The sequence below is a fragment of the Crassostrea angulata genome, chromosome 1 (assembly GCF_025612915.1).
Source record: "Crassostrea angulata isolate pt1a10 chromosome 1, ASM2561291v2, whole genome shotgun sequence".
NCBI classification, from domain to species: domain Eukaryota; kingdom Metazoa; phylum Mollusca; class Bivalvia; order Ostreida; family Ostreidae; genus Magallana; species Magallana angulata.
The window spans coordinates 36,927,676-37,150,558 of record NC_069111.1 but is presented as its reverse complement, the minus strand read 5'-3'; the positions used below and the strand labels follow the sequence as shown (position 1 = coordinate 37,150,558).

Genomic DNA, 222,883 nt, shown 5'->3' with positions numbered 1-222,883 from the left:
CATTGTTCGAGTTTTCGTGGTCTTGATGACAACACACTAGAAACGCCGTGGGAGCGCGGTACAAACGCAGAAGGAATGTCACGAGAGCGCGATGAACGCAGCAGCTCATTGTGGTCACTGTGTGAACGCAGCCAAGTGAAAAACAACTTGTTCAAACGCTGTGGATGCGCAGTGAGAACGCGATAGAGACGCAGTGAGATCCCAAAGGACTCCGTGAGGTCTCCGTTCAAGCGCAATTGACTTACCACTGCGTCTACACTGCGATTAGCTGCGTTCCTTGAGCGCGCCGACGGAGCTCTCGTGGCGCTGTTGGAGATCATACAGCGCTGTCACGGCGACCTCACTACGCTTCTACGGCATGTTTATCAGAACGCAGAGCCACTGTGCGTATTTTGTGCATGTTCAAAGTGCGCGCCGTCGCATGGGGTTCTAAAATGTTCAAGGCGATCCCACCGCGACGGACGAAGATGCCGTTGCGTTGTTACGGCGCTGTGGGAGACTCTACTGCGTTTACCATGGCGTTTTACATTATTTAAGGACGCAGCGGGATCGCCGTAAGGACGCAGCCCCGTGTGACAGGGGTTTGAAAGAAAAGGCATTGAAGTTCTAAAAATGACACTATTTGGAGGTTTTGACACGCATACGCAGGTTTAAATCAACCTATTCTAAATATTTAACATATTTAAAGGTTATATATCGATGTTATGGTAAATGTACATTGTTTTCAATGATTTAGAAAGAAATTATGAGATTTGTTCATACCAGAGACATAAATAACAATAATGTTATTTATGTCTCTGTTCATACTTAATTTTATGGTATCTTATCTATCCCCATATAGGCAGTTTACACGCCTTATTCACCCATCTTCTTAATCTTTTAACAAACTATTAACAGTGTTTCGAACGAGCTTTCTGCGGGTGGTTCGATTTTTAGTGTTTTACGCATATTAAAAGTGTTTGATTTATTTTTCGTTCAAACAGGCTAGATATAGTTTTTGTGTAGTAATTTTATGAACCCTTAAAAATACTTTTCTATGTTATGGTTAGCTAAAACAAATTTACTAAAGGCAAATCTTAAATATTTTGTTGCTATTATTTGCGATCGTGAGTAGAATTAAAAAGATTATAGTTTGCATAGGTCGATTATGTATTGGTTATTGAATTTTTATATCAAATTTTGATTTAGAAAAGTATCTGTTGAGTTTACCTAGAGATGGTTGATTTAATTTTTTTAAACACAAATACTCATAAAAACAATTTAAAAGGTCGGGTCACTGCAGTGTTATAATTGGGTCAGTAGGTCATCCTTGATTTACTAGTATTAATGTTTAAAATTATTTTAACTAAAAAAAATTTTACCCCCCCCCCCTCTTTTTTATACTTTAGAACCATTTTAACATAAACTTGGACTTTGGGTAGTCCTTTCAAACAGGCCTGTCTATTTCATTGCTGGCCATTCAGCCTTGGCTCTCTGAAATCAACACGATCTGTCTGGCTTTTGAGTTACGACAACGCAATCGGTGTATATTTCCCTTGAAACCAGCATCATTTTTAACTTAGAACCATTTTAACTAGAGCTTGGACTTTGGGTAGTTGTGTCAAACAGCATTGTGACGTAGGCCTGTTTATTTTATTGCTGGCCATTTCAAATTAAGACTACGCAGTCGGTGTACATTTCGCTTGAAACCAGCGTCATTTTAAGACGCAAGAAATATATAGTCACAAGCCCAAGGTCTTGTTAAAATGGTTCTATTTTGACGCGGTTACATCCTACTGAAAGCCGAAGGCCTCGTTAAAATAGTTCTATTATAAAGAAGGGGTGGGGTTATTTAACTTTTTGTAATATCAATAAAATATATATAACCAATTAACCATATACATGTACATACAGTATTACCAGAGCCTCCATAAAGTGATTTCAAAATTTATAAAAAAAAAAATAAAAAAAATCAAGACATCAAAATACAAATGCTAAACTACAGAAATGGATAAGTACATTTTTTTCTATCTTAAAAGAAGGTCCAGGAAATAAATGTGTTATAAAAATTTTGCAAATCCCTGTGGATAACCACATGGTGTTCTTGAACTGTTCCCCCTGTACGAAAGGAGTGTCGATATCCTGTGTTAAAGTGTTAGGACACATCCTGGTTTTCACATGCTTTAAAATAACATCATTCTACTATCAAATACAATAGGGAAGTAGTTTTTTTTAGCAGCGCAACACAGTTGCTTGTCTGATTAATGGGAAATTATGAAAGCGCACCCTATTCAAATTCTTTGCTTTTTTCAAATTCTTCCATTTTTAGCCATTAGATGCATTTCAAAATGGATAACAAAGGTGATATTGTGATGAAAAACCTCAACAATAACAACCCCAATTCAGAGTTAGGCCCATGAAATGTAGATTATAAGTTGATGTTCAACCAAACTAAGATACCCTGTTGGACAATGAACATATAGATATAATAGATATGTAGATAGGTTCAATACAGCATAAAATGGAGGATCGGTGTCGAAGTCCCTAGGTAAAACTGTTAACCAACTTTTTTCTTGTGCTTGAAATTTACGCGCGGTTCCCAATAGCCTCATCATTGTTAATATTTATTGCGGAAACCAGTCCTTAAATGTTTCTAGTTTTTCAGACAGTCTACTTCTTAATCACGAAAATAAGTCGTTGTGGACCAGTTTATATATGTCTGATAAACGCGAAATGAAGTAATTGCAAATAAAAGCTATAGCATTAAAACTGGCAAAATCTTTCATAATCTTAAGGATTTTTCTTTGAAAAAGTGAAACAACAAAAACAGTTTTAACAAAAATTTAAGAGTTCATGGGCCAGAAATAAATATTTATTATGTGTATTCCACTTGAGACGTTTCCATTACATAAGTGTTTATTCCTCTCCAGTATTCCTGTTTTGTGTTAGAAGAAGGAAATTGATTTAAAGATTATCTATTTTGAAATAACCCTAAAAATTGCTCTTATTATGACTGTAGTGTTCACAGTTAATCTTTACTCTATACCATAGGTGCAAAATAAAATCTAGCCCCACAAATCAACTTTCCACCCCCACCCCCAGGAATATTAATGATCCAAGCACTAATTGTTTCCCCTCATCCACGAAGATTTTTGCTCACTAAAATGAATGATTTTAACATACAATGTATTCATTGAATAACCAAGTGAAAATATACTATGTACATTCAGTGTAAAGCTGCCTTCTGTACATGCTTAAAAAAGATGACAAAAGCTTTTTTATGTAAATGCATTTACTCACTATCTACTATGAAATGAAGCTTTATACACATTCCTAAAATTGGAACAAACAAAAAAGAATTACAGTGAACTTGATTCTGAGAGTTTTTTCAGTGTTGGTGGCCAAGTGCACATTCCAAGAAAGAACACAGCTTCTGTCTTCATTTTCTCTATGAACAATTAACACTGAAGTCATCTGCTACAAATAAGTGGAGTATGAAAGCCTCTCTATCTCTCTACATGGAAACCAATCTGGTTTAGTGTCTTCCTGTTACACTCCAAAATGGTCATTAATGGCATCAATCAGGTCTGCTTTCTTGGTACCTGAGGCAGTGATCTTCTCTTTCTTCACAATCTCCTTCAAAACTGCCACAGTCAACTTCCCCAGCTGAAAGAAAATATTTCCAAAATTAGTGACAGTACATGAACAATATCGTTTATACAATGCCATTGATGTTGATGGTTAGCTGACATACAAATTGGTCAAAATTTCCCAAAGAATTGCTTACTACGTTTCTACATGCATGAACATGCATACTGGCATTAAAACACTTACATGTACAATGATATATTCCAACCATAATGCCTTCAATCCTCAAATTTACAAAAAATTTTAAAGGAATCAACATCTCTGTGATAACTAAAAAAACAAAAAAACAAAGAAATCGACAGTTACCCTCCCTTCTTCTGCTTCCTTCTTGACATCAATGGACGCAGAAGCATCCGCGGTTTTGGCTTTTTTAGCTGCTGCATTCCCTGTGGCCCCTCCTGCTTTCTACAATTCAAAGTAAAGATTTACAGTAATGTCAATTCCTAAAGAAATGCAAGTAAATATTATCCCTGTAAAATAGCAAGAAGCATTCCAAGCAGATTTAATTCTCAATTTTATTCATAAATATCAGTTATTATTTATACAGTTTAAGAAGTGTATTTCATAAGATTATCCACAGAACTGCAATCTAGAAACTCGGAAAGTACCCTCTTTTTGGCCCCTGGTTCATATCCACTTGGAAACACCATGTCTTTAAAGTTATCAATAGCTTCTCCTGCCCTCTTTAACATTCTTTCATCATCAGGTACTAAAAATAAAATGATTTTCATTTAGCAGACTGAAAAGTCTGAAACTTGCTCAATATTCATGGTTTGTAACTACAGTGAAATTCTACCAGTACATGTACATGCAATATGGTCTAACAAAGTGTTCTGCAAGGTGTTGTGAGAACATCCAAATAGATAAAAGTTGCCAGATTTTTCCATATAAAATTCCCTTAAAAAATTTGTAAACCATTTTACAACATTATCATTTGGACGCTTTTCATTTTTAGCTGTATATTGAATCCTGAGGAGGAATTTCAAAACAAACATTTTGGGCCTTTTTATTTTAACAAATTGATGCATTTTCGATACAAAGGTACATGTATATATAAATATTAGATTATCAAGCAAAAATGGATAGACATGCAACTTGGGACAATCTGTAGGTATGCTGTATGCTTATTTCCAAGTTGTGCTCAGTACGTTGTATATCTATCAATGAGTTGTGTTCAGATTTAACTCTATACACCAATAGGATACTTACAAGTGAAGTCCTCCACCTCCTCTGGCGCTGTTCGGTCCAGGGCCAGGGCCTCAATGTTCCTCCAGTACTTCTGCAGGGACGGGTTCTCAAAGTTCTCGCTGTTAAATGTAAACTTCATCTTCTTGATCATCTCCTTGGCCTTCTCAACCTGCTCAGACCCCGCTGAAATGTAAAGAATAATGTCCATGCTCATTTTGTATTGGTATACACTTCTTTCCATGATAAATATTTAGCATTTGAAAACTGACAAAATTTCTGAAATGTCTGATATCTTAGGAGGCACAAATTTTCAATAAAAATCAATAGTACTAAGTCTTACAATTCATCTTTGCATTAATTTTGCATATGAAACAATAAGTATAATATTAACCAGTATTTTCTTTAACATTTTCAGCTAAAAAATGGGATTAATGTACCAAAGTTCAATGGCATGTTGATTATAAGGTAATGCCATTACATGTAGAATATTTTTTTTCAACTTAAAATTTGCATTTGTAACAACATAATTTGAATAAAATATTTCAATTTTACAAAGAATCTTTTAAATATTTTTTATGTTTCACCTTTTGGCTGCTCCTCAAATTTGACTTTTCTGAAATCGTCAGCAAAAGGGAGATAAATCACATGAAATCCAGGAGGTGAAATCTGTACATTCTGTTTATCAAATTCCTCTTCCTTAAATCATCAAAATGAATTGAAATTAGTCATCTATAATTTTCAAAAAGCAAATAGTCAAGAGATGCAGCAAAATATGGTTACAGCGAACACATAACAAATGCATACTTATGGTAAAGTCAATTCTCTTTAACTTTAAATTTATCATAAACTGTTTGCATATACATGTAACATTTTTTGTTTATAATGACTCAAGAAGTTTCGTTTCTGGTGGTTCACCTTAACTGTATTTTACTGTATTGCTACAAGTTTACCTGGGGTACAAGAGCCACAAAGCGTGGAGGGAAGTTCTTGCCGCTGATGTATTTGCAGATGGCAGTTACGTCCCTTTCTAGCGACTTTTTGAGTAAAGCAGTGAACAATGTTGTACTGCCTGTAATAGTCTGAAGAGAAAAGAATAGGAACTTGGATTTACATGTAGGTCCCATGACAGTAATATTCCCAGTATCATTGATGCAAAGGAGAGATGAACCAAAAATGAAGAACAACAAAACATATGAGAACCCTACAATTACAACCAATAAATATACATCTATGATGATTTCAAATCTTGTATTAAAGTATCTTTGCAGGCATTTACCGTTTCATCTGGATAAATAAACTGTGCTGGTTTTACGTGATAGTATTTCTTTAGAAGACTGGAAGGCTTGAAACCCATTAGTTTGAAGCCTGAAACGACCAAAGTATACCTCCATTTAATGTCTAAATTTTTATTGAAATAAATGTGCAGAAATTACAATATTTTGAACCTATTTTTCCAGCTTAAATATGAGCTATGGAATGGAAGTATTTGTGAATTCTATAATTAAGATTAATGACCTAAATGGCTATCATATAAATTAATTATTTTTTCGTTAATTACTCATCTTACTAGTCTCTCCAAAGTTTTTGATCTGATTAATTTCATCGTTTTCAAAGCTGATCCTTTTTCCTCCGTAAGTCTGTGCTTTCTTCAGGTCCTGTGGCATCAACACCTCACCAGTTTCCTACAAACAATGATAAAAAAAAAATATGAACCAGGCAACTAACATTTTTTACAGGTTTTTCATTACTTAATTTTGTAGATTCCAATGCGCTTCATAATTTGCTACAGTATCTTTTACATGAGGGATACCCATAAAATCCATGTAAATTAAGGTCCCTTCAAATTCTGATGATTCCACAATAAATTCCACTCATTTCAAAGTCACACTCACCCTAAGATAGGTCTTGGAGTGAGTTTTGAGTTCTTCATTGGTGTTCCTGGATAACTTGACAGCTGTGGGTTTATAACAAGGACGGACAAGTGTGTACCTGCAATAAACAAACAAATAAACTTGTCTCATTTGATATTTATATTTCACATCTATTTACTTCAAACTCAAGTAGCAGTCACTGCCAGTACATGTATAACTGTATCTAGTGGTAATAAATCAATATATGCATACAAATCATTTAAGAAGCAACCCCATAACAGGTGAACAGTTCTAAATCCTATTTTAATTATGAACTCCCATATCTAATTAAAGCTCGGCCTATTTTCGTCCATCATATTACTGTAATGCTTTTTTAAGCCCTGTCTCTTACTTATGTTTATGCATGTACTTACACTCCCACTCCTAATTCAAGTCCAGGTCCGAGGGTCAAAGGAATTCTTCTTAAGGCTCTTTTCTTGTGATCTTTTGATCGAACTCTGCAATTTCACAAACGATATATGTTTCAATTACTTTCTGAAATTCAAGTATTATGTAATAATGTATACTGTACTTAAATCTGAACATTTTGGATGATAAATTTTCACTACTTGTGCTTTTCAACCTTTTCAAATTTAATCAAACATACATGGACTACCAAAAAATGATACATGGATTCATTATAGACATAAAGACATAAACATATCAAATACTAGAAAGAATATTTGTTTCAAAGCTTCAAAATGCCATTCTCTGCCTTATTTCTACATCAAAACATATTAATCTAAACAAAATTTATCTCATAATTTAAAATTTAAAAAAATCTTACAAAACTCTAAAACTTACTTGGCTAAAAATAAGTTCTTTGTAGTGTGTTCTTATTGCTTTTCTTTGATTACACAAAGTATGTTAGGTTTAACAAATAAAAATTCTTTTCCTCCTTGGTGCAGTTTCATCTATAAACCTGTATAATTTTTTTTAGCTACAGTATTCATTTTCTTCCTTTTAATGAAGGCAACAAAGTACCTTGTAAGAAGTTCCTCTAGTCTTTCTGCTGGGTTAGCTAGTTCTGTGAAATCATCATCAGCACTATACAACAGGTCCTAATCAAATAAACACATCAAATCATAGCTTATTCTCAGAAGTAAAAGCCTAACATTAATGTTTTATATCCCCCTCCAATTAATAATATACAATAATACACTAAGAAATACTGGTATTTCTTTTTTAAAAGTATAAATCTCTTACAACCAAATATAAGTATGACTCACTTTGTAAAATTTATCAACTTCAAAACTTTCATTGGGTTTCTGGAGATGCATCAATTCCAGTTCTATTCCTGTCTCCTTTAGATCCCCGGCCTTTGTTTTGGCTTGGCGCTTAAAAGTTCATGGAAAAGCGTACATATAGTATTAATCTGTATGGACAATAAATATCACTTATTGTTCAATCGTAAATGAATACCGAGTAACTAAACCTCTTAACTGATGGTACATTTTCAAGATGGAAATTGGTTAAAATGAAAAATATTTGAAAAATATTTTTCATTCTTTCGTACACAATTCCATTGAAAATGTTTTTATCTTTTTAGCTTCTTTCCAAAACCCCCCTGCTTTTAAAACCTTTTCCTATTTTGACAGAATCCCTTCTTCAAGCTGCACCTTCACTTTTAAGAGCCCCTTTCTTTGAGCACTTTTCATTGTTCACAAGCTTCTGAGGTCCTCATTACTTACCTGAAGCTGTGGGGCACCGGCATGAGGATTGTCATTATTTGTAAACAGCATGATGCGCTTAAACCCCACCTTCTGGGAACTACAAGATTAAATGTGTATGTAAATAAATCTAATCACTTTAAAAAGCTACTAAATTAACTTCAAATGATAAAAAGCTTAGAAAATGAAGATATTTCGTATGTGCCAACTTTGTGTTGACCGAAGTTTGTGTTGTGAGTGGGCCGAAACCCATTCAAGCACCTAGTCCTGATTCAAATAAACCACTGAAGCAGTTACTCTACTAATATGCAAAACTGTGAGTTTTCCATACAGAAAGCAATTAATGAGGACAAGTAAAAGATACTGACCTGTTTGCAAACATATTTTGACATGTCCATAGTGCATCATTCAGAGAGTAAGCTGTGTTGTGGCCATAGTCTTTCTCAAAACTTTTCATACCATCTAGAAATAAACAACATTCAATTAGTAACACTGTAATACAACCACTGTAAATAACTTATTTTATGCAAGTACTGACTCCTGCAATTCTTCCACTTTGTAAATCACAAGAAAATAATAATTCTAAATTAAAATACAAAAGGTACTGTCACATGTTCAACAGAAATGTTGCTATATGTCAGGAAACTCAGTATACTGTATTTTATATATGTCAAGTAACAGACCGTAACATGTTTTTAGTTATATCAACAAGTCAAAGTTGTCAAGATATACATGTATATGTATTACAAACATGTCATGATATATTTCATAGATCATTATATAGGTCCTACCAACATATCATGATAAACGTTTTACCAACATATCAAGAAATAAGTCCTACCAACATATCATGATATAGGTCCTACCAACATATCATAATATAGGTCATACCAACATACGATGATATAGGTCATACCAACATATCATGATAAAGGTCCTACCAACATATCATGATTAAATTCCTACCAACATATCATGATAAAGGTCATACCAACATATCATGATATAGGTCATACCAACATATCATAATATAGGTCATACCAACATAAGATGATATATAGGTCATACCAACATATCATGATAAAAGGCAATCATATCAACTTGTGAAGACACAGTTCATAACAAGATGTCAAGATACTAACATAACATAATTCTTCATGAATTCTTCATTGCATACTTACCATCAATCAAGCTCTCCAACTCTAGGATTCTTTCAGCACCTGGTTGCTCTAATCCCTGAAAGATCATAAAGGTAAGATTGATTGATTTTTTGGTTGGTTGTACGTCAGCTCAGGAATCTGAATAATGCTACTTGACATGATAAACATTATGTTTAAAGGGATATCTTCTAAATATACAGAACTTATAACAATTTTTTTTTTCAAAGTGTTTTATGTTAAACTTTTTACATTTAAAACATAGTTTAGACCATACATCTCTATAACTTACAGGGGAGGAAACAAAAACTTGTGTCTAACATGTGCATTAACACAAGGCTTACTTACTTGATACACATAGACATGCTTGAAGTCACTAGGATTCTGGGACTTTTCCTACAAAAAAATCATTTTCAGAAGTTGAAAGTACACTGCAGACATTATACATGTACACTGTAAAAGAAAAACTCATTTGTTACACTAAGTAATCAGACCATTTCTTACAGTTCCATAGAAGACAATCCCTACAAGATCTTTATCACTGCTGATAATCTTGTTCTGCAAAGTGGTTTGGGCACACTAAGAAAATACCAAAATAATAGTAAATTACACAGTCAATCATTGGTACATTCATTCAGGGACTTTTGTATTGAATCACTCATACTGTTTGACAGTTTTTTCTCTTAATATGAAAACCAGTATAATTTATTTTCACAACTATTTTCATAATAAAATATCTGTTAAAGATATTTTGAGGTGTTTTTATGGCGATTTGAAATTTTGCTTTATAATTTACCAGTGTACATTACCTTAATTTTGAAAAAGTTTGGTATTAAGTATCAAAATAAGCCAAATGTTCACCCTGCAGAAATGACCTGCTATTCATTAAACAGAAAAATATTAAAAGCTAAATTAAATAGCATTTAAATAAGAAGTTTAATCTATTTTTACCCTCAAACAAAGTTGGAAATGTGACTCTTCTTCTTCATTGTCTTCATCATCCTTGTCAAACATGGACTTGGAGCAGTCAATCAAGAAAATTAAGCCATCCCTCTGTGTCACTCCCTAAATGACAATCAAATGGATGCATCAAGAAATTAAAATTAATAAGTTTGAAAATTAGATATTCAAGTTTTTGGCCTTTTTTTTTTTAAATCCGTAAAAATAAATTAAATAAATGAAAAATATCTAATATATATATATATATATAATATACAGGTACATGTATTTAAATTACATTCAGTGACAAACACAAACATACTTCATTTTTCCACTGTGGTAAAATATCCTCCATTATACACAAATTATATGTTAACATAAATTTATGAAATAAAAAATTGAATTGAGTCATTACAGTGTTTCATACAATTCATGATAAGTGAGCAATTAAATTTAAAATTGATACAAATTCCATTTACTTGAAAAGTGAATTCTTCCTCTTCATTGTCATCATCATCTCCAAAATTTGCAAAACCAAAGTCTGCCATTTCTTTCTTTACTCTGTAATATATGAACTAAATAAGTCATGTAACAAATGAGTATTGGCTGATACATGTATTTGTTTATTATGTAATTATTGTATTCATGGTGACACTCCTTAAATAAGATTAAGGGTGAAAGGAACATTTGTTCTAGATTTACATGTACATATAAACTACATGTACTGGTAAGACATATAAAAGTGTTCTGAAATGGCCTCAGCAATGGTCACACACAAATTGGCTATTGTCAAAAATTTATAATCTCTATGATAAATACAAATCTTATTAAATAAATTTCTTAATAAAATTATTTCCAAGAAAAATAATAGGTATCAGTACACTTTATGATAAAATTTATCTTACATTATCACTATCATAATAATACTAACTCATATTAAATGTAAAAAATGTTCAAACCATTTTTCTATAGTGATTGCATGATGTAATAAATAACAAAATATTTCACAAGTCTCCATGGCATACTGTATAATGTCCACGGCGCCAGTGGTCAGGTTCAATTCCCAGTCGATCCTTACTTTTACGCGGGTAGGTTAAGGCAACTCATAGTTTAATGACCGTCAAAATTATGATCAATTTAAAAAATGTTTATTTTTATGAAAACAGCGCTGGATATTAATACCAAGTGAAAGAGTTCACCAAGATATTATTTTCTACTTCGGAATCGACTCAATCTTTGAAGCTGCCGTGCCATGGTATCACGTGACAGTTAAAAATAGATCACTTTTTTACCTTAACAAAAAATCAAAAAGTGTAACACTACCCCGAAGTTCATTTGTATGTTTTCTACAATAATTCGATTGGAAATTAGTTCATGTTTATTAGTATTACTGCTAGAATCCTATTGTACATCGCATAAAATAAATATTGTAAATATTTATCGGAAACCCTCTCAACTTCTAAAATTTCATTGAAAATACTACGTATTTTCTTTAAAACAACAAAGCACAGGATTCTAGCAGCACTTTTCATGTAGTTTAGGTCATATACCGTTGATATTTACCAAAATCATTTTTCCTAATATCCAGGGTAGTGTTACACTTTTGCCATTTTTTGTACACACTGACAGAGGAAAGACTGGTCAAGCCATATAAATGTCGATCCGCTTACATTATAACACTCGCTGATTAAACAAAATATCCATGCCTGTATTATCCTGATTACATTCGAACTGACACTCATCTAAATCTTAGGTATCTGTATTAAATAAGTCTTATTTCGGCATTGTTTACACTGCATTCCGATAATTTGTCTCCCGACATGATCTTCTCTTTTAAACATGCTTGTGACGTCATCAATGATAATTATACGTAATAGAGAGAAATCGAAGATATATTCAGTTAGAAGAGTTTCTAGTGATATTTTATGTCTGTAATTTTTATAATATAAACCAGAGATAAAGTTAAAATCGACATGTTCCTGAGTAAAATATGACATCATGCTGCTTATTGTGACGTCATATCGATCAGAGGAATTTGATCGCTGTGAGTTACCTTATCATACCCGCGTATATTTGAAATTTTATTAATAAAATGATGTTTGTTTAACATCAATAAAAACATAGTATATGGTATTTACAATTCGTCATCTCGCAGTCATATGGCATTGCATTTGCTAGGGTATGACCCTTTGGCTTAAAAAAATAATAATAAATCACTCCATAATTCAATCTAAAAGAAAACCCTCGATGCACAAAAATGTAAGAATGCCATAAATTATGTCTCTACCACATTTATACATCTTTTTCTCCATGTGACAATGAAGCAAACAAGGTTTAGGGTAAACGATAATTGTGGTAAAGAGACCCTGGGTGAAAGGACCCTGGCAAAAATGTAGCAAGGGAGAACGAACCTGATACCGTTCATATCCCTGTGAACTTAATTGCTGTTAATTATTTCTCAATAACAAATATCATGATGAATAAATAAAGAATTGAATACATGATTATTGGAATAATGTATATCTAATAATTTATGTGTAATGAGATATAACAAGTAATAAGTTATACCCCACTTGAGGAATCATATCCCAAACAGGCTATTATATCCCATTAAGGAGATTGCTCCAAACCTATTTAACACAATCCAAATTATGCTGTAAAGTATAACATTGTTTAATCTACTTCTTAGAAGAAAACAAGACATTGACAGTTCGATCGTTACAAAGTTCCTAACAAAATAATATCGCAGTAGTTAAAATGGGGTAGCTGATGCATTAATTATCCTTCTATAATCTTTTATACTTACAATAAATGTAAAACTGCACAACAATCAACTCAAAGAGAACAAATTCGAGATAAAGGTACACAGATAGAGAAACGAAATTACCAAAATGATAGTTCTATTGTAATGATTTTCCTAAGATTGTTTAAAAATAAATTATATATTTACTCTATAGCTTTACAATGAATTTGTGCTTCTTTTTTAATTATTTTAAACAAACCTATATTTTCGATTTGTAGTTTTCTGTTCTTCAAAATTTTTTTCTCTAAAATTGGCGCCAGGCATGCGCACGGAAAAAAATCTTCATCGGTTTGATGCTTGATTAGATAGAAAGTTCGTAAATAAGGAGAAAGATCATAAATTGAATGTCTCTGCAATAATTTGTCCCAAAATGGCACACAATTATGTTGTCACGGCACATAAGCCGACTGCTGTTAATGCGTGTGTTACAGGTACATGATTATAGACAATTTGACTTGCATATCAAATGATTAATTCTTGCAAGAACCGGGCCTCTCAAAAGGAAAACGTGCTTTGTAATAACAATGCACATTATTGTTTATTTATTTTTCATAAGTAAGAAAGAGGCTGTTTATCTAATAACGAGGTTAAAAATATGCCGGTTTAGCCTTATTTGAAAGACACTGTATACATTTCTGCATGACAATGATTACGCCAAATTAAAGGCCTGAAATAGTAGTGGGCAGTTTGCCTGTACTTACGAGTGTCAAATAGTTTGCATGTTGATGTGTTTTAGAAGGGAATATATAGTCCTTATTTTAGCGTGTTAGCTTTTTGTAGAATTTAGCTAATGAAGAAGTCCACAGAAAGTCATTCTCTAGGACTGTGTGAATAATTTTTGTTTTTATATTTCAGGTAATTTCACATCACCAGATGACTTAAATTTGATAATTGCAAGAAATACTCGAATGGAAATATATGTTGTGACACCAGAAGGTCTACGTCCTGTGAAGGAAGTCGGTGTATATGGTAGAATTGCAGTGATGGAGTTATTTAGACCGCCAGTAAGTGTATCTGCGCTGACGTTATGCTTGCTTGTCACACATTTTTTTCTTTGAAAATTTAGAAGACTCACATCAATGCAATGCGGGGTCAGTTGATGTAGGTTTATATTTTTCTTTCTAACATTAACTATCGCATATAAAACTTATATTCATGCAAATTTAAATTTTATTGAATGTTTTCTGTAGGAAATGCATGTTAAAGGTTTTGAATATTCATTGTTTGATTTAAGTTTCAAGACTTCGGGAGAATTAAAAAAAGTAAAGAATTGTGAACTAAGGGGACATAACTGATTATTGTAAAAATCATCAAAATGAATGAATATAAGATAAATGAGTTAGATATACCTTTGTTTGAAATTGTTTGTATTTACCTTGTTTATCTTGTTTACTGAAAATCCTTAGTTTTGAAAAGAAAACTGGGAAGTTTCTAGTATGCCGGTCTTCATTTGACGAGAAGTGATTAGTCTCCCCAGTCATTGCTATGTACATGTAATTGGTTAAAAGTCATCATTTTAGTGCTTACTGTAGAGCCGGAGATGGGTTTTATTTTCCCTTTTGATTTGTAGGGTAAGGTTTAAGAGTATCAGGATAGAATAAAATTATTTAGCATATTTATGAGACTTATTGACTTTGGCTAATTCTTTTAAATTTTGCTCTCAAAAGGCACAACATGCGCCTTCTGAAACCAAAAATTACAGGAATCGAGCTAATGTGGATGCTTACCTTGAATTAAATGTCAAGCAAAATAACAAAGTGAAATAAAATAGATCATAAAGCCTACATTATATATTAGAGACCGCCTTCAGCAGCATATATATTTATATATTAGAGACCGCCTTCAGCAGCATATATATTGGCGCCATAATAATGGGGACCGGCATACTAGAAGTGTTCCAGAAAATTAAATGAAGATGATATCCCCCAAGTCAATCCAAAAGTAGAAACCAAATATAACAGAAACATGATTTATATTTAACAGGGAGAGTCCAAAGATCTGATGTTTTTACTGACGCAGAGATATAATGCCATGATTTTAGAATGTAATCAAAATGGAGAAAACATTGATATCATCACAAGAGCACATGGCAATGTGCAGGTAAGCTTTATAAAGTTTAGCTTCCTGTTTTATCTCTGTCCTTTTTATGTATCAAGTTAAATCTGTTCATATCAATGTTTCTGACACGTGAACTTATTTCAAAGTTGATATTTCTATGTGTTGATTGTATCGTTTTTCAAGGATAAGATTGGTCGAGCGTCCGAGACTGGAATTATTGGTATCATTGATCCACTGTGTCGTGTAATTGGACTCCGATTGTATGATGGACTCTTCAAAGTTATTCCCCTTGAAAGAGACAATAAAGAACTAAAGGCTTTTAATATAAGGTTTGTTATGTGTTTTTTCCTCTCTCTAAAACTTCTATAAACAATAATAACTTAAAATGGTTACCAAGTTCAATTATCCTATTGATATATTTATATGCATGTATATACCCTTCACTTAAAAGAGTTGGAAATGATAACAAGTGGTGAATATAAAAAAAAAATTGTTTTTTCCTCTGAGAAATTTAATACATATTTGAAATGATAACAAGTGGTGAATATAAAAAAAAAAATTTGTTTTTTCCTCTAAGAAATTTAATACATGTTCAAAATGATAACAAATGGTGAATATAAAAAAAAGTATTTTATTGGTTTTTCCTCTGAAAATTTGATACATTTATATATAGAAATTTAAATTGTTAATCATGTGGTTTAAAATGATTTGTAGACTAGAAGAGCTGACTGTTATTGATATCCAGTTTCTTCATGGCTGTACCACACCAACCCTCATCCTAATTCACCAGGCAAGTCAATTCATTAAAGGAGATGCAAGCCTCCCTTTTCTTGAAATTTTTTGCTTAATATCAATTTAGTAGTTTTAGATTGTTATCATTTGATGACTTTGTGTATAACCAATCTTTTGTCCTTCAAACAGGATCAACATGGTCGCCACGTCAAAACATACGAGATTTCTCTTCGAGACAAAGAATTTCAGAAAGGTCCATGGAAACAGGATAACGTGGAAACAGAAGCCTGCATGCTTATTGCTGGTAAAGCGAAGAGTCAAAATGAAATGTTGTGAAGTTATATCTGATTTTTGGTACTGAAAATTTTTTTTTAAAAATATTTTTGTTTCAGTACCTGAGCCATTTGGTGGAGCTCTGATCATTGGACAGGAATCTATTACATACCACAAGGGAGATAACTTTATTCCAATTGCCCCTCCTGCCATTAAGGTAAAGTGATATATTCTGTTGGTTTTCTTAAGTTTTAATTTATTAATGATTTTGAAAATGTCTGTGTTGATGTTCAGAAACTCTAAATGATTTTAAGCAATAGCAAAACCAACTAACTATGGAATAAAAAATAAAAGAATTGCAATTTTAATGAGAAATGCATATTTGCCTGAATTTATGCTTTTATTTGTGTATAGTCCATTATATTATATATGCACCAACTTGGTTATGTAAATTGAATATGTATTCAAAGCTTAATGTGACAAATTCTGATTTTGGGTATTTCAATCATCTTGGATTTCAGCAAAGTACATTAACATGCTACGGCAAGGTGGATGCAAATGGTTCCCGTTATTTACTGGGAGACATGATGGGCCGACTCTTCATGCTGATGTTAGAGAAGGAGGAGAAGATGGACTCCACCGTCACTGTCAAAGATCTCAAAGTTGAACTCCTCGGGGAGGTCAGAGTCTTTAAAATAATTTAACATGCATCAATACTGGAATGTGTTGAATAAGTCACATAAATTATGCTACAAGCATGCATATGTAATTTAATTGGTTTGGTTACAGACAACAATAGCAGAGTGCATTACCTACTTGGACAATGCTGTGGTGTACATTGGATCAAGGCTAGGAGATTCACAGCTTGTCAAGGTTTGGGATTTTATTCTTTATCAAAATGATCAGTCTGTTTGTTTCTGATCTTGTGTATGATAAAAGTAATCAATGTCAATACATCTTTTAGCTCAATGTGGAGCCAGATGAAAATGGATCATATGTGCAGGAAATGGAGAGATTCACAAATCTAGGTCCTATTCTGGACATGTGTGTTGTTGACCTTGAGAGACAAGGTCAAGGACAGGTAAGATTTAAAACAAAGACTTTCTTATCTTGAATTTATATGAATTGACATTTTTGATAAGAGAAAGAGGTTGAGTAATGTTTGGTCATGGAACTATTGTAGCTTGTTACTTGTTCTGGTGCATACAAAGAAGGCTCTTTGAGGATAATACGCAATGGTATCGGAATTCATGAACATGCCAGTATTGATTTACCAGGAATCAAAGGTACAGTGTTTGATATCAAACTGCAAAATTGTCAGCATGAAAAAATTAAATGTGTTATCATTTTATACATTTCATTAATTGTTTGATTAAGACCACATGTTAGTGTTTTGTATGCAAAATGTAGTAGTGGGTCAACTAGACATCACACATACTGCATGGCAAACCATTTGCATGTGTGATGTAGATATTATTTTTGTCAATTATGCATGAAAGTCTTGTTTTTAATTTTATAGGAATCTGGTCCCTTAGAGTGAACTCCCCCGAGTATGACAACATGATAGTTCTATCTTTTGTGGGACAAACAAGGTGAGTGAATTACATGTATAACACATTTAATGATAGCTTAGGACTGACATTGTACTGTTTTTTTCTCAGTTTACATGTATGTTTTAAGGTGTAATAAAATGACTTGTGAATTGATTTATGTATTGCTGTTTTAGAGTGTTAATGCTGAATGGGGAAGAGGTTGAGGAAACGGAGCTGTCTGGGTTTGAATCAGATCAACAGACCTTCCTCTGTGCCAATGTTGTCCACAACCAGCTCCTTCAGGTGAGGCACTGCACAGGGTTGTAGTGTACATCCTTTAGAAAAAAAATTAGTGGTACATGTAAAGTACATATATATATATGTTTCGTGCAACTAAGTACAAATAAATTATTGAAACTTGCATGCTTTTTGGTTTAAATATATGAAGTATTTGATAAGAAAGAAATCCTAGCAAGGTTTGTGGTTGTTCTACAGATAACTCCTCAGTCAGTCCGACTGATTAGCTGTGATAACCAGAAACTCCTGAAGGAATGGAAGCACCCTGGGGGTAAGAACATCAGTCTGGCCAGCAGTAACACCTGCCAGGTGGTCGCCTGTGTGGGCAGCGAGCTGTACTACCTGGAGCTGCTGCAAGGGGACATCAAGCAAGTCAGGTAAAAATATGAATGCCAAATCTTTTCGATTTCAAATCATTCCTAATGTTTGTCAGCATTTTATGACTACGATGCAACTATGTAGCATATTAAATTGATGTGGTGGAATGAAGTTTGATGTTTTTCTTCACTTTATTAATTATCAAGTTGATGAAAGAAATAAAAATATAGCAGAATTTGAATAATTACATAATAAGCTTCTCTTGGCAGCTTAGTTACATTACATGTATTTGTTTTTACAGCACAAGCACAATGGAGCATGAGGTGGCCTGTGTGGACCTGACCCCCCTCCGTGAGGGAGAGGAAAAGTCCCACCTGTGTGCTATTGGTCTGTGGACGGACATCTCGGCCAGAGTTCTCAGTCTCCCAGACTTCAACAGTCTTCACGTGGAAATGCTGGGTGGAGGTACTGCACATCATATTTTGATGAGAAATTAAATGCAATTAGAGTTGAAACAGTTTTAAATTGATAAATCTTTTTTGTTACATAAAAATTCCAAGTTTATTTTTAAAAAATTATTTGAATAGTTAATGTAAATATCAACGAAAATCAAATCAGTAGTTTAAATTTATCATATTTTATTGTTACAGAAATTATACCAAGATCTATTCTGATGACAACTTTTGAAGGCATCCATTACTTACTGTGTGCACTAGGAGATGGTTCCTTGTTCTACTTTAATTTTAACATTGACACAGGTACATATACTTATTGCAGCTTTATAAAGGTTTGACCATTGGCTTACAACTCAAGTATGAAACTCCCTTCATTCAATTATGGTATGTTGGTCCTTTTTGTAGGTTATTTCACAGAGAAGAGGAAAGTAACCCTGGGTACACAGCCAACAGTGTTACGGACATTTAGATCTCTCTCCACAACTAATGTGTTTGCGTGCTCAGATCGACCGACTGTTATATATTCCAGCAATCACAAACTTGTTTTCTCCAATGTCAACTTGAAAGAGGTCAATCACATGTGTCCGTTGAATTCAGAGGGATATCCCGACAGGTCTGTGTTATTGTTGGTTTGTTATTTGGATGGATAAATTTTAATTTGTGAAATACATATGCTAAACTGGATATTTATTGGTAAATGATAAGAACTTGTATTTCTGTTGTTGCAGCTTGGCGTTAGCTAATGATGGCACTCTTACCATTGGAACAATAGATGAAATTCAGAAATTACACATCAGAACAATTCCCTTAGGAGAATCACCAAGGTCAGAAAAATGGATATTAAATTTGATTTTCTATTTCATTGTGATTGTGGCATAATATGAAATGATGTCTATGAATTTTACAAGAATTCCTCAATTTTGAATAAGATCTTATTCACAGAACCTGTCTCATCAATGTCCTTGTTCTATTTAGATAGATAAGCACACACGTTTAGTAAAATACATTACCGGTATTAACAACAGAAAAGAATTTCTTTGTACAATGTATGATTTTGTAAATGAGAACCACTTTTGTATTACATGTATTTTGTGATGTTTTCAGGCGCATAGCTTATCAGGAGTCGTCCCAGACGTTTGGTGTTATTTCCATGCGGATGGACTTACAGGATAGTAACGGGCTGAACCCAACCCGCCCTAGTGCCAGCACCCACGCCGCCATGATGAGCTCCAGCTCCAGTGGGAAGGTCACCATGGGAACCAGCACCATGGGAGAGCACTCTGCCGGTGATGAAGTGGAGGTCCATTCTCTGCTGATCATTGATCAACATACATTCGAAGGTAAGGCCAAAAAAAACAAATTTAGTTTCTCAAGCAAAGAAAATTAAAATATTATGCCACATTTTATTGATAACTTTATTTTTGCACAGGGATTTTATTGTTAAAATATTGTTATTATATTGTTGCAAAATTTGCACAGGGGTGTAACTCAATCCATCAGAAAAATTAAGTTATTCCCCTTTTAAAATTTTGCCAAAAAACCCTAATAATCAATGTAGAAGCATTTAACATGTTACAACAGTGCATGAGAAACAAAACAAATATTTTGGGGCGTAAAACAATGAGATTTACATCAGGTAGGCAGAAAGAGCATTGCCTGGAAAATCAAGAAGTTTGTATAGGTATAGTGCTTGTTATGGAGCTTATCAACATTTTGCTAGATGTTTGTGGAGATTTGTTCAAATTCTGTGTATATGCATTATGTACAACATTAACATAGTTATAAATTTATGTTTCAGTGCTACACTCTCATCAGCTAATGCCAAATGAGTTCGCCACTAGTCTTATCTCAGCCAGACTCGGGGAGGACCCCTGTAACTACTACATTGTGGGGACAGCCCTAGTCCACCCAGAGGAGGCAGAACCCAAGCAAGGGAGGATCGTCATCTTCCACTTCCATGAGGGTAAATCTGCCTGGAAATAACAATTACCGATACTCTAAAAAAAAATTCTAAATTTCTAAAATAGTTGAGGACCACCATTCAAAATGCACTGCTCACGTATGTAAATGTTCATTCATAGGTAAATTAAATCAAATAGCTGAAAAAGAAATCAAAGGTGCTGCATACACACTGGTGGAGTTCAATGGAAAATTATTAGCCAGCATCAACAGCACTGTAAGTAGAAAATACAGACGCTATGTTGAAAGTCTCAAACAAGTGAATCTCTCGGTGATGGAGTTATCAGTTGGCGTTGTTTTATTTTTCAGGTGCGGTTGTTTGAATGGACAACAGATAAGGAGTTAAGACTAGAGTGCAATTATTTCAATAGTATTGTGGCATTATATCTGAAAACCAAAGGAGACTTCATTTTAGTGGGGGACCTAATGAGGTCGATCACGCTGTTGCTGTACAAGCCAATGGAGGGAACTTTTGAAGAGGTAGATGGACAGACTTATTCTTAAAGAATTCTAAAGTGATTGCACACCAGTATATTTTGTTTTACATGTAATTTGGTCCAGAAAATGTTAATGTGCAGCTGGTGTTGATTTACCTGTATTTATTTGTCAATGATAAGCACAATTATGTTTAAATTAAGACCACAAGTTGTTTAATGGGCAGCTGGTGTCAATTTATTTGCTAATAACATATACAGCATTCATTTGTTGTACATACCAGTAAAAATTAATTACGTGAAATGTTCGCTTACAGATTGCAAGGGACTGCAATCCTAATTGGACCACAGCAGTCGAGATTTTGGATGATGATAATTTCCTTGGAGCAGAAAATTCTTTTAATTTATTCACATGCCAGAAAGACAGGTAAGAATTAAATGGAATCATGTCAAACCTGTAAATTTATACTTTTAATTCCCAAGGAAGACTCATATCTTGCTGCAACTTGATCTGAGCCATAATTTGTGTTGAAAATCCCATATGACAATAGATAATAAATGAGCATATTTGATTTGGATCTTTGAATTTGATTTGGTGTTTAATAATTAAGCAAGATTTTATACATGTAAGTATCTCAAATTACAAGGGCCAGAATAACCTTTGTCAACTTTTCTCTTTACTTTTTTTTGACATTGTTCAATATAGCTCTTTATCTACCGGGTATATGACGGTGTATTTAATGAATTGCTTTCAGTGCTTCTACAACGGATGAGGACAGACAAAATCTTCAGGAGGTTGGAATGTTTCATCTTGGTGAATTTGTCAATGTATTTAGACATGGTATGTGGAATTTCAAATAAGAATACATTATAATATTGTGATTAAAGGTTTCAAGTTAAATTTTTCTACAATTATATTCAACGTGACATTTCAGGTTCTTTAGTGATGCAACATTCTGGAGAGACTAGCACTCCCACCCAAGGGTCTGTACTGTATGGTACGGTCAATGGGGCTGTAGGTAAGTACTAGACATCAAGTCACATAGCCCCTTCCTAACGTCCCTGGACAAGTGATCAAAATAACTGTCTGTCTTTTTGCTGCAAAATAAAGTGAACAGTAATACTGATTGGTGCCTAGCAGAGATAATTGGAAAATTTCATTGTTTTGATTGTCATAAAGCGCTACAGTTACACATTGATTTTGGTTTATTGTAAAATGTACATGTACATGTATTAAAAGTACAACCGATTGTGATTTTGTTGTGTATTTTGCAGGTTTGGTGACCCAGGTCCCCCAAGAGTTTTACTCCTTCCTACAGGACATTCAGTCACGTCTAGCCAAGGTGATCAAGAGTGTCGGCAAGATTGAGCATTCATTGTATCCTTTACAAATGAAACAAAAACGCCTCTTTGATACATTCTCATGTCTCATCCAAGATGTTGGGGTTTTGACAGTCACAGGTCTGTCCGTCCATCATGTCAGTGCCTATAACGTGTATAAGTTGGTTCTTCTACAACTGTTTTAGTGTCTTAGAAATTTAGAAACATCTTAACTGTAGTCTTTTCTTGTGAATATTGATTAAAGAGATAATGCATCAATGCAGAGAATGATTATGTACATGTATAGTTCCTTAACTTCTGCAAAGCTGGCGATCCTTCCACACAGAAAGAAAAACAGAGGCCTGTGAAGGGTTTATTGATGGAGATTTGATTGAGAGCTTCCTAGATCTGAACAGAGATAAAATGCAGGAAACTGTGAAAGGTCTACAGGTACGTATCATGTGAAGGAAGTCATTTAAAACTTGCTAATTGATATATATTCGAATTAAGTCTGTTAAAGAAAAGAATTTAATTTAAATTTTTAAAAATCTTCATGGTAAACCATTTGCTTTGTTCTTGTTTTGTAAGAACGTTTTTTTCTTCTCCCCACAGATCGACGATGGAAGTGGCATGAAAAGGGAAGCTACTGTTGATGATTTGGTGAAAACCATAGAAGAATTAACACGCATTCATTAAAGAAATCCCACCATCAAATGAACAGTAATCTAAGACAATAAGGTGTGGATGTTTTCCCACATCTGCATTTGTACATATAAGACTTATGAAAGTGGGAAGTTTTAGTGCTACTGATGTGTATATTGTTTTATTATCAGAAGTACATGTCTTGTACTTTGGAAATTGTTGCTCGGTATGTCCATTAAATTATGTATTTCAGATTTTTTCTTTGTTGTATTTTTTCAGATAATGAGGATCAGACCATTTCTTTTTAGTTTTTGTACACTTGATTCCTACAGAGAGTCAACCAGTACAAAACATGCATTGTTTGTGCAATAATCAGAATGCCTGGCTAATTGTTGTTCTAAATACCTTGCATTACATGGACATGTATTCTGATGTTTAAGGACATTAAATGTCGTTATCTTTTTGCTATTTGATTTGCAAATCTTTTTCTAAAAGGATTGACTTTTTCCTACATCTTGACAGGAGTATCAATCTGCATTGTGTTTTAATACCGAGAAAAATAAAAATAATTGTACTTTTTGAATAACTGTTCTTGTTGAAATAGAATTCAATATGAGTATGTTGAGTAATTTCATGGTTCACATGAATCTCCAAAGAAAGCTCTCCGGCCATTCTTTAAATACATTGGTGAATTTCACATTCTTTAAATTTTCTTTTTTTACTAGAAAGAAGGTAGGGTGGGTATAGGTACATTGTACCAATTTTCATGCTACAAATTAAGACAATAAATTGAAATTAACTTTTTAATATACACTTAATACAAAGTACAAAAATCAAAGATTAATACAACGAATATTATCGCATGCTGCCATTAAATTCATGAAATCTAAACACAATCATAGACATATCACACGGTGATGAAATATAAGTGGTCTAAATAAGACAGACTGAAAGACTAACCTTGCACTAGTATTACAAATGTAAATGTACAATAATGCTTGATATGATGTAGTAAAGACATAAAAAATGGAACATACTTCTCTTGGAAATGACTAGAAGTAAACTCTCATTCTCAATGTGGATATGGAAATAGGAATGATGTCAGAAGTTGGTCACCAAGCTTTAAGGAATGTTAGTGATTGAATATAAAATCTTGGTTATTAAATGTTGCAATCAAAACTTCCAATATGCATTATTTAGTGTACACATATTTGTACAAATAGATACAATATATATATTTGTGTACATACCTGGTATAAGCATTGCATATCAGAAATAAAAATGTCATGAGATGAATGAAAGTATACCATTAGTTACTGTAATAACCGGGTAAACAATTAGAAATTGCTTCATAATACTGTAGAATTATTTGTCAATGAATTTATTAGGACTAAATTTCCATAGATTTGAAAGGTACAAATCCGTACAATCTCAATAAACTGTGAAAAATAACATTAAGTATTAATTCATGGAAAAGCATTTTTAAAACCTTTAAAAAACCTAAAATAAACATAGGCCTCCATTACCTTAGTTGTACAAGCTCCTGGGAATTTGTCTATATTTAATTCCAATTTTTAACAATTGAGACAGAAAAGTCCTAATTTTGTTTAGACTTTTAATACATACTGTAGATAGGAAAATTTGCATCGTGGTTATAATATCTTTAAAGGGGCATGGTCACGATTTCGGTCAAATTTTTTTTTCCTGTTTTTATTATTTACAATGTTTTGGAAATGCATTCCTAATGATCAAATGAAATTTGGGTGCCAGTCGATGAGTTATCAGCAAGATACAGGGCTCACAATTCTTCGTCATGTAAACAAGGCTTGTGCCCTGTTTTTGTTTACAAAGGTTCAATATACCAGTAAAAATTCTTTTTCAAGGTGATTTGTTCATTTTCTTATTCATTTTAAGCATAAATAAACAGTTCCTAACGATTAACACATTCACTGTAGGTCTAAAACGGGAATTTTCACTTCAACTTTCAAAATGTAAACAAAAGCTTTGTTTACATAGCGAAAAATTGTAAGCTCTGTAACTCGCTTATAACTCAAGAAATGACACTCAAATTTTGGTTGCCTACTGAAAATGCATTACTGAAGCACTGTACACATTAAAATCGGAAAAATATTTTTTGACCAAAATCGTGACCATGCCCCTTTAAGTACTATTTATTATTTTCCCACAAAATAAAACACATTGTAAATGCTGTCATTTTTACCCCACTGTAGAAAACCTACACCCTTTCCAATTTTAACATGAAAACCATCACAGTTGTAACTTTAAATGTCCTGGAATTGAAATTACTTGCAGTTTATCATGCATGAGTCATAACTTATAAAAGGCTGGTACTTTTAAAATTGGTTTGATACACTAGCCGGAAAAGTTTTTGACTATGTTTAAATGTATAAAAATTAAAACCACTACATTTATAATGTTTTCTTCTTTTTACTACATGTATGTGCTGAGAAAAAAAACACTAAAACTTTATCCCCCAATATGGTAGATGGGACATTTTTACATCCAATAAGATTAATTAATAAATTTGATTTTAAAAATACATATAAGGATAAATTTTTATACTCAACTGCACAATGATTACAATTAAACTGCGATTGTGAGAAATTAAAATTATGTATAGGAAGTACGTACGATATGTATACAGTCAAACCTCGTTATCCCGAAATACATGTAGAAAGGACTGGTTAAAAATTTCGGGATATCCGAGTATTCAAGATATCAAGGGTAAAATACTTAAAGTTTATGTGTTTGGGACTTAAAAATCCCTTCAACATATCCATTGTATTCGAGATATCGGTGTTCGAGATACCGAAGTTCAACTGTACTTGGTAATGCTGGAAACATTTAATTTTGACATGTATTTTTGGCTCATTTAGTAAAATTACATATATTTCAACAATACACATATATACAAGGTCAAAACTTATTTCTTGATGTTTTATATTTGTCAGATTTATTATACAGCACCCTTATGACTATATGGTATGTTTTGGTACTTATTTCATAAGTCTGTTTAAAACCTCCTCCACTCCTTTGAAGGTGACAGGAGAAGGTCAATGGGGGTTTTAATCGGAAATTATTTTTTAAGGAAAGTTTTTAGAATATGCCAATGAATTCATTTTTTGATTATCAAAGGACAAAACAAGTAAATTCAAAGAATCACCAACACTTGTTAAAGCAACTTCATAACTGGGTAGTCATTTTGGAAAAAGTTGGCTTCCTCTCCCTTTCTGCATTATCTGAAGCATCAATATAATACACCTGTGTAGATATTGGCCTCTCTGTGTTGATGTCATTCCCGGGGTATTTTTGTGGTCCTCCATTTCTCTGCCTGGATCCTCCTGTGTAGTATCCGTCATCATAATCATCCTCAGTAAAGTGAGAGTTGCAATATCCTTTGCTCTGGGAGTGGTAGTGAGGGTGGGAATCAGATCGCCCTGGGGGTGGGGCAGGGGTTTCTGTGAAGTGCTGCAGACCCATTATGGCATGTTCAGGGTTTTGTACCGACATGTTCTGAATGACAGGGGCAGCAGGTTTTGCTTTTTTGGGCTTAGTCTCAAAAAGATCAGAGACTTTAAACACCTGTAAAAGAGTTCATTCACATACACTCATTTCATACATGCAAGTTATGCTCACATTGTTTCAATACATGTATTTAAAAACTTTAAAACTTTTCTGAAGAACCAAGTATCTTTTATTTTATTTTAGCAGTATTTCAGCTTTTAAGATTTTCATGGTAACTTACCACTAGCACTGCCGTCAGAAACCCTATGATAGCCCCAGCTAATACATCGCTCCAGTGATGCTTGTAGTCAGACACCCGAGACAAACACGTATAGAAGGCCATGTAAAACAAAACCAGCTGCACTAATGGCCGCAGAAGACGGACTGATCTCCACTGCAAGCGAGCCTGGACATATAACTGAAATTTATAAAAGAATTCATACTGAAAACATTTTTGAATGAAAAAGTAAATACAGCTTTTATATAATAGAACTATTTGTTTTTGTGATAGAGTCAGATATATGGCATTCCTACTAGCTCTGGCTAGTGGGTTAACCATTTAGCTCGATCAATACAGTGCTGGACTGGCATGCCAGAGGACAAGGGTTCAAAACCCAGAAGAGGCAAAAAGTGTCTCTGTTACATTTTGAATTGGTGCAAAACACTGACAAATGTGTTGCATTTTGTTGATGCAACTACTCAAACTCTGTTGAAAACTGTTAGTCAATTGCAAAAACTGAAATCTAAGTGAACTGGATTACTATTGACTCAATATATACTCACAATGGCAAATATCATTGAATATGAAGAAAATGATGCATGGCCTGATGGAAAGGATAGCCTACAACACAAAAATGAACCTCACATTTGCACATACCAGTACATACTAGTAATAAAATTCTGTAAATTTTTCTAGAAATTTTAAAATCAAAGACAAATCTATAGCAGGAATTAACAGTTCTTGAATCTTAAATTCAACAATAATAAAGTAAAATTATAAACAGTTTTTAAGAAATTCTAACCTAGCTTCCCGAATGAGGGACTGGTCCCCTGTGCAGACATCTGCAGTAATGTATCCAGAGGTACAGTCATACTGAGCAGTATCTGGCTTACACACAGACAGGAAGTGGGGGCGCAGTCTGCCAATGCTGTATTTCCCGATGTCGGTCGTTAAATGTTCGACAACCGCACCAAACACAAACGGGAGAAACACTCGGTAGACATTATAGAAGTACTGGTAGATTTTACGCCTTGTGGAATCAGGATAACTGACTTGGGAGCTCTCTGTGTAACTTGTGGTACTCTCTGATGAGGGGTTGGCATTACTAGACCCAAAACTGCTACCATAAAGGTAATGAATAAATTCAAAAAGGCAAATCTGTAAAGAAAATAGGAGCATGTTTTACTAGTTGGTATAACAAAAATGACTGATAAAACTACCAAAATCTTTTTTTTTTTCCCATCTGAAGTGCAAATGTTTGTAAAATTTATACTTGTAAAAAACTTCGGCAAGTATACTGTGGTTTCATTAATATTCAAGGGTATCAATTTTCATGGATAAAGTGAAAATCATGGTTTCAAGGATACTTAAATTCGTGGCCAATGATTTTTTCAATACAAATTATTAGTAGAAATTGCACTTCAATGAACAATTAATTTCATGGATAAACTTAAGAACAAAATCCACGAAAATTGGTATTCAACGAATATTGATGAAACCACAGTTACTGTATCAATTTGGCTTGCAAGAGAGCAGCACAACAGTTATCACGAAGGGGTCTGTACATCCTAACCTAGCTAGCTTGTTGTAAACACAACTCAGATTAATATCAGAAAAAAATTACAGGCACCTAATGTTATCAATATTTATTACATATATAGTAATAAATACATGTTTTTTTGCATATGTGATACAGATGACATCACAAAACTTGTATCGTCCTCCGGGGCTGATACAGGTCATCAGCTCTGTAGGGCTGATATGGATCTGTATCACACCCCTTGCGGAACTCCTCTGCCTTTTTTCGTTCGGCATTTGCGCATGTTTACAGACAAAAATAATTCAGACCATTTGTTACAGTGGACTTTTTTAAGTGCAGTTGAAAACTTCAAATGCTAGCAAATGTCTTAAAATATTAGATCTCGTATCTTTATTTAATACATGTACAGACTACTTTCAAACAATATTTAAAATCAATTTGTTTCAATTGATGTTTTTTTTAAATTTTATTTTATTACTAAGTATATAAAAGATATAATAATAGATACCCTTTTCCATATCACAGCTAGTATCAGCCCTCCACCAATATCATCCCTCAGGCCTTGGCCCCCGTGTTGATATTGGAGTCTCGGGCTGATACTGTCTGTGATATCAAAAAGGGTATGTATTATTCTCTATATATCTTTATATAATGAGACTATTCCCTGTAGTATTATTAAATATAACAGGGAATACTCTTATTATATAAAACATATTTTTAACATCAAGTGCCTGTGGAAAAAATCTATACACAGGTTTGTGTTAAATATGTTCTATACCAATTCAATTGTTTTAAATATCTTCTAGTTTTACCAGTATAAGGTTGACAACAAATCCAATGGTGTAGAGGGCTGTTGATGTTATAGTGGAGTTTTTGAATGGGTATTTGATGCTGTCATCTTCGCAATAAAATCCTCTCATGTATGGGGTAACTGACACTTTGAATATTAGCAAAGGCAATGCAGCTGAAATATGAAAACACTATGTTAACTTCTTAAAGTAAAATAATCCCTGATTTGTTTGGTTGAATTGCATCACATAAGACACATTCGATAATTCAGTATATAAGTTAGGCTACTTTCAATTTCAAATTTTTGCCAACTTCAAGTAAAATTTTATTATAAATAATGGATTTTTTTCTACTAAAGGGCAACAACTATAATACTTATATCTTAGAATTCCCTTTTTATGAGTAGCAAAGTTCTAAGGTAAGTAAACAACGATAAAGTCGTTCACGGAAATGAATCAATAACAGATTTTCGAATTTTCTCTGTGTACTTACCCAGTCCTACAATGCATATATCGACGAAAGTAAAGGCAAGTTTTCTTTTGGTGCATGCTCCAACATTGTTTGATTCAGTAGCTGGAAACATTGTTTGTCTTTATGTTAGAAAACAATTTGTTGATTGGTCATAACCCCATGATCATTAAACGGTTAAAAGTCCAACCCCAATCCAATCATGACCAATGTTTTCATTCACGACAGGATGTATTCGGTAGATAACACGTTCTCGAGATCATTCGTTACGTAAACAAAGTACACGCCGATATACTGTAACGTTAGATAAGCTAAAATAGAATTATCATATTAACTTAGCGTTGATAATTTTTTCAATGTTTGTATTTGATTTGATTTACACAATTTCGGGAAATATCCATACGATATGCGTTATAGAGACATCTAATAGCGAGCGCAGCTCGCCGGCGCGCAGCGCCGGCGCGAAGCGAGCTCTACCGGCAAGGCATGTGTGAATAGAAAATTCGGACTAGTTGCACATTCATTCAACGGATTTTTTTGGCGTCAGTAAATCGGACCAGTAATGCATCGTTTTAATCGTCCCAGTAGTTCCTTGTAATCATGGCAATTTTTATCACTTCACACTCTCACGAGAATCAGCAAGACAAATTTAGACAGTAAAAACAATAACGATGTAAGCGACATACAGTCAATGTTACCTCTAAAGTTCACCTCAGTACACTTTCAATCAAAAATAATCGTGTGACGTCACAAACGTTTACACATTGATCCGATATATTTTTTCGGAGTCAGTAAATTTTGACCCACAATTCATAGTACCAATGGTTTCCAACCTCACGTTCCAACATCACGTTCTCCCGAGAATCAAAGTAAAACCTTTGAAAAGCTTATAAGATGTGTAATTTTAAGAACATCATGCTTTTTAAGTTAATAAAACAGTATACTTCGCATACTTTTATTTCTCAGGGGAGTTTTAAAGAGTAAGACGACACTCAACCAACGTCAGCTTTGACGTCACAATAAGCACTGATAAGGGGAAATTACTCTAATTGAAGTTATTGTAAATCTGCTGAAAAGACCAAAATCCTCTTAAAATCTTGCAAAGGCTAAGATAAAGAACAGCTGACGAATAAGGACATTTCTGCCTTTTTTTTTAAAGGGGGTGGGTGGGTGGATGGCAGCCTCATCCAAAAAATCTTTGCAAGCAAAAAGAAAAATAAATCATGAAAATTCTAATCCTTCAGCTCTTTAGCAGTTCAATGGTTTCTTTATTTTCACTTCCATTTATTACATGCGGAGGGGGGGGGGGGGGACAACACCATGTTCTTTTAACATTATAAGCAAATATTTTTAAGCGTAAATTAAAAATAAAATTAAACTTTAAAAGAGGAGATGCAGTGCAATGAATATTTAAATATTAAAATCTTTATTATTTAACAACATTGTATCTGAGATTAAACTATTGTTCTATATATTAATAAATAAATTATAACAAATCTTATAAACTATGAATAATGAAAATTTACTGAAAAATAGGTATGTTTTATTTTTTGGCATTCAAATTTCACGTTGTTAATTTTATTTTATTAATTTATTATAATTCATTGTTTGATCACATGCTGTGCTCGCCCCAACGGTCGCACCGTAAAACATATTAAATAAAAACATTCTGCCACATTCGATTTTCTTTTTTAATATTAAAAATTTGAAATTCATGAAATTGATTAATTTTGTTTTCAGATGATATTTTAAAATCAATAATTCTGTGTTAAAATTCTGACTTTTCTGGTAAAAAAAATACTGGGCGTAAATACAAAAATAATAAACATGTACGTATAACGTTACGTGCCAACATTTTCAAAAACTAAAGGGCCATTTTTTAGAATTCTTAAATAATACCTTTTATATTTAGGAGTGGGCCTGTGCTCCATTTTTTTTGTCATTGTCTAATATCAGCTGCTGAAATGGCTCTGTGATTAGAGAACCAGGCTTTAGGTAATTTTATAAAATAAACATTTTGTGTTGAAGGTTCGATACACAAAAAAATACTTTATTTTTGTTTTAAATATTCAAACTGATAATAGTTAGAAATCTTGCTTTCTCAAAATTGTATTATCTTATTTTTAAAAAATATAATAGAAAAAAATTCATTTGAAATTGCATTTTATGATTAAATCAATGTGCACTGTGGCAACGAACTTTGAATTTTTATTCCAAGTGCTTTAAATTGGGGTCAAAATCAAAACAACTTGAAAATGATTTTCAAAGTGCATTAAATTTTAGGCCTTTCAACACACAAATTTTAAAGTGCGTTGAGGTCGAATGTGTTTCAATATCAACACACTTAACGCACAAAATTGCTATTCAGGATAGCTAAAAATATCGCGTTCTCTTGTCAATGTACCATCGAGCTAAACTACTATAGTATATCAGATTTGCGGATCTTCCCAATTTCGACTGGACTCTGCACAAAATTTGTTTCAAAGTTTCTTAATATTGACCATATCATTGCACTTTGAAAAAAAAAAAAATCAGTTGAAAGTGCGATGACTTTGTCCCAAATTTATGAATGATTGAATGAATGTTGTAAACTTTAAATCTACAAGGTGACAGTAAATACAAAATTTACATTTGTAAATTTTGTATTTACTGCCACCCAGCAAATTCAAAATTTACAATATGACACATCTTATTACTCGTCCGCATATATACATATACCTTCAAAGACAAAATCCGTTTACGACTAAATACTAGTACATACATGTACATATATCCTCCATCCTCCTTATTTGTTAGAAAATTATTGGATAGAGTAAAACCTTCGATACTCCATACACATTAAGTACAAAATGTAAAACATAACTCTCCTTCTTTGAATATCACGACATCAGGACCTAGTTTTATTTTGGTTTTGTACGCACTATGAAACTTGCATGTAACGTTGTTATTTAAGAAATGAACTCAATATCTACCCAAGTTATACGAGTATAACCTGGGTTGGGGCAGTTTACGCTTTATAATCTGCGATTTTGAAAAAGCGTAAATTGCTCCAACCCAAATTATATAAAAAGTTTTTATTTCATTAACGATATGCCATTTAAATATAAAGGCTGTCGGTATCAAGGTATTCATTACACGTGTCTTTTCGTGAATTTTAATTCATCAAATGCAATTAAGTACACGACTATAACTAAATTTAATTTGATAAAATAACATAAGTAAATTACACATGGTTTGTAGATTACCTAATATATGGTTTATACATGGTCAGCAAATTCCATATGGGATTAAGCTTTTTATTAAGGTTAGGATCGGACGTATGGATTTTATTGACCAGCATAAAAATTTAACTCATTACACCAGCTACTAACCATATGGCTAATAATACATGTATCTGCAACATACAGTATTTCAGTGATGTCCCTTCTATTGCTTAGCAATGGGCCATTATTAGTGTACATGTTCAATCTTGTAATCTCTTCACTCAAGGATTTGTGAAAATTTTAACAAGAAAAAAATGTATCAAACCCTGGTCATCTACAGAATATAAAGCCATTTCTCAATAATTTATGAAAAAAAGGCTGGGATATTTCTTTATTACCATATTTATAAAATAGTACATATACATATTCTCTGAAAAAAAAGCAAAAAAAAAAAAAATTAATTGAGCACAAGTTATCATATATAACATGATTGATAAATCAATTAAAAAAATAGAATTATATTCTAACAACTTTATATCCCGAGACTGTGACAGGAGCACGTTGTCGGACTGTCTACAGTTATCAAAATCAACATTCCTATGTATTGTAAAATTATATGCATCATAAAGTCAAAAAAGAGAAAAAAAGGTTGTCAGAATAAGATGGCCCGATCAATACACCTTGAAAAAATTTCATCATTTTGATATATAACATGATGTATAATAGGTATATAAGTCAAATAGGCCAAAAAAATATGAAATTTATGATAGAAATTATGTTTTTAGATCAATTTATATCAGAAAATATGAACAAAAGTATTAGGTGGTTCAAACTTATGATTTGCTTGTTTTAAGGGGGGGGGGGGGGGTGTTAAATGGCACAATAAATGGACAATCAATATCACATGTATATAGACACCCCCTGACAAAGAACATGTCCTTGGATTTATGAACAAAAAGCATAATAACCAAAACATGCAGTTTATACATCAAATCATTAAAACTCATTTTTAATGAATTTATTCAAAGGAGAAAAAAAACCCACAAAAAATCAGCTGTCATTCCTCACTAGCTGTGCAAGATCCTTAATTCATTGTGAAAAAATTAAAAATATTTAGAAAAAAAAACAACCTGAATTAAACCTTCTGGATTTATAAACCTCCATAAGAAAGTGGATTGTAACGTGTGTTACGACCATCCAACAAACAACAAATAACATAAAAATAAATTCTTTATATATATATATGCAGGTTTCAAGCAATCCGAAAAGCATTACTGCTTTAGATTCTTGAGTACGCAATAAAATAATTGCATTTTTTCAGTTAGTCTTTAATTTCTCACTTAAAAATTAAAACATACATTTGTATATATGTACAGAAATTACCGATAAAACTTCTTAGAAAAGAAATGCAAAAAAACCTTTGTGAAGGAGAAATATGTCATATCTTCTACAGCCAAAATTTTTCAGGCTTTAAGAAAACAGATAAATGGGTTACAAATGTCTTGACCTCTTAGTTGCACAGTCTAAAGGAAGTTTGCCAAAGTTCAATTAATAATTGTAGAAACCATTACTGTATGACATATAGGCTACCTGAACATTTTAACATTCAACACACAATATTGTGAACATTCACCATGGAAGACAACATGAAATGAATATCACTTAGTTTGATTGAACATAATATCACAGCACCTTCAATCAATAAAACATATGGATTCTCTCAGGCAAAGAGAGGTTAATTAAAAAAGGGGGATTGTTTTAGCTATTAGAAATAACAGATCCATAAGCATATACATATAGCTACCTTTCTAAATTCAACATCAATACAAAATTACCATCTTATACCATAATGGCAGCAATGTGCCCAACCAGGAGCAAACTCTTGGTTACCAGAAACTATCAACTGTAAATATACTAGCAATATGTCTAAAGGTATCAAATTAATTTGTCAATATAATTAAGTGCTTTGCATTGACTCTTGCATCCAAAACAGAGAAAAGCTACCTAGCTTATGGAATGGGACATCTCCACTCTGACACATGGAATAAGATTTTGTCACAAATATTGCATAGCTAAGTTGTCCCAAGAGTATGCTTGTGATGTGAATAGCTTGAGTTCAAGTCAAGCCAAGTTACTCAGCAATTTTTTTTACCCTTTTTCAGGAATTTTATAAACTAAATACTACAAGCAATGATTACGAACATTTTTAGAAATCGTAAATATTTTGTAATTTTATCCATGTCAATGTTTGAAAGCATACATCATGCTTTGTCCTCTTTCTGAATCCACATCAATGTATTAATTAAAAGCTTATTTAGAATAGTCAGAGGTAAGTTTAGTATTGATAAACCTATGTTGTGGAAAGTCAAGGCCCACAATTTAAACTGTACCATGGATACACATATTTCCACCATTTAAGGATACATTTGGAATGCTTATGTACAATGCTGTTTAGTCTTATTGCAGAACAAGTACTGAGCTAAGTATTTGGAATGCTACAATGTCGACAGGAGTCCATAATAGAAGACTGGTGAGTCTCCACTTGTATCGTTGTAAAGATGAATTTGTATTTTGTTCGCAGCATCTTTGATGTTCTTTCTAGAATTGCTTGATGATCATTTGAGCCATCTGAAATTAAAATGGATAAGTTTCTATATTGCCAATCCAGAATTTTTTCTCATTTCCTTGAACATCTCTAATACCGACACACATTTGTATTTTCAAAATACAAGTATTTGTGTATCTAAATGAACAAGTTTCTAAAATGTCAATCCATATTGGTTCCCAAAAAATTAATTTCCTTTGACTACTTCTTTAAAACTATAAACACACACATGTGGACATCCAAATACCTTGAATGCATGTACTGTTGCATTCATATCAAATATATCTAACCTTAATTTTTTGAATACCAGACACAATGTTTACTCACCCACTGAAATGTGTACAGTTACAGCATTTTTGTCCACTGTGAGAGCCCACAGAGCCAAGCTATGGGCCGATTTTACCCCAGGAATGGATTTAATGTCATTCAAAATCTGATGGTAGTCCATGTCTTTTGGCACCGCTGAAATTCATAGTCAAATGTAAAAAAAACCCACTGTGAATGGATTTACTAATTCCCATTCAAAATATTCCAAATATATTCAGCAACTTTGGTTTATTTGTTTGATTGAATAAATGACTTTTAAGATGATACTTAAAATTCAAAACTAGCTGAAAAATATTTTGTTAACTGACACTTGTGACAGTGGTTTGTTATGTTAAAGATAGACCAGCAAGGAACCATCACTATATACACTACTCTGTTTTATTGTCCATACATAGGCATAGTGTTGCAAACACATAGAGCTACTGAAGGTAACACAGAGTAGTGACAACTCATTAACAGCTGACAGCTTCAGTGTACATGTAAAGCCTATGCACTTACCCTCCATGACAACATGAAGTGTGTCCCTCAGGACCCTGACTGTGGTGATGATGACTAATATAGAGAAGACAAATGTACAGATGGGGTCCGCTAACTTGTACTCATCTCCATCCTGCAACAACAAGACAGCAAATGAAATATCAAGGTTAAATATAACAACTTGAAACTTCCTTGTATATTAATATCAAAGACCTGCTTGTAGATCTCAAACTTTTGCCAATATCTGCCATAATAGATATTATGGATATCTTTACTGGGGGTGAGGGAGTGCGGTGAGAGTTTGACGGATTCATTAGGTTGGATTGGATTGGTCAATGTACCAAACATGTACAGAGTACAAATGGTTTGTTAATGTAAAATTACAGTGAATACATATACAAGTATTATATTTCTGAGAGATTTCCCTTCAAGATATACAGCATCTCAATTGTACTACACAGAAGTCACTTCAATGTCAGCTTATAGATACAGATACGGTAGTCTGCAGTGATGGATTAAATTCCTTGTGTACTACAAAATCACCCTGCCTGACTGACCTAGCTAAGAATTAGATGGATACAAATAGTGATACATCTTGTTTAATAATTAACAAAGATGCTACATGCTAAATAATTTAAGCCAGGCCCATCAAAGGTACATAGATTGATTAACACAAACAAACATTGCCCAAAATGAGAAAAACCTGTAAAGCTGTTACACTTTTGCAATATGAATGCGTACATTTCATTTTTAAAAAAGCTTTTTTGAACACATCAATTTGTCTGAGATTTAGGGCACATTACAGTTATAAACCCGTACAAATCTTTTTTATACACTTTTTTCCATGAAAAAATAAAGATTAAGATTTTATGTGATAAAATAGTTAAAAATGTTTTCATTATTTTAATACCGGTAGTTATTCAACTGGTAATATCAAGTACTGGTAGATACCAGAAAAAGCATGAGGCAGTACAATCTGTTCCAACTTTTCCTCCAGGATGCACATTTTTTTCTGATTAAATTGCTATTTTTAACCAGAAATATGTAACATATTGTGTTACTAATTAGAACAATTTTTAAAAAATCATGCAATAAATCAAGACATATTGTACAAAAATCTCAAAGATGAAAAGTCACCATATTTGAAAATGCTTTGAAAACAAATAAGTAATTAAACTATATAGATGACTAAAAGTTAATGTTTAACTCTTTTATATAATCTACATCATTTTAAATTAAATTTCTCAATGAATGCTGAATCACAAGGACAGCCTATTTTGCTGCTTTCAGAACATAATTTTTAAGTTCATATTTAAAGCATTATGCTTTGCAAAAACCAAGAAGCAAATGGTTTAGGACACTGCATGAAGCTAAATTCACAAAAATATTCCCAAGCTCTGCTAAAATCAGCATGCTCAAAAGTTAACAGCTGTAAGTTGTAAGATATTGAGAAGACAAAAATATTTTGACGGAGATTTTTGTCTCCACATAGGAGATACATGTGCATCTAATGGAGACTTGCGTGTAAATGATACATATTCTTCAGCCGATGTGTTTAAAAAAAAAAAAACAAATACAAAATGTATTACACCCACAAGCATTCACTTTTGTAAGTGAAACTCATTTCTAAACAGTTTTAATTGGCCTTTTACCTAATGAGAATTACATGTATTCAAATCAATTTTCTTTCAAATCTTTTCAACATAGCAAGATAAATTTTTTCACTCCAGTTCATTTTTCACCATTGATTTTCCCTAAAACTAAATTAAAGTAACTAAAAGCGGTTTTTATTTCATCTTTACCTGTAATTAAAATGAGTCATACCATGCAGTTTGTAACATTTCCTCTAAATACGGACTAAAAGCATAGTTGTATGGCTAAGCATAGCCTCAAACCAAGGAAAACAAAACATTAAAGCACTAATCAATAATGAAAACAGTGTAAAATCATTGCAAAAGCAGATGTTAATGCAGAACACCTGAAGCCCTGCAGCTCTGTATCTAGCATCAAATCTGTAATAATTGTTTCATAATATATTATTTATGATTCAAATAAGATTGAAGTTTGTTCAAGTACAGTAATTACATGTAGCATTATATAAATAGTGCCTGTTTGGGAGGATAACTGTTGAAATTGACACCCCGAGAAACCCATTGTCAACCGACCCGAAGCGGAGGTTGACAATGGTTTTCGAGGGGTGTCAATTTCAACAGTTACCCTCCTAAACAGGCACTATTTATTTTATTATACTGAATGTCTTAATTTTAGAGACAATTTTACAGCTTTTATATAGAAATGAAGTTAATTTTACGGCGAACCGTACACGAATAATTTACGCGCATGTAACAATAATGAATTCGTTGTGTTACCCGTTGCCAAGTGTGTTGCTAAGGCTGAGGGTAAATAGAACGGAATATCAACTGCGTCTAAACTAATCAGATTTCAGTATTTAACATGATAGTATAATAATACTGCATGTAACAGGAATTGAGGCTAAATGACTTAAATGCAAAGCTAGAAGAAAGCATCCTTGAAAACCAATGAACAGTTTCAACAATGCATGTTTACTGATATCATTATGTGAGACTAGCCATGCGTTTGTTATTTTTGAAATTTAAGAAACAGCAAAACAAAAGTTAATAGTACACATTTACAGTACATGCGGCGGGATGCATATACAGTAAAACACGGTTATAGCGAACACGCTTATAATGAATTGACGCTTACAGCGAAGTGAATTTTATTCCCTAAGTCTCTATTTCATGTTGTAAACTTGACGGATATAACGAATTACGCTTATAACGAAGTTAAATTGGCCGTCCCTGGGACTTCGTTATAAGCGTGTTTTACTGTATACCCACAGACAGTCTGATCTCTGCATCACATGATCAAGTCTGCTTCACCCCTGATCATTGCTTCTTTTTTTTTATTGCAACTCAAGTTTATTATCTATTCCATTTTTATACCGTGTAGCTAGCATAAATACAGTGTAATGTAACAGGGGTAATCTCTATGGGGTCTGCTAGTGGGTATGATGCACTCTGTAAATCCAAACTAAAGAGTCAATTATCATTTATTTTCCTGTTGTCCCTTTATTAGTGTGAATAAATTTGAATAGAAAATGCTGTACTTGAAGCAATTTAAAGCACACCAAAACCCTCTGGCACCTAACTGGGGCGTTAATCATTGAACAAGTTTTGTGGTTTTTCAGTCAGATTTTTTTATGAAAACACTTTTTTAAGATGGATACAGAATGATCTGTAAAATGAAACTAAATAATCCAAATCAGTTATCATAATTATAGTTTCCACGTATAAACAGGAAATTCAACATTTATCAATAGTAAAAAAAAAACCTAACCAAAGTGGTCATCAAAATTTCTGTCGTGTATTATTTCCTTATTGTACTCATCTAACAGGCAACTTTATGGAGGTTAACAATACCTAACAGTAATTGTTAATGTATTACCAAGGGTATTAGACATAAATTAAATCCCCCATATAAGACTTAATCCTGCAGAACCTATAAACTGAAGACACACTAAATTTAAAAGCATGTAAATTGTTTTTTTTAGAACAATCAGGCTCAACATTCAAGCTCAATTTTTTTTTTAATCTATAAGAGGGCTTGATCAAACCTATAGGTTTCAAGACGCACCACTTTAACATAAATGTCATGAAAGCAGAGAAATGAGTTTTGTGAAGAAGTAAATTAAATTGATCACAGCAACACCTGTTGTATGTTTTCTGGTGAACTACCGTATATATTTGACACAATGTACATACATGTAATATGTACATCACCATATGTTTTTAACCGGGTTTTCCAACGGAAAAATCCGGTTATTAAAATGGTGAAAATGGCGGGCGGGTGGGCGGGCGGGCGGGCGGCTGCCAAAAGGGTACCTTCATTGTACGGATAACTCCTCCTACAGTTTTCAAGATAGGAAGTTGTTCTTTTGCAGATCAATTGTACATATATCAGAGGTGTGCATATTGCTAGGATTTTGATTTCTAATAATTAATCAAATAAATACCAGCTTTTGAACTTAGTCATTTTTTGGCAAAATATTGCATATAGGATACCCTCATTGTACGGATAACTCCTCCTACAGTTTTCAAGATAGGAAGTTGTTCTTTTGCAGAACAATTGTACATATATCAGAGGTGTGCATATTGCTAGGATTTTGATTTCTGATATTTTATCGAAAAAATACCAGCTTTTGAACTTAGTCATTTTTTGGCAAAATATTGCATATAGGGTACCCTCATTGTACGGATAACTCCTCCTACAGTTTTCAAGTTAGGAAGTTGTTCTTTTGCAGATCAATTGTACATATATCAGAGGTGTGCATATTGCTAGGATTTTGATTTCTGATAATTTATCGAAAAAATACCAGTTTTTTAACTTAGTCATTTTTTGGCAAAATATTGCCTATAGGGTACCCTCATTGTACGGATAACTCCTCCTACAGTTTTCAAGATAGGAAGTTGTTCTTTTGCAGATCAATTGTACATATATCAGAGGTGTGCATATTGCTAGGATTTTGATTTCTGATAATTTATCAAAAAAATACCAGCTTCTGAACTTAGTCATTTTTTGGCAAAATATTGCATATAGGGTACCCTCATTGTACGGATAACTCCTCCTACAGTTTTCAAGATAGGAAGTTGTTCTTTTGCAGATCAATTGTACATATATCAGAGGTGTGCATATTGCTAGGATTTTGATTTCTGATAATTTATCAAAAAAATACCAGCTTCTGAACTTAGTCATTTTTTGGCAAAATATTGCATATAGGGTACCCTCATTGTACGGATAACTCCTCCTACAGTTTTCAAGATAAGAAGTTGTTCTTTTGCAAATCAACTGTACATATATCAGAGGTGTGCATATTGCTAGGATTTTGATTTCTGATAGTTTATCGAAAAAATACCAGCTTTTGAACTTAGTCATTTTTTGGCAAAATACTGCATATAGGGTACCCTTATTGTACGGATAACTCCTCCTACAGTTTTCAAGATAGGAAGTTGTTCTTTTGCAGATCAATTGTACATATATTAGAGGTGTGCATATTGCTAGGATTTTGATTTCTAATTATTTATGAAAAAAATACTAGCTTTTGAACTTAGTCATTTTTTGGCAAAATGTTGCATATAGGGTACTCCATTTCACTGGATACGGGTTGACATGGATTATGGATACAGTTCACATTAAAGAAAACCCGGTTTGCTGTCACATTGACAGCTTTTCACTTGTTGTACTTAGTCTAATTTGCAGCAAGACCAGAATTTAGATGAAGCATTAGTAATAATTGTACATATCAATTTTAGCCTTAATAAGTAGATTTCATGAGACATTTCTGGTAAAGAGTTGTCAACACTCAGTCTTAAATTCAGACATCAGCTAAACATATTGGTTGAATCTCAAAAAAATATGATATTCATAAGACAAATGCTCAAAACAGATCCTTAATAGGAATGTCATATACATGAATAATTCAGGATATATAAAATGTCAAAACAGTTTAGTTACTATAATAATAAAGTAAAAGACAACTTTGGTTTGCTAAAATGGTGGTTTCACTCACTGTAAACTTGATGATTAGAGAAGCAATGAGAACCCCTAGGCTCTGAATGATGTCGCCTATCACGTGTATGAAAGCTGCCCGGATGTTAATGTTATCGTGTTTGTGGACGGGACTCTCTGTCTCCCCCTCCCCAGAGTCCAGCAGATCCTCCTGGCTGGCGGGACTCAGGAGAGGCTGGTAAGCAATGTCTGGCCGGTCGCTACTGACCGACAGGGAATTGTGGGAATGTCCGTGAGAATGGGAGTGTCCATGGCCATGGGAGTGACCAAATTTCAGATTGGAAGTGGCCGACCCACATTTCTGGGAGATTAGAACAACACCCATACTGAAAGAGTAATAGAATACTTGAAAGATTTTAAAAATTGGACACATTTAAAGTAATATATGTAATACCCTCATGTCAATTCAAAGGAGTGCTGCATGGAACATACCAGGGTATATGTACAATTTAATGTTAAGGTCTCATATGACTAACCAGGGCCCAGCTCTTCATGTGTATCTGCAACATCTATGATAACCTATAGTGATATAACCTTTAGGTTCATTAGCATAATGGATGAGAATAAAACAGCATACTGCATCTTATAAATATCACAGCTGTTTATTTTATCTTTTCAACTTGTTTGAAAAAGACTTTCAAAACACTTGCTGTATGAATTCAGTTCAACGTGCCATAAAAATTTCAGTAGTCTATCTAAAACTAATAAGCCCAACGTCAGGCACTTATTCAGAAAAAATGAAAACTGAATCAACTGGTATTGATTTAATTTGATACACAAATGTATGTAAATGTATGTTAATAATTATTTGATCAAACAGATACAAAATTAGAGAAAGGATCTAAAAATTGATAAATAGAAACAGCTGTTCATGAACCTCTATAGCTAGCATCAATAATCTGTATTTACAAATTTGAGTCCATTAGGATCATACATTAAATAAACAAATCAGAACTTTCCTTATGGGATAATTGCTCCATGAAGGGTAGTTCCTCTTTCAAAAGGTACATGATAAGGTCACATTTCAAAGACACCTGGAAATTTAAGCATTTAGTACATGCAGGTATAGTTTGTACATTTGCACTCTGAAAAATGGAATAAAAACATCCAACAAGCAGGAGAGATTTGTTTCACTGTTTGTGAGCATTGCTTATTTGCTTCATTTTTTTTTTCGCAATGTCAAAATTAGACTTATTCATCAGAGTTTTACAATTTAAAATGATCAACAAAATGCTCAGTAGTAATAATTGTAAGTGAAGACAATTCGATTGGAATAAGTTTTGAATGCATAAAATTTAAATTCAATTTTTCTTCTACATGTATGTCAAACTTCTGTGCCTCAGACCCCCACCCCCATCCACCCAAAGCAAACCAAATCAGCCTTGTCAATGAACCCCCTCCCTGGAAAAATTTCATGGACTCAGGCATGTATTATGTTAATCATCAACAGGCCTTCACACTTTCTCATTTTCATGATAAGGTAAGCAAGTGTGGATATATTGAGCGATAAAAACTCCAGAACACATTATGTACCAGTATCTGATGTACCGTATTTTGCTGAATGCAGTACGCACTAGTGTACATGTATAATACACTCCCCCATTTAAAATTCTTATTTTAAACAATCACAAAACTCTTTCAAGATATGCTTTAAAAGTAGTCAAAGTTAAGAGTTAATGGGTGACAACAGCACTCTCATCATGGTTAGAGGCTAACTAAAGCATGAACTCCTTTTCACCTGTTTACAGGAGGAATTTGATAGCTTGTAATGACTTCCTTAATTTGAAATATAATGGTTTTTAGCAGATTTAATAGGAAGTCTACATAAAAATAAATTAAACCAATCAAAATTATTCATTGATATAAATACAGGATAAATGACACACAATTCACAGGAACTTTCTGTGAACCAACCCAAATTCAACAGTCCATGATTGACCCAAAGAAAGCAGTATAGCCTTGTTTATTTTTACCTATACTTACATAACATTAAATATGACACCGGATACAGCTGTGGCCAGCATATAGGTGGGTTCTACTGAAGTGTAGTCTCCCGTGATGATTCTCTTGGCGGCCGTGTAACACAACACTCCGGTCACCAGCCATATCATCAAGATACTGACCAACGCTCCTAGAACCTCTACAGACAGAAAACAATACATATACTAATGTATGTTCATATCACGATAATGACCTGGGCTGCATTTTACATAAGAACTTACAAGTTAATTGATGAATGCTGCCTTATTACATGTAATCACAAACTAATAATGTTGCAATTTAATCAATAATGGCTTTTAAAAATGGTTATATATTAATTTTGTTTATCAAAGAGTATGTTTAAGACTCTGAAGTACATGTAAGTTCTTTTGTAAAATGCAGCCCAGTGCTTCTATTGGCTGCAGATACCCTACCTGTAGCTCCAATTCTGGAAAACTTTAGATGGACAATCTGGGTGCAACAGTTCAGAATCTTGCAATTTGGGCACACACAAAAAAAGGTTTCAGATGCAGATTATCTTACATTCAAACACATTCTGTGTTAATATTCGATTCCTAAAATTTCCTCTGAGATTTAAGTACAGATATTGTCACTTTATTTGCCTCTCATATTATTCAATACACCATGAGTAGGCCCATAAAGTGTAGTGATGTGGTTTGTTTACATCAGAAAATGACGACTCTTGTCTGCACTTGAATTTAACATAATTCATTTTCCGTATTTTAAAGAAATTCGTAAGCAAGTAAAGCGACATCAGGAGTAAATTGTCTCAAGAATTTAATGGTACTGATCATTTTCATTGAATTTGCTGGAATTAAAATGAGATTAATCAGTCCAAAGCAAGTTTTTGTGTGCCTTTAATTGCAACTTTTTAACACATATGGAACTGTACATCCCTGGTCATCCATCCGATTTTTTCAGCCTGAGAGCTACTGATCTGCAGCTGTCCTCCTAGAACTTTTTCAGACAGAAAACTAAACCACACATAATATAATTAAATATATAATATGTATCATCAGCCATATCATCACATTTATTAGGATATTAGGATATTGACTAAAACCCCTATTTAATGGATCATAAGCAATATCATCATGATACATGATGATACAAATGTATCATCCACCATATCATTAGAACATTGAAAAATGCTTCTAGCACCTGTACAGAGAGGAATCAACTATTTTCTTAAAATAATGATAAAACAAATGTACACTTCCAAAAATGATGACCTTAGGCCAGATAAAGAAAGTGGGTCAATCACCAATGCCAATAATTCTTACGAGGTCAATGACGTTTGCAAATGGCTACTTGCAAGCCATCATGATCCATTTATTTTCCATGTGCATATTAATAAGGACATTTAACGTAAAATATGTTGTGTAGATGACTTAAATGAATTTCTATTGAGAAGAAAGTCAACAACTCAAGGTGTATAAAGAGGATGGTGGTCCTCAAGTCACCATCCTCACACCATCTTAACAATTTCTATCTAAGGTCCCACATTTTCTAAAATAAACATCCGTAAATGAATCACCTGGTCTTTCACTGGCATACAAATGGGATTCAGTAATTTAACATGTTTAATGTTTTCTGAAATATCCATTACAGGATGCAGATGGTAATTCAAGCGGTCTTCCATCAGAGTTCTCTACTTTCCAGCAACACAAACATCGATCATAAGTACTCTCATTATTACAGGACATAGATGAAACAAAACATATTTAAAACATTCAAAGAGCAGTAGTTTTAAGAAGATGATTTTTTCCACTAAAAATTGCTTTTCGGGGTCATTTTCAAGTCGAACACATACTTAAATCCATATCTCTAAGTATTGAGAAGAATGGGCTTGTATGCAGAACTTTTCTTAGGTGTGTGGAGGACACTTATTATTCATCTTTCAATGACAATTTAAGAGTACCTTTAATTTATTCCAAGGTACACCCACATTTGACCTACCTATTCTGTAGTACCCCATGGACATTCGTTTTGAAGCTGGTTTTGTGGACAGGTACAGAGCTAGTAGACTAATCAGGAAACTAATTAGGTCACTGGCCAGGTGAGCTACATCAGTAAACAGGGCAACACTATGAGAGAACACACCGCCTGAAATGTGCAATACAACTTGATACAATACATGTCTGTATTTGATTTGGTCGAAGATGTAATTACATTTAATTTTTTTGTTAATGAAATAAAACAGCTTGGTAGCGTAATGCATATAGACTACTCTACATTGTAGTATAATTAGGGAACAAGGATATTGCCCCATGAAAGTTTTATACAAAACATTAACAGGATTTCTATAATTATCAACTGTTAACAACTTGATGAATAAAGGATTGTGCCTAATGAATCCTGTTTACAGGTAAAACTGAAATCTGTTAATAAAAACAAATATTATTTACATGCACCTACATAAATAATCAAGTGTCATAATCTAAATTGATCGGGTGACTAACTTGTAAACATTATAATGAATATAATAATTGATCAATCAAGGCATCCAACAACTGTACTTAAAACAAAAAAATCAACATTTATACATTAAATCATAACTCACCTATAATTTCTCCAATCATGAAAATAACACAAATGACACTAATGGCAATAAGCTGATTCCTAGCTACCCTGTCAACTTTAGCTGGGGAATCCAAGTGACAGTGCCACATTGGGTCTTCACTTTCATCATTGTCCATTTGAACCACTGTTCCATTACCACTACCATGTTCTTGTGCATTATATTCACTATACAGACCATCAGAGGACGAGGAAAGTAGCCTGTCGCTTTCTCTAGAGGATTTCTTCTTAACTCCGTCATTCTCATGTGGAACCGAGTTATTTGCATTTCCATCGTGCATATCTTCTAGTAAATTCAGTTTTGGCATAGTCCCACCACGCAAACTGTCCCACACAAACTCTTGGTCGTTGTCACTATCATGAAATAATAAATCGTCACGCTCCGCCTCTTTCGGCCATAAACCCTCATTAATATTATTTGCAGTGGTTACACTTGAGTTATCCATCGGCTTATCAACATCAGCACTGACAAATGGTCCAATCTCCATCGCTGATGCTGACATGTCTGTGCTTGAGCTATTTTCAATATCTCCTTTTATCTCTAGCCCTATGTTCACACCGAAGCCACTGTTTTCTTTAGGTAAACTGACATAATTCTCACGATTTGACCCTTCTGCCATTTTGAACTGATAAAAATCCACGTGGTAAATCACATGATTTTGTCAAAATGATAGATTGGCGGGAAATTTAAAAGAACCATTCAAAAGAGAATTATCTTTCTTTCCCATCGTATAAAAACAATGATAAACAGATCGAAATAAAATTGATATTTTGAAAGTTAAATGCAGTGACGTGTGCAAACTGCAAACATCGATAGCACAGCAGTCTGCATCTTCGCTAGCTCTGAAGAAGAAGGACAGTCAGCTAGATTCCACTGAGTTGTATTGTGGCCGCACAGGCACCTGAATTTGTATCAATCAGTCGCTTAATAAGTCATATATCGAAATATTCTACCCCTACTATATATAAATACACATATATAGTAGGGGTAGAATTTTTCGATATATGACTAATTGAAAGTCTAAACAGACCGAGGCATTCAGGCACGTAACACGGGTGTGTGTGGGTTTTTTTTTTAAATTAAAATTCATAGGCGTCGGAACCGCGGGGGCTAGGGGGTCTTAGCCCCCCCCCCCCACACACACACACACACACTTCTTTTGCAAAGTAAGACCTAACCATTAGGCACATAGCATCGTAGAGGTTAAGCCGCCCCCCAGCACTTTTTATCGCAGCAAAGAAAATAGTTCCTGAATTTACCTTGAAAAGATTGAAATATTGAGAAGTTGGAGTAATTGGTACAACAGCCACCCCACCCCCCCCCCCCCCCACCACCACCACGGATTAGGAAATTTAATGATTTCGGGAAAAAAAATTTTGGTAGGTAAGAATTTTTTTTTGGAACTATAGGTATACTCCCCTCCCCCCCCCCCCCCCCCCCCCGGATTAGGATATTCATGATTTTGGGGGTCTTTTTTGCTTGTAAAGATTTCTGAGGATTAGTCTAGCCCCCCACTTTCCAATTTGCTTCCGACGCCACTGATTAATTTACATATAAAAAGGTGAATTATCATGGAGTCCCCCTCCACTTTTGTGGGACCAATATAAAAAATTGAAGTGAAAATAAGGAAATGCAGAACAATGAAATTGAAGTTACAGGTCAGTATAGTACACTACCCCATCGAACACTTAATTCTAGGTGGGTTTTTTTTTTTTTTTTTTTTTTTTTTTTTTTTTTTTTTTTTTTTTTTTTACGGAGCTGGTCCCCTTGTGCCTGGGCTTTAACAGGAGAACACGAATACTGTCTAGGTCGTATGTTCAAACTTGGGTTTAATTCCCTTTTGTCGCCTTCTGCGAGCAAAAAAAAAATCCACAGACAAGTCGACAAAGCGAAAACTTTCAAATTGGTTCTATTGTATTTTCGCTCCAGTAAATTAAAAGAGTAGACACGACAATAAAAGAATGTTCATAAAGGCCGCTCTCAAATATTTCCCATATTTGGGTCTGAAATATTGAGTTTAATAATAATGAAATTTTCATTCTATCACTAAGACGCCAGTATACAAAAAAAAAATTTTAAAATTAATAATAAAGTAAGAAACACACACACGCACCTTCTCTCTCTCTCTCTCTCTCTCTCTCTCTCTCTCTCTCTCTCTCTCTCTCTCTCTCTCTCTCTGTGTGTTTGCGCGCAGTATCATCAAGTACTTTACCCCTTTTTCTGGTCACGGGTAAACAAATCTCACTGTCCGGTGACATTAGCCTCATTCCAGGTCAGGTCTATGTCTATTCTCAAACAAAACACTTCTATATTATAACCGGGCAAATCACCGATTCATTAACGCCATTATACTCATTTTTTTTTCAAGTTTGTTCTTAAACTCTGTGTACTCATAAAAACAGTGATTAGAATACAGTAAAGAGGCCAAAGGGTCATGGCGATTTTATTGTATTTACATCCACTAAGTGTTATCTTCCTGCTTCTTAGAAAAATAGATTGTGCTCATACTGTCATGTTGTAAATTTTGAATTTACCGAGTGACAATTAAAAAGAAATTTACTATTTTGTTTTTAAATTTAGAATTTTGCTGCCACCCTGTACATAAAAATTTCACAACATGGCAATACAGCTCTTGACACAACGAACGACGATAAGATCTTATCCATGTATTAATTGATATAAACATTTGAAGATGATACAAACCTTGCAGTTGTTTACAAATGCATGCATAAGCTTTCAGAAACGTGTGACGGACCCAGTTGGAAATCATTGGACTACTTTACAGGTATTTGGCCCAGGATAGCAATGGTACTGCACCACACCTGAACGCTCATATGTTAATTCTAACAAAAACATGGTTCGCTCGTGCAGTATGTAGTTTATTAGATGCCTTGTCCTCATCCTGTAGGAGAGAACCGTTTTTAGAATTATATGGACGTTCAAGTGTGACACAATGCCATTGCTATCCTGGCCAAATACCTGTAATCACTAACAGTGTGATCCATAAATAAAAATAAAAATAAAAGCTGTATATATATATCTTGCAGTTTATTGATAAACATCATGAATATATCATTTATTAAATATCTCTATATGTACCGGTACACGTAAATATGTACAAAAGGGGAGAAAAACATTCATATAAATGAACAAAATAATAAGCATTTTTTAAAATTTGCATATCATTTTTGAAATGATATTCAGACATGCATGCAGTTGTAAAACTTATGTACTCCACAAGCTTGTATTTACAATCAAATCACTCTTGCATTGTTCGTCAGATGAATTTTCTGCGATATAAACTTTAAACAATCAAACAAACAGTTTGATAAACAAATTGACAACTAGCTGCAACTTTAAGGACATGACAATAAAATAATAAATACGACAAATCAATCTATTCAGATATACAATAATGACAAGGCGCTTTAAAATCTATACATTAGAAAATGATTTTCGCCTATAATCTGTTATGATAAGACTTGCAAAAAATGTTCAACCATACGGTCCTAAAAGCTGCTACGTACTGAAAAGAACCAATGTTGTTATCATTTTCCTTGTTTACTTCTTTCGACAAAAAAAACCAAGTTACTAGTATACGTAACGCCTCACAAAAATTGTTCAACACACTGAAATGTCCAACAAGTTGCACATTAATTATAGCCATGCGCAGATCAAGCAATTTTTTTCCGGGAGAGGGGGTATTTGAGTTTGCCGGGGCGGGGCGGACGGAGCAAGGCATATTCTCGGTATAACTGTACAATGTATATATTTAAGAAATTTGAAATTTCCGGGGGGGGGGGGGGTTGGACCCATGCAGGACTGTTATGCATTTTAATCTATATCATTGTAACGGGAGCACAGCTAAGAAAGCAAAGAGGATTTCATTGCATCAAAGACACAGTATCACACATAGATTCATTATGCAAAAATGATAAGAACAAACTTAACAATAATAGCGTGAAAGGTTTTTTGAGTATTGTCAGTCATCCATCGTGGCAGTAATCGGTGGCGCAGACCTTTAGTTGGTTTGTACATTGCTGGGTTTTTTTCTGGGTTTGTAGATTTCTGTTTTAAAGTTCCATCATGGTTTTCATCTTGTCCTCGTACATGGCGATGATAAGCATGATTCCTATCCCAAGAAACATGCCACAAGCCTGGAACACCAAGTGGAAGAATGGATTCTCGCCGTCTCTGGAGTCAACCGACATCATCTCAGGCAGCTGGAACAACAATTTTAAAGTTACCAAAGACATATTTTCATGAAATAACATGTATAAAAAATATTTAAGGTGCATGTAGTAAAATATAAATGAATCATTTTTTAACAGAATAAACAATTATATTGGATCAAATTTTTCCCTCCACCTTCTCTTGCATAGAAATAAACTAAAACTATAGGATATACTATTCAATCGAGACGTAACAGAAGAAACACCATTGGTCATTTCAAGCAGTTACAAAACTAAATATTTACAAAATTTAAAATCGTCAATAAACAAAAAGAAAACTATGCGAGGACAAGACGGTTGTAGCCATTTTTTATAGACTTTATTGATCTCCTATAGAGAAGAGCTCTGTATAGAAATATAGAAAATGTTATATTTTAACGCTAAAATATACGGAGTTTTTCTTGACTATATAATTGTTTTTAGCATAAAAATTCATATTTGAAATAAAAGTTAGAGCTGATGGCAACTTTGTTAACCACCCAGCCTCCTTAACAAATGTTCATGTATCTCTACACAGTTAGCAAGGAGTAGTTTAATATTTTTCCCCCCGGAATTACCATGTCGACCAGCGACACATAGAGGAACATGCCGCCGACCACTGTGAAGATCCAGAGACTAGCAGACTCAATGTTTCCAAGCATGACCCCAATAAGCATTCCACAGAACGCCAACACAGACGACACCACGTTATACACGATCGCCTGCTTCGGCCTCATTCCCGCCTTCAGCAAAACGGCAAAATCCCCTTAAAAAGAAAAGAAAACATCTTTAATATATTGTTCGTGCTCGAACTGCATTTAGAAAAATTATCGCCTTGGTTGAATTTTATCATTGAATTAATGATCATAATGCTAGTGAGCTACATGTACATAACGTTTCGCTCTGTTTATGGAAGAGAACACATTTTAAACTAAATTGTCTGTTAACACCATATACGTTTGATTGAACCACTATAAACAAAAACAAAAATAACGTAATTGAGCAATAAATAGTATGCATTTTTTGACAAAATATTTTGCATTCCATATACATGTACTTGTTAAACATTGAAATTCATTCCAATGATGCCAAAATGGAAATAAAAGTAACATGTACCAATTTCATGAGGCAGTTCATGACAGAACACAGCTATGGTGGTACTAATGCCCCCTGTGATGGAAGCGGCGAAGGCCGAGCCAATGGCCAGGCCGTCACAGAAGTTATGGATCCCATCCCCAAGGATCACCATCCATGCAACTGCTGCCACGTCCTTTGGAATTCCGGCATTGTGGGAATGCGAGTGACTGTGGGAGCGGCTCAGTTTCCGGGATTTAGTTGATTTGGAGTCCTTCCGGTCCAGTCTCTTTTTGTCTTCAATCTTCTTCATAAGAACCTCGTCCTCATGCTTTTCCTTGTTTGCTTCCTCGGCGAAGAGTTCCAATGCTTTAAAATGGCGAAAAAGTGTTTATCAAATGCATTCAAATAAAAGCTATGCTATAGTTTCATTATATTTCGTGAACTTTGTAAAACCTGCAGTTAATAATTTTATTCATTGGTTTTTATTTATTTCACCGTTAAAGAATCCGGTGGTCAACAAAATGCCCATCAGATCTACGTTAATTTTTTAATGATTTGTTATTTGAAAATAACTACATGTATTCAGTGTCGAAAAATTAAAATATTTCGGCTTTAAACTTTTTAGTGCTGAAAAAATTAATATACTCATATTTAGCTTTTAAATTTGAATATTTCCCTTTATAGATCAACTCAACACCGAAATCCACAAAAATGTGTACGAAAAAAAATGAAACTACAGGGTTTTTTTTTATGATGAATCAATTGTAAAACGGCGGGGTCAGCTGACCTCGGTTTCCAGGGTGGATCCCCCAGTTGAGCGATTCACAGTCGTGTTCGTGGTTGTAGACATGCGCCAGTTCGTGGGCCTTTTTGATCTGTTCGATTTCATCCTCACCAAGTTTAGCCGCCAGTTCCAATTGATGTTTATAATGCTCTTCCTGCAATTTTGTTTAAATTTAAATTTATAGGTTGAAGAATTTGAACACGGCTTATCTTTCATTTTATAATTTTAAAGATGTTCTTAAATAAACTTGACAATAAAGTTTACGCACGTTGTTGTAAATAACTTAATATACGCGAAAAAGGTATTCGCGTATACATATATATATGGATTTTCGCTTACTATGTTAGATGCCAATAATTTTTTCCGTCTAAAATTCGAATAGCAAAAATAAAATTCACAGGTTTTGTTACTTAATAAGTATTATAACATTGATTCGACTGATTATATGAAACCAATACATACTTCTCTTCGCTTTCTTTTAATATCTGTGATGATGGTCATCACTCTTTCGATGAAAAAGAAGATGAAGATGCCGACGAGAGCCGTCAGTCCTTTGAACACGTTCATTTGTTCATCAGTTAGTGCTTCTCCTGGGGCTGCCTCCTCCTCGCCATGTTCCTCATGACCCCCAGCTAGTGCCTTTAAAGGGAAAAAAAATAAATTAACGAAGGGTTGGTACATATGAATAAAAAACCACACCAATGGCGTCATTCTAATATTGTTGTCGTCGTCGTAAATAATGGCTAAAACGTACTAGATCCTTCTCTATTTTGAGTGAGCTTTGAGGGCTGCATACTGTGGCTTCATACGACTGTAGTAATATTCAATTATGTTGTTAGTCTAAAATGTTGTTAATTTTTGATAATTTCTAGTTTACTGAGCAGATAGTTGTATATTCAAAATAATACACATTCTAATTTTATGTATATGAAAAACGCGTTACATCGATATTATTTATAATCAAACAATTGTCTTCGTAAACGAGACTGACAACGAAAAACACGTCTAATAAAGCCATAACATTTTTAAAGAATTTGATTTTTCACTTGTAATTTTTTTATTTTATTTAAGCATTGAATCATTATTTTTTTGAAAGATGTGGTCTCATAACTGCAACGGTGTGTGCATACAAATTGAATAACGCGCATTGACACCCCTCGAAAACCATTGTCAACCTCTGCTTCGCGTCGGTTGACAATGGTTTCCTCGGGGTGTCAATGCTAGCGTGTTATGATAATTTGTTTGCACACACCGTTGCAGTTATGTTCAGTTCAGTTCAGTTCAGTTCAGTTTATTTCACCCAACACCATATAATAGTACAAGAGATACATAAGAAGAACAAACATATTTACATATATACAGTATAGTTGTAAAGTTCAAGAAAGTAAGTGGGGTGAACGAACAATATGATTAATTTTTGAAATAAAGAAACACAGTTTTCTTAATGTGATATAATCGACTGAAGACATGATTTCATAAAAACTTTTTAGTGTTAGGAGAAGAACAGTAATATGTATCTAAAAACTGACTTCGTAATTTACTTAATGCCTTGCATTCTAATATAACATGAAATTCATCACCAATTTTGTTACAATTACACAAATTACAATAACGTTTACTTCTTTCAACAATACCCCACCTTCCTATTTCAACCGGAAGATGATGATTTGTAGTTCTAAACTTAACTAATATTTTTCTAAATTTACTGGGTAACAAGAGTAAGTAGCGTTCACATTCAAAATTTGTTTTATAAATTCTATATATAACACCCTTAGTCGATTCTGAATATCGTTATGCCATTTTTGTAAAAATTGATCTCTTAACCTTTGGTTAATAGTTGTCTTAATCCAACTGGAGTTATAATGGTACGATTCATGATCACACCATAAATTTGAAAGCCCGCATTTATCTAAAACATTTTTTAAAGAGCATATCCATGGATTTAATATTTGTCCCTTATCAAAAAGAATACGTACATACATATATATGATTTTGCTTAACTTGTTTTCACTGCTATTGATTATGTTGGCCCAGAATGAAATCATTCTAGTAAAAATGGTTATATACAGAGGAAATCGTCTAGTTTCACCATATACCATGTAACTAGGTGTACAACTTTTCAGATTAAGTATATGTTTCAAATATTTTAAATGGACACGTTCAATAATCTCAATATTTTCATAACCCCAAACTTCGCATGCATACAATAAAACTGGTACAACAATTTTATCAAATAAAGCCAATTGACAATCAATAGGTAAATTAAAAGTTTTTATCTTCCTTATAACTCCCTGCATTGATTTCTGTGCTTGCTCACATAGCCGTTTTTTTGCTTTGAAAAATGAACCTGTTCTTGAGAAAATTACACCGAGATAATTAAATTCCTTAACTATTTCAATAGGTAAACCATTATATGAAAAGACATATTTGGGTTGACGACCTTTAGAAAATACAACAATTTTTGTTTTACAAATATTAACAGTAAGTTTCCACGTATCACAGTATCTATAGAATTCATTAAGGGCAAACTGTAAATCGTTTGCAGACTCAGCTAAAATAACAGTATCGTCTGCATAAAACAGGATAAACATTTTTAAATATAAAAAAAGTTCCTTTTCAATTCCCTCAGTAATTGTAGACAGTCCAGTTATGTTTTTATCTAACAAATAATCTTCTAGATCATTTATATACAAGGAAAACAAGAATGGAGATAAACTTTCTCCTTGTCGTACACCGACATTACAAGTAAAAAGATCAGATGAAAAACCATTAATACGTATTTTTGATTTTATACCTTTGTACATGTTTTTTATGTATGTAAAACATTTACCATTTATTCCACTTTTAAGAAGTTTGTACCAGATTATGAGACCACATCTTGCAAAAAATAATGATTCAATGCTTATATTTACGTTTTTAAACATTTATTACCTTCCCGCAAATATGAATTATTTTTAAAAAGCTCTGTCTTATTCAACGAATAAAGCGAAATTAACGGAAGAGCCATTGGAATAGCCGAATTACGTTTCTAATAACACAATTTTAGTTTTCTTTCTGTAATTTAACGAAATTACTTTTGGAATACTAAGAAATTAATAAATTGAATTCATTTAACCGTCAAAATATATTTACATCAATGAAATAATAATCAGCGTAAGTATAATATCAGGTCGAGATCCGGTTTGAAGTTGCGAGAAGAGTCAGTTCATGTTCTTCGAGAAATACTGAAGGAATACTGAATGTATTCATACGCACTATATTTGGTGATTGGGTCTTCTGTGTTATGCGTAAATATCACTTATATCAACTAGTGCAATTTAATAGAGGGAAAGAAAGTGAATGTAAATATTTTATTTTAACTTAATTAATTATTAAAGAATATGTCTAACAATTTAAAGGATACCTGTAAAGTGCGAGACGAAATCGAAACGAAACCGAACGAAACCAAACCAAACCAAATAAAACGAATTAAGCAAAACTAAAAATGAATTATGACTTCATAAATGTGAAAATAAATTCTTTGAAATAAAATTTTAAACCATAAATGAATCAGCATGTTTGTTTCAGATTGCCGTTGTAAATTCTTCTGATTTTTCTATTTTGCTTATTTGTTTTGATCATAAAAAAACAGTTGCTAGCGTTTGTCACATTCATTTTAGGTCTAAAAATGAAATTTTAAAAATGTAAACCAAAAAATTATCTGAGCTTTGTTTACATAACAAAGAACAGTGAGCTCCGTATCTTGCTTATAACTTGACGACCGACAATAAAACTTTGATTGACTATTAGAAATGACTTACTGAAGCATTGTAAACAGTAAAAACGGAAAAAATACATTTTTGAAAAAAAACTCGTGACCATGCCCCTTTAAGCCGCTTACCCGGTTATTACAAAAATTATATAATAATCTCTCTCTCTCTCTCTCTCTCCCTCTCTCTCAAAACGGCAGACTATATCTTAAATGAAACCGGTTAGAAGCATAAAATAAATTGGGATGTACATCAGTTGAATATATTATAATATAATTTTTGCAATTATTGTTATGGTTCAAAATTTTATTTTCACTTTTATATAGTCATAATTGATTTTTAGTAATGTTTAATTCCGTTTCGTTGGTTTCGTTTCGTTTCGTTCGGTTTCGTTTCGAGTCGATTTCGTATTGCAGTTTACAGGTACCCCGGCCCATTTTAAAAGATTTCTTGAACAACGTTCCGATTCTTTGATAATAGCATGTTTCAGTGATTTTTTTATCGGTGTCTTTAACAATTTTCAAAGAATTTACCTTACTGCCTACTTTCCTCATATATTTTTAAATTATTTACATGTTCTTGTGATACTTTTCTGTATTTGTATCTAATTGTATACATGGACCTCATATTCCATTGACCTGGTTTTGAGTGAATGAAGAATTGAAATCGAACACCCGGGAAAGCTATAGAGACTAAGGATGATTATGAATAAGATGAATTGGTATTGATACGGGGGAAGTGATGTCGAGAAAATCATAAACATACGAGGCAGTACATTATAAATTAACAAAAAAAGTTAACGACAGGGGCTAGGATTGTTCTGTTGTGTGTAATTAAACGGAATTAACACTCCTTGGTTTGCATAAAAAACGGAAGCTGTACCCTAAAGAAAAGGAAAGTGCAAATCGCCTCAAAGAGACAGGGATTTTGATCATAACAAATTACAACCTGTTTACATTAAGCTTTCAATTATTAGGAAATGTAAAAGTATTGTATACAATATGCATATCATTCGCCCCCGGACCTGCATGTGTCCTTAAAACTCACCGCACCATCAATAAGACAGTGTATATGTGCTGGAAAAGAGCACTTCAAAAACCGACATTTGGCCTAAATTTCGGAAAACAGTATAATGTCCTAATTGTTTACATTTTAGGTTCATAGTACCCAGTCTTGTATTTGTTTTTAAGCATAACATGAGGTATCTGAAAACATGCATATTGTTTATAGATGGATGCGAAAGTATCAACGACATCACGCAATTAACAATGTTTCTTTAACGAAAGAATAAAATTAAAGAGCCAGTCGGAATATAATAGGGCGTTAATTATTCACGAGAACGAGATAAAATTCCAGGAGTTGGTCAGCAATTTTATTTGTAAGCGCGAAGTTGAAGTGTGTCGTGGGTTTCCTATAAGTATTTAAAGCAATATGAGCTGTATTTTTTTAGAATTTCATTTTGCTGTATAAACCTGCTAGTATGCTAAGTCTGCATGTAACTTAAACTTTTGATACATAAGGATGGAAAAAATCATGATTTTTTGTCAGAGGAAAGATATCTCTTCTGAGGAACATATAGCAAATCAATTTTTGTACAGGACGACAATAATTCAATTTTGCTCCAATTAAGGCTCCTTAACGGCCCTTTTCACAAAAATTTGGCGAAAAGAAATTTAAAAACAATGATATTTTTGTCATTTTATTAGAAAATAACATTTTCGTTAAAAAAAATTTAATCATGAAAATTGCAGCTCATATTGCTTTAAACAATAAAATACTTCCTTTGGTGATTCATGCGGGGTATGAAGGTGGCGACATTGAAGAAAAAATACCATCGTACATAACTCGCGCAAGCGGGTTATGTAAATTTTTTCTGCAATGAATGCTACCTTTATAACCCGCATGAATCATCAAAGAAACCATTTTATTGTTTATATTTACATCTTTCTTTAACTGAATAATATTGATTGTAAAAAGTAAGTAAAATTCACTTAATTACTGTAAATGTACATCAGTACGTTAGCTAAAATAAACAGCCAAATCGTCTCCTGTGAGACTTTGAGTCTGGCATCATCATGATTGTTTGGTGCAGTCCGTGATTTTCATAGGCCGCTGTAGGTTTCGACCAATCGATAAAGGGGCGTGTAGATTTCAGTCTGGCTGTTTCTATTGAGCTTTGAATTAACTTTCAATTTCCTTAAGAAAAAAATGATTTACACTCTGTAAATGTAAATATTTAAACAATAAAATGCTTTCTTTAATGATTCATTCAGGATATGACGGTAGCAACATTGCAGAAAAAATACATAACCAGCGTTATTTTAGCGGGTTATGTAAATTTTTTCTGCAATGATCATTACCTTCATAACCAACATGAATCATCAAAGAAAGCATTTTATTGTTTATATTAACATCTTTCTTTTAACTAATTAATAAATTGAGCGTATAAAGAAAGTAAAATTCACTAAATTACTGTTAATGTACATTAGTACGTTAGCTAAAAGAAACAGCCAAATCGTCTCCTGTGAGACTTTGAGTCTGACATCATCATTATTATTTCGTGCCGTTTGTGATTTTTCTTAGGTAGTGTAGATCTCGACCAATCGATAAACAGGGAGTGTCAATTTCAGTCCTGTCACTTTCTTGTCAGTTTCAGCCGCTGTAGATTTCGACCAATCGATAAACGGGGCGTGTAGATTTCAGTCTGGCTGTTTCTATAGAGCTATGAATTAACTATAAGTTTCCGTAAGAAATAGAGGGAATAATACTTGGTAGATGTAAATATATCCTTTTATTACCTAATCAAAGAGATTTTGTTGTTTTATTACAGATTAAATATTTTCGTCTATATTGTATGTGTATTCAGATTTGAAAGTGATCTATTGAACTGCCGGTCAATAGACTGCGATTTATGGGACCAGCAACGTATTTTAGAAAAAGTTTAATTGCTACAAGATTAAAAGATAACTTTACTATGTTTATTTTACTATTGTTCATAAAATTTATCTTTTGAAATACTAAAAACGGAATAAGGTAATAAAACAATAGTCTAATGCCCGAACAGTCAATAGTATACAATTATTTAATGCTTGAGCAGTCAATAGACCAGAATATTTTTCCCGAGGTGCAGGGAACAGATCAGTATGATCTATTGCCCGAGGCCAACGGCCGAGGGCAATAGATTATACTGAGCTGTTCCCTGCACCAAGGGAAAAAATTCTGGTCTATTGACTGTTCAAGCATTAAATAATTGTTTTATTACCTAATTCCTTTTTTAGTTTTCGGGGTTTACAATTTGCATATTGTAGGTGGTTTTCGTGCCATTATGCAATATACTAAGATTTTTTTTCCTCTTTTACATGCACAAAACCAGTTGCATGCATTACAGCATCTCAATTTAATATTAGTTTAGACAAAGAAGGTGGTTTTCAACCCATTAGATTTTAAATAGTCGTTTACCTTATATGAGGCTTTAAAACTGTTGATTATTTGATACTCCATTTTGATAACATTGTATTTGGTTTCACCAAGCACTAAAAACAGCGTCAATGTAAAGGAATATACATTCCTTGAGAACTATCGAAAGGATGTAACATTAACATACCCGCGTCTGATATACGTTGCCGGTCCAATAGATCGCAGTCTATTGACCGGCGGTCCAATAGATCGAAGTCTATTGACCGGCGGTCTAATAGATCGCAGTCTATTGACCGGCAGTTCAAAATAGACGCAAATATTCAATTTGTAATATAACAACAAAATCCCTTTGATTAGGTAATAAAACCGAATATTTTTCCCTTGGTGCAGGGAACAGCTCAGTATGATCTATTGCCCTCGGCCGTTGGCCTTGGGCAATAGATCCTACTGAGCTGTTCCCTGCACCAAGGGAAAAATATTGGCCTCGCATTGCATCCATTGCAATGAAAAAATATTCGGGTCTATTGACCGCTCAAGCATTAAATAATTGTATAATAATATACAAAATATATATAATAAAAAATTTATCCATGCATGAGTTTCATCACACTCTTAATCATCCCTTTATACAATGAAGCATGAAAACCGTTGTAAAATTATCCAGAGTATAATATGTCAAAAATTTAGATTGCATAAAAATGGTATCAATGGGATTGGGGGAGGAATAAAATAAGGGGTAATTTGATGATAATATTTGAAATATGTAACTAGTAAATGAAATCATGATGGCATGTGTATAAAGTCCTTTGCGCGTGCATGACCATGAAGCAGCTAGAAGAATTCTATATTTTTGCCTGGCAGTGCAATCGTTCCTTTTTACACAAATTCATTTTTTTAAAAAGTGCTCTTTTAAAAGCAATGCTCCATTAAAAGTAACAGTAATTCGAGTCTTTTTTTTCTTCAAATTTTGCAATCGACATCTACATTCAAAATAGATTTTTATTTTTAAAACGACACAGCTTTCTTTTTATGTCATATATACTCCGAAAAGATATTTTTATATATTAAAGAGGTGTATCTTTCAAAAGGCATCTCTCTAAGGTGAGAATCTTTGGATGTACCTTTACCGTTCAAATAAGTTTTTCTTCAAATTGATTAAACTTATCGGCTATTAAACGTGAATCTGTCTGTGTAATAGGATTCATTGAACCCTCCTCACCACGTGACTTCTAATATCACCAAATATAGCTGCTTGACTCTGTGGTACAATAAGTATAGCTTTGGCCTACTGATCCACAGCTCGGACTTTGTGTTTATCAATTACAATTTTTTTTTTTATAAAAAGTTCACCCCCCCCCCCCCCAATTTTTCAAGTTGAATGCATGCATTTATGGAATGCAGAAGATTGGGCTTGTGAGCGAATCTTTTGTCATGTTGTAAATTTTGAATTTACCGGGTGCCAGTAAATACAAAATTTACAACATGACACTTTTCTCAAACGTAAAATATCAAAATCGGTAAAGAATCCAGGAAAATGTTATTATAAAATTGTTTGGACTATTTCCAAAAGTGTGGAGGACTCTTAAGCTAAATTGTTTGTTATACAATTAGGAAGACGTTTGCATTTTTAAAAAATCCGGGTTCTTTCAGTAATTGAACTGATCAGACCAGCCTATCCTTATATCTCTTGATAATTATCCATTTGTTGGGAAAATGAGTAAGCTCGTATGTCGATATCCGAAAGTCTGAGTCAGTGATGTTTGACAATTATGGTCTTTATGCTTGTTACAATGTACTTGCACTACGCACTCGCTGTATGTTGTTTGGATTGACGCATCCTTTCATAATCTAGCCTCTCAATCTTCACATGTTTAGTTTACACTTCTGAAACCAAAATGTGAGACATTATTTTTGTTATTATTTACTTCAGTCGAAAATATAAACTTGTAAAAAGCCAAAGGTTTCAGTCGTTACAGCTTTTATTTCAATTGTAAAAATTTAAAAAGCCAAAGGTTTCAGTCGTTACAGCTTTTATTTCAATTGTAAAAATTTAAAAAGCCAAAGGTTTCAGTCGTTACAGCTTTTATTTCAGTTGTAAAAATTTAAAGTTAAAAAATTATACAATATTGCAAACAATGGGAAATGATGACTCATATTTTCAAGATTATAATGATATTTTCATTGATTCATTCGCATAATAAAGATGAGTTAGTTTGGAGATGAAAATTGAGATGAAAATATGATTATTTAACTGACATAATGGTGTTTAGTGACCACAAACTATAATATAAGTATGGGTTTGATTACTCTGAGAAAGAGATGATTCTTCTATAACAAGACACCCAGAGGTGATGCAACAAAAATTAAGACATGAAAATTTATACATTATACTGTATATTTCTGTATATTTTGATTGAAATCCACGAGAAAAGAATGGCTTTGATATGGTGTTCCGATGGGGCCACTTCGACCTTTGCACTTTCGCCTTTAGGTCGAGGTGCGAGAGTGCGAAGTTGCGACGGCGAAAGTGCGAAGGTACGACGGCGAAGGAGCGAAAGTGCGAAGATGCGACGGCGAAAGTGCGAAGTTGCGAAGGCGAAGAAGCGATACTACTATCGCACCTTCGCCATCGCAACTTCGCACTCTCGCCTTCGCATCTTCGCACTTTCGCCTTCGCCTTTAATAATTGTGGAACTCTCTATCGTTTAAAGACAATTTTAGCTGTATAAAAGGACATCTGAGGCAGACGATGAACTTTTTAGAATTTATTTTCAACAGCCTACGCAGATCTATAACTTTTTCTAGGGGGGGGGGGGTGGATAATTATGTTCCGAGACATAATTTGAAGATTTTATTATATATAATTAATAAAATTAAATTTTCCGGGGGAATGAGATCCGGACCCTCTCTCCCCTTTACTGCATGTGTGAAGTTATTTATATTGAATTCTCCGGGGGGCGGACCCCCTCCCCCTCTAGATCCATACATCAGCAAGCAGTGTCGCATAATGAAATTAGAATGTTACTGTGTTTGATCCACGGTAAACAGACAGCTGGTAAGTGACAGGAGTCTGGAAGTGCATATGTAAGCATTATGGCGGACATTACATTTTATATGGAGTATATAATGATTAGGCATAGCCAGCACTGGTAAACATATATATATGTCATACATACACAATAAAATATTTATAAACATTCATAGTAAGCACAATGGCCTAGCGCATGCGTGCCGTCGCATCTTCGCTCCTTCGCCGTCGCACTCTCGCACTTTCGCCTTCGCAACTTCGCACTCTCGCATCTTCGACCTAAAGGCGAAAGTGCGAAGGTCGAAGTGGCCCAATTGGAACACCATACTTTGATATGGATTGGAGAAGATAACCTAACTATGCATATCCCAATAGTTCACATACAGTCTAAACGATTTTGATTCAAGACTTTGTTTTAATCAAGTAGATTGATAACAATATGTGTACTATCACAGTGCGACAATGAAACCAATTCTTCGGTAAAAGATGACACTGAATTACAACTTACTGTTGTCCTTTATTTGATTTTAACAGCATTTTATCAGATGAAGTTAAAAAATAAAAATACATCTACACAAAAATCTTGTACTTAATTCAAGCGATTTTTTTTTCAAAAGTGCGTTGATTTGGTTACAAATTTAACGCACTTTGAGCAAAAATCAAAATGCGTAATTTTTTTCAAAGTGCGTTGCCACAGTGCCCTTTCTTTTTATTCCTTTTTTTTTTGGTCAATTGATTTCTGCCATTTCATAGGAGACAATGCCAGGCATCAGGTCAAATGGATCGAAAATTTGTTGCTTTGTTATACTATACTACATGCTACACTGTCTTACATTACCATTTAAGAAAGACTGAAAAACAAGGAAATGAAGACGGGAGAAAGCAATTAAGTGAACATCGAATAAGGTGAAGATCGTGTGACATTTGTGATTGGACAACAAGTGATAATTTTGGACCAATTATATAAATTTACCGTGTCACTCTTACTCATAATTAAGTTCTGTTACATAAGGTCCATAACTAATAAATCATAAAGTATTATACCTAAAAGTTCATCTGTATAAAACAGGCACGTAGCATCGTTTTTGAAAGGGGGGGGGGTGGACTCATCCAAAAAAATCTTGACAGGCAAAACAAAAAATCCTAATTCGGGGGGGGGGGGGGGGCGGCAAGTATACATACCGCAGAAAATACCCGTTATACGGCTACACCTCTCTTCCTCAAACCAGCATGTGCAGTGTTTGCGTACGCTAGACGAGGAACAATTCATGAAACAAAACCCCATAACACACCTTTAGTTGTCTGGTGTGCTCTGATAAACATTAGGCAAACTGTTAAATGGTCCATTGCAAAAAGAAATACGATATAAGTTAGGAACTAAGTTTAACACCAAGAGTAAACGCCGACCTCAGGTACGCAACAATATACATGTATGTAGCGACATCTCATGTTGAAAAAAGAGATGGTGTCTTAGTGTAGTGTGAAGAAATTCAGAATTCGGTGCATAAGGCTTTTACACACTGTAGAGGGTGGATGGGAGATATATAACTTACATGTGGAATTAAATGAAGCATTGCGTCACCGGAAAGAGCGCCGACGGCAAGCGCCACCAGGAACTGAAGTAAATGGTTGTAGAACGGGCCTTGCATGATGGGAATTACCGCCACACCGAGAAGCCCGACCAGGCTTATGATGAGGATGGATAGGGCGCTGTACCCCCACACTGCAATAACATAGGGAGTATATCCGTAAATACTAGTATAAGACCTGGGTAAACACACAGTTGGGACAAAACTACAAATACTGCTTAATGCAATCTTTAATGATTAAACTTTAATTTTAACCTTTCATCTACGTGGATAGGTACAGTAAAATGAGTATTTTGAAATTTAATTTTATCACCAACAAGTCACATTTGTACAGAGAAAAACTTAAGCTTAATTACTAGTAGTAGCAAAGTCAAATCTGGAATTTAGCAAGGGATGTTGATAATTTTTCCTCTGCCCAAAATTGCATCTCCATTATATTACATGCATGGCAATTGATAGCCTCCTTACCATTTAGTGGAATCGAACCCAAGGACCTCCCTTCAACTTCCTCTTTATGAATGTGCGGTTCTATGTCGCTCTTGCATTCCTCTTTGTCCAGATGTACAATCAGACTGGGACATAGGTTCATGAAGTCTTCTTTGCCAATGGACGATTTGGTTTGGAAATGGTAGGTTCTCAACAATTCAACTGTGCTCAAGCACTGCTTATGAGATAAAATAAAACACATATATGTACATCGAGGATTCTGATGTCATTCAATTAAATTTTTCACACACTTAAATTGAAATTAAAAAAAATTGTAAGCGGTTGTTAGCGGTTAAAGGGGAAAAAATTAAAAATGTAAACAAATAACAAAAGAGGACACCTTTTCGTGATTGTAGTGAGCATCACTCGTGGCCACCGACCTCTTGTGGATGTGTCTATCAGATGGATCGAGAGGGGTGGAAGTGGTCGGACACCCCGCCTCCAGGTCGTGGCAGTGAGAGTCATTCTCTGCAATTCCACCCTCAGAGTTCAACAGAAAACCCTCTCCCGCGGGGACGGGGAGCCCAAGGTTGGCCAGCAACTTCTGTACGTTATCCAGTGGTATTTCGTTATCATCGGTGGAGTACTTTTGGAAAATGGTCGACAAATAAAACAACCGTTCTTTATCGGATCGTGTGGGTGCTTCGTTTGTCGTGTTCGCGGCCCAAAGGACCCCCACACAACCCCAAAGGAAAAGGACCAGCATCTCCCAGCGTAACATGGTAGGTATATAGGTAAGGTTAACGTAGTCCCGGATGATTCAAAAACTGATAAGGCGTCTAAATGTAATCGCTCCTTTATATACAAGTATATAGAAAACAGCGAGTTGTCAGCTTCCTTTAACCGGTGTCCTCTACAATAAAGATAAAACAACAATGTGGCCCATTCTTTTACACACAAGCAATTCACTTATCAAATACAAACGCGTAATTATCGGTTTGATATTGTTTATATATATTAAGTGGATTTTACAAACAAGATACTTTTATATCGCGAATTTAACTCATTGGAAGATTTTAAAGTTTATTCAAAATAAAAAATCGATGTATTTTCGTATCTTATTTTAATATTTGATTTATTTTAGTTTTAATAAAAAATTATAACTTAGTACAAAAAGGCTTTAAAAAACAACGACGAAAAAACAAACAAACGAACAAACAAAAGCTCGAATTTCCAAAACGAAAAGGTCGATTATTTATATTGTTCCTTTTTATAACAAAAGATTTTTTTAAAAAGTGACAAGAATATCTCAATTAAAAGCCATTACCAAGAATATTGTTTAAATCTATATCGAGGTGGGTTTTTTTTTAATTTTACAGCAAGAAGCAAAAAAAAACCCACCTAAAATACAAAAAACAAAAACATATAAGCCTTTAAAAAAAAAAATAAAAAAAAAAAAACAAAACAACTTATACATACTCGACATGTACCTGGCACCTATCTCCTGACGAATTTGAGGACCGTTTGCTAGTACTGCCAGGAGCCCATTGATTTTGAGAGAATAATTATGATTTTAGATTCTATAGTTTAGAGAATTATCCCACTCACAAATAATTATACATTGAATTAAAGAATCGTTGACAGTAAATGAGCCAATGAGGGTTTCATAGTTCTACATAAATCAGAAATATCGCGGGGTTCAATTGTAAAAAAAAATTCACAATTCATTACTGCACTTCACATATTCGCTGAAAATGACCGTTTATTCACAAGCAGATGGCGCGGAGGCGACCTAAATGCCAAATCTGTCCAATGGAACTTTAGTGTTCACATAAAATTTGCGCAGTTATAGACTAAATCGTCCTCTTTGATGAGCATTGCTACACAGGGTTTTACTCTAAGTATAGGGCTATTTTACTCACGAACTTAATTTGCCTTTTTGTCAAGGATAAAACAAAATAGCGATTAGAATAAATTGACGCTGTGAAATGCGACGATTGAAAACGTCCTCCTCAGTTATCTCTCGGATTTTGCAAGAAGATCAAACATTTCGTTAATTTTGTCAAAATTTGAAATTTCGAAATTTTAGAATGTGAGAATTAAATATCAGTATTATGTAATAGAGCGCATAGAAAAGCTTTGTGATGCAGTTTTCAATCTCTTAAGTACCCCCGAATGACATCATCCCCGTACATATAGTTCCGTTTGCAACCGTCCCATATTATCTAAAACCAAATGCATTCAATTATAGATCATTTCTTATAATTAGGGACTCTGGTGGGCTTTTATTGGACATACAACCCAGTGATGACAGGCAAATGTGCAGTGGGAGCATTACACATGTAATATCTTTGGTCTTTCAATTTGATAATTTGCTTTGCCATGAAGGTCTTTTTATGTCATTCTAGAAAACTTTAATGCGTAAATTAATGTTACATGTAACTTGTCACATTTGAAGAGCTTTCTCATTCATGTAGGCCCACTTAAAGTCTTTGTATTATATTATTCTTGTCTAAAATTCTGTAACTTATGCATGAAACATTTGCAAAGTACCATTCCTGTTAACCCCTAGAAACTAGTTCAATCTGTTGGGTATTCCTGCCAATGCTGATATATGTATATATTTGTTTCAATACTTTTTGAAGAGAGTAAAAAAAATTTCTGTAGTGTTTTAGTTGTTTTTTTTGGGTGGGTGGATGTGTTTCCTATCCAATTTAGCCTGTAGGGTTTTAACTATTATCATCTGACCTACAGACATGTTTAACTTATATAATTATGTCTAATGTAGAAAAGGGATTATTTCTGAAATTTTTATATTAAAAACGGTTTTTTATTTCCAAATCTTGATATCAAACAATATATAAACTTACCGACATGATTTGTAGTGATGGGAGGCTTAAAATTAAAGGGATTTTGACACGATTTGAGCTCAAAATTTAAAATTTTATTTTTCCAATTTTAATGTTTAGAATGGTTAATATTGGTAATATTGGTACCTTTAATGCTTTATCAAAATTTGAAATCAAATATTGAGTTTTAAGCAAGATACACAGTTTGAAAATCTTTGTTTTGTAAACAAAGATTGAGCTTTGTTATGGTTTACTGAGTTGGTGTTTTATTGGTATAAATCTCTATCAAATGTTGCTTTTTCTGTTTATCATATTATCTAACTTTACTTCCAACATTCAAATTTTGGTCAGTTATTCAAAATGATAAATTATTTTATCCATAAAATTAGAAAAAGAAAATTTTAATTAATAAAGCCAACGGGATTCTGTATCTTCAATTTTTCTTTTGATAAAGATGAATAATCAATAAAAATTCTAGTCATATTATGCGTGTATCTATGCCTGTATTATTGCTTATAATGAAAGACTTTTTCCTGCAAGTTTTCATTCAAAATATACCAAAACTGACTGCTATAGCCTGCTACTCATCAACAGAAGACAAAATTAAAGAAGACAAGAATTATTTTTATGAAAAACTGCAGAAAGTTCTGGAGGAAACACCAGTCCATTATGGACTCCTCATATTGGGTGATTCGAATGCAAATTTTGGCAAAAAATAACGAGGGGAAAGAATCCATGATGGGAAAACATGGTTGTAGTGTGATGAACAACAAAGGTAGCAAAATAGTAGACGTTTGTCAAGAAAAGAAGTTTATTATAGGAGGCACCGGACCATTCACAGATCAATATAAAATTCAACGGATGGTCACACGCAGAGTCAAATTGACTGAGCACTAATAAATAAGAGGTGACCTAGAGGAACCTTGCAGGAGCATTGAGAGGGACTAATAAAGGAAGTGGCCTCACACTTGTCTTAGTGAAGCTGAATCTGAAATTGAGAAAATAGAGGGGAACGTTGATCACCCCAAGCGAGCAATATTCCACATTCATGAATTCATTTCAGCTTCAATTAGAGGTTAAAGAATACACAACAACCCGACTTCGAACAATTCACCCAATTCAACACAACAGTGTTAGAAACAGTAAAGAAAATATTTGGGTTGAAAAGAAAGAATGGACAACACCAGAGACATGGGAATTCATCGAAAAAAGATGCAAAGTATAAAAAAAAATAAGCACGTACAAACAACCAAGTCAGTCAGACTAAAGCATCAGCAAGGATGTCTATAGCTGGTCTCGTCGCTACGTAGATACATGTATAATGTAGGCTTATAAAAATCACCACCAGGCAGGCTGTATAGGAATATCCTATTCATTCCAAAAGTCGATCATTCGACGATGTTGACTTTGCATATGACATCGCTTTACAAGCACAATGACATCAGGATAAAACGGATGACCTAGTCAAATATAGCAGACAGATTGGACTTAATATGAAGTTAACAAAGCAAAAACATTGAAGATAAATCTAAAGACAGAAAGCAAAGTCACAGTCAACAACAACAGAATTGAAAAAGACAACGATTTTGCATTTCTATCTCAGCAGTAAGATACAGCCGACGGAGGCTCTACTATTGATGTCCAATACAGAATAACCAACGTCCGTGCTAAGAAACATATGAAAGTCATCATTCAAGTATCCCAAAATCAGAATATTCAAAACAAACATAAATGGAGTCCTCCTATATGGTTTTGAGTCCTAGAATGTGACAAATACCATCGCTCAAAAAAAGACATCTACAAGCAAGATGTCTCCGTAGGATTATGAAGATATTCTTGCCAAGCAGGATCTGCAACGAAAAGCTGTGCAAGAGAACTCAAACACCTGCAATAGCTGACAGGATTAAAGAAAAGGAAATGTGTTAAAGGAAACATTAGAGATAGCAAGCTAGGGTAGCCTTAATATGGACTCCACTTGAAACAAGAAATAGAGGGCGGCCAAAGGAGACATGGTGGAAGTCAGTTGAGAAAAAGATGAAAGATCACGAATCCATGGACGCGGGACATGGTCCAGCATAGCCATGGTTCGTGCACGTGCGTGTGTTTCATATATAGTTGAATTTTCAATTATCACATACTAATATATAAATAGGCTACGTACTATGTACTAACGCTACATCTCTCTGTACAATCAAATAGATCTCTTACAAATAAACCAAAGTACCCTAAATGTACAATTTGCTGGTGCTTCTATTTAGAACCATTTTAACAAGACCTTGGACTTTCGGTTGGACGAGCTATCTATTTCTTTCGTCAAAACAAGTTAAAAATGACGCGGTATCAAGTGAAATATGCACCGATCGCGTAGTTTTAGCTCAAAAGCCAGACAAATCTTGTCAATTTCAAACAGCCACGGCTGAGTGGTCAGCAATGAAATAGACAGGCCTACGTCATATTGCAGTTTGACACAACTACCCAAAGTCCAAGGTCTTGTTAAAATGGTTCTATCCTCGACGTCACCCAACACTGCAGCTTTACCTCTGTTAACACAACAATATTATATATAAAATATAGAAAATTTCTTATGGTTGACACTCACGAATTAACAAGAAAAGGTTAAATTGGAAAACAATCAGGATTTACACAAGGGATGAATACTGAGAGGATTAAAAAATATATATTTATTCTTGCCTAAGAAGAATAGAAACATTGAGTCATATCGCATTTGGTTTAAGTATTTAAAAAAAAAATCCGGGGTTGTTTGAGGGAGGAAATGTTTTTCTTTCATTTTCTTTTTTGTTGTTTGGGGGGGGGGGGTAATCGTTACGTTTATCACAAAGTGAATTTGATTTTTTAAGGGGGGGGGGGGGGTCCCGGACCCTCCTTCTAGATCCATGTACCTACTGATAAACCTAAGTAGAATACTGAAATTGGTGATTTCATCATGCGCATATATATCCAAATTTTTTGGAATCAGAATTGAAAATATCACTTAGAGTTGAATAGTGACATCCTAATTAATTCGTGATTCAACATTGTTAATTTTGTAGTAGTTGGGACTATATGGACCGTGGATATCGGCCTGGATAGCTCCTTGGTAGAGCTCCTGACTAGGGCATCTTCGCTAGCCAACCGAAAACCCTTGGCTAGCGAAGATGGACTAGAGTTGCAGGTGTCCCTGGTGCGATTCCCGGTCCAGCAAATATGTTTTCAATGTAAATAAAAATTAGAATATTCATACTGCAAACAATATTCAATGAATTCTGTTTTACTCGTGATGTTTGCATGTTGATTTTCAATATTTCGTCTTTCACACACACTCACTATAATTATGATCGGGATCGAAAAACACCTGAAAGGTCATAACGTCTTCTGCTTACGCAACTTTCAGGGAAGGGAATGGTTGAGGATTGTCACGTACACGCCGATATCTCTTGAACTTGAATGGGTTAAAGGTTACGGATGTGAAATGACTGATCGAATAGAGCTTTGAATGATCTCATCACATTCTAAACTAAGGAAATTGCGTTATTACGTTACCCAGTTGAGGATTGTGTCGATGCGAATTTTCTCGTCAGTTTAAAACTAAAAGCCGGTTTCACAATTTAAAAGGTAATGTTGAAGTCACTCTGTCTCAGTACTGTTATGCATATATCTGTAACGTAATAATTAACATGATGAACAATTTCAAAAATACGTTTAAGTTCTAAACAAATGCAATTCAGCTGATGCATGGAATTTGGTGTCCCAAGGAAATGTCTTGATCACATTAGGGACGTCATACTTATATTCTAACAATATACTAAATGTTTTTTTTCAACCGAGCTCTCGGTATTAAAAAGAAGCATCCATAACTCATCATTAATGTTTAACTCTAATTTGTCTAAGAAGTATTACTAGATTACAATGAGAAATGAAACTTGACAAAACAGAGAAGTACTTTTATATCACAGATATGCCAGATGGGAAGTTGACAGAATCTGAGATGGATTCCTCAGGCATCAGGAATTGGGAAAACAAGCTTAGTGAGGAGGAGAGAGCCAGAATAGCTATCATGGAGTGGAAAAATGACCAGAAAATTGACTATAAGAAACCTCTAAAAGACTACCCACAGATTGGTTTTGGTATGAAATCATCACAGGCATATGTCAATAACTTATACATATAAAATCTATCATATCAGATTGGTGCTGACTCTTTCAGAGCATGGGTTGAAACATATAGTTGCCCTAGTCAACAACTTCGATGTGGATTAACCAATTAAGTTATGCTGATAGTCTGTGAACCAGAAAACACATCTCGTCTTCATTTCTGCTTTTATGAACAGAAAAATTTATAAGAATGAAATTTAAAAAATTTGATTGTTACAAAATTCATATAAATTGGGTTAAAATTAATTGATTTTTTAATACATTGTTATTTGATTTTGTAAAGTGAAAACTGTCCCAACTCAGTTTTTATGAGTTTAAAAGCTGTAGCTATTGAATTGGTAACTTTTTTCAGTGTGACATAGTATTAGTCCTAATTTCAATTGACCACTAAGCTTTACTGACTTATTTTCGAGCATGTTTATACATGATGAAAAAACCCCTGAAAGTTGCAATCAACAGATATTCAGAGGTGGGCGGCAATTCTAAACAAACATTAATTTTATTTTGGTCTAATGGGTCATGTAAAAAATATACAGACTACTGTAAAGTTAAAACTTATTGTACATGTATCTATTGTATCTATTGTACAGCATGTTTAATGGATAAAATGTACTTGTACAACATAGCAGCAGCTCAGTTTTTTTTAGAACTTTATTCTTTGAAAACAACAAGTTTTAGTTCAATATACACTTCAATATAGTTCATATAATTACCTTTATGAACATTTATAATATAAAAGTATAATTACCTTTATGAACATTTATAATATGAAAATAAAAAACAGTACAGGTTCACTTTGGAATTCAAATATTATGTAGTACCACCAAGGAAGGCCCTGCATGACTACTTACTTTTAAGGGAGGATGTACTTCAAAGTAGATAACGGTAGTAATTTGTACCTTTAAGGACAAAACATTAATAAAGGCATTCACCACTATTCACTTAAAAACAAATCAAAATATATTTGTACATTACCAAAAGCTAACAGTTTCTGCGATAAATTCCAAACAATCCATTCTGGAAATTGTGAATGTGTGAAATTCTGAAAACCCTGAATTCATCTGAACTGTTCCAGTTTACGTTTCTGATATAAAGCTTATATTCTAAAAACAAGTTTGCATCCAATATTTTAGGTAGATAAATGAATTGTTAATTCATTGCCCAGTGCAACAGCAGGAGAAAGGACTGGCAACAGGTTAAGTGAATTGTTGTCTTGAAATGACCATGAGCTTCGAATGCACATGTTTCCGTCACCTGCCACTTGTCCCCCGGGTCATTGTTATGTTGTTGTGACCTTTTGTGACCTTTATCATTTGTCAAATTACCATGATTTGTCAAATTTGTGTTTGATTGATTTGACCTTCAGTTACATGGTACTTTTAAAAATTTGTCAGTTTTTTGTTTTTGTTAATCTTGAAAACTGAAATTTTTACTAATTTACTTTCTTACATATTTTCAGGTTTAGCAGGAATTGCAGCAATTGCAATAGGCAGAGCTCTTTATTACAGAAGGTACAAAAGGTTAGCGAGTAAATATCAGCATGTGGAGTTTTCACAGTATCTTATACACACACGTGTGTATGCTCAAGGATTTTTCGTGGTTTGTGCCACTAGTATCGTAGCAAAACCTGTTTTCGAATATCTGTGGAAGAAATATGTAAAGCCGGAAGACCCTAGTCCTTCAGATCAAACAAAATCATCTACTAATGAATAGTCAAACATTATTTGTTTTTAGTTTTATGTGAATGGGCTTTGTACCCTTTTATCTGTTTATGGAAAGTGTTTTTATATTATATTGAATTTTTGCATGTTGTTCAGTAATTTATGTCATTAAAAGATGTTGTTACGCAGTATCTGATGTTGAAGTGGATCTTCATTTGTGTACATCGTATTTGATAATAAAAGAATTCATGTATAACAATTGTATGTGTACAAGTTATGTGGTTTCAGTGAAACAAACTGTACAATCGCATTTATTTTAAAGTCTGGTGCTAAGCTGAAAAAAATACCAGGTGTATTTGTTTCCTTAATAGGTAGATAGACTCTTGTAATTCAATAAAAACTTTATGCAGTAGTATGAGAAAACAAAGTTAAAATAAGATTAATATTAGACAAATAATCACTCACAAATTATTCAATTCATGGGTAAAATGTTTTGGTTCCATGCATCACAAATTTTGGGTTTGAACATCAATACATATCATTGCATTGGAGGCCCTTTTGTTTTCCTCGCAAATCTCGTGAGATTTAGTCCAAGGTTGATAAATTAAAAAAAGATATTGCATGTAATGTAAAGTCATGCAAAGAAATAGAAGTCATTAATATGTATGTTATTACATCTATTAATTTAGGGTAACAAATTTAACTATGCATATAAGTGCCTATTGTGGCACAAATTCATAGGGTAACAACTCGTGGGCCACAAGGATATATATATATGGTCTGCACCCAGGTCAAGGCTCAGGAAGGCAACAGCGAGTAAACATATTCAATTCGACTTGATTGACCATCTGATTTTTGCCTTTGATTTTAAAATTAAACTCAAAAGTTCATGACCTATCAGGTATTTGAATGTTGCATTGTATGGCTCTCTGTGCCAACATAAAAAAATGCAAAGCCAAGTTAATTTTTTTATACCAGTCATGGTACATTTATTCCTAAGATAGAGAAATAATGGTATTTTGCTGTCAACAATTGCACTGCACCAAACTTAACATGGTTTTAAAATATTCTTGCCATTTTTTAATTCATTTTTATAATATTTATCATCAGCTCTGGCAAATTGATGTACCTTTTAAAACTTTTAAAATGTATATTTGTTGCTGCTTTCATTTAAGATATAAAATAATATCTGTTGTGGTAAATGTATTTTGAAGGGTTAATTTTTAATTTCCACTTTGATTGATAAATTTTTGTTTTTGCAATGCATGTCCTTTTTGACTTTGACATAGTGACTACTTCTGTTTGAAAAAATATTCTTTTCCTTTACCGTTTTGCCTTTGAATAATGAAAACCTCATATGTTGACAATCCTCCAAAAACCTGAACAAACCAAATACATGGACGGTACATGTTTAATAAAGAAGGGCAATTTTTTTTTCTTTTCAGAATACCGGACAACGGTACTGAAAAGAATAAAATACTTTATTATTTATTGCAATCTAATTATGATTGAATCTATATTGATTGTTTCATATTTCCATGGAAAATAAAAGTTTTATTTTTTAGAATGAGAAAGTGTTCGTTTTTCTTTGAACAGGGTATCATTAAGTTCCTTTCAGTAAACGGAAATTCCCTGTATTGATAAGTTTTGATAACAACAGGATGTATCCGTTAGAGCATTCATCTGTGAATTGTAAATGAAATTTATTGTTGTCAAAAGACCTTTCCTCTAACAGAGAAGTGATTGTAGAGAGGGGCTAGTACAAAGTAGAACCTATTGAAAAGACACGCAGTTCAGGATATGGCTCAGGTCAACATGACGGTAATTATTTATTGAAGAACTTGTTATAATACCTCAGTATTTTTCTACTTCAAATGTCTTTTTAAGCCCCCCTCCCCCCTCAACACGGATAACAGATACCGGTACCTACATGTAAACTCTTTAATGATAAGACGGATAAGTTCAAGAAGAAATTAACAAAATTAATAGTATTAGGACTTTCATTGTACTTTGTTTGATCCGTTTTCATGAAATGAACTGAGCAAGCTAGGAGTAATTATGAGAAAAGTTCAATTTTAAATAGATGAGAGGGATTGAAGTAATTGCATGCAAGTTTGAATTCCAAGTGTTATTACTTTCAATATTTACTTGAAATTCACAGAAAAAATAGTACATGTACAATTAATTAAATTATTGTTAATTTAGCAATATAAATAAGAGGCAATAAGCATCTCATCAAATGTCAGTGGGTGCATGCACTTAAATTCACACTAGTGTGCATATATGTTGGGTGTATAATACCAATTGTTATACCCCTGTAAAACAGTTACTATATAACTCTATACGAAAAAAAAGCCCAGCATTTTGACTGTTGGACTAGAACTGTTAAAATCGACTGTTAAAAAGACTGTTGACCGGTGACGTCACATTCCGCGAAAACATGTTAGTGATTAGAAGGGGTATAACAAAACAGTTGTTGGCTGTGTCTCGGGCAACAGTTGATCTGTCGGACCAGCTTGCAAACTGTTGACCGCAGCCTTCGGCCTTGGGCAACAGTTTACGAGCCAGTCCGACATCAACTGTTGCCCGAGACCCCAGTCAACAACTGTATACCAGTAACAGTCACCGTGATATGCAAGTCAACTATCCTTTGACATGAATTTTGTTGGTTATATTACATGAATACAGGGATACTCCATACACTGAATTTTATTTTAAATTTATTGGGGGGGGGGTTTAATGTTTCTAGACCCATCTGTCAGCGAGTCCTGTTTTAGTTATTTTTTTTTTAAATCAATCAGCACAATTTGTTAACTGCTAAATCTTTAGAACCGCAAAGAAAATAATATGAAGATTTGCATACTAGTATTACCGGTAATATAAAATTCTTGAGTTAATTATTATTGTGGGAGTTGTATAATCTTGATAGCTCTTCCTTAAAGGAGGTTTTGTGCCGAGTTTGGTTGAAATTGATCCTGTGGTTACAGAGAAGGACATGAAAATGTGAAAATTTTACAACAATTCAAACAGAAAATTTTGATCAGAAAAGTTCACTTGAGCTTTGGCTCAGGTGAGCCAAAAAGAGACAATTGTTTCAATCTATAAAGTAAAAATATTCTATTCTCTACAACTTTGGTGATAACGTACATATTCGGAGTAAACCCACTGTGCTACGCTGTTATGTGACAATATTGGGAAAGAAACTACTTACCTGGTATATAATTACACTTGGTTTTATTTTTTATTTCGATAAACAATATGTCACAACATGGAAGTGTCCCATACCATCTTAAGGACCATACTAGTATCTTGCCTTTTAGCATTCAGAAAGCCTTTGGTCCGAGGATACTCTGACAATTTTACAGGAATTGGCCAAGTGGTTCTTCAGATATGGCCCACATTCTAATAATCCAAAACATTTACGCACACAGCACACATGGCCATCGTACACAGGTCAACTCTTTGAGCCTGCAGTTCAGAAGAACTTAAAAGTGAGAAATTACTCAGTAGATGTATAAATACACTTATCAATGGCTCAGTTTGGCGTTTTCCAAATGTAAATTACCCTAAAAATGTTTCAGTGGTCAATGTTGATTTTGTATTTGTCACATATAATATAATTATAGTTTTGGTGAAGCTGCATGGAGTCTGATCACTTGATTAAAGACAAAAAAACTGGTTATATTTTTATACATTTGAAATGTACATGGATTTTATTCAAACCAAACCCTGTATTGTATCTCTATAACAAATACATTGTACGTGTACAACTACTATTAATACTAAGGACAAGCTAAAACATACTACAATCTGTTAAAAACATTAACTAGGATATAATACATCTAATTTACTTTAGATTATTGTGAAAGGAATGATACGTACAAACAGCAGCCAACCAATACATACTTTTTCAAAATCATTTTTTGATTAAAAAAAAAGAAAAAAGCTCTAGACATATGGTAACCCGTAAATAATTCTGTAAATACATGTATGGATACTAGTATCTGTGCGTGGGATATTAACATGATTTTTTTTTGCAGGAAGGAAATTCATGTAAACATTCAATACTAAGGGTATATTCATACTAGCTGATTCACATACATGTATGTTACATTTCGAAATGAATCAATGTAATATTGCAGATAAACCTTCATATGTGTTTTTTCTACTGTGATGGATTCCTATAATTTACAACTATTCTTTTTGTATGTATATTATATTGAAAAGACAGGATAAACTTATAAATCTATAAAATCTATTAAGAAATTCCTCTTTGGAGAGTGGGGTTGGTTGAGTTACCCTTTCAGGGCTCTGGTATAATTCAATCTATACACTTAAGCACATACCGGTACATTTATAACCTAAAGTTTCTCGTGTTCATTATTTTTCTACTCATCTAATACTTTAACAAATGAAGCACTATCCATTAAAAAAAATACTCAAACATTTTATGACACAGTTACCTTAACAATAAAAAATACAACACCTTTTATTATGACACGTACATTATGGAGACAGTTGCTTACAATAAGCGGAGATCAATAGATCAGCAACCAATGGAGACGAAAAAATAAGCCTCAGTGTGTAGCACCATAGAAAAAATATCATGCAAATTCACAGTTCATACAACCAATCATGCTAATCCCAAGCTACTATCGGTTTTCTTCATAGTATTCTACTTTCTGCATGTGTTATCCAATGTATCATGCATGCGAAACACAAGTACTAGTTTACTAGCTTACTTAAAGTTTGGGTGTTCAATATGACATTTATTTAATATAAACCAACCTTTTTCCATTGCTAGAAATTTTCGCAAGGTTTGCGAGAGCCTAGTCGCAAATATTTTTCGCCAGGAACCAGTCATAAAATATCCCGGGTATGTTATTTTATAAATCTACATCTTGATAACGAAAAATAGGCCCCACAAACCAGTTTACCTCCAGTATGTCACAAAAGGTAGTTGTTGCGAAAAATAGTTGGTTTACAGCATTCAACTCCATGACCTACATTCAAATGAAAAACTTAAGACAACAGACTAGTATCTGGGAGAAAAAATAACAAAATCAAAACTAAATCGAAACAAAATTTAGTCCTAGAAATAAATAACCCCTACCCTTTTTTTCAAGTTGCATTTATAACTAATCAAAATTAATGAAAATTTATAACATAAATGGCAAGACAATCTGTATTAAACTGATAAGATATACATGTAAAAAGTAATAAAGTATAAATAATATGGCATGTCAATAAACAAAAGATAAATTGATGAGCAAAAGCAACATTTAAAAATGCACAGTTGTGAAATAATAAAAAAAAAAAACATTGAACACATTAATGATCAATTACACATGAACATTTTAAAAGTTCAAAAAGTTTGCAAGAAACACTCTTCAAAAAGATGGCAAAAATTAACAGCAAAACACTCAAATCTACCTATTGTAAAACACCTGTAAAAGGCCTGTTTTCCTCGGAGGTGGGCTAGAACAGTAAAATCTGCTACTTTTATTATATCAAGTTGTATCAAGAAATATTTTCAATAGATCTCCTAAGAAAGGAGATAAAAAGATTTTTCTTTCAAGGAAAAATAATAAATTTTTATAAATAAAACAAGAAACCCAGTTGAACCATTTCATTTTGTGAGATAAGGTCCCATAATTTAACTTTAGTTGAAACTCCAATATAATTAAAGTAATTATCTTTAAAATTATAATGAGCTCTTACACGTAACACAGTTGTATACATCAATAATTTCGGACTGCAGATAAAATATACTTGTAAAATTACTTGTAAATACATGCATGTAAAATTTTCTTTAACATTGCACTACGTCCTGCACCTTACAACCTGAATAAAAAAAAATGTTTCGTTCACATACAAGTACTTGGAATATGTTTCAACACATAAGGCATAAAATGACTGTGGGCAGACCAGCTTTCACAGTGACAGCAGTTACATTGGTTTCTAAAAGTAGGCGCCTTGATTTCGAGCTGCTTCCTGTACAATCAGGTTTTGATTTCCAGGAAGCCGAATATATGATGATACTTCCTTCCATTTCTTCTCTTTCTGCAAAACAAAAAAAATCAAATCAGAAAATCACAAGATTGGAAATGATAAATGCATGATTACAGAAACACACTCATATTACCTGTACATGTACCATGATGGTAATTCAAAAGAAAATTCACTCACTTATGTACTATTTGAAAAGCTTAAAAATTTTTGCTTATTTCAACACCCTTTTAGAAGGGCTAAATCTGACGTCTGAAAACAAATTTGTTTTAATGAATATTTTGTTTCTGTGCAAAGGAGAAATTATTGTATATAAGCATTTTTTTCCCTTTAAAATCAAATCATGACCATGTACAAAAGCCAATTGAGCTCATTTTTGGAGGTAAAAATTTGTTTCTTGAATAAACGTGCAACTTTCGCAAATAGATGCATTTCGCAAACATTATATGCGAAACTTTCACGAATACATGTGTAACCTTCATGAATAAACACAAAACTTTTGTGTATAAACCCGATAGTTTCTTGAATAAATTTTAATATAAATATTGACATTTCATGCAAAGGCTCTTATGAGTTTCTTTGGGAAATTCGTGTTTATTTGTGAAACTAATGCTTTTCTTTACAAAACAAACGTGTTTATTTGCGAAAGTGATATATCGTGAAGGTTTTGCGCTTATTGCGAAACTAATGCGTTAATTCGTGAAAGTTATGTATTTCATCGCAAAACTTACGTGTTTATTTGCTGTTTATTCGCAAAAGTTACGCATTTATTCACGAAACTAACACATTTATTTGCAAAACTTATGTGTTAAAACATGAAAGTTACCCAATTATTCACTTTTTTTTTTTTAACCTATGAAAATAAGCTCAATGGCTTTCGTAACCTTACCCCTTTAAGGATGAATAAGAAAATACATAGTGTGTTTATCATATATCGCATACGTCAGGTTTTCTTTTCTTTTCATTTTCACATACCATTTGTGGAAACAAAACAGACAGAAAACTGTGGCTTGTGATGATGTGTTTTTATTTTAATTGACCTTTGATCCAGAAAGAACTCATGCATATGTAAAATCCTCCCATACCTAGGATACATGCATTTAAACGACTTACGTACATATCTTTAATATACAGAAATCATACAAGACAGGTGTGTATCAGTACATTAATCAGTACAGTATAATATCTAACCATCAACAAACATACATTTATGTTCATACTTTTCCCCTTAATTTCAATTCTTTGTTTCTATGACTGACAGTGCTAGCGTTATTGTTATTTGACCTCAATGGTTCAGAGCAAAAATATTATGAACTTTTGTTGTCATTTGAAGTTTCATATTGATATTTCAGAAGCATTGAGAGCTGTAAACAAATATACACATACATCTTTGATCTTTAAATCCAGGTTATCTGGAACATGGTAGTGGATGTTCCAGACCTCCGCTTCCCTCCAGGCATTATCTGTATTACAGGGGTCATCCATGTAACCTTTGTAAATCTGACCCGAGGTGAACCCAGTAAAGGGCCCAGGATGAGGCTCAACAAACTGCTCAAAAAACTGCAATTTGATTCAAAATATGAGTCTAAAACAGTAACAAGATTGAGACTCAATGAACCACAAAATAGCACATTAAATTATATATATGAGTCTTGATAATGTTCAATAAAATCAAAATACTAGTATAGCAATCTAAAATAGAACAAAGTTTAAATCTGAGATTGATGTTTTGAATGATTTTTAGAACTCACCTGAACCATTTGTTGTTCTGTCATGTTATTGTTTAACTCAACATTGCTGGATTCAAAAATGTTTTCCAGGAACTTTCTGCAGACAGCTGAGTAGAGAGATATGTCCCCATACTCCTTGCCCTATAAAACAAACAGAACATATGACTTATCAGTCTGAGAGGCAGCATGAAAAAAAACACATTAAACAATAAAAAAAAGATACTAATCCATGTACCATACTGTCATGTTCTTCTTATGATTTTAAGCCAATATTAATTCCTTAAATTTAATTATGGATCTACAGAACCTTAAACAGTGCTTCAGTTCATATTCCTCTCAGTTTTTGTTCCTTCACTTACACTGGGCAGGGTGATCTCCCCTGTCTCCTTCTTTAGTACCACAAGGACCTCTAGGACCTTTTTTCCATCCACCGTTATAAAGTTCTGCTGGCTCTGGCTGGTGGACTGGTACCGCTTCCACCGGGAAACCACCAGCATCACACAGTGATTTGGACCCCACCGCCTCAGCTTCCCTCTCCCTCTCAAGCCAGTTCGACCCATCGGGTTTCTGGAAATAAAACATGCATGTATCTATTTGTAGATGAATGTGGTGACATTTTAGTGAACCCAGTACAGTACACAAACATGTAAAAAGTACTGAACTCCCATGCATATTGAAATTGTATGTTGTACCAATCCTCTATTTCGTGGAAATCATATTTAAGTACCTTTCACAAGACAAACAAAATACATGTATATGATTTTACCAAATACAATAATGAAGCTATAGACTTAGAAAAAATTACACTTACCGGTAAATTTGAGTCTGCTATTTGTATATTGGTAATTTATGTTCATTACATTGTTCTAACCGCTTCATTTGATTTATTTTATTTAATTTATCTGGTATTACATTTATTCATAAGAATGTATAAAACCCTGGCAAATCAGAAATTGCCAATATCCTCAATGACTCAAAAAACTTTAAATATTCACAAAATAAAATGCTTAATAAAAGATTCTCACATGGGCATGTTGGAGGAGTCAAGCTCGTATCGTATGGGCATGCCGTCCTTGGTGATCCAGGAAACCCTGTTGACCTCCACGTTTGTGTCATTAATCACATATGTTGCGGAGTTATTCCACAGTGGCACCTGAAATCCCGTTGACGACAGTAAACTGACACGCTCCGCTTGGCTCTGGCTGCTCATGCTCAGCCGCTCTGTGATTCTGTACAACAACGAAAAACATCCAGAATTAAAACACTATAGATTTTTTTAAAAACAGTACTTTATATTGAAGCAATATGAGCTGTATTATTTAGAATTGTATTTTGCTGCAAAAACCTGCTAGCATGATAAGTCTGCCTGTAAATGAAACTTTTATGATAGATAAGATTTGTAAAAATCATTAATTTTCGTCAGGAGAAAGATTTCACTTATAAGGAATATATAGCCGATCAATTTTTGTACAGGACGACAATAATTCAATTTTGCTCCAATTAAGACCTCCATAAGCTTTTCTCGCAAAAACAGAGCTAACAGAAATTTAAAAACCATGATATTTTTGCCATTTTAGTAGAAAATAACATTTTTTTTTTTTTTTAAATTTCAACATGAAAATTGCAGCTCATATTGCTTTAATTTTATAATCTAAGATTCTATTTCATTTTCCAACCCGAAATTGAAGGGATCTATGTTTGGAAGTACTGTCTAAAAACCTATCTCTAGTAAAAGATTTTTTTCAGTAACGGAATTTTTTTTTTATAAAATGGTATTTAAATTTTATGTTCGGTTATTAAAAAGAACATGCATTATGCAAAAATATCATATTTTGTGAGATACTGATCTAGGTCAGTTTCCTCCGTGTATTTTGGCCTGAACTTACTCAATGAAGTCTGGATCTACCAGATTTTGAACTGACTCTTTGTACTCATCTACTGGTTTGGTGTACAGCACAGGGTCATAAGTAGGGTAGGGTTCCTGAAAGATAGACTTGGCAGTTCAAGCCCTCTGTCTGAACAAAACAGAGTATCAAATTTTGTTTTTTTGTTAAACAAAAAAATAACAATGGTCTAATATCAAGCTTACTTAAGTCAATTTTCTGCTTACCTCCCAACTGACAAATTTATCAAAGACCGGGAACCTTTGAAGCTTGGTCTGGGGGTAAGGAGACTGTCTGCTGGCCATGTGTAGGTTAGTGACAGTCACAAGCTCCGGCCGAGCCTTGGGATCTGTGGAGAGAGAGAAGATACTTGTCATCTATGGCAGCTACTGTCAGTCTGTCACTTTATAATGATATCATTGGATCAAATACTGTTAAAGCAAAAATATTTATCAGGAATTAAATTTAGTACCAATTTAATTTTGATAAGAGTAAAAACTGACCTATAGTGTCTATTTTATGAGCTATCTGTTCCAGGGCCAGACTACAGACTATCAACTGTCGTTCAAGGTTCGACATCTGTTCTGTCATTTTGTCATTGAACTCTTTCTGCAGCTTCGATTGGGTTACCAACTGCTCAATTCTAAAATTAATAATAATTAAACTTAACAAGGACAATGGACCTAATTCACTCTGCGCAGATACATGTACATATATATCATGCACCTAAAGTTATTATTTTGATTCATAAATTAATAACCACAAAATTATTTTTTTTCTCTTAAGAATGCTTTTCCCCAATAGTCAAATCCACACTTTGCAAAAGTTGTTCCCCTTTGCAGGGTCAACCCAAAGGTCAAAAGGGAAAAAACAACTTTTCCCTTCTTTATGCAACCAAAGATTTGGGTGTCCTGTGAAGAAATCTCTTGGAATTTAATTTATTCCTTCGATGTGTGGGTTGCCCCAACTTGGGGCAATCAAAATTCACAGCAGAAACGGATTTCCAATGTCAAATGACAAAGTAACAATCCTCTTAACTTCAAAGGCTACTGTGATAAATATATGGGTTTTTCCCTAAAGATGGCGGCCAAGGGACATAACTTTTGTAAAGTGTGGATTGGTCTATTGGAAAAAGAGAAGTAAAACATACAATTTTTGGAATGGTCCCTACTTTAAAAAATCTAATTTTTTTTTTATATGTAACTGTACATTATTTTTTGATTGATTTTGATATATCTTTAGTACTGTAATTGTAACTCATGTAAAAATTTTCATGAAAATCACAATGAATGTAGAAATGAATTGGGTCCATTATCCTTGAATAGAACTTTTATCTTGAATTGTGTGCACCTGGAGTATTCAAATGTACTGAGGTGAAAGAACGACTTCTGACCTTTGGCTTTGTTCTTTAGGGCGGGCCTCCTCTTTCGCGGTTTTCTCAGTCTCTTCATTCAGCTTCTTCATACAACTCTTCCAATAGCTATAGTCCACAGAGCCACGAACTTTAACAATGGAAAGTTTGTTTCTGCCATCCTTTAATCAAATAAATAATTTTCCTTTTAAAATAAGCAAAAATCATGAGAAGGAAAGGATGGATAAGTAAATATACCATGGAAATACATGACTGACTGGGTCCCAAACCCAGGGCTCCTGTAGTTCTGGTCAGGAAGTCTACCTAGGCTGAATATATTTATAACACTTATGGCCCAACTACTACATAAATATGCTTTCATGAAAACCATTAAAGAATAGATCTACAGTAAAAAAAATGTCTCCTTTTCATAGAAAAATATATAAACTTAACATCCTGTATAATGAGTATAATGATATTAAAAGCAAGCATAAACAATAACTTAAAGAACCTTTAAAACAGAAATGAATTCTTTGCATATCTAATTGAAATTAATAAAAACAGAATTCAATACATGTACACATTTAATGAAATTTTTACAGGAGTGGTTTATCTAAATCACTAATTACCAATGCATCCTTCCTCCTACAACACGATGATTTACAACACCAGCCCAAAAAGTGCTTGACTTTCTTGAATATGAACTCTAGTGACATGATGATGTAGCTGATGAAATTCAACGGGGCGGGCAGTCTGAGGCGCGTCTCAAAGTCCACAATGATGCTGTACACCTGGTACTTCCAAATTTCCTCCGATTCTGACTGCACTTTGGCATTGGTGACACTGAAAATAAATGACACTACCCACCCTATACACGAGTAACCTTTTGCTTCAAATTTAAGAATTTACTTCTTCTTTATGTGGCGTACACGTAAAATATTGTAACAAGTATTCCATATTATCTGAAATTAACGAGAAAATTATTAATGCACTCATTCTCTTTAGAGGACCACCCAGCTACTGTACAAAAAACAAACTTCATTATTTACATTTCCTGCAAAATTCTAATCAAAGCATTTGAAAAAATAAGCTACAATCTCTGCAAAGTCCAAGAGTTCTTTGACAGAACCTCACTGCACAATGATCAAATTTATACTGGTAGTTTATTTTTCTGTACACTCCAGCGTTTTAGTTTGTCAACCCCCAAACCACTTCTTTCTTGTCTACCCCCTACCTCTTTCTAGCGTGTAATTTACTTTCCTACCCTCTTTTTAATCTTGCTAATAATACAGCTAAAGAAAAATATATCCTGCATGAAAAATTCTAGCTCTTTTGTTTTATCCATACAATTTACATGTATCTATTTATTTTAAGTTTTGATTTTAATCAGAGACCTAAAGAAACTGTATATTATAATGATTCTCTAAATCATTAAGAATTTGGACCAATCGGAGAGCATGTTTAATTCCTACCGTGGTCTAGGACGAGTCCTAAAATTTGCTCTGTTTGGTTAATTCAACATGGTGGGTAGTCACAGGCAATACTAAGTATCAGGTTAATCAAAATGTGTCATCCAATAGTATAAAGTCCTCCACACCATTGGAGAAAATTTCCTCAAATTTACTGATGTGTCCTTTACAAATGTGGTATCCTGGCATGTGTACAACTTGGAATTGAACAAAAAAATTGCAATCAAAAATATTAAAACTCAATTTCAAAATTGTATCCGTTTTGTTGAAAACAGAAGTCTCTATCACATTTTAACTTGGGATCTGTGGGTCAGAAGTCTGATGCTACACTGTCTACTGGGTTATTTTCGCCCTGTGTTATTTTAGACCTTCATTTGCAAGTAATTTTGCCCGTCTTGAATACGCTCAGGCAAAGTTAAGTTTAAATAGAGATAATTTGGAACACTGGAATTTGCCCAGTCTTAAATTTGCCCTCTGACAACAAGGGCGAAAGGGGCAAAAATAAAACAGGTGAATATTTCCCTGACAGTGTATACAGTATCCATTAAATTAAGAATTTAGACCTAGCCTTTGATACATTCTTAATCTCCACATTGTGATGTTCTGTCATAAAAAATATATGTTACAGGTGTGGAGGACCATTAAGGACAGTTAAAGTAATAAATATTTCATGAACAATGCACTGCCAAGCTTTGTAACCTAAATAGCATACATGAGTACACACAGCAAATTCTTCTTTGAATTAGGCCAAAAAAAATTAATGATTTGTTTCTCAGGCACCGCCGCATCAGTAAAATCATCGCCGCATCAAACTTTTTTATCGTTATTTTTCCGGATTTTTCATATCTTATCATTGTCGGTTTTCTCTATTATGGATTCAATGTAAACAAACACTCAGAACAAATGCTTGTCTCTGTCAGTGAAAAACGTTATTTTATCTGAAACATCTACCCAGTGACCAACCTAGGGGGGTACCTGGGCTAAATACAAGTTTATGTAAATATAATTACTCGCTTTGTGGTCGGTAACTTCGCCAGAATTTCCTCAGAAAGAGAGGTTGAAGTTGCACTGTATTCTGAGTTCACGATCGTGAAAGTTAACCCCAAATGCAATAAAATGATAATAATCTAATTTAAAATACATTTTCATAGCCTAAGTTAACCCCTGTTGTGATTAATAACTAGCGACTGTCTTATCTTTAGAGGTTATAAACACGGTTGATGCAACCACATACTGTGCACTGGAAATTACAACCGATGTGTATAACTTTAGGTGTTGGTATTACAATTAGTTGGTAACTTGTAATTAATTAATAACTCTGCCTAGTTAGTGCTAAAATATTCATAAAACCGTTTGGTTACAGTTATCTATTCTGACTACTAGTATATGACGGTAGTAATTGGGTCAAAGGGTTGGACTAATACCTCCAAAATACACTTAAACACATAGACTGATTTTATTTGTCATTTAGCCAACACAAATACGAAACATTTAAGCTACAAAATATATGAATACACATAATAAATTAAATTGTAAAAATTAGATAAGATTTTAAATTTTTTAGGAGTTGTTTTATTTTTAATTGACTTGCTTCTAATCAAATTCAAATTAAGGTTAAATCTAAGCCCCCCTCTCCCCCCCCCCCCCCTTTTTTTTGCAAAGTTCTTAAATTTACCTTGAAAGATTGAGAAGTTGGATTCAGAAACACACTACCCCCCCCCCCCCCCCCCCCCGGTTTAGGAATTTCATGATTTTGGGGGGGAAAAAAAGTTTGGTTTTTTTTGTTTTTTTTTGGAAGCATAGGTATTGCCCCCCCCCCCCCCCCCCCCCCCGGATTAGGATTTCCATGATTTTGGGAATTACTGTTTTCTCAATATTTCTGAGGATTAGTCTAGCCCCCCCCCACTTTTAATTTGCTTCCGACGCCAGTGAGCATTATGCCATTGTCAAAGAATGGAAGTCTACCTGATTTCTCAAATTTCTCCCTATTTTTCTTTGAGAAATGTCAGAAGTGAAGTCTCCCTAAACTAAGTTTGCTCTGGGTTGGTCCCTGTTAACACAACCACTGAAATTTCTCTGCAATCTTCAGAAATTGAAGCCTCTGTGATACTGCATAGAAGCAGGAATAAAGGACAATTGTATTGTTTGAAAATTTTATGATGATTAATTTAATTTTCCTTGATTTCTGTCCTCAAGGCACTGAAGATTGATAAGAAAACACCCCCAAATGAATGCTTTATTTTAAATTTTTATATGGCAAATTCAACTGTAAAATGCCATAAGAAGTCCCTTATTTCAGTTTAGACTTCTGTTATTACTGTGAAGGGGAAAAATGGGTGGCAAAATGAAGCAGGGGCACAAACCATTTGTCATTTTTGTTCATCTGCAAAAACTCAACCTTTGAAAAGGAAACAGAAACAGTTTAAACTAAAAAGAACAGATTAAAACAAATGTTTAAACTTTGCCAATGTATGAGCTTGATGAATATCTGCTGATGAATACACAAATAAATCATAAAGTATGGGTTGCCGTCATTATAAATTTTGTCTCCAAAAAAAAAAAAAAAAAAAAAAAAAAAAAAAAAAAACCTGCCTGCCTCGTCAAAATTTCAAAATTTTGGCCCGAGAAACTAATGATTATTTTTTTTTGGCCTTAAATAGTGAATTCTTCACTTCAAAATCAAATCAGCAAGATTAAATATGGATAGATAAAATAATGCTGGAGGTTTTTTTTAATGTAAATTCCTTATTTTACGCGAGTAATAAATTCCGGGATTCGACGGTTTTGCATAAAATTGCAAATGCCGAATTTTTTTCATTGTTCTGTTTAGTTTACATGTGTTCGAAAAATAAAAGCAAAATTTTAAAATCCGCCAGATGTATTTCTCATGTATTTACGCAGATATGAATTCCTCGCGTATAATTAGGAATCTACTGTAACAGTATGATTTTTTCTTGTAGGCATGCATTTAAATAGGAACATCAAGAAAGTCTTCAAAGAACATTAAAAATTCAATTGCTTTTGAACAAAATTTTGTAAAGAAAGCACAGCATTACAAAAAGCATGTTGGAATTTTACAGTTTGGAGGTAAAAATAATAATATCATGCTTTATAGAGAACAAAAATAACTTTGGGTGATGTGGCTAAATTAATTCCCATTGTAATCAAGTCACTCTTCAAACAATGCCCTTCTTGCACATATCAAAATTGTTTTTAAAAACAGTATCTTATTGAACGACTAAGAGATAAAAAAGAGTCCTATCTTGATTTAAATTATTTCTGGACGAATACAGAAAAACACACTTATAGCAAACACGCTTATAATGAATTGATACCTTCAGCGAAGTAATTCTTATTCCCTGTGGGTTTTAAACATACTGTAAAATTAATGGATATAAGGTATTAAGTTTATAGCCAATTCTACTACAGTTATTGCCGAGATGAAAGAGATCCCACAGACATTATTCTCCAATATACCACGAAAGTCATAAATAAATTATCAGATCTTAAACACATACCAAACTCAAGTCGATCATGAGTTTATAAGTAAAAAACTTGCCCTTCATAAAAAAACCCATTGATAACATGGGTTTGTGTCCTTTAGGGCGATGTGTATTCCCTTAAATGTTTATTTCAAAGAGCCAATCACGGCTGTTTGAAGACCCTCCCCCAACACATTTTCACTGCTTGTTTGTATAAATAAAAAAAAAATTAATACAATAATTATCGAATTCATTTTATATCAAATGCACAGGAATAGGTTTGGTCCAATCGTCTTACTTGAACGAAACGTTTCCGATAGGCATTCTGAAGAAGCAATTACTAACAAAACCTTCAGGATTACACAGAACAGCTGTCTCAACCAATCAGATTCATTTCGCTTGAAAATATGACCTACTTCCTCTCTATAGATAAACCGATCAGCTGATAGTCAGAGCTGTTAGTAGAATAGAAATAAAGTTCTTGACATCGTGAATGTTGCAGAATAACCTCCTCTGTCTCGAAATGATGTTTAGAAATAAAAAAGCCTCAGCTTATATATTTCTAAACAACATTTCGAGACAGAGGAGGTTATTCACGAAAACTCGTACTTTATTTCTTATATGAAATCACTTGTCCCTGGCACTTTGTAATAAGCTTGTTTTACTGTATACTGTAGATTTCTACTTAAATGCGAGGAATAAATATCCACGTAAAATCGCGAGAAGCACCCTTCATGGATTTTAAAATCTCGCTTTTATTTTCTGAGGGTTCAGAACTATATGAAATAAAGAGAAAAGTTCCAGGTACGTGATTTTATATTCTCACGATTTGATACAAACCAGCGGAATTGCTGAATTAAGTACTCGCATAATATAAGGAATTTACAGTATTTCTTTTGATGATCTAATCATGTAGGAGAGTGAAATAATGAGTTTGTAATGATTAGATACTACATAACTTTATAACCATGGCTTTGTAATGAATAAATACTGTATAACTATATAACCATGGTTTTGTAATGATTAAATACTGTATAACTCCATAACCATGGCTTTGTAATGATTAGATACTGTATATCTCCATAACCTCCAAATCTTACCTGAACAAGGCATAGAGTAGGGTGAGGAGAATGAGTTTGGTAATGACTAGATACTGTATAACCATGGCATAGCCTCCAAAACTTCTATAAGGACATGATGCATACTCAGGCTGGAAACGAATCTGGGCTACAACAGGAAGAGATGATGCAAATTTTGTGTGTACACAACATTCAAGGTTTATTCAAGCAATTTGCCAATCTACACATTTCAACTGTTATCTAGTTATCTTTAGATGAGAGAAATGCCTTGGTTTGCCAAATTTAGTTGAAAAGAATTTTTTTTTCTCTCATTGAGATTTATCACACTATTGTAATATAATAATACTGTTATTATCATTTTACACTCTATCGGACATCTGGATTTACATGTAAAATAAGTAGGATTAAAATCAAACAAAATTATTTGACATACAAGTGTTTCTGTTCCAAAATGAAGTTGCAGCATCTGAAAAAAATATCCCAATTGTACAAAAACTGTACACATACATGTACATTGTAAAAGAAGCGTTGAAAATTTTTTTTGATAAATAGTAGCAAAATAATTAATGAATTTAAAATCTTTCACAATTCATTTTAAGAAATATTATCAAATAACCACTTAAATCACTTTTTGAAACATGTCCATGCACAGACATTACTTACTGTAGCAAACCTTCTTTGTCTGGTTGTCATAAAATCTTTCACACTTTTCATTACCTTGGAGGAAAAGAAAGGAAATGTGAACAATTACAATTCTGTCGATAAAATAAAGTCTCACAAAGTTTTGATGCTTTGATGCATTGCACTGGGATACATAACGGCTGAATGGTACAAGTTTATAGACTATATTTTTAGGCCAAACATTTTTGAAGACATTATACTGTAAAGGAAACATGCAAGAGTAGAACTTACTATCAAGGTCATCTATCTTGGTAAGAAACATTCCAAAGAATGCCCTGCTTAGAGCCATGATGATGCTTTCGTCTAGAGGGTAGTAGTTTGGGTACAGAACGGCCTGAATGGTGATACCGCCGGCAATCATAAAAATCAGAAACATCCGCAGCCAGGTCACAAAGTCCTTCTTCATCTGGAAACCAAACAAGAGTATGTTGATTAGTATTTTTACTATTATTTCCATTCTACAAACAAAACATGCACACATATATATGCTGTATAGAAAAAATTGTTTACCATCCTTCAAACCTTCTGAATAAGTTTCTCAAAAGATCTCACTACCATTAAAAATACATATAATTATATCGCAATTGTAAAGAAAAGAAAAACAAACTCTGCAAAATTAATTTGTTTTCATAAACAATTTGACAAAAAATCTTAATCTCCATGTTGTGATGAGGTTATAAAAAGTAAACATACCATTGCCTTGAAATTGATCATCATGGGGCCCAGGACAGGACTGATGGGAAGGAACACACTCAGCAACCTGTAGTAGAAGTAAAGCAGGCCCAGGCTCATCACAAACTTGGCGGTGGTGTACTTGATGAAGGGGACAAACTTCGGAACGATGCGAAGGAGGCCGATCACCAACAGGAATGCCCCTATCAGGACAATCTCCAGGACTGTCCAAAATATCTTCATTTCTTTGTACTCCTGAAATCAGGGGAAATTGCTAGCAACTGTATACTGGTAATTGTATGATGAACCCAAAACTACAGCATTAATTGGATTTTTGCTCCCGTTTCCTACGTATACATAGTCACATACACAGTTGCTTATTATCCACAAACAATTTAACTGCATCTGTAAATTTGACCATTCAATTTAAGTATATGTATTGCATTAAAAAAATATGAGTCACTGGTAGGTCTACCTTTCTCTTGATGATGGTTTTTCTGATGATTTCAACCCAAATCATGGCAGTCCAAAAATACACAACTAGATCTATGTAGAAGTCACCGCACGACGGAATGATGACAGCGTAGCTGAACAGTGTCAAGTAAAACAGGTAGAAAATCTGAAAATTTACAAGATATACTTTTACATGCAAATCAATGCAGTAGATTCCTCATTAAACACACTGATTTAATACCTGTGTAAAATCACAAAAAGCTTCCATCTCAGATTTTAAAATCTTGCTATTCATTTGTCTGGCAGTTGTGAATTATATGAAACTATAACGAGAACGAACAAGCCAACAAGTGGAATGCTACCATGTACATCCGTTTTGAGGACCTGGAGAAAGCATTCAACTCAGTACACAGACACAGCCTATGGGTTATCATTAATAAGATATATGGAATACCCCAAATACTGATTAAGATGGTCAAAGCCCTGTATGATGACTTCCAGTCATACTTGCCAACCTCCAACATGTGAAAATTGGAAGTTCCAGTGCTCTGTGATGGAGAACAACGAAATCACAGCCTCTTTTCCTGTGGTGACGGGTGTCAATTTTCTTGTTCCTCCTCCTCATAGATTGAGAAATGCAACAGATGGTCCAAAAAGAGATAACAGGAATTCACTGGAACTTCACCACCACACTTGAAGACCTTGACTTTGTGGATGACATTGCCCAGCGACAATGAATCATCTACAGTTCAAGACAGCAAAGCTGATAGACAACTCAGCTAATGTACATGTAGGATGAAACTAAATGCCAAGAAATGCAATGTGCTGAAGGTGAACAGCAAGAGCGAAGTTAGCCTGAAGGCAGAAAATAGTGGCACAGAAGAAGTTGACAGCTTCTTATATACCTTGGGGCCAATGTTACAAAGGACGGTAAGAGCATGGCTGACACCTGGAAGAGAATAGCAATGGCTGGCACATCCTTCAGGAGACTAGACAACATCTGGAAGGCCATGGATATACGTAGAAAAACCAAAGTCTCCCTCTTCAAGAGCCTGGTCTTGTCTGTATTGCTGCATGGATGTGAGACTTGGAAGCTAACCAAGACAGAGAAAAAGAGGATAGACACCTTTCAGACCAAAAGCCTCAAAAGAATGAGCGACGAACAGATAAATGGATAGATTCTTCTTTAAAGGGGGCATAATAATATCATGGCATTTGAGATTTTATTTTCTTGGGATTCAATACAAAACAAGGCAGTCATGCTAGGACAGAGGAACTGGAGTTCAATAAGGTGTCATAATCTGTTTGTACTGTGCTTTTCGACTAAAATTAACTTTATCATAATCAAAAGCTTGCAAGGTAAAAATGAATATACCTTGGTTAGAAAGCTTATCTAATTAGTAAATTTCAAAGAAATTGACCTAATGGTCTGTGTACTACATACTGTAGTTCTTTCTCACATGACTGACTTAAAACTTTGTGATGCTTCCTCACCTGACTAACATAGAACTCCTTACCTGACTGACATAGAACTTCGTAATTGGGGCACTCCACAGGTAGTAAAACTGCAGATAGATGGGCACTTTGAGGTTCTGGCGTCCATACGATAACATCTCCTTCATTTGGTACTTCATCTTCCCTTTTGTACTCTTGTCCTATCATTACATGTGTATAAAATAGATGTATTAAATAACTGTACATAAGCATGGAAATCAAGGCAAATTCCTGCATCAGTCTGTACATGACAAACTGCCTTACCCATTTTATTTTCATTGGCATCAAGTCCTGTGTATCCACTTGATCTACATCTATATCTTCCTCTTCTTCTACTGTAACAACAATGGCAAAGCTCAATACCGGTAATTCAATCATCTTCCTTAATGAAATAATGATCATCCATTTTATGCCCCATGTCATATTTCCCTGTCTTAATTTTTAAAGAGAGATAATTCTATCTTTTAATAAGCCATATTTACTTCTACTGACAATAAAAGCAAAACTAAGAAAATTGGAGTTTCTTCTAGAATTCTTCTTTTAATGAACAGAACTATTCAGGCACTGTTTCCTCTCTACATGTACATGTAGAAATCTAACGATACACTGGTTCTAGTTTCTTTATACATTTACCAATCTATTTAGCTCTGATTTCTACATACATGTACTAATTGATGTGTATTACATGTAGAAATCTCTTTATCCAATACTTCTACCAATATCAACCAGGTACAATACTAAGTGTATCTATTCACCCACTGGTGTCTATGATACTTACTCTATACACTCATAGTGCCCTACCTGTTACTTTGATCCCATTTTCTTCTTTCACCTCATACGTAATCCAGAATAACATAGGGAATATGAACAAAACACTCAAGTAAATCTGGAAATTTAAAAAGTAGACCATTATTTGATGTTCAGAACATTAAAGCTGAACACCGCTCGTAAATAGGCACCGTCACACAGATACCTGGTATATAAACCCTTCGATTCCGATACACCCGATTGCACACCTGAAACTCGTGGCCGATGTGTCGTATTCCTTTCGTGGTCTTTCGATTTAATGCATTTATTTCTTATTCTATGTGCATACTCTATTTGTAAATAATGCATTGACCAAATTATTTGATGTACCGGTAAATTCTCCTGGCTTTAAAAAAGTGCGTAAAATTTGATAATCTCATCGCGACCGAATAACACAGCGAGGCGAGATGTACGTCCACACAGGTAAGACCTCTACAGCGAAGTACTTTGAACTGTTTAGAGGTCTGTGCCTTAAATAGGGGTTGTAGGGACAGCAGTGATGAAAGAGAAATATGGCGGACAGTGCCTATTTACGAGCGGTGTTCAGCTTTAATATCAATTAAATATAAATAAAAATGTGTATTTATTGAAACTGTATATGAATATTTTTAAATTGCATTTTCAATATAGCCTTCAGTGGAGCTTTAAATATTCATACCTTCAGCCAATTTGGAAGTTTGAACACTCCATAATCCACCTCCCTTATCAACAGGTTTCCATGCCAACGCTGAACCAGCCATTTCTGACAACTCTTATGGGCAATAAAGAACTTATTGCGAGCTATGTGGGCAAGCTTAATGGTGGTTTTGTTATTAAGCTCTGGAAACTTTTCATCTAAAGATGCGATAGTGTTGAGGCAAGAGTCAGAGTAACTCAGATCCAACAGCTTCACCGCCTGCTTGCCAAACTCTCTGGAAAGTTACAAGAAATAAAAATTCAACATAGGTATCACTGATAGTGAATATAGAAAAAAGAAAAATCCACTGTCTGTAGTCTTTGATGTTTACTTTTTCCGTCATTAAATAGAAGAAAGTTGGAACTTCTGCAGAATCATTATTATTCATGGTGGCTCAATTTTTACTGATTTTGTCTGGACCCCATACCGCTAAACTAACATCCCCAATAATTACAACACACAATCTTCATTAAGTTTACATAGCAGCAAATCAAGAAACTTCATCCAAATGAACCTTTTCAAAAACTGAAAATCCAAGAAAATTGGCTCTCATAAATTGACTGATTCCACTGGTAGTATTTAAGAAATAAGGTATCATTTTTGGATGTCTATCGAGATATAAATACAAATTGGTCACGTGATCAAAGGGCTTTATGGTAGATTTGATCACGTAACAACCCGTATTTATATCCCGAAAGACATCAAAAAATGATACCTTATTTCTTATATTTACATTTGTTGCAAACTATGACAAAAACTATGCTCCATACTTTCTTTTTTTTGATGACCTAGAAAGCCGCTTCGATTAAGATGACTTAACAAAAAATAGTACAACAATGTTGCAAGTATTTGATTATCATGATTAATAAATATGACACTTCTTTTGACTAGAAAACCCCTTTTTATTATAATCAAGTGAAACAGAAAAGAATATTCACTTGTACAGTTGAAAAAAACGATTGAAGCTTGGCGGATTACTACCATTTCTGTTGATTTCGCAGAATGGTTGGAAATTTGAAAACAAAGCAATCGAAAGTTGAGTTAGAGTCTACGTAGGCATTTTCAGGGGAAACTCTATCTCAGAATCAGATTCAAAAGCAATATAATAATCCTCTGACATTATATAGGAAAGCTATTTTAACTTCTAAGTTCTTTTTACAAAACAAAACGGACAGAGAAGCACAAGGAGTTAAATTTGACCGTGATCCTTGAATGGACTATACACGAAAGGTCTGTGATATTGCGGTTGCGATATTGGTCAAGGCTTATAAAAAAGTCAGAAATAAATTTAGCTGAATTAACTCCTTTGACAAATTGCAATTGTAATTATCAAGAACACCAGGTTTCGATGTCGATCCATAAACATTATTCTGTTTACAGGCCTATCTTACCTGAATCATTTTTCCCCTGCAATTATTGTTATATTTGTTAGAAAATGAATGAATAAAACTTCGGATAACAAAATCGATACGTTTATTTTTTATGGCTAAATTATGTTTTCATTACGATATAGGTGTGTTTTAGCACAAGTCGGTTAGTTTGAGCACATAGAAAATTCGAAAAAGTAGTGACGATTATTCAAGTGCTACTTTGACTTCTTGACCCATAATGATGCTATGCAAAAATAACAGCGTATTGCGCAAACAGTGTTATATTATAAGAGAAAACATTTGCAAGTGTAAATATTTTACGATGATTCTCTTACAATAACAAAGCTGCGGAGAAGTATAAATGTGCAAAAAAATTGGAGTTTCATGTTTTTTCCATCAACCCTAATCCCTGCCATAATTATTTTACAACCTATTCTCCATCAATCTGTGGAATGTAGACACAGAGATACATGTATCTACATGTACTTACATGGCTGCCTCCTTAAGCTGGCGTTTGGTGTCAAGATCCCTGCTCCATTTTATGGCCAGGTTGTGCCAGATCATGCTAATGATGAGAGCCATCACCATTGGCTGGTCCGATTTCTTCCACAGTACCCTAGTGACCCCAGGGTTAAAGGTCAGAACCGACCAATAGATGAGAGCATTCAAAGCCTTAAAAACAGGGATACATCTATAAAATCCATAACTCTACCTCTTCACATTGGCATAATCTATCACTTTTCCTTTTTACTTGTCTGGCATAAAATATTTTTTAATTTATATTTTTATTTGTACTAAACAAATAATAGGACAACTAGGGGTTACTTGTTAACACAACAAACCTTTCTCTCGGCTGTGACTTTGTCACATACAAACTGCCCACTGAAGTTCATGGAAATATCTTTGGAGGAAACCAAGTTCTCAAGGTTTGTCAGTTTGTATAGCAGATAGTTCAGGTCACAATCTCTCCCAATCACAAAATCTTTTCCCACAGGGTAGCTCATTCCCTACAAAACAAGGACATTCCAAGTCTCATTCAACACACAGGTACTGTTAATACATATTCAGTGAGTGACTTGTAATTCATTTCTCTGCAGTATGGTACATGTAGTTACATTTAGTATTTTCTCTCTTTATCCCCCCTTTTTAATATTTCTGTCAATGGAAATTTCCCCATGTAATCAGTCACTGTCAGGCAATTTCAAAGATGTTATAAGATTTTTGTAAATTAATATAGGTACATGTATCTTAAAGAAATACAGCAGAGAGAGTTCTCTCATATAAATTTGAAAATCAATATTTTTTTTTTTTTAGAAATCTCATAAACAATTTGAGTTTGTTAATCACATCCAAATAGTTTATTGCTTTGATCATTAATTACTATGGCAATAATATTATTTTTGTCTTGTTGGGTAATTGGAAAAAGCATAATATCATGCAGTGAGAAATGTGAACTAAATATTACAAGTTCTTGTATTCAAGTGAGGAAAAGTATCATTAACATATTAAGTAAAATAAACTTCATGCATAACTATTGATCACTTTGATGATACATGTATATCAAAGAACAATGTTTTAATTCCTTTTTTAAAATTTGAATGCAAATTACATTTTGTTTCAAGAGAGTAACTTTTTGATTATGGTACCTCGTTCCCATCAAAACATAGTTGTTACACTTTTGAGACCAAACAAGTTTTTATCCAAAGACATCAGAAACCTTAAACTTTTTCTGAATGAGAATATCATCCTTATCTAATCAAATAACTGCAATAAAATACATTTACAGTTTGGAAATTGAGCGGTTGAAAACTACCGATAGACATGGATTTTTGTAGTAGCACAATAATTTTTTTATTGTACATCAGTCATATATCAATTCTGTGTTACAGAGAAATAGAAGCAAAAGTAATATACAAGCACAGACAAAACAGCACTGAAGCTGTTTGAATACAATTCTTACGTACAGTTGCCACTCTGGATATGGACTATAGAGCATACATGTACATGGCTTAAATAGTCAGCACAATGGTCAATGGGCAAGCCATTGGTATTTACTACACTGCTCAGTTCTGATAAGCAGATAAAATACCACTGACTTAATTGCTAAGATACAATGTTTTTTTCCAACCCTCTTATTCTATAATCTTTGTACACAGATTAACATTCATAGCTTCTGATATAGTACAAGTAGTACATTATTGCTTGGACCTCAGTGTTAAAATGGTGTAACAACTATAAATTTAAAGCATCAATACATGTAAATAGATCATACCTAAATAGGTAAATGCAAAAAATTCACAACAGTTGAAAACATGACAGTTCTGACAAACAATGTTACCTTATTAGCCAATACAACCTATAATTTATGGAAATCATGCAGAATGAAAAGTTTTGATATGAATATGTTATGAATATGTTTGTCCAATGTCGATGGAATATTAAGCTGTTTTGCACAGCAATGGTACATGTACATGTATGGTAATATTTGAGACAACATACAGAAGAGTGAGGGGCATTAACAACAGAGTTACAGTTTCTGAGATATTTAAAATTCATTATCAAGGTTCAAACTTCATCCACTAAGAGATAGACGTGAAAATTATCACGTCTTTAACTTCACTATGTTTGAAATCAGACGATTTTAATAAGATTGCACTGTAATAATTATAAATATAATTTAATTTCATAAAACCATGAATATTATACATGTATAATAACTGTATGTAGAAAAATTGACTCTCGACTCGTTGAAATTAAAACCATTGTGGAAAGTTGAATTCTACACAGCCGACTGTGATATTTCAGATACAACGAATGAGATGCATTAACAGTTACTCTCATCAAGGTAAAATGACTATTATACAGTAAAACTTGGTTATAGCGAAGTCCAAGGGACCAATGGATTTAATTCGTTATATCCGTATTTCGTTATTTTAGTATAATGAATTCATAATAATAACTATAACAAATTCACTGTATACATGTTTTCTTTCACCAGATTACGTTTTTGTTAATTGAGGCTTGAAATAAAAATACACTACATTGATACCTTTAATAATTGGATTGGAAATTAAAAAATATTTATGTTAATAAATTAATCCAAACTATTATGATAAATGCTAGCGCAAACTATTTTAACTTTGAAGAAATTTGTCAAACGTGTAAAATTTCGTTATTATTCACTTCTATGGGACTCAAAATAAATTCATAAAATCCGAAATCGTTGTAACCATAAAATTTTGCAAAATTTGTTAAGAATTTTACTGGGGACTCAAAATAACTTCGTTATATTTGAGAATTCGCTATATCCGTGTTTGTGCTAAACAAGTTTTACTGTATCTTTATAAAATGGTTGATGAACCTCAATAATAACAAATGGTTTAAGAAAATTTTTGGGGCTGACCTTGACCTGATTTAGAGTAAAAAAATGACCTTGATCAGAATTGTTCATGTACCTGACCAATGTCAAAGTTCAGTAATATCCTAATATATGTACAGTACTTACTGGGGACTTGGCAAGAACCCCCTCTAGACAAATCTGACAGAAGAAATCAGGATTGGCCACATTGTTGAACAGGTCCAAGAGCTTCTTGTAGTTGATGTACTCATGCAGAAGAATTGTTTCACGCTCCAGGAAAAGTTCCACAAACTTCTCTCGTCCAGGCTTCAACAAAGCTTTGTCAAACAATTCAGGCGTGATCTGCATAATAATTATGATACTGTATTATTGTAACAAATGAAAAATATTTTCACGTCATCTTAGTTTTTTTCCCTCACTCAGATAGTTAACATGGTTTAGTTGTTAAAACAACTCTCTTAATCCAATTTGCCAAACAATTAAATGTACCTAGACGTCACAAAATGCTTATGAAGGAAACAAAAAATGTACAGTAATTCACTAAGGGTATTGATAATGAATCAAATCATATAAAGCTTAAAGGTTCTACAGTATACTAAAAAGGTTTGACCACTAATCAAGTTCATATCCAATTAAATATTTCTAAAAAATGTACATCTTATATTCAAGTTGCTGAAATAATCTCAAAAGTTTTACAATGATTTCATGTATCATGTAAAACATGGTGCTTTACTTACATGTATGTATGGTAAATATGTACTTATCAAAAAATTTGATACCTTTATTGTTGTCCAATCATATTTTTCAAATATCTGTGAAGCTGCTAAATCAGGTCGATTCCAGTCCAAGGTCAATTTAAGGTCGGATTGGAACTGTTCCTGAAATCTACTGCCCTGTTTGGATACTTGAGCTTTTAAAGGACAGAAAAACAATTACCGGGTACTGCAGTGTATTCAGACTTGTAACCTTCATTAAAAGATGCTGGTATGAAATTTAACTTAGTTATAGCTAAAGTATTGGAACTCTTGGATTTACTTTAATCAGACTGTGGTGAATTTGTAAAAATACACATTAAGCATATTCCAAACATGCATATTTTCCTTCTACCATTACTACCACTACTACCATTACTACCATTACTACAGGCATCTGGCTATTTGATCTATTTATTATTATATTGCATTAAACTTGAAAAATGTTCAATGTATAAGTGTTGTAAAATACATGTACAATTCAAAAGCAACAATGCCTGTTTTGATTATTACATGTACATGTATGATATACTTGACAAAATAAATTCTGTATTTTAGATTTTAAGGCCTTTCAAAATGCATAAAAAGTGGTTATTGAACATTGGATTTCACAACTTTGGTAACTGAAATGTTCCTTTCTTTGAATTAACAGCTGAATTAACAGCAGATATCATATTTTAAGAAGCTCTTAATCAACATTCAATACATTAAGTTTTAAGAGGGGGAAGGGGATCTGGATGAAAACGAATTTGACTAATACAGTTTATTGTCAAACATTAAAATTTTAATCTGGCCTGAACATTGTCGTAAAATTTTATATGGCACTGATGAGGAAACTACCATGGTACCATTAAAATTTTGCCTCATTATTGTTTTTTTTTTAAATTTTGCAAAACATGTTTAACCATACAAATTGTCAATATACAGTGTATAACCATGGAGCCATGCAAACATGCAATATTATACTTAAATACCAATACATATATGGTGTCGTAACTTACATTCAAATAAAGTCATCAAGATGTACTTGTCCAGGTTTCTGAGTCCATCGGGGTCTGCGTTAATATCCAGCACAGTAAGGAATCTTCCATTATCCTTCAATTCATAATTTTACAAATTAAATCAGTTACCGTAATACATAAAATGTGATGTTAGTATAGTTTAAAGAATTCAGGTTGATAAAACGTCTCTTTGACCAGGAAAATAAATCTACTTAAATTTTTTTTTAAAATTGTGATTTTAGATTAGATCTGCCTCAAAAAATACGTTGAATTATTCAGAAGAAATTAAAATTTCTTTTGTAAAATCATAGCCACAATAAGAACGTGTAAAAATGGGGTATTGAAACTTTAGTGTCAGAATTTCTATTTAAGTTAACCATATCAAACCTGATAAGCCAGACTGACACACTCAAGGAATATGTCCCTGCATCGATTCCTTGCCAACTCATCGTCCACAAAATCTTTGGGGAAACAGTTCATCATTCTCTTGATCAGCTCTGTCTTCACATAGGATTCATAGTCATCTCCGGTACTGAAAATGACATATCATAAACCATAATACAACATACCGGTACACCAAAAGTACAATACCAATGTACTAATTAAGACTGAAATGCATCTTTTTAAATTGCTTTCTATACTAACTGGTTGACTTTTTCAAAATACACAAAGGACAGGAGATCAGCAGCTTGTCCTGACCCTTGTACAACAAGAACAGGCACTTTACGCCTTAGAAGATCAACCACATGATCAATGTCTATCGGTCCACCCTGTATCAAGAGGCCCACCATGGGGGTACAGGTGCTAGAAATTGTCGGCAAATTTTCAGGGACTGATCCAGCATCTATGGATTCAAAAAATTAACAAAATGATTATCAAATAAATAAAACATGCATTTGAACACAGGATTAAAAGAAAGTATTAAAAAATTCAAGCCACTGAATTTTGCTTTTATAACCACTGTAAATGATTCATTAATATACTCACTTAGAGAAGGGTCAAACATCTGCATTTTTCTGTATCTCTTCCCCCTCCCGATGGGCATTAGAAGTCTTTCCTCCACCCTCAGCCGGAAATTTTCCAACTCTTTCAAATCTGTGTTTTGTTCCATTATGATGAAATGCGAATGTTCTGAATTTAACTCCAAAGCCTCACTTTTAATGCCAGACTTTTTCAGTGAAATGATGGAGTCATGCTGGTGAAAGAAGGAAACTACTATGATTGTAACAGTTTTATTTAATATAACTCAGAAGGAAATGCTGATACGATCTTGTAATTTGTGCAAAGAGACTTAAAAGCAATACAGGTGGCCTTCAGGCCTTGATGGTCACCTTGGTACCAAAGACCTTAAATTGATTTGTCAGAGGGTCTTATTTTCATAATGGGGGGGGGGAGCTGGAAGAATCCCGGATTATCACATCCTAGCTCGAGAGAACAAAACTTGTAAACTTTTGGTAAAAAGAGACATGCAGGTCTTTAATGGTCAATCCTCTGATCCAGGGGCTATGCATTTCACAACTTTGTTAACATCGAGACTTCATGGTCATCATAATCATGCATTCAGTTATTTGCAAAAAGTGTGGGAGTAGAGAAGAAATTTTGAAATTTCTTACTATTCCCTCCTTGCTTGCATCAAAATCAATCTGAAGCTTTGGAACGACCCCAATCACAGTCAGTCTGGGAAGGTCATCCACTTCATCTCTCTTGGAGAGTTTAACATAAAAGTCCTTCTTTCTGGAGGTCAGTATAATCCTTCTCTCTCTCTCAAAGCGGACGGCATCCCCCACAATTTTAGTGATTCCCCCATCCAACCCATTGGTAAGGACCCACATGTTCGTTGAATTCATTGCCTGCAAAAAAAATGCATTTAAAAAAAAAAAACCCAAAAAACAAAAACAGTGTGCATTTATTTCATTCCATTAAAACCAATTTCTCAAAGATGTTAAATATTCTTACGCTAAATTTGTTTATCAGATGTATTATTAATCATAATATTACTTTTTTCACTTCATTTGATATGTGTCACCCGAATCTCAACTGCATCTGACATACTGTAAACGTATAACATTTGGCTATGTATTCTTTTTAGTTTGTTTGGTGGAAAGCAGCTTCTGCTATTTCAAGTACATCACTAAATGCCTTTCATATATGTATTAGAATGAGCACATTCAGAACAAGAGGCCCAGGGGCCACATCGCTCACCTGAGCAAAAATTGCCTTAATTCTGATCAAATTAGCATTACAGTATCAAAATATCTTGACAACTGAGTACAGTAGATCTTGCTAAAAAAAAATTGAAAATCTGCCAATTTTTATCAACCTCTTATTTTATGGTAAATACCAAGCCCCTTTTGTTGTTGTACCTGTAAGAAGATTTGTCTCTATTCCTATATACCCCCCCTCCCCCCATTTCATGGCCCCATTTTTCTCTAGGGAATCATGGTTTCATCAGACTTAAATCTGCATAACCTTTGCTTTCACACTAAGTACTGAGTTTTGAACCGAACACTTTCCCAGAATAGTTTTAAAGATTTTCTCTTCATATTCCTATGTAAAAATTCAAACCGCCATCACGGTCCCGCCCTACCACTAGGGACTGTGATTTTGCAAACTTGAATTTACACTACCCGAGGATGCCTCTACACAAGTTTAAACCCTTTCTGGCCAAAAATTCTTTAAAAAGAAGATTTTTAAAGATTTTCTCTATATATTCCTAAGTAAAAATTCATCCCCCATTGAGGCCTCACCCTACCCCTGGACTATTATTTAAACAAACTTGAATCTATACGATCTGGGGATGCTTCCACTCAAATTTGGGCTTTCCTGGCCTAATAATTTTGAGAAGAAGACTTTTAAAGATTTTCTCTATCTATAAAAATTCATCCCCCATTGTGACCCCGCCCTCCCCCCAGGGACCATGATTTGAACAAACTTGAATCTACACTTCCTAAGGATGGTTACATGCCAATTTGAGATTTCTTGGCCAAATATTTTTGAGAAGAAGATTTTTAAAAGATTTTCTCAATATATTCCTATGTAAAACTTGATCTCCCAATTGTGGCCCCACCCTACCCCCGGGGATCATGATTTGAACAAACTTGAATCTACACTACCTGAGGATGCTTCCATTTCAATTTGAACTTTTCTGGCCTAATAGTTTTTGAGAAGATTTCTAAAGATTTTCTCTCTATATTCTTATGTAAAACATGATCCCCCTATTGTGGCCCCACCCTACCCCCGGGAACCATGATTTGAACAAACTTGAATCTACACTATCTGAGGATGCTTCCACTCAAATTTGAGCTTTCCTTGCCTAATAGTTTTTGAGAAGTCTTTGGCTCAGGTGAGCTAAAAAAGGTTATGTTTACAATGCAATAAGTTGTTAAAGTTGGTTTCTGGAAGAAGAGACTTTGAAAATTTTCTTAATAAATATTGAATTTTTTTTTAGTTTTTTAATCTTTAGTTTTTAAGATCTGTGTACAAACACAGAATTGTGAGCAAATCTCTGTATCTTGCTTATAATTCGAAGCTTAACACTCAAATATGGTTAGTAAATAGAAATTGTAAACAATTATATAAAACACAAGAAACATGCACTATAACAAATAAAGAACACAATTTATTTTTTCGAAATGAATCATATATATACATGTACATGTATATACCTACATATTTCCGACAGCGATATCAAACTCTATTTAAACTGAATAAACTCGAGAAAATGCCGAGCATCTCAACAAAACCTATTGCATTAATTTACCATTACGCAAAATATAATGCCGAATTACCGATAGAATGAATTGTATTTCAGTACTTTTTTGATACATCAGATTTTGCTTAATTTGCGCAGGTAAACAGTTTACTGTTTGATTTACCGAAGTCTCTGTTTGATTTGATACGTAAAAATCACAAAATACAGACGATAGTTCCCAGGTTACAAAGCATAAATAATGAAAACGAAACGAAAATCAGAACAAGCTAACACCAACGTCATGTGTGAAAACTGTCAACGCATTGAAATATTTAGCCTCAATTTACTTCAAAAAATCGGCACAAATACATTTTGCATGTTTCAAAACTCTCCCTTCATTCGCGAACTGTTGCACAACAAGCAAATTCATCATAGTCAGATCGACCCTTTTTCGTATAATGTCATGGCTGCTTTAAACAAAGAACCTCGTTTTAGATGTATGGAATACGAGTCTTGGTAAAATGGGTACGCAAACCTGGGCCGTGGCAAAATAAAAGCCGGGGCAGATCGGCAATCGTCAATTCCAAATACGCATTATTTTGCAGCAATATTTACAGCAAATACAAATATACTGGTCCATCAAATATCCTGAAATTTTAATGAGATTGGCAGATTAATAACTGCCAATCTTTTGTTTTGCCCAGGCCAAGTCTTGTCTACCCATTTTACCGAATGCCGAATCCGAAGCTATTAAACTGATTGAAACACGCCTTTCCTTTATTATTATTTTCGTAATAACTCAGATTTGAAACATAATTAGACCTTAATTTTTGCAATTTATATTTTCCTTCCCATAAGGATAATTTATGCTAAACAACGTTGAATTGGAATCAATAGTTCTTGAGAAGAAGATTTTTTAAAATGCACCCCCCTTCTTTTACAGTTTCAAGGTTTTCTCCGCTTTGAATACAGATCTGACTTTTATTTCTGCAATTTATATTCGCCCTCCCATAAGGATGCTTTGTGCCAAATTTGGTTGAAATTGGATAAGCGGTTTTAGAGAAGAAGTTCAAAATGTAAAAAGTTTACAGACGGACAGACGGACGGACGGACGGACGACGGACAAAAAGTGATCAGAATAGCTCACTTGAGCTTTCAGCTCAGGTGAGCTAAAAACACCAATTCAAATCCACACTAACTTGTTGAAAAATCATTTTCCTCAAAATATCGTACACGCTAAATATATTATATTTACAGTAAGTCTTATCTGTATTTTACCCGAGTCTCATCAGCAACTCGTCCAAATCTCACCTGTGTCTCACCTGTGTCTCACCTGAATCAAACCTGCTTGAAAGTCCTCCACCTCCTGGCCATTCTTCCACTTCTTGTAGTGACTGAGGCTGGAGATGACCGATAGGATAATGTCTGGGTTTCTCTTCTTCCATACTTTGGACATATATCTAGCCAAGTCATCAATTAAGGCCTCTTCTTCAACACGGACATAGTATGCTGTGTGACTCTGAAATATATGCATTTAATTACTGTAACTGCTACCTATTCTTTCCATTATAAAGCTGTCCAATGTTAATCTAAACCATATTCTCTGACAAAAAACATTTAACTGAAACAAGCCAACAGATTCCAGACCGGCTACCTTCTCTTCAGTGGAACCTTCATAAAGAAACTTGATGATGCCCCCTGCAAGTTTGGAGTGCTCTAACCAGTCGAGATCATCGGCAGAGTCGGTGCTGATGTAGGAGGCAGTACTCCTGACGGTGGCGTACACCGGGTCCTGTACTATCTCAGGGAACTCCTCAAGGTCCTCATCCATTGTCACTAGATCTGCAATTCATACACATGTTTGTTATACCAGTACACTCTTATTCTTTAAACCATATACATGGTTGTTTTTTTTTCTTCTTAGATTTTGTAGCTTCATATTGTACACTGGAAAGTTTTGTCAAATGATTGCTAAAATTGTTAAAAATACTAGCTCGGTCATAGAAACAAATTAATGGTAAAACATCATTCTGTATTGCACTGCTAAAAAAGATTAATTAAAATTGACAAAATTAAGATGTTAAAATTTCATTAGCCATTAATTCACATATCCCTGAAACTGATTTTCACTATGAATATTGACACCCACAAATATTAATATAACAACAGCATAACAATCTGACACCTTTATGTGGTGAAAAAGTTAACATCATTATACTTCTTGATAATAAGATAATTCTACCTAAGAGTTTCCCTGCAAACAACAGTTCACACATGATTCTTCTCTGAAACAGAATACGGTAACTGTACAATCCGAAGTAGCAACAACAGGCCCATGGGGCCACAACACTCACCTGAGCAACAATGGGTGTTCAAAAGACATTGTGCCATATGACCCCTCGGTAGAATAACACAAGAGGCCCAGGGGCCACATCGCTCACCTGAGCAACAATTGCCTTAATTCTGATCAAATTAGCATTACAGTATCAAAATATCTTGACAACTAAGTACAGTAGATCTTGCTAAAAAAAAATTGAAAATCTGCCAATTTTTATCCACCTCTTTCTTTTGGTAAATACCAAGCCCCTTTTGTTGTTGTACCTGAAAGATGATTTTTCTCTTTTCCTATATACCCCACCCCCCATTTTGTTGCCCCACTTTTCTCTAGGGTATCATGGTTTCATCAAACTTATATCTGCATAACCTGTGCTTTCACACTAAGTACCGAGTTCTGGACCGAAAAACTTTCCCAGAATATTTTTAAAGATTTTCTCTATATATGTAACAATTCAAACCGCCATCACGGCCCCGCCCTTCCACTAGGGACTGTGATTTTGAATTTACACTACCCGAGGATGCCTCTACACAAGTTAAAGCTTTTCTGGCTAAATGGTCTTTAAAAAGAAGATTTTTAAAGATTTTCTCTATATATTCCTATGTAAAACTTGATCCCCCAATAGTGGCCCCACCCTACCCCCAGGGATCATGATTTGAACAAACTTGAATCTACACTACCTGAGGATGTTTCAATTCAAATTTGAGCTTTCTGGCCTAATAGTTTTTGATAAGGAGATTTTTAAGATATATTCCTATGTAAAAATTGATCCCCCCATTGTGGCCCCGCCCTACCCCCAGGGACTATGATTTGAACAAACTTGAATCTACACTACCTGAGGATGCTTCCATTTTAATTTGATCTTTTCTGGCCTAATTGTTTTAAGAAGAAGATTTTTTAAGATTTTTTCTATATATTCCTATGTAAAAATTCATCCCCCTATTGTGGCCCCACCCTACCCCTGGGGACCATAATTTTAACGAACTTGAATCTACACAATCTGAGGATGCTTCCACTCAAATTTGAGCTTTCCCGGCCTAATAGTTTTTGAGAAGAAGATTTTTAAATATTTTCTCTATATATTCCTATGTAAAAATTCATCCCCCTATTGTGGCCCCACCCTACCCCCGGGGACCATGATTTGAACAAACTTGAATCTGCACTACCTGTGGATGCTTCCATTTTAATTTGAGCTTTCCTGGCCCAATAGTTTTTGAGAAGAAGATTTTTAAAGATTTTCTCTATATATTCCTATGTAAAAATTCATCCCCCAATTGTGGCCCCACCCTTCCCCCAGGGACCATGATTTGAACAAACTTGAATCTACACTACCTGAGGATGCCTCCACACAAGTTTTAGCTTTTCAGGCCAAATAGTTTTTGAGAAGAAGTTTTTTGTAAAATACCAACAAATTTTCAATAATTCTCAATTACCTCCCCTTTAAAGAGGGCGTGGCCCTTCATTTGAACAAATTTGAATCCCCTTCACCTAGTGGTGCTTTGTGCCAAATTTGGTTGAAATCTGCCCAGTGGTTCTCGAGAAGAAGATGAAAATGTGAAAAGTTAATGACAACGACTACGACAACGACAACGACAGACAACGGACAAATTGTGATCAGAAAAGCTCACTTGAGCCTTTGGCTCAGGTGAGCTAAAAAAATAAATATTGTAAAGTATTCAAATTTTACACTTACTTTTGCATACACATAATCTTTGACATTGTACCTTCATGGAATACTACTTTTACCCAGAGTAAGAAAATACTACACAAGATATAAAACTAAACATTTGGTAGGGGTACACTGTTAACTTCCAATTCCCTTTATTTTCGTTCTGCCCCCCTCCCCCACTTTACAAAGCGATCAAAATAAATGATAGCATATAGGTACAACTGTACATTTTCTTCCTCAACTACTTACTAGTTATTGTATTTTTTTTTTAAATAAAGAGCTATAAAAATTAATGTTACAGTACTGACAGGCACATCACTCTAATTTACTAAAGCCCACCCATTATTTTCACCTTTATTCAAAAATAACAAATGGCTACAAACCAGAAAAATTTTCAGCTGTAATATTTTCGTAGGAATAGTGATAATTCCTTTATCTCCGCAACAGAAATGTGTCAGACCTATGGAAACTGTTTAAACAGTGTCGTTTTTGTTTTTCGGTACTGAAAAACTATCAAAATTGATATAGATTTTACATTATTCATTGTATAAAGAGAGGGCCCCAGAGAGTTGTTATATATACAGTATATCATCCTTTATTTTTATTTTTTTGTACAAGTATTTAACATACTTTACCTCATAGAGAATTTCTAATGATCAAGCAAAATTTCAGCATCAATCGTAGAATTATAAGCAAGATACAGAACTCACAATACTGCTAGGTTTGAGTCATATTTTGTTCACATGAGTTTATTACATTCAGCTTAAGATTTTTAACTTGGTATTTCCTATTCAGCATTTAAAATGGAAAAAAAGAATGACCTCAGATATGTGTACAAACATAGAATTGTGAGCAAATCTCTATACCTTGCTTATAATTCAAAGCTCAACACTCAAATATGGTTAGTAGATAGAAATTGTAAACAATTAAACATAAGAAACATGCACTATAACAAATGAAGAGCACAATTTATTTTTCAAAATGAATTATATACGTGTGTATACCTAAATATTTCCGTCAGTGATATTAAACTTATATCAATACTAAACTGAAAAAACTCGAGAAAATGCTGAGCATCTCAACAAAACATATTGCAATAATCTACCATTACGCTAAAGATCATACCAAATTACCGATAGAATGAATTTTACCGGTTACCGTAGTACTTTTTAAATATATCAGATCTTGCTTATTTGCGCAGGTAAACAGTTAACTGTCTGATTTGATACATGTACGTAAAAATCACAAAATACAGGCGATTATAGTTCCCAGGTTACAAAGCATAAATAATGGAAACGAAACGATAATCAAAACAAGCTAACACCACCATCATATGTGAAAACTGTCAACGTATTAAAATATTTAGCCTCAATTTACTTCACAAAATCGGCACCAATGTATTTTGCATGTATCAAAGATTCCCTTCGTACGCGAACTGTTCGTAACAAACAAATTCATCTTTGTCCGATCGACCCGTTTATCATATGTCATAGCTGCTTTAAACAAAGAACCTCGTTTTAGAAGTATGGCATATGAGTCTTGGTAAAATGGGTAAGCAAGCACGGGCCGGGGCAAAATAAAAGCTGGTGCCTAGATCGGCAATCATCAATTCCAAAATACACATTGTTTTCCAGCAATATTTACAGCGAATACAAATATACTGGTCCGTAAAATATCCTGAAAATTTTAATGAGATTGGCAGATTAATAACTACCAATCTTTTTTTTTTGCCTCGACTCGGTTTTGCTACCCATTTTACCATACTCATGGATACCGAACCCAAAGCTGTAAACTGGAAACACGCCTTTCCTTTATTATTATTGTCGCAATAACTCAGTTTTTAAACAGAATTGGCCCATAATTTTTGCAATTTATATTTTCCTTTTCATAAGGATTATTTATGCTAAATTACATTGAATTTGACTCTGTAGTTCTTGAGAAGAAGATTTTTAAAAATGCACCCCCCTTTTTCTACAGTTTCGAGGTTTTCTCCGCTTTGAATAAAGATCGGTCTTTCATTTTTGCAATTTATTTTTGCCTTCCCAAAAGAATGCTTTGTGCCAAATTTGGTTGATATTGACCAAACGGTTTTAGAGAAGAAGTTCAAAATGTAAAAAGTTTACAGACGGACAGACGATGGACAAAATGTGATCAGAATAGCTCACTTGAGCTTTCAGCTCAGGTGAGCTAAAAAATCTACTGAGGTCAGAATGCTGGGCAACTTAGTACTGAGCATTACCCACAATATAAAAAATGCATGTTCAGAGTCAATGATTTATTTCATTGTTTTCTATGGCAGTGTTGCCTGACACTGCATATAAAACATTTAAAATTGCACCTCTTACCACCAGCATAGCTCATCACAACGAATTCAAATATGTGCCTTCATTTTTAACTTTTCAGCTTTAAATTTTTGTCTGGCCTTGCTTCTATTTGTATGTGCATGTAAGGTTTAGGCACGGCATATGGATTGAAAACTTTTCTTCGCATGATTCTTTGTTTTTATCTTCTACGCATGATGCAATTGCATATTAATGCGGCGATTATATATATCATACTTTCCCCAGTCGAAAGCATGTCAAACTGGATTAAATTACTAACTATCATGTACTTTTGATTTTTTAAAGAAATCTTAACGCTGAAAATATTTACCTTAGATTTTAAACAGACATGTGCCAGCGTTGTCAATCCATTATATATAAGGTCATCAACCTTGCTTAGGCTTTCAGTTCATAAATTAATTCTACAGTATTGTTTAGGTTTTGTTACTTTCACTTTTGAATCCCGAACCCGATGACTTCACTTGCCCGTAATTATTTTAGTATTTTAAAGGAGTTTTTGTGTATTTTTTAAGAAAAAGATAAAAATCTGTTTTGGTTGCAAGTAACATCCTGTAGAGTTTATAAATGCAATATCTATTTTGATATTGAACGTTAATAAATCAGAGTAAACAATGTCCGATTATGTCATTAAGACGTTTTATTTTTTTTTATGAAAAAAATATTTATGAAAATAAAAAAAAACATCTTTTGTTCATGAAGATGGCCGTAATCAGCTGCTTATTTTCAGGCTTGTTGCATCATAAGAATAACGTCAGGCGATATTTGACGTACAACCCCGTCCTTTTAAGAGCATGTCCCAAAAAAAACCCCCCAAAACTGAATATTTGATTACAGTAGGGTAAAGTAACAAAGGATTATTATATAGTGAATATCAAGGCATACTTTCCGTCGCGGCCTCATCTAGAAATTGTGAGCAAACGAACTCTGAAGGAGGTTTATAGATTTATGTACTATATTGATCCCCCCCCCCTTTTTTTTAAAAAATTAAGGCTTACGATTTTTAATTGGTGAAATATTGTTTTCTATATATTTGGATTTCCTTGAGTTGTAACCCCCTCAATGGTCTACGATTTTGACGATCGGTGAATAAATCTAACCATCCACCCACCCCTCACCCCCACCCCATCCCCACTCCACCCCCACCCCGCTTTTAAAAAGGATGTTACGTGTCTGTACCTCGATCAAAATTTATCTCGCGAGAGATGCATGTATATAGATATATTAACAGTATTTTGACAATGATTTTTTTTTTTTTTTTTTTTGCGATTCATATGGGCTATATATGAAGGTATCGTACAATGCATTTTCCTGTGAATTAGTGCTCAATACCTTCATACCCCCATGAACCACCAAAGAAAACATTTTATTATTGAGGTGAAATCAGTTTGGCATAGCAGAAAATTGACTGACACTGGTTTGAGTGCCATTCAGTTTTGTCAGATGATGTATGAACATTTATATTTGATGTAAAAAAGAAAGAAAAGAACTTAAAACTGCACTGTGTAGCATGACGGTCTCCTGGAACTCGATGTGACTGACCTCTACATGCACATGCAAGGGGTGCGCTATATCATCTGGTACATTGTACTAATAGAGAGTAGACGCAAGATTATCCTGGCACGATATATTCAGGAAATTAAGGTTTGAAAAGTTTTAATACATTTTCATTATGGTTTACATTTATAAACCATTGTGGGGGTATTTTTGTAACAGAATTTCCGGTTCTTGGAATTATTTTAACAAAATATTTTTTTTTGTGTTTCATAGGGGTATGACGGTAGCTAGCGTAAAAAAAAAAACCAAACGAACAAAAAAAAAAAAACAAACAAAAATAACCGTTTCCTCGATCAAGTAGATTTCCGGCTTTTCTGTTCAAAACTCTATGTCCTTAAGAAACAGAAAAGAAAATACCCTGTGAATGTTATTATGAATTTGTTTTTTAGCGATACTGTCTTAAGCTTTTATAATTTTTTTATATTCTGTGAAATAAACAGGGAGGTACTTTACTTCGATAAAATATCGATAGTGATTTTTTTAGAACTGAAACTGAACTTTCTTTGCTATTATTTCATTTCATTATTTGTTATCATCATGATATTACAGTGTATCTATTTTAATGCATATGCCCCTTCCCTTTAGAGTCATTGATTGCATGGTGAATAAACATACCATAAAGTTATAAATTACGGTCCATTGTACGAAATTCTTTAAATGGGTGATTTTGAAGTATCTGTGTGAGATAATTATTGCATTTAGATTATAGAAAGGAAAAATCTTCTATAAATAAGCATCAAAACTTTTTAAGGATTCATATGTTCTGGAGAAAGGGGTTTCGAACCCTGAACCCCTCCCTTGGACCCGCCAATAAATCGTATGGTTCTTGTTAATAAACAATACATGTGCACTTGATGCATGTACGTGTTTATTTATTCTGAAATACCCACTATTTTGAATGGACGAATAATTTAAAACAGAGACATAAATAACATAAAATAAATGTTATTTATATCTCTGTTTAACACACAGAAAATAGAATAGAAAAACTTCAATGGATGTAAAATTTATTACTATAAATTATGGTTATGTTCACAGACCAGAGACATAAATATAAAATATAATATAAATATGTTATTTAATTATGTCTGTCACAGCTAGACATAAATAATTTATGTCTCTTTTATATTGCGTTTTTTTATTCAAAGAATTTAAAAAAGATGGTTAAATAAAAAGGAAGAAGATATAACCTGCTGATATACATGTATGTATGTACATATGAACATGAAGTACATGATCAATACAATTATGCAATTTAATTATAGAATTTCTTGCACTTGAATTTGATACTTTATCAATTCATTTTACATATAGGCCCCTTATATATCTCATATTACGATACTTTCATGCGTTGATAAAGATCAGTAAAAAACATTCCTGGCATTTTTCATTCTTTAACCTTTATAAAGTACGCCATCCAATCCAAAAAAACTAAACAACAGAAAGGATCATGAGGGAGAGGCAAAGATGATTCACTCGGGTGCGTGTACATTCTCGGTAGTCTCCCTTGTAAATTGATTCTTTGTTTACAGATGGCGCTGTAATTTCAATACGAAGTAGTATGGCGGATATGGTAAGTGTGAACCGACGAAAAATGACCAATTTTATGTATAATATCTTATATGTATATATATATTTTTGTTAAATGGCTATATATTTAATAACAACATACCGTTGTTTATGTAGGCAGTATTTAAATTGTATATTCTGTTGACAACCATCTTGATATTTGATCTCTTAAATCTTTTTGACACCCCCTAAAACTCATGGGACACGTGTGGATTGGTCACACATCTCTGACCAACTTTAATACCCGTGTTACCATTGAAATAAAATATAAAAATGCACGCGTTTGTATGCAATATTCGCTACCACTATTTTATAATTATTCATTTGCTGGATCATCATATTTGTTTGCATAACAGAACTGTCACTATCATTTTATCAATACACAAACAATCGTCCATACGTTAGTGGCGGATTCACAAGTTTGTTTGTGTGGGTGGGTGTATGTGTATATAGACCAACATTTGGTAGTAGTATATTCCCCTTTTTTTGAGAGAAATATTATTTAGAATGTATTAATGACAAAAAATAACACTTAATTCAAAAATAGGAATGACACACTAGAGATGACCCTGAGAACACCAAAGTGGGTATGGGGACACACCACTGTCGGTATATTGCGAAGTACTCTCTTTCAAACTACACAATTAAATTAATCACATATTTTATTTATCATTTATCCTCATCATATTTTTAGTTTTGTGGTTTACTGTTTAGGTTTAATTTATTAAATGGTGTGTTTGTGAACTGTAATTCATCGGAAGCCATGGTATAGTCCAAATCAATGTTGATTTTTTTACATTTTCCTTCTATATTTAATTTTAGTGCTATTCTTTTTATTGCAAAATGATGTAAAATGTTTATACTGGACAATCATTATATGTTGAATATAATACATGTATGTCATGTACCCTGATCAAGTCTACTCTTTCAAATAGGCGTACATACTCATATGTCAGAGTGTCTATAATGTACACCACGCAGATTCAAGATTGTCATGAATATTTTATGTAAGTAAAGTGTTAGTGTAAATTGTAAACTTACTGTCCTTGAGTTCATCACCAACTGGGGTTTTCCATTCAGACTCCCCATAGATGTCATTGTTACAGCTGTGAAAACTGTTTCCGGATTCCATATCTCAGATAAATGTGACTGCTGTGATGGCAATTTTGATATGATTTAAATTAATAATTTAAAATAAAAAGCCTCCTTATCTAGATTTAACAGTAAAACTGCTTTTTCTTAGAGCACATCAATCTTAAAAGACTCTGGATTGATATCTTTTATGGTTGCTAATGAATTTACTATTAAAAATGATACAAATATTTTGGACAATGACATCAAAAGTACAGTAGAGATTAAAAAAGAAAATTCATTCACTCACCTGTATGAACTTAAATGATTTCTTGGACATACATTGTCTCTGCAATATCTAATATATATTCCAAGGTCCTCTGAAAGTGACCACAGATAATTATTAATAGGGATATACGCAACGTATACAAATGTACAAAGACGATAGGGGTATTACCGTACTGTGTATACAGTCAAGTCTTTTGACCATTAGATCAATGACTGCCCTTGAGTGCGCTTGTTCATAGTACATGTATTACAGAATGTTGTATTTAGGCAGAAACTGTGGTGGTAAACGGCAGTTCAGTCCTGTTTATTCTTAGCATTTGGCTGGTTGTGTTAGCCATGCAGGTCACTGATCCTTGGTGCATGTTTAACACATAACATGTAATGACTTGTACCATTGGTGTTAGCTTTATATGATGTTATGCAGTCAAATATTGATGATTTTTTTTTTATTTATATACTACTATATTTATAGTATATATATGAAAGTGAAATTTATCAGATATACTAGGTATTCTCAATCAGATTATTAGATAAAAAGTGAAATATTATTTTTTAAATTTCTTTGAATAACATGCATATAGATGCAGTTGTATTTAATATTCCCCCGACAAACTTCACCCTGAGAAAAAAAAAATTTCCACACCCCCCCCCCCCCCCTTTGAAAAAAAATGACCTTTAAAATGAAAAGAATAAAAAATAGAAATAATTAAATTCAACATCATAGGAATATACCCTCATGATTATATTTAAACAAAACTATACAGATAATATTTCAGATTTCTAGCATCCAGGAAATTCTGTTCTATTTTCTCTTATTTTCCGCTCCATTTTTTGTATAATAAACTGTTTTAGTTTATAATTAAGTCAGAAAAAAGTAGAAATTAAATATAATCATGATAATTGTCTGCTCAAGTTAATCTATATCACCTAAAAATTTTGCCCCCCCCCCCCCCCCCCAAATTTTAATTTTATTAATTTGTCGCTTGCCTAAACATACTTTTTTTCATCAGATGTCCACCGAACAAGATATTAAATTGGTGTGCTCTTATAGAGTAAAATATTGCCAATTAATTGGCCAATGCATCTGAAAAATATATATCTGTTTCTTTCACAAAGGAAAAGAAAAATTATCATGTTTGTAAATTTACAGAAATAAACTTGTAATAAAAATGAATAATATGTAGATAATCAAAAATAGATTTGATTTTAAAATGTAAAGAATTAGACATATTAAAATCACTTGGTAATTATTTACATAAGACAGTGCTATGATTCGTATTTCAAATATTACAGTTTCTCATCATTGTGATAAATTATTAAAGATTTGCATGTATATATGAGTGTCAGATACAAATATTTTTTTTAAGCATATAAAGATACATGTATGCATTTACAAATTAATGTCATATAGCATATGTACATGTAGTGCACTGACAAGAAAACTTCAATTTTATGCTATTTATGTCAGTAATATTATGCATTGATTTAAAAAAAATGATATCATCTGTCAACGGTTGATCCTGATTTAATGGTATGTAGATTGCTAAATGTCAATACATGTATATCGAAATGTGTCAGGGTACCTAATCTTAGTTATCAACACAAGTTTTAGTAAATGTAAAGAATAGGATAAGACAGCAGGCCAAATCTTGAAGTCAGATGATGTTTGTATGAGGATGGCAGATGCACAGATTTTATGGTCTATGAATTGCTGCTTCAGTAACTTTTAAATTAACATGTGCGTCAAGATTGCAACTGTCTGTACAATAGAGAAGTTACATTGTATTTCAATTAAAATTTGTATATGGTATTGTACCTCAAGATTCTGAAAGAAAATGAATTGTATAGTACGATGCATTAGTTTAAATAATTTATTTAATAAAACCACTTTCTCTTACATTTGCTGTTTTATAGGGCTGTCCGGATTAGTTTTCTAGATATTGCTGTTTCATGAGTTATACAATATGCATGTTGCTGGGTACCTCACAAATACTTCTAGTGTAAGGAAAGCTGTATACTGGTACATGTAGTTGTAAAAAACACTCAATCATTTATCTTTGTTGCTAACAAGTTGAAAAATACAGGATATATAAATTAATAGGTACTTAGTTCACAATCAATTAGAATATAGATAAACTTGTACTTAGTATTAAAAAGGATAACAAATTTGTGTATCCTGAAACATGTGTATTATAAACAAGTTGGGTGTAAATGTACATGGGCCGATCCAGAAAATTTTTCCAGGGGTGGTCCGAAGGATAATTGTGTTTGCCAGGGGGGGTCCGAGGCATATTTTCGCGATAATTTTACTATGTAAATTTAATAAATTTTCATTTTCCAGGGGGGTCGGGACCCCCCCGACCCCCCCTCTAGATCCGCGCATGATGTATGTGAGATACATGTACATTGTATTACTGTTACAGTCAGTAGAAGGAAAGAAAGCTTTAGTATGATATAAGAAGACCATTGTTATTTGTCATTATGAAGGTGTATAACACATGTATAAATGTACGGGTTGTACTGAAGGCACAAGTATTATATACAGGAGCATTTAGTATGCTGGTATGCATGTAGTCATTCATGGTCATTCACCAGGAGACTCCAAAAAAAAAAGATTAACCACAATTGCTCATCCTGTTTTTGAACTTTTTGACGAACCCTCTAACCTGACCATGTGTATTGTTATCCACTACAAAAATTATCCTAAAATATATTCTCTTGATTAGGATTGTAGATAGTGACAGTACTGTAATTCAGCAGAGGTGATGCAAATGTACATTGATAGTTGCAGAAAACTTTCATTACTAGCTGTTGCAATATATATTCTATAATTATGTATTTGCATTTTGTCTTAAATTTTAGTTTTCATTCAAGTTTTGCTCTTGATGATTTAACTTCCTAAAAAAATTGTATATTATTTAGAAATATAAAATTCAGAGAAAGTTATATGCAGAAGTCAAATATATTGCAAATAATTAATCAAACTCTGATATATGTTCAAGGTTATATAGAGATTTAATTGATGGTAACTAAAAACATATATAAGTGATAATCATAACAGCAACTGGAATCTAGCCCACCAAGTTTATTGCAAGGGTTAATTTCTTGTGGAGTCCAGCCACAACCCAAAGTTAAGATGTTTTACGGTTAATTAAGACACCTTGGCCCCAGGTAAACAAAAAATGGGTAAAAATATATGGGCCAGTTCAAACTAGGGCCTTTGCACAAAAAAATGCAAGAAATTTAAAGTAAATTGATAATCTTTCACCTAATTCAAAAGCATTCTATCAATGCTTAGTTCTATTTAATGCATTATGTATCTGTTTATTCGGGTTTGGCTGGAATTTTTATAAAGAGTATCAATTCATTTGCTTAAAACATTCTGGAATCTTGTTTTCCCTTGCTGATGGAACAAGATATGGTTGCCTTTAGGTATAGAGAGGTTGTCTGCAAAAGATTATACTCTTAGTTGTGTGGTTTACAAAACATTTTCTGTATGTGTCTTTAAGATAACTTATTTCCAGGTTTTACATGTTACTTTTGCATGCTTGTTTTATAATCATATGATCAAGATTGCAATACTTTGTTGATGATCGATATTCAATTCATATGTTAAAGGGAGAGGGGAATAAAATCTTAATTGCACTAAAATTGGGAGGATTATGAAAAAAAGGTGGACTGGGTAACACTGCATGTCTATACCAACAGATTGATGTACTAACAGCTTAGTGCAAAACAATATGCCCACCCCCATTTTCAAGATTGGGGAGGGGGGGGGGGCATGATAAAAAGGTACAACCAATTTTATGAGGAATGATATGAAAGTTACAGTACACATTAATATATGAATACTCTTAGATATAATGTGTGCTAATATTACAACCATTTCAGTTATATCATGATATTGATTAAATCAACAAATTTTCTCAGACAGTGTAATTTCATATTTAAATTTGAATACAAGAGGGTTAAGTTTTCTTTCCCAAACTACGCAAATTTCATTTTTGTAATGTTATTGAATTTTTCACTCAAAAAAGCAGAGATTAAGACCCAATGAGTCCTTAAATACATCCTTCTAGATTTTGTTTCTAATCATACTTTCCTTAATTTTGTTTTGGAAATTTGAAGAGGAGATAATGTTGATATTTTAAGGAAATGTTCTTGTTAATTTATTATCATGATATGTAATGGAAAGGGAAATTCTACAGAAAAATATTGAACCATATGCGCTAATTAATGAAGCAAAAATATATACTGAAAAAAAATCCCACAGGGGAGGATAAACAGGTCTTTATTTGATTCCTTGCTCATGCCCGCAGTTCAGATTCTCCATGACTGCAGTAACAGCTTCAGTGTTGTAACCATGCTAACAGTGCCACAGGTAGCCGCGGTTCTGTCTCTTCTCATCATCTGTAGATGTTTGAATAGTTTTAGTAATGACGAGTACCACAGAAATCTTGATCAATCTGCTGACATGCTGTCAACCTGTGCTTTTGATTTTATTGTAGGCTATACAAGCCCGAGGATTGTACGACTTCAACGGGGATCTTGATAATGGGGAGCTGACGTTCAGCACGGGGGAGACACTAACCATCGTAACACAGGTAAGCTGACAGAAGTTGCATCCAGGTTGTTCTTTTTACACTGGGTCTGATACTGTGTTGGGGGGGGGGGGAGTTAAGATTCTTGCACAATGATTTATGAATAATATTAATATCTTAATTGAACTTTGTGCCTGTTTGCCCATCAGAGGTACTAACATGTAGTGTTTCCTGCTAAGATAAAACTATTATTTAAGTATTATAATAAATGATATAATACTGATCAATTTAAAAAAAACAACTTTGTGCATGTTTGTTCATTAGAGGCATGTCTAATTAGTATTTTCAGCTAAGTAAAAAATACTTAACATTGATAATAATAGAGTGATCAATTTTTAAAAATCCTCTTAAATGAATAATTAACATTTTGATTGTGTCTATAAAAATTGATGTTGCACTACATACTAAGCAATCACCCATGTGATATTACAATCGTGATTCAATATGGACCTAGGAAATAAATCCTTACCAACCATTGAGGTAAATGATGAATTATCATGAAGATTATCACTAGATATATGTTTTCAGACTATTGTTATTACTGGAGAGTATATCTTTGTAGTATTTTTATTCCGCGCAGCCTCAGGACTAGTGTGACAATATGTAATTTATACACATTGCAATTGCATCATTTCAAATGTAACAAAGTTATAACGATAGAAAGTTTTTCGAAGTTTGTACTTTATAAAACTTTCAGATCAATATTTGATACACTGCAAGGTGACATCTCTGTGTACATAATAAATTTAACCACCTGTCGATGTGACCCAACTGTTTATGATAGCCTCTATAATCTATATCATAGCCTACGTGATTAGACATTAATTAGATGAAGTACATATAGCAGTATGATATGGTAAAAGATTTTGTTTCCTCGTCTTAATATAGATACACATATTTAATTTATTTACATGCAAATTCATATTTAGATTTTTGAATGAATCCTTATCTCATATCAATAGATAACATCTACTAAACATACTAGATTTTGACGCGTGCGTGCACGGTTTGATATTGCATATCGGACATTTACGAAATGAATACATCGATACACTATATTGTTGACATTTACATAACAAAGTTATAAGCCTACAATAATGCCATTAATTTAACAACACTTTCCTTTGTTAGAACAATCTAACTGTGTCCCGGGAAAGGCCCTCACCACAGTTAGAATGCCTTCCATATACCCGTAATGTAACAGAAAATTGAAGTTGCATTCAAAATAACAGTCAAATTAATCATAATAAACCTTTTTGAGACTGTAAATACCTCTCATCTAAAATTTTAATCCATATTATAACGAAAGAGTTCAACACTTTTTCACCAACGTACATGTATTTTCTTCGATATACAGAGACAATTATACACGGAAAGCATTCTTTCGTAAAACCGTGTACATAGCAAAGGACATTTGTTATTCCAATGATAAAACATTCCATCTTCACTCTCCTAAGAAATATAATGTGAATTTTTGCATGGAATCAAATATTTTATTGCCATCACGAAGACAAAATTAAGTAAGTACTAAGTTGATATGTATAATTGTTATTTTATATCTTCTCTCATATACATGAACAGAATATAAAGCGATTTCCAATGAAAATGTACACATATTTGTATTATTGTTTCTGAGTTTATTAATGGAAATATGATATCATGGAAACATAAACTACAGATCTCGTTAACGTGAATGTATTGCGCTCACGCAAGATTATAAAATCCGAAAAATCCAGATGATTTCCGGGATTCCTTACGGAATTTTCATTGATTATTAATAAGCGAAGCTTAACTGAGAAAAAATAAAAACAAATTGGTAATCTTTATGTACCAATGATGTTTAAAATATATAAAACAAAAGACAGTACTCTTCCGATTTATCGGTATATAAGCGCAAAAATTCGAGTATATTATTTTAATATAGTAGTATTGATTGTATACTGTATACAGAGTTATTTTTGCCCTGTGTTTTTTTTTCACCATTCTTTACTTAAACATGTTTTTGCTCCATCTTGAATTTGCCCAGACATAGTTGTATTTAAAGAAGGTTAATTTGAGACATTAGAATTTGCCCAGTCTTAAATTCGCCCACCGACAATGAAGGCAAAAGGGGCGAAAATAAAACAGGAACGAATTTTTCCCTGTGTGTATATATATATATATTGGTATACTGTCAGGTACTTTTTAAACATATGAAACATTATCTATACACTAATCTGATATAAAATACACTTTCAAAATTAAAAAAAAAGGAAAGAAAAAGATGTTTACATAATAGCTTGAATTTTTTCATTTCATGCTAAAAGGTTGATGAATACATGTGATGATACAGGTGACTGAGAGCAAAGAATTAGCTATCTTGAATAGAAGGTGATTAATTAGGATAATTAATAGCATTTCACACTTGATTTCAGGTAAACAGAGTATTATATATTTTTTATTACTCAGGATTAAGAAATGTGACATTAAGTAGGAGAAAAGGAATTTCATAATTTAGGAAGGTTTGGGTTTATATAGAAGACAGATATGAAGTAATACTATATCTATTGAATCATCCATTTGAACCGAGGGTTGTTTTTGTCATGGTGTGTCAGTATTTGAATGAAGGGAGAATAAATCCGGCAAGCGTTATCTCGTATACTGGTAATTTGTAATAATTTGCGTATCTTTGTCAATGACATCTAGAAAGGTGTGTTTGTATAAAGTTCCTCATCCGAATTCCTTTAAAGGTGTCATTATCAAGTAAATGCTTGTCCTATGGCCATGAGAAGTTTGTTGACACTTTACTAAATAAATCAGTTTAGGCAAATTGAACACCTTTGCCTAAGCCGGTATGGGTTACAAACATTTAGCAAAAGTGTGATGTTGGTACATTTACTCTAGATAAACCAGATAGTGTATGGACTCAGCAAGAGACTAATGGGATAACAATTTGTCTGTGTTTCACCATGGAGAGGAAATATCTTATTTTGAATGCTCAGACAACAAGTATTTTGGATTGGCTAGGGATGCGGGAGCTTTAATCATTTCCTGATGAGTTGTAATTGCTGTTAACTTTGTGATTCACCCCTTAAGTTTGAATTTAGCTGAATTCAGAGGTGTCTGCATGAAAGAGTTTACTTTAAAACAATGAGAAAATTACTCTCGTCTTTGCAATTTACATTGAAGTTTTTGGTCATCCTAGCTGAATTTAAACAATCAGAAAGTCTGTAAATTGCTCAAATCTGCAGGATGCCAGCACAGTGTATTCCATTCAAAGTAGAGACATCATTCAAAGAAATATGATGAGTGCATGTACAATAATGAGTGCAAATACCATTAGGTATCATTTCATCTAAACACAATGACCGCACACTATACCTGCACGTTCTCTACAGAAGATATGAATTGACAGTGGTTGCCTGCAGGGGACTCAAGAGAAGTTTGTGGCCAGGTTGGGTCAGGTCACGACCTTTCACCTGTAGTTCACTGTCTAAAGCCATTTCACCCACTCTTGGTTTTTGTAATTCCAAGGCCGGAAGCTGCGCATTCTATGTTGATTTTATAACTAGCTATTTTGTGTTTTCTGACCTCAGAATTTTCTTCTGTATCATGTAAGGAAGAAACAGTGTTTCCGTAGCTAGAGAAGGAAAAACTTAAGATGTTTTAAAAGTAATATACAGCCCCCTATTGGCCCAAAATAGAGAGGCTTCATAGTGTTTATCCATGGCCTTACCCTGTACAGCAAATTGCGTGCATGTTTATCTATACATACTTATACAGTGTACATGATGTTACTATTTAGTAAGTCTGGTGATATGTATATACTGGTAAAACTATCCTAGTATACATTGTACATGTACACATAGTTCTCTTATCATACAAACAGATCAGATATGCCTGCTTAAGTAAACAATACAAATGACGTGAGGCAGGAATACAGGGAAAGTACGTTTACACAGATTATGTGGATGTCCTTATTGTCCTAGATATTTATCGGCAAGCTTCCAGGCACTTGTGAAACACTTGTTTTAACTACTTACTTGTACATACACAGCTGTTATGCTGAAGGAGAGAAACTGTTGATATTTATACACATACAAATTGGATAAGTGTGACAGGGTCTTTATGCTCTTTGAACTTGCAGGGACTTAAAATTCCTGTTGCTTAATTATTTCCTGTTACATCAGAGCAATGTAGTAAATGCATAGTTCAATTGTTATTGAATAGATTTGGGTAGTTTATTATGTGTGAAGGTGTATTTCATATTGTCATTGATATAAATAAAGCAATATATGGCGTGTTTACCAAAATAGATGACATATAACTTTTAAATCCTCACAAGGTGAAAGCGATTTATACATGACTATACTTGGAAAGTCAAGTTAAGGTGACTAAAAGTTATAGCCTTCACCAAAAGCTATTCCTAGTAAAGATTAGATCATCCTTATTTTGTAAAGTTACATAAGTTATGTTTGTGCACAGCTAGGAAATATGTTTACAGTTAACAAAATAAAAGGCAAAAATCCCAAAGTACACATGCATTTCTTAGTAAAGATTGTGTTAGTGATTTACTAGAAAAGAATGAGCTTTAATAAATTTTTCAATGGTATTATAAATTTCACTTATTTTCAGAACATGTTATGGTTGATAAACATTATATGCTGTTTATAAACAATCATTCGAGTATATAGATTAAAATTGAAAAGTAGGAATGAAATACATATTTGAAGGATATCATTGGTTATATTTTATTGATCGAATAAAGATGAGAAATCAATAAAGATTCTTCAAGAACCTAATACATGTATTAGAATGTCGATAAAAGATGTGCATTGAAAAAATAATCATGCAGTTCTAAAGATAATGATGCCAGAGATATGTGCATTCCTCTTTGCTTTCTGCCATTTGTTGTTTTCCGTGGAGATTGTTGATAGTTATCTAAGTTGTTGTTGTTGTAGGACATTGGAGAGGGATGGTGGGAGGCCAGGAATGAAGCCGGCCAACAAGGGTTGATACCCGAGTCCTATGTACAGGTAATAAAAAGCTGCAGTAATGCAAACCTCTCTATTTTCTTTTCAAAAGTCCCCTCCTTTAACTGCTAATAAAAAAGATTGGGAAGGGTAAAATTATTGCAGTAATTGTGTTGTATTTGATTGAAGCAGTGATGATCTTTTATATTGAATTGATTAGTCCTTACAGATAAGTACTTCCTGATTAACTTTAAGCATTTTAATTTCAATCGTCAGAATTTTAAATGATAAATAAATATATTAAAAATACTCTTATTGATGAGATGAAAGTTATAATGGCAGTATTCTAGAATTTCCATCAATGTGTCTATTGTAAAACTATTTTTAACTTAATTAATCCTACTTAGTAAGATTTATCACATTTTTTGCAAAACAAGGGAATTAATGCTTCATAATTGTAAAATTGTTGTAAAGGTACAGGTAAGTTGGATAACAAGAGAAATCATAATTTGCAATCAACTGAAAAGTGATTTCCATTTTTGAGACATTTTGCCTTAATTTTCAGCTACTAGAACCACCTGAACCATCTTTCCCTCCACCCCCACCCCCATCAGCACCGGTCAGTGACTGGAACACGCCACAAACTGAGAGTGGGGACTGGAACAATGATGCATGGAATAGCCACGGTACCGACAGCTGGGACCAGGAGCCACCTCATGCCCCTGACTATGCCAACCACAACAGTGCGGGTGGCGTCAACAACCAGGGGTTCCGAGGGGGAGGGGTGCAGCAGCAGGCCAGCGAGGAGGGGTGGGATGATGACTGGGACGATGAAAATGAGGACAACTCCTCCAACAGTACCACCAACACCAGCCAGGTAAAATCCAGTCCCTGGCTTCCCATTGGTTGTTTTTTTCTTTGATTATTTTGAATGGCGAATGTCACATATTATATCTTCTGTACCTGCAGATGTAAATATAACAAATGTTGGTACACAACATCTTTGTAACATTTTTTTTTTGTTGCTTTAAATATTTTACTAAATTCTGTATCTTCTCTACCAAAACTATTTTGAAATTATTAACTCAGAAACCTGGATTTATACCTGCATGATTTTATGATTTAAGTTGAATCTTTATTCACAATATAAAAGATTTTTAAACAAAATAAATAAGTCAAATGTTAAATTTAAAATAATAATCTGAGTATATAATGGAATGTTGAAAGCTAGATTGCAATTGTATATGCACCTAGAGGTCCTCTTATACTTGCTATGCATGGTTCTGTTACTGCTGATAATTAATACAAGTTGAATAATTAGCCCAATGAGATTAAGCCTGATGCTCCTGAGACTACAGCTACAGATAAGGTAGATTACTGAGCCAATCAGCAGTTACCTGTTACAATGCAATCAATTACCCAAATCTCTGTTCAAATGAGATACAGATCCATTGCACTATCAAAGCAGTATTAATTAATACTCAAAATTCACAATATCACTGTATAATTTACATAAGATTGATTCACATTCACTTACATGTACCAGTATTAAATTTCACAGCACACTCCTACCATATTTGTGCAGGATAAAAGATGATAAAATTACCAGGGGTGGCAATCAAGTATTGGTTACCAGTAATAACAATTTTGTTTTAACTGATAAACCAGTTACTAGTTAATGTAGTGCATGTATCAAATTGTTTAATTTTAAAAAAATGTAAGATCTACTGGTATTAGCTGTAGTAAAAGTTATTTGTGCAATATGACTGACACCAAATTAATTCAGATTGTTCAGTTAACAATGTCTGAGAGTTTCATAATCGATAGATATTTTCAGATAATACAAATGACCAATAACTGGTTATAATTTTACATAAATACCTGTATCTTTTACTCTGCACGAAGAATTCAATTAAAATTGTACCGGTACTTGAGATATTTTTGAAATCTATTGTTCATGAACTTTACATGCATGCTGAATGCCATGGCCATTTTGTCAAAATATTAAGGTTTGGGTTGATTTTCTCAGATCATATTAGGCAAGGTACTCTATAAATTAGTAAAATATTTTTCTTTCTGATACTCAATGTGAACAGGATTTTCTAGAGGTAAGGTTTGCACAGCTTGGAGAAGGAGTGGTCTCTCCTATGGAAAGGAATAAACAAACCCCAGAGAAAATTGCATGTTGCTTTAATATAGTTAAACCAATATTCATTCCATCATTGTCAAAAACCCATTGGCTAATACTGTGCTCCATACTAGTATTAGTTTATTTTGCGAAGTAGGAATCATGAATTGTGTGGTTTACTGATAATATTCTTCAACTCTACCAGTGTGTTTGTTATGTGAATTTATAAAAAGCATACCATTAAATAAAAAAAGAGGCAGTTATTGAACTCCAGATCTTTATTAATGCATGGGTTTGTGGGAAAAACATCAATAACATAGTTTTGCAGTGGACTTGATTTTCATCTAGAACTTGCTTTTCAATTTAGATAAATTATGTTAAACTTTGTATATTATCTTATATTATCAAGATACAGTATAAAGATTAAAGGAAATTATATTTACAAGTTAACTATAACATTTCTTGAAACTGAAAAGTTTATATGTTTGTTGCTATTAAATTTTTAATATCTTCTTTTTTTCACAGGACCAGCTGCCTGGGTCAGGAAACTTTGGATTATCTGCCCCAAAGCGAGAAAAAAAACAGATGACTCAAAATTCAGATTTTTCCAAATATGGCACAGTGAAGAAAAGTTTCAACAGGTGCTTGTTTAGATACCGTAAACCAACTTTAAATTGGTGTTAGAAAATTTTGTAAAGTTGGCGAGAGCCTCATCATCGCGAACATTTTTTTCCACTTGTACGGATTATTAAAGTCATGATCTCAAAAATTAGTCACTGCAAACTAGTTTATCTCTTGTAAATTACGAAATAAAGTTGTCACAAATAAAAGTTGGTTTATAGTAAGTTTAGCTAGATTCTGGCAGGTACATGTATTAGTGATAGGGTGATAGAAAACATAAAACATTATCATTTTTCATCATAGTTTTAAAGAAAAAATACATCTCTTTGTTGATTGTAGATTCTCTACCTTTGCCAAAACTGGAGGGGATGCCTTTTTGATGGGAACAGTGTCAGCAAATGTATCCGAGAGTGACCTCATTAAGATTATAGTATGTCATTCTATATTTTTCTGGTAACATACCATATAGCAGGTTATTTTGACAGGTGTATAATTTGGAAATTTCAAGAGATTCGAGTTTACCATTAAAAATATTGGTAAATTGAACATATCCACTATACAAGGATGCACAACCATACTCATGCTTAATTTTGGTGACTTCAGCTTTGAAACGGTGGTATTTCTAAATTGCAAAAATAGACGAAAATAAACACCTTGCCAAAATAACCAGCCATGCAGTATACAGTATACAGTATACCAGTATCTATTTTAGTACCTGTAATACAATTTCAAGACACTTTCTATAAAAGTTGCAGCTTCTTGTTAAAGAAAATAATCATAAAACGTTTAATTACCACATTTAAATTACCGGTTTGCAGCATTTCATTTTCAACAAAATATATTTTCTACAAATTTATTTACCATAAATGAAAATTTTCAATTTTTTTCGTTGTTAAAAAGGTATGTACTGCTAAACATCAGGTTTCCGTAATTCTGTTTTACCATAATACTTTGCATATTCTTTTAAGCCTGTCTCAAAAATGATGAAAGTTTAATTTGAATATTTTACAAAAAACAGATGTTACATGTGTACTAGTACATATGAACATACGTGTACATCTATCTTGCTATGTGATAATGATTTGTTCAACTGCTTTAAATTCATTGTAGGACACACAGGACGGTCCTGCCTGGAACTACCCCTCCCAGCCTTACACCTGCTCTATCAAGTCACCCAAAAAGGAGAGCAAGTTAAAGGGACTCAAGAGTTATATCGCCTATCAACTCACACCTTCTGTAAGTCACATGATCCAAAGTCTATTCCCTCCAACAGTTGAAGTGAAGTTTCATAATTGATGAAATAAATTTAAGACTTGTGGAATTAAACCCTTGTCAGTAACAGAACTTTTGATTTGTGGTTTAGTGTGCAATTTTTACATCAGTTTGCTTCCGCATAGTGCTGTTACGTTATCAATGTAATGCATTAAAAACTTTTTTGTAACTTGTTTTTGCAGTTTAGCAACATTCAAGTCAGTCGGAGATACAAACACTTTGATTGGTTACACGAGCGCCTAGAAGCCAAATTTACTTGTATTCCCATTCCTCCATTACCCGATAAAGCTCTTTCAGGTATGTGTTATATGAAGAAGATTTGTTAAATAATTATGTATGTAACATTTGCTTTTACACCTAACTTGCCATTTTATAATGTTTTCCTCTTAAAACTGTATACAGATATATATATTGAAATGCAGGACATGTATAAATCAGCTTCCTTAATTCAGTTAATACGGTTAAACCTCTTAATCTCCAACTCCATGGGACCAAGAATTTGAGATATATAAGTACATGTTCACGTGTATTTGTACTTAAAGAATAAGTGGAACGGACTTCCAAATCACTCAGACATATCCATGGTATTTGAGATACTGGTATCTGTGCTCAAGATACCTAAGTTCAACAGAATTAGAAATTAGTGGTCATATTACCAGTAATTCTTGCCTCATAACCCAAAAGCAGTTGATTCAAATTCTGCTGGGTGATATATGTTCCTGGTCTAGGCATTTTAACAGCATTGTATCAGTCCACCCGCCTGAAAGTAGCTACCAGTGTATGCTGGCCGGAGTTAATCAGGGGAGAAACTGGGTGTAGGCCCCAGTCTTTTGAGCCTCCTGACCCAGATTTGACTGTGCTTAAACCATTTATTTCTAGTTGGAGACAGGATAGGACTTTAACAGATTGCTCTTGTCTCCACAATCCAAAGAGGACAGGACTTGTACGGATTCCTTATATCCGCACAACCTAAAGAATGTGTTATTTGTTAATTGAATTCACACGAGGCCTAATGAGATTCTTAATTTGCAGTGAGTTTTGGTTCCTTGTCTACTCAGGGGGTGAAAGGAGGTTTGTAGTTTATCCCGATCAGCTGGTCGTCTGAGCCCCTGTATATAGGCTCAGTAACCTCCTTGCACACTGCCTCCATCTATTATATAAACTTAGTATCCAACATCACATCCGATTTTCCCTGGAGTATGAAATTCTCAAACCGCAATGTATACATCATTTATAGGCGATGGTATTTATTATCCCTTGCATTCATCATATTTTGATGAAGAAGCTACATGCTTTATCATCTAAATCTTACATTAAACCATTTGGATTTTCAGCAAAACATTCATCAAAAGGTACTAGTTTTTATTTGGGATTTGAAATGTGTGAAATTTTTATTTTTGTTTTCTCTCTCTAGAAGAACTACGAGAAGAAATTACTGATATGCATGACTAAAGTGACTAAATAGTGTTCATTGCAAAATATTAATCCTTACACATAATGATACGAACGTAAAGACTAGGGGTGCTATGGGTGTAGGATTTGGGCTCTGCATTTCTTGTGGTTTAGAAATGGTGGTTAGACTAGACTCTCTGGTATAACAAAATAACTTTTAAAAATTTTGTGTTCACTGGCAGTTTCTCAATTTATATAACTCTGCTATTTACATGCTTAATAATCTTTTAAAGGAATTTGGATAATTTTCAATCAAGTCAATTGAACTTGGTTTGAAAATTACTGAATTTTTTTAAAAGATGTGAAGTTTGATGCTCATAATATGAATAATGCAATAGTGTGTATTTAATACATTAAATAAAACATGTGTTCATTTTTTCTAATCAACATCTAACCGTATCATCATTTATACTGTGGTTTCATTAATATTCATTAAGCAATTTTTATATTGAGATGATCCATGAAATTCTTGGGCGCCTGACTTTACCGGTATATATTTTTCTCATAATAAAGAAATATACCCCCATACCTAATAATTAGATAGAGGCTACATATTTTGTATATTAAAACAAAATGTATAACCTCAGGTGCCACTGATGAAGTTAGATGTTCCTTGAAAATCATTTTCAAACAAGACATTGTATTGAAAAGATCATTGGCCATGAATTTACATATCCTCAGAACTGGGGTATAAATCTATGAAATTTGATGATCTTGAATATGAATGGCACCACAGTACTACACATAATCTAAGACCATGTTTTGGGTTGATGTAATTTCCATGAATGACATCATCAGCAATGCATGTTTGACCCCGCAGGTCGCTACGAGGACGACTTTGTGTCAGAGCGCATGCGACAGCTGCAGCTGTGGGTGGACAGGATGGTACGTCACCCCGTCATCTCCCAGTCAGAGGTCTTCAACCACTTCCTCACCTGTACAGACGAAAAGGTAATGCTACACATGTATAATGTATATAACAGTCCTGTGTACAAATGGAATAGTGGTGTTTGACAATGGTGTTGTTCATGTACATGTATGCACATGTTATAACTGTAATTTTTTTTTCATTCTGTATTATTTTTAGGCTAATATTGTGCATGAATATGGGAACTTGTTAATTATTACAATTTAAATGTTTCAATATGCCAAGATATCTCTAAGTTTGATAATTTCTGAATCTGATTCATTTTATTTTACCGGTACTTGTTTTAACAATAAAATTCTTGTAAGGCATATTTTTTCAACAAAATTTTAAACACTCCAAGTTATCAAGGTACCTGTATGTATCTATGATGATTATAATCAACCTTAGTTATGATACATTTTAAGTAAGTAAGTAAGTGAATAATTTATTATAGTGACATGTGTTATAACAAATTACAAAATGTTACACAAAATAGATAATGAAACACCCAGCCCATTGGGCCTATATGTCACTGCAAATACAATTATAACATATATACACATATTATGCATTGCGTTTTTTATACAGCAATGAGTAACAATATCTTCTAGTTCTAGACTTAGCCAGTCCTTAAGAGAAGTATTAGAGTCTTCTTTTGATTTGATAAATACATGTACTAGTATATTATGATTCAGGACAAGAGTGTGATATACTACCCGGTAGATAATTTGGCATGACCAGAGATTATGTACATGTACCTGGCAAGATCTAAAAGTCATATATTGTTATATATAATATGATATTTCCCAGCCACAGTGCGTGCAATTTGAGCATTTCAAGTTATGGAGATTGTATCACAGTACATGTATTAATATTAATGATCATTCAACTCATTGACAATGTTATATTAACATTTTTTCAGGGTCTTGCAGTAAGTTTTGCATTATTTGTATTCTGTATGGACACAGATTTCAGTACATTGGTGTATCAAACTGGGCTTTTTTTTTTACTTCATTAACTCTTTGAATGAACTTATTGGACAATTTTATATACACCTTACATCTACTAGCAGTGGCGTAGCTATGTTATAGCACTGTAAGCACATGCTTACAAATATTTTTTGCAGTTTTTGAAAATGTAAATTGATATTTTTTGTAGAAAATTTCGACATTGCTTCGCATTTGTACTGGAACTTTTCCTGAAGCATTCTGAACTTGCTCCAATACACTGTTTAACTGTTGGACATGCTATTACATTTAAGTAGTTAAATATTTTTCCTTCAAATCGGATAATGATCATACCATCTTGAAACATTCAACATCATATGAGGCTATTTTAGTATTAAACAAGATCTCAGCCCTAAATTCTGTTGGTTGGAGGTTAAAGTACATGCATAAAACAACCACAAACATCAGTTTTCATAAATATAAGAAAGAAAATTGCTAGTTTTCCTTACATTTAATCACTTGGACATAGAAGGTGTCCTGAAATGAGCAAAAATCTTATTCTCATTGTTGAGATTGCTGATTTTGAAAATCAAAATTTGAAAAAGCAGAATTGTTGAGGTTTTAAAACTAATTATCATGCAGTAGGAGAAATTCTTGCCAAAGTGATTGATAGAATTATGCTCAGCTTGTGGTGGCTATTGCCCCCTCCAGACCCACTGCTTACATTTATTTTTCCCCTAGCTACGCCACTGACTTGCAACATTTACAGAACACAAGAACATGTAGGTAGTTTTACACGCAAAATTTATTGGATTCAGAATACATTAAAAGGATTAATAATTTTTTAAATAAATGTATATATAAAATTAAAAATCACCCAGTTTGTTTACATGCTTTGATTTATATATTAATGAAAGAAACAAGAATGTTATACAACTATATATTATTAACTTGACATATTGCATCTTCACAATGTCAAGGTTTTTAGTTACAATCCTCATGCTATCCTTTGACAACAGTTGCTATCAAAAAGGTGGAGACATCAGAAATAATATATTATCCGCTACAAATAAAACATACAGTAAAATTAAATTTTTTTTGTTCATAATATTACATTGACATTAATTTAAGGTGAAGGTCAACTAAAAGTTAAATTATTACAATTCCCATCGTGTATAACAATTACATGTAATTACATGCATAAATGGCAGCTGTGCAAATTTGTTCTTTATAAACTTGGATACAATCCAGGAGAGAAACGGGGAGTAATACAAGTACATTGTACCGCCCAAATACGTGCGATAATATACTTGTTTTATTTTAATAAATAGTACCTTACATTAGTTATGGTACTTTTTCAGGTAAAGAATAAATAGCACTAGTTGCTGAAGATGTTTAAAATTTTTTAATTACATGGACCTACCAGTTAATGGTTGATAATATAGCCACTGTCTCATATTATTATACATAAATACAAGTTTTAATTCTCAGTCTCTGTTAATTGTTTTGAACAGAAACAAATTCTGATTGGTTATATGTTCTCTGACTGGAACCATGCAATCAGATAGTAGTTGATAAATTTGACTTTTTGATAGTAACTTTATTGTGAGTAACAAAAAAATTATATGCATTGACATTGTGAAGGTTTACATATCAGTGATATCTTTCATTATACTGCCATGTTCATTAAAATTATAAAATTATTATTTTTCTGAGACTCTTTTTCTATTATCGTTTCAAAACTAAGATAACAAAATGCATGCCATCTTTTTTTCTTTTCAAGTCCTTTCTGTTGAGTATTTACGGAAAACATTTAATTTTGAAAAGTTGCCTCAATTTTATATACCTTCAAAGTATATTTGTATTCATGACAAATATTGACAGAAAAAAATCTAGCATTTCAAGAGCATGCATTGATTGTGGAAAGTGAAAATATGATATGTAGATATAAAAACAACAAATAAAAGTTAACATGAAATGTGTATTAAATTTTGGATTGAAACACGTGGATGTGTACTTTTGATATTCATGTAATTTTCTAGTGTTATTTGGTTGTTGTAGAAATGGAAGGCTGGCAAAAGGAAAGCAGAGAAGGATGAATACCAGGGCGGCAAGTTTTTCCTGACCCTGCAGACCCCTCCCACCTCCCTGGACATGAGGGACGTGTAAGTATAGGGTAGATCTGCGATTAACAAAAATGATACAGCCTTGCCCATTGGTCAAACCATGCAGTCTGAAAAATAGAAGAAATATATATGAACTAGACTCTTGTTGCTATAGCAACAAAAAGGTCTTCCGTTCCTCATGTATTAATCTGCACAAAAAAATCCAGTTATCTTGTAAACAGAAAATGGATATAATATATACATTTTGTTTTTCCTCAAAGGTTGGATGTTCAAGTTTTTGTTATCTATAGTATCTAGTTAAGAGAAGAGTTTTATTTCGGGACCGGAAATGGACAAACGGAAGTGATTAAGGAAATTAAAAGTAGATAATTTAGTACATTTACCTACGGAACGTTACTGTTCTTCACATTGAGTAAAATGTTAAAAAAATCTAAAGTAAAAAAAAGTCTTCTGCTTTAATGCTTCAAGTGAGAACCGGAAGTGACGTACGACAAAATGAAACCCGTTAAACACATGTACAAACAAATGTTCATCATCCATATAAGTTTGTTGTCTTGATCTTTCACAGTTTCTGAGATCTTGCGAGTACTTTATGTTTTTATAAAATAAGGCTATTTGAGATATTTGAGATATCTCACCGGAAGTAGATTTTTTTTTACCATTTGAATATGACCTTTTATATTTCTTTAGCTTAAATGTTACTTCCAGGCTAAGTAAACAAAATAATTTTTAAAAAATCAAAATTTGGTGTACTTCCTTTGACGACCGGAAGTTACGCCGGATTAAACAAAATAGTGGTAACACATGTACGTACATTGGTCTATCATTCCACAAAGTTTGGTTGTTCAAGTTGTTACCGTTTTTTAGATCTCTTCAAAATAAGAATTTTTGTCTTGGGACAGGAAACGGACAAACGGAAGTGCTCAATAAAAATTAAATTTATAATTTCTTGTTTACTTGCCTATCTTACATTATTATTTATCGAAATAACTAAAACTATCAAAGACAAAAAGTTAAACTGACAAACAGCTCGATTTGTTTGAACTCTTCCGTTGTGGACCGGAAGTGACGGAAGACAAAATAAAAGCGTTTAAACACATCTTCAATCAAATGTCTATCATACGTGAATGTTTCGTGCCTTGATCACTTTTAGTTTCTGAGATATCGCGGGTACAAAATGTGTTTTATAAAAGCTACCTGAGATAATTGAGATATCTCACCGGAAGTAGAATATTTTTGTTGATATTACATCGCAGAGATATCCTATGTATAGATTTATACTTATATAGCTATTCTACGGACAAAAAAATTAATGCCTTAAAATAATTATTTTTGAAGTGTTTCCGGTGACGACCGGAAGTTACGACGAACAAAACAAAAGTGTTTAAACACATCTACAGCTATAGGTCTATCACCCCACAAAGTTTGGATGTTCAAGTCTTTACTGTATTTGAGATCTCGAGGTGACAAGCTTTTTGTCGTGGGACAGGAAACGGACGAACGGAAGTGAATTTCGAAAATCTTTTACTAAAAACCGCTAGATGTTTATATTTTCAGTCATTCCTGAAAATTTTATAAAAATTCAACAAGACATCTCTGAGAAATTCACAAGACAAAAAGGGGAAAAAAATAATAATAATAACTAGACACGATCTCGTTGCGAGCAACGAGGAGGTCTTCCGTGCGATTTTTTGAAGGTTACATGACCATGACTTTGATATTTGACCATTTATCTCGTTATCGGGGCAACAACAAAAAAGGGATGGTTGAATTTTGTTAGGAACATCATTCTCAGCATTTTATTCTATATTGATTTTCAAAATGATGCTTCTTTAAAAAATTTGTTCTGTTTGGGGTATGTTATCAACGTTTTGTACTTCTGGCCCCTTAAAACCCATTAAAAAACCCTTAATACGGAACACATGATAAAATAATTATAATATATTGTTAAATAAATGTGAGATGAACATTATTGCTTCCTAAACATATAACAAAATATTTCTCAGTATAGTGCTATTAAAGAAAGACTTTAGAGCCCTTTTTGGCCCCTAAATTGAAGGGACAGCCCCTTTTCCTTGGCATCATACGAAAGTTCTTTTGATATTAAACATATTTTGTTCAACAAGTGTTTAGAAATTCTTTGCCGTTTTAGAGCTATCTGGGATAGGACATTTTAGGGGCCGACCCTTAATCTCCTTATTGGGGCCAGATAACGAAAATTTTATGATTGAATATTGTTTAAAACATCATTCTAAGCATCGTTTATTCTATATTGCTTTTCAAAATATTTGTCCTTTTTGAGATATATTCGATCCAAGTTTTGGACTTTTGGCCCCTTAAAACCCCTAATTACGTAACGCATAATAAAAATTTTATAATGTATAGTTTTATTAGTAAAAGATGAATTCTTTTTCTTCTTAAACATATTACAAAATATTTCTCAGTAAAGTGCTATGGAAGAAAGACTTTAGAGCCCTTTTGGCCCCTTATTTGAGGGACCAGCCCCTTTTTCTTGTTATCAAACAAAAGATCTTGTAAATATAAGTTTTATTTGCCCTATATGTTATGGTAAAATATTTTCAGGAAAGGAGATAAAAAACGAAAACCATTAAAAATTGCGTCGTTTTTCCAAACTCGATTTTCGGGTCCAGGCGAGCTTCGACGCCTTTAGAGCCAGACAACCATAAATGCCTTTAAACACATCTACAATCTTTTGTCTACAATCCCTGAAAATTTAAATTCAATACCTTTTTTCGTTTAGGAGGAGATAGCAGGACAAAATGACCCTCTAAAAATCACTAAAACGTCAATATCTCCCGAACGGAAATGACGTCATTAAAATAAAAAATTATATATAAGGTTTTTATTAATATCTACAAGATCTGAAATTTTCACGAAAATCGGTCAAGCCGTTTTCAAGAAATCGCTTGTACAAAAAAGCGTAAGAAAAAAAAAAATAATAAAAGGGAAAAAGAAACAAAGCAATAACAATAAGGTCTTCCGTTGGAAACGGAAGACCTTAAAAAGAAACATTACAATCACTATAAGGTCTTCCGTTGGAAACGGGAAGACCTTAATTAATAACTTCCAATAGTATTGTGAAATGATTTTAAATCAATAGAGTCAAAAATCAAATTACACATTTGTTATTAGCAGCTTTCTTCATCTCTATTTGTCTGATAGGGAGATTTCAATTTGTGTATAGAATAAAAGTCAAGTTTCTTTATTAAAAAACATTCATAGAAGGCACTGAACATTATGCAAATGTTTTTCCATGCAATTGATTCTCAGCTAGTTCTCAATTCTAAGGTTCAAGTTAGATAAAGTTACTGCACATTAAACTCAAAGACATATGGTATACAGTGTTTTTTCTGTTATTTTTACAAAATCACTCTTGTAAAAATTCTGCATTGTATAAAAATGCCTATTCAAAGTTTGTGTTATAAAAAAATATTAATTGTTAGAAGACAAAGTCTGGATAATGTTTTATTTTCTCCCTATTGATTAACAGGGAAAAGAGGATGGAAATATTCTGCAGATTTGTGAAAAACATGGACGACAATATGCGTAACATGCTGCAAATAGGACATGACAGTCGGAAAAAACACACGGGTCGTAAGTACAAGTACATGTACTGGTACATATGTTGAACTGTCTGGGGGGTTGTGTGTGCCAATATTTGTACCAAAAATGACAATTCTGCCTTTTAATGGAAACTTGCTCCTGCAAAAATGTGAATTGTCTCTCTTTGTAGTATTTGTAGAACGTTGATTTCTCAAGAGAACTGTTGATTGAAAGTTGCATTTGATTATTGATAGCTTACAAAAGAGAATTTCAAAAGATTGGAGGGTCCTTTAAACAGTTAGCAGAAACATTTAACTTGGACTCTGCGGCACGTAAGTGTGGAATTGAAAATTAATTTGGGAAAAAAAGTTTACGATTATTATACTGTAAAAATAACATAATATACAATTTTTGATAATGAATAAGAGCTACTTTGAATTTGATGAATATTTTGTGTAATTTTGTACATTTAGATTCACAAAATTTAACGGCTGCAATTGATTATACTGGTGATACCTACAATGAAATCGGAGACATGTATGAAAAACAGGTGAGAAATTTAAAAGTTGCTCAGTAAAATGTGCTAGCTAGTTCGCAGAGAATATGGTATCAAATGTTTTTTCTGCAAAAACAAAATTTTTTTTTCAAAATTTGGTATTTTTATATATGTTCATTTCTTCAATGAATGAAAAAAATGGCATGCAAATCTGCAATTCATATGATAAGGGTGTAACGCCATGGCTTAAACATGGATTATCTTGATCCATGGGAGACTGTATCATCATATGACTACATGTACATGTAATCATGCAAATCATGTAAAGACTCTAAAGTACATATATTCTGTGCTCTGTAAAAATAAATTGGAATACATTTCACTTGATTTTCTACTTCCATAGAACTGACAAGCAAGTATCTTCAGTATGGATTCCATACCATAGCACAAACATTGCATATGACAGCCCCTTTATAAGGGTCACAGTGCTTGAGTTCTGATTCTATTCTCAATGTTTACAGCCACGGGAAGACTTGGACCACATGCTTGAGGTTCTGTTCGAGTACAAAGGAATGCTCTCAACCTACCCTGATGTTCTAAAACTCCATGAGGTTTGTCTCTTGTAAAATCTGGATTGGGTTTATGTATTAACCATCTTACTTTACATGCACTTCGTAGATAGTTAGAAGGATTTCAATCACCGGGGGAGATTGTACAGTCCTTGTACATATTGTACATGTATGTGTATGTATTTACAGAAGAATTTTGCAAGGATCTTTCAAAGTTTGGTCACACTGGATACAATCCAATACATATGTCTCAGTATAAAAATGAATCATCTAAATTAAGGATTCTGGTATTTGACCATAAAAACAGTCATGTTCTCAGTGAATTGATTTGTTAACAGTTAGAGGAACTTTTCATATTAATAGAAAATTTTTATAGAAATATATATATATATATAATAAGAATCTGATGTCCTTATCTATGACTGGTTGATTGTAGGGAGCCATTGGAAAGGCCAAAGAATGTGAGCGATTGAAGGACGAGGGAAGAATGCCCGAGTCTGATGTAGCTGCTGTTATACAGCGGGCAGATGTTATATCTTTTGGAACTTTAGCAGAAATGAACCATTTCCAGAGGGAAAGAGTAGCTGACTATAAAGAAATGATGCAAAAATTCTTACATGGACAAATTAAATTTTATAGAGATGTAAGTAAACCGAGAAGAGCTTGCATAAACATTTATTTGTACATATTTACATTTGCAAATATGTTTCCTCAATATATGAACCTATAGAATAGTGAAAACGTTCAATTCTGTATGAACTTTTTCATAATGTCACATTGATCATAACAAGCACTTATCAATTGGATTATTGTAAACTTAAAATCTCATTTAACAAATCTGGACGATTTGTCTTTTTCAAACGTAAATATAAGTAATAAACAGTTAAAAAGTTCTCTGGGATATGAGGTTGGTTGGTACGTGATCAAATCTACCAAGAAGCCCTTCGGGACCAACCAACTTCATATCCCGGTGAACTTTTTAACATTGCTGTTAATTTCTTAAATGTTCATACATTAATCATTGTTAACTACCTAATATAATGACTATAGTCTTTATTTGCTAATCCAGGCTGTCAGTGTGGTTTTGATGACAAATTATAGAGATTGATGTAATTGATGAACTGTCACTTCTATGCCAATACAATTTCATTTTCCAGATTACCCAAAAACTAGAGTCAGCTCTTCACAAATATGAAAATGCATAGCAGACATACTGTGTTTATAAAGTGTTCATATAGAAAATTACCTAGACAGAATTACGCTGCTGGCTATATTAGTCATCATGAGGGATGAAACCCAAACATGGATTCAAATTCGCAACCAACCAGCTAAAAAGGCATCTTAATATAACTTACCTCTGTGTGAAACGAGTGATGAATGAAGACATATAGGCTAGTACATGTATCATGCATACATTCCAAATCCATTTTTGAATTATTTTTAGCACATTGGAAAATATATATACCATATGTTCCTCATTTGCTAAGAGCTGATGAGGGAGGAGGTGACATATTTCACCAAAAGATGAATATGAGACATGTGAAAGTACTCCTATATATTGTTTCAAATGCATTATCTGACACAAATAACTGTCGCTCATTTGTTAGATGCAGCTCTAAGCTTCTTTGTATTTCTGCTTATAAACATATTTTTCTCTGCATGGTTAAAAGAGGTGAACTTGTAACAGTATTACATATTTGTACAATCTTGAAATGTGTAATGATATCTGTTCTGTTGTTACTTCTTTAGTACGAAGTGCTTTTTAATGTGCTATGAAATAGGATATTGACATAAAAAATACAAATTCACTGTATGAAAATTTTGATGCAACCCTTCTACGCCCACCACCACCACCAAAAAAAAGGGGGAGGGGGGATAGGTGTTGCAAATATCACTGATAATCATATAATGGTGGCTTGGTTCCTAAAAGCTTCAATGAATGTTTTTTTGTTCTGGCAGACAAGATAAGATTTTCTGGATTTGTGATTTTACAACCCACGTGTATATGCATTATGTACTCGCTAAACCTTACAAAGAAGTATATTTTATACAAAACCTATAATTTGAATATCACTATCCAGTTATTGTATATCAAGAAATTTGCATCTTTTTCCAGTTACTGCTTTGTCCATATAAACATCTCTTGATCTCTCTTGAAAAAAAGTCAAAGGATTTTTTAATGGTGTTTTCACATTTCAGAAAGAGTAGGGAAAGAATCTATCAAAATTAACTGAAGATGTGTATAAAGTATATGCTATTCAAATTAATGTAAATGAAAAATTATTTACATGAAAACAACACTGATATACAGCCTCTTGGATGTGGGTTAAAACAAAATAACTGGATTAAAAAAGCAAACTATTAATGTGGGAGTATAGATTGTAAAGTCATATACTTACTGGTACCGTACTTAGTATAGGCAGGTCTCATAAGTCATAACTGTTGATAATATCATTTTTATAAAACATTGTTGATTGTATTTGTAAAAACTAAGAGATGAAAACCAAAACCTTGATAACATTGCTGATATCTAATGTCACCAAAAAAAAGAGCTTCTGAGGGTTAGTTGTTGTTAAAGTTGGTCTTCAGTCTATGTTTCTATTTCATGTCCTAGTCATCCCCCAGCCCTAGGTTCTTTATACAACAACTTTTTGTAACCTTGTACATAGTATGTGTACGTGCAATTGTGTACAGTTCAAATTGTACATACCCCGGTACATATGTATAATTATTTGTATGCATGTACTTTTGATATAATTATATTAAAATTTACATACTCCTACTTGTCTTATATATACTGCAAGATGTTACCATGTCAAATTACATGTACTAAGTTAGTTGTCAAATTGATCTTTTTCTTCTTTTTTTGTGCTTTGCATCAATTTTGTGTATATGGCCATCTTTGATCAAATTGAAACTCATGAAGAGTGCAATGTTAAATGTGGGTTAATTAGTGCTGTTTGTATGTTAAAAGTTTTGTATAGGAGATGGCATAGTAAAATATATAAAAGACACAAAATATAGAAATGATATCATTATTGCGAAGATGGCAAAAACATTTGCAAAAGCATCCATGGCTACAATGTTTATATGGATTATATTGCTTCACATGTATGTTTAGATTATGTTAAGATGAGTTCATCTAAATAATCCACCATATTTTATCAAAACATGTATTATCTTGGGATAAAATGCAGTGAATTTTTGTTTTTCATTATTATAATGTTTTCTTATATACCATATAATCTGCTGGCAAAGAAAATATAAATATATGGAATTAATATGCATTAAAAAAAACCCTGAAGTGAAACCCCAAAGCAATGGCAATTTTGAAAGCAGCTGACTTTTATTTTTTGATACAATTGATGTTCCTCTGATGTTATAAATATTCCGTCATGGAAAGGTAATAGCCTACTATTCAACTATGTTTTCTGTAATACTATTTCAACATATTGGGACAAGTAATGATGAAAAGGGCATGTTGTACATGTTAAAAATGCTTGTAAAAATAAGTTTGTCTATCTATTATCTATCAGTGAAAGCTCGTCAGCATTCAGGGTTTTCTTGTTGAAATTGTTTATGGTTGTACGTGATAGATTACTTGATATTTTGTTTTTCAAATGTGATAACATTGTTTAAATATATATTTACTTTGTAGACTTGTGTCATTTAATACATGTATACTTTGACTAAACTAGAATGTTTTTTTTTTCATTTTTTAAATATAGATGACTGAATTAGAATTTTGAGTAAGAGTAAAAAGAAATAATTAAAACAAATCACATATATTCCGAGAAGTAGCGATTGACCTTCAATTAAAAAACACTTGAATTAGTAAAGATTTAGGTACTAGCTTTTCTTAGAAAAAAATTTCTAGTAGTTTTGTGAAATTATTTTATAGAGCTAGAAATCAAATTACATGATTTTATTAGCATTTTTCTTCTTATGTATGTTATGTCTAATATCAGGGAGATTTCAATAAGCACAGAGACTAATTTCATTTTACTTCATAATTATGCTCTGTTAATTAATCTATGATGATGCTAAACTTGACAAACCTGTCTCTTTATACATGTAAAATGGAGACAGGGAACAGAACTTGTCAGCGTAGCAATAATTAATTAAGTCAGTAGTTTAAGGTCTTTTAAAGACAGATATCAACTTATTGATAAATCGATTTCATACATATTACATATTTTGGGATTCAAAATTATGAATAATCAAATAGAAATTGTTTATAGTTAGGTTGAATGATTTGTGCAATATTTTGATAGCAAAAAAGAAAAATGTGTAATTTTCACATTTATGTATCAGCTTTTTTCCCAGTTATATATATGTATAATGAAGTTGCATATTCAATAATTATATATAGCCACTCTACTGTGTAGTACCATCTTCATTTTTCCATGTAGCCAACTCTAGAATTTTAGCTCTGTTGCATTCATTTGCTGACTTTGTTATTTATTTGAATAAAGATCAATTTATTGTAGAATGAAAATTTTTCTTTTGTTAATTTTCTGATTCTTTCATTTTCATATGTCACCTAAGTTTGTGGTCATTGGTTCTATGAAAAAGATTTATCAACGTGTAAATTAAAGTTTCTTACTTAGATAAATGTTTAATTTTGTGGAGAAGCTCAACAAAAATCCACATAAATTGGCATATAACGAAATTTGATGAAATCATCATGACCTTTCACCGCTGACTCTAAAAACAATCATGGTTAATTTTTGAATCTTATTATCGACTTGTTAAACAATGCCGTCAACTTTATGACTGTCAAAAAAAAAAGAAAAAAGATATGTACATATTACTTGGGCAATACATTGATTAGGCTGCTCACATTTGACCTAAACGGAGATAAAAACTTGTCTGAGAAAATGAACATCTTGTTTTCCCAGGGACGTATATACGTCCCTGGTTTTACGTACTGCAACAGAGAACAAAAACAACAAATAAACAATGAGCAAACATTTTTTTAAGTAATTAATGACTACGGTACATCAAATTATTTTAAATTAATGCTTATTTAATTAAATGCTCGAATATGTCACCTAAGACTCTACGAAGTAACTGTTTATTCGGGTAGTTAATTGTCAGCCCAAGCTCAGCAATCATGGCACCTGGCACAGCATTTGAGACAGATAACAACTTGTTTATTCAGGCGACTCGTGTCGCCTTGTGAAATGAAACGAGTTTCTCAATTAGCAATGCCACCATGCGCAAGATATCGCCACATAAAGCGGTGCTCGATAAGCATTGGCATAAAGATCCTGCAGAGCAAATAGGACAGACTGCCTTAAGTTTCCTGATATTGTTTAATTTACTGAGATGGAATTCACCTCAAGTACCAACCGAGGTAAAACTACTCTGGAAAAACGTTTCGTTCTGATGGACAGCGAGCGTCGCTTCAAGAAAGCCTGTGATCAGATTGTACAACTCAACTACAAGATGTCTGACCTACAGTCCAGGTATAGCACAGCCAAGACAGAGAATCATCGCTCCTTCAGATACAGACTTCGACTGCGACTGTCCGTTGTTGAGGGAATCAGAAACATGTACTACGACTACGCTCACCACAAAGCAAAGATTATAGCAGACCTTAGGCGTGAAATGTTTGGAGAAGATGTACAGATCATCTCCGACGAAATGTCAGACTCCGGATCAGATGAGGAGTCCTGAGCAGTTACTGGTGATGTAAAAAAGAAACGCAAACGGCTCTTTTCAGGGCCACACAATTTCTTCGAAAAGATGCATCTAATCCTACACTATGCAATAGATTCATGTACTCGATCAGCGTGTGCAATGAGGTAATTTTCTCCATGAAAATGTGAAGGAGCTGATCAGAATAGGACTTAGAACCATTTCAACAAGAGCTTGGACTTTGGGTAGTTGGTGTCAAATAGCAATGTGATGTAGGCCTGTCTATTTCATTGATGGTCACTCAGTCATGGCTCTTTGAAATCATCAAGATTTGTCTGGCTTTTGAGCTAACTTGACTACGCAATCGGTGTAAACCAGCGTCATTTTCAATTTGTTTTGACGCAACAAATAGATAGTTACGTCCTACTAAAAGTCCAAGGCATTGTTAAAATGGTTCTAATTCATTAATTCCCGAGAACGATAAAAATCGCGGAATTCTTCAACGATTAGAAAACATAACTAAGCGTGGCACGCGAGGACTGACTGGAGGTTTACAAAGACGTGCTCCATCTTAAAGTACTTTAAAATAACTCAATGTTTAATACATGTACATAAACATTTTCAGTTTTTCATCATTTTCAAAAAAAAATGTATCGCTGCAAATTAATTTGATGCAAAACTTTTAATATCTATCCCGAAAAAATGTACGAATAAACTCTATATACATGTGTATGATATTACGGAATTGAATATTTTGACTATATAGAAGGGGATTGCTCCTACTCTCTTTTAATTAATTAAGGTACTTCACTACACCGAGGCTTATACTTTTTAAGACACTACGTCACAAGATGGCGATTAAATGTTTTATTAAATTGTTTGTATTAATCGATTCAGATGTCTATCGTCATAGCTCAGTGGTTAAAGTATCAGGCTTGTGAACCGCAGGTCATTAGTTCGAATCCACCTGGGGCTTTTGTTCATCTTAACTGAATGAAATTTTTGAGAATATCATTTTTTATCTAAAATTTCAAATTTTTTTCGCCTATTTGACATATATACTTATTATCCATCATGCATTCTATCATAATGAAGTAATTTTCTGCTGATTTGAGAAACCTTTTCAAGGTGTAGTGAGGTACCTTAAATCGCGAAAATTTATTGTCTATTATTAGTTAGATCTTTCGTATTTTGATTCACAAATTTTCTAGCCAATGTTTTTAAAAATGATCATAATTATGTTTGTGTTTAATTTTGCCGCAAGTGTACATGTACCATGGCTGCCTCTTCCAAAGTTTTTACATTTAATGAACAAAGGATCTCAGGTACCAAAAATATCTGTCTAAGCTATAAGTACAGTCGACAAAATGTAAATGGAATGAGAAATTTCTGTCATGGACGATATTCTAGTAAGTGGCTATACTCGGCTTTAAAAAAAAACAAAATAAAAAAACCAGAAAATCGCTTTAGCTTTAGAAGTTAAAATATTAACGATAATTTACTTTACAGAAAGTGAAAGCTTCTCAGAAAAATGTAAAAAAAAAAAAAAAAAAAAGAAATAAAAAAAATCAATTTACAGTTTTAATCAATTACGGTTGTTTTTTACACTATATTTTACAACATGTGTGAATGGAATTTTGAAATATTTATAATGAGGCATGCCCAGAGAGGACCCGATAGTCGTGGCAATTTTGGACTATTTTAATCTCCGTAAGCAGAAAATACAGAGCTTTATAAAAGATATAGAAAAAACATTCAAATTTTAAAGTTAACATATTTGAAATATTTCTTTAGTATACAGCAGTTAATGGGTTAAAATATATTAAGAGTTTGTTCCATTTTGCTGATCGCTACTCTAGCTGAAACTCCAACTGTTACAGAAACCCACAGCGCGTAAAACCTCAGTAGCAGATCTGTAACTGTATGGAAGTGCTAATCGAAATGTGGTTGATTTGGATCACAAGCTATATTGATTTGGGTACTCGTGTGTATGTTTGTAAATTCGGGACTTCAAAGGGGATAAGGAAGGCTAAATATTTCAGACAAGTTAGTTTTGAGTTATTGTGGAAAATCTTGTTATTTTCCCCCGAAAAGCATACTAGTAATCAAACTTAAATGAACAATGTTGTTATAAGAAAAGGAGCTACCATTTGTTTAGGTTAACGCTATAATTTTGTTTGCAACAGCTTTTTTCGATTGCTATATATACTTTTTTGATCCTCCGTCCAAGAAAACATCGAATGAAATTTTATGAATTTTTGATGAGATTATAATGATTTCAACATTCACGTATAAATTGTATGGGTATCGATAATCAATAGCGATACATTATTGGTCGAAAAAGTGTTAAAACTGTGCATATGTAATCGTAGAATTTGATTTCATGGCTTCTCATTGTTGGTCTTCTTGCGATGCGTGATTCGCGTTTTTGTTATTGTTGCGTCTGGTTGAATGGAAATGTTATACTTGAATTGGGTATATATCAGTTAGTGTTATATTATATACTTACTTAAACCTTAAACAATATAAGGAATATTTCCAGATGTACCTATTGCAACAATGCTACTTCACATTGTATCACTGTTTATACTATTTTATTTATTTCAATTACGGACAAGTTATGTTTTAATTAAAAATGAACATACAATGAAAATTATCACGTGTCGCTATTCATGTTAAAAAAGAATCACAAAAATTAAGTCTAATATTAACATTATAAACTGTTTGATTTTAATAGTGAATCTTTGGTTAGCTCCCCTCCCCAGTCCTCACCCAACTAAAAAAAAAAAACATAACAAAACTATTACGCTCGCTCTCTTCCGAACGGCATTAATACTGTTCCAACCCTGAGATTATTCTATTGTTTGACCCAGCCTCATGAAACCTCCAACAAGCCAACACGCGTTTTCGGACATTTATCTATTGTTTGGAGTGTATCATCACCAAAAGATCTGATTCCAACTGACGAAACTGTACAAATTAAAATCATATAGTTAACAATGAAATAATACAATGGAGGATAAGAATTATATGTTCAGATGTAAGGAAACCAAGTATCAAGAAGCCATTGCTTAAGGGAAGCGTACGTCCTTCCAAAACCGTAAGATGCACTTTCGTGTCTCGCAAGATTTTCAGTAAAATCCGCCCGTAGACCATCCGTAGAAGCACGTACGAACAGTTGTGACTAAGGTTTAATATTAAATGAAGGCTATTTTCAAAGATTCATTCGACGATGCATTTGATAAAAAAAATTGGTTTATTGTTATTGCTTATTATTGACGTTTTATGACTCAGCATGGATTGATTACATTTTCACACTTTCTAATGAACCAGAAGCTGTTTCACTAAAACAAAATAATGCAATTTTACATATTCCTTCAGCATACTAGTATATGATTGGTAAGGATAGCATCCAATTGCAAAAGAGGGAGCGTGAAACACATCCCAAATATATAATTATTACCCCCCCCTCCCCCCTCCAAATTTTTTTTTTATAAATGTTCGACTTATTTAATTTTTGACAGTTCAAATTCACCTCCCCCTCGTTACAAACCACAACTAATGTATTGAGTTCTCTTTCATCTATACGGACTCTGGGTCGTGACTTCAGACAGTACAAACAAAAACTTTTCTAAAACACGACTTTATTCATAAAAAAAGTATAAAATTTTCAATGGAAAAGTATAATGATAACATGTGATCAGCATTATCGTAGATCTCATGATTCTGAGCCGTTTATCTGTTAATGACTTTATATTCTCTAGACACGGTTGACGACTCGCTCTTCTTCGAAGATAAAACAGAAAACTGAAAAAATGGGTAGCGGACAGACAGCTTTCAATATTACAGCAGAAAATATGTAATGCCTCAGACAGCCGAGATCTTCCTCGAACAAAAGTCCAGTAGGGAACAGTGTGGCCCTTTGCTATTCGTAGAGGCCGTGGTTCGGTTGAAGAGGTGACAACATGTTTTACAATAGCGTCATTACAGGAGAGGGTCTGGTTCCAGTTTTTCGGGGCTAGGAATCTGATTGCCACTACTCCTTCCTATGTTGAACATCATAGGAACTTTTTCTGTTCCCATCGAGAAATTTGCAGAGAGTCCTCTCAAAGTGATAATCCTATTGCTCATAACTCTTAAAACCTACAAAACCAACGTTTATCATAAAAATAAAGGTGTATGCAGGTATGATTTCGAGACTGGGGATTATGGAAATCCTTATAAATATTTAAGGTGCCCTATCCACAGCAAGGTACGATAACTCGCAAATCCGGAAATTATTTGTGGAAATCATAGAATTTTTGAAATGAAATATGTGCTTATACTTCGTGATAGTCTTCATCAATGGCACTGGTTCATTATAAAAGTGAAACCATTGTGGCGTGAGACAGGGCTGGATAACTGTGGCCATTTTTACGAAGATCGTGATATTGTTTTGGTTCATGAATTGTTTGAATAATCATGAAAGCGGCAGCAGTAATGTTCGATTTGTTCCATGAATAAGATTATCAATGAAGAACAAAATTTTTTTTAAAGGATGAAGAAATTACTGTACGTAAAATCTCGAAAGACAAGGTTCTGTAATAAACTTACATAATTAGTGAACGATGTAACTTAGTAATCAAAAGAAGAAATACTATATTGCGAAACAATAACTAGTCTCGTATTTTCGTACTAACTCGTATATCACTCGAAAGATTCTCGTATTGCACTCGCCCCGATCGCCTGTTTTCGTATTGTATTACATGTAGCATCAAATCGAACTACATTCCCGTTCACTTGGAGGACACCCGAGGAATACTCGAGAAACAATCGCATGAACTCGTAGAATACTCGGGGCAGATTAATCGTAGCTATTTGTAGCGTATTTAGATATACTTAATAAGTTTCAGTATTAAAAAAAAACCGTGTTGCAATATCTATTATAAGAAAAAAACATACATTTATAAATTGTGAAATATTGAATGATAACAAGGGCTCAATGTTTAAAATGCGTTAAATTAACAATTTACCTCTTTGTTTAGGAAACAGAACAAAACGGCAACAACAGCTCCCTAAAACAGACAGCAAAGTAACATTGGTGTTGTCACAAATGGTAAAACAGATACAAAATAGAATGTCTTGTTAAAGGAAATATCCGACGTATGCTCTAAATTCATTTTGTTCATTAAATTAAAAAAAACCATTCTGTTATAATTGACAGAAAACACAAATGGTGACCAAAACAGGCAAAACCACGTGACACCTAATTACCAAATATGGTCACTCTGTGTAAACACCAAACAAGATACATGTACCAATATATAAATAATGCCTGTTTGGGAGGGTAACAGTTGAAATTGACACCCCGAGAAAACCATTGTCAACCGACGCGAAGCGGGATTTTCGAGGGGTGTCAATTTCTTTGGGAGGTCAACTGTTACCTTCGCGTCGGTTGACAATGGTTTTCTCGGGGTGTCAATTTCAACTGTTACCCTCCCAAACAGGCACTATTTATTTTATTATACTGAATGTCTTAATTATTTAGATGTTTTTACTGCTTTTATATAGAAATGACGTGAATTCCACGACGAACTGTACGCGCATAATTTACGCGCATATAACAATTCGTTGTATTACCCGTTGCTAAGTGTGTTGCTAACGCTGAGGGTAATAGAACGGATTATCAACTGCGTCTAAACCAATCAGATTTCAGTATTTAACATGAAAGTATAATAATATTCATTGTTATAATATTTCATTGTTCATAAAGGACACACCTGGTAAGATGACATGACTGCGGCGAAGTATCTATAATAGACCGAGTCAAACTTCACTGCTATGGTAAGGTTTTGCAACCCCAGGAGAGGTATCAGAATTAAGATGGCGCGGGCAATTTTTCTACCAAAAAAAACAAACCCAAAACACAAGTAAACATAACGTACAAAAAAATACAACAGCTGAAATAAACAAATATACTCGACAATGCTATTGTACTTGTATTTGAATGATTTGGAAACTATGATAAATGTATGTAACCCTATTCTTACCTGTATCGCGATGAGTTCCTATTGTCCACTCTTTGTACTTTAGATCGCAGTATTCTTATGATGTTGATGAGGAATATGATGTTTAACTGTAATGTGTTAACAACATTGATACTCAACAAAGTCTGAATAACAAATAATAGTACAAAATTGTTAAAAACGAAATTGTTTTAATATAAAAAAGGCAACATATTTGTTCACTTCCATTCGAATACCACCCTGATGCCGCTTTTATAATTGTATCTTAATTTTTCATTCAAAAATTTATTTATGCTTCACCAAAGTTCAATGTTTTGTTCTCTAATGCACCAATTAATCCAAAGGTAGTTTTCATGCTACAATTTCGTATCTTTTTATGCTGTGAATTTCGCTTCTTGTACAGTACATCTTTTTGTTGGGGCATTGTACCAATTATCATATATTGTCCTTCAATATTCTGTCAACGTGAAAAGTCAAGTTTAAAATGATCTGCGAAATTCATTTAAAATTTTTTTTAACATTTATTTTGTCTCGACATCAAGACAATTGCTCCGTCTCGACATCAAGACAATTGCTCCATTAACATCTACACTTGATGGTTTCATAGTCTAGTATACAAAACGTCAGACGGGATACCTATAAGATCGCAAACAATTAACATACTTTTGGGGGAACGTGGACCTACCAGCTGAAAAAGGATGATAGGAACAAGTATAATCCAGATATAGTCCATATTTTTCGGCAAATAACTAGAAATAAAAAAATATGGTAATAGGTTAGAACGTTTTCCGTCAAATTCTAACACACGCGCACACACATTAATATATAATACTGTACTTAACGCTTCTTTTCAAAAACTGAATAGATTTTTTTCTACCAATGTCTTTCACGTATAGGTAAATGAATGAACAAACCTTTTATTAACATGTTTTTTTGTTTGTCAAGATTTTCAAATAAAAATCTCCTGAACAATGAATAATTATACGAGCCTTATTTCGTTTAAATTTAAAATTACTTGATATTTGATCTTTCTTCATCCACAAGCATTACAACATAGTACGTCCCCGTTGAAATGGCAGGACAAACTGAAATACAGGTGAAGAGAGTAGTAAAACTTTAAGAATTGCTTGTTATATTAAAAGCCGTAAAAGGCTAATTTTAAAGAAATCTTCTCTCATCGTCACATTCAGCAACTAATAAAGTAAATGTCTAAAGTTCAGATAGGAAAAATTATTTTCATTAAGATTAAAAGAGAAAATATTTTTATCTACTGGCTACAAAGACGACTACCAAAGAAATTATGCGCTTCAGGGCCCATATCAAACAAAAGAGGTTTTAAAATATTGCAAAATAACTATTCATTTATTCAGTCAAAGTTAAATGTTATAAGTATAGTCGTTGTTTTCGAACTGGAGGTCTGAGGGCTCTAATCCTTACCAAAGCTAAGGTTAATTACATGTATTAATCATGCATATTCAATATATTAATGAGCATAAACTTTCTTTTTGTTTATTTATATTGATTGGTTTGGGTATTTAGTATATACCATTACAAAGAAAGGCCTTCTATTGAACACGTGACTATCTATTATTTTAAGCGCTGACAATGAGTTCAGACTCAATTTTTATGCAATATATAGTTAGCTATTAAATGATACACTTTGTTTCTATTTCATTCCGTTTTTCTTTTCTTAGAGAGTGGTGACATTAGCAAATATATTCCTTTGAAGCCCTACTCCATAGGTACATGTATGACTAGAACAAAATTATTTCCAAGTCCTTTTAGCCATTTCTGCAAAAATTTTGATTTGTTGATTATTTGTTTTATCTTTTCTTGTTCATTCTTCTTTATAAGTTTTGTTTGCTATGGAGTTGAATAATTACCCCAGCCAACGATGCAGCACGCTATCATCAGATTTTTCTTATTAGAAAACGCGTTCGCCACACAGAAGTGCAGGAACATCCCCTCGGCCAGCATCCAGCCATAACAACACGTCATGGTGTACAAACCAACGAAAGGCAACGCATTCTGGAATTACAGTTTGATTCAAAGGCAGAAAAGGTCTTATGGATAGGTAAACTATTCCAAGCAAATTTATGTATATCAAATGTATGCAATATAATAATTGTAGATGTTTAAACAGTTACATATTTACCGAAAAGCCTTGGGGGTGAACCGTCAGTATGGTGAAAACTGCAATCCATACAAATCCATTCAGAATGTATGATGAGAACAAGTTGGAATGAATGAAGACACGTTTGCACCAGAGTTGTCTGAAATATGTCAGGTTTTTACATTTTATGAACAAGAGGATCCCAGGAAACAAACATGTCTGTCTGAGCTACATCTACAGTTGACAAAATGTCATTGGGATGAGAAACGTGATGGCATAAAATCACGTGGCCCATTGGGCCAGGTGAGAAAGAAAGTTATACTGTACATGCATCTTTTTCTTTCTTTGATTTCTGCTCATGATAAATTGACAAGTATACTTACCTGAATTTTCCAAAGATGATCAATGCAATAACAAGAAGCAATACGGATAATGAGTACCCACTGATATAGATATACGTTATTATCGGTACGTGCGTGCTCTAAAATTAAAACGTGAAAAACGTACTCATTGTTCATTGTTGTGTTTTTATATCAAAGAAACCTAAACTACTCTAATCGATTTCTACGGTTAATGAAAATTAAAGAAAACTGTTTAATTTATTATTATATTTAAAATTTATTCCAGCTATGTTGAATTACCCAACATTATAGCATTCTATTATCTACTGTATCTAAACCATTTGTTAGAATATATAATATTGTTTGTCCTTTCACAGTTAAAAAACAGTTTTTTTTAAAAACTTCAACCTCAAATCAAATAAATCGACATTTCAAGTTGATGTAAAATATATACATGTATTAAATAATCCATTGACAAGTCTTTTAAATAGGTTTGACGTACATCACTTTCAATTTTTTTAATGGTACTTGGAGAAAGACAGGGGACATAATTCGATTTGGTGAATTGATGAGTTCCAGCATTGCTATTGTTCCACCAATGACCGTTAGTTTCACATTTTCTGTAGGAATAACCTGTAAACCATGAAATATTTCATGCTTTATTTTAAGACCGCTTCTAGAGCTTTTGTAATTATCAATATAGCTTTAAAAACCTGTTTATTTCGTGTACTGATTTGAGAACAGTATGTATTTTCTAAATTAGCACGAAAACTTCATATACTTTTAAGTAATGTTCTATAAGCCGATTTTGCTCACCTTTCGGATCATTAAACATATAGTAAAATGGATGGCTTTCTGGACACGCCCCGAAGGCTGTTGTTCCCGCCAGAGTGTAGTTCCAACACTGCACGCCATCAAAGGTAGCGTTGCAATATAATTCACCTAAATGAGTAGTGTAATCTAATGTGAGTCTATATTACAAAATTTATTTATTCCTTTTGTTATTTACTGTGTTATAGAACCATTTTAACAAGTGCATGGACTTTGGGTAGTTGTGTCAAACAGCAATGTGACATAGTCCTGCCTGTTTCATTGCTGGACACTCAGCAATGGCTCTTTGAAATCAACAAGATTTGTCTGGCTTTTGAGCAAAGACTACGCAATCGTGCATATTTCGCTTGAAACCGCGTCATTTTAAACTTGTTTTGACGCAAGAAAAAGATAGCCACGTCCAACCGAAAGTCAAAGGTCTTGTTAAAATGGTTTTAGATGTATTTACTAGAGTGGATTGTTTGGTTTTCTATCCAAATAGCTGGGATCCGTTTTAGCGCAGTTCATTGCTTTTATTTTGAAAGGAATTCGTAGTCAAAATTTGGTTTCTTCATTTTGATTCTTACAAGACACACATACAACCACACATTTTCAAATAAGTATAATTCAAAAGGAATAAAGAATTATTCTTTGAGTATTATGAGGTAAAAATTTTGGTCGGGGCGTGATCAAATCCAATAAAGCCCGAAGGGCTTGATGATGGATTTGATCACGCCCTGACCGAAAATATAACCTCATAAATATTAAAGAAGATATGAATATTCAAAGAATAATTCCTTATTACTTACTTTGTCCCTAATCTATTATTGATTTGCTAAAAAAAATAAAATTTGCATGTTTTCGGGTCGAAACAAGCGTGCGTTTTTACTTTGAAGAACCAATTAAACTGAAAAATAATTTGAAATATGAATGATCCAATTATGTTTCGTTTCTGTTAATGTTTAATATTTGTTAATTCTCTTAAAATAAAAATGTATGAATGAAATATAAGCTAATTGGATTCATTTCCCACATGTGCGTGTAAAGCGGTAAAACAAGAATCATTAGTCTAATTTTACTAGCCGTTGAACTCATCATCTGTTTCCTTTATATTTGGAGTGAACTGATGTAATTAATGAATATATAGGGAAATTTTTAACAACATGGATAAAATTTACAAGAAACCTTTTTGGTTCTTGATCATCGCGCAGCTAATAGTTTAAGAATATGTAGCACGTGATAGTTTAAAAATATGTAGCAAGCAATAGAATCTGACTACGACTGTTTATTGAATTTTGACGTCAAAGCGGCGCAGCAAAAATGCATCTTTTCTGGCAAAGAAATTGCTTAAACAAAAACTTTACGGTGGAAAGGGGTCAAAAGCTTCAGTTAATCGGGATTTATTTACTGATTGCTTATTGCTTAGCTAGAATTAAAACAAAGGGGCTAAATATCAAGTATTTTTATACATACAAACTTATTTCAACAGGTCTAATACATGTATATATATACAGAATGAATGTAAGAAACGTTTCACAGTAAGTTGACTTTTAGGAAGATATACGGGTAACTCGATTTTTTTTTTTGATTTTTTTTTTTTTTTTACAAAAATCAAGAATTGAGAGAAAATGCAACTGCTGCAATTTTGAAATAAAAAGAAAAGATGAAAAATGAAGAATAGTTAATGTTTTCCGTTCGTATGTAAGGTGCTCTAAAATCATAGGAGTAAGGAGAAACATAATCAAAGTACTGAAGTACTGACGGGATTGATTTTATCGATTATTATTTTTTTAAAAATCAATTTATCTTGCATGGCAATTAGTTTCTAGTTTGTATTTGAATTACGCACTTTTTTTATAATATGAATTTTTAGACTTTTCCGACAAGAATTTCGAGAAACCCCATATAAATCATGTTGTGTAATATTTAAAGATAGATTTCAACTACTATATAGTATGTATTAGTTATCGAAACAATTCTAAAAATTGTATGGATCCAAGCACTATTGATATCGAACTCTAGTCTCGTTTAACTAGACGCTCGGCTGTCTCCGTTAATATCCGACAAGCAAGAGAGCCCCCTCTCTGCTTGTCGCAGATTTACGGAGACAACCGAGCGTCTGGTTGAACGAGACTATATTAACTCTGGCGTAGGAATACATGAGACTACAAAAATATCTAAACTGTTCGTAGTATATAAAATTTGACTATTTTCAAATTGTTTATAGATAAGTTTCCTTGAAAAACAATGCTTCAGCATACATTACATCGAATTTTTTTCTATTATTTTCAAGAACTTAGTCTTGTCAGCGGTGATGATTTGTGCTTAGGTCCAAACACTGTTTCACTTTCGGTTTGCCAGAGTAACTGCATAGGAGAGTTGATTAAAATCAACTCCCATAAATGAAGTTGCGATGAGTTTATGGTTGCTCCTGGTCAATGGATGTAGGCAAGTTTGTTAGCTTACCAGAAATGAACAGAAGATGTCATTAACTTCAAAATTTTCACGTTAACAAAAGGTGTTCTGGTTTACTTTCTGGTGTTTTAAAGAATATATGTCTCAATAATTTCCGAACAACCTACGTAAAAGCAGTAATTTTTCATGACGTGTCTGTTTATGTCATTATTGCTTTTTTGAATGGAATCTTGAAATTATTATAAATGGTAACCATTATAAAAAACATTTTAGTACACTATTCCCCTCTTTTTTCATTCTCTCTCTGTGTCATTATAGAATCATTTTTACAAGAGCTTGGACTTTGGGTAGTTGTGTTAAACAGCAATGTGACGTAGGACTGTCTATTTCATTGTCAGCCACTCTGCCATGGCTCTTTGAAATCAACAAAAGAATGTGGGCGCTTAAGATGTAGATTCGGCAGGAATCTGGGCGCACAAGGAGAGTGAAAATTTCATCAATTAATTTTGAATATTTTTCGAATTATAACCGTTATTTGGTTTCTGTCGGATGTGGAATGAGTGGAAAAATATTTGAAATGCAAAAGGTTTTATTATAATATGGGTCTAAATATAGCAACACGATGCAATTCATGCAAAATCCTACTTATTTACAACTGTTTTTAAATGATTTTGTTGTCTCTGGGTCTTCTCTCCACAAATTTGAAACGTGTAAAGGTAACATATTTCAACATTAAAAATGTCGCATTTTAAAAAAAGATGGAGAGATGACCCAGAGATGACTAATTATGTACTTTTCAAATTATTTTTTGAAGGATAAAAAACAAAGTCCATTGATATGACAGTGGTGTTTCAAACAGTACTTTATAGAGCATATATTGACAAGTATCCGTGGCTCAGTGGTTTCGTCCTGGATTTAGTGAATACATACATTCAGTGTTTTGGGTTCAAATCCAACTGGTGGTCTTTTTAAAAAAAATTCAACTTTTTTGTTTTAAATGTATGTTATTATAACTTGATGTTGAATTATAATATACCGGTTTTAATTTTAATTTGTTTTTATTGATTTCTATAGATCTGCTGTATGAACACTATCAAAAAAATTCTTTTCTTATTACTATTTTTTTAGGATAACACAATATAACTTCATTAAATAATGTTTTCATTAACATTTCCGACTAGTTATCGGTTTACCTCTCATTGCCATTTTTTGAAAGCTTTGTGAGTTTTTTAATAACCGGAATAGCCATGTACTTCGACTCTCAACATAATATATTTTTGTTGAAACCTGTACATAGCCTTTCGAGGTTATAGACATTTAAATCCCAATTGATTCGTAACGAGGATTCCTGCAAACTTACAATCTTGTGCGCTCACTTTCTTTGTGTGGCTAAGCAATCGGTGCATATTTCGCTTGAATTGAAACCGCGTCATTTTTAACTTGACGCAAGAATTAGATAGCTACGTCATACAGAAAGTCCAAGGTATTGTTTTAAAGATGGTTCTATATAATACTCCTCCCCCCTCTCTCTCTCTCTCTCTCTCTCTCTCTCTCTCTCTCTCTCTCTCTCTCTCTCTCTTACCGTCGGTAGGGTATGGGGGAAAGTTGCACTCTTCCATTGTCTGCCTCTGATCCTTTTGCTCGTGTATCTTTGTACCAATGATTAATAACTGGCTCTTCTACGCTCTGAGATTTTCCCTTGTTCTCCACTGGTTAATCGCAATTTGATTTCTCTAAGCCTAACGCCGAGGTGTTATTCAACCAATGCTCTCTGATCAGACAAGAAAGATTTCTACAATAATTCTTGCTAGAACTAAATATTGATAAATATTGGATCGTCATATCAAATTTTACTATTAAAAATATTAAAATACATAATTTATGCTCGTCATAGAAATATCGCTTAGAAAATATTTCACATGTCCCATCGGGGACTCTTTACTGTCTGTTTGATTTGTCATTTTAATGGATAAACGCTTGTAAACGCGAAACGCCAATATCTGATAAAAATATTAATTAACCAATTAGAACACGACGTTTGGTTTATCAGTATTAAAACTGACGGGTTGAATTTTCTGAATCAATCCCGATATATTGACAATATTGTTAAACTTAAATTATTTTTATCGTAAAGTTTCCAAAAGTAAGATAGCCTTTATATTTTACCTCAGAAATCGGGAGTTTTATTTTCCATTCTAAAATGTAAAAACTCCTCATAAGAGTTATCTATGTTTCTTTATATTTAAGTTTATCCATGCATAAACATGATATTACTGTAATATAACAAATAGCTCGTTAATTATCTCTATACCGCCACAATGTTTTTGTCTTTAAAATTCAACTTATATAATACAGTATCAAAGTCGCGTTGTATTTGGAAATGCATACAATCACATGAAATTAGTTTATATACAGTGTACATGTATAATTATCTCTATACCGCCACAATGTTTTTGTCTTTAAAATTCAACTTAGATAATACAGTATCAAAGTCGCGTTGTATTCGGAACTGCATACAATCACATGAAATTAGTTTATATATATATATATATATATATATATATATATATATATATATATATATATATATATATATATATATATATATATATATATATATATATATTGCAGATCAGGTGCTATACACGACTGAATTAAAATAAACGCAATATAATCGTTGCAGATCAAGTGCTTTGAAGTAATTTTCTTTAATTATCCTTAAAGAACCATAATAGATATTTGATTTGATATTAGCATGTGCTACATAAAAAATAGTGGTTTTAAAATAATTTAGTTTTAAAGTGTACAAATTGGAAATAATTTGAATATAAGTAATAAGGAATTCTTCTTTGAATATTATGAGGTGATAATTTAGGTCAGAGCGTGGTCAAATCTATCAGAAAGCCCTTCGGGCTTTATTGGATTTGACCACGGCCCATGATACTCAAAGAATGATTTCTTATTCCTTTTAAATAACAAAGGTATAAACAATTGACCTTTTTCGTCAAAACATTATTTTCTTGTAAGAGTTTAGATAATTTGTTTGAAATAACTACAAGAAATCAATGTTTGTTAAGAACATTATTTTAGCATTGAACATTATTTTTTTAAGGCTTATCAAGTCTCCAAATGAACTCTTTTTACTTATACTTGAAAATAACCAAATAACGTTATGCCCCCTAGGACACCAACACACTCAGAAAAGGATGTTACTCGCAGATACAGTAATTAGCTACAAATTTAAATTCAGGTCAAATTATATTAAGTAAACTGCTTATTGTAGCGTTTACTAGATAAATAAAAGTTTTGATGATGAAAATCCAAAAAAAAAAAACCAGCGACCGTTATGAGTAGGAGTCGGAAGTATTTTATGTTTTAAATATTACTGGCATTTTTTCAACACGTACTTAATATAGTAGTCCATTCATATCTAATTTTTGCCTTGGCAATTTTAAATGGCTTTTCGTCACGTTGCGATGATTTTTTCAACATGCTATATACTTGTAAATAATGTATATTGCTTTGATATCAATTAGAATAAGTGACGGTTAATATTGTGGAACAAATAGATTTCTGTCCAATTAATAAGATAACGTAAATAAATGCATTGATGTTCATAAAGTAACTAACGTTATGCGGTCTTTGAAACAGAACGTATTTATGCGTCTGTTGTGAACGCCTTGGCTTCTTCCAAAATCGCAAGCAGACTAAAACTACCCGTTGAACATCATCATTTAGATTTGGGTCATTTAATTTATGGATTTTTTTTTCATACAAGTTTTCATCACAAATTATTAACTACTAGTATATGTCAGCATTGCATTTTGTTCTAATGTTCTATGGGGTCCTTTAGAATTGGGCAATACAAAGCTTCCAGAGGGATGCCGAGTGTCCTTGCAATAAGCAACTGTGTCTTCTATTTAGATTTCATAATAACAGGTTTTATCTAATCATTATTAGCGATGGCTGAATAAAATCATTCAAACTGAATTCTATCACAAAGACAAATTAACATGATGAATGATCACTCTCAAAATATTTATAACACTACCAGAAAGTACACATAAACCAACTAAAACAACCACCAACCAAAAGTTTTAACAAAGCACGTTTAAGACTTGAGAATTCCAATACTAGTAGCAAACAACTCTAAGCACGTTTATCATATACATTGAATCACAGACTACAAGCATTTGTAAAAATTGTCACCTTGGGTTTAGCTAGACCTGCGTAATAAAAAAATCCAAAAACCACTCACTTGAATCAAGGAGAGTTCTTCTTTTGACCTCCGTATTCTGTAAGGCGATTCTATCAGATCATCTATATGACAACGCTTGGGGTGAGTGTCGAAGGAAGCGGTGTCATGTTGTTTTATTGAGTATCGCGATGACGTAACGTATAGGAGTTTATTGTTTTCGAATCTGTAACAGTTGCTTGCTTTGTAATGTAAATCAGTTCGCTTGAGCAATCTGCTAAGGGAGCAAACTCTTCAGTCAGTCTCTTTTACAACCTAAAATGTATTCACACCTATACATGTACACTAATAAGTTTTAAAGCTTATAAAGTAAGTACATACTTTAAAAAGTACTTATATAAGTACATGTAAGTAAAGAGGTTATTAACCTTAAATAGTTTGTAAATTAAAACAGATGTAGACATCTTTTTGATATGAATCTAGGTTTGTTAAATCTAAGAGGTTAAAATGGTAGTCTCTTCCTCTTATCAAAAATTTCAAAATATCTCACTTATTACCGGTATTACTGTGTTACCAAAGGATTCTATCATGTTGAGCTTTAGCCAAATTTCAGCAGTATTATCAAGCAAGAATCTAGAGTAGTATTAATCAATCAATCAATCAGTAAATAAATGTGAATTAACAATCCGTTCACATCCCCATCATTAAACTCATCAACATCTTATAAAATGAGGACGATAACGTAATGTTGCTATAGAATATCAGGGTCCTCTTTAATGGTGCTTGATTGATAACGGGGGAGTGATGGAATTTAAATGTACATTAGGTCCTTCTGCAAAATCAGCTGCAATACACGTTGTATTAGTAATTATGAAAAACTAATAGAGAGGCATTCAACACAAGCAATAGGCCAGATAAATAAATTTGGGTTTATTAAAATACAATACAAAGAAAATAAAACACACCAAACAAATGTTCAAGCGATAAAAAACCCACTGAATTCGTACTATACATGCAGGTATTAGCTATGGAAACGATGTTTTATATATGTAGACATTTTCAGAGAGAAAATTCAATCGGAAAAAACATTCAATTTAAAACATAGGTATAGAAAATTTATGGACATTCAAAAATAATATCCATTACGAAAGGAGTATTTCTAATATAAAAATTAGATATAATGCAAAAATTGTTTTAGAATAAAATAATTGTAGAAAAATTGATTTCTTAGGCACTGTCAAATTTCTCGATATACACGTACTTGAAACTGAAATGCAGCAATTTTCTCTCTAAAATTTTATTTTTAAGTCGTCGTAAATAAGTTTTTTAATATGCAGACAAAACTATTAATAATTCAATAATGATTGATGAAATGTTTTGTTTTATGAAATTAAAAGAACTTTAAAAATTAAATGGAATATTTTCCAACAAATATGAAAAATTGTTGTTTATAAGGACATCTGTATCGCACCAACAGTTTTGGGCTTTTGAAGTCTCCAGGGTTTTGCCCAAATAAAGTTATTGATGTATTTATTTATTTTTTTTGGCCTCCAGAAGTTGAATCCACGATAACAATAAATCTTCCTATCAGTTTGTATTCCCATTAGATGAAATCGAAAGTTTGCAGCTCACGCAAACATGCCCAAAATGTTTTTGTTTTTTTAAAAAGCTTTTTTTTAAATAACGATTTTAGTGATTTGATAGGAAAACAAACATGTATTTGATTACAATCATACATCGATTAATAAATTTAAACAAAAATAAAAAATACTATTATTCAATTCATGTATTTACACGGATTGTTCATTTATAAGTTCTATGTTCCATTATTCACGTGGTTTCGTATTGAAACAATCCAATAGAAGAAATTTCAATTATAGCGGTTCCTATAGGAGTACTCGCTCTATTACTCATCAATATCGAATCGACTTTAACTTAAAAGAAATTAACCTGATGCTTCACCGTTTGGCTGCTAGAGGCAGAAAGAAATCATTATTAAACGACAGATGCTTAAAAAATATCGAGTGTCTCGGATTTGTACATAATTTATATATACAAGCCACAGCATAAATGAGAAAAATAATTATCAGCGTTTTCAATTTCCTCCATCAACGTCAGCGAAAAATTTATTAAATATTAACGTATGATAGTTTCTCTTCAAACTTGTAACAGATACCATATGACGGTAGGGCAGTTTCATCTGTTAATGTTTTGTACATTATGGCGGCACTTCAAACGTCGGAAAACATGAAACGCGATGCAATTCAAATTAAAAGGACCACCAAATGACTGTATCTCATTGAAGATTACTCCTCATCCAAGCATGACATATTATCATGTATAGAGTGTCCATCTAAATGTAAATTATCATTACTTATTTTTTGCATGATAACTGGTCAAATTCCCGTTTTGCACACATTTTTTCGATGCCTAAATTTTAAATGTGTTCAAAACAGGAACAAACAAGTTTAACATAAAAATATGTAGGACAAATGTTTAAAAAAAAAAATGAAAAAGAATGATACAATGAACTGTTGTTCAGGTGAGCGATGTGGCCCATATGAGAGAGAGAGAGAGAGAGAGAGAGAGAGAGAGAGAGAGAGAGATTTATTTCATGATAAATGTTGTACTTATACTTTTCAAGTGGTCGAAGTGAAAACCTTTGTCTTGGAAGCATTTTGCAGTTTATAACTGATGCAGATGAGGAACCTGTTCTAAGATTTAAAATTCAACCAATGTACAATTTGTTGAGGTAGACAAGTCATACAATTGCCTCACCTTGCCACGTCCAAAAGTTGGAGCCGACCTCTTATCTAATGATCAACAACTTTTTATGGTTTACAGTAAATATCTGTACACATTGAAAGCAAATATCATAAACACTACAATTAATTCTATTGTAAATGTTTGCTTGTGTCATATCATAACCTTTATAAGTATTGATTTTATACTTTACAAGAAACAGTGAGAAATAAATAGGTGAAGCCAGGTAATCATTAGGAGGACAAACCATATTTATAGTGATAGTTTGCAAAAAATTCAGCTTCATCAATTTCTAAATTTCAAAATGTCCTTTTAATATGTTTTTAAAAATCATCACTTGTGTGAAAAAATGACATGTTTTTATTAGAAACAAATTAAAATATATTTTAGCTCACCTAAGCTGAAAGCTCAAGTGAGCTTTACTGATCACATTTTGTCCGGTGTCAGTCTCTTCGTCCGCCCGTCCGTCTGCCTGTCTGCAAACTCTTTACATTTTCGACTTCTTCTCCAGAATCAGTGAGCCAATTTCAGCCAAACTTAGCACAAAGCATCATTAGGTGAAAAGGATTCCAATTTGTTAAATGAAGAGCCACACCCTCTTTCAGGGGGAGATAATTAGAAATTGTTGAAAATTTGTTGGTATTTTTCAAAAAAAGCTAGAAAAGCTGAAACTTGTGAGAAAGCATCCCCAGGTACTGTAGATTCAAGTTTGTTCAAATCATGATTTCCGGGGGTAGGGTGGGTATACGATGTGGGATCGAATTTTTATAGGAAAATGTAGGGAAATATCTTTTTAAAAATATAATCAAAACAAATTGGCCAGGAAATCTGAAACCTGTGTGAAAGCATCCTCAGGTATTGTATATTCAAGTATCTTCAAATTATGATCTCGAAATGGGGATTGGGGTGGGGTAGGGTTAGGCCAGAATGTGGGGTCGAATTTCTACAAAAAAAAAATATAGAGAGATTTAAAAAAAAATCCTCTCAAAAACCAATTGGCCAGGAAAGCTGTAAGGTGTGTGGAAATATCCTCGGGAAGTGTAGATTCAAGTTTGTTCAAATCATGATCCCTGGCGGTAGGATTGGCCACAATAGAGGAACTAAATTTTACATAGGAATCTATATATATATATATAGAGAGAGAGAGAGAGAGAGAGAGAGAGAGAGAGAGAGAGAGAGAGAGAGAGAGAGAGAGAAATCTTTCAAAATTTTCCTCTAAAAAACAAATGTGATATAACTATAAAATAATTATACATGTATTACAAAAGGGGCTATATGTTTAACATAATAATTTCTAGAGGAAAATTCGAAACCCCTTTTATTGAAGCATGATTGTGTTTTACTACATTTGTCCAGATTTTTGTATATGACTACATAAAGCTGATTATATTGTGACTATTATTGCTCGGGTGAGCGATGTGGCCCATGGGCCTCTTGGTGACCAGTAAGGCGCATCAGCCTTATTTGGATTTTTTTTGGTTCTTCACAAGCTGTTACAGTGATTCTAGAATAACCTTGAATTAATATTTATATACAGGCAGTAATAGGAAGCATACAAGGTATAAATTGAAACTGTAATTCTCTAAATTAAAGTTCGTTAAAATGAATTACCACACTTTCTTCCAAGGAAGATATATAAGTGATATTGAAGATGTTTGTATTTTTCAAAAAAAAAATCTTCTCAAAGACCGTTTGGCCCAAAAAACCCTGCAACTTGTGTTGAAACATTTTTGTGTAAATTCAAATTTGTTCAATTCATGATGGAGTAGGGTTGAAACTATACGGAAAGGGGGAGGTGCGAGCAAATTTTAACCTATAAGGGATATAAAGTGAAATATTTTTTTAAAAATGTTCAAAACCAATTGAGCCAGAAAAGTGTAACTTGTGTGTAATCATTTTCGGTTAATGTAGATTGTTCAGTTGATTCCCGAACGAAGGGTGGGGCCACAATGTGGTGGTGGGGGGGGGGGGTTCTTACATAGGAATATAAATATATCATTAGAAACATCGTTTATAATTACTGTTAGACTATCGGAAACCCATGACGCCAGGATATATTAAAATAAAAATCTTCAAAACAAACATTTGCTATTTTAGTGAAAGCATCTTCAGATAGTGCAGATTCAAGATTGTCAAAATCGTGATCTTCGGTAGGGTGGGGCCACAATGGGGGGGGGGGGGTTACATATTTCTAAATCTGACCAACAAAACTTTCACCGTAAAAAAGAAAACTCAATGATCAGATTTTTAACGCAAATGTAAATTTAATTATCGGTGCATTCTGCGATAGAGTTAATTCTCTCTGACACAGATAAAGGTTTTGCTTTATCAGAAATAATGAAACCTTCATCGATGAAATTTAGTATCATTTAATATTAGAGCGATCGCACTCAGGCGAACATGTAGATAGGGCGAACGAACCCGATACCGTTTTACCCAGATCCAATTATTGCGGGAAATGTGATTTCAACTCATGCCAAGTGGCAGTGCAAATTGCACTGAATGTACATCTGTATTAACCGTTTCGAATTCCATTGTAAGTATCAATAAGGTTTCTAGAATATGTTTTTCTTAAGCATAAAGCATGTAGCCATCAACTTGTTCACATTGCATGTAGAGACAGACTTGTCGAACTTATTTTTGCAGGGCACTATGAGTACGGAGCCATGTGTGTATTTCAACTCCCCCTCGGGATGTTGGTTCGGTGACCACTGTAGGTTCACCCACGTGAAAGGTGTGGCCCCAAGGTGCCGTTTCTACAGGTAATGTTCATGGTTTCTGTGATTCTTAAATTCTATAAAAGTAGTTTTTTGCAAAAAAACGGTAAATCTTGTCCCATGTTTATTGCAATTTCAAAATCCTGTTAAAGAAAATACATGTATATATAAATGATTTGCCTACAAAGTTATTAAAACTAGCGCACTAAGCACAGTTATGTAAGCTTAGCCCGTATTGATATTCCTGTATTTGCATGTAGGTAATACTAGTACCATATTGACTGGTTTGTATGTACACCCTCACAGGCCTCTGGCTCTCTTTCAATAAGTCATTTATGTATGGGAAGAGAGAGAGTTTTTATATACCCTATCTATATATAAATGAATAGGGTATAAATGTACCCCTCTCTTGTTCCATACATCTAACGGCTTATTGAATGAAAAACAGGCTTTTGGTCTGTATGATGCCAGCTGGAGAAATATCAACGGACCAACACTGGGATTTGAACCAAGGCCCCCTGAAGCTCTAGTCGGGTGCTCTATCATCTGAGCTATTTCATAATTTGCTGCATGTGATCAAACTGGTTTGTTGCACATGTATATATATTATATAATTAATATTATTGTCTTTAGTTAGTTTTTTTTATGAAACTTTAATTATTTAAAGCTTAAACTTTGTAGTGGACCAGGTACCTGCAGAAATGGAAGTCAGTGTTATTTTAGACATGTGGATCTTGAAGGACAGACTAAAAAACTTAAAGGTGAGAAGGATTACATTTAAACTTTGTTATCTTGAACTAAATGGGACTGTTTCCAAAAATTTGAGATATCCGAGTATTCAAGATATTGAGGGTAAAATACTTCAAAAAATAAGTGGTTGGGACTTACAAATCACTTTGACATATATATCCATTGTGTTTGAGATATCGAAGTTCAACTGTATCTTATAATTAAAAGATAGTGCAATGTTTAGGATATGCATATGGATATGTGCATAATCTAGCACTAGATTTAAATACATTGGTGTTTTCAAGACAAGAAAATGGTAAAAAAAAAATTGGCAGTTGAACTCGCGAATGGCAGTCTAGTCAGATATATACTAATAGGGGAATGTACCGGGTGTTCTATCGAAAAGTCAATCTTTGATGATATAGATGAACCTTGAAGATGTCCTCAGTAATGTTATATCAACATGCTGTGCTAGTCCAGATGCACCTATTAGTAAGCTGTAATTATGCTTAGACGACTGAACATGTGTTTCTTTTATTGGTTGGTTAAACTTGGTGATATTTTCTTTTTGTAGACGTAATAACATCCGAGGTTGACAAAGGAATTGCAAGTGCACTTCAAAAATTATCCATGAGTTCTGATGATGCAAAATCCTTTGGATCCAAGAATAAAACCAAAAAAGAAAATGATGAATCGAAGAAGGAACCAACAGCTGAAGGTGATACCAGAAAAATAGTGTGGAAAGAGAAATCAGCAGAGGTGTGTTAAACCAAAGTTAATAAAAAAAAATTCTACATGTAAAATATATCCCAGTTGTTGACAGTTTGACATTCTCATTGTTTGTCATAAAGCAGTATATATACATGCAGTTCTAGAATAATGTTTGTTAATTAATTAAGCTCATTAGTTATCCAACTGCACATATGACAGTGCATCAACTTGACGTTATTTGAGTTTGAACTTTGATATTGAAATATGAATAGTATCATTTCCTTAGACCGTGTTTTAATTTTGTAGGTTGACTGTGCTTCTAAACTAGAGAATGACAAGCCTGACGGTGAAACCATAGCTTCCCCTCCCGAGGACAATAGCTGCTTGAAAAAGGAAGAACAAAATACTTGTGTTGATAAAAACAGCAAGATGGACAAAAGTGGATCAATTAAATGTGGTAAGTGCTCGTTAGAAAAAAGAAACTGTACCAAAATGTAAAAGAAATTCTTTATGCAAATTATTTCATCCTTTATTTATATGTGGTAACTGAGCTGAACTCTTGCTTTTAGGGTTAGGATAGTCCTGGTCAAAGTCCTCCTAACTAAATTTGGGGTTAAAGTATGAAAGAAATCAGGCAAACATTGCATTGATGAAAGAAAATGTTTTTAGCGAAGTAAAAATTCAATTTCGCTCAGAACTCAAGGTTCTTTAATTCATCATCTGCTAAAGATGAACAATTAATAAACTAACCATACTGTTTTTATAGTCAAAGACAAATAGCAAAACAACTTGACAGTAAATTATACAAATGATATTATTAAATAAAACTTTTAAAAAAAATCAATATTGTGCTGTGTTCTTGGCAAAAGGTATACTTAAGTATTGGATAAAGACACTCTTAGTGTTTGAGCTAGATTAGTACATACATGTATAATAATAGAGTGTTTGATTCACACCCCTTTGCCCGTTGCAAATCTAAAAAAGATCTTTAAAAAAAATTAAGATATTCCTGGATTCTATGTAAAATTGAAAATATTTTTTTTCAGGAGAATGTGGAAAACTCATTCACATGAAAACGTTGCCAGGAGTTTCAAATGAAGAGCCTGATGATGCTGAGGATGATGGGAAATCAGTTAGTAGCACCGACAGTGATGTCATTCACAAATACAACGAGCTGGAGCAACATTACTACCACAAGCTCCTCAGCATGAACAAGGACCACCTGGGCTTTCTGCAGCATGATCCTCGCTTCCATAAAGAGACGCTGTGCAATGTCTGTGGCCGTGTGTTTGGGAAGACCCGACATCTTCTGCAACACATCACGGACAAAGTCAAGTCTGGCAGCGATGACGAGGAGAATCACACGGAACTCCTACACGAGCTGGTCTTGGCATTCACAAGTAATTATCAACACCACTTCACATTTCTACATCTTTTTTCTTCATTTTTATACAGTAAAACTCGTTTAGTACGAACAAGGATATAGCAAATTCTCAGATATAGCAAAGTTTATTTGAGTCCCCAGTAAAATTCTTAACAAAACTTTGCAAAATTTTACGGTTATAACTAATTCCGATATAATGAATTTAAGGATATAGCGAACTGATATTGAGTCCTGTAGCGGTGAATAATAGCAAAATTTAACACTTTTTAGTTTTATAACGAATTTCTTTACAGTTTAAAAGTTTGCACTACCATTTAACATAATAGTTTGAATGATTTTTTATTCATATAATTTTTTCAATTCACTATCCGATTATTTAAGGTATCAAAGTAATGTAATTTTTGTTTTAAGCCTCAATTAGCAAAAATTATAGTCTGGTGAAAGTAAACATGTATATAGTGAATTCGCTATAGTTATTATTACGAATTCGTTATATGGATATAACGAAATACGGATATAACGAAGTAAATCCGTTGGTCCCTAGGACTTCACTATAACCGAGTTTTACTGTATGGCTACTAACCATTGCAAATATAACAATAGTGTGTTTTACTGCTATAGACTGGTACCTCTGATAAAGTTTGGGGTGTGTTTACAAGGAATGTGTTGTTCAACCAGTTATGTTGATTAAAAGCAACATCCTGACTGAATCACTGTAAACTTGAATGATAATTTTTACATCATCATTTCTGATATGTAGCTCGAGACATTGGCCTGGACGATGACAAGGAATGTATGGACACCCTGCTTCTTCAGCTGGTGGCGTCCTACACGGGGGACAGCGACTCCTCTAGTGACTCGAACCATAGAAATCTGGGCGACTTCTTCAGGTACATCATTACCCACTTTCATATTTAAATACTTTGACGTAATTATAATTACAGTCAAACTTTGTTTTGTCGAACTAGATGAAACTGTTTAAAAACTTCAAGATATCCGTGTATTTGAGGTATCGAGAGTAAAATACTTTAACAAAATAAGTTTTTGGGACTTACAAATCCTTCCCACATATCCATTGTATTTGAGATATCGAAGTTCAACGGTATTTGAATGAAAATTGTCATTGAAATAATGCATTATTTGTCAGCTTCAAAATATTTCAAGGCATGCATATTTTCATACATCTGGATAGACAAATCAATTTATTCTGGACTTCTGGTTGCATGGTCAGTTTTGTCAGTAGCTATTTGTACAAATCAGATTTCCTATAGAAAATACTCTGTAGATTTACTGGTACTTAAATTGATTTGAATTGCATGTAGACTTTGCAAGTCTTAATTAAACAAACTAAAATGTACTAACAGTCTTTTGGAAATGTGTGTAACTTCACATGAAATATTTTATAACATTCTAAATAAAGTTAGAATTGTGATGGATATAGGTACAATGTATATGATATGCAATGATTTATACTTCATTTAACTTAACAGAATACTAGCTATGAAAGAGCACCTTGGAGACTCGGATGATTCTGATTATGCCTGTAATCCCTGGGGATTTGACGAGGATGACATGTTTGAGCTGGCCTGTCAGGGGATCAAACCTTGGGACCCCGAGGCTGGAATGGCCCTAGCAGTCCTCAATGGATACATTGACATTTGAGAATAAGATGGATGCTTTGAACACAGAGTTCATGCTTTGATTTTGAAACAATTTCTACAAGTTACTGTTCAAGATTTGTGGTTCTACCTCAATTTTTGAGGTGTTTGTCTTTCAAGTAAATATTTTTTGATTGTATTTAAAAAAAAATATGTAATTGATATACATGATGTACATTATATTTATACTTTTCTGCTGTCATTTAGAATGTTTGCTGCTTATATTTCTATGCATTTAATTGACCAAGGGCATACTCTAAAACCTGGCCTGGCCTGGCTTGGCCCCATTTGCCCGGCCTGGCCTCAAAGTTGGCCTGGCCTCACTTTTGGCCTCAAAATTGGCCTGGCCCCAAATTTTGGCCTGGCCTCAAAAATTGGCCTGGCCTCAAATTTGGCCTCTTAAAAAATGTTTAGCCTCAAATTTATATTTATATTTTCTTTACATATTTGATGTTTTTATTGATTTTTTATTGATTTATTTTCAATGCACTTTAAACATCCCTTTTGGTGGCTATAGTGTCATAAAGTGAAAGTGTTTTAAAAATAATAGTTACAATTGAAAATATAGTACTAACAATATATGTGTATGACTACAAGTATGTTGAGTAATCAATTCTAACAGATTTTTATTCAGTCTGATTTAAATTATTTAGAACTTAAGAATGTGATTTTGCCCTGCCATTATATAATCATGGCATGTTTTTGCAATGTATTTAGATCAAACTGCTCTCAGGATTTGACAATATCTATGAAACTCTTCCTTTACCAACGACTTCTTTGAGAAAAAAGTAATGGAAGAGGCCAATATTTGTTTATTCTAATCAACATAAAAAATCACAAAATATTCTGCTTTGTTCAAATTCTGATAATGACATTTCCCCATAGGAAAACAATTATTTCCTAAATATACAAGCAACACATGCATGAAACTCTACCCTAACTAGGAGGTGATGATTAATGACCATTGCTGAGTCAAGGTATTGAAGGATGCAATGTTGCGGTTGTTCACAAATGCCATTAATTAAATTAGACATGTGAAATGTTAAACGACAGGATAGGCAATGAATCTGACCCCAGTGTAGCAGATTAGGGACAGAAAAGGTTGATATTGAAATTCTGTTAGGGAGGGAAATTTGGGCTTGATTGGTGTTGACAGGTAATGTAAACAAACAGCAAATATTAAAGTGCATTACACTGTGATAACAATTTAATGCTATGTACCAGTTTACAAATGTTTTGGATATCAATCAGGTCAGTCTCTTAAAATGGTGTTTGGGAGATGGGAGTGGCAACTTAATCGCTTTAGTATTGGCAAAATCTATTCCTTATAGTAAGAGCAGTGCTGTACATGCATGTCATAGGTATTTTTTTGTGTGTTTAGACATGGATTAAAGTAATTCAACTTGAAAAATCGGTCATCTTGTCATATATATATATTCATATGATTGTTCCTTACGAAAATTTAATTTCTAAAATAAATCAATAAAAACTTAATCTAATTCTAAGAAAATGAGAAAAAAAGAAATTTTAAAATTTGAGGCCAAAAATTTTTGAAGAGGCCAAGTGAGAGGCCAGGCCAATTTTTGAGGCCAGGCCAAAATTTGGGGCCAGGCCAAGTTTGAGGCCAAAAGTGAGGCCAGGCCAACTTTGAGGCCAGGCCGGGCCAATGGGGCCAAGCCAGGCCAGGCCAGGTTTTAGAGTATGCCATTGACCAAGATATTGTTCCCAAAATACATTTTGCAATCACCATATACCTGTTGTTTTTTCTAAATATACCCCAGCAAACAAAGTTTAGGGGGTTACCCGGTATATTGGTTTCACCCTTGCGTCTGTCTGTAGACGCAACTTTGTCCCCCTATAGAATTTTTTAATTGCATGGAACAGTCTGAAAATTTGTATATATGTTGATCGGCATCTGAAGATGTGCACCTGCAATTTTTTTGAAGATCAGACAAGATTTAATGATTTTATGAGAGTTTTTATTTTCCTTGTACTCTGGATGTTGAAAAGTAAGGGAGGTAATCCTTACATATTTTATTAATAGTATTAAAAAAACTCTAATATATATTTATATGAATACATCCAGATGGAGGTTTTTTGTCTTTATGTCATAACTGGATTTTTTTTTATAAGTATTCTATCAACTGACAATGCACAATTTTTATTTGTCAATGATCAATTCTTACGAGCTAATAAGAACATCAAAGACAAGTGTGGCTGAATTCATTTGTCCCAAGGGGGGCATTATCTGAGCCATGGTTTAGATGAAGCATGTGTTTAGGGAAACTTGATAATCTGTAAAATGGGTGGTGGTTTTTGGGCTATTTTAAAACTGTTTCATGTAAACCAAAAGTTTCTATCATTATAAGGAAATAAATATCATTAACAAGAGGCCCATGGGGCCACATCGCTCACCTGAGCAACAATTGGCGTTCAAAAGATATTGTGCCATATGGTCCCTCGGTAGAATAACAAAAAATAAATATTGTCAAGTATTCGAATTTTACAATTATTTTTGCATACACGTAATCTTTGACATTGTACCTTCATGAAATACTATTTTTTACCAGAATAAGAAAATCCTACGCATGATATAAAACTAAACATTTGGTAGGGGTACACTGTTAAGTTGTTAACTTCCAATTCCCTATATTTTCGTTCTGCCCCCCCCCCCACACACACTTTGTAAAGCGATCAAAATATATGAGAGCATATAGGTACATTTGTTTCATCAACTACTTACTTGTTATTGTATTTAAAAAAAATATATAATAGTTATTGTATTTTATTTAAAAAATCCTTCATGTATAGATGTGAAGAAGAAAATTGTACCTCAATGTGCTCAATTCCTCAAATTAAAACATTCAAAAATTTAATTTGTTTTCCATTATAATTAAATGACTGTTATTTACCTCGCGTACAAACCAGGATAATTTTCCGCTGTGATATTTTCTTAGGAATAGCGATAATTATTTTATCCCCATAACAGAAATGTGTCAAAACTATGGAAACTGTTTTAAAGATGTCGTTTTTATTTACTCGTGTCTGAAAAACTATCAAAATTGATGTAGATTTCACATTATTTATTGTATAATGAGGGGACCCCAGAGAGTAGGTATATACAGAATATCATTCTTTTATTTTTTTTGTTCAAGTATTTAACATACTCTAATTCATATAGAATTTCTAATGTTCAACCAAAATTTCAGCGTCAATCGTAGAATTATAAGCAAGATACAGAGCTCACAGTTTCCCTAGGTTTGAGTCATATTTTGTTGACATGACTTTATTACATTCAGCTTAAGATTTTTAACTTGGTATTTCCTATTCACCATTAAAAATGGAAAAAAAGAATGGCCTAAGATTTTCAATTCTTTTATTCACTCAAGACCAGTTCATTGGTATTTAAGGTTCAAAATCAGTTTATACAAATGTACACAAACACAGTCAAGGATTACATGTACAGTAGGAGTAATAATGACGAAATAAGGTTAAGTTTACAATACAATAAGTTGTTAAAATTGGTTTCTGGAAGAACAGACTTTGAAAATTTTCTTAATAAATATTGACAAATTTTTTACTTCTTTAATCTTTAGTTTTTAAGATCTGTGTACAAACATAGAATTGTGAGCAAATCTCTGTATCTTAATTGCTTATAATTCGAAGCTTAACACTCAAATATGGTTAGTAAATAGAAATTGTAAACAATTAAACACAAGAAACATGCATGCACTATAACAAATAAAGAACACAATTTTTTTTTTCGAAATGAATCATATATACACTGTAACACATGTATATATACCTACATATTTCCTTCAGCGATATCAAACTCTATTTAAACTGAATAAACTCGAGAAAATGCCGAGCATCGATCTCAACAAAACCTATTGCATTAATCTACCATTACGCAAAAGATAATGCCGAATTACCGATAGAATGAATTGTATTTCAGTACTTTTTTGATACATCAGATTTTGCTTAATTTGCGCAGGTAAAGAGTTAACTGTTTGATCTACCGAAGTCTCTGTTTGAATTGATACGTAAAAATCACGAAATACGAGAGTTCCCAGGTTAAAATACAAAGCATAAATAATGCATACGAAACGAAAATCAGTCCTAGCTAACACCAACGTCATGTGTGAAATCTGTCAACGCATTGAAATATTTAGCCTCAATTTACTTCACAAAATCGGCACCAATATATTTTGCATGTTTCAAAAATTTCCCTTCATACACGAACTGTTGCATAAACAAGCAAATTCATCATAGTCAGATCGACCCAGGCCCTTTTTCGTATAATGTCATGGCTGCTTTAAACAAAGAACCTCGTTTTAGAAGTATGGAATACGAGTCTTGGTAAAATGGGTATGCAAACCCGGGCCGTGGCAAATTAAAAGCCGGGGTAGATCGGCAATCGTCAATTCCAAATACGCACTATTTTGCGGCAATATTTACAGCGAATACAAATATAACTGGTCCATCAAATATCCTGAAATTTTAATGAGATTGGCAGATTAATAACTGCCAATCTTTTGTTTTGACCAGGCCAAGTCTTGCCTACCCATTTTACCGGATGCCGAACCGAACCGAAGCTGAAACACGCCTTTCCTTTATCATTATTTTCGTAATAACTCAGACTTGAAACTGAATTAGACCTTAATTTTTGCAATTTATATTTTCCTTCCCATAAGGATAATTTATGCTAAACTACGTTGAATTTGCCTCGGTAGTTCTTGAGAAGAAGATTTTTAAAAATGCACCCCCCTTTTTCTACAGTTTCAAGGTTTTCTCCGCTTTGAATACAGATCGTACTTTTATTTCTGCAATTTATATTCGCCATCCCATAAGGATGCTTTGTGCCAAATTTGGTTGAAATTGGATAAGCGGTTTTAGAGAAGAAGTTCAAAATGTAAAAAGTTTACAGACGGACGGACGGACAGACAGACAGACGGACGGACGGACGACGGACAAAATGTGATCAGAATAGCTCACTTGAGCTTTCAGCTCAGGTGAGCTAATAATATAGAAGTTAACTATTTTTAGAAGTTGTTTAAATTTATTAGTCAAGTAAATTGATGAAGTGACGCTATAGGGCATTAATTTAAATAAAATTCAAAATTACTGATATGATTGTAGTGTTTTTTTTTAAAATTGTTTGTAATATTAACTTTCTTGTTTACATTTTTTAAATAATATGGTAATTATGGTGTTGTTTTGGGAGTTGATTAAATTTAACAAGCTCATCAGAGAAAATCTGGTATAGTCCTATGAGATCAATTTTTCTGATATGGAGTTCCATTGTACCACAGGAGAAAGTGGGGAAAATTTGAAACAACTAATTGCATCTGTCAAGACTTTTAGTAGAAAGATATTCAATCATAGTCCTATGGGATCAATTTTCTGATATGGAGTTCCATTGTACTACATGAGAAAGTGGGGAAAATTTGAAACAACTAATTGCATCTGTCAAGATATTAGAAAGACATTCTAAGTTTTATCAACAGAAGAGCATTGCTTTGCTATCAGTATTTTCATTTACTGCAAAGGGAGGGGTTATTGTCATTTTGTTGGTTTTTTTTAATAACAATGAAATAAAAAAAATATCAGATACATGAATTTTAAAATGTATCACTGTTATACATATGTATTTACCAGCAGTGAAATTCTGACAATTTTGATTTTAATTTTTTTTTTTTTTTTTACCATTCTTGATTTTTATTTTATTTGTATGAGTTCAAATCTTTATTATTCAATTCAATTATTTGTCCCATTGCGGGGGTATTAGTCCCATTAGGACAGTTCTAGTTTCAACTTGGCTTACTTTTAGAGTGGTTGAGACTTAAAGCATGAGTTTTCTTTTTGTATTTTTGTTAAAAGAAAAAAATAAATATACACATGTACCAAGTGTTAAATATTGGATTTGAAAAGTCCCTTTCAATATACATGGTACATTGCGAGCTCTTTAAGCCTGCCAGACTTTGCATTGGGAAACCACGGTTGGTGAAATGTAGGACTACGCAGGTTTAAATGATGTAGATTAAACAATGCTGATTCATCATATTTGACAATTTATGTCAATTTGACCTGCTTAAGAGCAGAGATACCTGTCAATCATGTGATCACAGTTAAATATATTACATGTAATAACAATTATATGCTTAACAAGGCCGGTCTAATTTGTTCTGCCCTAGATTTTTGAATGAAATTTTTTACATGAATTTCTACTGATATAATTATTATTTTAAGATTAAAAAAACAAGACATTTACCACAACATAGGACCCTATGGGATTTTGCTTGAAATGTATCAATTTTGCACATTTTTTTAAAACTTCTGCCCTAGGGATTTCCTTTTCTGTTCTACATATTAAAGTAATTGCTAAAAGGCATCAAATGGTCAAATAAAAAAAAGCCCTTTTACCTCCTGGTTTGTTCCAGGGGTCTTATCAAAGTTTTATTATGTATGCCCATTTTCCCAGTTTGTCAGATAATTGCTATTTTTTATTTGACAAAGACGAAAATGGTGATCTTTATAGTATTATTAAAACATTCAGACATATTTAAGTAATATATAACATCAAATATTAAGGGTCATTGATATGAAATACATAGTTACTGTCTTGAAATATACGATTTAAATATTTAGGCGGGTTAAATAAACGGGACAGAGGGCTAGGCTTGCTGAACCCTCTTCACGTTTTCGACCCGAGCCCAAATATAGCTTATACTTCGAGACATTTATTTTTATTCCACAATATAATATCAATTTTATGCATCAAACGAGCAATTTTCAACAAATTTCGCTGAATTTTTGCTGTTAAAACTATCACGCCATGGCGTCAACAAAGCAAAAAGATGTCACAATACAAATGAAACGCTGTGCGAAAGCGTGCGTACTCGTTCTGTACTCAGCCTCGTTAATTTTAATTACCCAAAATGCCTATTTACTTGACAGGTCAAGGAAAACCTATTCTTGGTACATGTTTAAGTTTTAAAAGAATACATGTACAATAGCATTTTCATCAAGTTATTGTAATAACCTCGATATACCCATATACTGGGTAGGTACACAAAGTTAAGAATCAATATTGCACATACTTATTTTAATTCATGTGAACATACATGTTGGTACAAGTACTTTTAACTCGCTGGCCAGTGAGATTGAGATATCCAGGCATTGTAAACATCAGGATTGAATTGTGAATTACATGTAGTGGGTGGGACCAGGATATAAATGTATGAACAACATATACCAGTATCCCTCATTTAAAACACAATGTCCATGTTTTGACTGTAAATGTATCTGGTAATTCAGTAAATATGTTAAGATCAGACAAAGATTAAACAAATTTTTTCACATTTTATTAAAATCTCTCATACACACACAAGCATGCATTCATTCATCACAGAAAATACTGTTTCTTTTCTCTTCACTACATTCTTGTCTATTGTTTTTTAGTCTTTTTCTCTAGTTCCTTGAACCCCTCTCTAAGTTCCCTCTTAAATGTCTCTGTAAATCCAATTTGTTTACGTGGTGTGCTGCTAGAACTTTGTGTGTTTTTCGTTGCATTTTCAGCCATCTTCTGTATTTTTCCTAAGATATCCCTAATTTCTGAAAAAAAATTTACAACACATTACCGATATGTACAATAAACAAAGAGACTGACAGTCAATTTTGAAGAGGGGCACAACTTCTACAGGTCTGTCTTGTAAAAAATAACCATACATTCAAGAGAACTACATGTGCTTTAAGCTGAACATGACTCAAATACAAGTAGGCACCAGCACATGGGTATATAACAACCCTTTGTTACATTTGATTGCACATCTGAAACCCATGGCTGATGAGGACTTTTATTCCTTGATTTATGTGCTTTTTCTGTTTGTATATTAAAAGCATTGGCCTGTTTATTTGATGTTACTTTCTTCCTAGCTTGAATATGGAGCATAAATTTAAAAACTTCATAGCGACAGAGTTAACATGGCAATGTATTAAAAAGATATACCAGGTATATTCATACAGGTGAGAACTGTACATCAAAATACTTTGAACTTTTATGAGGTTTACTGCTTATATAGGAGTTGTGTAGATAGCAGCAAGAAAAGAGAACCATGTCTGAGAATGCCTTATACAAGTCATGTTCAGCATTAACATTTAACAGCCAAAAAGAAGAAGATAATAGTTCTATTAACAAAAAGAGGGGGAATATTTAAACAATAAAATTCTTTCTTTGGTGATTCATTCGGGATATGAAGGTAGCGCGGGTTATGTGAATTTTTTCTGCAAAGATCCCTACCTTCATTACCCGAATTAATCATCAAAGGAAGCATTTTATTGTTTATATTAAGATCTTTCTTTTAGACAATTGATGAATTGATTATGAAAAGTAAGTAAAATTCACTAAATTACTGTTAATGTACGTAAGTACATTAAATAAAAGAAACAGCCAAATCGTCTCCTGAGAGACTTTGAGTCTGACGTCGTCATGATTATTTCGTGCAGTCCGTGATTTTTCCTAGGTAGTTGTAGGTCTCATTCCAATCAATAAACTGGGCGTGTCAAGTTTGGTCCTGTCACTTTCTTGTCAGTTCCAGCCACTGTAGATTTCGACCAGTCAATAAACGGGGCGTGTAGATTTCAATCTGGCTTTTTCTATAGAGCTATGAATTAACTATAAGTTTCCGTAAGAAATAGAGGGAATAATACTTGGTGGATGTAAATATAAATAAATAACCTTATGAATATACCTCCTGCATTAAACCTGTGGAAGATTCCTACAGTATATTTGGCTGCGAGCCTTATAGGTCGGCTATCTGCGAGCTGAAACAGACATAACACCTAGGTGAGTGGCGTTAGCATATCAGTTGTTGAAAAAAAAAATTGTATTTATAATTACTGAGACATCTAACAAAAAATGTCAAACTATATACATATAACTTGATGTTTTTAATATTTAATACTAAATTAATACATAGTTGAGTCTAGAGAAGAAAAAATAAATGCTAAAATAATTCCAGTCAACCAGCTTGTTACTTGTAGCATTTTTGATAATAGTAAAAAATAAAGTTATCAATGCTTATTGAAGTTTTCACTTACCTTTTGAATAAACTGATCATTGTGCAGAAGCCTGAAAATGAAAAAAAATAGATATCGTTTTCCATTACATCAGTTTATACATGAACATAGTACAGCTATGATTGAAGTTTATAAATTGAAACCTGGGAACTGAACAAATGTGATATCATGTGATTTCCTTACATAACATTTCAATGCACAACCTTACATATTCATTAATTCCCCTATCATATCTCATTGTTTTCATACTGCATAAAAACACATCATCAATCTGAAAACATTGAATAATCATGTAAATCAAATACCTGTGAAATGAGATCCTGTTATTTACTTTATCATAATTCATAACCTTCAAAATGCAGTTTTATTTACTCCGTATTTGTAATAACTTAAAATAGCATTGGACATTCTTTACTGTTTTACAGAGGTTAAAACCCCTGTGGAATTACACGAATAGGGGAACACATAAGGCTATGTCCCTTTCACGAGTCTCACCTTAATAAATGTCGAAAAACCATCTGTTGTGATATTCTTTGAATATTTCATAAACCAATCTCTTCGTTTTTCATTCTTACAAAGTCAAGGTTAGCGCTGTGAATGTCGATCCCGATCTAAAATTGAAACAAGCTTACTTATTTAGATCTATCATAGTTTTAAACAAGAAAGCATATATTGACGCAAGCGTCAAATGGGCCGCAGAAAATAAACGGCGGCCCGTAATAAACGTCATATATTTGACTTATAACTATTTTTTTCTGTAGAGCTACAGTGCTACATCTACGTTTCTTAAAATGTTAAATATCATAGGCGTCGGAACCGGGGGGGGGGGGGGGGGGGGGGTTTGCAAAGGTAGACCTAACCATTAGGTTAGCCACATAGCATTAGAGAGGGGCTCTCTACTTTTTCTCGCAGCAAACAAAATTGTTCCTAGATTAACCTTAAAAAGATTGAAATATTAATAGTGGTACTAGCCCCCCCCCCCTCCCCCCCCCGACGGATTAGGAATTCCACATGATTTGGGAATTTTTTTTTATAGGAAAGATATTATTTTTGGAGAGTTATAGGTATACCCCCCCCCCCCCCCCAAAAGGGTAGGATTTTCATGATTTTGAGAATATAATGTTCTTCTTTTTTCATTTTTTTTTGTTTGTCAAGATTTCTGATGGTTAGTCTAGCCCCCCCCCCCCCCACTTTCAATTTGCTTCCGACGCCACTAAATATCATCGACCATGAGACTTATTCTCTGGAAAGTATGTCATATATCAACATTTCAAAATTAGATTAGGGAATAACAAATATCAACATAATCAAAGCAATATAAAACTAGTAGACTTATTGATCATGGAACAATAAGGAGTTCTTTCCAATACTAATTGCTTCTTTTGTTTTGTTAAATCATTTTTAAAAAAACCTAAGAAAAATTCTAAAAACCTTTTCTCCAGGCGGTAGCAAACCCAAGACCCTTAGACCCGAAGTCTAGAGCGTTGCCTATACGATATGAAACTCGTTTACGGAAGCGTAAAGTAAAGATTTTGTTAAGTAGTCAATTTGAATTATGGAGGGAGCACATTGCGATCACTGGGTGGGGTGGGGGGTGGAGGCATACATCTTAACATTTGTTGACGTGCTCGGAATAAATATAAATAAACTAATTAAAAAAAGGATCTAAGTGTACGTATTTATTTCTCTAATTCTAGAAACGTCGCTATAGCTATAGCAAGCTAGAGAGAGAGAGAGAGAGAGAGAGAGAGAGAGAGAGAGAGAGAGAGAGAGAGAGAGACATTAAAGCAGCATCTATTAACAGCACGTCGAGGTGTTTCCCGAGCTCTGCATGAAAGGCCCCAAAAGCTGAGAAACATTCACGACATGACAGCTTTACACATTTTTGAACGACCTTGACATTTGACATTCACCTTTCAGCATGCGAAAAAGTCAACGAAGTCATTGCAAGTTGTTTCGTGTCTTTGCGATGAGTCGTTTTTATATCTTAAAGTTTTTGCGTTATAATTTCTCTTTGAGGGATGCAAAACTACTTGTGAGACCAAGAGCATATTTTTACTAGCCCGATATAGATTACATAATACACCATGAACAATTGAGAATAAGTAATACTATTAATCGATCTCTTAGTAATTAAACTATGTTCTATAAAATACATTCACAAGGACATGTTGCACACTTTGTAATAGAGTTACTCCACTTTGTTCGTCAGATCAAGTATGACAATTTTATTCAAAACCCACATGTATACATCAGCAAAGGGAGCATTTTATCATTTTTATATTTACATCTTTCCTCTGACAAATTAACAATCTAATTAAGAAATAAGAAATAGAGGGAATCATACTTAGTGAATGTAAATATATATCTTACTTTATATCGAGTCTAGCATGAGAAACTCATGATCACTATACCCTTTTTAGTCATACAATGTACTTGTAGCTGTAACGAGTCTATTCTAGTAATTGTACACATTCTTTGTAAGTCGATGGTTTTGCCGCGCTTAGGTGTGGTTGTCGTTACCTCGCCATTTTTTGCTTTCTCTAGTTTCTTAAAGCTGCTTGGTCCGATTTTTTTGTTATTACAGCATCAATTTTTTTTCTTTACAAACCATTTATTTAAGAAAGTTAGGGACTTTCTCCTATTTACACCAGCAGAATCAGTCTCCTTTCAAAGTTAGAAATATTCAAAGTAAATAAAAATAATTTCTTTTTGGGCAAACGAAAAAACAAACCAAAATGCATCACGGGAATGTTTAGAAAAGGAAACCGTTTGGTTTCGTCCCCCGAATAATTGGGTTTATTCAACCCGCATGCTATGCATCAATTGTAAAGAAAGAAAACTTAAGAAATATTAGTGAACAAAACGTACACATGTTTATTTGTAATTTGTCTGATCATTTCGACCTTTATTTAAAGCGATGTCAAAGTCGTAATACAACCATACCCGTCTCGTTGTCAGGGTGATCTTTAACATGAGGCGAAATAACGCGGTACCCTTTTAATGTCGTTTGTTTTGTTAGCAAATTTTGTACGTATTTTTCTTAATTGAAATTTGGTTTTTTTGACTGGGAAAACTACTGCAATGTCTATTATTATACATATACTTAGCATAACCATCGTTTAAAAGCGTGCATAAAATTTGATGTAAAATCGGACCAAGCAGCTTTAAGCATAGATGGAAGATGGAACCTGATTTTTTCTGAAACATCGTCGGAACTCGCAGGAATTTTCTCACACAGTCGGAAATCATTGAATTTTCTCCGTAATTCCGAGCGATCTCCTTTCAAAATTTTAATGCCAATTTTTTATTTTACATTGTTTAACGTTAGCTAAAAACTTTGTTGAACATCAATATGAATTATCTAAATTATTCTCGAATGGTGGTCCTGCGATTTAATACTCGAATACTTGTAGTTGAGACGTATTGTGTTGACGGGATCTCGTATCTAGGTGCACATGTTATGTTGTCTATAGTAAATGATCATTTATCAAATAAATGGATGAAAAAAAATATTCAAGCCCTCTACCTGATTACAATCCATTTGAAAAAAAGGAATTGTGCTTGTGTCTAAGGTCAAGGATATTGTAAATTGGTTTAAAAAAAATCTGATTGTGATCTCGATTCCTTGCTACCTTATCAACTTGAAACTAACCTAAATTAAGATGTAAACAACTATGAATCGATACAGGTAGTTCAAACGAGATAGGGAGAGACAACATTTATATCTTAAAAGTAGATAATCTAGATGAATTAAATCCATTAATAAATACATCGATCGATGCTAAAAACGTTAATCTAATGTTATTTGGGCTCCAGAAATTCTATTAGGATGTACTTTTGCCTTAAATACTTATAAAAGCACGGAATTTTGCGATGAATAGAATGAGAACTGAGGTCACGTGCAGCCAGCCGCGGATCAAGCGATCATTCATGAGGGATTACGGTAAATTAATCTTCATTTGTTGTGTGCATGTAAAACCTCTTCAGTCCCCATATTCAATCCCTGATATCTTTCGATGTTTTAATCAACCTGTCAATTAAATCCTTCATCACTTGATTTGGCGCCTTGGTAGCCTCGACCCCTTAGTTCTGTGGCCTCATCTGTCATCATCTATCAATGATATCTTCAAAACATATACATTTTGTTTCTTATTAGTGGTAAATTAGATTTAATTTATACATATTCCAAGGAATATTAATTAATAAGATGTACCACAACTATAGACTGCTGGATTGACATTTCTTTTAAAGCAGAAAAAAATGACGTCGACAAAAGACAGAACCTCCATTGTCAGCAATGGCCGCTTAGAACTCCTACATCACGTGACACGTCTAGAAGCAAAGTGATATGCAGCATTAACCTTCTTATGATGACATAAGCAAAGTTGGCACTTATAAAGTAACAACTAATTGTTAACAGCACATCGCAAAGTTAATTTGCAAAGTTCATTGAATCAACAACAGATTTGCCCCCAAATACAGAATTTTAAAAATCACAGATGGTTATCTTTGATGATTCATTCGGGATATAAAAGTAACGACATTGCAGAAAAAATACATAACCCGCGTTAACGCGTTATGTATTTTTTTCTGCGATGATCGCTACCTTCATACCCGCATGTATCACCAAAGAAAGCATTTTATTGTTTATATTAACATCTTTCTTATCATCCAAAGAAGGCATTTATTGTTTATATTAACATCTTTCTTTTAACTAATTAATAAATTGATTACGAAAAGTAAGTAAATTTCACTAGATTACTCTTAATGCACATAAATACGTTAACTAAAAGAAACAGCCAAATCGTCTCCTGTGGAACTTTGAGTCTGACACCATCATGATTATTTCGTGCAGTCCGTGACATTTCTAAGGTCGCTGTAGATTTTTACCAATCGATAAACAGGGCGTTTCAACTTCAGTCCTGTCAGTTTCAGTCGCTGTAGATTTCAGTCTGGCTGTTTCTATAGAGCTATGAATTAACTATAAGTTTCCGTAAGAAATAGAGGGAATAATACTTGGTAGATGTACATATATGCGAGTGAGCCTTTACATTAACCCTCACCTCTGTTCTTTTATCTGCAATGCCAACCATGCAAACACTGTGGTTCGAACCAAAGAAGCAAAATCGTAACGTACATTAACCCTCACCTCTGTTCTTTTATCTGCAATGCCAACCATGCAAACACTGTGGTTCGAACCAAAGAAGCAAAATCGTAACGTATCGTCACGTGTTTGAATAGAACTAGATGCAGAGTTCTCTCTCTCTCTCTCTCTCTCTCTCTCTCTCTCTCTCTCTCTCTCTCTCTCTCTCTCTCTCCATGAAATTCCAATACATGTACATTTACACTTTTAATCAACGAAAGTTAAACGTCTGTACATTTTGAAAAAAAGATAGACAGTTGACAATCTTTATGTTTTATTTAGGTCATACATCAGTTAGACAACTCGCTCTCCTATTCCAAGCCAGATAAATTCCATTCCGCATATTTCTTTCCGGACATTAATTCTTTAAACGGTAGCTTACAGGATCTTGTCCAATCAAATTGAACCAGAAGCATAGGCCTCCCTTGTGAAATTTACATCAGGCGAGGGAGGCAGCCATTTTTAATAAAGCTGGTATGATTAATTGGATTTTTATTTCAAGTATTTCTTTTGCGGCCTGATAAACTGCATGAAATGGCCATTATGATTTAATTTGATGAAATATCCAATGATTATGGCTACAGGTCATTGTGGGAAAAAATTTTCCTTATTATTTTAATCATTAAATGATTTATATATTTCTATTTTAGATATGAGGATCGCAACGAGAGAATACGTGTATTGGTTCGTTTAAGATAATGGCATTCGTTGGCCATGACATCGTAAAATTAAATATAACCATGCAATATATTGCCATTCTGCAAAATACACAGTTGTATACATGGCCAAAGCTCAAATAGGCATTATAGACGACAAATTATCCAACATATTTGCCTTTTAATTTTAAATATGATACTCTTATTATACAAAAAATAATATCAAAATATATAAGATTTTTGCAAGTTTTCTTTATCGTCTTGCAGAGTTCTTCTTCTTAAGGAGATAAAAATGGGTTAAAAATGGCCCCCACCACCCTGCCGTCTTAAAACATGTATTTCCCATATGAACGTTTGAAAAATCCGCCCACATACTCGTAATCATTTCATATTTTGAAAACAATAAATTTTCTGCAAAATGTTTTTTCGTCAAAATTCAATATGGGGATATTTAGATACGCGAAACACCAATAAAAGTGCAAAGAAGGAAACGTGATCAATGTGACACGTGGTATTTTTCACTCACCCACAAACAAACCTCAAGTCCACCGCCAAATGTGGCATCAAATCAATAAGCAATGGTTGGACCATCAATAAACTTCCTTTTGATTTTTTTAGGGTTATTTCATTAAGTAGAACAAACTGTTTATTGTTTTAATTAATTCCAATTTCCTGGAACACCCATTTTTTTGCCCATTGAACGCTTTCAAAATATTAACAAAAAATCTGATTAATAAAAAGGGAGGAATTAGTGATGAGGGGATAGAATTGTGTGCGTAAGTTAGTGATATCAAATAAAATTTGTTTACGCAAATCATATTGTTGTACATTTATGATAAAATGATATTTGACAAGTAGGGAAAAAAAGGATTGAGTTTTAGACGTTTTTTATTTCATCATAAGTATTTGTCCCTTTCATGTGAAATGTACGTCACCTGTCCGCAATTTTTCAATTTCCCAACATACCGTAAAGAAAAAATGTAAATAAAGGAATAATTAGGCCTGTATCTCACGTGAACAAATAACATGCTTATATGGAAAACTACTACTAACGTTTACGGTTTTTCCCTTTTAAGGATAATTCCGACGAAATGAACAAACTGAATATAAATAAGTGAAACTAAATGTGTTTGATGATGATTAATAGTTTGTTACATAAGAAGGTACTTCTTTCTTTGTGTTTGTCCCTACCTGTATTTTGAAATTCTTCATACTTTAGGGCGGCCTTGCCCTCGGGTTTTGACTCAGTGAAAAGTCATGATCATTTAGCCCGTCACCTGTTTTTTTTTTTTATGACAAAACTTACAACACAGATAAGAAATGAATTTGCGCAGTTTTGTTGAAATCCCAAGACTAACTATAATCAAGCACTTGGCTATGATGGATATATCACAAAGTCTAAATTTATAGTCGCTGACGGCTTGTGCAGCCTCTACCGTCTCTTGATAAATTAGCAGACAGCATGTACCATAATTACCATACTCAGGCAAGGGTCCATGTCTTGATGATGTCACTACTGAATATTCTTACCAAGTTCTATTTAATCATAACTAAAGACTTTTTAAAAGATGTTGCATGTATGAACGTGATAACGTCGGGCGAAGGTTTCTGTCTTGTACTTTTAGGAGAATTTGTTATACGCATTTGAAGAATCATTCTAATGCCAGTATCAATGGCGTCGGAAGCAAATTTAAAGGGGGGGGGGCTTGACTCATAAGAAATCTTGTAAAACCAAAAAAGGAGGATTTGGGTTATGGTTTAATATGTCTAACTTTGCCAAAAAAGGGGGGGGTGGGGCTTAGCCCCCCCCCCCCCCCCGGTTACAACGCCAAGGAGTATCAAATTGTAAATTGATTTACGTGCCAATATTTTTAAATCATTGACATTCAAAAAATAGATAAGGTAATAAATAATAAAACTGGCGTATATTTGAAAGATTCAAATTGAAGTTGACTGATATACGATGAATTATAATTCTTCCTGAAACTTGCAAGAATCGTCGATTTTAAATGTTATCAGCTACTTTTGAACATATTCATGTATTAGGTTAAAAAATAGAGCACTTTATATTGAACCCTTGAACTATTTTCAAAACCTTTGTGTTTTATTTGCAGTCTATTTGAGTACCTTGATGTGTAGATCTTATACACCCAGATAAATCATTCTTCTGCTCCGAAACCCACACTTTAAACAGAAATTGAATGGAAACTTATTTATAGCCGTTATTTTGAATTAAAGTTCAACAGATCTCATGCCAATTTTCAAAAATAGCTCATCGGAACAATATAATGTTTGCTCTGGTGTAAAATCCAAAGGATCAAACATCTTTGCAAACAAAGCTCTCGCATTTCGGTCGCTTCTTTTCGGCCGGCACCATTGCAAGTATGCATACATTTTTCTATAAAAATGAACGCCTTTTTGGCACGAATTTTGTTTGAACGATACATAACAAACTTTACAGTAAAAAAAAACCCTCTGTTTTGTTCATTTTTTCTATCAAATGCTTGCAGCTAGAATAATGATATAAAACCTTTGCAGCATAGTGATACACCTGCCTAAAGTATATATATGTGATCAATATTTTTCTATTTAACAAGTAAACATGGATTTTTATGAAGTTGTGAACAACAATGGACATTGCACCCCCACAAGGAGAAAAATTCCACTTCTGAGAAAAAGAAAACACTTTGATGAAAAAATAAAATTCTCACTGTGCATCAGTACGAGGTATTTTGGCCGAGACGTTGGAGAGGGGGTGCAGAGAATGCTTGTCCAATAAATAATTACTTATTTTTGATCGTCGCACCTGTGTCAGTGTTTATAAATTTATATTACGTAAACAACAAATGCAGGAGAAGTGCGTAATATACAAATGTATGACAGTATGTACATCTTGTCTTCATCGTAGCCGAGGTAGCTCATCCCAGCATTAATTAATCTATATGAGTGTGTGGGGGTGGGGGTGGGGGGTAGTTAGATTTGACTTTATTATAAAATTGAGGCAGACCTTTCGTTGTCTTTAAAATTTAAATTTTATTGTATTTTTATTTTCATTGCAAAAAAAAAAAAGAAAAAAAAGTTGATTAAAACATACACATGGTAAACCGCAACATGATATTTATGAATAAACACAACTAAACGATTATATTAAAATAATATTAGAATAATCTATCAAATTCTTATCACAAATGCACGCACTGATTACCTTTTTATTAATTTGAAAATATAGGGAAAACGGTTATCAAGTTTATCAGATAGCAAAATAATGTTACTAAAGACTTCATGCTTACAATAATGTAATTTTTGTATATCTTATGAAATTACTGGATGGTACACAATATGCCTACAAATAAATTTGAAGAAGCCCAGTAAACTTGTTATTTATCTCATATTGCTATATACGCTGTCCCACCCGGTAATTTCAATAAAAATCAATGGGACACCTCATTGGAAAAAGTACATCATTATTCTGGTTAATGTGACAGAAATAATGGGTTGAAACACGCCAGCAAGATGTTTATTCGCTATAAGGTGCCCTTGACCCAAGATGTCTAGGTTATGTTTGAGTTTGAAAGACCCCCGATAAGAGAGAAATATTGATAATCCAGTCAGTCAAGGCCGGCTATTATTATGTTTAACCGTCAACCCAGTAAATATGATCTATTTGAAATGTTGCCAAAGATGGGGAAAGCCCAATATGTTCTCTCGGAGATTTTCTCATATTTAATCAGGCAAAGTGCTATCAATATTATCTAATTCACCGAACATACCCAAACGCAATAATAATTCTCTTTCTAAATGCAAATAAGTTACCTAAACCGAATAAGTTAAGTAAACCGAAAGCCAAATTTCATAATATGATATATAAAAAAAAATATGGTTTTGACAGAAAAGTAAATGTTTTAATATTAATTAATATTTAAGTGGTTATGAATATATATATACATGTGGGTATATTCAACTAGATCAGATAAATAATTGTGTATCACTATAAAATCTTACTCTTAAAATTTTAGTAAGATATATTAATACATTAATATGATATATGTATAAAAAGTTGAAAATGAAAATGAATAATTTCGAAATTATAAAAATATTTCATTTTTTCCAAAATGATATAATATGCAGTATAGATATACAGCGACATGGAAATAGATCTGGCCTGTTCGCTTTATTTCAAATTGATAGTATAGATATTTCTTTTTTTTTTTTTTAATCTGACGAAATCCGTGACGAGATCCCAACACTGTCATTTATCCGCAATCCAAGTCCTCGTCCAATCTGGACGGCGAATGTAGTCATTTACCTGAACGGGACCCGCCCCTTACCTATATGTAAACACAAAATTGCCGCTACACATTAGCTGGGTGACCATATTTGACCGACAACCTGTGCCAACAAGACCGACATCAAAATAATTAAAGTTCTTCAAATATCAAATTGCTTAATACACACAAGGTATGATTTTGTCATTTCATAATTTTTAATTATAAATAATTTACTCCCAAAGTGTTAATTTTTTTTTATAATTTGTAAAATATTGTTTTTTAAAACGTTTTAAATATGGTTTAATGTAAGGAAAAAATATTTGTCGCGTCACATAAAACACTTCGGAAAATCAATTATCCAACCACACCACTGGTTTGTGGTCAATCGACGCGGTTGAATTAAAAAGGCCCTATTCACTTAAACGGTAATTAATTTAAATATTTAAATCATCAATGGCCACCGGCTCAGTGGGCGCATCATTCTGAATGTAGAAATAATTGTGGCTTTGTACTCTAGAAATCTCGGTTGGTGTTTGTATGGAGTTAATGACTCCTGTTAAGCTTCGTTTACTTTCCCTTGTTTTCGATGATCGTCATGCTTTGGATTTTCTGGCGGCCATTATTAATTAAGTAGACACGATTCGCGAGCCGAGGCGTCATAGATAAATAAACCATCAAACACCCATCTTACTCAGTCTGCGGCGACCTTACAGAATGTAAGCATTAGGCAGTTCAGGGAATAACTGTGTATTCAATTAACCTTATTCTATATTACTCATGTTTTGATCACGTACCGTAACGTTTCTTTTGTTTTTCCAGATTTACTAGTACATATACCAGACTCTGAATCGAGATGCTGCTTAACCAAGAGGTCAGCAAATTCATAGAAAAAGAAATCCCCTGGATCAGTTCCCTACCAATGGTGACATCATTGATAAACGGACGACACGTCATCATTGACTACATGACGCAACCTCAAATCACAGAGACCTATTGCATGATACAGGAGGCGGCTCAAAACGGGGACGGGTACGGGATCGACGAATTCGACTCCGAGAAGGACTTCCGTCGGGAAATCGAAGGAAGTGATTGTTACGCCGTGATTTGTAAGGAAAGCGGAGATCTATTGGCCGGGTTCATTTTGGCGGTCAGCAAGTTCTATAGAGGAGTGAGTGGAGTAGTAGACCCGTTTATTATAGTCAAACGCTCCGAACGAAATCAAAAACTTGGTGAGTTTTGCATGAGGAAGGCCATCGAGTTTTCCAAGAAACTCGGATACATGGGAATGTACGTGGACACTTTCTCCAACAATGTCGCCGTTCAGAGAATCCTTGAAAAAATTGGAGATTTCCAGAAAGTTGGATTCCTGCCAATGGGTGGTAAATTGCATGATGGACAATTAATAGGCTCTGTGATTTACTACCGGGACCTACAAACAAACCCTTCAGACGACACGTGATTGCGTTTTTAATGTTCATTTTCCCCATGGACGGCCTAATATCCAATTAGGTCAAAATGAGTTGCCTTGAAAGAACTATAAAGCTGGATTTCACCGGTTTTTACATCTTACTTACAAACGGCTTGCCAAGCGAAGAAGGAATTTAATTAGTCAATTCTGTCTGCAGTGGCCAATGCACCAAGAAGAAAGGTCTCTCAGGCACATTCTACCGAGAACTTTTAACATTCCAGATGGTTTATATTGTAGATATCACGAAGAATTTGATTCAAAACAAACGATATCTATATACACAATGTACAATTATTCTATATTAATGTCTGAATAAAATTATTATAAAAAGAGTACTTCTTTCTTTTGTTTAAATTTAATTCTTAATGCGTCAAGTAAGATGATGTGAACACACGATTTCATAATTTGAAAAAAAAAAATTATCTTTAAGAGATGAGAATTAATTGTGAATTCCATTTAATATGTTTAAGTTTTTGCAAAGTTGAGCGCATTAATTTGATGAAAGGAAAAAATATATATTTCCAAGTTTATAATGGACTCGGTTTTAATGTTATAACTTATCAATTGGTCCTTAACTTATACTTCTTTGTATCTTGATTTCTTGGTAATCAATCTCTCAGACTGGGTGACGAAAACGTAAAAATTCCATTGATAATGAATAGCCATTCTGATTCCTGTCAAATTAATCGCCGTTGATTCAGAATAGTGTTGCACAACGATTGCCAAGTGTTACACAGTACAGTATATAACACCAGTAGAACTTCAGGTTCGCGCATATACACCACCCCCCCCCCCCCCCCCCGAAATAATGACCCAGGTTAGATTTACCCAAAAGGAAAAATCGCTGGGGGGAAATAAACTACCCCCAACTGTTGTACAAATCATCCCCCCCCCTTCCGCCCTGTGATATAATTTTTGTCTTGTTTCCGGATTTAATTAACCGACTTCCGGGACTGAACCATGTTTGATTAGGAACAAACCAAATATGTGTTTTAAGTCTGCAATCATCATTTGACAGGCTACGGAGAAATACTATCTCCTGATACGTCTCAAAATAATATTTTTTTATCGATGCAAACCACTGCAAATTTAGACGATCCTCTTTCATCCTTTCATCTAAAGGGCTAACTGACCCCAGAGGAGAGTTGAGATGATACTGCACTTGTTTTCTAGTATTTTTAATCTTGAATATTTGAAAAAAAAATATCTACCTATCCCCAACCTGACCCCTGTGGGTGAAGGGGTGGTGGAAGGCTTCAACAATATTAGTAAACATTATCCTTTGAAAGTTTGCTATTAGCAATTCTGAGGTTAAAACATGCGTGAATTGTAGTTTGAGATCAAACATACACATTGCTCGTAGTCTCTCTCGCTCTACACTGATCTGTCAAAACTAATTTAATTGAAGATACAAGAAAGGTACAAAGGAAGCCTGAAAATGGAGTCGGTGTGAGAAAGTTACATCGTTTCACTTGATCTGACTTTATGAAGACACACAACCTCCTTGTGCATTCCTTTACTTATTTTTAACATCTTAGCAACGGCGTCGTAATTTCTACATCTGAAATATTGAAGAGACACTCTAAAGTAAAGCGAAGTAGCCATACACAAGAATGTTATTTACGATTTTCCATATGATATAAATAAAGGTAACCTTACATGGACCCATTGACACAAAGGCTTGGACTGTGCCCGTGCGGTGGAGTTCCGGCCTTGAGCTGTCTTGTATATGATTTTTATCCTACTTGTGGTCCCTTTTTGTACTCTTTTGTAAACTGTTATCTCTAGAGGTTATATTTCTTATATTTATTGTTGCTCCGATATAAATCTGATGAAGACGACATTTCATGCAGGTCGGGAAACAATCTGGGAAAAGTCTGTGTTTTCTGTTCTTATATTTTAGATGACTTATTTTTATTTTTTTGCATGTATATATTTGCCGACGCAGGAAAGGATTTTAATTGATTATAGTTTACCCTTTTCCATCAGACCCCCCCCCCCCCCCTGCATATTCTATATTTGGAAAGTGCTTCAGTACTGCTGAACTACTGGACACGAGTGTTAAATACGTGGAACCAGCGTACTATCAGACTAATGTGCACTACTAGTATATATATGACTGCTAAAATATTCCATCCGACCAATCATATTCTGGCATAAGCTCATTATTTCGTCGACCTTCCGTAGTAAAAATCCAATTGATATGACGGATGCTGCAAGACGAAATAGTACTTTTATTGTATTCCACAATAATAAAAAAAATGGTTTAATTTAAATATCTCTGCTCGTTCAACAAAGTTTGCGAATTAGAATTAAATGCAATCGAACTATATATGTACACATTCCGGTGTGTAGATACATGTATATAAGAATGGCGATGAACTTTATTTAAGTAGGTCATACGCCAAGACCATGAGCAAACTTTAAATGTAAAAAAAATTTAATATGTTTAAATATAAAAATATTTCAAATAATTGTATTGCTTAATTACCATCAGAATCTGATGTTATCGTAGAATTTCATTCTTCGACCTCTTTTCTTCTTCAAGAAAGATAAATCTACAAGACACTTCTTTATTTCAAAGTTTACTTTCTGCCAACGTATGCTTTGCAAGAAATGGAAGAGCAGAACTTCCCTTGGTTGACTCATACATACTTTAAATATATAGAGTGCAAGAGCCGGAACTAAATTATCTGGAAATTGATTCTATGGTATAGATTTATACATACATGCATGTACTTTTGAACACCTGGCGAACATTTGCCTTGACAGCGCGGAAATAAAATATGGATCCACAGTTACAAATTCTCCGCGATAAGGCTAATTCCATTAGTCAATTATGACTATTTCCGTAGTTCATCATAGACATGATTTTTAGTTGTAGGTAACCAAAATGAAGTTAGTTGAAGGTTAGAAAACTGTGTTTAACCACAAGATCCATTTTGCTTCCAGAGTATATAGCAATTTTACGGAAACAGTATGGTGACAAATTGATTTGCTGAGCCTGAAAGAAATCAAACGTCGTCATTCATAATTTTTGATGACAGATACAAGTATCAGCTATTGTAGGCGTTTCTTGACTAAGAGTTTATTGTGATGAAGCTTTAATGAATAAGGAGGAAAAAAGTCCAATGATTTTAAGGAGACTGGATGGTCAAACATTACCCGTCAGATCTACATACGTGTATGCCTAATATCTAATAGTTAAGAATATCACAAATATAAGAAATGAGATACCGATATGCGTCTGCAGATTCTAGTATTTTGTAGATTTTTAATGGCCACCTATATAATTCATGCTGTGGCCATTTTCCGTTATGACAGCTCCTGAGAGCGTTAAGTGTAAAAGATATTTAACCTCTTTATTTGCATGGATACTGAGAAATGCAAACAACTGCACTCGATACCTTGAATTCAAATTAATAGCCCCATAAAATCAGAAAACATGAAAATATTCCGCCTTAACAATTCCGTCAATTTATGAATGGATTTCTTTTATCTATCCGCGGATTCTCATAAATATTCAATACCAGATTTAGAAACAATAAGATATCAGGCAAGTTTGTTTTGTATTTGCAAAAAACTGATAATACGAAGAAGCATTCACAGGACGCTCAGCAGAATTTGTTCTCAATGACACGAAACGCACCCAACCACATACATATGGTTGGCCTTGACGACATACTCCGGTACAGGTTGATGCTAAATTTATATAACTCTTGGCCTTCACAGACACACGCGCAATCGTTACGTAATGTTATGTTCTAGAACCATCCACAAATGTTCATCAATGTTCACTGCATGTCAAAATAATCCCAGATTAGTAGATATTTTCATTCAATATATTATTTCCGCATTTTTTATAAATACATGCAGAGTTTGATATTTTTTAATAGGTATGGAATGCCAATTGTTTATGTAATTCTTGATCACTTGTGATAGGATCATGCATCATTATCGATTACGTTACTTGTACAAGCAGCGGGAAAACATCAGTCATGTACCAAACGGCGCATTTATTTTTTTAAGAATAAAAAAGAAACTTAAGAAAAGAAGGTCATATTAAGCAAAACAAGAAACATGAAAAAAAAACCGCATGGAAGATACATGATATGTTTGTAGGGCAATCTGGTCTCCCTCCCGTGAATGGGTACCCTATTTCCAGGAAAGATGTATTTTCAGCTAGATTGGGGCAATATATCTAAACACACAGCTAGTATATCATACAGTGTGCTTACATGTATTCTAACCGTGTGTCAACTCGGTGATTTTTCCTCGTTCTCGTGAATATTTTATGCACTAATCGACTGGCTACTTTACAATTTCGCGAAGGAAATCCCATCAATCACTTTATTGCTTCCACAACCTTCTGTAAACAAATGCATGTTTTCATGATAGAATTCGTATAAATTATCAAATTCAAGGTAATATAAAAATATTTGATTTCATTTATGTGAAATGTAACTTCATCGAAAATGACGACAGAATAGTTTATACAACTCAGACACGCTATAACAGAAAAACGTCGATCTACATGTTTTTGTGGGAATGAAATTCAACATGGGAAACCGAACCACATTGCGAGTCCCGAACAATTTTTGGTGCTCTTGGACTAAACTTCACGGTCAAGTTCAACAAATATTTTTTCAACTATTTTCCACAAAGCGCACCCTTGTGAATCGGGTGATGTGTTGTAATATGCACTGGTTGTTGAGTCAGGTGAAATATCGTCCGATTAAATTTGATAATCTGAACAAATAATTGTTCTTAAAATACTGTCAAGTCAAGTTTGTTTATTGACTCTATCTGCCGTGAGATAGTTTCAATATCACGTGCAAATCTTATCGATTTAACATACTCATGAGTCGACACTGCAGTATTGATTTTGAAATTGTTTTAAAAGCAGGTTTTTCCAATTTTGTTGTTTTCTATTACGTACCCATATCTTATCGATTTTACATATCACTCGACACTGCAATATGATTTCCAAATTGTTTTGAGGACATGCCGTTCCCTTAAATTGTTTTTCAATCTTTATAAAACCAATTTGTTTTAAATTTAACTTTTTAGTGTCGTAGTGCACGTTTACGTTCGTTTGTTTATGTATTTTTCTATGTGTTTTTTCAACAAAGTATTTATTTTGTACGTAAATTACTTGACCAAAAGTGCATTTATCTGTACATGATGCATTCATTATTCAAATATCAGTCCCTGTGTACTAAATCCACACTACTTACCTGTAACATTCGCGATAAATTGTCATCACATTTAGTCATTGACAATTTGTTGTTTTCGGACTACTAAACATTCTTGTTTCTTACCTACATTATATATAGTGAAACCTAGGAAAGCCCATAGTTTAATATTAATTACATACCTAGAAAGAGTAAACTAGTTCAAAAGCTTTACTAAACATTGGTATTTGTTTTCACTTTCGATATCTTCATTTTCGGTTTTGCCGTTCCCTTTTTCAAAAAAGTTGAATAGTAATGAAAAATATATTGTTTTTAGCAGATAAACTATGGAAGGAAAAGCTTGATGTATCAAATGAAAATGTTTTCCAAGAAAAGAGTAATGATACAAATAAAACAGTTTAATTAGGTGATAAAGGCCAATTTGATACCGGTATATATCAGTATGGAAAAAAGTACAATATCTTCAAATAATGACCCCATTTCAAGTTGTGAAACATTTGACCGCGCATTAAAAGTATGTTACAAAACCATATGAAAGTAAACTATGTTAAAATTTCAGAGGGTTTTGAACTTATCTTTTTCAGATACTTTTAAGAAGTACTTGTAAACCTTTTAACCATGCATTTAATGATATAATCTACCGCTCATCTTTTTTAGATATCAAGATTGTGAAATGAAAAATGAAAACTTATTTTGATGCTGATTTCAATAAAAGGTTTGTCAATATATAGATGTCCCAGGTCTCTTTATAAGAATTTAAAAGACAAAAACACGTCCGTCAACAGACCAAGAAAAAGCTAAATCCAAAACACGCTCTGTGTATTCCTAATTTGTTCACATGGTGAATTGTAAATAAATGGCACTTGGGTCGAAATTTATCTACAGGCGGCCAAAAATTATGTTAAACACAATTTTGACTTATTAAAACAACGTACGCTGTACACAGGAGAAAGCCTCTAAGTGTACAGTATGTTCGATTTTACAGATTAACAGACGGCCAAACCAGGGTATCGATATTATGGACTACTTGTATTTTACGTTGGAAAGTGAAGACGTGCTCCCTTAAAATATAATCAAACAAGACGTGCAGATGGTATAATACATGTATGTATGTTAAAAAAAATTGTATCAAGTAAAACGATAAAAAGGAAACACCCAATACTTAAGTGAACCAAACAAGGAATAATATAGTTTTATTATATTGAGTAATACAACACCTCCTTCCCCAATATTGCAGTTTACTAAGAATTAACAAAGTAACCCAAAACCCCCTCCCCCAATATTAACGTCTACTAAATATTTACAAAAGGAAATATAGTATCTCGTATTACAATACACACAAGTAAGAATTTTGCGACGGTTTTTAAAATCAGACCTTGGAAATAAGACGGAGGAGATTAAGTTTTGTAAACAATCAATTATAAAGGTATCGGTCAGAATGAAGAATGCGTCTGTCAGGTAAAGTAATTAGGACAGGTGTCAAGGGTAATGATAAGACAACATTGCCCTAGATCTGGACAGAAACGGGGGTACATCGGGTCACGACTGTTTACATTAAAGTTCATCGTATCTTTACCTTCTGGCCAGGTATATTTGTATTTCCATGTAAAATGTCTTCAAAGCTATTAGGCAATAACTCGAAAAATATTAAGAAAACCAATTTGCTAAAACCTATCAATTTCAGTGAGAAGTCTGTATTGAACACTTCCTGGTAACTTCGCCAGTGTGTTAACGAATGAAAACTTCGAGAGACTTGATAAAGCGTTCTTTAGGGAATTACGCCATTTTGTACCACTTGATAAAAGTACGCTTTATCAAAATGTCCAAAATCAATATTTGTATACATAGTGTCGAGTCGTTTTTGAAAGTGAAGAAAAACTAATGAGCCCCATTTTATTGTTCTTTGCCTGTTTGATGTAATCTTAAGAGACTGATATAAATTGCACTTTACGATTATACAACATGCATTTGTTTGCAATTTGATTTCAAGTAGATTTTTTTAGTGGAAAGCTGAAGAACTTGATGAAGAAAATTGACTGAAGAAAAGTGCACTTTGTAGTGTATAGATCTATACAAATTGCTAGAAAACTAAAATTGTTGTGAAATTCAGGTGGAATTTGATGCATACATGTAATTTTGTTAAAATGATTTTGTTAAAAAATTCGAAAATGACGGAAAAGGGTTTAAAAAAGAAATGTACATATTCCATTTGCTTAGATTTTATCAATTTGGATTGTTCATTTAGATTTCAAACACTTGTTAACTTACTTTAAGGCTAAGTACAGAAAGGTTATCTACCGACCAAATAAGCCTTTCAATAAAAGAGGAAAGTTGGCAATTGTGAAAGAGTCTGTTAATATGCATATCGATATGTATATATCAAAATACTCTTATGTATATGAAGTGCAATATTGAATTTAAAAAAAATTATAAATCAAATGTACCCAACTTAAATTTTCCTTTTCTCTCATTTATACAATACATCTGAATGCAATATAGAATTCCTCTCTGATCGAACACAACTTCTCGTCCAGTTAGATTGTTTTTCCGCCAGTAGGAAAGGCTACCAAAGTTGCAATTTGTCATCCATGTTAACTGATAATTAAACAACCCATTATCTTGGAATCTATAACAAAGAAGTCTGCGATTTTGAGAAATTTTGCGACCCTGTTCAACGAAGTCTAAAACAATGCTGGAACTCGTTCACATTGGTATAGCTTTAACATTATACACGTGTGTAAACCCATTCAAATTAAAAATACCAAGTATTATTAACAATCATGATTGTGTCTTTTACTAATTAACAAATTTAATTATCAATGAGTTCATGACTAATTAAAAATTGTTAATTAGTAAAAGACAATTGTATTAAACAATAACGCACTTTTTTCTGCTAGTTAAAATTGTTTCTATTTTAAAACCTATTTTCTTAACTTTAATGTCTATAGCAAAGCCTAGTTGCCTCAGTTGTATTTCAAGGGCAATTCAAAATCGGTCACATGACGTCACATAAGCTTGTAAACTTGCCCATTACATAAAGGTGTAACGGGGAATTCAAATGTTACGATTTTAAAAAAAATCCAGTCAACATGGTTCTAAATGAATTGACGTAAGCAAAGGAAAATTTACACATGTTAAGAAAAAAATATTTAGCTTTTATAGTAACACACTTAATTTTTTCTTTTAATTTCCTTGAAATGCTGTATTACCCTATTCAAATCTTGAGGGTTGAACTGTTTAGATAAGTTGAATATTTCATACTCTTGACTGGAAAATTCAAAGACAATCTCTAAAAAAAAATGCAAATATAAAGTACATGTTTCAGCTTATGAGATGCAGCCATAAACGTGAGCGGTGTTCTTTAGCTGTAGAACCTTTTATTTTGGAGTTCTGCATTCATCTGGACAACCTAAACATTGACCTTCTATCGTTTTCTGTTACTCTGGGTTTGTACAAAACGACACACCAAAAACTCTCCACCCACAAGTTCTAGTCTCTATAGAGCAGCAGACAAGTCAATGAATACATAGTAAAAAGAGTTTGTCTGTTGTACTATAAAACCCAAGTCTACCTCCTTAAGTCTAAGTTATCGGTTCCAAGATTTACACGTTTTCCAGAATGGTTTGCGAAGAAATGGATGACGACACATCATGTCGACCTAAAGAGACTACATTACGTTACAGATCTACACTCATCTGCCAAAAGTATGCCAATTCATTGTTTTTCCAAAAATATATTTCATTCAAAACAAGAACTATTGAAATCAATTACCCTTGACGAAACGTCTAAACATTGCATTGGTATTTTTCTGCGCGTGCTTAATATGATTGACAATTTTTGTGATTGGCATTAGTCTTCGGCGATAGTTTAAAAAGAAAAAAAAAACCCACTTAACATGGCCAATATTATCATTGAGGAAAACAGACAGAGCCGTTGGAATAATGTTTCTATGACAGACTGTACTCACTCTAAATTCGCTGTTTATTTTGTCCTCAACCTCGTTTTAAAAATTAAGCAATCCAAAGAAAACATTATTTTGATATAATTTTTCTCTTCCATAAGTGTAACGTCATTTTAATCCAAAAGCTCTGAGCGAAATTTAACAAACCGGAAGTGTTTGTGGTATTTAGCAGAAGTCAAGGTCTCATGTCGCAACCAGAGGTCAAGGCCAATGCATCGCTCTTAAATATTTGAAAGAAGTCAGAAATCAGTCACCCCTACGACAAGACAAATAAATATGCTAATTTTATCAAGTAAATATGCTTAATATTTCATAAAGTTGATACTTTATACTGGGTAAACACTTAGAAGTTAACGTTTGTTGAGTGTAGTATTAAAAAGGATAACCATCTTATAAAAGACTGCATATATAGACTGACACAAGCAATGCCCTTGAGTTGACTTTTGACCTCTATCGTCTAGAAACCTTGGTGATCCTGTCAATGTTAACGATGCACCGTGTCGCATTCTAGATTCTATATCATGTCAAAGCAAGTCAAGCGTAGCTACCGTTGCAAACTGAAGCAAGTCAAGCGTGCAGAACCAGCATTCTACATATTCACCCTAGTTCATGACACAGTCACTCATGGTGACGGTTTCCAAACTATAACTGCTAAATGTACTTTAGATATAGAAAATTCTAGAAATAATCATTTAAATAACAGAAATTCAATGTTTTTTTGTTATTGTTCATTTTTTAGAAAGCCAAACGTTTAGCATAAAATGTGTCCTGGGTATTTCGATATACCAAATAACTTTAATGTTTTTGTCCATTTCATTCTGTCACACAAAGCAATTAGTTACATATTCACTTGTTTGGACATAAGAGTAGAACATAAAAAAAACCCACACACATTTGTAATGCGCTTTAATCTTTATTACAAAGGCAATTGATATAATTCAGAAGTCCATGTTATTGCACAATATTTGCAAGGAACATTGCTGCATATTTTTAAGTTCTTATATACATAATTTAAAGCCTCTAACAAATATCAAGGAATGTTGACATATACGTTAATCTACGTGTTTATTTATACCAACTGATGTCCTGCAAGATGAACTTTTTTCTCCTATATTATTCTCAACGTACTTCACATAAAATATAAACTCGTATTCCAGTTCACCGACAAAAGATGTAAATCTGAAAAAAATATTAATAATTTCTAGAAGACTTCATTTGATTTCAAAGCTATGATGAGATGAAACCGAGTGACATCTGAGATGAAAACTTAATTGAATGACAGATGATTTTGACAAATCCAAGGGATAATCATGACTTTAACTTTTTGATTACACTTGCTGATTTTGTGGTATTTCCTACCAGGACCATTTCCACTGAACAGTATACATATCTACCAGGTACGGGTTTCTAAGAATTAATACTAAAACATGTATATCAAAATATACAAGCGGACAAGTAACAAATTATTTATATTTGTAGGTTAATACTTTTCTGTCAAGCTTCTGACTCCCCCAAATCTTTGATGTACGTTTTATGGTCATAAAATTATCATATAATATCGTATAAAGGTCAAGCCCTCTCCGAACAGGTTTGAGCATTAGTGCACTGTCATCGCCACTTTGAATGCTCAAGGACAACTGGGTTTGTACCTATATGTTTATATATAGTTTACATGTATACATGTTTGTGTGCAAAAATCGCACGGTTGATGAAGTTCAATTAATGTGTTTGTTTTCACACGAAAGTTTCTTGCGCAAAATAAGTGCGACTTGTTTTGGTTCACGACACGCTTGTCCACTATGACGTCAGCAAAAGACCGGCCAAACAGAATATTTACCCTCTAGATCTACTTGGCATACCAACCATAACTTTGTCTTGTAAATGCATCATTGCAGCTCACGATCCGACTCCTACTCGTCTTCAGAGCATGGAGGCACGTGCCAATAAAACGCGGGAAAGCATCAGAGTATGTTGTACACGCCTATATATGTCCTTCGATTCTGTTCCGCCTCTGAATATACCAACCAATGCGAAAGAAGGCGCACTGACCAATAATAGCCCATCCGTTCCGCAATGTTTAGCATTGTTTGCTAGATACGTTAATTAATTAGTAAATTGCATCAACCAATGTCTGACCAGAGTTTCATTTCTGCTCACTCTATTGGCTAGCACATGGATTTTGTGCAATGGCCAAGAATATTAGATGCATTGTATTAATTATATTAATTGCCTTCTGTCGAGAACATATATACCATGAAAATATTCTGGTGATGCGGAGACAGACTTCTGTTCTTTCCAAACGAGGTGTTATTTGTTTTTAACCCAATGATATTGAGAAATAATAATGTACATGTTATCCATCAACCCAACTCGTTAAAAAAGGAGTTTCGAAGAATAATGTTATGTTCATGCAACAGTCAGCATTCATCGTAAAGAACAAATAAGTTTAATATTTAAGTTTTTTCAGTAAGTAAAAGGTAATGTTCGTTGATTGGTAGTACTCGTTTGTTAATTTGATAATGCTCTTCAAAATCTTAAAACAATGTTTGAAATTCGTTGTTCTGGACTTTTTTCTTAGGAAAAAATATTTGCTCAAGTTGAAACTAATAAAACTGGTTTCAAAAGTTTAAGAATTTCATATGCGGTTAATATAATCACCATTTTAAAAAAAAGTCTGACCTACATATTCCATGCAAAAGTGCCTTAAGCTTTAATTTATGACCCGAATTTATAATGGGGATATTTTTATCATATAAAAATGTCAATTTTATGAAAATCAGATGAAAAAAATAATTCGCCGATCACGACATATTCAATTAATCAGCAACGCTTGCTCACCATTCAAACGTAACAAAAATCCTTGAGGAGCTTAATTACGAGAGACCATACCTTAAACAATGTTCTTAATTAAGTATCTGCAAGCAGAACAGGTGCAGATTGTTTATTTTTCCGTACTTTTGTTCTTTGGCTATGTCAAGGATTGCTTAAGGTACACAATTTGGTTCTGTTTGAAGAATGCATCATTTAATAATCCATGCAAATATGTTAACATTTGCAAATTTAATTATTTTTGCATTGCTTTTAATCAACTTTTGATATACCCTTTGATCTTGTTTACTCGTATATATAAAAATAAATAAACTCTAATGATTTATCTGCATAATTTTTATCAAACATTATCATACCTGAACTTAAATTCTCTGTAAATAGACCATTTCCCTCGAGCATATTTTTTTGTTCTTCCAAAATTACAACTAATATTTAGTATTTGTATGCGGCGGTTTGATCAAAATCGTGAATTTGATTGATATTGAAATCACAGTTTCGAGGATAAGTAATTGGTCGACACTGATACAATCAAATACAATATGTCAGTCATGTTGTAAATTTTGAATTTAACGGGTGGCAATAAATAAAAGATCTACAACATGACGGGTAGCAGTTTGTACAAAATTTACGACATGACGGGTAGCAGTTTGTACAAAATTTACGACATGACGGGTAGCAGTTTCTACAAAATTTACAACATGAACGGGAACAATTTTACAACATGACGAGTAGCAGTTTCTACAAAATTTACAACATGACGGGTAGCTGTGAATACAAAATTTACAAGCAATTTTGTCTTTACTGCCATGCACCCGATAAATTCAAAATTTACAAGATGACACACCATTTGAAAATGCACTTCGATAAACATTCAAATTCGGGGATCAAGCAAACATCAAAATCCACGAAAATTAGAGGCTACTGCAGTACGTAGCAATAATAAATTAGTTTTACAATCTAGGATAAATACTTTGTATTTTGGAGATTTTTTTTTACTTAGGCTTACCCAATCGAATTGATTCTCAATAAAATATGCTTAAATTAAATGAAAGATAATTTGAATAGAAATGTCCAGATGAGACATAGGAACGACGGACCATGGCATGTTCATGAGTATTTAGACCCATTTTAACAAGAGCTTGGACTTTGGGTAGTTGTGTCAAACAGCAATGTGACGTAGGCCTGTCTATTTCATTGCTGGCTACTCAGCCATGGCTCTTTGAAGCTCTTTGAAATCAACAAGATTTGTCTGACTTTTGAGCTAAGACTACGCAATAGGTGCATGTTTAGCTTGAAACAATGTCATTTTAAACTTGTTTTGACGCAAGAAATAGATTGCTACGTCCAACCGAAAGTCCAAGGTCTTGTTTAAATGGTTCCTTCTCTTAAATTGTCTGAATGATAAACATCATTTTACATATACTGGTACTTACATACTAAGGAATTGTTTTCAATAAATTGTCACGTGACAATCTTTTGACGACTTTCTTGTGAGAAAATTTGATCTTTTACATTTAAAAATGAGTTCTTTGATCATTCATAAACAATTACCCAATATTTGTCATATATTGCATTACAAACCACAAATGCATAATGCATGTTTCATTGAATAACTAAATACAAAGCTTGTTCCATTGGATAATTAAGTAAAATGTCACTTGACAGATTTGTTTATTATGTTTATTATAGATATTTTACAAACCAGCCAATGCATACGCTGCAAACAATTGCAAACGTCAATGATTAGCTCAAAGTCGTATTTCTCAACAGTTTTGAAATATTTTGGCATAAAAATACGAAACTAAACCTGTCCTGACCGTTTGCCTCTCATGCTTCACGTCGAACATCCTTCCATTTTTTGTGAGTTGTTTTTTTTTTACATCCTAACCTTGAAGTAAGATGTTAAAACAACTGTGACTGGTTTCAGTATAACAATTACGCAAGATTGTGAATATTGGTTGGACAGGTGGTTCACAATGCGCACGTGTTTAAAATGTGTTATAAGACAATGCTATTTTAAACGAGTTGACGCAACAACTCGATACTATTTGAATCTGTTAAGGAGGCTTGATGGTCAACAATTTATCTATCAGGTCTACCTTAAATGTTTTGGCATCATTTTAATGTTATAAACTATAATTCGTAAAAAAATTCAATAAATTCAGAATAAATTTTACTATATCGTTTTACAAGCCTCTTCTTCGGAAGGAGATCAATATGGTCTAAAAAACGGTCACGACCATCCATCCCCCTTAAGTTGGCAAAAGTTGCAAAGATCCAAACACTCAAATGCTAATGTTTTCTTGATAAGGGTTGAAATCATTAAACTCTAGCGGGTTGACTAGACTTCAAAAGCTTTTGAAATATACCATCAATCAGTCACTTGTTAATAATTTTGATGTATATATAACGATTTTGTAAACCAGGAGAAATAATTTCTTTTGTAGAAAGGATTATCCAGGCAGACGAAATAAGATATTACTTTTTAATTAGTCTTTCACTGTCAAATAACATAATGAACTTGTCAGCCGGGACGCGAAGGCAAGAAAGACAAATGTAGGTTTTGTTCATTATATATACGACTAATGTATCACAGCAAAGTACATGTTTTGATGTATTAAAGTGGAATTGCTGACTGCGTAGAATAGATGTTCTCTTTCTTCCTACTTTCCTGCCTGGAACTTGTACATTTACATGCATACACAATTTGAATGAGTTGGGAACCTAAAAAAATTAAGAATGTACAAAACAAGCTTAGGTTTTAAAATGGTTTTTATGGTGTTGTTGTTCAACTCTGGTGGTAGGCAATTTAAAGTGATACGACAATTTGAATAAATATGGAAGAATATTATAATAAATAAAACATATTAAAGGGAAAAACTAAAAAGTAAAGACGTGATTGTAAAAACAGAACTTCACAGAGTTACAGACATCTGGCTCTCGTTTATATGCTAAATTGGAAAAAAAACCCAGACACGGATATATTTGCAAGTGTTTGTGATCCTATTTGATTGCCCTATATTCTAAGACCATGGTAAAAAAAAATTAGCCAGAGAGTGGTGACAATGATAGGTGTGTTTACTGTGACAAGACTGGCTTGCTACAAAGCATTATCATCAACACATTACACGAAAATTATCCCACTGTTCCTCAGCTTTTTAAATGGCGGTCTTAATCTTCCTTGATTATCTTCTTAATGGGGTTTTAATCGTCTTCTTGAATGAAACACATGATTGGATAAAGAAAAATACTTAACCAAATACACCATAACCATAATATTCTTTCATAACTGAAATTAGTGTTGAAGACAATTGCCAGTAAAACAATTGTTAACTTTATTAATTTTATTTCTTTGATGGTTACCTTGAAAATTGACAAAAACTGTACAACGAAAAAGAGTGAGTACTTTTAGCGGCTATGACGTATTGTATTTCATTAAATATTGCAACAAATTGCATTGGCGGTTTAGGAAAATGATTTATTAGTTACAAACATGGCCTTTGTATATCAATTTCCGATTTTAAAAATTGTGTTTAGGAAATTCAAAGCCCGATTCTTAGTTCTGTTGTACTGTTGAAACTAAATTTTGAAAGTCGTTGCACTTCAAATAAATTTGGATGATATTATAATCACCATTATAATCAAATTACTTTAGAATTTAGTTGCAAAGATGACATAAATCATACAGGTAAATAATAATTATTATTTGAAAAATCTTTCTGTAGATGACCCCATACACTGAAAAAGAAATTTTTTATATAATTCGTTTTAGAATAGATTTGAAAAAAAAAATGTATCAATGCTCAACAGGCAACCACGATGATGTACGATATAGATGCACGAAAGTAGTTCATGATGTTAATAAACTTTCTACAAAACAGATGTTCATCTTTATCATCAATATAACAAAAAATAAATGATTTTAAGATCCTTTATTCAAAATATATCATGGAAAAATTATGAGAACTTAAAATAAACCGCATCAAACGAAATAAATACTCAAACATCAAAAGTGCGACCACCTCAGCGATACAAAAAATCGAGCTTCCATCAATGTTTGGGGTGTTAACCACCGACGCAATTGTTGCAAGAATATTGACTTATTGGCATTTTATGAATGATGGCCGTCGTAATGCTTTGTGATAAAATGTAATCCTTGAGACGTTTAGTTCAATGTTTCCACCAGGTTTTGTCCTCTATATGGAGAGACATATATAAAGTTAGAGGGTGTGGTGTCACCAATACTGATCATAAACTTCTCGGTTCATTGCTGGGACAACGTTTACGCCTATCGTATCATTTGGCAGTCTTCAAGTTGTCTGCTTTTGTGGCGAGGGCTATTAGAAGACACAGTTTTGCGCATTGTATGATTTGAGTAAAATTAGTGTAAAAGATGATGCATTAAGACAACTTTTTTTAAAAACCTCGTTGTGTTCCGGTAGTGTTTTAATTAACTCAAAAACGCAAAGAGTACCAACTCCATAGAGTTTTGCCATAGTAGATAGATCTTCAGTCATACAAGGATGTTTTGAGTATCACAACATAGCATGAAGAATTTTGCAGTAGCTCATGAAGCTGTGACCTAAATTGGAAACATTTCATTTAACACAACCTTTCATCCCTTTTCTTGCAGATTTTTCATCATAGCAAAATAACTTTTAATCATCTTAGTTTCCACAATTTATTCATTAACTTACTTTTTTAATCAACTCGATAGGTTATCTTGCGGCTTCCTCCCGTGCATTGAAATATAGGTATAATTTTGAAAAACAGCCTTTAGCTAGAATATACACCAATGTAAACGAACTTTCGGGAATGAATATTCCTATGTCTATAAATACATACCTAGTATCCTTGATGATGGTAAGAAACACTGGTTTGTTTGTCTTAGACAATAACAAAATGCATAGAACTATAAAAGAAGTTCAAAGGTTTTCTTAACATTATCATAAAATCTGTTGAGGGCATGCAGTTGACAATATGGTATTGCCATATTGTCTTTGTCCCGAAAAAAAATACATTATGCATGAATAGAGGGCGGAGTGATTTATTTTTCTTGTGGTCAGTGTTTATGCGCAAATCAATATTTCATCATCAAAAAAATTATAGACTAAATCGTAATACTTAAGACGTCACATGCATATTCGAAATTTTGATTGACCAAAAACAGATACGATCCTTTTATCATATTATTTGTTATGTTTCGACTATGGAGACTATAATCAGACCCAGCTTTAAAATAAATTAAGCAATAGCTTGTAGATACTTTGAGGTAAAGCGCCACATTTTGCTTCAGAAGTATCACATAGTTCATTGCTACTGTCCACTACTAAGAGTTTGATATTTTTTAATCAAACATTTAATCGAATAATAAGGAAAATCAAAAACTTAAATCCAGTACTATTTTTTGCGTGCCATATCTCCTACCGGTATTATGCTAGAGTAATACTTTACCACACTTCCCCATACCTGCCTGTGATACGCTGTCTACACTTGTTCCCCAGCTGTAACCATTCCTGGTCTGAACTTACACTCTCCTTCAGGAGAATAAAATCAATTCATATCATATTGTATTTAACTAAATGAAATAGATCTAGAGATTTCAACACTAGTAAAAAGGACAAGGCAAGGGTTTCAACAAAAGTACAAAAGATATCAATAGAAATGATACATGTAGTAAAATACGTCAGAATTCGTTGGAAAAAATAATCTTTTGGTTTTGATATTTTGATTTCCATTAAAAGCATTGGGTACAACAGAAAACATGCAACGTTTGTAAATTGCTGAAAAAAGTGAACGATTTATCTCTCACAAGTTGACTATATGAACTTTCAAATACCAGGAACTATGAATCTGAGAATATTTTCCATGTACATATCAACCATATTCATCATTCCATCAATAATCAGCAATGAAATATTAATGTTAATATACTGGAATGTCATAAATCAAGATTACGGAATCTAAAAAAAAGTTACCCTCGATGATGTATAACGAGGAAACCAAAATAATATATCGCAATTTTAATATTATGCATACAGATACTTCAGATTCTTCGCCATGTCTTTATTGCTTGTTTTGCGGACTCAAATCTTACCGTTGACGACTTTGCGGGCCGGTCCTTGCGATGTAAAACAAAGTACTGAAAAACTGAAGGGAGTTGATTTTGTCGATATTTATTCATTTTAAAGCAATGATATGTTATTTTGCATGACAAGTACATGTAGTTTCTAATTTGAATTAAGCAATTTTTATAATATGAATTTTTTGACTTTTTCGACAAGAATGTCGAGAAACCCCCATATGAATCATATTAAATAATATTTAAAGATAAAATTAATTCAATCCAACTATGTATCAGTAATAGAAATATTTCTCGAAAATTGTATGGATCCAAACAATATTGAACTGTAGTCTCGTTCAACCAAACGCTCGGCTGACACCGTAAATTTCCGACAAGGATTTACGGAGACAGCCGAGCGTCGAGTTGAACGAGACTATATTGAACTCCGACGTAGGAATACATGCGACTACAAAAAATATGTTTAAAAATTGTTCGTACCATATAAAATCTGACTATTTTCAAGGTATTTTTAGATAATTTTCCTTGAAAAACAATGCTTTAGCATACATTACATCGAATTTATCAATTATTTTCAAGAACTAAGTCTTGTCAGCAGCAATGATTTGTGCTGAGGTCCAAACACTGTTTCACTTTCGGTTTGTCTGAGTAACTGCATAGGAGAGATTAAAATCAACTCCCAAAAATCAACCTAATGCGTTCGTGAAGCCTCGTACCCAAGGACTTTTTTAAGATTCGGAAGGCCTCTGCACCAGACTAAGGCCATGCACGACTGTCGCATTACATATGACAAAGATTCTTTAACACCCACGATTGAAAGTGAACATTTCGCGGAAAAAATCAGACCAATATGTAGAATTTTATGATAGGTAAAATTTCTGATAAACATTTATGATAATCAATTTGGAATAGTTCAGAAAAGACATATCAGTTTGTTCAACCTACCCTGAGAAGTTGCTAGATGACCGAGTTTTTTTTTAAAAGAAATAGCTTATTACACTATCTTCCCCGGACGCCAGACAAATTGGTCTAGCTACACCTTAGAACACGTTATTTCAACCTATTAGAGCTAAGATTACATTATTAACACTTCTGATGAGCGGACTTACAAGACCCTATAAATCAAACGGTGACAAAACAGATTTTGTTGGTAAATAATCACGATGCATTTTCCAACCAGACAAAAGTAAAACAAGGAGGTCCTCGTACTACATGTTATTCTACTACATAACTGTAAATGGCCATGCAAAAAACCCCAATCAAACCACAATTACCTTGACCGTGTAAAATCACTGTGTCTGATTCGTCCTTGCCCTCCGACTCAACCCAAACGTGACTAGGAGAGCAGACACGTGTGTGATCTTTGCATTAAAATAACCTGGAACTTTTGTTTGTACCTCACGTAATATATGTACCTTTGAGATGCTTGTTTATTGTCAAAAAAAAACAAAACAACAAAACTCATGCACACTCAACAAAGCTTAAGTTGTATATACATGTATACTATATTCATCGTTCATCGTAAAGATTGTATTTCAGTGTGTTTCTGCTGATCGTTGAAAGTAAAAGCTACGCAGGTATTGCAAGCCTCATTCGATATTTTCGAACGCTCTCTATTTCTGTCCTCAATGTACGTCGTAAAAGTAACAGCTATAAAGTTACCGCTACGCGAACTGGAGAACAATGATTCACCCGAAAGCTTTGATAAATATAAACCATCGAAGCATTTATAATCAAAGACAAAATATATGATACAGAAGGTTAGAGGTGACTTAACAATTAAAAAGAAAATAGACTTTTGAGTTTTATACGTATATTATACTATATGCTACGATAATGCTAAGCTAACTATTGATTCTCATAAAAGGTTTAAAAAATATAAACATCTCTAAGCATTTAGTGATGTAGTTATTAGAACCTGTGCGAGTTGTCTCCTCTATTTTTAAGTTGCTTCTGACACAAAGCTCAAACGATTATTCTTCAACTTCGTCCTTGACCTTATTAGTTTGCGTTGACCTTTACCTATGACCTTTGACCAAGCAGTGTGCTTTAAAGTACTAGTAGGTTGTTGAATAATATATTCAGAGACTAGTGTCCAAAAAATGTCACACAATCTTGTTAAAGAAACAACAAATCAAATCGATTATATCATTTTCGCTTCTTCTTTTTAGCAATCACTTTTATATCGCAAAATATTCAATAAGTTGAAATTATACCCGGTGCTGTTTGCATCATGAAAACTACAACACTGCTAGTCAGATATATAAAAATAAGCAATACCACAATGAGTCTTGAGCAAACTTATAAGGAAGTACAGCTGAAACAGTTAACCATAAAACACCAAAAAAGTGCGTATTGATGTCTAAGGCATTTTATTAATATTACAGTAATATATTCGACAGCATTGTTACCTGAAAAGTACAACAGGTGTGGACATCATTACCTACAAGCAGGGACGTATATGTATATATACTTCGTCCCTGGTATATGATAGTATAATATTCATACTTTTTAAGCTTATTAATAATCCCACAGTCATGGAACGCTTCTCCAGTGGATGTCTCAATCACTGACACTAATGACCCGCTTTGCATATCCAAAGAAGCTTCGTTAGACATTAATGCAAACTTATTAATGCCACTGACTGAGAAGGGATGGCTTATGATAAATATACTTTTTCATAATTTATTATTAATAACAAATTAATTTCATTGATTGAGAGGATATATCTCATAATAAGACATGTTTGTATGCTAATAATAATCACACTACATTGTATGTGTGAATTGCACACAGCTACTGCGTGATTATTTGACTTGCGCTCTTAAAGGGATTCTTCACATCTTTTTTGAACGAATAAATAACGATATGCAATTACAACAGATACAAAATAAGCACAACCAATCATAATGTTCCATGAGGACAAGTAAGTGACTAAATGAGGCGGACCATTGTTTAAATGAACTTAATTTAAAGGCATTTCATACATTTAGAGTTTAGAGTGATGGATGCATCAGATTACTGCTGACTTCCACGGAATGGTATCAAGTCAAGTTTCATGTCAAGTTCTTGATCAGGATACTGTCTTGTTTACTGATTTGAAGATCATAGATAAAACACCATTTTGATGAAGGGTACTTCCCTGTCATTATGTGTTCACATTCAATAGGTCCTTATAATTCACGTTGCTAAAAATGTGGTTGTTCAAACTGTAATAATTTTGCAGAAAAACATATCTTTATTATGAAACAGTGATAATTAGTGGTATTAAAAATCCCAAAAGCATTACTTCCATTAGAGTCAAACTATGAAAGCTGTTTCGTGTAGATACTTCATCATTATTGCAAAAAACAGTTTTTAATGTGAGACTGACAGTTGAAAAATTGACAAGGATCATCTATCAAAGTTCTTATTCATGTTACTCGTTACATACTTCGATATATATCGCCCTGTTTACTGCCATTTTAACAAAGACACAAAATTAAGTCAAGGTCAAGTTCGTCCGTTACGCGAGGTCTTGATTGTTTACTTCAAAATAATCCGATCTTTTACGCAAGCGCCAACCTTTTCTTCGGCAATCGTTTTGATCTCGCGAGATTTCATTCCAAATATCATAAGGACATTGCAGAACACCAATAAATCTAAATGTGTATCGTTAATTGAATTTTGGTCTTTTATGGTGCAATACAATTGCAACAAATACATTGTAAATAAGAGCAAAGACGGTAATCGATTCTGCCAACTAATCCAAAGCCAGTTCCGAAAGCAGCTTCTTTTATAATCTGACTATCTGACAAAAAGATAAATTATTGTTACTTAAGCAAATCATGGAGTCACGTTGAGATGCTCTGGCTCTCTATATTTAGATAAATATTAATTACATAAAAGTACAATAAATCTACTTAAAGAATTGCATTTCCTTTTGAAACCAAGAAAATATGCAAAATAAAAAAGTAAAAGACCAATATCTAATTATCATATGCACTAAAGGTTAATTACTGAAATAAATTGCAATTTATCAATAGCAATAAACAAATTCAACTAGAGCGAATCGTTTTGTTTATTATATCACAATCGACTAAAGCGACCTCTGTCGGCCAATGATGTGCATTAGGACTTGAGTCATTAAACTCGTTAAGTATGACTAAATTTGAAAAACTAATTCCCAGGGACCTTGCACTTTGTTTTGCAAACTGTTCAACCAACCTATGGCTCGGATCACCCAAAGGCTCCTCCCTCCCTTGTCAGTCCAGAGTCTATATAACACATTACGATGTCAACAGAATTTCAATCTCGTCATTGCGAGAGACTTGTGTCAAATAGTCACGGTATTCACTTCCGCTGTGTTTTTTTTTCTCTTGGTGATTTGCTGCATCTAGCATTCTCAAGGTAATTATTTTTTTTAATACGGTATAGAATTTTAACCAAAGAATCATTAGATTTTTTTTAATTCTAAAATTTTATTCAAATTTCTACAAGATTTAAGCCTCGATGTATATATATTATAATTTTTGAGTTGGTGCATTTTCTCCCTTAGTGTTACAACGTTCGCTAAGGCATTAGGTTAACGTACATGTAATACAATTTCTGTGATCGATTTTAGGTGTCAGTAGTCTGTAGGGCAAGCACTCTCACTCTCGATTTTCCCCTGTTGCTATAAATAAAGAGAGCAGAGATGCTGAGTTTCAGTGCGTTGGATAACCTGTAAGAGGTGTGATGAGTTTGGATTTTAATGATTTCATTTATTCTTTTAACAGACAGAAACCATGCTCCTGAAACACGAATTCAGATTCCATGAGACCGAACTGGAATGGATGGACTGCCTTCCTGTGGTCGCAACTCTAGTAACGGGTCGTCATGTGATCATAGACTACATGACAGAGCAACAGCTCACAGAGACCTACTGTATGATCCAGGAGGCGGCCCAACATGGCGATGGGTACGGAATCGACGAATTCGACTCCGAAAAAGACTTCCGTCATGAAATCGAGGGCAGCGATTGTTTTGCTATCGTTAGTAAAGACAGTGGCGAACTCCTCGCCGGGTTGATTCTGGCTGTGAGCAAGTTCTACCGAGGAATGAGCGGAGTATGTGACCCGTTCATCATCGTAAAACGCACAGAGCGAAAACAAAAACTCGGCGAGTTCTGCATGAGGAAAGCCATCGAGTTCTCAAAGAAGCTCGGATACATGGGAATGTACGTGGATACCTTCTCCAATAACGTAGCCGTGCAGAGAATCATCGAGAAGATAGGTGGTTTCCAAAGGGTGGGTTTCCTTCCATTGGGAGGTCGCCTGCAGACCGGACAGCTAGTGGGCTCTGTTATTTACTACCGGGACCTGTCTCCGGAAAAACCGAAAAAACCGGAAGATACGTGAACTTTGACCTGTGTATAGAAACATTCATCTGATGCCCCAATATCAGATAACTTTACTATCATGCCAAAATGAGCTTACCGTTGTCACCATCAAGTGTTTAAGCTTACAAAATGACAATGCGCGACAGTAGTGCTCCACAAATTGAGATGTATTTTGAAGAACTATATAAATGTACATACGCATGTAGATCTCCGCGACATTGTCTCGTGTACATAGTATGCACAGTGACTTCATTGTCCTATGAACATTTTGCGATAAAGACGAGACTTTTACACTCATTCTATTGCAACACTTGGTTGTGACTGTTGTTGAAATTTATACAATTGTTATAAGTTTTGTACATATTAAAAGCAGCACATCAAAATTTTGATATTTTTGTTGTATTTGATATACAATAGACAAAAGATAAAAAGGCGCGGTCCTACAAAATTAAGTACGTAATGTCACATGATGTGACGTGCACCTAATGTCAAAGCCAATTTTTATCAATGAATAAGATTTCATAACGAAGGAAATGTCAGTAAAAGCCGTTTTTAATTAAACAATCAATTAGAAAACACATTAAATTATATTTCTTAATAAAGGATCTCCAGATATTGCGCAACTTTCACCAAGCGAACTTGCCATTTCTGTCCAGGTTCCCCCAGAAGATTACCTCACTAGCATTTGAAGACGTTTTTGTTCTAGCCCGAGGATACAAAAATTTGAATATTACGTTAATTTTAAGAATAAATTTCTCAAGTAGATAGTATTCTCCATAATTGTCAGAACGTATATCTCAACTGTCAGTACAGGTTTTTTATGCATATTTTATGAAAGTCCTATATTCCATGCGCGATATATTGTATTTTACTGTCATATTCTCTAAAGAGACACTGAAACAATTTGTGTCAGTTTTACCGAAAAAAGTCTCAGAATTTTAAGGAAAAGAATGCTATATGTTTTCAAATCAGTATTGAAGGTATGCGAACTTATGCAACGGATTCGATAGCAAAGGAATTCGATTTTTTATCTGTCACACCTGTGTTACATTTATTGCACCTGGCATGCTTTTCCTTTAGATTTTTGAAGGTTTTAAATCAATCGGTGGAACTAGATTAGGTTGTAGTTGTTGGACGTGGAATGAAAACTGCACTTTAACAGCGAATGAATTCGGTGAATAATTGTTATCATGGTATAAACAAGGCTCCATGCTGGTCAACAAACATACAAACATCGCCAAAATTTCATTTTGTTGGTAAACAAAATCTCTGAGCATCCCCCCTCTTTCCACAAGATCAGTCATTCTATTGGTAAACAATGTAGATGACGCCCCCCCCCCCCCCCCCCCCACCACCAACCTAAAACAATAGAAAAGTGTAAAGTGTAAAGACATTCAAAATCGCAGACAGTGGTATGTGTTTTTGTATTAAAAAAACTGTTGCTGGTCATAAAACAATATTGAAAGCTTTTCATCATGGGGGGGGGGGGGGGGGAGGGGGTGTCAGTCTTCGGCTATTGCTACAGGTAGCTCAATGCCACTATTACGTTTGCTTCAGAGCTGAGTACGACTATAGACTACGACTGACGACCGCACGTTTGGAGGCCTTGTAAGGCGGACTACATGCAATAAAGTTGTGCATTATGTCCTCTTGCCTTGCTACATTGGTGCAGTTTAAGTGACAAATAAAGACACCCTGGAGATACATGGATTCCTTCCCCGTGACAACACAATGGCAGGCTAATTTAAAGGACGCTAGCTGTCGGTGCTTGCTATGCATGCATGTCTACCCTTGCAATCCGGAATACTCTGCGCATTATAACGGAATTTGAACAAGGATCGGATACTCTCCAAGGGTCTTTTATCTAGTTGTCAATGGTGTCATTTTCTCATATTTACTTTATGACTGAAAACGTTTTCATTACTTTGCATTATTTCCCCATTACTATATAGCTATTACTTTCTATGCACTTTATAATGCAAAACATAAATAATACCTAAAAACATAATTGATACTGTTACAATGTTGGGCAAAAAATCCGTTTAGGTTTCTTTAAATGTTTTTTAATTTGGATTTAATAAATCATTAACAGTACAAGGCTAGTAATATTAGAGCAACTGAAACAACTATTTAGCATATAGGCATTTTCTAATATTTTTTTGCACATCTGAATAATTACAAAATATATATATATAGAAGCGCAACACCGCCTCTGCTGACATTTTAAGTGTCCATTAAAATGGTGCAAATAAATGAATTCACGAGAATTCGAAAATTTTGACTTCTGCCTTTGCACTACAAGTGCCATTAATCTGCAGTATAAAAGTACAAGTTAAAAAGTTCGCTCCTCGTTTGAAACTGACCGATAAGTGCAGATACACATGTACTTGAATATAGAATGGAATTTCCGTTTTGGATTGGCCTTGGGTAACCCCGACCCTCACCTTGAATGGCCACATTGTTTACATTCATTAAATTGTTGTAAATTAGATCGATCATCGGTGGACATGTTTTTTCACTGATGTGGTGTTTTTGCTGGTGCTTTATGGGATATGAATTCATTTTGCCGCATACCTAGACTGCTCTTTGACGTCACAGAGACCAACACCGGACACTTCAAACTTCTCCCGGTCATAAATATTGCAGCCATTCAAGGCAGGGTCGCTTCGTAAACACAAAAAATTACTCTCGCCCCTTTGGAGTATGAGCTAACAATGAACTTTTTATTGGCGTGAAGGTCAACAACAATCCAATGCAGTCCCGTATACTAAAGAGTCGCTGTTCCTACAGTGCATGGAATCCATCAAGAAAGCAAGTGCATTTCATAAATTTTCTCCAAATATCACTAATTTATTTTTTTGTGTGTAACTGGTCAGGAATCTGGTTCAACAACGAGATAAATTTTGAAGATTAAGGTTAAATAATTAGATATTTTTTTAAAAAATAGCTTTAAATTGTCGTTTTCTCATTTTATTCAAGTTAAATGGGATAATATTGCAGATGTATGGAAGAAACAAATGAGGTCCGCAGTTTCAGAGCTCCGTTTCTCTCCTATTTTTCAAAACTGTCAACGTCAGTCTTGTTGTTCAAGAAAACTGTCTTCATGCACATGCACAGGCACGCAATCTCTAATATCTAGGTTAGGATGATATGCAACCTACGGGCTGATTTGTAGTTTGTGCCCAAATTGCTCACGTGCAAATAAAAAATGTGTGGAGAGAGAGAGAGAGAGAGAGAGAGAGAGAGAGAGAGAGAGGTGTATTGAAGATGACTGAGTCTTGATTTATTTAAGAATATTAGAAAAGAATGGCTGTAATTAGAAAACGGTTGTGTAAGGTTATTAGTAGTGGCATTATGCTAATTATTTCCCGTCACGGTATTACAACATAGAAGACAAATCTCAATACACTGTTTCCTTTTTTAAATCTAGCTTGGTTCATGCTTGGTTATACCAACAGTACATCATTGATGTTTCCAGCATGCTAGGGTGTAATAAGTTAGAGCTGTCTATACCAGAGTAAATTGGAAACCATTTGGAAGTTTACCCAGGGGCAGCGGGTAAAAGTATTCTGCAGATTATTTCAATAATATTTGTTATAGATACCTAACTGTTTTCAAAATTTATTTTGCCCCACCCCCATTTAAAAAAAACGAAAACCAAAATTCAGGGTTGCGTTTTACAAAAGAACTTACGACTTACGACCATATTAATAAATGCTAATTCATCGCAAACTAATCAATGTTTCATTCTCATGGTTGTAGAATATTACCATGGACATCAGAGTTGTTGTATAAATATGGTTCTGTCTGAGTTTTGTTCTTTAAATATCATTCCATGAGACTGAAAATATTTACGACTCTGTCGTAAGTTCTTTCGTAAAACGCAGTCCTGGCTCATATGTTGCTTCTAGCCAAAGGATGAAACGATCTGTCAAAGAACTAACCCTTGCGGTCAACATGTTATTTGGACAGTTTTTCTGTACACATCCGTAGCGTGCGACCATACACCACGGTAGGTTTTTTGTGATGTTTCTGTTCCTTGATTCTTGCCAAGTGGCAATGGCCTTGGAGCAACTTTTGTCAACAATATTACAGCACTAGTTCTTTTGTTTGCAAATTTATTTTGTTTATTTCAAGATTTAAAAAAGAAAAAAAAGATATATTAATTTTCATAACAATTAAAAAGAACAACATCATGATTATACGGAGGTTCACGACCTGTTTTGAATTTTTCATCAAATCGTGTTGTATGTACCGCGCCATGAGACTACAAAACTAACTGTCAGAACACGAACGGGTCGACCTATTAAATCCCGGGAAAGACCTTGACCGGGCCACAACCCTACCGTTTATTCTGTTATTTATTCATTGTTGATTGGTTTTTAACACAATGGTTTATCAAAACTGCTTTGAATGGCACATACTTTACTTATCCTGTCTCGTCTTAGTCAGATTATCGTGTTTTGAAGACATTAACATAAATAAATAAATGTACACTATGACCTTTGGTTGTTATTTTTCGACACAAACAAGTAATGCTAATTTTTCCTTTTCATCACAAACGTACATCCTATGTTTAAACACAATCTCTCCTTTATAATTTTTTGTTTAAAGTAATTGTGATTAAACATACATACATTTTTCAATATCTACTTGATCAAATGACTTACAACCAGACAAGAGATGGCAATCTTGACAGCGTACATGAATATACTGTAACCCAGCGTGTTAGCGTTTAAGGGTAATAATACTATGTACATGTATAATTTATATACATTTGTTCAATTATATGTTCGTTCAAAATTTGCGACCGAGAAAAAGTCAATTTAAAATTTATTCATGTATCGACTGTATCATTTGGTCCATTGTAATTTGACCTATAATTATTGTTAAAAAACCTTTGAAAGAACAAAATATGATATGAGTAAAATTTGGCCCCCATAATTCTCCATTTTTAAAAGTGTTTCGGGTACAATAAAATGTTATGGTTTTTTTTAGAAGAGTTGATGTAAAATATATTTTCCACCTATTTATTTGATTTATTTTACACTCACTGGCAGTATGTGACGTCAGAAGTGACGCTATTTCTATAATTTCAATATATAGAGCGCATCAAACATAGAGCGCATGCTTGATAAGGAAAATCATTTTGTCACTTATTAGTCTTGGCTAGATAAAGCACTGACTATACATAAATAGTACCTGTTTGGGTACGCTTCGCGTCGGTTGACAATGGTTTCCTCAGGGTGTCAATTTCAACTGTTATCCTCCCAAACAGGCACTATTTATTTTGTTATACTGAATGTCTTAATTTTAGAGAATTTTTTTACTGCTTTACGTTAATTCTACGGCGAACCGTACGCTCATAATTTACGCGCATGTAACAATTCGTTGTGTTACCCGTTGCTAAGTGTGTTGCTAACGCTGAGGGTAATAGAACGAATTCTCAACTGCGTCTAAACCAATCAGATTTCAGCATTTAACATGTAAGTATAATAAAAATATTTGGTTTGTTTAAGCATGCGCTCTATGTTTTCTGAAAGGAAAATTGCTTGAAAACAAGCTGTTTTATGCTAAAAATGCAAAAATCGCAGGAAAATGTTGTCTTTACGATATCCTATTTCTTAATTGTGGGCACTTGAATCAAAATGAACATTATGTAAAACATAACATATATATCGGTACAAAGAAAAAAAAAAGAATTACTGTAAAATGATGATGTTTTTTTTAGGGGCCATTTTAGGCCCATTTCATATATAGTCCTTAAATGGAAAGGAAAAATTAATATAAAATATATTTTCAAACAAAAGCTTACATATACTAAGAGAATACTGAGTAATTTATAAACACTACTATAACAGCATTTGTTAGAGGACCGTTTGGGAGATTTATTACAGTATGTACATACATGTAAATACATATGCTTGTGGAATAATGGCATGACCTGTAAATGTTATTTTTATTTGCTCAAATGATGAAATGACTTCTTTTTTCATGCTTGTAAAGACAATGTGTCTTTTATGTCTTAAGTTATAGAATGACATGAAAGGGTCAAACTACGAAATTCTTGTACAACTTTCCATGTTATGCTATTAAATTAACATAGAAACGGGAAGTTTCGGTTAAAATCCGTCTACATAAATTTGATAAATGAACTGAAGAATAAAGATTCTATCTAAGAAAACGAAAAAAGAAATCAATTATACAATGCATCAAAGACCAAACAGGACATATTTATACCTTCTGTGTTTTATGGTTTTAGGCAAACAAGGTCACGACTTTCTTCTCGAAACCCCCATCACATTTTCGCCCTAATTTTAAAAGTCGCGTGAGAGTTTTGATTTCTATGACGTAAGAGATTTCAATTTTCTTTCTGACAATGATCGATTGCTTAAAAAATAGATAATAAAAACAACAATAAAACAATTGGCAATCACCATTTTTTGAAGTACATTTGGTACATTGTTGAAGAAGACTATAAGGTGAATGACGGGAGCAGACTTAAATAAAATAACCAATTTATATCTAGAATTTTATTCAAAGATTTTATTTTTAAGTGATTTAAAATTCAGGCATTCGATTGTTTAATGAAATATTACTTAAAAAATTTAAATACAATGGAGGCCATTCAATGCAATCAGCTTTAAATAATTCACTGCATGTAACAAATATACAAAAATATTCCGGAATGATTTACTGCCATTTTATTTTCCCGCATCATTGAGCATCGGTAAGAGAGTACTTAATTAGTTTAAAAAAAAGAAATCCCCACCTGCCCCGTGGCAATGTTGGAAGTAGTTGAGGTTGGTTTAGCAAATCGTAGTTGTTCTATGTCTGCACAAAGACCACGAATAACAGGGACATCAATTCCTTCCATTTGACACGTTTAGGAAGTCGAAAAGGAAAGCAGTGACACACCACATCAAAGTGAACAATTATTTTTCTGTAGAGGGTGGGGGAATACTATTCTGTGACATCAGTGAATAAAAACAATTTTGGGTGATTTTATTCTTATGACGTCATCCCCTGCATGTTTAAGTTCTGGCAGTATATACATGTATGTAAACGTTATAGTCTTATTTCAAAAGCGTATGGAGGTCCCTTTTCAAAGAAACAGTCCTATGGTCTTATTAATTAAGTCCAATCAATATACATGTTCGTCATAAATAGTTTGTATGCTTTACATAAAATACATAATGCCTGTAATTGTATTCGTGTTATTCTAATTGAAATCAATCACCGAGTGATCTGTGGCGATTCATAACTTTATTTCTGTCAACATGAAGTACAACTTGAAACAGACAAACGATCTAAATTTAAGCATTTGTTTTATATAAATGTAGGTCCATCAATTA

General features: G+C 33.4%; 12 protein-coding genes and 1 long non-coding RNA gene across 21 annotated transcripts; 5 read left to right on the top strand and 8 right to left on the bottom strand.

Annotated features, from left to right (window-relative positions):
• Positions 1-3,240: 3,240 nt before the first annotated feature.
• Positions 3,241-13,573, bottom strand: LOC128177089 (X-ray repair cross-complementing protein 5-like). Of its 2 annotated transcripts, none has more exons than XM_052843630.1 (20): positions 13,494-13,573; positions 10,971-11,052; positions 10,504-10,617; positions 10,057-10,131; positions 9,901-9,948; positions 9,577-9,631; positions 8,764-8,857; positions 8,417-8,495; positions 7,955-8,062; positions 7,710-7,786; positions 7,100-7,183; positions 6,708-6,804; positions 6,383-6,497; positions 6,092-6,180; positions 5,766-5,894; positions 5,400-5,511; positions 4,837-4,998; positions 4,236-4,336; positions 3,934-4,032; positions 3,241-3,645 (listed from the first exon to the last, which is right to left on the bottom strand). In XM_052843630.1, exons 1-20 carry the CDS (start codon positions 13,556-13,558, stop codon positions 3,529-3,531), a joined length of 1,902 nt encoding a protein of 633 aa, XP_052699590.1. In that variant the 5' UTR covers positions 13,559-13,573; the 3' UTR covers positions 3,241-3,528. The 2 variants fall into 2 exon arrangements, with proteins under 2 accessions (XP_052699590.1, XP_052699601.1); XM_052843641.1 differs by lacking the exon at positions 13,494-13,573 and adding an exon at positions 13,298-13,355 and having other exon boundaries at positions 3,242-3,645.
• A 7-nt stretch (positions 13,574-13,580) lies between these two features.
• LOC128177082 (DNA damage-binding protein 1-like) lies at positions 13,581-23,568 on the top strand. The gene is made up of 28 exons (XM_052843618.1): positions 13,581-13,725; positions 14,150-14,298; positions 15,278-15,394; positions 15,536-15,681; positions 16,067-16,142; positions 16,274-16,388; positions 16,477-16,574; positions 16,879-17,037; positions 17,147-17,230; positions 17,322-17,438; positions 17,541-17,643; positions 17,877-17,949; positions 18,084-18,192; positions 18,385-18,563; positions 18,806-18,969; positions 19,155-19,262; positions 19,365-19,572; positions 19,688-19,783; positions 20,064-20,299; positions 20,758-20,922; positions 21,041-21,135; positions 21,228-21,398; positions 21,670-21,779; positions 22,108-22,193; positions 22,288-22,371; positions 22,628-22,730; positions 22,999-23,122; positions 23,285-23,568. The coding sequence occupies exons 1-28, from the start codon at positions 13,665-13,667 to the stop codon at positions 23,366-23,368; spliced, it is 3,420 nt and encodes a 1,139-aa protein (XP_052699578.1). The 5' UTR covers positions 13,581-13,664; the 3' UTR covers positions 23,369-23,568.
• A 535-nt stretch (positions 23,569-24,103) lies between these two features.
• On the bottom strand, positions 24,104-30,228 carry LOC128177099 (phospholipid phosphatase 2-like). The gene is made up of 6 exons (XM_052843652.1): positions 29,881-30,228; positions 29,412-29,563; positions 27,862-28,217; positions 27,623-27,680; positions 27,081-27,257; positions 24,104-26,917 (listed from the first exon to the last, which is right to left on the bottom strand). The coding sequence occupies exons 1-6, from the start codon at positions 29,969-29,971 to the stop codon at positions 26,519-26,521; spliced, it is 1,233 nt and encodes a 410-aa protein (XP_052699612.1). The 5' UTR covers positions 29,972-30,228; the 3' UTR covers positions 24,104-26,518.
• Positions 30,229-32,996: 2,768 nt separating this feature from the next.
• Positions 32,997-47,295, bottom strand: LOC128191074 (zinc transporter 2-like). The gene is made up of 7 exons (XM_052863202.1): positions 46,622-47,295; positions 46,018-46,164; positions 44,041-44,197; positions 42,059-42,383; positions 36,490-36,601; positions 35,992-36,126; positions 32,997-35,687 (listed from the first exon to the last, which is right to left on the bottom strand). Exons 1-7 carry the CDS (start codon positions 47,256-47,258, stop codon positions 35,539-35,541), a joined length of 1,662 nt encoding a protein of 553 aa, XP_052719162.1. The 5' UTR covers positions 47,259-47,295; the 3' UTR covers positions 32,997-35,538.
• Positions 47,296-49,672: 2,377 nt separating this feature from the next.
• LOC128161605 (zinc transporter ZIP10-like) lies at positions 49,673-66,418 on the bottom strand. 2 transcript variants are annotated; one of them, XM_052824921.1, is made up of 9 exons: positions 66,400-66,418; positions 65,321-65,833; positions 64,963-65,158; positions 64,459-64,628; positions 53,174-53,350; positions 52,715-52,865; positions 51,967-52,293; positions 51,429-51,616; positions 49,673-50,862 (listed from the first exon to the last, which is right to left on the bottom strand). In XM_052824921.1, exons 2-9 carry the CDS (start codon positions 65,699-65,701, stop codon positions 50,713-50,715), a joined length of 1,740 nt encoding a protein of 579 aa, XP_052680881.1. In that variant the 5' UTR covers positions 65,702-65,833; positions 66,400-66,418; the 3' UTR covers positions 49,673-50,712. The 2 variants fall into 2 exon arrangements, with proteins under 2 accessions (XP_052680881.1, XP_052680888.1); XM_052824928.1 differs by having other exon boundaries at positions 64,963-65,155; positions 66,400-66,415.
• Positions 66,419-77,254: 10,836 nt separating this feature from the next.
• LOC128162625 (transient receptor potential cation channel subfamily M member-like 2) lies at positions 77,255-112,329 on the bottom strand. Of its 4 annotated transcripts, XM_052825869.1 has the most exons (34): positions 112,196-112,329; positions 107,194-107,381; positions 106,873-107,058; positions 103,462-103,698; positions 102,836-103,043; positions 102,494-102,692; positions 102,236-102,380; positions 101,849-101,942; positions 100,875-101,005; positions 100,243-100,437; positions 99,076-99,093; positions 97,580-97,744; positions 97,228-97,409; positions 95,350-95,602; positions 94,686-94,770; positions 94,149-94,219; positions 93,908-94,045; positions 92,413-92,556; positions 91,959-92,192; positions 91,497-91,671; positions 91,248-91,301; positions 91,018-91,050; positions 90,606-90,732; positions 86,027-86,056; positions 85,184-85,397; positions 84,597-84,736; positions 83,707-83,846; positions 83,431-83,552; positions 83,207-83,301; positions 82,346-82,549; positions 81,680-81,887; positions 81,342-81,461; positions 80,977-81,150; positions 77,255-79,644 (listed from the first exon to the last, which is right to left on the bottom strand). In XM_052825869.1, exons 2-34 carry the CDS (start codon positions 107,368-107,370, stop codon positions 79,543-79,545), a joined length of 4,800 nt encoding a protein of 1,599 aa, XP_052681829.1. In that variant the 5' UTR covers positions 107,371-107,381; positions 112,196-112,329; the 3' UTR covers positions 77,255-79,542. The 4 variants fall into 4 exon arrangements, with proteins under 4 accessions (XP_052681829.1, XP_052681843.1, XP_052681834.1 ...); XM_052825883.1 differs by lacking the exon at positions 86,027-86,056; XM_052825874.1 differs by lacking the exon at positions 99,076-99,093.
• A 2,231-nt stretch (positions 112,330-114,560) lies between these two features.
• LOC128162667 (uncharacterized) lies at positions 114,561-116,965 on the bottom strand. Its single transcript, XR_008240691.1, has 3 exons — positions 116,390-116,965; positions 116,050-116,160; positions 114,561-114,977 (listed from the first exon to the last, which is right to left on the bottom strand). It is a non-coding gene; the product is annotated as an uncharacterized LOC128162667 (long non-coding RNA).
• On the top strand, positions 114,961-141,811 carry LOC128162649 (sorting nexin-33-like). 3 transcript variants are annotated; one of them, XM_052825913.1, is made up of 18 exons: positions 114,961-115,012; positions 120,876-120,971; positions 125,909-125,983; positions 126,486-126,797; positions 128,017-128,028; positions 128,574-128,689; positions 129,009-129,099; positions 129,780-129,905; positions 130,124-130,238; positions 130,974-131,012; positions 132,214-132,344; positions 135,309-135,412; positions 138,885-138,988; positions 139,192-139,269; positions 139,411-139,487; positions 139,955-140,044; positions 140,439-140,645; positions 141,160-141,811. In XM_052825913.1, the coding sequence occupies exons 1-18, from the start codon at positions 115,001-115,003 to the stop codon at positions 141,205-141,207; spliced, it is 1,833 nt and encodes a 610-aa protein (XP_052681873.1). In that variant the 5' UTR covers positions 114,961-115,000; the 3' UTR covers positions 141,208-141,811. The 3 variants fall into 3 exon arrangements, with proteins under 3 accessions (XP_052681873.1, XP_052681858.1, XP_052681866.1); XM_052825898.1 differs by lacking the exons at positions 114,961-115,012; positions 130,974-131,012 and adding exons at positions 120,636-120,748; positions 131,276-131,293; XM_052825906.1 differs by lacking the exons at positions 114,961-115,012; positions 130,974-131,012 and adding an exon at positions 120,643-120,748.
• A 7,403-nt stretch (positions 141,812-149,214) lies between these two features.
• Positions 149,215-158,948, bottom strand: LOC128192296 (calcitonin gene-related peptide type 1 receptor-like). Its single transcript, XM_052864887.1, has 12 exons — positions 158,912-158,948; positions 154,921-155,046; positions 154,607-154,737; positions 154,147-154,244; positions 153,806-153,923; positions 153,534-153,678; positions 152,666-152,735; positions 152,336-152,399; positions 151,675-151,760; positions 151,405-151,525; positions 150,658-150,699; positions 149,215-149,788 (listed from the first exon to the last, which is right to left on the bottom strand). The coding sequence occupies exons 1-12, from the start codon at positions 158,946-158,948 to the stop codon at positions 149,630-149,632; spliced, it is 1,197 nt and encodes a 398-aa protein (XP_052720847.1). The 3' UTR covers positions 149,215-149,629.
• Positions 158,949-166,713: 7,765 nt separating this feature from the next.
• Positions 166,714-172,368, top strand: LOC128161341 (uncharacterized). Its single transcript, XM_052824620.1, has 8 exons — positions 166,714-166,823; positions 166,934-167,049; positions 167,686-167,765; positions 168,308-168,492; positions 168,751-168,901; positions 169,491-169,844; positions 170,589-170,718; positions 171,319-172,368. Exons 1-8 carry the CDS (start codon positions 166,761-166,763, stop codon positions 171,488-171,490), a joined length of 1,251 nt encoding a protein of 416 aa, XP_052680580.1. The 5' UTR covers positions 166,714-166,760; the 3' UTR covers positions 171,491-172,368.
• A 6,465-nt stretch (positions 172,369-178,833) lies between these two features.
• Positions 178,834-181,182, bottom strand: LOC128188217 (protein NCBP2AS2 homolog). The gene is made up of 4 exons (XM_052859136.1): positions 181,060-181,182; positions 180,586-180,616; positions 180,237-180,309; positions 178,834-179,100 (listed from the first exon to the last, which is right to left on the bottom strand). The coding sequence occupies exons 1-4, from the start codon at positions 181,080-181,082 to the stop codon at positions 178,934-178,936; spliced, it is 294 nt and encodes a 97-aa protein (XP_052715096.1). The 5' UTR covers positions 181,083-181,182; the 3' UTR covers positions 178,834-178,933.
• Positions 181,183-190,686: 9,504 nt separating this feature from the next.
• LOC128187305 (uncharacterized) lies at positions 190,687-192,434 on the top strand. Of its 2 annotated transcripts, none has more exons than XM_052857649.1 (2): positions 190,687-190,824; positions 191,454-192,434. In XM_052857649.1, the coding sequence occupies exon 2, from the start codon at positions 191,488-191,490 to the stop codon at positions 192,091-192,093; it is 606 nt and encodes a 201-aa protein (XP_052713609.1). In that variant the 5' UTR covers positions 190,687-190,824; positions 191,454-191,487; the 3' UTR covers positions 192,094-192,434. The 2 variants fall into 2 exon arrangements, with proteins under 2 accessions (XP_052713609.1, XP_052713619.1); XM_052857659.1 differs by lacking the exon at positions 190,687-190,824 and adding an exon at positions 191,180-191,350.
• Positions 192,435-214,396: 21,962 nt separating this feature from the next.
• Positions 214,397-215,915, top strand: LOC128189098 (uncharacterized). Its single transcript, XM_052860563.1, has 2 exons — positions 214,397-214,558; positions 214,927-215,915. The coding sequence occupies exon 2, from the start codon at positions 214,936-214,938 to the stop codon at positions 215,545-215,547; it is 612 nt and encodes a 203-aa protein (XP_052716523.1). The 5' UTR covers positions 214,397-214,558; positions 214,927-214,935; the 3' UTR covers positions 215,548-215,915.
• Positions 215,916-222,883: the final 6,968 nt, after the last annotated feature.

Coding starts and splice junctions, on each gene's coding strand:
- LOC128177089 (XM_052843630.1), bottom strand. CDS start 13,558: ATGCCTGGCGCCAATTTTAGAGAAAAAAATTTTGAAGAACAGAAAACT. Junction 4,999..5,399: donor ATTTGAGGAGCAGCCAAAAG/GTGAAACATAAA, acceptor TTTACATTTCAG/CGGGGTCTGAGCAGGTTGAG. Junction 3,646..3,933: donor AGGAAGCAGAAGAAGGGAGG/GTAACTGTCGAT, acceptor ATTTTCTTTCAG/CTGGGGAAGTTGACTGTGGC.
- LOC128177082 (XM_052843618.1), top strand. CDS start 13,665: ATGGCACACAATTATGTTGTCACGGCACATAAGCCGACTGCTGTTAAT. Junction 16,143..16,273: donor CCCTCATCCTAATTCACCAG/GCAAGTCAATTC, acceptor TCCTTCAAACAG/GATCAACATGGTCGCCACGT. Junction 17,950..18,083: donor TCTTTTGTGGGACAAACAAG/GTGAGTGAATTA, acceptor TTGCTGTTTTAG/AGTGTTAATGCTGAATGGGG.
- LOC128162625 (XM_052825869.1), bottom strand. CDS start 107,370: ATGGATGAGGACCTTGAGGAGTTCCCTGAGATAGTACAGGACCCGGTG. Junction 94,771..95,349: donor AACTTCCAAATTGGCTGAAG/GTATGAATATTT, acceptor TTAAATTTCCAG/ATTTACTTGAGTGTTTTGTT. Junction 83,847..84,596: donor CCTAAAGAACAAAGCCAAAG/GTCAGAAGTCGT, acceptor TATTAATTTTAG/AATTGAGCAGTTGGTAACCC.
- LOC128162649 (XM_052825898.1), top strand. CDS start 120,677: ATGCCCGCAGTTCAGATTCTCCATGACTGCAGTAACAGCTTCAGTGTT. Junction 125,984..126,485: donor TACCCGAGTCCTATGTACAG/GTAATAAAAAGC, acceptor CTTAATTTTCAG/CTACTAGAACCACCTGAACC. Junction 132,345..135,308: donor TCACCTGTACAGACGAAAAG/GTAATGCTACAC, acceptor TGGTTGTTGTAG/AAATGGAAGGCTGGCAAAAG.
- LOC128161605 (XM_052824921.1), bottom strand. CDS start 65,701: ATGTTACGCTGGGAGATGCTGGTCCTTTTCCTTTGGGGTTGTGTGGGG. Junction 53,351..64,458: donor TGCTTCATTTAATTCCACAT/GTAAGTTATATA, acceptor TTCCCTTTAAAG/GCACTAGCTGGGGGTCATGA. Junction 50,863..51,428: donor ATGTGTCGCTGGTCGACATG/GTAATTCCGGGG, acceptor TTGTTGTTCCAG/CTGCCTGAGATGATGTCGGT.
- LOC128189098 (XM_052860563.1), top strand. CDS start 214,936: ATGCTCCTGAAACACGAATTCAGATTCCATGAGACCGAACTGGAATGG.
- LOC128177099 (XM_052843652.1), bottom strand. CDS start 29,971: ATGTTTCCAGCTACTGAATCAAACAATGTTGGAGCATGCACCAAAAGA. Junction 29,564..29,880: donor TATATGCATTGTAGGACTGG/GTAAGTACACAG, acceptor TTCATATTTCAG/CTGCATTGCCTTTGCTAATA. Junction 28,218..29,411: donor TTGTTGTCAACCTTATACTG/GTAAAACTAGAA, acceptor TTTTCTTTACAG/ATTTGCCTTTTTGAATTTAT.
- LOC128161341 (XM_052824620.1), top strand. CDS start 166,761: ATGCCAAGTGGCAGTGCAAATTGCACTGAATGTACATCTGTATTAACC. Junction 168,902..169,490: donor AAGTGGATCAATTAAATGTG/GTAAGTGCTCGT, acceptor ATTTTTTTTCAG/GAGAATGTGGAAAACTCATT. Junction 169,845..170,588: donor GCTGGTCTTGGCATTCACAA/GTAATTATCAAC, acceptor TCTGATATGTAG/CTCGAGACATTGGCCTGGAC.
- LOC128187305 (XM_052857649.1), top strand. CDS start 191,488: ATGCTGCTTAACCAAGAGGTCAGCAAATTCATAGAAAAAGAAATCCCC.
- LOC128192296 (XM_052864887.1), bottom strand. CDS start 158,948: ATGGAAGAGTGCAACTTTCCCCCATACCCTACCGACG. Junction 152,736..153,533: donor GTGCTGCATCGTTGGCTGGG/GTAATTATTCAA, acceptor CCTGTATTTCAG/TTTGTCCTGCCATTTCAACG. Junction 152,400..152,665: donor GAAGAAAGATCAAATATCAA/GTAATTTTAAAT, acceptor TTTTATTTCTAG/TTATTTGCCGAAAAATATGG.
- LOC128191074 (XM_052863202.1), bottom strand. CDS start 47,258: ATGGCAGAAGGGTCAAATCGTGAGAATTATGTCAGTTTACCTAAAGAA. Junction 44,198..46,017: donor CATGGGGTACTACAGAATAG/GTAGGTCAAATG, acceptor TTCTGTCTGTAG/AGGTTCTAGGAGCGTTGGTC. Junction 42,384..44,040: donor GGTGTCATATTTAATGTTAT/GTAAGTATAGGT, acceptor TTACTCTTTCAG/TATGGGTGTTGTTCTAATCT.
- LOC128188217 (XM_052859136.1), bottom strand. CDS start 181,082: ATGGTTTTTCGACATTTATTAAG. Junction 180,617..181,059: donor GTTTTTCGACATTTATTAAG/GTGAGACTCGTG, acceptor TTTCATTTTCAG/GCTTCTGCACAATGATCAGT. Junction 180,310..180,585: donor ATGATCAGTTTATTCAAAAG/GTAAGTGAAAAC, acceptor TGTCTGTTTCAG/CTCGCAGATAGCCGACCTAT.